The sequence below is a fragment of the Heptranchias perlo genome, chromosome 28 (assembly GCF_035084215.1).
Source record: "Heptranchias perlo isolate sHepPer1 chromosome 28, sHepPer1.hap1, whole genome shotgun sequence".
NCBI classification, from domain to species: domain Eukaryota; kingdom Metazoa; phylum Chordata; class Chondrichthyes; order Hexanchiformes; family Hexanchidae; genus Heptranchias; species Heptranchias perlo.
Genome location: NC_090352.1, coordinates 8,498,740 through 8,738,973, shown reverse-complemented (window position 1 = coordinate 8,738,973; position 240,234 = coordinate 8,498,740). Strand labels below are relative to the sequence as shown.

The 240,234-nt window shown below is 43.4% G+C and overlaps 4 protein-coding genes across 8 annotated transcripts; 2 read left to right on the top strand and 2 right to left on the bottom strand.

Annotated features, from left to right (window-relative positions):
- Window positions 1–30,823: 30,823 nt before the first annotated feature.
- Window positions 30,824–77,371, bottom strand: dtx2 (deltex 2, E3 ubiquitin ligase). Of its 3 annotated transcripts, none has more exons than XM_068008009.1 (9): window positions 76,872–77,309; window positions 68,080–68,662; window positions 47,587–47,645; window positions 41,524–41,679; window positions 38,328–38,395; window positions 34,943–35,101; window positions 34,260–34,421; window positions 32,785–32,874; window positions 30,824–32,014 (listed from the first exon to the last, which is right to left on the bottom strand). In XM_068008009.1, the coding sequence occupies exons 1-9, from the start codon at window positions 77,206–77,208 to the stop codon at window positions 31,790–31,792; spliced, it is 1,839 nt and encodes a 612-aa protein (XP_067864110.1). In that variant the 5' UTR covers window positions 77,209–77,309; the 3' UTR covers window positions 30,824–31,789. The 3 variants fall into 3 exon arrangements, with proteins under 3 accessions (XP_067864110.1, XP_067864112.1, XP_067864111.1); XM_068008011.1 differs by having other exon boundaries at window positions 77,023–77,149; XM_068008010.1 differs by lacking the exon at window positions 41,524–41,679 and having other exon boundaries at window positions 76,872–77,371.
- A 6,880-nt stretch (window positions 77,372–84,251) lies between these two features.
- On the bottom strand, window positions 84,252–90,058 carry alkbh4 (alkB homolog 4, lysine demthylase). Of its 2 annotated transcripts, none has more exons than XM_068008007.1 (3): window positions 89,708–90,058; window positions 87,436–87,633; window positions 84,252–85,828 (listed from the first exon to the last, which is right to left on the bottom strand). In XM_068008007.1, the coding sequence occupies exons 1-3, from the start codon at window positions 89,822–89,824 to the stop codon at window positions 85,154–85,156; spliced, it is 990 nt and encodes a 329-aa protein (XP_067864108.1). In that variant the 5' UTR covers window positions 89,825–90,058; the 3' UTR covers window positions 84,252–85,153. The 2 variants fall into 2 exon arrangements, with proteins under 2 accessions (XP_067864108.1, XP_067864109.1); XM_068008008.1 differs by lacking the exon at window positions 89,708–90,058 and adding an exon at window positions 89,462–89,699.
- On the top strand, window positions 89,962–140,743 carry lrwd1 (leucine-rich repeats and WD repeat domain containing 1). Of its 2 annotated transcripts, none has more exons than XM_068008004.1 (16): window positions 89,962–90,290; window positions 95,285–95,387; window positions 96,025–96,259; window positions 99,557–99,676; window positions 100,234–100,386; window positions 102,029–102,148; window positions 103,021–103,368; window positions 107,034–107,160; window positions 121,704–121,813; window positions 123,281–123,485; window positions 128,174–128,246; window positions 131,599–131,739; window positions 134,195–134,298; window positions 134,848–135,006; window positions 137,420–137,529; window positions 138,939–140,743. In XM_068008004.1, exons 2-16 carry the CDS (start codon window positions 95,299–95,301, stop codon window positions 139,077–139,079), a joined length of 2,235 nt encoding a protein of 744 aa, XP_067864105.1. In that variant the 5' UTR covers window positions 89,962–90,290; window positions 95,285–95,298; the 3' UTR covers window positions 139,080–140,743. The 2 variants fall into 2 exon arrangements, with proteins under 2 accessions (XP_067864105.1, XP_067864106.1); XM_068008005.1 differs by lacking the exon at window positions 89,962–90,290 and adding an exon at window positions 93,502–93,689.
- An 11,878-nt stretch (window positions 140,744–152,621) lies between these two features.
- On the top strand, window positions 152,622–235,764 carry bckdk (branched chain ketoacid dehydrogenase kinase). The gene is made up of 11 exons (XM_068008003.1): window positions 152,622–153,168; window positions 168,172–168,240; window positions 175,498–175,608; window positions 180,958–181,005; window positions 181,146–181,265; window positions 184,536–184,634; window positions 187,477–187,550; window positions 206,282–206,410; window positions 212,901–212,990; window positions 224,690–224,845; window positions 233,172–235,764. Exons 1-11 carry the CDS (start codon window positions 152,893–152,895, stop codon window positions 233,314–233,316), a joined length of 1,317 nt encoding a protein of 438 aa, XP_067864104.1. The 5' UTR covers window positions 152,622–152,892; the 3' UTR covers window positions 233,317–235,764.
- Window positions 235,765–240,234: the final 4,470 nt, after the last annotated feature.

The following is a 240,234-nucleotide window of genomic DNA, read 5'->3' as shown; positions in this document are numbered from 1 at the left end:
ATTTCTTTCCATCCCTCTTTCTCAAACATTCATCTCTCTCCATCTTGATTCATCTCCGTCCCTCCCTACATCTTTTTTTGTCTCAGTGCCATATACATAAGAATGTGAGAAAGTATTGGAGAAGAAAAGGCCTTTCTTAAGCCCACTCCGCTGGTAGGCCTGGTACGAATTGCACTATTGTGGCCTCTACCCAGGCCATTCCATCTCCCTGAGGGAGGTGAGTAATCAAGGTTAATCTATCCGAGAAGTTCTTTGAAACTTCTCCTTGGTACCCCAAGGCAACCCAAACAAACCACCGGACACTGATCTGACATCACAATCTACATCATTCAACCCTGACCAGCTACATTCCATGAATGACGTTTCTGTGTCCCTGCAGAGCAGCACAAAAGGAATGTAAAACAAAATTGTTGACTGAAATATACTTAAAAAGCAAAAACAAAAATTAAACGAAAACCAGAATTAAATTTCTTCTGAAGACTATAAATAAAGTGAGGCTGAAACATGGGGGTGTTCAGAGACGAGTTTAAAACTACAACTGATATTATTTGTCGGTCCAAAATGAAATTATCTGTTGTTAGGAGATTCAGACTGGTGTCTTGTCCCCGAGCTGGGCAGCTTTAAGTGGATAGAAAATCGCACACTGACTAGCGCAGAAGCGGGAAACTCCATTTGTTCCGCAAATCACTTCCAAATTCATTTCCTTTTATCGTTGCTAATGATGGTTGTTTATTGTATACACATTTTGTATTTCCTGTAAATTATCTTGCATTGATCAATATTGAAAGCCAACTGTTAGTCTTAACTTGTCTACTTGTTGTGTCGAGATCCCTTTAAATTCTGTCAGTCCACCTCAGAATAGTAAGTGGCAGTGCGTGTAAGTACCTTGACATACTACACTCACAACGTGATCTGTCGGTGTAGGCAGCATGTGTACAATACTTTCAACACCTACTTCTGGCAACTGAGCTCAGGCAGATTGAAAGCAGTCTGTGTAAACAGCATTACCGTGTTCTCCTGATAGTGAGCACATTCACTCTCCCAATGTGGGTCAGGAAGCTCCCAGGTTCGGTCCATAGCTTGGTCTACATTAGCTAACCTCTGCCTGGGTACAGGGGTACAACAGGTGGCCTTGGTGGGGGGGTGGGGGAAGGAACTGCAGATAAAAAGGGAGTCTCACACTGACATAAGTTTTATTGTACAATAAAGAGTTTTGTGTAAAGGTAAACCTCCTTTCCCTCCTATTTCTGTGTTTTTCCATTTCTTTGCTATTTCTGCGTCAGTTTTTCTCTTTTGTTTATACTTTTTCCTCCTCTCCTACTCTTCTGAAGGTACAAGGCCTACACTGGAATACTGTTCCCGTGGCAATGGGAGCCCTCCGGTAACTTGCTCAAGTCCCCATTCTTTGTGTGTGAATCTAGACATTAAGGGGTATAATTTCCACGGTGGCTCCCTGATCTTCCACTGTAACCGTGGCAGCAGATTGGCAGAAACTCCAGAGAAACGGTTCAAAGGGCCATGAGATCGGAAGCAGCCCCACGGAAACAGAGGTTAAAATAAAACAGAAAAAGAAGGTTTATGACAAATATCAGGTACAGAATACAGAGAGTGTAGGGGGAAATTGAAAAAGGATATAAGAAGGGCAAAGAGAGAGAATATGAGAAAAGAATAGTGGGTAATGTAAAAGGGAACCCACAAATCTTTTATAAACAAATTAAAGGAAAAGGATAGTTAAAGGAATGGTGGGGCCAATTAGGGACAAAGAAGGAAATCTTGTGGAGGCAGAGGGCATGACTGAGGTACTGAATGAGTACTTTATATCTGTCTTCACAAAACAAATGTAAGGAGTCTTACAACACCAGGTTATAGTCTGTTGGACTATAACCTGGTGTTGTAAGACTCCTTACATTTGTCCACCCCAGTCCATCACCGGCATCTCCACATCATGTTCACAAAACAAGAGGATGAAGTTAATGTCACAGGAAACGAGGAGGGAGTAGAGATATTGGATAGGATAAAAATAGGTAGAAAGGAGGTGCTAAATAGGTTGGCATCAGTCAAAGTTAACAAATCACCCGGTCCAGACAGGATGCACCCTAGGTTGCTGAGAGACGCAAGGGTGGAGTTAGCAGAAGCTCTGACCACGACCTTTCAATCCTCCTTGGATATGAAAGTGATGCCAGAGGACTGGAGGATTGCAAATGTTACATCCCTATTCAAAAAAGGGAGAGAGATAAACCTGGTAACTACAGGCCAATCAGTCTAATGTCAGTGGTGAGAAAACTATTAGAGACCATTGACAAGGACAAAATTATTTCTCACTTGGAAAAGCATGCGTTAATAAGGGACAGCCAGCACAGATTTGTTAAAGGCAAATCGTATCTGACTAATCTGATTGAGTCCTTTTTGAAGTATCAGAGAGGGTTGATGAAGGTATTGCACAAACGTTGTATATATAGACTTTCAAAAGGCATTTGATAAATTACCACATGACAGACTTATTCAGAAAATAGAAGCACACGGGGTTAAAGGGACGATGGTAACTTGGGTACGTAATTGGCTAAGGGATAGGAGGCAGAGAGTAGTGTTAAAAGGATATTTTTCTGACTGGAGAGAAGTATGCAGTGGGGTCCCCCAGGGGTCAGTATTAGGACCATTGCTTTTCTTGTTATATATAAATGACCTGAACTGGGTATAGGGAATAGAATTTCAAAGTCTGTGGATGATACAAAACTTGGCAATTTAGTAAATAGTGAGGAGAATAGTAGCAGACCTCAGGAGGATTTAGACAGACTAGTGAAATGGGCAGAAACATGGCAGATGCAATTTAATGTGGATAAGTGTGAAGTGATGGACTTTGGGAGGAACAACATGGAGAGGCACTATAATCTAAATGGTGCTATTTTGAGGGGGGTGCAAGAGCTGAGGGACCTGGGGATGCATATTCACAAACCTTTGAAGGTGGCAGAGCAAGATGATAAAATGGTTAAGAAAACCCATGAGATACTTAGCTTTGTAATTCGGGGCATTGAATACAAAAACAAGGAAATAATGCTAACCCTTTACAAATCTGATTAGGCCTCAGCTGGAGTATTGTGAGTAATTCTGGGCATCACACTTTAGGAAGGACGTCAAGACCTTGGATAGGTTACAGAGGAGATTTACCAGGATGATACCAGGGATGAGGGACTTCAGTTATGTGGAGAGATTGGAGAAGCTGGGATTGTTCTCCTTAGAGCAGAGAAGGTTAAGGGGAGATCTAATAGAGGTATTCAAAATTATGAAGGATTTTGATAGAGCAAATAGAGAGAAACTGTTTTCTCTGGCAAGTGGATCAGTAACCAGAGGTCATAGATTTAAAATAATTGGCAAAAGAACTAGAGGGGAAATGAGGAGAACGTTTTTCACACAGAGGGTTGTTATGATCTGGAACGAACTACCTGAAAGCATGGTGGATGCAGACTCCATAGGAACTTTCAAAAGGCAAATGGACATGTATTTCAAGAGGATTAATTTGCAGAGTTATAGGGAAAGAGCTGGGGTATGGGACTAATTGGACAGCTCTTTCAAAGAGCTGGCACAGGTACGATGGGCCGAATGGCTTCCTTCTGTGCTGTTAGATTCTATGATTCTATAAATTACCGGCTTAAGTCTGGGCAGGCTATTCAACCACACCCCCACCTTCAAAGCAATGTTCAAACAGATCCGCCTCCAGGAGTGGCTGGATCACAGTCAGGAGTGAGAACCCAGGTCAACTTTCATCTCCCCATCCCAAGATGCAGAGGACAATTGTAACATTCCTACTGCTTCCCAGCTGTGATCATCTAACTCAGTAGGGACTGGGGATTAATCTTGGATCTCCCTGATCTGTATAATTCAGCTATTCACTGAATTATCAGCTCAGTAACCAGCGAAGCCCCAATGTACTTCTATATTCCTTTCTTATACTTTTCTCTCTATATGTGCCTTTCTTATGTCTTGTATTTCTATGCTCTTTGTGGTGTCTTTCACTCTGTGTTTCTCTCTTATGTCTGTTTCTATTTCTTTACTGCTTTCTTATGCCATTCTTTCTGCGTGTCTTTCTTAGTCTGTACTCCTTTGTTACACCTTTCTATCTGTGTGTCTCTCTCATGTCTGTCTCTATTTCTCTCTTTCTTTGTTAAACCTGGCTCTCCTCGGGCTGCCATTTTGCCAAATTCAAAAGTGAACAAAGAGGGATTGTTGAGCTGGTGTTCTTTTGCTGATGAAAAACTTCTTTTTCTACCTGTCTCTGTCTCTACCTGTGTCTGTCTCTACCTGTGTCTGTCTCTACCTGTGTCTGTCTCTACCTGTCTCTGTCTCTACCTATGTCTGTCTCGACCTGTGTCTGTGTACCTCTACCTGTGTCTGTCTCTACCTGTGTCTGTCTCTACCTGTGCCTGTTCACCTCTACCTTTGTCTGTCTCTACCTGTCTCAGTCTCTACCTGTGTGTCTCTACCTGTGATTGTGTACCTCCACCTGTGTCTGTCTCTACCTGTGTCTGTCCACCTCTAACTATGTTTGTCTCTACCTGTCTCTGTTTCTACCTGTGCCTGTCTCTACCTGTGTCTGTCCACCTCTAACTATATGTCTCTACCCGTCTCTGTCTCTACCTGTGACTGTCTGTCTCTTCCTGATTCTGTCTGCCTCAACCATTTCTCTGCCAATATACCTGTTTTTAATCTGCTGAGATTTTTCAAGGCTTGCAGGGTTTTACAATGCAACATTGTTTGCCCTCACAGCCAACCAGATTAGTGTGTTACAGCAATTGGTCGCTGCTACGGTATGTAAAGTATGTAAAGCTTGGGGCTTTCCTACATGTTTGTCATAGGATCATTCACATAAGTTGTAGTATATTCGGATTTTCAAAAGGCATTAGATAAGGAGCCACATAAAAGGTTATTACAAAAGATAAGGGTTCATGGGGTAAGGGGTAATATATTAGCATAGATAGAGGATTGGTTAACAGACAGCAAACAGAGAATAAGGATAAACGGATCATTTTCAGGTTGGCAGGCTGTAACTAGTGGGATGCCGCAAGGATTAGTGCTTGGGCCTCAGCTATTTACAATCTATATTGATGACTTAGATGAAGGGACCGAGTGTAATATATCTAAGTTTGCTGACGATACAAAGCTAGGTGGGAGAGTAAGCTATGAGGAGGACATAGAGGGCGCTAAATTGGGCTGTGTAGTGCCCATTGTTTCTGCACGACATGGCCTCTTCGACATCCAAGATGGTATCTTGGACGCGCACACGTGTTGCCAGCGTGACGTGTGCCAGACGCCATTTTGGTATAGGAGTTAGCGCAGGCGCAGATAACGAACACTGGAATCATGTAAAGTAGGGAGAAAATCCTCTTTGAAAGAACTGTCCAATTAGTCCGATACCCCAGCTCTTTCCCCATAACTCTGCTTTACATGATTCCAGTGTACAACACTGATTTAAAGTGATAGACACCATTTTGGGACTTAACGCTCAACTCAACGCACAGTCTTAACCCCGACCATCTGAATGTGTCTTAGAGTGCCTGGAGTTCCCCCCACTGGCACTATTTAAAGGGACCATGCAGGATTTACAGGTTAGTGGCTGAATTATTACTTCTGGCTGCCCAGACATTTGTAACTGTTTTTGGAGGTCTCCTATACTTGAATACTAGGACGCGGGGACATAGCCAGGACGTGCAGGAGTGAAGTTAGGAAATGCTTCTACGCGCAAAGGGTAGGAGAAGTTTGGAACGCTCTTCTGCAAACGGCAGTTAATGCTAGCTCAATTGAGAATTCTAAATCTGAGATTGATATATTTCTGTGAACCAAGGGCATTAAGGGATATGGGGTTAAGGCGGGTATAAGGAGTTAGGTCACAGGTCCACCCTGATCTGATCGAATGGTGGAACAGGCTCGAGGGGCAAAATGCCACCGCCGCTTGCTGCCTCCTGATATATGCCAGCTTCTCCTGCAAGAAAGTGCGACGATGTGTCTGGGTGATGTGCCTATCATGGTTGAATAGCTGCCAATGTGTGTGGCCTGTGAATTGGGGTGGGCGGCTTGCAACGGTGGTAATGTGTAAGGGTGAGAGGGTTGACTACTGATGGAAAGAGTTTGTTGGTATGTGGGTGATGGGGGGTGTAGTGCATGAAGCAATGGACGCGGCTAGTGGTGTAGTTGGTAGGAAACGCCACTTGACAGTTGACCTCACTCACCTTGACCACTCATGTCAAAGCATTGTACTTCTTCCTGTACTGCATCCACGTTCATGATGCTGTGCGCCTGGCATTGACTTCATCCCCCGCTGCCTCTTGCTCCCCGCCCCCCCGTAGATATAGGATGTCCCTCTTTCTGTCCACCTCTTGCACCAAGGCCTCTGGTGCATCAGCAGAGAACCTTGGTGCACAGACTCTCAGATCGGCAGATTGGTGAGGTCTGGCATGCAGATTGGAGGATGTAGGATTTAGTAGTGTGCAACCTTTATTCAATGTTTTACGATAACTCATCAGTATGTAAAAATAGGGATGGAACCTGCATCTATGCCTTACATGTGCGATGTCTAATCTCTGTTCAGACTCCGTGCAGACAGCAGGCTGTTATATTCAGCAAATAACAGGTACCAACTACCTTTAAGAGATTTCTAACAGACAGCCTGCCTTTAAGAGATTGGAGCTTCCCCCTGCTGGTAGAAAGTGCGAATTGCATGGAATCCTTGTTCAACCCTGATTTCCAACGCAGATTGCAGGTAAGTCCTCAGGCCTGACAAAAATCTTGTCCTGCCTGCGAAGGGACCACTGGGTGCAGGGTAATAGTGGATCATGCTACTCCCGCCCAAAAACAGGCCCTGTCCAATTGTTCCCCCCATGTCTGCAAAGGGATATAGATGGGATAAGTGAGTGGGCAAGAAGGTGGTCGATGGAGTATAATGTGGGGAAATGTGAGATTATTCACTTTGATAGGAAGAATAGAAAAACAGAATATTTTTTAAATGGAGAAAAACTATTAAATGTTGGTGTTCAGAGAAATTTGGGTTTCTTCGTACATGAAACACAGAAAGTTAACATGCAGGTACAACAAGCAATTAGGAAAGCAAATGGTATGTTGGCCTTTATTGGAAGGGGGTTGGAGTACAAGAGTAGGAAAGTCTTGCTACAATTGTATAGGGCCTTAGTGAGACCTCACCTGGAGTACTGTGTACAGTTTTGGTCTCCTTATCTAAGGAAGGATATACTTGCCTTAGAGGCGGTGCAACGAAGGTTTACTAGATTAATTCCTGGGATGAGAGGGTCGTCCTATGAGGAGAGATTGAGTAGAATGGATCTATACTCACTGAAGTTTAGAAGAATGAGAGGTGATCTCATTGAAACATATAAGATTCTGAGAGGGCTTGACAGGGTAGATGCTGAGAGATTGTTTCCCCTGGCTGGAGGGTCTAGAACTAGGGGGCATACTCCCAGGACAAGGGGTTGGCCATTTAAGACTGAGATGAGGTGTAATTTCTTCACTTAGAGGATTGTGAATCTTTGGCATTCTCTACCCCAGACTCAAGACTGAGATCGATAGATTTTTGGAATCTTGAAATCTAGGGATATGGAGATCTGGCAGGAAAGTTGAGGTTGAAGATCAGCCGTGATCTTATCGAATGGCGGAGCAGGCTCGAGGGGCCGTATGCCTATTCCTGCTCCTATTTCTTATGTTCTCATGTTCTTAAGACACCGCTAGACATTCCTTCCTCTATATATTCAGGAATGGACAAGGAGTAAAATATAGACCAATGACATAAAGTAGGCGAAAATATACATTTTATAAAAGGTCTCATTGTGAGGTAGACTAGCCAATCTGTCAATCAAACACTGGATTCCCAAACAGAGATAAACTTGCAATTTGCTGACAGAAACTAACCTGCCAGACTAGTTTGTTGCATTTGGGATAGGAGTAGATATTATGCTAAAAGTTTCCATTCACTAGTGTAGTCATAGTTATAATATTAAAGCAATTTGCGCACAGAAAATGGCATCAATCATGACCACGCCTCAGAATGTGATGACACGTTCGTAGGAAGGGAAAATGCCAAATGCCTGAGGCACCTTCAGAATCTTGACTTCATTACTCCCTGCTTAAAGGGTGTTGCCATCCTGGTACAATGATTGTGCCAGTGTGATAAGTGCGAGGCATGGCATGGCACAATGATGCCATTACATCACCAGCTGTATCCCTGGTACGTCAGCTGCTGACTGCATTGCCCACTGTGGTGCTGAGGCACACACACCAGCAAGGCGCCAGCATAGATCATGTTCAGTTAGCCTTTCTCAGTTTGGTGGTGGGGCTACAATTGGCCTCAGTGCCCTTGGGTTAGGGAGTGGAAGAGATTCCGATTGACTCCTGCTGTAAAGTGCACACGTGGGCACATTGGAGTGAAGTCAAAATGAGGTTCAGCAATGATGCTTTCAGGAAAGCGAGTGATAAAATAGAAGAAAGTTGGAAAAGGAAATCACATTCTGTCTCTTTTAATCACAACCATTAGCATTCCACAAAAGGCTCAATCAGAACTGACAATTCTGTGAATACATGAATATATGGCCTGTGCATCAAACTATCGTGAAATCAGGTGCTGTGGAGCCTCTGTGTATGAGCCCAGCTCACAAGAGGCATTAGCAAAGGTGAATTCCCTTAGGAGATCTGTGAAACTGGTGGGAACATCAAGGGGTGCACAGCAAAAGGTCTATTGTGTGATCCCGGCAGTGTGTATTCTCCCAGCCTTACCGAACCCAGCTAACTTTGGAGTTGCCAACAACTGCGTGACCTGTCCATCAGGAGTCGGCAGCGCTAACATGGCACAAATCCAATATAAGATCACTTTATTCTGTTCCTGTTGTGTTCGTAGATGTGGCCCTGCTTCATGCCACACCTCAGACCTCTGCCGGTGTTGCTCCTCAGCCAGTGAATTAGAGCCTGAGGTTGGGTGTGACTTAACAACAACAGCAACTTGTATTTATATAGCACCTTTAACAAGGTGCTTCACAGGACCGTTATCAGACAGAAATTGACACTGATTCAAAGGAGACATTAGGATAGGTGACCAAAAGCTTGGTTCAAGAGATAGGTTTTAAGCAGCATCTTAAAGGAGAAGAGAGAGGTAGAGAGGCAGAGAGGTTTAGGGAGGGAATTCCAGAGCATACAGTCTAGACGGCTGAAGGCTTGGCCGCCAATGTGCAGCATAGAAAATCGCAGATGCGCAAGAGGCCAGAATTAGAGGAGCGCAGAGATCTCGGAGGGCTGTAGGGCTGGAGGAGGTTACAGAGATAGGGAGGGGTGAGGCCTTGGAGGGATTTGAAAACAAGGATAAAAATTTTAAAATGTAGGTCAGTGAGCACAGGGGTGATGGGTGAATGGGATTTGGTGTAAGTTAGGATACGGGCAGCAGATTTTTAGATGAGCTCAAGTTTACGGAGGATGGAAGGTGGGAGGCCGGCTGGGAGAGCATTGGAATAGTCGAGGCTAGGAGTAACAAAGGCATGGATGAGGGTTTCAGCAGCAGATGAGCTGAGGCAGGGGCGGAGACGGGTGATGTTACACAGGTGGAAGAAGGCAGTCTTGGTGATGGAGAGGATATGGGGTCGGAAGCTCAGCTCAGGTTTAAATATGACGCCATGGTTGCAAATAGTTTGGTTCAACGTCAGTGGCCAGGGAGAGGGGTAGAGTTGGTGGCTAAGGAACAGAGTTTGTGGCACGGACCAAAGACAACGGCTTTGGTCTTCCCAATATTGCAATCACTGCGTCTGTGTATCCAGTACTAGCAAACACAACAGCAGATGAGTTCACTGTGACATTAAACCCAATGTGATGTAATAGCAGGAGCTTCATTGCAACACAGAAAGATGAAGTTTCCATTACTAAGTCCTTTCAAAGTTTTAATGTGATTGACCCACCCATCCTTTGATATGAAGCATGTTGCTATGACAACAGCCAGGTCCTAATGCATTGCAGAGATGACTGCAACTAGACACGTTGTCAAGATATAACATCGTAGCAACACCTGACAGCTTCAATGGAATGGGAGGAATTCACATCCAGCGTGAGGGACACGCCCGGGGAGAGGATGGGCAATGTTACGGACTCATCCTGATTCCATAGCACCAGCCCTCCCTGCTGGTTTCAGCTGTAAAATAGAACAAGCAGGTGGGAGGGAGACTGTTAGTGATCTTTTTCATTACTATCTCAGGGCCTCATCATATCAAAACTGGTACCTGCTTAGAGCAATACAAGGGCAGCAGATAGGGTTGCCAACTCTGGTTGCAGGCATTCCTGGAGGTTTGATCATGTGATGCTCTGACCACATAGCATCTGTAAGTGTTCTTGCATGTACCTTGTAACGGTCGGGTCCCCTGTAGTCGAGTATCTTTTGCTCGTGGTTTCGCGCCAGCAGCTGTCGTGCAAGAAGTTCCGAGAACCAGGAGACCACCTATGGGCAGGTGTAGAGAGGAAACCGAGGGTGGGGAATTAGGGAAACCGAGGGTGGGGAATTGGAGAAACCGAGGGTGGGGAATTGGGGAAACCGAGGGTGGGGAATTAGGGAAACCGAGGGTGGGGAATTGGAGAAACCGAGGGTGTGGAATTGGGGAAACCGAGGGTGGGGAATTAGGGAAACCGAGGGTGGGGAATTGGGGAAACCGAGGGTGGGGAATTAGGGAAACCGAGGGTGAAGAATTGGGAAAACAGAGGGTGGGGAATTGGGGAAACCGAGGGTGGGGAATTAGGGAAACCGAGGGTGGGGAATTGTGGAAGCCGAGGATGGGGAATTGGGGAAACCGAGGGTGGGAAATTGGGGAAACCGAGGGTGGGGAATTGGGGAAACCAAGAGTGGGGAAGAGGGGAAACCAAGAGTGGGGAAGAGGGGAAACCGAGGGTGGGAGGAACTTTGATTCCACCAGTAACTAATAGTAACTCACTGAAATTGCACCAGTAACTAATAGTAATACTGATAACACTCAGAATCCCCACATAATCAACTGTAATGCATTAACTCACTGATAAGTCTATATGTAACCGGTAGTAATGGGTGTACCACCCCAATAACCTACCTGTATCTAGTAGTAATTCTATGACCCGCTGATATTCACCCTGAAGCTACAGCCAGAGTCCCCCTGCACTGTACAAGGTGTCGTCAGGCTCCCCAGTCAATGCCACTTTTAACAGGCCCGATCTCTTTCCCTATCTCCTTGGACTCGGGCTCCATGTGAAGGTGATAACTCTGAACTGGGAGCCTCAGTCAGAGCCAGTCTGTACTTGGACTTCACACGTCAAAACCGGCCAGCACAGACCAACCTGAACCAAACTGAGAGTTCACACAAAGGGCAGTGGGCTCAGTGTTGGGGCACATCGTCCTAAAGTCAGCTCAGCACCAACATTTCTAAACCACTCCGTGGGCTCGGACTCAATAAAGGAGAGCTTTCATAGAATGGTAGAAATTACAGGACAGGAGGAGGCCATTTGGCCCTCGGTGCCTGTGCCTGTTCTGTGCTGGCGCTTTCTCCAGTAACCCCATTGTCCCAGCAGTTTAAGCAGTGCTATTGATGCTGGTACCTATCAGCGATGGAGCTTGTTTTGTTGGTTGTCAGCTCCTTTGTTATTGTGAGCGCACGTCTTACCGAGGCTATGGAGCATGTGCGGAAGCAGGAAGTGAGACAGCCACAAGCCATGCAGCATATCATCGAACTGCCAACCTTTAACCATACTGTACTTGTTAGAGCTAATGCCCATGACTGAACTGTCGGTTTGTTCCTTGTGTGTAATGGACATATATGGGAGCTTGCACTAAGCTGAAGGAGAGTGCAGATTGTAATTAGTGCTACAACACTGTAACCCCGATCTTCTGCTCCATACTCCCTTCAGACATGGGTCCCACAGGGAGCCTGGGATCACTGAATTTACCCTTAAATTGTTAGCCACTGTGAAATGAAGGCCATTTTTAGCACTCTGATTCCGTGTCGGGAAGGTGGGGTGGGAGAGGATTCTGAGTGCGGTATAGAGTTACAAAGCACCCAAACACATCAGATTAACAGCAATAGTTGTGGGAGGGGAGTGGAAAATGGGAGGAGGGAATCCATGATAGAACGGAGTCTGAATGGAGAGGCTTGGTGGGCCGAGTGGCCTTTTCTCACTTCAGACTTCTGTTGAGTAGTGGCAGCCCTGCTCTCTCACCATGTATCTGAGGGATATACTCAATACCCTTTGTGGCATGACTCGTTAAAGAGAATCATTCAATAAAAGGAATATCTAAATACACACAAGGTAAGAATTCCATGAGGGACCAAGGCAGATAGTATCACATTTTAAAGATGATTGGGTCTCTGTGTTCTCGAATTCGAAAGAACTTGTCACTGCTCTTTCCATATGACAACATTGCTTTGATCTGTTCTGGCTTTATCGGGGTTTTTCTGTATTTTTGCCTCTCCCAGGAGAGTACATACCTGCGGGGAGTTAGGACAGGTCTAGTCATGATGCTCTAGGCATCATGTGTGTGGAGCAGGCTTGATGAACCAGCTGGTCTTTTCTTGCCCGTCATTTTCATACGTTCATACTGAACCTGGTCTGCGCAAAACTCAGAAATATCCAGCCCTGCCCTACTGAGTCAAACTCACCAAACAGGTATGGTTACATGCCCCGAGCCATTCCTCATAGTTCTACAAAATTGCACGGTTATTTGGACACAGGGTTCATTTTAGCCTCCTGTTCTTGGCCTGGCATTGAAACTGGTGCTGTGTCAGTAGGAGAATTGACAGAGGTCGGATGGTCCAGTGAACTAATCTCAGAAAACAAACAGTAAGCGCAAGAAACATAACGGGATGACTTACAAACCTGCTGCCTAGAGAACTCCCTCTTAACCCTTAAGAGTGCTAGCAGGTCCATCTGAGGCTACCAAATCCAACTCCTAAAGAAAGCTGCTATTTGAGTATTGGAACATTGGGTCCACTATCCCATTGCCACCATCCCCATTCCATCACCCAATCCCACCGTTCCCGACTCACCATCCCAGTTCCACTATCCCCCTCTCACAGTTTTGTGCTTCCAATGCCTTGGCCATGTGTCCATTTGTTATGCACGAGCATTTAGTGAATGACAGCAAGTTATTCAACCGTGGATGGAATCATAGCCAGCACAAGCCTATCAGTATATGAATATCACCTAGTTTACAGACACTTCCAGAGGGTGGGGGAGGGGGAGGAAAAGGTCAATGAGTAGTAATCAGGAGTGGGAGCTCTGGCAACATTTTTTCATCCCAACCCAGCGACTGATTGCAAACCCCAAACTGGTGCTCCAGGTAATTGAGCACAAACTGCGTTCTGACCTTGGACCACCTTCCAGGTTTTTTTTCTGTTTCCGTCTCCTGCTTTCGCAGTTTGTTTGAGCAGCGTTCAGGGCACTGAGTGACTGTACGACAGGACACAGGCTCATCATCCCCACCTGGTAAGCGTCAACCCCACACAGGGGATAGGAACAGCAGCCAATCCTGGACAGCTCCACACGCCCGATCTCAGTGACATTTTAGAGGCCTGGGCACAGGAGGGAGTATGCTGACCTTTCATCCACAGGGAGGTGACAGAGCTCATTTTCCAATCATTTACATAATAGTTGGGTGAATTTAAATAATAATTGGCATGGGAATCTGAACTGCTGCACAGCTACATCTATGGGAGTTGTAAGCTGTAATGGTGGGTGCTTATTGTGTAAACAGTTGATTTCTGGTGTGACTGAGTTCGCTGGTGTTTAACCACTTGCTGTCTTTATAATCTGCAAAGCTGCTTAAAGCCCAGGGTGTGACAATTCGACTCATAATTACCATTATGCCACCATCGTTTTGTATGAATCAATTCTGTTGAATGCTTTTCTTCTGCTGAATTAGTCACTTGGTTTGAGGAGGGTTGGACAGTTGGGCCCTCAATATCCACACAAACCCCAGTGCTGCTGAAGAGAGTTCCTCCTTTTTCTCACCAATTCTGTCCCCTTCCTTTCCCCATTGGGACTCTTTCCTGGGGGGTAGTTATATGGGCGTTTTCTGCACTCTGGTATCTTACCCGAATGAGGCCTTCCCTCATTTGTGAACCCTGACAGGGAGTTTCACAGGCTATTTGATCGTGAGGGACATTGCAGCTGAGCCCAGTCCTGTCATCCCCTGACGTTCGCTTACTTTTCCTAGCAGGGGTCACTAGACGGTGATCAGTAGGCCCTTCATTGTCTGTGTGGCTCAGCTATCCATTTGATAACATTGTTTGATCCATTTGATCTATTGTTCAACTATCAAGAGATGGGCAATAAATGCCGGCCTTGCCAACGATGCCCACATCCCAAGAATGAATAAACAAAAAATATTTATCCAGTGAGTCACTGAGCCACACAGACCTGGTAGGTTCCATGCTCATCCTTTTATCTTACACATAAGTAACACATAGAAGAGGTACTGAAGAATGACTGAGACCAATGAAACTTTACCCAGCAATGAGTCATCATTTTCAGAAACAGATAAAAAATAAGACTAGGAGGGGAAAGTACTGAGAAATTAGGGAGTCAGTTGGGAGGGATGAAATTAACTTCTTTTTGGCTCTCCTTATTTTTAAAGATATTTTTCTCTTCTTTTTCAATACTGCTGTCTGAATGAGCATCACACCCGTCTGAAGATGGCTGACTGACTATAATTTTCTTTTCTTTCCTGAGGAGAAGCACCTCGCTTTTGTGAGGCACCTCACCATATATGTCGCTGAGATAGGCAACTCAGTACTTGGGAGAATGGCAGACATGCTGAGATAGGGAACTCAATGTTGGAGAGAATGGCAGACATGCTGAGATAGGGAACTCAATGTTGGAGAGAATGGCAGAAATGCTGAGATAGGGAACTCAATGTTGGGGGGAAATGGCAGACATGCTGAGATAGGGAACACAGTACTGGCGAGGATAGCAGATATGCTGAGATGGGGAACTCACTACTGGGGAGGATGGCAGACATGCTGAGATAGGGAACACAGTACTGGCGAGGATAGCAGATATGCTGAGATGGGGAACTCACTACTGGGGAGGATGGCAGACATGCTGAGATAGGGAACTCAGTACTGGGGAGGGTGACAGCCATACTGAGATAGGGAACTCAGTATTGGAGGAGATAGCGGGCATATATTAGTGCTCCAACGTGCTGCGTCAACCCCTTCAGCAAATACTAGTTCATCTTTTAAATATTCCAAATTACACAGCTCCGTGTACATTTTTGACTATCGTCCATTTTAGCTGCTATATTGCACAGCAGATGGACACAAAGGGCATCCTCTTGGAGCAAGGCCAAGTCTTATCAGTAAGCAGTCAGTGTGATCAATCATGGCCGGTCCATCTTTTTCTTTGTCCTGTCCAAATTGAGTATTTGTGTCACCCCCCCCCCCCCCCCCAGCCATGGAAAGGAATTGGGTATTTAAATGCTAAACAAACTGAACTAAATTGTTATGGAATGAGCTATCATGGGACTCGAAACTAGAGAATCAAAATGCCAAAGCTAACTCCACCTCCATTAACCCCCAAAGATCTTCAGGGCTTCTCATTCCAACAAAGCTCAGACACTAGTTCTTCTGTAGAAGGACCCGTCCTATTGAATACACATGTACCTTGGCAACGGTTCTTCTCTTTCTCATCACCTGCAGGTCATCTGGGAAAATGAATATTTTTTCATGGCAGTAAACCAGAAATGACAGGGAAGTGGAAGTGAGGCAGTAGAGTATTGGGGATACACAGCTGTTTATGTTTTAAGATTGTGGGCCTAGCATTTTTCTCTTTCACTCTTTTCGATAAGCTTTGTAATGAGTTCAATGCCAAGAAATCCAATTCAAAAGCTTTCTTAAGGTAAAGGACTTGGAATGTTTACTTGTTGAAATTTATAAACTTTTTTTTCAGCAACTCTATAAATCATGTCCTTTTATTGAAAGCGAATGGATCTCCTGTAGATTTGCTCAAAGTTGTAGGGTTCGCTGTTAATGGTGCATTATACCATCTAACGCACAATGTATTATTCTGCTGTTAAGGCAGAACTGTGTCCCTTTAAGACAATGGGGTCTAATTGCTATAAATAATCACATCCTGAGGTTAATTAGAGGCTGATTAGCTCTTGGCCATGGTCAAAAAACCCAGCAGGAAATGGCTTCCGTTTTTCAGATTTTTTGCATCTTGAGGAAAGTAAGGCATGTGGAGTGTGATGGACTCAAAATGTAGTCATATCCTGATGCACCAGCCAAACTGTGGGAGCATAGAATCATGGGTCCCAGGGTGCAGCTGATTTATGCAGATTATCTATTGTGGGAGAGGGTCGCAGTTTGATCGCTCTCCCAAGACCTGGGCCTGCAACATAAACCAGGTTAGGTTGACTTGGGTCTTGTTCTCTAGACCTTAACCCATAAGGAACTGGACCAAGACAGGCCAAAGTCATTTCACAGTGAGGGGACCAGACATGGGCACTGAATTTAGGCCACAAGGAATTAAATGCCCCTCATTGTTTTCAAATGAAGCCAAGGTCAAAAATAAACTTTGCTGTGGTAAAAATTCTGATATATGTCCATCATTCAGATGAGACATGAAACCAGACGTCTGCCCTCTCAGGTGGACATAAAACATCCCATGCCACTATTTTTGAAGAAGAGCAGGGGAGTTCTCCCCAGTGTTCTGGCCAATATATTGCAGCAGTGACTACACTTCAAAAGTACTTAATTGGCTGTAAAGTGCTTTGGGACGATTAGGAGAGCATTCTTTTACAATCAAAATCTAGTAATATATTCTCATATATCAAAAAAATGCAGCAAATTTTCTTTCAGTATCTCACAAACTATACATGTCGGCTGCTAGTGAATATTAATAAATCTGTAATTATTTATGCATTCAGGCAGAAGTACACAAAATCCTGCTTATTACTGCTGCAGCTCTCTGATGGGCAGGAGCCAGGAGGTGGATACACCACCGGAGGGTGTATGGTCCCATGGTCGATCTCTGGCCTGGGCTGACTGTAATGTCTCAGTGTGCATGACCTTACATGTTGATAAAGAAAAGAGACAACAACTGCAAGTTCTGGAGAGTTGGATTTTGCCAACTCTCTGCTTTCTTGTACTCCCTCTAAAACCAGTCTGATCCTGTTCTCAATGTTTTATCTATTAAGGCAAAAGCATACCAATTGCTAACTGGACCAGGTGTAACGCTCCCATAAAATTCTAAATACACTGCAGCCAAGTGCAGACACTCCTTCCATCAGCTGCATTCCATATTATGAGTAGGAATAAATGGTATCAGTCATGCACCAAAAGGTGGGCCTTACAATCCTCTGTTGTGATAAAGGAGCCAGTTTAAGTAATGTAAACATGGGCTGCTGATCCCATGTGTTTGTTCTTTGTGAGTCTCTGTATAAAAGCAGAGCCCCATCCAGCTACTGTGAGCAGGTTCCCCAGTCTGAATTGCTCTCTTGAAACAACAACTTGCTTTATAAGAGTGTAGTATAACACAAGTATAAAAGCACCTTCAAAGCAACATTACCCACGTGTTGGATATTGCACTAATGAGCTGATCTCAGCTCAGTTGGGGCAAGGGCTACATTTGGCCTAAATAATTTGAGGTTAGGGATGGAAAAAATCAGCCATGGTTCCCACTCCTGATTAGCAGTGACTGATGCTGACAGATCAGACTCAATTGTGTTTCTTCAAACAGGATTGGGCTCCCCATTGTTGACACCCACCATCTAGGTTGGTATGTGAAATGTCCACCTGGGCATCCGTGGATCTGCACTCTGGCAGGTGTCACTACCTTCAGGGATAGAGGACAGAAAATTGAGTGGAAAAAACTGTTGCAGTGTTAATTATATAAAAGTGTGTGACATGAGCAATGGAATGGTAGAGATTAATTTAGAAAACTTCCTGTGCCAATGACCTTGGAGAGCAGCCTGCTGCGTGGTACAGGAAGAAATGCCAAATTTGCCTTCTGAATATTTTTCTGCATATTTTTCAGCTTCCTGTTATTTAATCTTATTAAATGGCACATGAAACTTGGAATCAAAATCTCTCCCTGTGGTGTAGGTGCTATTAACAATTGGTTGTGCTTCATTCTTAAATAACACAATTAGTTTCCTCATACTTTCATTTATTTGTTCTGGGCGTGAGTGGCCTTTCGCTTTTTCCTCCATGTGGAGAACCACCTGGCCTTGGCTCAGTGATTCCCCATGTTGGCATGGCCAAGATTAGAAATAGACTGTGTCGAGACTCACAGGCACAAACTAGTGTCACACCACTCCGAGCCACACAAACCTGCATCCTATCACTCTGTTACATTCAAAGGCATGAACCAGTGTCTTAACACTCCATGTCACAGATGTGAACCAGTATCCTATCTTCTGAGTCACACACAGGCATTAACCAGGCTCGTGTAATTCCTTGGCAAAGTCACAGGCATGAATCAGCATCCTATCACTATCTCAGATATCTCTATCTGAGATAGTGCTGGCCTTTTCGTTCCTATTTCTACATGTAGAGATCTCAGAATCAGGAGAGGGAGATGGATGGGGTTCAGGGATGGAATTCCGGAGCGTGGAGCCTAGACCCCTGAAGGCACTGCCGCCAATGGTGGGGCAAAGGAAGTGGAGGATGCACAAGAAGCCAGAGTCAGAGCAGTGGAAAGTTCTGGGGGTTGGTGGGGTGTTGTAGGGATGGAGAAGGTTACAGAGATAGGGAGGGGCGAGGCCATAATAGGATTTAAACAGATGGATGAGAATTTTAAGTTGGCGATGTTGGGGGACTGGGAGCCGACGTAGAGCAGCAAGGACAAGAGTGATGGGTGAGTGGGATTTGATATGGGCAGCAAAGTTTTGGATGAGCTGAAGTTTACGGAGAGAAGTTGTCATCAGGAAATAATGAGCAGAAGCCAAGCCTATTCCCACAGCGAGAGAAGCAAGACAAGGCGATAGAGTCACCCTTGCTCACACTCATAAGTGTGATGAGCCCCATGCTAGACCCATTAAGAGTGTAGTAGAGATGATCAACTAATGTTCAACCCAGACAACAATACCTTATTGAGGTTATACTAGAATACAGGCAGCAGTCTTAATCCTACCAAACTAAAGATATGAAAATATAATCATTCATCCCTGGGCTCCATATTCTTTTTACTTGCCTAGTGAAAATACCACAAAATACCACAAAAGTAAAACTGAGATAGTGCTGGCCTTTTCGTTCCTATTTCTACATGTAGAGATCTCAGAATCTGCAGTGTGCCATGTATTATGTACATTGTGTCAACCACACTAGATATCACATGGTAAGTGGTAGGCAAACCTGGCTGCGTCTTTGTGAATGTAGTGGAAAGAGTTTATAATGGCTGGACCTGACCCAAAGAAACTGGCATTAGTTTGAGCTCCTATCCCTTATTCATCTTTGGATTCAAAATTGGCTCAGTGGCAGGAAGCAAAGGGTAATGGTCGACGGGTGTTTTTGTGACTGGAAGGCTGTTTCCAGTGGGGTTCTGCAGGGCTCAGTACTAGGTCCCTTGCTTTTTGTGGTATATATTAATGATTTGGACTGAAATGTAGAGGGCATGATTAAGAAGTTTGCAGATGATATTCTACCCTATCAAACCCTTTTATAAGAACATAAGAATTAGAAGCAGGAGTAGGCCATACGGCCCGTCGAGCCTGCTCCGCCATTCAATAAGATCATGGCTGATCTTCAACCTCAACTCCACTTTCCTGCCCAATCCCCATAATCTTACAGTCCTCTATCAGGTCACCCTCAGTCTTCTCTTTTCTGGAGAAAAGAGCCCCAGCCTGTTCAATCTTTCCTGATAGGTATAACCTCTCAGTTCTGGTATTATCCCAGTAAATCTTTTTTGCACCTTCTCCAGTGCCTCTTTATCCTTTCATTAAGTGGAAACCAGAACTGTTCACAGTAGTCCAAGTCTGGTCTAACCGAGGTTCTATACAAGTTTAACATTGCTTCTCTGCTTTTAAATTCTGTTCCCCTAGAAATGAACCCCAGTGCTTTGTTTGCTTTTTATTTTATTTGTTCCTGGGATGTGGGTGTCGCTGGCAAGGCCAGCATTTATTGCCCATCCCTAATTGCCTTTGAGAAGGTGGTGGAGAGCCGCCTTCTTGAACCGTTGCAGTCTGTGTGGTGAAGGTTCTCCCACAGTGCTATTAGGTAGGGAGTTCCAGGATTTTGACCCAGCGATGATGAAGGAACGGCGATATATTTCCAAGTCAGGATGGTGTGTGACTTGGAGGGGAACGTGCAGGTGATGTTGTTCCCATGTGCCTGCTGCCCTTGTCCTTCGAGGTGGTAGAGGTTGCGGGTTTGGGAGGTGCTGTCGAAGAAGTCTTGGCGAGTTGCTGCAGTGCATCCTGTGGATGATACACACTGCAGCCACAGTGCGCCGGTGGTGAAGGGAGTGAATGTTTAAGGTGGTGGATGGGGTGCCAATCAAGCGGGCTGCTTTGTCCTGGATGGCGTCGAGCTTCTTCAGAATTGTTGGAGCTGCACTCATCCAGGCAAGTGGAGAGTATTCCATCACACTCCTGACTTGTGTCTTGTAGATGGTGGAAAGACTTTGGGGAGTCAGGAGGTGAGTCACTCGTCACAGAATACCCAGCCTCTGACCTGCTCTTGTAGCCACAGTATTTATGTGGCTGGTCCAGTTAAGTTTCTGGTCAATGGTGACCCCCAGGATGTTGATGGTGGGGGATTCAGCGATGGTAATGCCATTGAATGTCAAGGGGAGGTGGTTAGACTCTCTCTTGTTGGAGATGGTCATTGCCTGGCACTTGTCTGGCGCGAATGTTACTTGCCACTTATCAGCTCAAGCCTAGATGTTGTCCAGGTCTTGCTGCATGCGGGCACGGACTGCTTCATTATCTGAGGGGTTGCGAATGGAACTGAACACTGTGCAATCACCAGAGAACATCCCCATTTCTGACCTTATGATGGAGGGAAGGTCATTAATGAAGCAGCTGAAGATGTTTGGGCCTAGGACACTGCCCTAAGGAACTCCTGCAGCAATGTCCTGGGGCTGAGATGATTGGCCTCCAACAACCACTATCATCTTCCCTTGTGCTAGGTATGACTCAAGCCATTGGAAAGTTTTCCCCTGATTCACATTGACTTCAATTTTACTAGGGCTCCTTGGTGCCACACTCAGTCAAATGCTGCCTTGCTGTCAAGGGCAGTCACTCTCACCTCACCTCTGAAATTGAACTCTTTTGTCCATGTTTGGATCAAAGCTGTACTAAGGTCTGGAGCCGAGTTGCCCTGGTGGAACCCAAACTGAGCATCGGTGAGCAGGTTATTGGTGAGTAAGTGCCGCTTGATAGCACTGTCGACAACACCTTCCATCACTTTGCTGCTGATTGAGAGTAGACTGATAGGGCAGTAATTGACCGGATTGGATTTGTCCTGATTTTTGTGGACAGGACATACCTGGGCAATTTTCCACATTGTCGGGTAGATGCCAGTGTTGTAGCTGTACTGGAACAGCTTTGCTAGAGGCACGGCTAGTTCTGGAGCACAAGTCTTCAGCACTACAGCTGGGATGTTGATGGGCCCCATAGCCTTTCCTGTATCCAGTGCACTCAGCTGTTTCTTGATATCACATGGAGTGAATTGAATTGGCTGAAGACTGGCTTCTGTGATGTGGGGATCTCGGGAGGAGGCCGAGATGGATCATCCACTCGGCACTTCTGGCTGGACTCTGCCATCATTGAGGATGGGGATGTTCACAGAGCTTCCTCCTCCCGTTAGTTGTTTAATTGTCCATCACCATTCATGACTGGATGTGGCAGGACTGCAGAGCTTTGATCTGATCTGTTGGTTGTGGAATTGCTTTGCGCTATCTATAGCATGTTGCTTCCGCTGTTTAGCATGCATATAGTCCTGTGTTGTGGCTTCACCAGGTTGGCACCTCATTTTTAGGTTCGCCCGGTGCTGCTGCTGGCATGCTCTTCTACATTCCTCATTGAACCAGGGTTGATCCCTTGGCTTGTTGGTTTTTATATGGCCTTATTAACCTGCGTTGCTACTTTTAGTGTTTTCTGTATCTGCACCCCCAGATCCCTCTGCTCCTCTACCCCATTTAGACTTTTATTATCCGAGCAGTATGTGGCCTCCTTATTCTTCCTACCAAAATGTACTACCTCACACTCATTTATATTGAAATTCATTTGCCAATTACACGCCCATTCTGCAAGTTTATTAATGTCTTCCTGTATCTTGTCGCAGTCCTCCTCAGTATTAACTATACCTCCCAATTTGGTGTCGTCTGCAAATTTTGAAATTGTGCTTCCAATTCTAGAGTTCAAATCGTTAATGTAAATTGTGAACAACAGTGGTCCCAGCACCGATCCTTGTAGAACTCCACTCCCCAACTTCTGCCAGTCTGAGTAACTACCTTTAACCACTACTCTGTTTTCTGTTTTGTAGCCAGCTTGCTATCCATTCTGCTACTCTTTCTGTTACTTCTTCAAAGAATTCAATAAGGTTGGTCAGCATGACCTTCCCTTTTGAAATCAGTGGTGAACACAACAATTTCAGCTCTGGGTCTCGCTTCATACAACAACAGTGACTTGCATTTATGTAGCGCCTATAACATGGTAAAATGTCCCAAGCCACTTCACAGGAGTGTAATCAGACGCAATCAGTTTAATGACTGAGGCTGGGCACCACAGTGTGATGATAGAGCTGGCATTTTCACCTGTAACTGGCTTGAATCCAGCTGGCAGAGAGATCTTTTGGCTTTTCCAAAATGAAATTCAGCAGCACAACACACAGACATGAGCCAAAAGCTTGGGCCAGTGCTGCCAGTATATGCAAAAAAGAAGCACTAAAATGAAAACTATTAAAAGGCATTTTGGGAAATCTATGCTTTATGGTAATACAATAATTGCAACGATTGTTTATTCATCTCGTAGGGACAGTTTGATTGGCTTACATTTTGGATAAACACATTAATGCAAACAGCAAGATTGTACACACCCTTGTATAAAGACTGTGGCTCATTCTCTGCATTAAGTGTGCCATCTAGGGGCCATTTCAGCATACGTTTATTAATCTTGCCAGGCAGAGTAATTAGAGTTGATTCAGTGAATTGCCTTGTTTATTCCCTCCAATTTTTCCCCTTCCCTTCTGAATCATCTGCGGGTGTGTGCTGATGCTGGGTGAAGCCAGGATGGGACCAGCTACCACGCCCAGAGTGTCAAACAGCTCAACGACAAGGGCTGTCTAAACTCACACATAAAGTGCGGCTCAGCTGGCAGAGTATCAGAGGGCTGTTGGTATTTTAACAAGGGAGAGAGAGATTCGCTAAGATCAAAATAAATCTTTTCTATCATTGTTTACATACAGGCGGAGTTCTCATAGGGTAAAACGTTAAGAAAAACAAACCACGCTAAGATGTGAAAAGGAAAAGTAAAGACTTGAGTGTCTATAACTAAGTTCTTTTAAAAAGAAAAGGGCACATTTTATTGCTGACAGTTTTTTATTTCTCCAGCAAATGTATCTTAAAAAAGCCTGCGGATTTGAATCTGTCCAATTGCCTATTCCACATGCATGAGTATGGATAGTGAGTGCTGTTATGCTATTCAAATTAGGATGGGGAGGGCACATCCAGTCCTGACCTGACATCCCCATACATGCACTTTCCAGCAGGGATCACTGGGTGGATAGCCCTGAATGATATGTCCCTGGGCTAAGGCAGGGAACAGAGTGCAACTTTAGAACCCCTTCAGATGCCCCCTGGCTGCGATCAGTCAAACCAGCAGAGCCGGTGAATTGAACTAGGACCTTCTGGCCTCGATAGTTCTTTGTGTGTTGGCTGAAGAGAAAAGTTAAAATTTTAAATGAATAGTTTACCAAAGGGGAATACACTAACTTGTTAACCAATTTTTGTAGTAGTGTTCTGAAGATCAAAGTAGAACTCGGCAGGGGCACTGGCTGTTGCAGTGAAGGAATCTTTAGGAATGTGAAGCGGTGCTGGACTATAGGTAAACATATCACCTATATGTGAAAAAGGTGACGAGCCTGACCCAGGCAACCCTGCAGCCCAATTAACCGTACATCAATAAAAGGCAATACAATGGAAGCTAAATGAAGGGGCAGGCCACAGGAGTAGCTGCACAGTAATAATTTAACAAGAAACAACCAGTATTAATTTAGAAGGGGGGAGACTCTGCGCAGCTAACTTCATTAACTGGAGGACATTACAGATAGACAGTGGAGCTCCCTAGGATATGGTTAATTTGGACTTTCAGAAAGCTTGATGAAGTTCCACATGAAAGACTTCTAAAAAAAAACTAAAATCCAGGGTAGAGCATCAGAGTGGATAAGAAACTAGTTACAGAAAAAGGAAACAATCTTCATGGGAAGTATAATGTCAGAATGGGGGTAGTTGAGGGAAGTGTTGAGTGTAGTCACACAGGGTTCAGTGCTTGGACATCAATGACCTGGATGTTGAAATCAAAGGGGTCATTTTCCAACTTTCTGCTGCCGATGAGATGCCCCACCTGCCGGAGGTGCGTATCAGAAATTTGGGCACATGACGGTCAGAAAATACAGCATCCACAGCCGAGTTTGTGATAGGGAGTCTCAACTGCTGGCAAGACATTAGGAGCTCAAAATCAGAAAACTACCCATGAAATATAAGCCTTTCAAATTCACCCATACTAAAATAGGGAATAAACTGAAGGCGGAAGATATAGCAAAAAACTGAAAAAAGAAAAAGTTGCATTTATATAGCACACTTCAGGTTCTTGGGACATCCCAAAGATTGGCTTCACAGCCAATTAATTAATTTTGACGTGTAGTCAGTGTTGTAATGTAGGAAACGCAACTGCCAATTTGCGCACAGCAAAGTCCCACAAACAGCAATGAGATAATGAGCAGATAATCTGTTTTAGTAATGTTGGTTGAGGGATAAATGTTGGCCAGGACCAGGAGGACTCTCCTGCTGTTTTTCGGATAGTGCTATGGGATCTTTTACATCCACCTGAGGGGGCAGATGGGGCCTTGGTTTAACGTTTCAACTGAAAGACGGCACCTCCAACAGTGCAGCACTCCATCAGTATGGCACTGAAGTATGGCCTGGGATTTTGTGCTCAAATTTCTGGTGTGGGGCTTGAACTCACAACCTTCTGACTCGGAGGTGCTACCACTGAGCCAAGGCCGGCACCATGGAAGGATTTTAGATTGGTTATACAAGTAGCACATGAAGTTTAACATTCAGAAATGTAAAGTTTTGCACATTGGTTGAAAAATGTGCACCAGAAGTATGAAATGAATGGGATTAAATTTAAATCAGATATTAGGAAGAACTTCACTCAAAGTGTGTTGAACATTTGGAATAATCTGCTGGTCATGGTAGTAGAGGCAAGAGCATTATTGACACTCAAAATGTAGCTTGATATTACAATGGGAGAGTTAGAGTACCAGATAGATGAGCTACGAAGAGCCAGGTGGCCTTTTCTCACCTGCCTTTTCTTACACTCTTTGCCAACTATGCATTAGTGGAGTCCCATCGCCAGAGTTTTAATATGGACAGTTTGAATACTCTCTTTCCTCATTAAGTACACAGCCACAAACAAAACGCTTGCAGAACAAATATAACTGAAACCTCATTGTTAATTAAAAAATGTAATGTGGATATTGGATATATACTTAAAAAAGAAAAATTTGCAGGACTATGGGGAAAAAGCAGGGGAGTGGGACTAATTGGTAGCTCTTTCAGAGAGCCAGCACAGGCAAGCTGATCCGAATGGCCTCCTTCTGTGCTGTATGATTCTATGGTATTTTTCTGCTTCCCTCTTATTTGGTCTCCCTGGACAATGGATCGTTTCTGAGTAAGATGGAGAACAGGTGAGCTGCTCCTAGGCCTCAGCCTAGCTCTGTACTTACTACATATTTGGCAAGGGTGATTTTCCTTCTGATTTTAATACCAGATGTGTGATTCAGTAAGTGAGCAAGAGTTCAAGGCAATAACACTGTCTCCAATAAGGGTCCCAGGCTGGTGAAGCACCTCTGCTGGCATTCTGTACAGACTTTTCAGATCGTTGAGGTGCAAAGAATTTAACATAACCTTGATAAACTTGCTAACCAACATTCATCAACAGCTACACAGTTTGCGATTAGCATAGCAGTACTGTGTGCTGCCTAATGGCTACGTTGGTAATGGCTCTGTGAATGATCAACAAGATCCCAGATTCCATTCTGTCTGTACTGAGTTAGTTGATCTCACAGCCAGGGTCCTGATAGAGGTGCTACAATTGGCCTCTACTCCTAGTTGGGGGGGGAGTGAGGGGAATCAGCCAGTGTTCCCACACTTTATCACTGTTAGCTGACCCCTGCTGGAAAGTATCATATATATGGACATTAGGTGCAGACAGGATCAGGCTTGGCTGCGATGCTTCCTGGCGTTGAATGACTTGCTTGGACATGGTATCAGGCAGCACCGTGGAACTACACTTTAACGTGGGTCAGAACCTTGAAGGGAGGAAGGTGGAAAATTGGAGGCAAAAAAACCCTCAAAAATGATAGCAGCGCCATTAATGGTCACCCACCCTGTTTCACATACTTGGCAGAATACAGTACATCATGGTATGGAAACACGGCTAATAGAGAAGAAAATTGACCATACCATGTAGTAGGTTTCCATTATCATATACTTCTTTTCCATTTGCTCTCCTCTTTATCCCTTACATCAGTCTCTAAATTATACAGCAGAGCCAAAACCAATCAGCCGTATGGACAGTCTTTGATTTCCAATTTAAAAGAAAGACTTGCATTTATATATCACCTTTCACGACCTCAGGACGTCCAAAAGCACTTTACAGCCAATGAAGTACTTTTTAAAAAAAAGTGTGGTCAGTGTTGTAATGTAGGATAAGATCGGGGTGGACAAAGAAATTTTATGGCTTACACAATCATGCACACACAGATCAGCAGGCCCTCTGAATTTCTATTCTGGCTGGATGTGGACAAGAAAATATATTTCTGGATAACTGGATTGTTGGTTCCTATATTTTTTTCCTCTATTCCAAAGAGATAGGTTTGTATTAATATGGTACATTGTATCAGGGAGATCATGTGTACTTTGTTAGTAAATCTGACTGTAAATTCAGTAAATGCAACTGTAGGGAAGAACTGCATTTAATAAAATCCTTGAGAAAAGATTTTCCAGCATGAAGAAATTCTACAGCACAATATAATTGAAAGAGCAAAATACAGAGACACCGGGTCACAAACTTTGCCAGGAATTTGAAAGCCGATTATGCATAATTTAAAATGTTATTAACATTTCACCAATAAACCAGCACAAAAATCCAAACTCACCGCTGCTGACTCGAGTCTGCATGGACCTAAAATGCCAATGGCACGGTTCCCAAGTCTTAGGGTTTACATCATTTCCCAACATTTTGTCACCTACTTAATTTGGAAAGGTTGTTTCAGAGGTCAGACACTAAGCAAAGAATAAGTGAAGAGGAAAAGAATGGGCAGATGGATTCATGGTGAAGGTAGATGATCTTAAAACTGTATGAAGCAATTTTGATTTCAGGAACACTTGGTAAAGGAGAATGCAACTCTACAGAGCAGTAACATTAACCAGGGGTATACACCTGATTGCCTCTGTCGCTTAAAGGGGATGGAAAGTGTAGAACAACTGCTATTCAAAATAAATATCCTATTATTAGCCTTAGTGCCCCAAAAATTCATGAATATTTATCTTATAAAATAGGTTTGTGTCAGGAGCAGGGTCCTGCTATTTAATGACATCATGGTGATGTTTAGGACAGGGAGAGGAGTGTGAATTTATTTTGCAACATCTTTTTAAAAAAAGTAGAAAAATCTAGATCTATTTTAATAAATCACTATAGCTTGTCACATGATACTTAAAAGGTATACACTGGTGCACTAGGGTACATTGTGCATACCTTGGAAATGGCACAGTGTTAGGGTGATTTGATGCTGGTCCTTGGGCATTTGGTTAGGTTAGGGAGAGGGTGTCAAAGCCGTTCAAATATAATGGTGGGTCATGTAGCGTTCGGGCATATTCCTTTGTGGAGCATTGGGAGGGGAGTTTGCTGATCTGTGGTCGAGAGGTGGAAACTGTGTATGGATTTAGTAACTAGTTGTTCTGCTTGCAAAGTTCTTTCCATTCTTCCTGTAAGGTAACCAAGGTCTCATCCCAAGCTTTTTTTTTTAAAACAGCTTTTTATGTTGTCCTTTGATCTGGAAGTAAGTATGGTACAAAGGGTGGAGGGAGGTTTATGGTGGTTTTTCACAGAATGTAGTTAAGGTCTTGGTGGGGGGGGGGGGGGGTCACTCGTGGAGATTTGAGCGCATGGATAGGGCCTAGATGAAATGTTTAATTTGGTTTTGACAGAATTGGTTATACTGGGTCAGCTGGAATTGTCCGTCAGTTGAAGAGCTGACCTACTCTGGTGATGCCTTTGTCAAGCTAGGTTCAGAACCCATCCAAGGCAAATTCCTGAGAGTTCCCCACTGTACCAAACTGGGGAAAGGGCCAGATAGCCTCAAGGGATTTTCGATTTTCAGGGAGATGCAGACCTCTGTCCAGGCATATAAGCTCCCAGTGTTTCTGGGCCCCTCTCACCTTTTCCTTGGGGTTCTATGAAGGTAAGATTGTGTACAGGAGTTGCTTCCAAGCCCCTGGTCTCTATGCCAGACAAGGATTGTGAAGATTTGCAGTATGTTGAGTAACACAGACATTCAGCTGTTGCTGCTGCTTTTCTTAGTGCTTCAAGATCTGATTGTCAGTATGATTTTAACACATTGCAAGAAAACTTCAAACTCACTAATTGGTAATATCATCATATTAAATTAATTACTGGCACCAAGAACCCCCTTAAAAAAAGTTGGGGGAGTTAGATGACATTTCTGTGAGTCGTATCCTTTTTCTATACTTTTCTTCCCCTTCAATTTATCCTTTTCCTTATAAAAAATTACTTTACAAAGTAATCATCTTTATTCATCCATTTTCTACGAACAGTGGGACACACAGACTGGGGTGATACTAGTTTTATGGAATCTTTACTATACCCCATGATACCCCTGCACCTGTTCTATTTACATTACAATTGTACCCCAACTTAATGGACTTCTATCAGTATCCCAGAGCTGCAGCAGGAGGAAAATACTCTGTATAAATGCTGCAGCTATTTCATCTTAGTACTTCAATAAAAAGATCTGTAGAGATTTCTCTTCCTGCCTACCGCATGGTAGGTTGTTATATAAGGTTAAATCTCACGGGATCCAAGGTGAAGTAGCCAATTGGATACAAAATTGGATTGACGACAGAAGACAGAGGGTGGTTGTAGAGGGTTGTTTTTCAAACTGGAGGCCTGTGACCAGCGGTGTGCCTCAGGGATCGGTGTTGGGTCCGCTGTTAATTAATGATTTGGATGAGAATTTAGGAGGCATGGTTAGTAAGTTTGCAGATGACACCAAGATTGGTGGCATTGTGGACAGTGAAGAAGGTTATCTAGGATTGCAACGGGATCTTGATAAATTGGGCCAGTGGGCCGATGAAGTTTAATTTAGATAAATGTGAGGTGATGCATTTTGGTAGATCGAATCGGGCCAGGACCTACTCCGTTAATGGTAGGGCGTTGGGGAGAGTTATAGAACAAAGAGATCTAGGAGTACAGGTTCATAGCTCCTTGAAAGTGGAGTCACAGGTGGATAGGGTGGTGAAGAAGGCATTCGGCATGCTTGGTTTCATTGGTCAGAACATTGAATACAGGAGTTGGGATGTCTTGTTGAAGTTGTACAAGACATTAGTAAGGCCAGTTCTGGTCACCCTATTATAGAAAGGATATTATTAAACTAGAAAGAGTGCAGAAAAGATTTACTAGGATGCTACCGGGACTTGATGGTTTGACTTATAGGGAGAGGTTGGATAGACTGAGACTTTCTTCCCTGGAGAGTAGGAGGTTAAAGGGTGATCTTATAGAAGTCTATAAAATAATGAGGGGCATAGATAAGGTCGATAGTCAAAATCTTTTCCCAAAGGTAGGGGAGTCTATAACGAGGGGGCATAGATTTAAGGTGAGAGGGGAGAGATACAAAAGGGTCCAGAGGGGCAATTTTTTCACTCAAAGGGTGGTGAGTGTCTGGAACGAGCTGCCAGAGGCAGTAGTAGAGGCGGGTACAATTTTGTCTTTTAAAGAGCATTTGGACAGTTACATGGGTAAGATGGGTATAGAGGGATATGGGCCAAGTGCAGGCAATTGGGACTAGCTTAGTGGTATAAACTGGGCGACATGGACATGTTGGGCCGAAGGGCCTGTTTCCATGTTGTAAACTTCTATGATTCTATACTAATTTCCTGTACTCTTCTCCTGCAGACCGTGACACAGATACTTGGTCTAAGGGCATCAACAGACCACTGGTACCGTATTCTAGTGATCTTTCTTCAATTAGGAGTCTAGCAGACTATGTGGCTATTTTGAGGGTGGTGGTTAAGGGTGCAGTTCAGTGCCAATATTGTGGCTAACTGCTCTTAAGATAAATAATATGGAACCATTGAAAATAACCCCCCCTTCTCCCAATATGTGGTTCCCCAACTCATCAGTTATAGAGATTTGCGAAATACACAAGTGAGGAGTGATGTATTGTGCACGAACAGCAGTGTCACCTTTACCACAAAGAGAATTCCTCCTCCGTCAGGTATCATTGGAGATATGAGACAAAAAGTGGGGAGGTGGATCTAAAATAATTTGTACCACAGTAACTTAATAGAATATAATTCTGTCCAATCATTTTGCTGTTCAAAGACTTTATTACATTGAAATAATCATTCATTAATCATTCATTAGTAAGCCTCCCTGAGCACAATAGAAACTAGTAGAAAAGAGATAGATTTATTGATTTCAGATGATGCCGCTTTGTGACAGGAACAAAACAGGCTACAAAGCTGGACACAAAACTCTACACAATTTGTGAACAAAGGTGAATAGTGGTGCACGTAAGGTTCCACTGCCTCAACCTCCTAGGATCAGATAGTAGTGCATATGCTATGAAGTTCCACTGCTTCACCCTGCTAGGATCAGATGGTAGTGCACATTTATAAGGTTCTACCGCCTGCCCCCATGTGGATCAGATACTAGTGCACCTTTTTAAGGTTCTACCACCTGCCCTCATGTGGATCAGATACTAGTGCACATCTATAAGGTTCTACTGCCTGCCTCCACGTGGATCAGAGATTCTATTCTATTTTTAATGCTTACGGCTGAAAGACGATAAAACAAGGAGATGGATACACACAAGAATCACAGGTACTACAGTTTCCAGCATCGCTGCAGTGGTAAAATGCAACATGACAGAGAATGCATAAGAAACTGTGTAACCAAACTGGATTCAATTTGTTGAAGTCCTTGCTGGATAATGCTGCGTTTGTGTAAATAGGGTACTGGAATTGTTCTAATGTGCCAGGAAGGGGAGGGGGAATGGACAAGAGGGGAAACATGCGAGTCCAGCTCAGCTAGATCTGGCTTTGAATGGAACATCACCTCCAACTGCATCTACCTGTGCAGCGATTACAGACATCTGGGTTCTGGAGGATGCAGCCCGTGCATCCTCACTTCACCATTCACAGACTGATACTGCATTAAAAAGCAGGAGGAGGGAAATAAAAACACAACAAGCACCCACAAAAAGAGTGCAAAAAGACGGGATGCTCTCGAGAGGCAGCACTGGAGTGAAAGGCCTTTCCAAAACATGTTTAGTTATTGTCGAAGACAGTCATCTGTGACGCCCTGAGCAGCCAGCTCTCCGATGACATTGTCCAGGTAGTTGGGGTCAGGGAATCCGTGCCCCGAGACGTTGGACCCCATCTCTGTTTTATGGTGAATTTCATTCCAAACGACTGTGTCCGTTTCTCCGGTTGTGTTTGACGTTCCCACAGTAAAAATCAGCCGTCTATTCCATGCTACTTTCAGAAGCTCCAGAACCTGAAATACATGATTCAATTTGGTTTGTATTCATTCCTTGGGGTCTGTACCTGAATGGCTTTATAGTGAACGCAAAATGGAAGTCAAATAGTGTCCCAGAATTGATCCCCTTTCTGTGCTGTTAACTGATCTCAGCAGTACGGGCCCTACAATTGGCCTCAGTACCCCTGAATTAAGGAAGAGAAAAATCAGCTTGGGCATATAATGCAGATTGTTATCTTGTGACCACTGCTGGAAGTGCGTATTTGAATATTAGCTGGAGATCTGATTGAGCCTGGCTGTGCTGCCCCTCAACCCCCCTCACCAACACACAGTGACGGGCTCACTGTTGTGACTCACACGTAAATAATGACCATTTGGGATGGGGCACTAGAGGGCGCCTAGTGCCCTTGAAATGATACTCCAGCAAAGAGTCAGCACGATCAGGAGAGACGGGATGAGTGGAGGAGGCAAATTGTCGAGAAAAAAAGATACATTAAATGATGCACCTCTAACACAGGGTTACCCAAACCTAGCAATGATGCCCAGCAACGCAGTGCATCGGACTGCGGCACCCAGCACAACCACTGCACCTTCACTGAGTGAATGATTTTTTAAACAGTGCGTCCATGGTCCCTTAATAAGATGACATTCTTGTAATCACTTTAATTCACACGTTGTGGAAAAAGTCTACAACAACAAAATGAGAGCAAGTGGCAATGACAACTATAATTTATGAGTTCTTTAATTGCTAAAGCAGTTTAATCTGCAATGTCACACTCTTATATTACCTGTTTTCCCTTTTCGTTAAAAGGTAGGTAGCAGTTCCTGGGGAACCCACGAGCGTTGTATGGTTTGCCTGGGTTTGGGTGCTCTGGACCCTATGAGACATCAGAGGGAAATTTGTTAATTTCAGTAAATAAAAACAGGAATAAATAGAATCATTCATTTGCACAGTTCCCTACTGGGATATTCACAGCTATTCAGGCCTTGACTACATTTCCAGAAGTGTTTATTTTTAATATAGGAATTTTTACAATGAGATAAACAGAAGGTGAGTTCTCCAAATGTTCTTAGGGGACCACCTGGAGTGGGACTGATCCATACAGATCCAAAGTACAATCATCAATCTGTGCTGTGTTAGCTGATCTCAGCTGGAGCGACCTGTTGTGGTGTTAAAATTGGCCTCAGTGCCGTTGGGTTAAGCGGGGGAGGGGTGTGGAAGCCAGGGTTTCAGCTCCTGTTATTATCCAGTGACCTGACTGGAAAGGGAGACTGTGATTTCCAGGTGCAGACTGGACTGGACTGGGCTCACTTGGGATGCCCTCCATAGTTGGATAGTCTGCAGTGCTCACTGCCGAAACTCACATAGGGCCATTTTGGAGGTTTGAATTTTTTTTTAACGTTTGAGACAATTTTAATGTTAGTGATTAAAACATACACGTCCTGCATCTCACCCTCCACTGTCCCCCATGGGGCAGCACCTAATGTCAACACTGAGAGCGGCATCCTAATATAATGGGAGTCCAAGGGGCTGGTGTTAAACCACAGGGGCTGAAAACACCAAACACTAATCTAGATGTTCTTACTCAAAACTTCACCGCGTCAAAGCTTCTATTAAAATCTCAACAAATTAGGAGTGGAAGCAATTTCTAACAGTTGGTACCTGCCATTGGGTCAGTCTTCACCACTCCCTTCACAGCATGCTACGCAACAGATGTGTGTGGAAATGGAAGCAACAGGAAGTGTAGAACTATTTTCATTGCAATAAAATGCAACAAAGGTATTTTTTGTTGTAAAGCAAATCTTGTTAAATATGCCCAAGATACACCATAAATAACGAAATAATGAACCAGCATTCTAATTTAGACTTTGGGTTTGAAACTTGGCTACAGTGAATTTCAGGTGATCAATGAACTCAGACTGAGCCTCAATCTTCCTTTACTGGACGCTCTAATTGTTGTAAACTGCAGACCCAATTTTCCATCTCTACAAACCTAGCCAACTGATTGGGACAATGCAACTATGGATGAACAAGAAACATTAATTGTCCATTGAAGAGCAATGAGGGAACTATTTAAATAGTAAACAGATTATATCTATCTACAACTTGCAAATTACATGACCAGATCCAGCCACCTACACAGAATGTAGATCATTGCAAGAATACATTGGTTTCTCCAACAAACTGCTAGTTAACCTTAATCTAAATCTTTTTTCAAGCAAGTCTAATTTCTACTGTCACAAGTGATTCGGAAGTGTTTACCTGAATACCTGGAGGAATACTATACACAATTTGTATAGTTCCAGAGTCTGGATATCCTGGCAGTGATTGTGGTAATAAATAAATGTCCATCTTTCCTTTTGGCTGGGTTCCAGTTTTTTCACCATAGATTGTCTTACATGAAGGACACTGTAAACTGCCATCCTGGAAAATAAATTAATTCAATTGCTCAGCACAGATCTCTAATACAGTTACTATATATTGGAATAACACCATTTTCCCTGCCTCAAATGGATCAGCCCATAATTTCCCATTATTATACTGTATTTGTATCACACAATGTTCATATGGTACAGTGAGTGAGTGCGGCAGACCAGGAGGCCCCAGGTTGTATCTGTCTGTACTGAGTTAACAGCTCTTAGTTGAGGCAGTGGTAGAAGAACTACATTTGACCTTAGGGTAGTTCCTTTAGAGACCGATCATAGTCACTAATGAGTGTTCACTAAAAATAGTGAACATAGAGGGGCAAGAATATAAATGACAGTTACACTTTGGAAAGCAACAGTCTAAAAATGTCCCATAGAACTGATTTAGAACAAATGTTTACAATTCACAGTATCCCCCCGTCCAAAGAACCCTTTAGGGAAGGCTGCAATATCACTTTGAAAACCACTGCTGCACTATTACTGGTTACATTAGATATGAAGTGGTCCATGTTTCTGTACCTTGTTCCCATTTTCATACATGGCCATCATGCACAGCAAGTGGAAGACATGGCCACACCTTGTGAACTTCCCCACTGCATCTGGCTGAATGGTTCTAGCCCTGGACATTCCATCATATCCAGACAAGGCACTCAGCTTCTCCATGCAAATTATGCAGTCCTAAAACACACAACAGGAGCAATATTTAGCTTTAAAAGCTTAACATTCAGTGATTTGGAGTAGAATACGCACTAAACAAATTGAAAAGACTTCCTGCAGATATCCAGTTCAGGGTCTGCACTGTAGGGTGTAGTGGGAGAATGAGGAGCACCGCACCACTCTCCTGAAACGCACTACTTTGGAAGTTATACATTACTGCTCAGGAATGTGCAGTTTCTGCAATTAAACAGCATCAACGGATTCCATCTGTGCTAGTAAATTGAGGACAGCAAGTTAACTGAAGCATTCAACCTGTGGTCTCTTTATTCAGATTGATCCACAGATCCTCAGTTTCTCCGTAAAGAGCAGACTATCTGTACTGTGCCAGCTTGGCTCAGTTGGTAGCACTCTCACTTCTCAGTAAGAAGGTGTGTGTTCAAATCCCACACAGATTTAAGCACATAATCTACTGAGGGAGTGCTGCATTGGTGTTCTCCTGGTGTCTTGGCCAACATTCCTTCTAGCCACATCACCAAAAAGATTATCCATTCATTAATTTGCTGTTGTGGGATCTTGCTGTGGTAAACTGGCTGCCATATTTACCTACACAACAAGTGACTGCACTTCAAAAGTAATTCCCTAATTGTAAAGTGCTTTGGGTACTCCTTAGGATGTGATAACATATTATATTAATTACAGAACATAAAGTGAATCGAACTCAGTTTATTTGTTCTATCCCCAACATAACATAGAATGGGCCTGGAGTGTCAAACATAATGGGAAGACCATTAAAAGATTCAGTGAATAAAGTGGCACACCCAATCTATCCACAACACCATTAACATTCATTCCTTTTTTAACCCCATTCCAACTTGTTGCTGTATCACAAAAAGGCCTATAGAGAATTCAGTTCATTTTAACCAATGGAAAATGTTAACATGTCAAACCAATGCTCTAACAGGTTAAAACTTTAACAGATTAATAGGCAGAATTATTGCCAGGCTATGTTGAGTAAATGCCTTTTAAGTTCACATTTTTTTTAGGTTTCTTGTCTAGTCATTAGAGTTTTCAAAGACACAAGCGTTAATCCAGTAGATATTACTATAGATGCCTCAGGGCTGGCTGTAGCAGCCCACCGTTCCCTCAACTCCTGCAAGCACCTTGCTTTGCCACAGTCCAGGACCTGCTCCTGTCTCCCAAGCCCCTGACTAGATATGGCCCCATGTAGCCAGGTAGAGCTGTAAAACTGCAAGACCCTCAAGGCACGTATTTGCAAGTATCATGTAATCTGTATTCCATATGATACCATGACCTGTGCAAATATTTTGTACAACACAGTAATAAAATAAATTTATTAGAATAAATGAGCTAGCCAGTGGAGGACAACAGCACAATCTGTGATTTAGAAGCGCTCTGAGACACTCCTTCTGTGTGATCACAACAGTTGCTTTCAGAATTAAAACAATAAATCCACAATTTGTTGTTGGTCATGGACAATTGCAGATCACATTCTGTATTTTGCTTTGGTCCCATTTTGTGAAAATTATTTTTTTTTTGATGTTCTCATCAGATCTTCCTAGGCCACCTAATAAAGAGGGTGAGTAGGTGACTTGTTCCCAGAACTTTGCCAACTGTTTCCCTCTAATAATAATCCCCCCCACCATAATCCTGGCAGAACTGAAAGGAGTGCAGGGAATTAAAAGAACCCCACAGTGCTTTAGAAAAATAAAACAACAAAAGTAGACCATTTTCAAAAACAATGACACTCGCTATTCATTGGGGGGAGCGGGGGGTTTAAAAATAAAGAATGATTTTAGCCCTTTTAAAAGAGCCATGTTGCGCAAGTGCAGCAGGCCAGGCTAATAAACCGGATAAAGGAAATCTCTGCCTTGGAACTACTTCCTGCTTAAATATTTTATAGTTTTATGAAAGGGAAATTGTGTTTGACAAATTTATTAGAGTTTTTTTAAGGATGTAACTAGCAGGGTAGATAAAGGGGAACCAGCGGATGTGTATATTTGGATTTTCAAAAGGCGTTCGATAAGGTGCCACATAAAAGGTTGCTACGCAAGATAAGGGCTCATGGGGTTGGAGGTAATACATTAGCACGGACAGAGGATTGGTTAAAGGACAGACAACAGAGAGAAGGGATAAACGGGTCATTCTCAGGTTGGCAGGCTGTAACTAGTGGGGTGCCGCAAAGATCGGTGCTTGGGCCTCAGCTAGTTACAATTGATACTAATGACTTAGATGAAGGGACCAAGTGTGATGTATCCAAGTTTGCTGATGACACAAAAGCTAGGTGGAATGTAAGCTGTGAGGAGTACACAAAAAGTCTACACAGGGATATAGATTGATTAACTGAGTGGGCAAGGTAGCAAATGGAGTATAATGTGGGGAAATGTGAGATTATTCACTTTGGTAGGAAGAATAGAAAAACAGAATATTTTTTAAATGGTGAGAAACTATTAAATGTTGGTGTTCAGTGAGACTTGGGTGTCCTCGTACAAGAAACACAAAAAGTTAGTGTGCAGGTAAAGCAGGCAATTGGCATGTTGCCCTTTATTGCAAGGGGGTTGGAGTACAAGAATAAGGAAGTCTTACTACAGTTGTACAGGGCTTCAGTGAGACCTCACCTGGAGTACTGTGTACAGTTTTGGTCTCCTTATCTAAGGAAGGATATAGTTACCTTGGAGATGGTGCATCGAAGGTTCACTAGATTAATTCCTGGGATGAGAGGGTTGTCCTATGAAGAGAGGTTGAGTAGAATGGGCCTATACTCTCTGGAGTTTAGAAGAATGAGAGGTGATCGCATTGAAACATAAGATTATGAGGGGGCTTTACAGGGTAGATGCTGAGAGATTGTTTCCCCTGGCTAGACAGTCTAGAACTAGGGGACATAGTCACAGGATAAGGGGACGGCCATTCAAGACTGAGATGAGGAGGAATTTCTTCAGGCAGAGGGTTATGAATCTTTGGAATTCTCTACCCCAGAGGTCTGTGGGTGCTGAGTCATTGAGTATATTCAAGGCTGAGATGATGGATTTTTGGACTCTAGGGGAATCAAAGGATATGGGGATCGGGCAGGAAAGTGCAGTTGAGGTTGAAGATCAACCATGCTCTGATTGAATGGCGGAGTAGGCTCAAGTGGCCATATGGCCTACTCCTGCTCCTATTTCTTGTGTTCTATGTTCTTATATCCTAGTGTTTAATCACAAAATTCCAACCACTCATCGACAAAATTTACCTCATCTGGATGTTCCTCCGTTCTCACCAGGTACTTCTTTACCACCTCCTCTGGGTCTTTTACCATTTCTGTAATGGAAGAAGAAATGGAAAGACGACAACAGTCATACATTGATCTGACTGACAAATACCCTCCACCGCCACATCCACTTCAGACAAACTACTTCAATTGTAACAGATCTGTACATTTAATCAGAATCTGTGGGTATCTAAACTAAATCCGAAACAGAAATGTTGGTAAATATTTTACAAGCAGTAAGATCTGAAAAAAACATTAAAATAAAAAAGTGCTAAGTGGCAGAAAAGACAATTCCGAACAGATTCTAGAAAGGTGAACAGTTAAATAGAGAGTCTCACCATTGATACTCATTTTACAAAATCGGATGATTGTGATTTTTTCCTGTGTCTCTTTTTCTAGGTTAAAAAATATTTGTATAAAAACTGGAGACTAATAATGTCAAGAGATACTAGCTTGAAAAATTTCAGAGGGTAACTGTGCAATCAAGTGATATCAATATTCACAACTGAAATGAGGGTGGGTTTCTAAAACAGTTTGAATTTGTGATCCTCTTTGCTTATACTAATTCGGCCTCTAGTAGTCAGGCTCAAGAATTTCTCACGTCAAATCCTCCCATTATTGTACATGTAATGGTTTGATTAGATTACAAGACAGCAATCACTCTCAGGTATCAATTATTCTTCATATGGTCTCATTCCCACTCTGACTTCTCCCCTTGGGTTCTCTTTCCTTACTTCCAAACACTTACCTTCGGTTGAGGGGATCAAATGGTCTGTGCTGTGGTTGGGGCAGTATCATTCTATAGTTAACAGGCGGTGGGCAGTTACAGGGCAGCACTGATCCTGACACAGTTATACCTCCTCAGATAGAGAGCTCTATTGCTGAGTTATGTATAGTCTACTCCTCTTAGTTTGAAGTTGCTTAATTTGAATTATCTGTTAATTCAATTTGCACAGAATATTGAAAAAACCTATAGTCGGTTGTTGCTTTTATCATGTTTATGTTACGTGTCAGATGGAAACAGAGAAAAAGAGAAGGCACACAGTTTTTGGAGAAAGTCCTGAAGCTCTGGAGCAAAATTATATTTTCACATCTGTGTGTCTCTGTAAGCAGCACCTTTTTTTCTGAACTTTCCATCGACTCACTGGCTGACCGATTAGGTCCAGTACAACAAAAGTTAATTTTGTGTGATTAAACAAACCTAACAGCACTCCTCCAAAAACAAAGTGTCAGCTTTCTCACTTCATACTGTTGTCACCCCGGTTATGGGGTTAAGTGTGAAAGGTCCATAAAGTACTTGTGAGCAAGGGTAGTTTCTTTCATTTCCCACCCAACTTTATTCTTCCTTCTTTGCCTGCAGGTGCTAACTGCTGCTAGGAGCTGGCACCCCTCTAATATCTTGCCCACTCTTCATGTGTGAGCCTAGACAGGTGTTGGCAGGCTACTTTACCAATGAATCATCACAGCACAGCCTGCTCCTGTTCGCACTACACATCCGCGCACATGCACTTTCCAGCAAGAGCCTCCGGTCAGGGATCATAAGGGGCTGATTTTCCCCTCCATGGCACAGAGGAATTGAGGTTAATTGTAGAACTCCCACTACTGTCTGTACCAATTTACCTAATCATAGCCAGACTGTGGCTTGATTTGGAACTTTCCTGGTGATAGGAAACATGGGATGGTGTATTTATACCTAAGCCAGTGGGGAGCATTTTTCACACTAATATTCAGTAACGTAACCATCAATACCATGAAAGTTTATAAACAAGGGTAATCATTTATTTTTTTAATATAAAAAGTACCTAGTTCAGGCATCCTCCTGACATGCACTATAACCCAGCCCAGTCAGCTCTCAGGGTGATGCCAATAAAACTAACCATTAGGAGGAATCTGTGAAGAACCTGGTGCAAATCTCTGTGGATTTACTCTCCCTCCCTATGGGGGAAAAGACTTACCCCCTGGTTTTCTCCACCATTACTGCATCTCTAATGCACCAGCCAAGGACAACTATTCATGATTCTGTCAGATTAGGCCATTAAACAACCGTTTACCGCAGTGAGCAATTGCGCTGCCACACCCCACTCAAAGAATAAATATCACACTTTTCATCCCGTACATGTCTGAAGGCTAGTGCATCAAAATCAAAATGTAATTTTTATAATGGATTACTGTGCTACCTGTGTGCTGCCTGGTATATCAATGAATTAACTGTGTAATGAGCAAATCTGCTAAATGTAAACATTTAAGGCCACATATGGAACCTGCAGGATAAACAGTACTAGAAATATAATATCCTGAGAGAAATTGGCACGACACACATGGAAAAAAAAACTATCAAATACAACATTGCACAACTCAATTGCATGCATTATGATACACTTACTACAATGTTGAAAAATCTCAATAATTACACAATTGTAAAAAAAAGTCAAATGGCTATTCCCTAGAAGGATGGGAAAATGCATCTTGCTGTCAACAATATAACATTTGCATGTACGGCTGTACTCTGATTTCAGTGTCAGAATAGGGTCTTTTCATGTCACCTTGTATGATAAAATCTGGTACATTGTGATTAATATAGAACGCGTGCGTGGCAAACATTGAAACGTACAGAAGTAAGAGTTTCGATCTCTAAACCTAAAATTAAGTCAACATGCAAAAACTCACAGATCACTTACTGTACAAAAGTACGTATTGACCAAGAGACCAACATGAAGTTTTGGTACCTTAGCTGGAACACAGAAGACTCAGGAAATAGAAAATGCCAGAAATGCATTTGAAAGGGGGACAGGCTAACATTTCAGGCACAACCCTTCAGCAGCGTCATACCCGAAGCATCGAACCTTTCTTTCACTTTCAGATCCTCATCAATCTGCTTTGCGTTTCCAGCTTTTGTGGTTTTACTTTTTAAATCGCACAAAAGTTAGTGCACCACCACACATAGCCTGATACCGGCAATCCATCCTCGGTCCCAAAACTGCATCGGTCGATAAAGTTATTAAAATTCAGAATCATTTCAAGGATTGGTTTGGAGCGTAATATAGGAAAAGCAAAATAAGAAAAACATGCCAAGTCCAGTCGCTCACACCATAGTAACCAAACCTGAAACTTTTCCCCACTGGGCAACAGAAAACAGATCAATACTGGAAGTAAATAGGAAATGTCTTTTATTAACTACCTTTTCTGGACACTTTCTTCGATCTCCTAAATGATTTATCTCGGGCACTGCTGAGTTTTTTATCGCTTTTTCTTGAGTCGGGATTGTGTACGGGTTTAGTTGCGTGGGTGAAGCACACAGGCAGTCCAGCAGCACACATCAGAATTGCAGTCATGCCTGCAGGTTCAGTGGTCATCAGCATGCACCGGGGAAATGGTAAAAAAAACAAAAAAAAAATAAAGCACACAAAAGTAAATTAAATAAAGGAACTAGAGAAAATAAAGGAAGGAAGTCACAGAACTAAATAAAATCCAAATCACCAAGTGATATAATTAATTCATTAGACAAAAAAAGTAGAAATAGTTTCAGACACTGTAGGCCCCTTCACCTCTCCAGTGATTTGAAAGAGACTGAGTGAACAGAACCCCACAGAATAAGCAATAAGGGCAGCAGGCCTGTGTAAATACCATGGCAACAGCAGCATTTTCTGAAACAGTGGGATACTGTTTATCAGGGAACACCCCAGTTCAGATAAATGTTTGACTGCAGCACAGAAACCATTCTAAAATTAAATAACCACACAGAATTTGCAATAAAGAGTATGAAAGAGCCAATGCCTCGCAGTTCCGAAACTGGTGTTCAGATTATCGACATCCCCCTGTGGTTTGCACTCTCTTTAAATAAGTAAGAGTAAACAGCATTCACTTTTTGAAAAATAAATTCTCTTTTATATTCTGTGTGGAAGCTCTCCGTAGAACTATTCCACTCCCTTCCCCACTCCGACACACAATTGGAAATTAGATTACTGGTCACAATTGGGGGCGTTATGTACAATTTCCTCTCCCAAAATTCATGAAGATTTTTCTCAATTTGATACAAATTTCTTCATGGAGAGGGTTGAGATTTCCATGAATGCTAATCTGTGCCACTGTCCCACTCTTCTACGGCCTTGGCTTGTAACCTTCTCCACAGAAAGGAACCAGAGATGGGCAACCAGGATAAGGGTTGTCAGAGGAATCAACCTGGTGTTGTGTCTCCTGCTGCTGTGATGCCATGCATAGGTGACCCAAAATGTCATCTAGTGAGCTCAGGATAGTAATGAAGTCAGTGTTCAGAAGTGCAGATGGGCTGACAGAATTTATACACAGTCTCAAAAGTAATCCTAGATCTAAGGGCAGGAAGTTAGTTGTGAAGTTTGAGAAGTGATATTTAGTATCAACAGACACCCTATGTTCAACATGAATGTAAGCATTTAATCTTTGAAAGTCACTTGTCAAAATTTGAAAGGGTACCACGGGTGTTTAAGGGACGACCCAAGTACATTAGACCCATTTGAAAGAACCAAACAACAAAAAATACAAATCTGAATTTGATCAAATGCTGTTTAAGGTGAAAAATGATTGGTTAGTAGAAGAATCTATAGAGATGCACCAATGAATCACAACGTGTCTAAACTCATCACTTTCAATGTTAAGACAGTGTGGAGAAGCTATTAAAAAAGCAAATAAGAATGTTGGGGTACATACCCAGACAGTATAAATCTGCTGAGATTATGCAGGGGCTTTATAGTGCATTGGTCAGATCAGACCACACAGTGTTCTGTGTATAGTTCTGGCCACCACACTTCAAAAGGGATATCCATGCATGGGAGAAGGTGCAATGAAGAGAAACAAGACTGATTCCAAATGTAAAAAGAATGAGGTATAAGAAAAGATTAGAGAAGCTTGGAACTGGGCACAGTGACTAGGTAATTCTCTGCCAGGTTAATTTAATGCTCCACTGGCTCCTCGAATTAAACTAATGATGCTTCCCAACTGTGGTAGCCAGCCCTGGGACTGGAGCTCAGAACCATCTGGATCGCTTTTCGGTGTCACTGTCAGTGTTACCAGGCTGCCCTGACACTGTAGATAAGCTAATCAAACATTCAGTTTACCTTCAGTTGTCATTCCCCTCGACTACAGGCAACTTATTAACAGTCAAACTTAACAATTTCCCCCAGATCATTGTCCACATAGGACTGGTCGTTCCTGTTCATGATTTTTACAGTTCATTTTACAATTTCATACTTTTACAAAAGTTGTACATATTTGAAGAACAAAATTGTAATCTTATGGCTAAATGTTTATGAACAATATAAAAACAAATTTGTTTCTCCAATCCCCCAATATTTAACAGTGTTTTATACAATGGGACCAGCACATCAGTGAAACAATCCAAAACACAATGATGCTTACAGAACCCTAGGTGTCGCTGCAGAAAACGCTGCAGATTTTAAACTGTGCCCAATCCCTTCTGTGCTGAAGTGGGACTTCTCTGCAATTTGTGGAACAATTAAATGAAATGAATTTGTGCTGAATTTCCAGTGTTTTTCAGCAGATACCTTCTTCACAGCCATTTATGAGGATGGTATTGACCACTGCCTTTTTATTTACCCATGTCATCAGGCTACTATGCCAGTTAACAATAAAGGAACATAGGCCCTGAAATTACACCTCATGACACCAACACACGAACACGAAGCACATTTGTCGACTATTCTGACAGAAGCATTGACCCATTTAAAATAAGTGGGTTACTGCCTCTGCCAATAGAGGAGAGTGGAATTACAGTCGGACACGTTAAGCCTTCATGCGGTAGCATCCCATAGCGTAATTTTAGGGTACGGCTTCTTAAATGGGTGAGCAGATTTCCAGCTTTCTAAAAGTAAACAATACAGGATAACTGACAAACGGGGCACATGCTCCAGTCATGAAGAACAGCTAACGGAAATTATCAGACTTGCTCAATTTCAGGAAAATTCAGTGGAGATAAAGTCTATGAATGCCCAACTTCATGGAAGGATGTATAGAGATTGTAGAGCAAGCATCATTGTGGAAAGCAGAACTCTTACCTCCTTAGTAGTCAGTGATATTTATTTTTATTATTCATTCATGGGATGTGGGCGTTGCTGGCGAGGTCGGCATTTATTGCCCATCCCTAATTGCCCTTGAGAAGGTGGTGGTGAGCCGCCTTCTTGAACCGCTGCAGTCCGTGTGGTGAAGGTTCTCCCACAGTGCTGTTAGGAAGGGAGTTCCAGGATTTTGACTCAGCGACGATGAAGGAACGGCGATATATTTCCAAGTCGGGATGGTGTGTGACTTGGAGGGGAACGTGCAGGTGGTGTTGTTCCCATATACCTGCTGCTCTTGTCCTTCTAGGTGGTAGAGGTCGCGGGTTTGGGAGGTGCTGTCGAAGAAGCCTTGGCGAGTTGCTGCAGTGCATCCTGTGGATGGTACACACTGCAGCCACTGTGCGCCGGTGGTGAAGGGACTGAATGTTTCGAGTGGCAGATGGGGTGCCAATCAAGCGGGCTGCTTTGTCCTGGATGGTGTCGAGCTTCTTGAGTGTTATTGGAGCTGCACTCATCCAGGCAAGTGGAGAGTATTCCATCACACTCCTGACTTGTGCCTCGTAGATGGTGGAAAGGCTTTGGGGAGTCAGGAGGTGAGTCACTCGCCACAGAATACCCAGCCTCTGACCTGCTGTTGTAACCACAGTATTTATATGGCTGGCCCAGTTAAGTTTCTGATCAATGGTGACCCCCAGGATGTTGATGGTGGGGGATTCGGCGATGGTAATGCCGTTGAATGTCAAGGGGAGGTGGTTAGACTCTCTCTTGTTGGAGATGGCGCGAATGTTACTTGTCACTTATCAGCCCAAGCCTGGACGTTGTCCAGGTCGTGCTGCATGCAGGCTCGGACTGCTTCATTATCTGAGGGGTTGCGAATGGAACTGAACACTGTGCAATCATCAGCGAACATCCCCATTTCTGACCTTATGATGGAGGGAAGGTCATTGATGAAGCAGCTGAAGATGGTTGGGCCTAGGACACTGCCTTGAGGAACTCCTGCAGCAATGTCCTGGGGCTGAGATGATTGGCCTCCAACAACCAGTACTATCTTCCTTTGTGCTAGGTATGATTCTAGCCACTGGAGAGATTTCCCCCTGATTCCCATTGATTTCAATTTTACTAGGGCTCCTTGGTGCCACACTCGGTCAAATGCTGCCTTGATGTCAAGGGCAGTCACTCTCACCTCACCTCTGGAATTCAGCTCTTTTGTCCATGTTTGGACCAAGGCTGTAAAGAGGTCTGGAGCCGAGCGGTCCTGGCGTAACCCAAACTGAGCATCAGTGAGCAGGTTATTGGTGAGCAAGTGGCGCTTGATAGCACTGTCGATGACACCTTTCATCACTTTGCTGATGATTGAGAGTAGACTGATAGGGCGGTAATTGGCCGGATTGGATTTGTCCTGCTTTTTGTGGACAGGACATACCTGGACAATTTTCCACATTGTCGGGTAGATGCCAGTGTTGTAGCTGTACTGGAACAGCTTGGCTGGAGGCGCAGCTAGTTCTGGAGCACAAGTTTTCAGCACTACAGCCGGGATGTTGTCGGGGCCCATAGCCTTTGCTGTATCCAGTGCACTCAGCCGTTTCTTGATATCATGTGGAGTGAATCGAATTGGCTGAAGACTGGCTTCTGTGATGGTGGGGATATCGGGAGGAGGCCGAGATGGATCATCCACTCGGCACTTCTGGCTGAAGATGGTTGCAAACGCTTCAGCCTTGTCTTTTGCACTCAAGTGCTGGACTCCGCCATCATTGAGGATGGGGATATTTACAGAGCCTTCTTCTACCGTTAGTTGTTTAACTGTCCACCACCATTCACAACTGGATGTGGCAGGACTGCAGAGCTTTGATCTGATCCGTTGGTTGTGAAATCGCTTAGCTCTGTCTACAGCATGTTGCTTCCGCTGTTTAGCATGCATGTAGTCCTGAGTTGTAGCTTCACCAGGTTGGCACCTCATTTTTAGGTACGCCTGGTGCTGCTCCTGGCATGCTCTTCTACACTCCTCATTGAACCAGGGTTGATCTCCTGGCTTGTTGGTAATGGTAGAGTGAGGAATATGCTGGGCCATGAGGTTACAGATTGTGCTGGAATACAATTCTGCTGCTGCTGATGGCCCACAGCGCCTCATGGATGCCCAGTTTTGAGCATTCTGATGATAAGGTATAACAAGAGACCAAATGCAGTGCAGGGCACCCTCAATAGTGCTTTAACAATGTGCCTCCACTCCCACCTTCTGAACAGCAGACTCAACTGCCCTATTGTTCTTTATTTCCCACACACTTTAATCTTTACTGTCTTCTCTGAGCAGGGTGATGCGCAGCGTTGTTTTTTGGCCTCATCGCCACTGGAAATTAGACTGAGATCACCTTGAATCTTACCTTTGGGATACCTGGCTATGACAGGTAATGCTCTTTTTCCCTCTCTCTCTTGTATTTTCTTCTCAGACAGTGCAGATTCATACTAGGTATAACTCTATGGTATTGGAGAATGAAGGTTCACTGAGAGAGGGGACACTGCACTTTCATTTCTTGAAACCCATATTTAGCACATAGCCCAGACATATGAGACAAAGTGTTACCTTTCAATGGCTCACTGAGCCAATGAAAATGTGATACTGTGCCATATAGGTCAGGACGGTATCTCACCCAAGTGAGCATTCATCACATGAATGTTGACAGGCTCCTTGATTATATAATTGAGCTTGATGGGTCCTTGCTCGACATCTTCCTTGATCCTTTCAAGTAAGTACAAAAGGAATCCTGGTTTATATTTCCATTCCCTAATCCCAATTTTCTGGAGCCAACTGCAGCAGCCCTTCCACAGGCCTGGCTGAGATTAGCTAACTCAGCACTGACTGGGCATCAATGTGGGACTGTCCTGGTGAATGTGATACCAAGCCATTCAAACATGTACTCAGTCAGCTACTAGGGCAGATCGAGAGGCAATACTTTGTCTCGTGTCTAGGCTACATACTAGATATGGGAATTCAAGGACTGAAAGAATAGTGCCCTCTAACTCAACGGACCTTCCAATTCCCAGTACTGAGAAGACTTTTAAACTTCTGCTTCAGAAGTCACGTCAAAAGTTAAACATAGAATCACTTTGTCTTTTAACAGGAGACTTCTAATTTGGACCTTTAGGTATCATTGTACTGAACATCTATATATTATTAATAATATAGGTCATATGATTACCTGCAAATGCTGGGAATACATTGTTTGGACCATTCAGCTGTATCGGCAATGTTGGAACACTGGTAAAGAAAACAAATTCAGTGCAAGTTACTGAGATTGAACAAGATAAACAATAATTCCTCTCAACAGCCACTTATTATACCTCTCAAGAGTCCCAGACAGCCTGGGGCATCCCCAATTTTAATGGTGAAAGAGATGTTTGCTGCAGTTGCATTAGGAAAGAAAGGAGGAAAGAAAGAAACTTGCATTTTTACAGTGCCTTTCACATCCTCAAAGGGCTTGAATTACTTTTAAGTGCAGTGACTGTTGTAATGTAGGCAAATGCTGCAGACAATATGCGCACAGCAAGATCCCACAAACAGCAATGAGATGAATGACCAGTTAATCTCTTTTGGTGGTTTAGTTTGAAGGATAACTGTTGGCCAGGATAGCTGGAAAACTTCCCTGCTCTTATTTGAATAGTGCTATGTGATCTTTTACATCCATCTGAACAGGCAGATGGGCCTTAGTTTAATGTCTCATCTAAAAGACAGCACTCTGTCAGGGCAGTACTGCAAGTGTCAGCCCACTCTTTGGGTCAAGTCTTGACCCAGGACTTGAACCCATCACCTTCTGAGAAAGTGAGAGCTGCCACTGATCTAAGCTGACATTTGTTTCAATCTGACACTAGTTTCCTTTCTTTCTCCAAAAATCTGGCTAAAAATTCCAGCATTTGTTAGCCATGATAGCTCTGTCTATTAATAATAATTCCCTGCCCTTTCTCCCAATCTCTTAACACTGCCAATTCTTAAATAAGTCCCTATCACACTTTTAAATACCTCAACTGATTCATCTATTGCCTTTAAGACGGCGCATTCCACATTCTCACTTTTTGTGTGAAGAGATTTTTCTGGATTGCTTTTTAGTTCAAACTTTAAGATTCCCCTACTGTGTGCAGTTTGAATCCACATTATAGGAAGAAAGTTGAGGCAAATTAATTAGGATGCTGCCTGGTATGAGGAAATACAAATATGAAGAAAAATTGGGGCTGTTTTTGTTACGAGAGATTAAAGGGCGATTTAATAGAGGTGTTTAAGATTATGACGCAATTAAGAGATCTAGAACAAGGGGGCAAAGATATAATAATAATTGTAAGAGATTTAGGACAGAGAGCAGGAGACACTTTTTTTTAAAAACACAAGATGGTTGTGAAGCTGTGGAATGCACTAATGGAACTAGTGATTGAAACAGAGACCATATCAACAGTTAAGAATAGGTAGGAAGTTGAAGAAAAAGGGGATAAAGGGATATGGGTACAGAGTGGGCACATGGGATTAGGACTACTGCTCGTGTGGAGGATAAACACTAGCACGGATTGGTAGGGCTTAATGGCCTGCTGTAATTTCTGTGTAATTCTATGTGAGAGGGAAGAGTCTACCCTGAGCTAGTGCTGGGAACTCATTTTGTTTCCAGAGATAAGGAAACACTAGCATTAGCACTGATGCATAAAACTGGCATAAAAATCCTAGCCATTGCGAAGTGCAAGAGTTAAAACACGCAAAGGGGCAAAAACAAATGTCACTACTGAAAACCCCAACTGACATTAATTCTACTCCAGACATAAAGCAACTGATCCTTAAACATTGACATGGGCTGTGCTTCAATCAACAATTCTGTGCATTCCACATCTTCACAACCCTCTGTGTAAAAAAGTTCTCCTGCTCTCTGTCCTAAATCTCATACAATTAAAAAATGACAAAATGTGAAGGAGCTTTGAACAGACAGGAAGAAAATTACAACATGAAAATGTATTATAAAATGTAATTTATTTAATATGATTAACTGAGGTTTAATGGAAGTTTTAAAAAATCTTCAAAGCCTAAGTCTCAATTCCAGACCAGTGTCGAATCATTCTCACTTGTGAGGTCCAGTGATGTGCTGGGTTATCTGGGCAAGAAGAAATAGCCCAGAATGCAATTCATCAGGATTATTGTTTCACAGTGACAAGGCCAGAAGGAAGTGCTCTGTCCAGGACAGTTTTTTCCAATGCCTCCAAACAGGAAGCACTAATAGCACAGAGTTGTTAGACAAAAGGTCACATCCCAAAGTAGTGGTTCAAAAGTCTCGAGAAGACAATCCAGAGGAAGAGATGACTTTAGCAGCTATTTATTCACCATCAGCTTTCATAAAAATAGATCCTAAATGGGAAATATGCGAATCATTTGGCTCCAAAAGCTGTTTTGAGGTTTGGAAGCATTGTGCTATGGTAAGTGTGTATTTGCAAAATGGATGTCCTTTACAGCATTTGTATTTATAACCAGTTAGTGGTGGAATGAATGATACAACGGAAGGGAGAATATTGTTGTACTTGTATATTACACTTCGGGTGAGAACGGGATTGGGTGTAATGCCCGTGAAGAGCATGACAGCTGATTATCTTCATACAAACTTACAACAGGAGACAATGGACAACAATCAAGAATGGGAACCCTGGCTGATTTTGATTATCCCTAGCTCAGAGGCAGCAACCCTAACTCCAGATGAGACCAGCAAAAATTGTGGACCTTCCTGGTTTAGTGCTATGCCCATAAAGGGAGCTCAATATTCTCTAAGTAAGGGCTTCAACTAAATAAATGATTACACATGGCTCTGAGACACAAAGAGCCCATGGTCACTGATGACCATACATTATACTGGGCACCACAGCAACTACAATTTGTTGTTAGTGTTGTCCTATCACTCCACACTTTCAGCAGACTTGGATCAATGAAGCCTAAACCCTGCTCATTTTTAATCACATTTATATACCTTTTATTTGGTCTAGCTGCGACCCACGCCTACAATAGGACAGAGACCAAGCGTTTCAATAATAAATTCCAAGACATACATGACCAAGTACTTTACCTCCATTTACTTTCTAAAATCCGGTCCCTGGAAACGTCATACCTGTACATCAGAACTTATTTGGTCACATTTACATATCCAATGCCCATGGTTCTCTGGTGTTCGTGATATGAAACCCTTTATTCTTTACTGCTAAAACCAACATTTGCTATCTGCTCACTCAGCTAAAATACTGGGTATTTTTCATGACAGACATTGGGGAACGAGTAGGTGAAAAGAGAAGAGGAAAGTACAGTACTATGCAAGGCCACAGGTTGCATGGTGCAAAATATTGAGAAACATGAACATTTTTCAGGCCTGTATGTACATGGAGGCTAAACTTGGCAGGGAATGCATTTGTTTTACCAGTTAACGCAGATGGGTATTTAGTAGAATATGAACAGAGTACATTTATGCAAGGTTATCCATTCAGCTATAAATTACCTTACCAAATAGACGCTGTGGCAGCCTAACAAAAATAAAGAACCCTGATCAGCCAGAGTCATACAGTTGGGCTCAGCATCCTGTTCGTTATTGGGTTGAATTAGGTTGGCTAGGGAGAAAACAGACCAGGGCTACAATTCTTGATCATTATCCAGCGATTTGTGTTGTAAAACGTGCAGGCATGGATGTTGGATGAGGACAGAATTGGGCCCTCCCATGACTCACTGTCCGGGCACAGCATAAAGACCGGCCACTTGGTCAAGGTGCCGGAGATCAGCCTGTGGTCTTGTACACCCAACCAGGAGTCCGCAACTTCAAGAGAGCAGGAAATTGGGGGAGGGGAAGATATAAAAGTACACACTGCAGTATCAACTTAAAATACTGCGTTGTACTTAATGGCACTTATGCTTCTGCCAAGTGATAAAAACCTAAATTTCTCTTCCGTTTGCACTTTTGCGGGAATGGAACTTGATGACAGGGATTGTGACACAATGGAACAGCACAATAGGGAAGGAAGGCTCACTACGATTGGTTTTAATAGCAAGATGTTTGCCATTCATGTTAGTAGGTGACCTTGTAGTACAAGGCGATAGAGACAATAACTAAAATTGTCTCGTGAACAAGGCAATGTGTCATTAAAAAAGACCTATGTACAAGTGTACCAAGCTGAAATGCAAGCAACTACTAGAGCACCCCTCCCCTCCCGCTCCTCTAAAAAATTGGTGCAATTATTTCAAAATAGATTGAACAGGGTTTTGCCCATTCCTTCCCACATTCCTCTTTTCCGATTCCCAAAGCACTCACTGATGCTGGGACATAGTTCCACAGGTGCAGGCAGTTAAAGCTAGCAGGCTGGTGCAGCATTATAGCCGAGCCCAACCAGTCCACAAATGTGAACTTTCCAGCAGGTTCACAGGAATGGCAGCTTTGACTGATTCTTCACTCCCTTAGCCCAGGAGCTGTGACAGAGAGCTCAGAAATTGTTTTATTTTAAAAGATACTCACATTTAAAAAAGCTCTGATTGCATTGGTACTGCCTTTCTGAAGTACGATTCCTTCCCACCCCTCCCACCACCCCCGTCCATCAGTCACACATTCTGGTACTGTTTGAGAATAGTTTTGAAAGTACCTGACACACTTCAGACATCATATGTAAAAGTGTCAAAATACATGCACAAATGATGAAAGAAAAAAGGTGCTTATTGCATGTTATTTGTTGCTGACATGGAGCCAAAAATTTACAAGCCCCTGGCAAACCTCCCTCACCAAACAGCTGTAAAACTCTGGCTGACCCCAGGTCCCATTTAGACCACTTCCCCAGAGAGAGAGTCTGAGCAGTGGCCTGAAAAGGGCAGGAGCTAAATATAACTGTACTCCAGACAAACCATGATCAATGCCACAGAGATCAGCTGGTTTCAATAAACGAATGAATTGGCTCTACATGCGATTTGTGTCTTCTTAAGAATTAACTGAAAATAGCTTGCAAAAACAAGTGGTGAGTTGTAATCAGAGTGTTATGGAAGGCAGGTTCACTCTGCACCATAGACTATGGAAGCTGGTCATTTTGATCCTCTCGCCTCTCCCACCCAAAATAAAACTATTTTAAATAAAACACGGGATAAAAATAAACTTGAAAACTTTAGATATATTTTATTTAAAAGCTTTTTTTTGGTATTATAGATCTGTATAGAGCAGATGCAAACATACATGGTCTGAACAACAATACACTTTGTGGAACCCAAAGTTACACAGCTATCTCGACTTCATGGAAATTCCCCAGAGTGAGGAAACCAAAAGTATAGAAATAGACATTCGTACTGCACACGCACAGCTGACAAACTTGCAAGATGGGTCAAGATGTAAAATGTTTCACTTCGCCAGACTCCTGATTAATGACTATGTTGCTTTTAATATCCATTTCTATACTTTTTGTTTCCTCACACTGGGGAATTTCCATGATGTCACAGACAGCTATGCAACTTCGAGTTCCACAAAGGAAAACTATCACCCACAACTAACTAGTGAACCTTTCTTAGAAAGGTGCAACATAGAACTGAACAGTCAACAAACCACCACCCCACTTCGTGATATGAGTGAGTGATCTTTATTTCCGGTGTAGAAGTCAGCTGTTTATTTTTAAACTGGCTAAACAGAGGATGGGTACAGGAAAGGAAAGGAAGGATTTTCATTTAGATAGCACCTTTCAGATATCAGGACGTCCCAAGACATACGAGATGTATGCAATTACATGGAGAATTACTTCACTGATCTCAGCAGCATAGAGTTAACAGCTGTAATACAACAATCAGCACAAGAGTTCAAAGTAACAGTCTGCTTCTTAGATAGAACCTCGCCTGGTTCCATTCCTATCTATCCAGTCATAGCCAGAGAATCCCCTGCAATGACTTCTCTTTAAGATGCTTCTACTTCTTTGACCAAGCTCTTGGTCACTTGTCCTAATATCTCTATGTGGCTCGGCGTCAAATTAAGTCTGATAACACTCCTCTGAAGTGCCTTGGGATATTTTACAATGTTAAAGGTGCTATATAAATGCAAGTTGTTGTAGATGGCTGAAAGAATTAACAGCAGTGCAACTTCAGGTTCCATCAAGTTTTGTCAGAAAATATACCCTTCATTTTTAATAACAAATTGGGAACATATTCAGGCGCCTTACCATCTGCATTGTGAAAAATAAATAGACTTTCATGAAACAGTTAATTTTATAGTCTGTACAAATGGGAGGTGCAGTGAATGAGGGAGGGTCACAAGCACTTGTATTGAACATTTGGTTGATGAACAATCACCTGCTGGGTTTTAAGTATTCTATTTCATCATCAGACTAGCCTTCTGAAGCTAAACGCTTTCACATCATTCTGCATAGATAAAGGAGCATATTTTGTCAGTTCCAATAGTCTGTTTTTCTCCACATAAAACCAAATTAAAAGGATTCAGAATATTGCTTGTTTGCATGCTCGTGATTCCATTTGATTTTTTGTTAACTCTGATTCATAAGGTGTCATGTCTGTAAGGTTACAGGGATGCTTGGTGGTGATAGCGGGGTGGAGGTGAAACAGATCAGCTGGTGTGCGTATAAACATCAAATTGCCAGCTATATCCCCGAGATGGAGACTTGCTTCTAGGTCTCTGTCAATGTTGCAATGATGTTGGGCTAAGTGGTAGTAACATGCTCTCCAGTTCTTCTCACTCCTAACGATGAAGCATCTTGACTCAAAATAAGTGTGTGGTCTAACCAAGGTTCAATACAGTTTAACATACCTTCTCTGCTTTTCAATTCTATCTATCTAGAAATGAACCCCAGTGCTTGGTTTGCCTTTTTATGGCCTTATTAACCTGTGTGGCTGTATCTGTATCCCGAGATCCCTTTGTTCCTTTACCCCATTTAGACTCTTATTATCCAAGCAGTAAGTGGCCTCCTTATTCTTCCTACCAAAATGCACCACCTTACACTTTAATAACCTTGAGGAATGGGCATTTAATTATGTCTTCTTGCACTTTGAAGCATTCTTCCTTTGTATTAACCACATCCAATTTGGTGTCGTCTGCAAACTTTGAAATTGTACTTCGGATTCCTGAGTCCAAATCGTTAATATAAATTGTGGACAATAGTGGTCCCAGCACCGATTCCAGTGGAATACCGCTTCCCACCTTTTGTCAGTCGGAATAGATACCCTTCACCCCTACTCTCTGTAGCCAGCTTGCTATCCATTCTGCTACCTGTGCCGACTCCACATGCTCTGACCTTAGTCATGAGTCTACAATGCGGTACCATTATCGAAGGTCTTTTGAAAATCCAAATATATTACCTCCACTGCATTACCCTTGTCTACTCTTTCGGTTACTTAGTCAAAGAATTCAATAAGGTTGGTCAAGCAGGACTTTCCCCTTGGAAATCCATGCTGACTATTGTATTTTCATTTTCTAGATGTTTTTCTATTACATCTTTGAGTAAAGATTCCATTATCTTTCCTTCCACCGACATTAAGCTAACTGGTTTATAGTTCCTTGGACTTGTTCGATATCCATTTTTAAATATAGGAATAACATTAGCTGTCCGCCAGTCCTCTGGCACTTTTCCTGTTTCAAATGAATTTTTATATATATGTAATAGCTATCTCTTCCCTAACTTCTTTTGATAGTGCGGTTGCAATCCATCCGGACCAGGGGTTTTATTCTCTCTTAAGTTTGATTAGTTGATCAATTATCTCTCCCCTTTCTATCTTAAATGTCTTCATATCTTTTTTGATTTCTTCTAATGTCATGCCCACCATGTTAGTCTCCCTGGTAAATACTGAGGCAAAGTAACTATTCAATAATTCTGCCATTTTGCTGTCATTACATGTGAGTTTATCTTGTGCATCCCTTAGTGACCCTATCCCGATTTTTCTTTTATGTATCGGTTTACTATTTTTAATATATTCCTTGATAATTTAATTTTGTAGTTCCTCTTTGCTTTCCTAATTGTTTTCTTTAAACTTCTTTCCTAATCTCTCCTTTATGTACTCAGAGGATGCCTTTTTTTTTTAAGTTTCAATTTTACCCATATCTCTTTATTCATCCATGGTGTTTCATTATTGGCTAGTTTGTTCCTGTTTTTTAAAAAAACAATATATTTCCCTTGAACTCTATTGATCTCCGTTTTAAATATGTTAAGAAATAGGAGCAGGAGCAGGCCATACGGCCCCTCGAGCCCACTCCACCATTCAATCAGATCATGGCTGATTGTCGACCTCAACTCCACTTTCCTGCTCGATCCCCATATCCCTTGATTCCCCTAGAGTCTAAAAATCTATATCTCAGCCTTGAATATATAACACTGCTGTTCTATCTCTTTGCCTGTCAATTTTTTTTGGCGTTTACCTTCCCTAGTTCTATTCTCATCCCCTCAAAATTAGCTTTTTTCCAATCTATTATTTTGGTCTTTGTCTTACTTATGTCTTTCACAATCATTATTTTAAACATTATTACGTCATGATCACTATTGCCTAGATGTTCCCCTATGTTTACTTCTCTTATCTGCTCTGATTCATTTCCCATTACTAGAGCCAGCAGTGATTCCTCTCTTGTTGGGCTTCTCACATACTGGGTAAGAAAGGAGTCCTGTACAGACTGTAAAAATTCCAATCCCCTTTTCCCAACTCTTCTTGCCAGTTTATTTAAGGGTAGTTGAAATCTCATGATTATTATTTGATGTTTTTTACTCATTTCATAAATTTGCCTTCATACTTCATCCTTCACTTCCCTTTCACTATTAGGTGGACTGTAGAATAAACCTATTAATGTGATCAATCCTTTCTTATCCTTTAGTCTCACTCCATATGGATTCAATGATTTGGATGAGGGAACCAAATGTAATATTTCCAAGTTTGCTGACAACACAAAACTAGGTGGGACTGTGAGGAGGATGCAAAGACGCTTCAAGGTGATTTAGACAAGTTGAGTGGGCAAATACATGGCAGATGCAGTATAACATGGATAAATGTGAAGTTATCTACTTCAGAAGGAAAAAACAGAAAGGCAGAGCATTATTTAAATGGTGATAGATTGGGGAATGTTGATGTACAAAGGGACGTGGGTGTCCTTGTACACCAGTCATCGAAAGCAAACATGCAGGTGCAGCAAGCAGTTAGGAAGGCAAATTGTATGTTGGCCTTCATTGCAAGAGGATTTGAGTACACGAGCAAGGATATCTTACTGCAGTTATACAGGGCCTTGGTGAGACCACACCTGGAGTATTGTGTGCAGTTTTGGTCTCCTTACCTAAGAAAGGATATACTTGCCATACAGGGAGTGCAGCAAGGGTTCACCAGACATTCCTGGGATGGCAGGACTGTCGTATGAGGAGAGATTGCGTCAACTAGGCCTGTATTCACTAGAGTTTAGAAGAATGAGAGGGGATCTCATTGAAACATATGAAATTCTGACAGGGCTAGACAGACTGGATGCAGGGAGGATGTTTCCCTTGGCTGGGGGGTCTAGAACGAGGTGTCACGGTCTCAGGATATGGGATAGGACATTAAGGACTGAGATGAGGAGAAATTTCTTCACTCAAAGGGTGGCGAACCTGTGGAATTCTCTACCACAGAAGGCCGTGGAGGCCAAGTCACTGAATATATTTAAGAAGGAGCTAGATAGATTTCTATTCACAAAAGGCATCAAGGGGTATGGGGAGAGAGCAGGCATATGGTATTGAGATAGAAGATCAGCCATGATCATATCGAATGGCGGAGCAGGCTCGAAGGGCCGAACGGCCTACACCTGCTCCTATTTTCTATATATGTTTCTATCTTATTACTTATGTCCCTTTTTTCTATTGCCATTATGTTGTCTCTAATTAGTACAGCAACAGCCCCACCTTCTTCCTTCGCTACCCATCACTATAGAAGTTGGAGTTAGAAGCTGCTGTATACTCATACTTTTAAAGTTAGCCTTTTTTTTCCTTCCAGTTTTCTCCCCCGCCCCTACCCTCTCCTGCTGGAGTGCAGTTGCACAGGCACCTGCAGCCCTCTGATACCCCTCCCAAATTGCCCTTCATGTGTGGGCCCAGGCAGCGAGTATTGGCAGGATATTTGACTCTGGAGGGCATCACAACTGGGCCCAATCCCGTCCTCACCTGAAGTGCACCCACACAGGGATCACTCAATATAGACCAAGTGCAAACACCCTGGTGGATATGTTTCTTCCCTATGGCCCTCTGCCACATTAGCTGATCTGAGTCAGGACAGCAGTTGGGGAAATACAATTGGCCTCAGCACCATTGGGCTGGGGAAGAACAATATTAACCAGTTTCCGAACTAGCTTTATATTTAGCAATGCCTGCTGGAAGAGTGCGCATGAGTGGCAATGGGCGAGGATAGGAGTCGGACCTGGCTGTGTTGCCCTCCAAGATCAAATATCCTGCCCACACTCATTGTCTAGGCTCACAAATGAAGAATGGTGATTTGGGAGGTGTACCAGAGGGCTGCAGATACCCGTAAAACTGAACTCCAGCAGAAGAGGGGTGGAGAAAACTGGAAGGAAAAAAAGGTAACTTTAAAAGTATGAGTACACAGCAGCTTCTAACTTCAACCTCTAGTGATGGGACATGGTAAATCTCCATTGCATTAAAGCCTTTTTTTTCCCCTTTCCAAGCTGTCAGAGGGTTAAAAAAATTGATGGTATTATTGTGTAGATGGCCTGACTAGGCCTGCCAAGCACGTTATCTGTACACAGAGAGATTACAGAGCTGCTGCAGGGATTTATCTTGGTTCTTTAGTGATTGACATGTTATTAAGGTCAGGAACTTCATGTTGTAATAGAGATCTTATTTATTCACACTTATTATACATCTGAAATCCTCCGCCCTCGCCAATTTTCTTCCTTTCTCTCCCCTCTCCTGAAGTAATCTGTGGTACAGTTCTACAAGCATTGGTAGACCGGCTGTAGCTTGTCCAGGTGGCCACAAGCAAGACTTCACAAGCAGGTGCTGGCAGGCTGTTCAGATTGCTATCCCGGCAACTCCCTGCTGAACGTATGCACGAGGGATTCTCTCCTTGGTCAATGTTCAGCAGGGAGTTCCCGGGAGAACAATCAGAAGCAGGAACCCTGGCTGAATTTTTAAAAATTCCTCTCTAACCCCTACTGCTATTCTGGCAGAGATCAGTTAACTCAGCAGAGACTGGAGACCGAAGCTGGGATCTTATGGGCTGTATGGCTTATTATTACACCTGGTGATACTTTCACCCACATCAGGGGAGCTGAACTTATTGCTCCCACCCTTTTGAAAAATTACAAACTGTTGCTGGCATGCAGGTTTACTTTTTCTTCCCCCCCCCCCCCACCCCCAACTTAACTGATTTTCTTCCCTCTGTCCCGAAGGCCTAGCTAAGACACAGACCATCGCTTCTAGTCACTCTCCAGTCCCTCCCCAAGCGGCCATTCTCGAGAGCAAGTATCACCAGACTATTTGAGTGAGGGGGTATCACAGCTGAGCTAATACTATTCAGATCCAAAGTCTACACTTGCACCAAAGTGGCCTATCCCTTACGAACAAGACTTCACAGTGAATATTGGCAAGCTCTTTGACCAAGGAGAGCATCTCAGTAGAACTTCTACCCGCGTACTTTCGGCAGTCATTCCAGATTGGGATCAGTACACGAACTTTGGTCATTTTCTCAATCCTAGCCTGAGGTTAACTGTAGCATTCCCATTGGCACCTGGCTGAGGTTAGCTAATTCACCAGACTGTGAATGAATGAACTCGAGACCTTCCTGGTACATATGGCTCAGCTACTCATTGTATAAATTCACGGAGGACGCCTACAAGTTAACTTTTTTACATAATGAAGATGGTAATTTTTGTTTTAGCCACGACTAGGTAAGCGTTCCCTCCTCCTCTGTGGGTAAACGCTTGGTCTCTGATCGGCACATCTCCTCGATGGACCTGCTATGATTGGGAACTCGCTGTGTGGGCAAACATTACTAAAATCTAGCATCATTCCACAATACAACGTGCCATTTTGAACAAGACACTTTCTGAACCGATACTGCTCCAGTACAGGATAACTTTGTCTCAACAAAATGGCTCAGTGGGTATATTTAGAACATGGTGTAATTCCAAGTCACAGATCAGAGGTCTTGAGTTCAATCTCTGATCCGTAATCAGTTAGCTGGTCTCAGCAAAGACCACAGAGTCTTTGGGCTACATATTGGTTGGGGGGAGGTGGGGGAGGAGGCAGAAATATCAGAGTTTCACTCCTGATCACTATCTGCCAGGATGTGTATGTATCGTTATCTGGTGAGGACAGAATTATACTCAGATGTGATGTCCTAATATTCAAGTTGGGATGACACATGAAGAACAGCCACTTGGCTAGATAGTGGAGGGCTGCTGGTGCCTATAGAACTGTACACAGCATGAGGCATAACAGCGTCCTCGAGAGATAGAGAAAGCAGAATGAGAATCTCTCAGTCCTATTCCATAACACAAAAAGTGAAGGTTAGTACTTTTAGGGAACTATGAGGGCCACAGCTAATAACAAAGCTAGGTGAAGTACTATACAATGGAAAAAAAGTGGGCAGGCCACTTGTAGATTTATTGAATGATAAAACATGAAGTGTTAAGTGACGCATGTGCTAAGAGAGCAATAGGAAATGTGTGGGGCAGTTGCAATTCTCATCTCTGCTTTTACTAGGCCTGCAGATAATGTGAAAAACCATTAACTTGATCCCTTGTAACAGTGATTCATTCCAAATCTTTCCCCTTCGGAGCAGTTGCTTAGATTGTCTGCGCTTTCTTGCCTATTTAACAGATTCCAAAAATCAGTTGATGCAACACTGTCTTGTAATTCAGCTAGGAATCTGTGTGTGGGAGGACTCAACCTACTGCTGCAATAAAAACAACCAACCTTTCCTCTCTGTACCTCAAGAAATACATGCTGACTGCAGGACCTGTATGAATGGGATCTTCTCGCCCACTGTGCTGGTAACCACAGGAGGATCGGTTATCCAGTTGATCAGATCTTGAGTGCTGGTGTCTGCTGCAGGCCAATCAAGTAAGATAAGGGTAGGGTGGAAATAGAGCTGAAGCCTGAATATATATGCACTGAAGTGAGAATAAAAGTGAAGGGCAGACAACAGAGACAGGACGTTTTCCTCAGCAGGTCAGGCAGCATCTTTAGAGAACAGAAGTCAGTCAACGTTTCAGGTCTGAGGAAGGGTCTCAGACCTGAAACTTCAATTGACTGACTTCTGCTTCTCCACAGATGTTGCCTGACCTGCGGAGTATTTCCAGCTTTTTCTGTTTTGTTTCCAGATTTCCAGCATCTGCAGTATTTTGCTTTTAGGTAGTTTTCCTGTTTTATTCTTAACTCGATTGCATTTGAGTGGTGGAACACATGGGCAAGTCTGAGAGGGATACAGAGCAGCAAAAACTTAGGGGATAAGGACAGACAGTCAGACAGACAGTGACTAACCACAGAAGATCACAGGGACGAGAGAACAGATAAAGCAGAGAAAGAAAGAAAATTTTACTGAAAATATAGGAGGGAAGGGGAGAAAGAGCTCAGAAATCATGTGCTGTTATTTGATTAGAATAGTATTAGAGAAAGTTGGGTTGCAAAAAATATCTACGTGTGTCACTTTGAATAATAAAATGAATATTTAGTCCAATAGTCATTAAAACCAGCCAAGAAACTGTCCAATACAGACCACCTGAAAATGTAATAATATAATGCAAAAGTTAAAAAGGGGGGTGGGGGAGCACCCTAACCCACAATATAAAAATACATTTAAAACTGAAAGGTGGAAAAGTAAATTTACACTCAGGAGGTTTAAGCTGTGACTGTATCGTCCGCAGTGTTTACAGCCATTGCTGTGCAGGCAGTGACCCCCCCCCCCCACCCCGCAGCCATTGCCGCGCAGGCAGTGACACCACCCCCCCCACCCCACCCCGCAGCCATTGCCGCGCAGGCAGTGACCCCCCCCCCCCCAACCCCGCAGCCATTGCCGCGCAGGCAGTGACCCCCCCCCCAACCCCGCAGCCATTGCCGCGCAGGCAGTGACCCCCCCCCCCCCAACCCCGCAGCCATTGCCGCGCAGGCAGTGACCCCCCCCCACCCCCAAGCCATTGCCGCGCAGGCAGTGACCCACCCCACAGCCATTGCCGCGCAGGCAGTGACCCACCCCGCAGCCATTGCCGCGCAGGCAGTGACCCCCCCCCCACCCCCACCCCGCAGCCATTGCCGCGCAGGCAGTGACCCACCCCACAGCCATTGCCACGCAGGCAGTGACCCCCCCCCGACCCCGCAGCCATTGCCACGCAGGCAGTGACCCCCCCACCCCACAGCCATTGCCGCGCAGGCAGTGACCCCCCCAGCCATTATGGGGATGATGCCGGAGGACTGGAGGATTGCAAATGTTATACTCCTGTTCAAAAAAGGAGAATATTACAGGCCAGTCAGTCTAACGTCGGTGGCGGTGAAACTTTGAGACAATAATCCAGGACAAAATTAATCGGCACTTGGAAAAGTATGAGCTAATAAATGAAAGTCAGCACGGATTTGTTAAAGGAAAATTGTGTTTGACTAACTTGATTGAGTTCTTTAATGAAGTAACGGAGTGGGTTGATGAGTTTAGTGTGGTTGATGTTGTGTATACGGACTTTTAAAAGGTATTTGATAAAGTACCAGATAATAGACTTGTTAGAAAATTAAAGCCCATGAGATTAAAGGGACAATGGCAGCGTGGATACAAAATTGGCTAGGGGACAGAAAGCAGAGAGCAGTGGTGAACGGTTGTTTTTCAGGCTTGTACAGAACCTTGGTTAGACCACACGGAGTACTGCTGGTCTCCGCACTATAAAAAGGATATAGAGGCACAGGAGAAGGAAAAAGAGATTTACTAGAATGATACCAGAAATGAGAGGTTATACCTATCAGAAAAGATTGAATAGGCTATGGCTCTTTTCTTTGGAAAAGAAGACTGAGGGGTAACCTGATAGAGGTCTTTAAGATTATGAAAGGGTTTGATAGGGTAGACATAGAGAAGATGTTTCCACTTATGGGGGAGACCAAAACTAGGGGACATAAATATAAGATAGTCACTGACAAATCCAACAGGGAATTCAGGAGAAACTTCTTTACCCAGAGAAAGGTAAGACTGTGGAACTTGCTACCACAAGGAGTAGTTGAGGCGACTAGCATAGATGCATTTAAGGGAAAGCTAGATAAACACATGAGGCAGAAGAGAATAGAAGGATATGTTGATAAGGTTAGATGAAGAAGGGTGGGAGGAGGCTCACGTGGAGCATAAACACCGGCATGGACCCGTTGGGCCGAATGGCCTGTTTCTGTGCTGTACATTCTTTGTAAGACCGGAGGGAACAGTGGTGTCCCCAGGGGTCAGTATTAGGACCACTGCTCTTTTTTGATATATATTAATGACCTGGACTTGGGTGTAATTTCAAAGTTTGCAGATGACATGAAATGTAGTAAACAACATGGAGGATAGTAACAGACTTCAGGAGGACATAGACAGATTGGTGAAATGGGCAGACACATGGCAGATGAAATTTAATGCAGAGAAATATGACGTGATGCACTTTGGTAGGAAGAATGGAGAGAGGCAATATAAACTCAACGGTACAATTTAAAGGGGGTGCAGGAACAGACAGACCTGGGGGTGCACATACACAAATCTTTGAAGGTGGCAGGACAAGTTGAGAAGGCTGTTAAAAAAGCATATGGGATCCTTTATTAATAGAGACAAAAGCAAGGAAGTTATGCTAAACCTTTATAAATGTAAAGAATCTTACAACACCAGGTTATAGTCCAACAATTTTATTTGAAAATCACAAGCTTTCGGAGATTATCTCCTTCGTCAGGTGAGTGTGGGAATCCTTGAACGTTTCGCATTTATAGTCAGAGAACAATACCTGGTGATTACAGATAATGTTTCCAACTGCCCGTTGTCAAGGCAATCAAAGTGTTCAGACAGAGAGGTGTTACCTACAGGACCACCGAATATACAAACGGCCAGAACACAAGACAGAGAGAGAGAGGGAGAAACATCCGAAAGGAAGAGAAAGACAGAGAATGACCCGTTGTATTAAAAACAGATAACTTTTATTCGCTGGTGGGGTTACGTGTAGCGTTACAAGTCACGCTACACGTAACCCCACCAGCGAATAAAAGTTAGCTATTTTTAATACAACGGGTCATTCTCTGTCTTTCTCTTCCTTTCGGATGTTTCTCCCTCTCTCTCTCTCTCTCTCTGTCTGTCTGTCTTGTGTTCTGGCCGTTTGTATATTCGGTGGTCCTGTAGGTAACACCTCTCTGTCTGAACACTTTGATTGCCTTGACAACGGGCAGTTGGAAAGATTATCTGTAATCACCAGGTATTGTTCTCTGACTATAAATGCGAAACGTTCAAGGATTCCCACACTCACCTGACGAAGGAGATAATCTCCGAAAGCTTATGATTTTCAAATAAAATTGTTGGACTATAACCTGGTGTTATAAGATTCTTTACATTTGTCAACCCCAGTCCATCACTGGCATCTCCACATCAAACCTTTATAAAACACTGGTTAGGCCTCAGCTGGAGTACTCTGTTCAATTCTGGGCACCACACTTTAGGAAGGATATCAAGGCCTTAGGGTGCAGAAGAAATGTACTAGAAAGGTGCCAAGGATGTGGGACTTCAGTTATATGGCGACTGGAGAAGCTGGGGCTGTTCTCCTTAGAACAGAGAAGGTTAAGGGGAGATTTGATAGAGGTGTTCAAGATCATGAATGGTTTTAATAGAGTAAATAAGGAGAACTGTTTCCAGTGGCAGAAGGGTCAGTTAGCAAAGGACACAGATTTAAGGTGAACGGCAAAAGAGTCAGAGGTGACATGAGAAAACATTTTTTTATGCAGCGAGTTGTTATGATCTGGAATGCACAGCCTGAAAGGGTGGTGGAAGCAGATTCAATAGTAACTTTCAAAAGGGAATTAGACAATACTTGAAGGGAAAAAATTTACAGGGCTTATGGGGAAAGAGGAGGGGAATGGGACTAATTGGATAGCTGTTTCAAAGAGCTGGCACAGGCATGATGGGCCGCACCGGCAGAGATCCCCAGCCATTGCCGCACCGGCAGAGATCGTTCACAAATACGAGGAACAGTCTGATGAATCACACCAAGGTCATTGTTGGGGTCGAAACTTTCAATGTAAATTAGTCATCTCATCTGTTCCACAGTGTTTTCCTTCTTGCTAATAGCACTTAGTTATGGGCTGCTTGGCAGAGCTGAGCAGAGCAGATAAATATAATCAGGCAGGAAGAATAAGTCTTGGCCATCATCAGGTGGAGGATCCAGTATGGATTTAAAGGAAGCTGAAATTTTTTTTTCCTAAAGAATAAGTCACTTGAAAGTTTTCTATTTTTCAAACACTATTCCTACCTCGTTGTTCAAGCTAAGGGGAGAAAAGGGGGAGAAAATAACGCTCTTCATTTCCAGTGATTTCGTCACCTTAGCTCACAGAGGGTGCGGAAGCTTAGATAAAAATAAAGAAACCACAAAAAAAATGGCAGTGGGACTGATCTTGTATCCCTCAGAGTAAGTGATTAAAATGCCACTGGCAGAACTTACCATCTAAACTGTGTGATGTAGGGAGAATTTATTGCAATATGAAAATGGCTGGGACGATATTAACTGTTTCTGCCCCACAGCACTGAAAACTACCAATTAGAGCAAAGACCAAATCCCTTGTTTAGAGCAACTTTTTTTTCTTCTCAGCTTATGGCCACAATTTTTGCCAACAATGTTCACCTTTGGTCAACTGATATGCAGACTGGAGGCTAGAGGACCTCCTGGTGGGTCGGTTCTCAAGTCTGGCAAAAATCTGCTGCGCGCAGGTCCGAGGGATACAAGATCGACAAGGGATCGACTGCTTACCCATGTTCACCATGAACTACACAGTGTCCAGAAGCTTTCTGCGGCCAGTGAGCACCTCAAGACAGCGAATGTTTCATCAATTCCCACTTCACAATCCTGCAACAAGTTACTAATTGATAAGTTACTTTTAGTTTGGGTAAGTCTCCAGTATTTATTAGTGGTGCTCCTGTCAACCAGGGGGAGGGGTAAATTTGTTTTGGTGGCATTTGCTCAGTGCCATCCTAAGACAACCTGTACAAAATAGCCCAGGAGCAGGGTCTCCCACTCATTGCAGAATCCCTCCACGTCTCCCCAGTTGTAACACTTTAGGCATAACTCTTGCCAAGAACCGAATCAAACGCAAACTCTCATTTGGAAAACAATAGTCCTGATTTCCCCTAATGCACAGCAGCACAGAACTACTTCACTTGTAGTACATGCTGCTCTGCCCTGCTACAAGAATACTAAGTTCTCTCACACAGGCTCTGCATGTCCCAGCATTAAGAGGACCAGCACCAACATTTTGTTTTGTTTTAAGCTGAAGTCAGAGATGAATGCACAGAACGTTTGAGTGATTTAACTCAGTCATCATTTTATTTTAAGAAAAACCCTCTCGGTGACCTCTGCCTCTGGCAGCAAATAGGGTTCCACTTGCCTCTTCACCCTACCTCCCAGAAGGACATGATTAATTTAAAACCATTTAACAGCCAAACAGAAGATCACAAACTAGTCTCCAGCTGTGAACAACTGCAGAAGATGATCGAAAGATGAAATAGATCCAACAGTGCCAAGCAGAGAGCAAGTAACTCTCCAGTACTGTACTCGAATACTTTAGAAATAAAAAAAATCCAAACACAATTCTGTGGCCGTACTTTCACCAGTTTGTTCTGCGCCTCTACAGATGGTGCAATCTCAGATATATAATGACACAATACAATTGATGTGGTCCTTTTATTTGCAAACTCACCTATGTGTCAATAAAATCATCTTGTTACATTCTACCTGATCATGCTCGTCATTGCCCCCCAAACAAAATATCATACATTTATATAGCGCCTTTCACGATTTCGGAGCATCCCAAACACTTCACAGCCAATGAATTACTTTTGAAGTGTAGTCACTGTCGCGATGTAGGGAAATTCAGCAGCCACTTTGCGCATAGCAAGGTCCCACAAACAGCAATGATACAAATGACCAGATGATTTGTTATTTAGTGATGCTAACTGAGGGATAAATATTGGACAGACACCAGAAGAACTTTCTTGCTCTTCTTTGAATAGTGCCCTGGGATCTTTTGCATCCAAGTGAGGGGCAGACAGAGCCTCAGCTTGATATCTCATCTGAAAGATGGCACCTCCAACAGTGCACTGAAGTGTCAGCTGTGATTACGTGCTGAAGTCTCAAGTGGGTCTTGAACCCATGATCTTCAATGTGTTACAGCATGTTATTGTAAGCCCAAAGCACAAGATTTTAAGTTCAGATCCACAAAGATCCTAATTGGCCACAAAGTCATATGATCCTTCTCCATCAGGGATTGGGCAACAGCGCATCAGAATTCTGTTTTTCTGTATTTGTTGACTTAATAACAAACTTTTTTTGTTGTATTCTAATAAGTGTTTTCTGCAACGATAGCATTGAACTGGTTTGGTTATGGGGGCCCCTGGGAGTCTCTCGATACTCGCAGGGGGCGCCCGGGAGTCTCTTGACACTTCAATCAATCCCGAGGTGGGAATAGGCCACGGTGGTTTTTAAAAATAATTCTTAAAGTGAGTTAATAATATGGTTCAAACAAACACTCTGAAAATGGCTTCAACTGAATCACCAGGGTATAACATGATCAATGTCATCTGTTGCTGAAACCCTCATCCATGCTTTTGATACCTCTAGACTTGACTATTCCAATGCTCTCCAGGCCGGCCTCCCATCTTCCATCCTCCATAAACTTGAGCTCATTCAAAATTCTGCTGCCCATATCCTAACTCACACCAAATCCCGTTCACCCATCACCCCTGTGCTCACTGACCTACATTGGCTCCCGGTCCAGGACGCCTCGATTTTAAAATTCTCATCTTTGTTTTCAAATCCTCCATGGCCTCACCCCTCCCTATCTCTAACATCCTCCAGCCCCAAAACTGTCCGAGATCTCTGCGCTCCTCTAATTCTGGCCTCATGCGCATCCCCGATTTTCATCACTCCACCATTGAGTTGCCAAGGCCCTGAGCTCTGGAATTCCCTCCCTAAACCTTTCCGCCTCTTTACCTCCTTTAAGACGCTCCTTAAAACCTACCTTTTTGACCAATCTGTCCTAATATCTCCTTATGTAGCTCGGTGTCAAATTCTGTCTGATATTGCTCCTGTGAAGCACCTTGGGATGTTTTACTACGTTAAAGGTGCTAGATAAAAGCAGTTGAAGTTGTTGTTAAATGCATGTTGGTTTAAACCTGATCTAGCTCAGAGATCGGGTTTTATGCCATTTGGACACATGACAGTATAACTTTCCAGGGCACACTGAGGCTGTCACAGTGCACTGCCATATGCTACCAAAGTTATAAAAAAGGAACATTTATTTTTGCCTGGGCAGACATATACATGGGGAAAAGAAAGCACTAATAGTTATGTCACTGCTCCACTGAGTGCATCCAATATAACTGGAGCAGCTCCACTATATATTTCCACATACTGAGCCTAGATTAAGCCAACAGGTTCCATATAATTGAGGAATTAATCTCAGTTAGATTGCAAGTGAACGTACTACATCGAGGTTTAATACTATACCTTGAACCATTGATGAAGTGTGATCCAGAAGCTGCCGGTAGACCTGCAGCAGTTGCTGCAGCGCCAGACCAATTAGGACTTGCGATGGGCATTGGACCCATAGATGCTGGCCTCTTGCTGTAAGGGGAGTATCCATGGTTAGGAGACATCATTAGAGATGACCTGTTAGGAGTTTGCTGAGTAGAAGGGCCCGCTAAGTTGTAGACAGTGTGTCGACTACGATTTAAAATGGGCCCAGAGCCAGCATAAGCTAAACACTGCTGGCAAGAGCAGGCTTGACCTGTGTGCATCAGTCCAGAATCAGCTGATGGATAGGGTGCATCAGAATATCTTTGAACTCGTCTCCTGAATCCAGTGATTCTATTTATCTGACATGAGCTGACCAAATCCACTATGTAGTTGTAACCATAGTGTCCTAAATCGGCTACCTGCTGCCTCCCAGTGTAGCAATCCTCTATGAAAATGGAGATGCTCATTTCATAGGCTGTCCAGCCACCTTCATCGTTTTCCCATTGCCATGACAATCCTTTTCCTGGTGCAGATGACTGAGAATATAGCTGCCTCCTAACTCTACGCATTCTTCCTGTAAAAGAAGATTGTGAAGTTGGAAAATAAATTAGAATTGAGAGAGAACACAGGAAACACAGATTCATGACCACAGCAAGAAATATGAATGATACACAACCACTGGCAACTTTCATTAGAATACTCTGCCAAGTAACTCAGGGGTGTTGCATTTTTTGAAGTTCACCTTCTTTTTCCCCGTTTTGCAAGTGGTGAGGATAATTACTAAAAAAGGGCTCCAAACATTACTGTTCACACTGCTCATCTCTTCTCCCTCCCCTCGCCTATTTAGGTTTCACCCTGAAATACTTTTCTTCACAAGTCTCTGCTTTTAACTGAGATTCCAGGCAGAGAATGGTTTTGTAGTAAAAATAAAGCAAGGTTCGTTCCTCACTTTCATGTCTAATGAAAGATGCCCTATTTTCCTTAAAGAATGGAGGCGCGAGAGTTACCCTGACCCAAACGGTTCCGCACCTTTGAGTCAGTTCCTGGAACAGCATGATCTGGGGACAACTCACTTGACTATACTCTTGGCTGGGGAGCGATAGTGCTGGCACAGGGAGTCCGAAATGAAGGAGGATTTTCTTTTTAAATTAAAAAATTGAAAAGGCAGCAGAATGTGTGACATGACTTGTCCATCACATAAGCTAATGAACCAGTTTGGAAACACTTACGGCACAGTAACAAGTGACATGTTTTGGGAGAAAGTTCAGTTAACCTGCATCATTTCTTTGGTCAACCCAACACATACCCAAATGCAAGCAATGCACACATCCATTTCCTAATGTAAAAAGCTGTGAAACACAGATGCTGCCCCTGAAAACATACACAAATAGCTTGTTTTGTCAGTAAGTTTAAGAGTCCATTTTTCTTTTCTTGATACATGCTGCAGGATGGTCCCATAGGCAGCCCTCCTGTACCTCCCCAAGAACCCTACGCTCGGAGAAGGGATGGCGAAATGGGAATTGGGGAGGGGGGGGGGGTGAAACGGAAGAAAATTAAACAGTGTCCTCTCCACTCTGTAGCACTGGCCGTCAGTGTTCCAACGGTCCGTGCCATCGTGCCAACTGATTTTAAACTCTGCATGAACAGCAGGGATGGTGCTTGCCTGTGCCACAGTGATGTGTGGTGAGCAGACCAACTACAGACCCACTACCGGCAGTGTGCAGCCAGGCTCCACACCATCCTCCTGCATCTTGGGCAGCAGAGTGGCAGAGACATTTTCATTCGTTCAGAGAGTAGCATAGGAAATAAAAGAAAGTGCCTTTAACAACCTCAGGGTTAGGGTTAGGTTATCCCTAACCCTGACCCCAAAGCACTTTACAGCCAATGAAGTACTTTTGAAGTATAGTCATTGTGGTAATGTAGGAAACGCAGCAATCAATTTATGCACAGCAAGCTCCCATAAACAGCAATTAAATAAATGGCCAGATCATCCATTTTTTTTTTAGGTGTTGGTTGAGGAATAAATAATGGCCAGGACACCAAGAAGAACTCCCCTTCTCTTCAAATAATGCCTTGGGATCTTTTACGTCCAGCTGAGAGGGCAGGTGGGGCCTCAGTTTAACATCTCATCTGAAAGATGGCACCTCCGACAGTGCAGCCAGCACTCCCTCAGCACTGCACTGGAGTCTCAGCAGCGTAGCTCTGGCCATGTAGTGAGTGTGTGGAATGTCCATTGTTATATCACCTCTGTCCCCTGATCTTCATTGAGACACCCATAGGCTTGTATAGTGTAATCCAAAGATTACCCTGTGGAACTAATCCACTTAAAAGGAAGCATTTTAATAGATATTCTGCTACAGCTGTAACAGAGGCTCAGTGTACAAATGTTATCTGACATGGATTAGAGTTTTGAGGTTAGAGGTTTCACCACCATCTTCAATTTCCTGTTTCTTCCCTCGATTAGATTTTTTCCCCCCCTCACCCAATTAAGCAATTCCATTTGATTCTAAAACTTTTTCCAAATATTCGAACCTACCCAACGGGCTTGTTACTACATTATATCTACAAAACAGTGACAACACTTCAAAAGTGATCCGCTGGCTGAGAACATTTTGGGATGTCCCAACGACGTGCAAGTTCTATCCTTCACCTATGAAGCAATTTAGAAATCAATTTTAGCCAATAAGGACCACTGTAAAATGCTATAATCCAAACTAGACCAACTCAGAACTTGCTGGCCTTTCCAGTCCTGTTCCAATAGCACAGTCAAATTGACACCCTTCATTTCAGTTGCACTGAACCTCAAATATCACGAACTCCACTAACCAACTCACGAGAAACATGCAAATCATTTCCAAATTGTCTAACTTACAAAACAACTATGAAATGTAGCTGGACCATTCTGTGGCTGCAACAATTGCCTCTGCATACTCAGGTTTCCTGTTATTCTTTGACATCCTGTGAAGGCCACTGTGTCAGTGTGCAGACAGCTATTAAACCAGTCTGTACAATCCAGCCCGCGTGTCTGTCAAAGAGTATTTTATCTATACTTCCGAACAGCCCCATCCTGTTAATACCCCAACAGTTTAAACTCCTTCTCCCACTTCCAACAGATTGCCTGTGAAATAAGACTATAGATGAACATTTTTCATAGCATTTGGAAAATAAATCAGGATTAAATTGGGAGATCCACCATGTACTGGGTGCCACTGTAGATTAGCATACTGTCCTTTCACCTCTAGGACTTGGAATCAAACTGAAAGCAAGTCTCCTCTCTGACAGCTGTAAGTCTGTACTACGTGAAAGCCTCTCAAACCAGTCCTTCAGAGAACCCAAAGGGCAAAATGGCCTATAATTCAGTACAAGTTGGTGTCAAATTAGTTCTCACTCAAAGAGGTTGTGAGGATGGCTGGTACTGGAGATGTTACATGTGTAATGGGCTGCTCTCAAAGTTCTGGTTGTCCTAAACCCAACAGGACGCCCTGATCCTGACATTGGATGCATCGGCATACAATGCCATGAAATTCACCCAAAACCCATTCTGATTTTGTTTGGAACCTATCCTTCCATCTATCAGTGAAGCACTGTGGGACATTCTTTGCCTAAAGGCACTACATAAATCCGCAATAAGTACAAGTTATTGTTGCAGCTCCCAAAGTAGTATAAGCTGACCTCAGGCTTACTAAAATAGGAAGAAATGGAGCAGAGGACAGGTGCTTTCCCAGAATGTAAGTTGGGGAAAGAGGGAGGAAAGAGAGTGAGAAACTGTGCTTGGCCACTCTCATTCTTCTCCTTGGCTTCAGCTATGGACAGCGGCAATGGTCTGGGAGCTAGTCTCTCCCAGGCTGCTTAGGGAGACGCCGCCAGAATTTCTGATGTCAGGAAGCACTTCTTCACTCAAAAGGTAGTGGAAATCTGGAACTCTCTTCCCTCAAAAAGCTGTTGAGGCTAGGTCAAATGAAAACTTCAAAATGGAGATTGCTAGATTTTTGTTAGGCAAGGGTATTAAGGGTTATAGAACCAAGGACAGTAGATGGAGTTAAGATACAGATCAGCCATGATCTAACTGAATGGAGGAACGGATTAGAGGGGCTGAATGGCCTACTTATGCTCCTATGTCCCTGTGTAAATAGGGACCAAAGTCAAATACATAGCCAAAAACAAAATTAAAAACTTGCAGACTATTCCAACACTTCTTACAAATAGTGGACTTTAAAGGAATCTTAATTTTACATGACTCAGAAAAGAACTGTAAAGGATCTTCAGGGCTCGATACTAAAGTTGCGATTACACCACCACTTTCATGCTCACAGCTCTGGCGGCCCATTTTTATAAAAGTGGCTGTATAACTCAGGTGTCAGATCTCACCTGACACCTGAGTGCACCAAAGCCAATCAGTGAGAGACCTCCTAATGCCACGTGGTCCGAGGCCCGTGAGAAGATGCCATCCTATATTAGTTGAGTTGAGTTCACAACCTTCTGACTTCTACCAACTTACATTATTAAATCCTTTAGGAATAAAACAAAATTGTTTTGTTGTACAGAAAACAGGATCACAAGACACATTCCAATCTTGTGTCCAAAGTGTACGAGTGTAGTGCCATGTGGAATTTAATTTATTTCAGCTGTGCTAAATTATTAGCACATTCCTGTGCTGACAGTTTATACCATTGCATATAAATCATTTTGGTACAGAAACAATGCTACCTATTATTTTCTCAATACTGTGTTTAGCCAAGCACAGGTGGACATGCACTGCAGGCAATAATGATGCCTTAGTTACCTTACAGCACTGCTGCTGTAAGGCAAATATATCAAACAAACTGCAAGTGTCCTGAAGAAGGGTATACACTTGAAACATTGGGTTTCTTTTCTCTTTGTTGACTTTCCTGTGCATTTCCAGCATTTTCTGTTTTTATTTCAAATTTCCAGCATGCTGGGTGAAATTTAATAAGGAGAAATGTGAGGCGATACATATTGAAAAGAATGTAAGGAAATGTACACTTAAATGGCAAAACCTTAAATGGAGTTGAAATTTAGAGGTTCAGATACACAAAGTTGATAAAAAAAAATACAAATCCTAGGTTTGGTAAATAGGGGCATAGAGAGCAACATGAATTTGTATAGTTCCTTTAACATAAGGGAACATCCTAAGGCACTTTACATCTGGGCACAAGAAATGGAAGCTAAGCCAGGAAGAGATTAGAAGAGGTGACGGACTTGGTTGAAGAGATGGATTTTGAGAAGGTATTTAAAAAGGGGGAGAAGCAGAAAGGTCTCGGAAGGGAACTCCAGAGAGTAGAACCAAGGTTGCTGAAGGCTCTCACACTAATGAAGAAATGAAAGGAGGGGGGAGGGTATAAATAGAAGCTCGGAATCAGAGGAAAGGCGTGTTCAACAGGGTTTAAAGGGCTGGTGAAACCTGCAGAGGTAGGGTGGAGAAGACCATGGAATGATTTTTTTTTTATTCGTTCACGGGATGTGGGCGTCGCTGGCAAGGCCGGCATTTATTGTCCATCCCTAATTGCCCTCGAGAAGACCAAGATTGAGGATTTTAAACAACACAAAGAATGAAAGCAAAGAGATAATGTTCACCCAAACAAATCATTAGTTAGATCGCAGTTGGAACGTTGCTTCCCGTTTTGGCCGCCTACTTTAGGAAAGGACATCAAGGCCACAGCGGGAAATACAGAAGAGACTTTTTGAGATGATATCAGGGATGAGAAGTTTTGGTTATCAGAGACTAGAAAAAATGGGGTCAAAAGGAAATTTGATAAGAATCAAAATTATGAAAGGTTTTGATATGGTAAATCGGAAGCTATTATCATTGGTCAGTAATGAGAGGGCATAAAATTTACGATAATCGCCAAAATAAAAAGGGAGAAGTTAGGAAAGTTTTGTTTTTTTAAAAATGAGGGCAGTTAGGACAGGAAGTGCCCTACCAGGAACAGTTTGGTGCTGGAGGCTGGAATACAACCAATTTCTGGTTCTGAAATTGCACCATTAACCACTATGACTCACCTTGCTTACAAATGCACAATTGAGAGTCACGGTAGCTTGTGAGACAATTCCAGGGAACCTAAAAGCAGCTGTGTTCCAGCCTCCTGCATGAACAGGGACTGAAAGAGCTGATGCCCATGCAAAGAATGGTAATTATGCATGTTACCAATGTCTAGACTGTGTTGGGAATATAAATAACTCCATTGGTTTCAGGAGAAATAGATCACCAGAAAAAGTGTTGGGACCAACCTTGCTACAGTTTCCTCAACAGATCAAAAACTACACAGTGCTTAATTTTTTTTTAATAAACATCGATAACAAGACAAGTGATTTGTGAATTTATTTTTTGGTGTATTGGATGGTATAACCGCGTGAAATTACAGGCGTGAGAGATAAGGTTTGACCCTAGCGATCATTGGGACCAAAGAATGAGAAATTGCATGCTGGAAGCAACAGACAAGCCACAGCTCCTATAATCCACAATATATGCTCCAGCAATTGATGGTTAAGCATACAATGAACTCTTGCATACAAGCCGTGGAGTTCCAGAGGCTGAATAAGTTCTGTGTGAAGTTCTAGTCGTGATGCTGAGAGAGTTTATTGGGTTGATGGCTAATCAGCTCCAGTAACTCCTATATTCTTATCAAAAATATGAAGATCGGAATTAAATTTCAGCACTCTTTATAGAGCCGGCAGCCCAGTCATAGCGTCAACTTGGTTTAGTGGTAGCACTTTTGCTTCTCAAGTCAGAAAGTTGGGGGTTCAAGCCCCACCACAGGACTTGAGCACATAATCTAGGTTGACAATTTGATGTGGTACTGAGGGAGTACTGCATTGGCAGAGGTGTTGTATTTTGATTAAGACTTTAAACTGAGGCTTTGTCTTCCCTCTTGAAGAAGTGCAGGGAAGTTCTCCCAGTGTCCTAGCCAATATTTATCCCTCAGACACCACCAAAACTAATTAACTGGTCACGCACCTCATTGCTGTTTGTGGGACTATGCTAGGTGCAAATTTCCTGCCGTATTTGCCAACAAAATGACTACCTATCAAATGAAAAATTTTCATTTCCACACCGTTCACCTGAGGGAGGAGGAAGCCTCCGAAAGCTTGTGGAATTTAAAATAAATTTGTTGGACTATAACTTGGTGTTGTGAAATTGTTTACAATTGTCAACCCCAGTCCATCACCGGCATCTCCACATCATATCAAAAGTAATTCATTGGCTGCAAAGCACTTTGAGATGTTCTGAGGACATAAAAGGCGCTATAAAAATGCAAGTTCTTTCTTTTGATCAAACACCTCAGTAAAGCAGACCTAACCTATTAACATGATCTGTTAATAACTATTTTACACCTGATAAGAATATTGTTCCTGTCAACCTCGCTGATCTCGTCAATTAAACAAGAAGTGAAAAGAAAGCTCAATCATTACTAGAAGTAATAAAAACATAACAGTATAGGTAAAAAAATAAAACTGAAATTTTAAACTACAAAATTTGTTTCAATATAACATGGAGGAAAATGAAAACTGTATTTGGTTTATCTCAACCCCCCCCCAGAAACAATCTGCTCGCATAAAGCTCTGTAATTCTGAGGTTGTCTTTTGCTTCCTGATTTAATGGGCAAGCCAAATGATTTCTTCCCTGCCTGATTCCAATATTGAGACAGCGCTATAGGAAATAACACCAAAACCTGAACATTGACACATTGCAGTTCCGGTGCGACACACGCAACTACTGTGCCTGTTTGCTGCAGGAAGCAGTCAACTTTCTCAACAGCCAGCATTAAAGTGGAACACACCTTCATAGTTGCCTGAGTCACGTACAGACAACTGAACAAAGTTCCACTGGGGAGAAGGTAGACAGTACACCTCGACTCCATTTAGCCTTATATTTGGTGAAGATAGCTTTGTGGAAGCACATCTTTACTTTAAGTGTTGGATTCATTCCTTCTCATAGTTTTGCTGATTATAAATCTAAAGTTTTCCAGTTACCATTGGGTATTATTTTTGACCCAAGAAAGCATGTATTTGTTCTCAGCTGATTTCACCTGCATTTTTTCTGACCTGATAAACCCCTGAAAATCAGAATCATCCTTGCATTTTATCAGGTTAAAAGATTTCCACAGCACCATGATATCTCATAATCTCAAAACCCTAGACCACAGAGCAGTGAGGGTCTGATTTCCTGATCTCAGTTGCACTTCTATAGTGAAGCACAGAAAACAGTGTTCTTAACAGGGAGAGAGGGATCAAAGCGTAATCACCATCACTCACAAATATGCGCTCTGCTTAGAATGGCAACTATTACCAAGGCAGATACCAGGAGAAATGATTAGTCTTTTACGCCTATTAAATATCCATTTAAAATAAAATCCATAAGTACATTGGTCTTGATACTCCAATGGATTGTGCTGCTGTGAAGACTTTTAACCTCAAAAAGTAGTAACATTAATGTTTATTTTATTTTTGGATAGTCAGGTGAAATCAGCTGCGAACAAATACATACTCTTGAGTTGAAAATAGAACACTTTGTAATGCAAAAACCTCAGCTTTAAATCAGCAAAGCAATTTTGGAAAGTAGGAAATCAAACATTTTAAGCAAACAAATAGATTTGCATCTGAAGTAAATATTTAGTTACAGAGAATGAACCACTGATGGATAATAGCAAAAAATTAGTTAATTATAATTAAGACTGTTAATGATAAGTATTGTATGGATGTAATGAATGTTGTGCCCATGATTAATCCTGGCGATGCTAGTGATTGGTGAGTAATGGCCCTACCTGTGTCCTGGCGGAACTGGGTGAGTGTGGGGATATCGATGATGTACGGTGCCAGCCAAGGGTCGGCCTGGCCCAGCGAGATGCTGTTAGTTCCTTTGGCCGCCGCCGCTCCGGGCAGCTGCTGCAGGCTGCGCTCGACGTGCTCGCTCACCCGGCTGCTGTAGGGCCTCCAGCGGCCCGTCTCGTCTTCCCATTCCCACACGGCGACCAGCGGCCCGAGGCCGCCGTGAGCGACAGCAACCGCGCTGGGCAAAGCGAAAGGACCTATGGGGAAACTTGAGCCACCGCCTCCGCCTCCTGCCGCTGCCCCTCCGCTTCCATAAGCCGAGGCTGCCATGTCCTCCTCTCCGCCCGGGTTAATGGTGAAAAAAACAAACGCCAATAACTTTCGGATTGAAGCTCCTCCTTCACAGTGTTTTCCCCGTCTCCAGGGTGGCGCCGGGCGCACTGCATTTTGGGAAACGTAGTTCCTTCCGGCCAGCGTCACCGGAGGTTTGATATCCGGCTTGCCGGCTCACGAACTACAAATCCCATGAGGCATGGTTCCGGCCAGCACCCTCGGCTGATGGTCTGTGTTAGGTGCGAGGGCAATAGCCGAGCCAAGAAACCAAACTTGGTGACGAACTTTTTTCGTTTTCTTGTAACAGTGCAAACGCGGCGGACGAGATTTAACTGCGCAGATCGGCTTGTACTATAACAAAGATTAGGGGGAAAACGAGCAATGAAAATCTGAAATCAGAAAATGGATAGCAGGTTTTGAATGAAGAAGCGACCTGCTGGGTGTTGTTATCTGTTTTAATTCATATTCTTGTCAACTTTGTTTCGGAGTAATCTAGGGTCATTTTGATTCACAGTCTAATAATTGTAACAAGTAGTTGACTGGAAACATGTGCTCCAAAGGCAACACTTATGGAATTGGGTGCTGTGTTCACTAAGAATGTACAGTCTAGTGTTCTGGCCGTTTGTATATTCGGTGGTCCTGTAGGTAACACCTCTCTGTCTGAACACTTTGATTGCCTTGACAACGGGCAGTTGGAAAGATTATCTGTAATCACCAGGTATTGTTCTCTGAATATAAATGCGAAACGTTCAAGGATTTCCACATTCACCTGTCTAAGGAGAAAGCCTCCGAAAGCTTGTGATTTTCAAATAAAATTGTTGGACTATAACCTGGTGTTGTAAGATTCTTTACATTTGCCAACCCCAGTCCATCACCGGCATCTCCACATCAAGTCTAGTATAGGGGAAAGCAGAAGGATCCTAACAAACTAAGTCGATGGATGTGGATTCACACACTTGCAGGAAATGTGGAATGGTGAAGGGAGCAGCAAGGGACAGGGTTAGGGTTACTGTTAAATTTGGGGGAAAATCACTGCAGCCTTATGGTAATGCAAACAGGCCACTGAGATTTTTAAAAAGAGAAGGGAAGTTTCTCTTTGGGCAATGGGTTCATGTTTTATCTAGGTGTATTCTGGTGCCTCCACCTCCATTCTAAAATGGTACACTGTTCATCCAAACAGCTTGATTTTACACCATTATTCAATAATTACTAGAGCCATATAAATTTCAGACATTACATACAAGTTGCTATTATAAATTTATTTTTAATCACATTTGTCCCTGCTTTTATTTATAAATTTGGGGAAGTACTGGGGAAGTTACTGAATTATCAGAGGTACTGTCCTTTGGTTGAGAGGTTACGCCAAAGGTGGATGTAAAAGATCCCATGGCACTATTTGAAAAGCAGGAACGCTCTCCTGCTGTCCTGCCCAACATTACCCCTCAATCCACAGCATCAAAAACAGATTGACTGGTGATTCACCTCATTGCTGTTTGTGGTCTGTGTGCAAATTGGCTGCCACATTTAACTACATATATGACCACACTTCAAAAAATATTTAATTTGATGTAAAGTGCTTTGGGATGTCTTGCAGATGTAAATAGCTCTATACAAATGCAAGTTCTTTTATGTATCAAAGTATATTGCAGATGCCCTAACACTGATCTTTCAAAGTTCTCTCGATTCAGGAACCGTCCCTCCAGATTGGAAAATTGCACGTCACTCCGCTTTTTAAGAAAGCAGAGAGAGGGAAACCAGGGAATTATAGACCAGTTAGCCTAACATCTGTTGTGGGGAAAATGTTGGAATCTATAATTAAGGATAGGGTGACTGAACACCTTGAGAATTTTCAGTTAATCAGAGAGAGCCAGCATGGATTTGTGAAAGGTAGGTCGTGCCTGACAAACCTGATTGAATTTTTTGAAGAGGTGACTAAAGTAGGACAGGGGAATGTCAATGGATGTTATTTATATGGACTTCCAGAAGGCATTTGATAAAGTCCCACATAAGAGACTGTTAGCTAAGATAGAAGCCCATGGAATCGAGGGAAAAGTATGGACTTGGTTAGGAAGTTTGCCAAGTGAAAGGCGACAGAGTGTAGGGATAATGGGTAGGTACTCACATTGGCAGGATGTGACTAGTGGAGTCTGCAGGGATCTGTCTTGGGGCCTCAATTATTCACAATATTTATTAACAACTTAGATGAAAGCATGCAAAGTCTCATATCTAAGTTTGCCGATAACACAAAGATTGGTGGCATTATACGCAGTGTAGATGAAAACATAAAATTACAAAGGGATATTGATAGATTAGGTGAATGGGCAAAACTGTGGCAAATGGAATTCAATGTAGGCAAATATGAGGTCATCCACTTTGGATCAAAAAAAGGATAGAACAGGGTACTTTCTAAATGGTAAAAAGTTAAAAACTGTGGATGTCCAAAGGGATTTAGGAATTCAGGGACATAGATCATTGAAGTGTTATGAACAGGTGCAGAAAATAATCAATAAGGCTAATGGAATGCTGGCCTTTATATCTATAGGACTAGAGTACAAGGGGGCAGAGGTTATGCTGCAGCTATACAAAACACTGGTTAGACCGCACCTGGAGTACTGTGAGCAGTTCTGGGCACCACACTTTCGGAAGGACATATTGGCCTTGGAGGGAGTGCAGCGTAGGTTTACTAGAATGATACCCGGACTTCAAGGGTTAAATTACGAGGAGAGATTACACAAATTGGGGTAGTATTCTCTAGAGTTTAGAAGGTTAAGGGGTGATCTGATCAAAGTTTATAAGATATTAAGGGGAACAGATAGGGTGGATAGAGAGAAACTATTTCCGCTGGTTGGGGATTCTAGGAGTAGGGGGCACAGTCTAAAAATTAGAGCCAGACCTTTCAAGAGTGAGATCAGAAAACATTTCTACACACAAAGGGTGGTAGAAGTTTGGAACTCTCTTCCACAAACGGCAATTCATGCTAGCTTAATTGCTAAATTTAAATGTGAGATAGATAGCTTTTCGGCAACCAAAGGTATTAAGGGATATGGGCCAAAGGCAGGTATATGGAGTTAGATCACAGATCATCCATGATCTTATCAAATGGCGGAGCAGGTTCGAGGGGCCGAATGGCCTTCTCCTGTTCCTATATTCCCATATAAAAATTTCAGGGGAAAAAAATCTGTTATACTTGAGGAGTATACTACAATATGCTAATGATCTTTACTATGCTTCTTCCCTTCCCTCCAGAAAAAAGTTGACTTTTTTGTTGAGAAAAAAAATGTAGAATTGCTTGATAGTTTAAAAAAAATCTTAAAAATAGAAAGCAAATCAAAGTTTCTACTTTTCACACCTCAGTGCATATTTTAATGAGTCTTGGGTGAAAATCCACCAATGGTGTTGTCCAGAAAGATGCTGCAGAGTTGCTCAAATAGAAGGGTTGGCACAGATGAGCAATCAAGGAAAGAAATTAATTTGGCTCAGACGGTGGCTCGAGGAGCTCAAAGAAATTTACATTGGGCTAGACAGTGGATGGAGAATGGGCTGAGGGGTTCAAAAAATTCAATTGGGGGGAGGGAGGTAGAGAGCGGCCCAAGAATGGGGAAATAATACTTGGAGGGGGGAGGGAATAAATGTGTCAACATTTAACAAATAAAATAAACTGAAAACTTATCTAAACCTTTCCGACTCTCTCCTCCTTTAAGACGCTCCTTAAAAACCTCTTTGACCAAGCTTTTGGTTACCTGTCCTAATATCTCCTTATGTGGTTCAGTGTCAAATTGTGTTTGATAATTGCTCCTGTGAAGCACCTTGGGATGTTTTACTATGTTAAAGGCACTATATAAATGCAAGTTGTTGTTAATCTTGCACAAAGGAAAACTAATATGACCATGAGTGGAGCTTCAAGAAATAAAGCTCCGCAGAGGCACCTGGTAGCCAGAGCCACAACTACACGCAGACGCAGCAGGTTTTTTTTGTACTCGCTATAAAAGAGTTGGCGTTAATGTGACATGTTATAGAATCATAGAATGATACAGCACAAAAGGAGGCCATTTGGCCCATCTTGGCTGTGCTGGCTCTTTGGTAGAGCTATCCAATTAGTCCCACTCCCCTGCTCTTTCCCCATTGCCCTGCAAATGTCTTCCGCTCATGTATTTATCCAATTCCCTTTTGACAGTTACTATTGAATCTGCTTCCACCACCCTTTCAGACAGTGCATTCCAGATCACAACAATCTGCTGTGTAAATTTTTTCCCCCTTATGTCACCTCTGGTTCTTTTGCCAATCACCTTAAATCTGTGTCCTCTGGTTACCACCCTTCTGCCACTGGAAACAGTTTCTCCTTATTTACTCTATCAAAACCGTTCATTTGACAGAAGATGCAGCAGCTCTAATATTTAAAGTCCTATCACAGTGCCACCTACAGGCTGCTCATTTCTCAAAATTCCCCCACAATTGAGATGTACCATGTTTCCTATGTTCTTGGGTAGGACACAAGCTGATGGGAGTGCAGTGCTGAATCTCATTGGAGAGGAATCAATAATATCAATGTACATGTGGGAGTTGGGGTTGATATCAAGAAGGAGGGTGAAGTTTAAAGATTTTTGAACCAAAAATGTCAGTTCCATTTTTAATTAAAAGCCTAATATTCATTTAATTGCATAAAAACAGAAAATGCTGGGGACACTCAACAGGTCTGGCAGCATTTGTGGAGAGAGAAACATAGAGTTAACCTTTCAGGTCAATGACCTTTCGTCAGCACTGGAAGATGTTACAGATAAATATCTTTTAAGCAGGTACAGAACCTGGGAAAAGGAGGCAGGAAGAGAAAAAAGAGGTCCATGATTGGGTGGAGGACAGGAGATGATTAAATGACAGAAGTGATGAGGGTGCAAGGAAAATGGAGGTAATAATGAGAGAAATTAAACAAATCCTCAGGACCCATCTTGTGTGTGTGAATGGTCATAGCATATAGGGAGGGAAAATCTGGGAAAGCGGGGGGAAGACTCCCACTGCCGAGGAATGTGACAGGAGGCAGGGAGGCAGACACCAGGGGTGTGGACCACCCCACCGGTCTTGTACATCCCAAGCATCAGCCCACACCTTCCCCATTCCCAATTGCTCTAGTGCACCCATTTGACTTTACCAACAACTGAAGTTGTTAAAGTCAATGCTAAGACCAGAAGGCTGTAAAGTGCCTAGTGGAAAGATGAAGTGTTGTTCCTCAAGCTTGCATTGAACTTCATTGGAACAGTGTAGGAGGCCAAGGACAGAGAGGTTAGAGTGGGAGTGGGATAGAGAATCAAAGTTGCAAGTGACCAGAAGCTCAGGGTCACACTTGCGGACAGAATGGAGGTGTTCAGCAAAGCGATCACCCAATCTGCATGTGGTCTGCCCAATGTAAGAGGAGACCACATTGTGAGTATACAAAGTTGGAAGAAGTAGAAGTAAATCACTCTCATCTAGGAGGAGTGTTTGGGGCACTGGACAATGGCAAGGGAGGTGGTGAAAGGGCAGGTGTTGCTCCTCCTTCGTTTGCATGGGAAAGTGTCGCGGGAAGGAGAACAGATAGGTGATGGAGGAGTGGACTGGGATGTCGCAGAGGGAATAGTCCCTTTGGAAAGCTGAACGGGGAAGAGAGGGGAGTGGAAAGATGTGTTTGGTGGTGAGACTGTGCAGGAGGTGACGGAAAATGATCCATCGAATGCTGAGGCTGACGGGTTGGAAGGCGAGGACAAGGGGGACCCTATTATATGGGAAGGAGAAGGGCAAGGGCAGAAATGTGGGAAGAGGATTGGACACGGTCGAGGGCCCTCTCTAGCAGTGGAGGGAGGAATCCAGGATGAGGGAAAAAAAAGTTTGGAAACTCTACTTGTAGGGGGCATCGTCCAAGCAGATACAATGGAGACAGAGAAATTTCCTTCATTTAATCATCTCCTGTCCTCCACCAAATCATAGACCTCCTTTTTTCTTTCCCCACTCCCCTTCCCTGGCTCTGTAGCTGCTTAAAAGCTGTTCATTTGTAACATATTCCAGTTCTGATGATAGGTTCTCAACCTGAAACATTAATCCTATGCTTCTCGCTCAACAGATGCTGCCTGACCTGCTGAGTGTTCCCAGCATTTTCTGTTTTTATTTCAGATTGCCAGCATCTGCGGTATTTTACTTTTTTCATTTAAATGCTTCCTTAATTATATTAGCTATAAGGAATTTATGAGCTTTAGTTTGCAGAAATTAATATATGCTGAGAAATTGAACTTTCTTACACCAAGCACCAATAGGTCATGTACAGCACATGTTTGAAAAAAAACAGTGGAGCTCCCCAAATGGTATGGAGAGGCAATCCCCATCCCATCAACCTGGGCTGGACCCAAACCCAAGTATCTTTGGTATAGTTTCTACCAGAAGAATATTGAGAAATTATTGAAGCTAACACATGAATGGTTATAACAATGAGAATTTCAAGTTGGCCATGGTGTATGGAGTACCAATATCACTTTGTACAGATCACAGGACAATATAATCTCTAGACAGTGGAGCTCATATTTCTGTTTCTTCTGCTAGGACAGATCCTGTTTGATCATGTTCCAATCAGCAACTTTCCCACATGTAAACTATAGAATCTTCCAATCTAATTACAAAGAGGTGGGATTGGGAATACAGACAGGAACATTTGAAATAAATAGATTAAATGGGGAAGAATGTTGAATTTTAAAATATTGACTCTGCCCATGAGACTGTATGAACCAGTACTCACTTCGCATCTCCCTCATTTATTCGACCACTCTGTTCTAAATGGCATTGGGTTTGCAGATTGTCAATCTTAGCTGAATCCATTTCTATAGTTATTTATTTTTAAGTAATTTTAGTCACATACCTATCCTGTAATACTGAAAAAGAAAACAGATGCAAAATATCTATTTAGCCCATTAATTTCCTTATCTTCATAAATAACCTGTCCTGACATTTTATTTATAAAAATTGCTGATTATTCCGACACAGAAATCAGTCTTTCAAAGAATGGAGACAAAAATACCAACACATTATAAAAAAAGATGTAATTTCACAGAGTTCCAATATTAAAACTAGATATATACTCCATAAAATGTCACTTTCATTGTCCCATTCCAAATTGGCTGAATACTAGCTGATTTTACAAAATTAAAGTAGGTTTGTAGCAATCTAGTTTAAAATTCAAAATTACTTTAAACTTAAGCTCATTCGGTAACAGAATTTCCAAAACACTAACTTTAATTCTAACATACGATCCAAAAGTCACATTTGAGTAGTTAATTTCCAATATATTAAAATTTATTTAAATCAGAATCTAAATATTTGAAAGTAAAATAGATAAACCATCACTACCTTGTTTGGAGAAAACCAGAACCAGTGGTGTCTGAGGGAGGAATTTGACAATTGGAATATTTTAATTGTGTGCTAAGTTCACTAATTAAAAACAGGCCTAGTCTTCTCACAGCAGGTCAATACTCATACTCAAAACATCACCTATTTGCAGTAAATTTGGATAGAGTTGATCCTAGATTCTGATTGAGCATACTTAATTTATCACTTCCCTCACTAATAAGAGCCATGTCATTGTTCATGTGCACAGTGCATTGGTGGACAGCTGTGCCAATCCATCATTTTGATCCTTTGATTTCCCCCAAAGGAGAATTCCTGATTTTGGTGTGATTATGGGGCAAGGTCTGGAGTGGAGAGGAGTTGTTTCCCTATGAGGCAGCAGGAAAATTCAGAAGACGACTACTTATATATCTCCCATCAGATACTTGTAAAGCTGTAAAGGCCTAGAGGCAGCTGGCATACCCATGACACCTTTTTTTTAAACCAGACCACAGCATAGGGACATGGGGTAAAATAATTTAAATACCATGTTTTTTGTAGCTATCCCAAGGCAAGGTTCAGATGATGCTTTAGAGCAGTAATTTTACACAGGAACACCCTGAAAGCTCAGTGCTATATCCAAGAGCTCTTTCCCCAGTTCCTCTTGTTTCCCTCCGTGGCTGAACTCTGCTGATAGCTCCCTAAAGGTACTGCATATCCGCCTTGACTTGATGTCTTGCCTGTAAATGCCATGTTTCCATTTATATCGTGCATCCCCATACAAAGCAATTAAAGATCTCCTTGGCATATGGATGGCCACCTCTACATCATTATAAGAGACTGGCCCTTGACCTGTATCACTAGTCCTTTTCACACTGCAGCTGCCTGTGCAATGAGTTGGAGTATTATTTCCATAGAAATGAAAAAGGCTCTCTGAATTACCAGTTACCAGAACACATGACTGTGCATTACACACCATTTCAGTATGATGCAGCTGGATGAAATCCTCTGAGTCACAAGACATTGATAATATGGTTTCTGACAGCAGATTCACGCTGACCAGACGCTCGCCCCACAGCCACCAGTCATCAAAGTGTGGGTCAATGGCAGAGCCTTGTTCTGGTCTGTACTCCAGGTTACACTGCTCCACAGGAAGAAAGTCTTTCAGCACAGGGTGTTGCATCATTCGGTCCATGAGCAGCTGGCTGAAGCATGGCAGGCCACTGAAACATCCCACTTTCAACTTGTGTTTTTTAAAATTCACCTTTGGGCCATAGTCCTGTATGTTGACAAAGAAACAGATGGCTAATATTGGAATAAAAAAGATAATTAACTACAGTAGTGATAGCATTGACAACATAATTATTTTTAATTTAAAACTTTTCATAACACCATTGTGGATGAATTAGCCATGAAAATAAAAAGCCAATTTCCACAGGTATAACATCATAAGGACAAAACTACAATATAAAACAGCTTTAATTGATAGTCTTGAGATAAAAATGCTATTTTTTCCAAACAAAATGCACTAAGTATTGTAAATCAAATAATTTATATGGAGGTAGTGCTGCAGTGCCAGAGGTGTTGTTTTTTTGGATGAGACATTAAATCGAGATCCACATCCATCTTTTCCGGTGGATGTAAAAGATCCGATGGCACTATTCAAAGAAGAGCTGGAGAGTTTTCCCAGTGTCCTGGCCAACATTTAGCCCTCAACTAAATCACTAAAAATTAGGTTATCTAGTCTTTAGCTACTGTTTGATGGATCTTGCTGTGCCTCGTTTCCCTATATTACAATAATGACTACACTTCAAAAAGTATTTCATTGATTGTGAAGGGCTTTGGGATGGCCTGAGGCTGTGAAAGGTGCTTTATAAATGCAAGTTCTTACTTTCAGATTACAGAAAGCATCATGATATGACAAACACTTCCACTTGCAAAACTGACCACACATCCCTTCACTTCCCTCATTATCTGGTCACCCTCAGTCACTGATATTTATTGGACCACAATGCCAACCATGGCCCACTCATCAACTCCTGTTAAAAATTCAATTTCCCATCAAAGTTTACTTAGAATTTGTTCTGATCAGAAATTCAAATATTCTTTTCTACAAACTGATCCCAGAATGGAAATGTACAGACCCCAATGTGGTATCAGGTAATAGCACTGAGGGATTTCAATGATATCCAAAATAAATGGAATGTCAAAACACCTTTGGTTAATGATTGTGCATCACTGTTGTGTTTGCTTGCAGTTGCCTACCTTAGTAACTCCTTCAACTCAATTAATTGTTTTTCCAAAAATATTCAGCAGAAAGAAAAATGAAAACTCAATGGGGTGTTTCTCATTGGCTGGCGTGGTGTTCATCGTTATGTCTCATGAGATTCTGAGGATTTCACAGAATACAGGAAAGTGAACTTCCCAACCAGGAAACTTGGAATGATCAATGCAAGTATGAGTCTGTGTTTTAAATTCCCATTTTTTTTTTAATAGTGGAAGGTTACTTTAGAATCTCAAATCTAATTTGTATTAGAGAACCATTTCTAAGGCAACAGCACATAGCTTATCATGTATTTGGTACTGCCACCTATTAGTTCTTGCAATGTAATGGGGGAGGTGCAATGCACTAGCATCCCAATGCATTGTGCCTCAAAGTGATAGAAAATGGGTTTGTGACATGCATGAGACCAGGCCAAACTTTGCTAAACAGCAAGGAGATAAAATAATATTAAGGGTTACTACCTCTAGTCACTCATAAAATAACAAAAAAAAATATCCTGTCATTCCCATGAAAAAAACAGGTGCTGTAAAGCTAGAATTGTAAATAATGTTCCAACAGTGACCCACATATAGCATTTTCTTCTCTGCAACAGGAAACCTAACCTGTTTGTTTCGTCCGGATTGTGAAGGTTTCCACTCATCTCTATCCATCAGTTTCACCAGCTCTGTTTCCTCCTCTTCATTCACAAAATTGTCTGATAAAAATACACCAGGAAAAGGAAAAGCCCAGCCGCTCAGACTAGAGGAGTCATCCCCCACTGCCAAGCCCAACTTGGGATGGTAAGTAAAGTAGTACTTTCTCTGTGGGAAAAGCATTTGACAACAATGTGTTTCAATTCTTAATGTAACCTTCAGGAGCATTTTGATAAAATTATTTAGTACACTACTGAAGCAGGTAAGGGGGTTCATTCACATGCATGCAATCAAATATCACAGAGATAAGATTTTGCTTTGTTGATACAAAAGGAAAGGGAAAAAATGAGTCTAAAATCCAAAAAGTTGAGACACTGTGGGACTGGTGTATAGCCACATTGCTCTACATGCTGTGCCTCTGTGCCAGCTGTTTTTTGTATAGGGGTGCTGAGCAGAGGCCAAATGCCTGGGATGGTGTGTTGTGTTGGGAGAATACTAAGACAGGAGGGGAATATCTCAATGCTCATAATAGAATTGATAACATTACCATTTCACCACCAACAATCTGCATGTTTTAAAGCAGTTACTACTTCATCAGAAGAGAGTTTGAATTTAGGTGGTTTGAGGGCACTTTTGCCTTTTGTTCCAGATGAACTAGAACTTTCTTCGGTTCAACATCTGAAGTTGTTCTAGTTGGCTCCCATCAGAATCTCGCACCTCAGGCACCAATTCCACTCCCTCCCCAACTGCTTACCCACGATCAACCTTGGTGACCTGAGCTATGCTTCAGACAAATCTAATGCATTGCCAAGACCACCCATTTCCACTTCTGGAATAACTCCCACCACCTCATCCTCAAAATTGCTGAAACAATTGTCCTTGCAATTGTTACGTCAAGGTTTGATTTCTCACTTCCCTCCCCAGCTCCAATGTACACAAACACCAACCCGTCCTGTAGTCTTCAGCCCATACCACACATCCATCCTCACCAACCTCCATTAGGTCTCTGTTCCTCAGTGTGTCAAATTCAAGATCCTCATCTTCAATTCCACCCCCCCCACCCCCATGGCCTCATTCCAATCTTGTCCAGGTCCTATGTCCCAGCTCCTCCACCTTTACTCTTTCCCTTCCATCAAAAGCTTCCTCAAAACTTACCTCAACTGTGCTTTCATACTCCTTAACTTCTCTCCTACTTGATACCCACCACTCCTTAGAACATTTTGTTGTATGGAAGGTCTTATATAAATGCAGGTTGGTCCCATAACTTTCCAAGTAGCATTTGGTACAGTGCCAGAGACATGAGGTTAAAACTCTGTGAAACTGGCTTCAAAATGGTTAGAGCCAAATATGATGATTTATGTACTAGAAGCAGCAGGAGGAAACATTTTTCTTTTACACAGCGAGTTGTTATGATCTGGAATGCACTAAAAGGATGGCGGAAGCAGATTCAATAATAACTTTCAAAAGGGAATTGGATAAATACTTGAAGGGAAAAAATTTACAGGGCTATGGGGAAAGAGCAGGGGAGTGGGACTAATTGGATAGCTTGTTCGAAGAGCCAGCATAGGCATGATAGGCCGAATGCTGTAACATACTATGATACTATGTACATGACCTCACCTCAAACATTTGTTTTTTACTTCTTTACTTAAGCATACATGAATCCTGATCCTGCCTGGATTGTTATATGCATGTATAAAATGCAGCAAGTCTGATGAAGGGTACACACCCTAAACATCATAACCTGTCTTTTTGCAGATGCTGACTGATCTGTGTATCTCCAGAATGTTTTAATTGTTTTTTTCTTTTTGCTTGAAGCCCCAATGTTGATAACATTTCCCTTACAATGAGGAACAGGTTGCAGGATGCATCCATTATAAATCCTGGGACTGGAAGCAATCACTGTAAATGTATTTTGGCTGTTGTTGGAATGCTATCTCTGCGAATGGTTTACTGGGTTAAAGACCCTATTCGAGTGTAAGTAAAGGGTACATACCCTCTCCTCTTTTCAGCTGCTGACTGACCGGCTGTGTATTTCCAACATTTTCTGATCTCATTTCAGGTATCAGGTTTAAATTAATATTGCTGCTGTTCAGCCTGCTTTGAGGGACCCACTGCAGCTCCAGCCTTTAACTCTGAGTTTACGCACTCATCTATTTGTATGTGATTTGTACAGCATGACCAGAGGCCGGTGATATTGGGATCATCCTTTTCAATCATACAGCACAGGTTCGCCTCTTACCCGCTGGATCGTGGCTGATGGTTTGACTGGGCGCTCAGCCCTCTCACAGATCAGACACGAACGGATCCCTTTACAACCACAGCTTGGCTGCGCAGTACTCTCTGCGGCCATGGCCATGGCCACTCCTCCCCGATGTATACACCGACCAGCCTGTACCTAGGAGGCCGCCATGACACTACCCGCTTCACTTCCGGAAAGTCCGCGAAAATCTCCCGACCGGCGGAGAGACCCGAGAGCGAGGCGCGCGCACGCTCGGGTACCAACCGCCGGCGCTCGAGCGACCGACTGAGAGCGAGGCGCGCGCACGCTCGAGTACCAACCGCCGGCGCTCGAGCGACTGACTGAGAGCGAGGCGCGCGCACGTGCGGCCACCTAGCCGAAGGAGGAACGGAGCGTAAGGCGCGAGCGCGCTTGTTCTGAATTCCGCGGGAAACTTCATACGGAACCGGCGCAACTCAGCAAAATAGCAGCAGCAACAACAACGGTAACCGGTAAACCGCAGTGAAAAGGGGCTGGAAACTATACAGGCGGACAGGAAAGAACGGCCAAACAAAGTTGGCGCTGTGAAAGATGTCTTCTGTCTGTAAGTTACCAGATGCTGTTGATAATGTTTCGATAAGCTCGGTTTTTATGGCAGTTTTTTCGGCTACACGGCTGTTTTTGTGGTGCACAGCACACGTGGCTCATTTCGCCTAGTGTTGGGGGTAATATAGACCAGGGACGGTTCGATACCAGGACACAAGTTTCAGCCAGTTGCCGTTGTGCTGGTATTTGCTCCGTTAAACAACGCGGGCGGACTCATTCAACAGAGCAAGATCTAAGAACATAAGAAATCGGGGCAGGAGTAAGCCGTACGGCCCTTCGATCCTGCTCCGCAATTCAATAAGAGCACGGCTGATCATCTACCTGAACTCCACTTTCTTGCCCGATGCAGGGAAAGCTGTGCACTCTGGTGCATCTTTTAAGGCTCATCCTGCCTTTGGCCGCAAAAAGGCTGCAGCAGCGAGTCATGCTTGTGGCAGCCATTTAAAGAAAGGACTTGCATTTATATAGTGCCTTTCACACAGTACACCCCAAAGCGCTTTACATCCAGTGAAGTACTTTTAAAGTGTAGTTACTGTTGTAATGTAGGAAACACTGCAGCACAGCAAGATCCCACACGCAATAGAGATAATCTGTGATAATCTGTTTTAATCTGTTGGTTGAGGGATAATTATTGGCCAGGTCCAGGGAAAACTACCCTGCTCTTCTTCGAAATAGTGCCATGGGATCTTTTACATCCCAAAGACGGCATCTCCGACAGTGCAGCACCCCCTCAGTGTCAGCTTAGAATTTGTGCACAAGTCTCTAGAGCGGGACTCGAACCTTCTGACGCAGAGGCAAGAGTGCTGCCATGGCTGACACCATTTACCTTAACTACTGGTGTTATGTTGTCTCTCTGTAGCGGAAACACAATCACCCAGTATCGTATTAACATTTAGCAAAATAAAAATGTTTTTATCTGATAATTGAATTGAACCTGTTCTCAGATGCTTACAGTTACATAGTCACATTTTGTTCATGTATAAAGTCACATAATAATCAAGTTGTTTTAGCTCCCAAAAATGTAAATTATCAATAATTTGAATTAAGCAATGTAAATAACACGAGTGATTAGTGCCAAAAATTCAAGCAGTCCAAATGAAACAGCCTCTGATTAGGAGGAGTTGACTGTATCAGGGTGGCAGACATGCAAGCAGTCAGGCAGTTCTATTACATATAAAAGACTAGCTTTTCGGAGGCACCTATAACTTGAAAAGATGACTTGCTAATTTGACCTCATTGATTTTTGAGAGCAAAAGACTTGAATAAATTGAGCTGACATACCATTGGACAAATCAGATTTTTCACAACCTTCGGTATGTTGAGAACTGGAACTTATTTACAGCTCCCACCCACTGTGTCTCCTTTCAATTGGAAGGTGAGAAATATCATGTGTTGGACTAATTTTGTATAGGATTTATTTACAACTGGTTGATTTATAGAACAAAGATATAGACAGATACAGCACAAATAGTAATTTACAGTACATACAAAGTAGAATGACTGCTTAAGAATCTAGGCCTCGAGTTTACGCTTTGGGCGTAATTGGCATTTGGGCACAAATTGCGCCCAAAAATTGCGCTGGTGCATTTTATGCCAAGTTTCCACTAAAATGTATTAACGTAATCACAGACGTAAAATCGGCTATGAATCAGCGCAATTCAGCAACATAACGTAGCGTAATTGTTATTTTTTGCAATGAAAAATAATCATTGTTGTATTTAAGAAATGTATTTAAGAGTGGTAACAACAACAACTTACATTTATATAGCGCCTTTAACATGGTAAAACGTCTCAAGGCACTTCATAGGAGCGATTTTCAAACAAAATTTGACTCCATGCCACATCATGAGATATTAGGACAGGTGACAAAAGGTAGGTTTTAAGGAGCATCGTAAAGGAGGAGAGAGAGGTAGAAAAGCAGAGAGGTTTAGGGGGGGAATTCCAGAGCTTAGGGCCTATGCAGCTGAAGGGATGGCTGCCAATGGTGGAGCGATTAAAATCAGGCAAGAGGCCAGAATTGGAGGAGCGGAGAGATCTCGGAGGGCTGGAGGAGATTACAGAGATAGGGAGGGGCGAGGCTACGGATGGATTTGAAAACAAGGATGAAAATTTTAAAATCAAGGCGTTGCCGGATCCGAAGCCAATGTAGGTCAGCGAGCACAAGGGTGATAGGTGAATGGGTCTTGGCGCGAGTTAGTATAAGGGCAGCAGAGTTTTGGATGAGCTCAAGTTTACAAGGGTGGAAGGTGAGAGGCTGGTCAGGAGAGCATTGGAATAGTCGAGTCTAGAGGTAACAAAGGCATGGATGAGGGTTTCAGCATCAGATGAGCTGAGACGGGTGGAGACAGGTGATGTTGCAGAGGTGGAAGAAGGTGGTCTTGGTGATGGAGTGGATAAGTGGTCGGAAGCTCATCTCAGGATCAAATAGGATTGCGAATGGTCTGATTGGACCATATGAAGCACTGTCAGATCTGGCAATGAATAGCTAAAACAGTTGTCCGCCATAAACGTTCAATCTGCGTCCTTCAGACTTAAGGGAGCAGAAACGAGGGCCTTATCAGGGGTTGCGACCAAGGTGAGAGAGAGTAATGGTTTTAATGGGGACAAGGGCAACAAAGGTGTTGCAATTTTATTAATACAGCTGAAAATGGGTTTATCACTAAAAATAAGCATTTTTAATAAAGTTGTCCTGTCCCCCACCTATGAGAAACCTGATGTAAAATCACTGAAAATGACTCAAAAAAAGACTATACTGAAGCATTTACTATTTTCAATGGTATACACTAGTCGGTTACTTAGTAAATTAATATTTTTTAATATTTAAAAATGTTTAAACTGTGCCTACTAGTGCCTGTGCACCTAAGAAAACTAGCTTAATTTTAAAACCCTCCTGAAATGGCTGCTGGCTGGCGCAATCGGAAGAAACTTAACATCCTTGTTGTTTCGAGCCAAGGAAGGGGGACGGGATTTTTGTTTTAGCTAGTGTAAAATATCGCGGAAACTCGAATTACGCTGGGCGCCAATTACGCCCAGCGTAAATTGAAATTCTGCTATGCTTTGAACTGATTCAGCTGGATTACGCTGAAAAAGCCATCGCAATCCAGCGGAAACTCTGGGCTGCAGTGTTTTACATACCCTTGACATGACACAGTATCTCATTGTAATATGTAGGCCATTTGCTTGAATTCAGTGGATCGGAACATCTCGGTGTCAGAACACTGAAGAATTCTTGTGTTATATGTCTCATGATCAACATCTGATGCCTTAAGTGACGGTCCTCCCTCCCAGAATGTAATGCATCAGCGAGTGGAGAATGGAAGTGGTTTGAGAACGTGGCTAGCCAGAAACGCAAGACCCATACCACTGAGGGGAAAAAATACAAGGGCCGGATTCAGCTGTGAGTGGTGAACGAGCGGTGCCCATAGACTTTCTATGAGCTTCTGCCTGACAAGTTCCTCTAAATTAGAGAGACAAAAAGCGTGGTGCCCTCTACAGGGCTGGCAGCTGTGTATATCCTTAAACAATCAGATTGAAGCATCATTAATAACAGCGCAGAGTTAGAAACAGAAAGTGTAAGTTAGAATAATGAATTCAATGTCAAATCAGGTACAGAAAGCGAAATATAAAGATAGGGTAAGAAAGAAAAAGTTTTAAAAAAAAGTATATTTATTTAAATGACCAACAACAATTAAGATCTGACGGCATAAGACTCCACCAATTTTCAGTGCCAGAGAGGTTGTTTGGCAGTAAAAAGATTTACCACATTATTGAAAGGGTACTTGGACTTGAAATGACATGACTTAACTTTTATTGGCGAGATTAGTCTGTATCTATCAGGTAAGTACAGGAACTTCATGCTGTTCAATACATTTGAACGGGGAGCCAGCCGGCGAGATGCTGTATTCTCGCAGCTTATAGAGGGGCAGTGCATCTCGTTCAGCAACTTCCGGATTTCTGCATTTAACTGCACGTGTACGGTCACTGGAAGTTGCTGTCCAATTTGCACATGAATAACGGTGACTGCTATTAGCCTCACTGTTATCTTTACAACAAAATCCAGCCCAATAAGTGAAGGAACACCTTAGAAAATGAAGAAAGTTGTGGCACTGAAATTTGATGTTCCTCTAATCACCCTCTCCACTTACCCAAAAAGCAAGGAATCATTGGTGATAGGAATATATAGGATTAGATTATAGATTGGATTCTGTTTTTTTTTAAGCTAGTGACTTGGGGATTACATTCTGTGATTTCATCTGTATTAATGTGAAAAATGACCATCAGTTGTTGAACCAAGTTTGATGGCTTTTGAAATTCTGAATTACGATAGTATTCCAGCATAATTTCTTCATTTTTGTGTTCCAAGCAAGCACCAAGGTGAAATTCTTGAGGCATCTGTTCTTGCTAGTCACCTGCAGCTGCAACATGTTATGCCAGCCAATACAAAGACAAATATGTGTCTCGAGAGTCAATGAAATAGGATGCCATTATCAAGTTCAAGAAAAAGACACATGATTTTTCAAGAAACACTTAAAATTCTAATTTTTGATGTTACTTATTGGTATTTTGTGCCTCTAAATGATTAATATTCATTGGTATGCTTTAAATCATATTCCATGCAAATTTTGAGTGCTGCAGTGAATTAGGTGAATCTTTCTATTAAATACACTTTGAAGCTCAATCCTATTATCCCTATCTATATGGGTGCTATGAAAACATTAGACCGGATGGACTACAGTGAGCTCAGTACCACCATTTACTACAAAATTATCTGGAAATAGTAGGAATTTCAGTTCTTTAAAAATTCATAATTTAGTGATTTAGTTGAAGTGTATTGATTTTCAGATTGGGGGCTGATTTGATAGTCAAACTTTTTGGCTCGGCATTGCTTTACAAACCTGTCACTTGCACTATGGTATATTTGCATTCTGTTGCAAAAACTTCAGTGAGTGAAGGAATAGAATCTGATTTGTGCCTGTATTGATTTCCCCAAAGGATCGAAAACAAAAATGTCAAGAATGACCAAGATCACAAAAGAACTGTTGCTTGAAAAAGGGATCCCAAAATACTCAAAATTAGGAGAAGTCAAGAAAATCAAGTAAGAACAATTGATACAATATTACAATTTTCTTGTGTAACGCCTAGAATGCAGTACTCACAAGATCTGCTATCAATTCTGAAAGTAATTTGTATTTTGTATATGCACCTGTCAATAAAGACCACCTGAACATTGTCTTAAAGATGATTGTTCTGGATATGTTTCACTGTGTTAAAATAGTCAGGGTGAATTATAGAGATATGTGTGATTCTGAGTTTACTTTCTGTCTTGTACTAAATTACCAGTGGCTTTATAAATCATTTATGACTGGTCCCAGCATTTTTTTTTAGTCTATATATAGTGTGAACAAGACTTATTTTGTTAAATGACTGCCAGTAGGAGGGTGATGTTAAAGGAGCACTAACCTGATACTGGAGGTACAAAACTCTGGAACATTGTAGAGGAGTAAATTGCTTCTGTTGATCTATTTAATATAACAGTGAATGGTAAAATGTGCAACTATGATGTACTGGATTAAATTATATTATCTATTTAAGCAAAGCAGTATTCAAAATTGGAACTGCTTGTGTACAACCCAGGCAAATTACAGTGATATTAATACTGCAGTTGGTGTTCAGTCATAATACTTGTTTCAGATCTAATCCAGTCTAATTTTGCTTTTCCCATTTCTATTCAGTCTTTCCAACTTGAATTTGAAAACGAACGATTTGGATCCAAAATTATTTTCCCAGCTACGGAATCTGGAAGAACTGGATGTATCTGGAAATCTGCTGACAGAAATCCCAAACAATCTGGGACTTGTTAACCTGACGCTTCTCAACTGTGCCAATAATGATATGGAGCAGGTTACATCACTGAGCCAGTTTGAGAATCTCAAAGATCTCAATTGTGAAGATAACTTATACTTGACAGTAAGTGATTGAAACCATATTATTGAGTAGAAAAGACAATAGTGGTGAGATCAAGCTGTAGCAAGCATCTTTGGCATGATTAAAGTTGTCTAGATTTGATTAGTGGAACATTCTGTTTTCAGATCTATGTAACACAGTACTGAAAAAATATAAAGTTTTCTACTGTTCTGTATAAATTTACTGGTCTTCCTCCCTCCCTCCCAACACCTGGCTATCTCTTGGGCTTGTGGAATAAAGGAGAATAATCCCAGGGTAGTTCTCTGTGGACAAGTGATCGCTGAATGCACGGCCAAGATTAGGCGATTGCTGTTACATTTTTGTGCTTTATCAACATTTCTATCTTGTGTTCTTGACAAAAGGGGAGCATCTGAAGACAGAGTATCCTGTGAACTGAAGCTTGTGCCCAGAATTAACAATTGGCTTCTAATTGCAGTATTTGGTAGTACACCTGAGATCTACTGGGATGCTCACCATGTTCTCCTGTTGCTTACAAAAGGTGAAAAGTACCACACTTTTAGAGCAGAATCGGTAGGCTAAAGTTAATATTTATTTACAGGTTGAATAAAAATAAAAGCAGTGAGGCCCAGCAAAATACAGTACAGCTACAACACTGGCATCTACCCGACAATGTGGAAAATTGCCAGGTATGTCCTGTCCACAAAAAGCAGGACAAATCCAATCCGGCCAATTATCGCCCCATTAGTCTACTCTCAATCATCAGCAAAGTGATGGAAGGTGTTGTCGACAGTGCTATCAAGCGGCACTTACTCACCAATAACCTGCTCACCGATGCTCAGTTTGGGTTCCACCAGGGCAACTCGGTTTCAGATCTCATTACAGCCTTGGTCCAAACATGGACAAAAGAGCTGAATTCCAGAGGTGAGGTGAGAGTGACTGCCCTTGACATCGAGGCAGCATTTGACCAAGTGTGGCACCAAGGAGCCCTAGTAAAATTGAAGTCAATGGGAATCAGGGGGAAAACTCTCCAGTGGCTTGAGTCATACCTAGCACAAGGGAAGATGGTAGTGGTTGTTGGAGGCCAATCATCTCAGCCCCAGGACATTGCTGCAGGAGTTCCTCAAGGCAGTGTCCAAGGCCCAACCATCTTCAGCTGCTTCATCAATGACCTTCCCTCCATCATAAGGTCAGAAATGGGGATGTTCGCTGATGATTGCACAGTGTTCAGTTCCATTCGCAACCCCTCAGATAATGAAGCAGTCTGAGCCCGCATGCAGCAAGACCTGGACAACATCCAAGCTTGGGCTGATAAGTGGCAAGTAACATTCGCGCCGGACAAGTGCCAGGCAATGACCATCTCCAACAAGAAAGAGTCTAACCATCTCCCCATGACATTCAACGGTATTACCGTCGCCGAATCCCCCACCATCAACATCCTGGGGGTCACCATTGACCAGAAACTTAACTGGACCAGCCATATAAATACAGTGGCTACGAGAGCAGGTCAGAGGCTGGGTATTCTGCGGCGAGTGACTCACCTCCTGACTCCCCAAAGCCTTTCCACCATCTACGAGGCACAAGTCAGGAGTGTGATGGAATACTCTCCACTTGCCTGGAGCAGCTCCAACAACACTCCAGAAGCTCGACACCATCCAGGACAAAGCAGCCCGCTTGATTAGCACCCCATCCACCACCCTAAACATTCACTCCCTTCACCACCGGTGCACAGTGGCTGCAGTGTGTGTACCATCCATAGGATGCACTGCAGCAACTCGCCAAGGCTTCTTCGACAGCACCTCCCAAACCCACGACCTCTACTACCTAGAAGGACAAGAGCAGCAGGTACATGGGAACAACACCACCTGCACGTTCCCCTCCAAGTCACACACTATCCCGACTTGGAAATGTATCGCCGTTCCTTCATCGTCGCTGGGTCAAAATCCTGGAACTCCCTTCCTAACAGTACTGTGGGAGAACCGTCACCACACGGACTGCAGCGGTTCAAGAAGGCGGCTCACCACCACCTTCTCGAGGGCAATTAGGGATGGGCAAAAAATGCCTGCCTCGCCAGAGACGCCCATATCCCATGAACGAATTAAAAAAAATACTAGCATAGAATTTGTCCACAAGGGGTTAAAATACCCATTTTAGAACTTAATTGTTGCATTAAAAAAAGAAAATTATGGAAGTGCTTAGCAGTTTAGTCAGCATCCGTGAAGCATTGATTCTTACTTGTTAGAACTTTTTTTAAAAAAAAGTTTTTTTCTGCACTCACGCCTCCAAGCCTGCAACAATGCTGCTCTAAGTCACTGCAGTGAGACATCTCAGTAAGTCTGAGCCAACTTTATTTCCAATATTTTCCTCCCATCTTTCTGGTAAGGTGTCTAGAATCTATTTAGTGACTCACCATAGCAACTCAGCTGAGACTGGGAACTTGGGCTGTGGGATTGAACCTGTGTCTATTACTATAGTATCACCAATCGGTAATACACTGTGCTGGATCACTGCACTGCCATCTGCTTTTTTAAAAAAAAAAGTATATATCTTTTGACCTGCATTGTGTTGAAAGGGTGAAATTTGGCTTGGTTTTTTTGGATGGATTTTATGCAGAACCAGCAAATCATCTAATTTTACCATTTGGGTGTCTTATGTATTGCTGCCACTTTCTCGTTGTACCGTTAATGTTGTGATACCCTAATTAAAATGGAATGATTAAGAGATATGTTTTATTTGCCCTCCCCCCACCACCCCCCCCCCTTTCATTTGGGTCCTCTGTAGTATTCTATGAGGGAGAAAGGAAGGGCATTGAAAGCTAGAGGTTCATGGATGACTAAAGAAATTGAGATTAAAATGAAACAAAAAAGGTTTATGGTAAATATCAGGTTCATAATACAGTAGAGAATCAAGCAGAATACAGAAAGTGCAGAGGAGAACTGAAACAGAATGGGTGGTGGGTAGATCCAAGGTTATATGGTGACTGGATAAATCAGATTCTGTTTTTAATTATGTGAGATTCCAGGACTTTCGCTGGGGGATCACATTCCACGAATTATAAATGTAAAGCCACTTAATAAATGTTAATTTTTGTTTTTATTACATGACATTTTACAGCATTTTTACTGGTGTTTTGAGGACCCATTAATATTGTGATTCCATCCATTTTTCCATTTAAAAACTGAAAATCATGGTCTTGGTGATGGGGAATCCTAAAACAGTCCAGCAAAAAGGAAAAAAAACCACATAAAAGTAATCAAATTCTGCTGATCTACTATTATGTCTAAAATATATTTGGACTATTATTGCCTGGATAATATGTAAATCTTGATTATTTCTTTCTAGATCTGTGACACCTACAAGGTGATGTATCTGTTGCCTAACCTCCGACGACTCAATGGCAAGGATATAACATCCAGTGCAAATCATCTGAGGTTTGTCAACAGCCGGCAGCTAATGTCTCAAGTGAGTGCATGGTAATAGAGCAGCAAATACTTTGCTTGATGAAATTTGGGATTGATTTAAATTTGTTTTACAGGGCAGCTTCATCTGACTTTAATGAGCTAGTTTACAATAAAGGTCCTCACAATAAAGTACATCAGAAAGAAGGAACTAATGTGATGCTGTTAAGCATAAGTTGGACTTTTCATGATTTGACAAATAGTTTTTCGATGCACACGCTTAAATGGAGTCTATATAAAGCTTAATCAGAGCTCTGCATTGTCTATTTTGTAACTGATTTTCAATGAAAAAAAATCCAATTTTTCTTTCCTCCTACTTTTCATTTTTATTTGGCATTTCATATTTTTTTTCTTTTATTTTCCCTGCATTCTAAGTGCAAATAATGTTTCTGGCTTCCCAAAAACCCACATTCCTCACTTCCCTAAATTCCAAGAGTCACTTCTGCTTAGAGTATCACAGGAAGAAGGTGGAGGAGGATTTTTGAACCAAGCTTTGAAAAAAAGAATGTGCCAGTATACATTTTATCAAAGCATTGTTTTTTTTGTTTTGATTTTCTCTAGGTAACTGCTTTTTGGGAGAAGAATTACAAGGCCCAGCTCTCAGAATCCTCTACAGCTGCTGAGATAAGAGCAGTTGGAAAAACCTTTGTGAAATCTGCAGTTGCTAAAATTAAATATGGTCCAAACTCTCTGAGTGAATTTACAAAATGGAGGGTAAGTAGTTTTTTGATCATTTCCATGCCTGTTCGCTCTGATTCTGGCACTTTGTTTGCATTAAGCAGGTGAAGGAGTTGATTTGATTGTTATGACTTTAAAGCCAGAGTGCCCCACAGGGACCATAATCCATTTTAGATTATTCATTGTAAACATCCTGCTAACATTTAATATAGAAAATCATCTATTTTTGTAAGAACAATCTCTTTATTCTACTCCAGCCTGTGCTCAGTGCTTCCCACAGTGACCTGGATGAGCATTCAAAGGAACAGCCAAACAAATCAACATCCCATCACTCCATGGGTCCATGTGTTGGTGTGGCTATGTGCTGTACTTCTATTCTGACCAATTGCTTACTCATTTCCTTTACTCATTGCCTGAGAACAAATATCCTTGTGTGATACTCTCTCTGCTCCAAAAGTAGCAATTTTCATTTCATTTCCCAACATCCTAAATTTGTATTGTTGGTATTAGAATTAATAACTGAAATTTTACTACCAATAATTTGCCAATTTATAACAAGTGTTTTTAATATTGTTTTAGAGATATCTTTTAAGCAGAACGATACTCTTGTTGATATGTTATGGCTGACATTTTCCAGAATAAAAGCTTCTTTTGAATCTCTGGAAGGTCTTTCATTTGGAACTTTAGTAATTGTGACCATTGTAGCTGTGCATTCCTGACTACCTTCAGTCTGAAGCTCATTTTCCAGCCAGTGCATCCCTTAGGATCAAATGTAGATCTGGAGATCACTTGGAGGCAAGTGGGATTTGTTAGGTTGATAAAGCATTATCTTGATCATTTACAAATGAATTTTAACATAAGCTTTAATGTGCACACAATTCTCCGGGATCTGGCTAAGAAAGGTCGAAGGGTGCATTGGTCTTGCTTATCTTTCTTCAACGAAAGGCCCAATGCAGGTTAAGCTTGAGGCAAAAAAGACATATTCAAACAGTTTTCCTTCATGGTTCATAACTCCTATCATGGAACAGAAGGGCTTGCTTTGTCCCATTTGCGCGGTCCAAGACCAGTGGAAAACTGGAAAAAATAGCTGCGGGGAGGGAGTGCTGCAACCTACACTAACCAGTTGCTCAGCACCCTGGGAGAGCGGGGCAGCCTCAAGATGACATGAGGACCAAGATTAAACAGTTGGAGATGAGTATGCCTGGTATCCAGCATTAAATTTGGAGGTCCAGAACATAAAGGTGGCTGGCACATCATAAATGCACACTTGCCAGTTACCTGAAGACCAATTTATGACTCTTCTCCTTGGGGAAAGGTAAGCAGGGTGAGTTGGATCCAAGTGAACAGTGATATTGGAACCGAATGAACCCTCTGTGGCAGACTTGGTAACCTGACACCACAGTGTCTGCTGGCTCATTGCTAGGACCTGGACAGAGGTTACAATGTAGGGTTATCTGAAAGTTTGGAATGCCAAATCATTTAATTCATGTTCTTTTGAATTAACCAAATATTTATAATCTTTTTAAAAATCTATTGTGACTGTAGTCTTCAAAGAGTTAAAAGGAATATACTAAACATCTTTCTGATAACCTGCATCTTTAATAGGTCATAGAAACAGCTTTGTGGAGAGAGTCTCGATCCTTTTTACCTGCTTACACTTCTGTGACTTGCTTCCTAGGTAGAAATGATAGCTGCAGAATTTGTGGCCTCTCTACTGCAGCATGAGCAGCAGGTATCCTCTGACTCAGAAGGAAGTGAAAATGAAGATGAGGATGAAAACGGAGCAAATCAAACTGATGTAAAAACTTTAAATGTTTTCATGTGTAATTTTAGAAAAGTCTTCCTCATTCTCCGCATACCTTGGGATAATCTCGAACTGGAGGAAAGTCATTGGTACAATGTAATGTCCAGAAATTATGTATTCTGTCAAGTTGTGATGTTCTCCATCCCATGCTGCATAAAAGCTCAGTTTGCAGACCAATCCTTGGTTCTTTTTCTCCCTTCATTGACAGCATTGTCTTGAGATGTTGTGCTTTCAGTAACAATGTTCTTGGAAGCCTTCCCCTCCCTCTCACCCTTCAGAATTGATGGATCACTACCGCTGATATTATCTTCATATTGACTCAGCCACAAATATTTTGGCGTTGATGCATATAGATAATTAACACTTCCAATGTGAAGAAAATAGGTTATAATCTTGAAAAAATGAATACATTTTGGTTTAAAAATTAAAAGCAATAGCCTGTCAGGAGGGCTTTCCCAGAAACCAGTGTTCATCCATTTTTGTGTTTGTTGCTTTCCACTGTGAAGATTGCCTCCATCTCTCCAAAAGGGCTCCTCAAAAAAAATACTGGTGACCCTTGTAGACTGAATGGCTTCACTTAATCACCTGCACCCACCATGAGTCAGTCTTAGGAAATGGGTCTACAGATTACATCTGAAAAGTGCAGTTGCTGATAGAGTTTATCATCCTATTTCACTAAGTTCCCTCGCATAGATGTGTTGAGCCCAGTCACTCACCACACAAGAGGAGGCAAAATCGGAGTGAGAATGCAACTTCTTGATGTACATGATAGTGACAATATTACATTGCAGGGATTGTTCATCCTTTAAATGCTGTAAGGATGTAGAATTTATCTAGCTGTCTTACATGCTCCTGTTTGTATGCAGGTTCTTAAAAGCTCTAGTAGAAGAAATGTGGTGAGCTCTGGATCCTCCATTGTAGTGACTTCAAATAGAAACACCAGACTTCAGGCTGCTCAGGATATTGCCAAGAGTGCAAAACAAGTCATTTCTGGAAGAGCTGAGATGTCACAGAATGGCACTGAAGACATTTCCAGGAAGATTATGAGAATTCAGCCTGAGAAAGAAAGACAAACTGTTCTGATGGCTAAACACCTCAAGAAGGACAATAGAGTTGCAGTGAAAAAGGAAGCCAGGACTTCAAAGAGAGATTGTTCCGCAACTCCAGTTGCAGTTAGTAAAGAAAGTATTCCAAGGAAGAAATCAAAGTACAAGGTAATTGGCGTGGAATTACAGCAGCTTCTTTTTCTTCCTAATATTTTAAGATGCATGCATCTTTATATAGACCTTGACGTTTAACCATACAAATAGAGAAGTAAATTTGGGGACTATGTCTCTTAAATATTCAGGTACCTTTTTGGGTTCAGTGGCTCCTGATGTGTAATGTGTAACTGAAATAAAAGGTTTCAGATTTTACTTGTTGAACAGAGGAGTGCAGAGAATAAGAGCTTGTATAATAAATAAATACTACTTGTAAAATGAAATGGCCTAGAAATTGGATCACGCTGTGCCTGTTTTACAGGCGTAAAGGGGCACCTCGGAGTCCAATATGGCACAATCATTCCACATAGTTTGTGCGCTGCCCGCCATATTGGTTTCATTAACAACAAGCTACAATATCAAAACTGGAAAATGAATTTCTGGATAAAGAGTTTGCTTAAAGAATTATCTCCATTTCATTTTACAAGTAGTATTTATTTATTATACAAGCTCTTATTCTCTGCACTCCTCTGTTCAACAAGTAAAATCTGAAACCTTTTATTTTGACATTTTTTATTGCTCTATTCCGCTCCCCTATGACCCATGATTTCTCCCTCCACGAGCTCCCCCCAGACCCTGATCACTTCTGCCTTCCGTCAACAATCTCCCGCCCCGCGAATTCACCCCGCCGACCCGCGATCTCCCCCTTCCTCCACAATCTCTCCCATCCCCTCCCCCGACCCACAGTCTCCTGCCGAACGTGTATCCCCCCCACCCTCCGCGTTCTCTGCCCCCACCGTCCTGACCCATGATCTCTCCCTCCCTCCACGATTTCCCCACGATCTCTCCATCTACGATGTCCCGCCCTCCACGATCTTCCCACTGCGTTCATCCGCCCCCAACCGGAGATCTCTACCATTCCTTCCCTCCACGATCTTCCCGCGATCTCTCCCTCCCTCCGCGATCTCTCCACAATCCCTCTCTCCCTCCCTCCACTGGGCGATATCTCTCTCTCTCTCTCTCTCTCTCTCTCTCCCTGCCCTCCCCTGGGCGATCCCTCCCTCTCCTCCACAATCTTCTGCCCGACCCACATCAGTTTCCTCCCCTCCCCACCCTGTTTTCCCCCAGACCCATGATCGCTCCTCCCCACCCCCGGGCTGTGGCCTACCATTGCAGGCCTTCCCACCCGACAACCAGCCAGCCTCTCAATCTGAGGTTGAGGTCCTGCTGTTAAATCCGTGTTACCCGCATTTCTGCTACAACAACACTCCACCCCCCGCTTTCTCCACGCCTCCCCGTTTCCCCATAAATATCGGGACCAATGAGGTATGGCTAGCTATTAAACAGTGATGGGCATCAACGAATACTGTCCTCAGCTGATACATTTGCTAACAGGTGCCCCGGGGTAATTGGGAGCAGGATCTCTGGTTGTTTTTTCTGCCCTTCATACTTAAGGAGTGCTGAGAACAATTTTGGGCTGCAGCTGCTACTACCCCTCTGAAACCAGGAATTAAAACCTGGTCTATATAGCTGAGAGAGAGCTGTAACTGGAAGAAGTCCTAGAATCAGACAGGAAAACGACAGAAAAAAACAAAAGACGTCCTTACGTCAAAATCATAAGGACATCAGGGAAACCCGTACTTCTGGGTTTCCCGTCCGCGATTCGACCCTCCCCTTCCCGGCTCCGGGCTAAAGTTATGCCCAAAGTGTCCAGCAAAGCTTTTACAGTTGTTTACAGATGCAGTGACATTAATCATACTGAACGGCACCGCCATCACATCATTTCCACATGATGATGTTCTTGTGAACGTGATACATACTTCCTTTGGCTCTTCACCCTCTCCACACATAAAAGTTTGCCAGAAACATTCATGTGGATGGTGTGCCTTTGTTATTTAAAAAAAAAATGTTTTTGATGGTTTTTCCATGTATATTAGGACTCAATATCGTTGGCTGCTCTAGCATATCTCCTAGTACCCAGCTGAAGAGCCACACTTGGGAGCAGATCCCCTCAGTGAAGAGAACGTGATTATTGGTAGTGGCAAAAGGCTGCTCTCAGTAAGTGGAAAATAAGGCCTTATTTTTCACTTAATTTTTCCATTGTAGCACGTGACAGGAGTTAGATTTTTTCAAAGAGTTTTCTGTACTAAATATAATTTGGAGTTCTTTTAATTAAAAATGTGATCAAAACGGGGGTATGGTAGCCTAGTGGTTATGGTACTGGACTAGCAAACCAAAAGTCAGCAATTCAAACCATAGCATAACAAGTTGTGAAATTGAATTCAATAAGTATGTTAATTTGTGGGCTGGCACTTGTAAAATAATTGTGAAAGCTGCTGGATTGTTGTGAACCAGTTGGGCTTTTACTAAAGTTTTTCAATTAAGGGAGCCTGCCACCCCTACCTGGTCTGGGCTACTACACATAACTCCAGTCCCAAACTACATGGGTGACTATTAATACCTTCAGGATTGGGCAATAAATACTGCATTACCAGTGTTACCCACACCCAAAGAACAAATGAAAAAAATCCAGACAGTTATGCGCACGTGGCATACACTCATGTTCCACAACTATTCACATTGACTATAAGAGGTTTGATAGAAAAATTTTGGCGTATGATCTAAGAGAAAATGTAACAGCATGGATAGAAAGTTGGTGGACAGGAAACAGATGGAGTAAATGGGTGTTGCTTGAAGATGGATTGGAAGTGATGTACTGGAAGGGGGTGGGGGTTGGTGCTGGGTCCACTTTTGTTCTCTGTGTATATATAGATGATTTGGACTTGAGCAAAGGGAGCACAATTTCAAAATCTGCTGACGACGCAAAGGTAGGAGGCTTGGCAAATAGTGAGGCTTCAGGAAAACGTAAACAGGTTAGTGGACTGGGTAGATGAGTGGCAGGTGCAATTTAATATAGATAAGTGTGAGATAAAAACAAGGAATCAAGAGTATACACCTCCTGGGAAGACACTTAACAGTGTGAAGGAACAGAGACAAGGGATTCAAATATAATCCCCAGCAAAAGCAAGGTGGAAAAACTCATTAAAAAAGGTCAAAGAATTTTAGGTTTTATAAATAGGGGCAAATAAAAGAGTAAAGAAGTTAATAATGAATTTATAGAAAATTGTGATTGGTTAGGTCACAGTTAGAGTACTATGTGCAGTTTTGGATTCCGTTTACAGAAAGGGCATTAAAGCTATAGGGATTGAACAGTATATTTTCAGCAGGATGATGCCAGAGATGGGAAACTGTCGTTATGAGGAGAGATTTGAGATACTGGGACTATTTCCATTGGAACAGAGAAGGCTAAGAGAAAATTTAATGGAGGTTTTTAAAATTTTTCAGAGCTTTGATAGAGTAAATAAGACTATTGCCTCTGGTTGGGAAGTCGGTGATGTGGGGTCATCATTTTAAAATTGTCACTAAGAGAGCGCAGAAAGAGGCTTGAAGAAATTTTCTTATGGAGAAGGTTGTTATACAGGGCGTTGTTGAGGCAGAGACCGTTACAAGGCTACGGGAAGAGAGCAGGGCTGTGGGATTGTATTGTATTGTATTGCATTGCTCTAGCAAAGAGCCGGCACAAGCATGATGGACCAAGTGACTTCCTTTTGTGCTGTAAACTTTTGTATGTATCTATGTCCTACCAGCAGTCATGATTTATTTTTTTAAATCCTCACCAGAACTCTGTTGTCCTAGAACCGTTACATTTTCTACAGAGCCACAGCAAGGATAACAACCCTGAGGATTTCCGCACTCAGCTCTGGGCCTGTGCTTTTGAACCGGAAATCAAGAACTTCCAGATTCCAGGTGAAATAATACAGGGTTTAAAACAAAATAGCACATAGAATGTAGAGAGTACGACTGGAGTAGTTTTTAAAATACTAATTGTCTGAAAGTGCACAAAATTTCGTTATTTACACACTTTAAAGTGAAACAGTACGGAGTAGCTGAGGTCACTGTGAGAGTTAACTTTAAATAAGTAAATATTCAGAATAATTAATTAATTTAAAATCAAGCTAAAATCCATCTACTGAACATAATCTAGACCGCAAGTGTTTCTACTAGTTCTAGAATTAAATTAATATTATCAAATAAATAAATAACCGTGTAGGCTGTGTGTCTGGTCGATGGTATGTGCAAGTCATTGGACAGCGAGACTGTCCCGGATTGCCATGTCTGCAGGAAATGTCTCTGCCTTGAGCTGGAGTGTGAGTTAGAGACACTAGAAACATTAGTCAGCAAGGTAAGGGGAACCAAGGAGAGGTACAGAGGAAAGCCCTGCGGACACTGGTCCTACCCAACAGGTACAATGTACTTGATATCTGTAAGGATAAGGATGTAGGCTGCAGGGTAGGCAGTCAGAATGCTAACCATGGCACCATAGAGCAGGAGGCAGTCCGGGGGTGGGGGGGAGCAGAATAGAAAGGTTGTAGTCGTACGGGATTCGATAATTAGGGGGATGGATAGCACCCTCTGCAGTTACGACCGAGTGTCCAGGAGGGTGTGTTTGCCTTCCTGGTGCAAGGCTAAAGGATATCTCTGAGCAACCAATGAGGAACTCGGAAAGGGAGGGGGACGATCCAGTTGTCATGCTCCATGTTGGGACCAATGATATAGGGAAGAAAAGGAAGGAGATCCTGCTAAGAGAATATCAGGAGTTAAGAACTGAATTAAAAAAACAGGACCTCACAGGTGATAATCTTGGGATTACTTCCCGAGCCGTGTGCTAATTGGAATAGGGATAGACAGATCAGGAAGGTGAATGCATGGCTGAAAGACTGGTGTGGGAAGGAAGGGTTCCATTTCATGGGACACTGGTACCAGTACTGGGACAGGAAGGAACTGTACCATCGGGACAGGCTCCACCTGAAATGGAATGGGACCAGTATGCTAGCGGAAAGGATAAACAGCACTGTCGATAGGACTTTAAACTAGTAAGACGGGGGAGGGATCTGGTGAGGATAACGTAAGTCTGAAGATAAAAGAAATAGGAAATGAGAGCAAAGGTCAGACCAAAGTAAAGAATAACGGTAATATAAATGGCCAGGCAACAAATACAGTTATAGAACATAAGTACAAAATGACTGTTAAAAATAAAGTATGGGGAACAATAATTAAAAACAAATTAAATTGCCAGTACAGCAATGTGCACAGCACTCGAAACAAAGCGGGGGAACCAGAGGCAATAACTCGTCGTGAGGAGCCAGATGTAGTAGGGATAACTGAAACATGGTTACACAAGGAACATGACTGGCAGTTAAATATTGCAGGATATAACGTATTTGGAAAGGATAGGGAAGGAAGAAAGGGGTTGGGATGGCTGTACTAATTGGGGACAACATAATGGCAATAGAGAAAAGGGACAAAAGTAACATTAAGATAGAAGCAGAATCCATTTGGATTGAGACAAAGGATTAGTTAATAGGTATATTCTACAGACTACCTAATAGTAGAAGGGAGGTGGAGGATGAAATATGTAGACAAATCTATGAAATGAGTAAAAAACATCAAATAAAAATCATGGGAGCTTTCAACTACCCCCAAATAAACTGGCAAGAAGAGATAGGGAAAGGGGAAAAGGGAATAGAGTTTTTACAGTGTGTACAGGACTCCTTTCTTACCCAATATGTGAGAAATCAACAAGAGGGGAATCACTGCTAGATCTAGTAATGGGAAATGTCCCAGAGCAGATAAGAGAAGTAAGCGTAGGAGAACATCTAGGAAATAGCAATCATAACATAATAAGGTTTAAAATAATAATTGAGAAAGACATAAGTAAGACAAAGACCAAAGTAATAGATTGGAAAAAAGCTAATTTTGAGAGGATGAGAATAGAACTAGGGAAGGTGAACTGGAAAAAAATGTTAACAGACAGAGATAGAACAGAGTGGGAAATATTTAAAACGGTGATCAATAGAGTTCAGGAGAAATATATTCCTCTTAAAAAGCAAGAACAAACTAGCAAATAATGAAACACTGGATGAATAAAGAGATACGGGTAAAATTGAAACTAAAGAAAAAAGCATACTCTAAGTACATAGACAATAAACGAGAGGATGACAGAAGGGAATACAAAGAGGTTAGGAAAGAAGTAAAAAAAAAATTAGGAAAGCAAAGAGGAATTATGAAATTAAATTATCAAGGAATATAAAAAGAAATAATAAAGTATTCTACAGACACATAAATAACAAAGGAAAAATCAAGAGAGTGATAGGGCCACTAAGGGATGCACAGGATAAACTCACATGTAATGACAGTGAAATGGCAGAAATATTGAATTGCTACTTTGCCTCAGTATTTAAAAGGGAGACTAACAAGGTGGGCATGACATTAGAAGAAGAGATGAAATACGATATAAAAACATTTAAGATAGAAAGGGGGGAGATAATTGATAAACTTATGAAACTTAGAGAGGATAAAACCCCTGGTTTGGATTGATTGCATCCGCAAATATTAAAAGTTAGGGAGGAGTTAGCAGAGTATGTATGTGTATATCAAGGCATGTAATTGATAAATTAAGTTCAATATGGACAAGTGTGAGATGGTGCATTTTGGTAGGAAGAATAAAGAGGCCACATACTGCTTGAATAATAAGAGTCCAAATCCGATAGAGGAGCTAAGGGATCCAAGAGTACAGTTACACAAATCACTAAAAGTAGCGACGCAGGTTAATAAGGCGAATCAAGCACTGGGGTTCATTTCTAGAGGGATAGAATTAAAAAGCAGAGAAGTTATGCTAAGCTTGTATAGAAACTTGGTTAGACCGCATTTGGAGTACTGTGCACAGTTCTGGTCTCCATACTATAGGAACAGGAGTAGGCCATTCAGCCCCTCGTGCCTGCTCCGCCATTTGATAAAATCATGGCTGATCTGTGATCTAGCTCCATATACCTGCATTTGGCCCATATCCCTTAATACCTTTGGTTGCCGAAAAGCTATCTATCTCACATTTAAATTTAGCAATTGAGTTAGTATCAATTGCCGTTTGCAGAAGAGAGTTCCAAACTTCTACCACCCTTTGTGTGTAGAAATGTTTTCTAATCTCACTCCTGAAAGGTCTGGCTCTAATTTTTAGACGGTGCCCCCTAGTCCTAGAATCCCCAACCAGCGGAAATAGTTTCTCTATCCACCCTATCCGTTCCCCTTAATATCTTATAAACTTCGATCAGATCACCCCTTAACCTTCGAAACTCCAGAGAATACAACCCCAATTTGTGTAATCTCTCCTCGTAACTTAATCCTTGAAGTCCGGGTATCATTCTAGTAAACCTACGCTGCACTCCCTCCAAGGCCAATATGTCCTTCCGAAGGTGCAGTGCCTAGAACTGTTCATAGTACTCCAGGTGTGGTCTAACCAGTGTATTGTATAGCTGCAGCATAACTTCTGCCCCCTTGTACTCCAGTCCTCTAGATATAAAGGCCAGCGTTCCATTAGCCTTATTGATTATTTTCTGCACCTGTTCATGACACTTCAATGGTCTATGTACTTGAACCCCTAAGTCCCTTTGGACATCCACTGTTTTTAACTTTTTACCATTTAGAAAGTACCCTGTTCTATCCTTTTTTGATCCAAAGTGGATGACCTCACATTTGTCCACATTGAATTCCATTTGCCACAGTTTTGCCCATTCACCTAATCTATCAATATCCCTTTGTAATTTTATGTTTCCATCCACACTGCTTACAATGCCGCCAATCTTTGTGTCGTCAGCAAACTTAAATATGAGACTTTCTATGCCTTCATCTAAGTCGTTAATAAATATTGTGAATAATTGAGGCCCCAAGACAGATCCCTGCGGGATTCCACTAGTCACAACCTGCCAATGTGAATACTTACCCATTATCCCTACTCTCTGTCGCCTTTCGCTCAGCCAATTTCCTAACCAAGTCCGTACTTTTCCCTCGATTCCATGGGCTTCTAACTTAGCTAACAGTCTCTTATGTGGGACCTTATCAAATGCCTTCTGGAAGTCCATATAAATAACATCCATTGACATTCCCCTGTCCACTACTTTAGTCACCTCTTCAAAAAATTCAATCAGGTTTGGCAGGCACGACCTACCTTTCACAAATCCATGCTGGCTCTCCCTGATTAACTGAAAATTCTCGAGGTGTTCAATCACCCTATCCTTAATTATAGACTCCAGCAATTTCCCCACAACAGATGTTAGGCTAACTGGTCTATAATTCCCCAGTTTCCCTCTTTCTCCTTTCTTAAAAAGCGGAGTGACATGTGCAATTTTCCAGTCTAGAGGGACAGTTCCTGAATCTAGAGAACTTTGAAAGATTAAGTTAGGATATAGAGGCAGTAGAGAGGGTGCAAAAAAGATTCACAAGGATGATACCAGAACTGAGAGGATATACTTATCAGGAAAGGCTGAACAGGCTGGGGCTCTTTTCTCTAGAAAAGAGAATTGTAAACAATTTTACAACACCAAGTTATAGTCCAGCAATTTTATTTTAAATTCACAAGCTTTCGGAGGCTTCCTCCTTCGTCAGGTGAACGATGTGAAAATGAAATCCTCGAAATGAAATCGCATTTATAATTCACAGAACAATGCTTGTTGATTACAGACAGTTTTTTCAACTGCCCGTTGCCAAGGCAATCAGTGTGTAGACAGACAGGTGTTACCTGCCAGGTCTCAGAATATACAAATCACCAAAAAAAACAACAAACAAAAAAAACAGAGATAGAGAGGTAGAAACATAGAAAAGACAGCAACTGACCCGTTATATTAAAAACAGATAACATTTGTTCGCTGGTGGGGTAACATGTAGCGTGACATGAACCCAAGATCCCGGTTGAGGCCGTCGTCATGGGTGCGGAACTTGGCTATCAATTTCTGCTCGACGATTTTGCGTTGTCGTGTGTCTCGAAGGCCGCCTTGGAGTACGCTTACCCGAAAGTCGGTGGATGAATGTCCATGACTGCTGAAGTGTTCCCCGACTGGGAGGGAACCCTCCTGTTTGGCGATTGTTGCGCGGTGTCCGTTCATCCGTTGTCGCAGTGTCTGCATGGTCTCGCCAATGTACCATGCTCTGGGGCATCCTTTCCTGCAACGTATGAGGTAGACAACGTTGGCCGAGTCACAGGAGTATGAACCATGCACCTGGTGGGTGGTGTCCTCTCGTGTGATGGTGGTATCTGTGTCGATGATCTGGCATGTCTTGCAGAGGTTACCGTGGCAGGGTTGTGTGGTGTCGTGGACGCTGTTCTCTTGAAAGCTAGGTAATTTGCTGCGAACGATAGTCTGTTTGAGGTTGGGTGGCTGTTTAAAGGCGAGTAGTGGAGGTGTGGGGATGGCCATAGCGAGGTGTTTGTCCTCATTGATGACATGTTGAAGGCTGCGGAGAACATGGCGTAGTTTCTCCGCTCCGGGGAAGTACTGGACGACAAAGGGTACTCTGTTGGTTGCGTCCCGTGTTAGTCTCCTGAGGAGGTCTATGCGATTTTTTGCTGTGGCCCGTCGGAACTGTCGATCGATGAGTCGAGCGTCATATCCCGTTCTTACGAGGGCGTCTTTCAGCGTCTGTAGGTGTCCATCGCGTTCCTCCTCGTCTGAGCAGACCCTGTGTATTCGCAGGGCCTGTCCATAGGGGATGGCCTCTTTGACGTGGTTAGGGTGGAAGCTGGAAAAGTGGAGCATCGTGAGGTTGTCCGTGGGCTTGCGGTAGAGTGAGGTGCTGAGGTGCCCGTCTTTGATGGAGATTCGTGTGTCCAAGAAAGAAACTGATTCTGAGGAGTAGTCCATGGTGAGCTTGATGGTGGGATGGAACTTGTTGATGTTATCGTGTAGTCTCTTTAGTGATTCCTTGCCGTGGGTCCATAGAAAGAAAATGTCGTCGATGTATCTGGTGTATAGTGTTGGTTGGAGGTCTTGTGCAGTGAAGAAGTCCTGCTCGAACTTGTGCATGAAAATGTTGGCGTATTGGGGTGCGAATTTGGTCCCCATGGCTGTTCCGTGTGTTAGAAAAGAGAAGGTTGAGGGGTGACCTGATAGATTCCTTTAAGATAATGAAAGGGTTTGAAGTCGAAAACTTGAGGTCATAAATATAAAATAGTCGCTAATTAATCCAATAGGGAATTCAGGAGAAACCAAAGAGTGGTTAGATTGTGGAACACGCTACCACAAGGCGTAGTTAAGGCAAATAGCATAGGTACATTTGAGGGGAAACTAGATAAGCACATGAGGGAGAAAGGAATAGAAGGGTATGCTCATAGGGTTAGTTGAGGGAGGGATGGAGGGAGGAGGCTCGTGTGGAGCATAAACATCAGTTGGGCTGAATGGCCTGTTTCTGTGCTATAGCTTTGATATAACTCAATGTATTTTATTTGGCTGGACCTTATTGACAATGGAAATTCTATGTATCTGATGTATTTAGATTTTGACGAGGTTTTTGGTAATGTGCCACATCAATGATTAGTCTACAAGGTAAGAAGCCATGGAATAGAAGTCAAGCTTCTATGATGGATTGAAAATTGGCTGAACCAAATAAGCAAAGGATGCTTGTGAATGAAATTGCATTAATGTGGCAAGGGGGTCACTGGGACAATCAGTGCGGGGCTACTGATATTTCTAGTGTATGCAAGTAATTTGGAGCTAGGGACAGAAACAAAGCTAAGTTTGCAAATTACACCAAGTTGGTAGGGATCTCAACGAATAGAGAGGAGGCAATCCAAACGCAAACTGATGTGGATAGGTTGGAAAGTTGGACTGGTGAATGGCAAATGGTAGTTGAACAAATACACGCTAATGAGACTAGGAATGGGAACTAAACAGTGGGAATGTAAACTAAATGGCTCTAGACTGCAGGACACATTGTAGGAGGGGGATATTGGGGTATTGATGGATAGCTTACTGAAACGAGCAGTATGGATAATGGGCCTGCATATGGTACTGTTTTGGCCACACCTGGATTATCTTGTAGAATTCTGCATGCTGCACTCCAACAGGAAATCCAGACATTAGAGGCAGTGCAACCAAACTGTGATTGTTTATTCTGGAGAAGACTCAAGGGAGTTATTATTCAAATATTGGAGATGCTTCAGGGAATAACTACATTGGGAGTAATTTTTAACCCCCAAGAACGAGTGGGCAATAAAAATAGTGCATTTTTGGAGCGGGACCGCGTCCCTGCTCCAACGTGCCCACTTCCGGGTTTTGGATGTGTGCGCCCCAGACACCCAGAAGTCCCGCCCCCTCTTAAAGCTGGCTGGCCGATACTTAAAGGGACAATATACCTCACTGAAATTGTTGAGTTACTTTTTTCTGTATTACAAAAGTAGAACAACTTTATTCTTACCTGTTTCTCATCACTTCCGATTGAGGTCAGGCAGGAAGAGCTGGATCTATGAGGTGAATGCCTTTATTGCACTGCATGTGGGCCAAGAGGAGCAGGAGTACTTCTTCCAGGCCCAACAAGCACACCTGGTGCGACAAGACCCCGTGATTGGCTTGGCCCACCACCCCGGCCGATGACAGGCTCAGATTGATCAGAGTCCAGCAATCAGGCTGCCTGGCATAGAGTCATAGAGTTATACAGCACAGATAGAGGCCCTTCGGCCCATCGTGTCCGCGCCGGCCATCAAGCCCTGTCTAATCTAATCCCATATTCCAGCATTTGGTCCGTAGCCTTGTATGCTATGGCATTTCAAGTGCTCATCCAAATGCTTCTTGAATGTTGTGAGGGTTCCTGCCTCCACAACCCTTTCAGGCAGTGAGTTCCAGACTCCAACCACCCTCTGGGTGAAAAAGTTCTTTCTCAAATCCCCTCTAAACCTCCCGCCTTTTACCTTGAATCTATGCCCCCTTGTTATAGAACCCTCAACGAAGGGAAAAAGCTCCTTAGTATCCATCCTATCTGTGCCCCTCATAATTTTGTATACCTCAATCATGTCCCCCCTCAGCCTCCTCTGCTCCAAGGAAAACAAACCCAATCTTCCCAGTCTCTCTTCATAGCTGAAGCGCTCCAGCCCTGGTAACATCCTGGTGAATCTCCTCTGCACCCTCTCCAAAGCGATCACATCCTTCCTGTAGTGTGGCGACCAGAACTGCACACAGTACTCCAGCTGTGGCCTAACCAGTGTTTTATACAGCTCCATCATAACCTCCTTGCTCTTATATTCTATGCCTCGGCTAATAAAGGCAAGTATCCCATATGCCTTCTTTACCACCTTATCTACCTGTTCCGCCGCCTTCAGGGATCTGTGAACTTGCACACCAAGATCCCTCTGACCCTCTGTCTTGCCTTGGGTCCTCCCATTCATTGTGTATTCCCTTGCCTTGTTAGTCCCTCCAAAGTGCATCACCTTGCACTTTTCCGGGTTAAATTCCATTTGCCACTGTTCCGCCCATCTGACCAACCCATCTATATCGTCCTGCAGACTGAGGCTATCCTCCTCGCTATTTACCACCCTACCAATTTTTGTATCATCAGCGAACTTACTGATCATACCTTTTACATTCATATCCAAGTCATTAATGTAGACCACAAACAGCAAGGGACCCAGCACCGATCCCTGTGGTACCCCACTGGCCACAGGCTTCCAGTCACAAAAACAACCTTCGACCATCACCCTCTGCCTTCTGCCACTAAGCCAGTTTTGTGAGAAATCCAGAAGCAGAAGTACTTACTTTCAATTGAGTTGCGATCGCAGATTGTGATGTACTTGTTTGGGTTCCGGGTTCCCCCCATGAGTATCTAAAGATACCGGGTTCCCGGCTCTCAGCTAAAATTATGCCCATTAAACCTGACAGTGTGCTCTATACTGCCACAAACTCTAGAACGAGGGGACATTGGCTCGAGCTTAGAAAAGAGAAGATGTACAGAGACAGGTTGGATTTAACTATCCTCCGCAGAGGATAGTGAACGTGCTGAACAGGAAGGCAGATTGTGTGAAAAAATTCAAAGTAGAATTGGACAGATATTAGAGACTGGCCAGATGGGTTGTACTTTCCAATGCTCTATCTACTAGGTTGAAAGGATCCTCTTCTCCAAATGCAACTTTTGAGGGTTAATATTTCTCATTGCAGTGCCTGGTGACCAGCCAAGAGGAAAAAGGGACAGAGGCCTACTACGTCAGGTCTCTGCCCCCATTGCACTATGTTGGGTGTTCCCATAAAGTCCAGTTAATCATTCAAATGAGGCAAAGGGGGCATTCCTCGCCTCCCACCCCACTTTTGTCATCGTCGTTGACAGTTGGGTGCCCAAGTGGAGCAGAGTGAAAAGAAATTAGCTGTTGAGCGTCCGCAGGGCTTCTCAGTGGACAGTCTGAAGATGAGTCGAGAAAAAAAGATTGATGCAATTTGTTAAGTATTTCCCCCTTTCCTGATGACCTCGGGGCTTTTAGCTGCAGTTGCGCTCCTATTATGTGACAGAGCAGCCTCACAAAATTTAAACTGATAGATTTTTGGAAGGGGATGTCCCTCTCTTTCATCTTCCCTCACCCCCCAAACAGCAACTGTTTTGAGCATCCCTGATGTTTAAAGTTTGTTCCTGTGGGATGTGATCAGATTTGAATCCTTTTTTGACAAAGCACCATATTGAAGTATGATGGAGATTTACATCCACAATGCCTTAATTCTGGCCACGTCACATTTCTGTGAGGAAGCACTGAACAGAGCTCAGTGACCTACAAGAGACAAAGAAAATCAGAGCCATCACCATGCCACCCTCATGTTGCTGGGTGTAAGTTGCCACTTTCTCATGAAATGTATGTTGGGATTCCTGACCTGTCCCCCGCAAAGCCCCAGTTCCTCTGTTCTAATATTTTGGCCATTACATCTCTGGGTTTTTAAATACAGGATTGTTGAATAGAAAAACACCGTCCTCTTGTTGGTGGACCACCAATCAGAATGCAACATTTTACAATCCATAGTCCTATATTTAAAAATCCAAAGCTATTAAATAAAAGAAAATCCCAATCACTGGAAAGTTCTGAGGTAGAGAGACAGACATTCATGAGCTTGGTGGAGCGTTTGCACGAGGAGACATGGGGGTAAAATTTTAATCTAGCAGGGGAAGGGGGTCAATAAGCATGTGGGAAAATGGGGAAAAAAATTTGTGCGTTTTCTCGAGCGATTGTGACTAAATTGAAGGCCCTAAATGTCTCCAAGCTGCGCAGCAGGCGTACTGAGAAGTGGAGTATTTAAAGGGCCATTGCAAGTATGGATTTTGAGAAAGGAGGAATGTGCAGAAATGCAGCATCTCAGGTGAAAGGCTGCACCCTGGCTTAGTGACTCAACTCTGGAGCTGTTACTGGCTGGTGTCAGGAGCAGGAGGGAAGATACTATACCTGGCTAACTCCGGAGGAAGCGCCCTGCTTCTGCCACCAAGAAGGCATGGCTGGAGGTAGCAGAGGAACTGAGCAGCAGGAGCGCGGTGGCAAGGTCGTGAATACAATACAGGAAGTGCTTTAATAACCTAACCAGGTCAGGAAAAGTGAGTACAGTTGCTGATTCGTCTACATCCTGTGGTGTACATTACCCCCCCTCTCATTCTGTCATGTCAAGCCTACTCCATCACATCACTCCTCACACCCACTTCAGTCTCATTATCAACTTACCTACAATTTCTGTGCACTTCCTCACCTCTCCATTTGTGAACCCACCATTCCCAATCACCCCAATCCTGATGCAATGTGATGAATCTGTCTGATAGTCACCCCTTGATGCATCTGCTTCATTGTCAGCCTCACCCAAAGCAATGCATCCATTGGGTGAACACGTCACTTTCACTCACTCACGCATTTGTTCTTTCTCCCCTTGTAGGAGAAGAGAGCGTGAAATGCAGGCGGGAGGAGTAGGACTGGAAGGGGCCCACCACAAATAGTGGCCTTGAGAGAGGCGGAGGAGGAGGCGTTAGATCTCAGCCACACAGTTGAATGCCTGGCTGTTGGAGATGCCGAGACTGGCAATCCGCAAATGGCTGGTGACAGAACTTTAACATCCTTCACACACATCGTGAATTGATGTTATCAATGATTGACCTGTTGCACGCATCAGGGTGCTCGTCGCAACATCACTTCTGCGACGATTCTTAATATTGCTGTATGTTCTCTTCCAAGGCTTCCAAGGAATGCTGAAGATTCACGCGTCGTGGGCGAGGGCAATTCCTCAGAGGAGTTCCATGCCTCTGCGCGCACCGTCACATCATAGTATCTGTGCTGGTGCATGGCTCCTAACACCTCATTGGGTCCTATTAGAAAGTTTGTTGGGTTGTCACCTGTTGATTCACCACACACAAGTGAGCACGAGCAGACACTGGTGGCAGGGGCAACTGTGGAGAGTCCACGTCGGTGGTCGCACCCCCCACCAAGTTCAGCTCAGCTGGACACAGAATCTGAACCCTGGGGGCCATCCTTGAAAAGGAGAACGATCGAGGTACAGATGCACCTTTGCGACGTACTGGAAGACGTGCCACGCTCACTCTTCTCAATAGCGGAGAGGATGGAGGAGTCCACCTCCAGTATTGGTGGACTGGTGGTGCAGATAAGTGCGGGAATGTTTGCGAAGGAGAGAATGGCAGCCTCCAATGAACTTCGAGCACGGCTCACAAATGAGTCCATTCAGGCCTTGACAACGGTTGTGTGGACTCAGGGTAACCAACATTCTGCCGCCTTAAACCGGCTGACAGATATGTTAGCAATGGTCTTACAAGGCATCACACAGATGTCCTCCAAGCTGTTGTCCAGCAGAATGGTAGGAGTGATGTGGCCCTGGCCCAGGAGAGGGATGATGACGAAAGGGGACATGGAAGTGGGGTCTCCACTCAAAGCGCTCCCACATCTCACCTGTTGACCTCCCCGCCCCCGTCAACCAGTACCTGCAACGCTGCCTCCTCTCCAGATAGCCGAGTCTGCCCCTGCACAGGTACAGGTGGAGCAGTCTTTGGCTGGACCCTCACAGGCTCCAAAACCCAGATGCCCAGAGCATCTCTGCAGTCAGGGCAGGGACGTGAGCAACCTGCCACTACCTCTGCTGAAGCCACAAGGGATGCACCCCTAGAAGTAGTAGGAAGAGAAATGCAAAGGTTTTGTGATCACCAAGGGTATGCACAAGGGTATCTGACTAAATGTCATGTTTTTCATTTCTCGGTTTTTTTATATTCACAATAAATGTCATACTTGTCACCGCCACTGCCACATCTTGTCCATTCTTGAATCCCTTTCATGAAAGTGCCCTTGCATGTCCCACATCTTGAACGGCAAGACTTGATGCCACCCATTGGGCTTGTTTACAGTGGGTGTATGTGTGGTTGTTTTGTGCAAACGGAGGGAGGGGTGTTGGTGGTGGTCATTCCAGGTGGCCTGAGTACTTCACTATCTTATGAGAATCTATCAAAAATGAGTGACTCCCTGGATCGTGAGCAGCCAGGTGTGCCGCTGCTCTGCCGATGGGTTGCCCATCATTGTCCTCATCCTCCTCCTCCTCTTCTTGAATGTTGATGGCAGGTGCAGACCTTATCCACCTGTAACCCTCTCTGTTGAGCGATGTTGTGCAGACGCAACACACGATTATTATTCTACACACCCTCGCCGGTGAGTACTGAAGGGCTCCCCCTGATCGATCTAGGCACCTGAAGCACATCTCTACCATTCCAATGGCTTGTTCAATGACCGACCTGGTAGTGATGAGACTGTCGTTGTACTGCTGCTGTGCCTCGCTGATGGGGTTTCTCAGAGGTGTCATTAGTCACGTCTGCAGGGGGTATCCCTTGTCTCCAAGGAGCCAGCCCTTAAGTCTGTCTTGTGTGTGGAAGAGGGCCGAGATGTTGGATTAGCGCAAAATGAAGGAATCGTGGCAGCTGCCAGGGAATTTAGCACACACCTGCAGAAACCACTTCCGGTGGTCGCAAACCAGCTGCGCATTGATGGAGTGATATCTCTATTGGTTAATGAACAGTCCTGGCTCATGTGCAGGTTCTCGAATTGCTACGCATGTGCAATCAATTGCGCCCTGTACCTGTGGGAAGCTAGCCAGAGAGAATAAACCCACTGCCCTCTCAGTCTGGCTGATGTTGTCTGTGGAAGTTGACATAGTGGGATGCCCTGGCAAACAAACCAGCCGTGACCTGTCGTATACACTTATGTGCAAACGACTGAGAGATCCTGGTGATGTCACTCGTGGCGCCTTGGAGGAATCCGGAGGTGAAGAAATTGAGGGCAGTGGTGACTTTAACTGCGACGGGCAGTGCATGGCCACCAGGCCCAGCCGGGAGCAGCTCTGCATGAAGGAGCCTGTAGATGTCTGCGACCACCTGGCAACTCAATCTGAGGCCTTCGTAGGCACTGCTCAGAGGTGTCCAGGAAGCTCAGCCTCTGTATGTAGACCCTCTCACGTGGGTAGTGCCTCCTGCAACTTCGGCCCCTCCATTGGTCCCCTCTCTGCTCTTCTGCAGGCCCTCGTGGCACACCTCTGTCTTGTGGAGACTCAAGTCCCAGAACTGCATGCTGTGCCTGCCACGGATGCTGATGTGCCTCCTCCTCAGATGTACTGCTGAATAAATCCATTGCCCCCCCCCCCCAACCTCATCCTGATGGTCTCAGTTTAAAGGGGTCCAAAATGTAGGTAAATATGTGTGAGCACAAGAATTCTGATTGTGAACCAAGAAATCCAGACTAAACACAAAGAACTCCCAGCCAGAAGTTTGTTTGAGAGAACTGATTGTCCTACTGCAAAAACTCACCTTTTCTTCACGTGTGTCAATCATTGGTTTAAAGGTCCAAATGGGTGCCGTCTGCAACTTGCCTCCGTTTCCACGGTGTGCTTCAGAGGTCACGGGAGACATGTTCAGAAGCAGTTAAAATGGCTTGTGTAGTTCAAACCACAAAAATTTAACATCTTTTAACTAGTTTAAGTACCTCAGTTGACCTTTTAAATATCGCCCCGCCAGTTGGACTTCCGGGTTTCAGAAGCGTGCACGCACCCAGATGCGTCTGGGTCAAACCCGGAAGTCGGCGGGTTGCAGCTGGGATGTGGTCCTGTTCCCAAAACTGACAATTTTCTCTGCCCGCCCACCCCCAACCCACCCGTTCTTCGGGGTTAAAATTTACCCTATGTAGTTTGTTGGTAATATGAAAATGAGCGTGATAGGCCTACAGGTAATCTCATTTAATCTGCTCTGTGATATGCTTAAGTGAGATTCTCTGCAGGATTAACTATAAAATAACATTTGCAGTTAAATTTAAAATTATTTTTTGACCATGTAATGCCAGTTACTAGGGAATATTTATTAATATGATTTCTGTGAGTAGTCTCGAGTATTTCTAAAAATGAAATTAATCAGAGGTAATAAAAAAAAGTCTTGTTTAACTTTGCATAAACCATGTATTTAAACATTCGTATCAGACGTAGGTCCGCGATCATCTCAGACTGTGGCTACGTGTGGAGGGGATTCAGTTTGCATCATTGACTGTGAAACTGGGATCGTCCATCACAAGTACAAATCAATTGGAGAAGTGAGTGCAGTTATATAGTCTGTAGTAAGTAGCACACCTGGAGGTGTAGGATATTACCTATATCATTTTTGCATACCTTCTTCTCTGTCTCTGTGTGTGTACCTCTTAATTTTTTTCTCTCTTTAATATTTGTAGTAAAAATTTAATCTATCAGGAACTGGAGCAAAACACAAAACTATCTCACAGACACAGCGGTGCAAAAACCCAGGTTATGAAATTAATGATAACACTGACGAAGGTGAACGACTATAAACTGTGCATTCTTTCACCTGCGTAGGCAGTGTGGTGCTGATAATGGAGATTGCATGTCAGATGTCAAAGTTCGGATTGGAAAAGCTAGTGGAGCTTTTCAAACACTTCACTCAATCTGCAAATTAAATATTATTGGAGAAACAAAGTTGAGAATTTTTAAGAGCAATATGCTGACTGTGCTCCTGTATGAATCAGAAACATAGCGGTCCAACAAAGTCATCCAAAAGAAGCTCAACAGCTTCCAGTGTAGATGCCTGCAATGGCTTTTTAACATTATATGGTTTAACAAAGTGATGAATCAAGGTGTACTTCGGAGAGCACAGATGCCACCACTGACTATAACAGTCTGGGAGAGAAGATGGACTTACATTTGTCACATTCTGAGAGTGTTTGACATAAAGGTCCCTAAGCAAACGTGGAATTGGGAGCCATGAGGGAAAAGAGAATATATGAATGGTGTTGCCCAACATATTGCACAACTTATTGAGGTGCACAGCCTGTTTCAGACTTTTGAAGAAGGCACTGGAAGAAACACGGCAAGAAATACTGAAGAGTCTTCATGGAAGAAAGGATTATGCTATTCAAATATCTGTCCTACTAGCAAATTACATGCTCTCCAAAGTAATAGATGGATTGAAACCATTTGTTCAATACACTTTCTCAAAATATTGGCTAGGCTGTATATATTCTTGTTGACTTGCAAGGTTTTGGAGGGGGGTGGAGGGGCGCACACATGAGTGCTTTCCGAAATTCTGGTCTGGTACCATAGTGGTCCCCAACTGTGCAAGACAACAGGGAATATGGCTTAAACTGGTGCTTTAAGTGTGTTAAAAGAACTCCCCATATATTTGACACTGGTGTTTCTTGTGCAAACTATGAGATACTCATATTTTACTACAAATATTTGTCAATTAGGATTTTTAAACTATAGAATTATGGTCTGCACAAATTTAATTGTAATTGTTTAGTTTTTAGATAGGTGAGATTTGAAGCGGCACTGTTCATTAGTGAGTAAACTAGTTTCAGTGCCAGAAAGTCTTCCCTTTCTTTAGAATTGTCTTCAGGAGCTGTATATAAAGTGTGAGCTAGCAATGGCCATACTGTACAAATAATTTGTTATCCTTTTAAGTGATCCATATTCCATCTAAGGTATTGGTATATTAAGAATACAGTTTCCATGATAAGATCCTGATTGTTTTATATGATTTTCCTCAGGAATTCTTCTCCCTGGCCTGGACTACCTTAACTGTGATTGATAAGGACCAGAAAAGAAAACTCAACGTGTTAGCAGTAGGTGGCCGAATGGGTGTGGTTAAACTGATTCACGCAAAGGTGAATTACTGCTATGGGAAGATAAAGGCTCACAAGAAACCAATCTCTACTCTTTGCTTTTGTCCAAAACGGGAGACGTTCCTTTTCAGTAAGCATTGAATTTTTTATGTCTAGTTTTTTGCAGAGAGACTTTGAGATGATTTTGTTGGGGCGTGGAAGGAGGAGAGCACGTCCAAAGTTTAATATTGATTGAGGGAGAGGAAAACACTGCCATTGGCATTATTATAACCTTGAGCTAAAGAAAAGAACAAGAGCTGTTAAAATAAATGACAAGACTTGAAATCGTTGATGTATTTTGAACCATAGAAGTTTACAGTACAGAAGGAGGCCATTCAAACCCAGCATTTCTGTACTAGCTCTTAGCTAGAGGAATCCAAAACTAATCCCACTGTTCTGTTTTCTCCCCTTATCCCTGTACCTTTATGTTTCAAATATTTACCCAATTTTCCCTTAAAAGTTGTAATGGTCTCTGCCTCAACCTCTCCTTGTGGGAAATACTCCAGTAACCCTCTGCGTAAAGAATTTTCTTCTAACTCCCCTTAATAATAATTATAAATATTGTCACTGACGCCCTAACCAGAGGTAATAATCTTTCCCCATTCAAACTATTAAAACCCATCATAATTTTTAAAACCTCTTAAATCTCTTCTGAGCTTTTCTATTCCAGTGGAAATGGTCCTAGGATCTCAAGTTTCTCCTCAGAACTCTACTTTTCCATGTCAGGCATCATCCTGGTGAATCTATGCTGTACTATCCTCTATGGCTTTTAAGTGTCCTTTCTGTTATGGGGCTCCCAAAACTGCACACAGTATTCTAACTATGCCTAACTATAGTTTTGTACAAATTCATCATTACTTCTTTACTCTTGTATTCTAAGCCCAGCGTAATTCTACTTATAAAATGGAAAATACTGTTGGACTTTTTTATGGCTCTATTTACCTGCACTGCACTTTCAGGGAATTAGGCATTTGAACCCCTAGGTGCCCTTCCGCATCCTTCCATTGAGTGTTTCCTCTCATTCCTTGTTTTTCTTTCCAGATGTTATTACCTCACACTTATTCACATTGAATGGTATTTGCTCATCCTGCCAACCTATATCTTCCTGAAGTCTTTCACAGTCCTCCTTGCCATTTGACAAACTTATTTTTGTGACATTAGTAATTTTTGAGATTGTGCTCTTTTTATGCCCATCCAAATCATCTGAATATACTGAGAACAAAAATCAATCCGGCACTGACCCCTGCAGCACACCACATTTAACTCATCCGAACACAATCATTTGCCCTACCTTTTGTTTCCTTCAGTCAACCAACTTTTTATCCATGCTGTTACTCTTCATGCCTAAATTGTTCTAGCAAGCCTTGTTGGACACCGTATCAAACACCTTCTGAAAATCTATATACAGTACATTTAGTGCATTCCCTCCTTATCTATTTAATCAGTCACTTCTTCAAAAAAAACTATTACTTTTGTCTTACAGGACTTTAACAAATCTGTGATGGCTGCCTTTGATTGACTTATGCATTTCTAAATGCTAACTAATTTTCTCTTGAATTATGATTTCTAAAAGTTTGTACACAGCTGATGTTAAACTAACTGGTCTACAGTTATCCAATTTAGCTTCCTCTCCGTTCTTGAACAAAGATATTACCTCGGCTTTTGTTGAGTCCCACAAATTTGTATATTTAGAGAGGATTGAAAAATTGTGGCAGTCTCTGCTATCTCCTGTCTGACTTCTTTCGACAAGCAAGGGTACATGCTATCAGGGCCTGCTGACATACCTACCTTACTTTCTGCTATTTTTTTTCAGAACCAATTCCTTTTCTATAATTGTCTCCAGCAGATGTTCCATACTGTCCTCTAGTACACCTACATTCTCACTTCCACCATCATTTGTAAAAAAAAAAGTGCAAAATATTTATTTAATATTTCCACAATACCTTCATCCTCCACAATTATAGATCCCCTCTTCAATCCCCGAGTAATCCTACTCTCTAATGATTCTTTTTACTTTTTATGTGCTTGTAAAAGCCCTTATTATTCCCTTTTATATTATTTGCTAGTCTTTTTTCATATTCCTTTTTAGCCCTTCTAATCTTCCTTTTCACCTCCCCACTGCATTTTCTGTAGTATTGTTATTCATAATTTTATCATATGCCTCTCTTTTACAGTTTCAGTTTAGGTTTAATCTCTATTTATCTATAAATGTAAGGAATCTTACAACACCAAGTTATAGTCCAACCGGGATCTTGGGTTCATGTCACACTACACGTAACCCCACCAGCAAAAAGGGGAAAAAAAAGTTATGTTTTTAATATTCTCTCTCTCTCTCTCTGCCATTTGGGTTTCTTTCTGTCTGTCTGTGTAATTGACACAATGTATATCCAGTGTACTGGGATGTGCTGTTCTCCGTGACTGGCCTGTTTGAATAACAACGACACCTTTTGATTGGTGTGATGCTGTCCCAGCCTAGTATAAGATATGCGATTTGAGAACCTTTTCACTCATTCACCTGACGAAGGGGATAATCTCCGAAAGCTTGTGATTTTAAAATAAATTTGTTGGACTATAACCTGGTGTTGTAAGATTCCTTACATTTGTCCACCCCAGTCCATCACCGGCATCTCCACATCATATTTATCTATAGAACTCTCTTCTTCAATGCACCCCCTATTTGCCTTCTGGGAATATATTTATTTTGTACTCTTCTCTCATATTTGAAAATTTCCCACTGCCGATTGCTCAACCTGTTAACTTTTCTGTACATTTAATTTGTGCCAAATTCCTCCTCATCTCCCTGAATTTTGCCTTTTTCCAGACCAGGATCCTTATCTTTGACTCTTGAACCTAACTATATTATGGTTACTATTTCCTAATTGTTCTCCTGCGCTTACATCAGTTAATTGCTCCACTTCATTTCCCAGAACTAAATCAAGTAATGCTGCTTTCCTTGTTAGACCCAAACCTACGGATTTAGGGAGCAATCCTGGATGCATTCTTAAAAGCATTCCGCACTTTTTCCATGTGCATTACCTTTATTGCTGTCTATCTACGAAAAGTTAAAATCATCTAATATTATTGCCCCGTTGTTCTTGCATATCTCTATGAACTATCTGCAGATTTCTCCCTCCACCTTATCTCTTTTTGGTGGTCTGTAATATAAATTTTGCCATTTCCCTTCCTGTTTCTTAATTCTATCCATATGGATTCTGTCTTAACACATCCTTACATTTCAGCATTGGCATAGAATTCTTCATTATTTACTGCAACTCCACTCCCTTTTCCCCTCCATATTGTTCCTAAAAATGTTGTAACCATGACTATTAACTTCCCAATCCTGTGAATAACTAATCCATGTTGGTTATAGCTACTATATTGTACTCCTCCATAGCTACTGATGCATTTAATGCTTCAATTTGATTTTGTATGCTTTGTGCATTCACATGCATACTGCTCAATCCCAACTCCAATTTTTAAATTTTGATCCTTATTCTCTCTACTAGTTTTGAGTTTTTTTTATATCCATTGTCCCTTCTACAACTGCTTTTATCTCTCACTACCTCAAAGTCCTTACCTTCCCTTTCTCCTCTTATATTTTCTTACTATTTCAGCTATGCTTTATACTTCTATTTCAACAACTTTATTCATTCTAGCCTCTCCAATTTTGTGAGTAACTTGCAAGATTTACTGGTACAAAGAAATGGCAACCAAAAAAAGTCCAGTTAGAAGTGCAGGTACATGTACTGAATTGACACTGATTCTTTCAGCCTCAGATGCCTCCATATGGTCTCCTTTCTATGTCTGTGTTAGGCCTAAATGGATATCAGCATATTTGGAGGTATGAAATGTTGAGTCTCTATGGAGCTTGGGCAACTGCATTCAATTTTATGTAAACTAGGAGACCAGTATTCATTTTCTAAACTGAAACCTTAAAAAATACAGAAGAAAGACAGAAAGCTCATGTGTTGATACATCCATTATCAAGTGAGGAGACTTTCTAAATTTAAAACAAAACCAGGTGTCGGGCATACCTTACATTGAAAGCACTATCTCCATCATGATTGTGGCTTTTAACATTTTCTTTTTAACTGAATTTTCCAAATTGAGTTTCACTCCCACAGTAGCCTGTTGTATATATCCTTCTACTGTGGCAAATCTCTCTTCCTTGGAATGTCATTAGAGATATGTAGGAACCCTTGGAATGTAATAACTACAATTAAATTGATTTATTTGATGTATTCCTTGTAACTGTAATTGCTAAAAAGAACTATATCAATCTTGCTATATTTTGAAATTGGACCTGACACACACACACAACTTTCTAAAATGGGCATGATGAGAAGTGAAAATGAATTAATATTAACGTATGCTTCTAGAACAATACCTGTTGAACAGTAGGTGTGAGGAAAGACCTAGATGACTGTCATGGCTCCTGTTTGGCATCAGGGACTAGAGTTTCCATGCATTGACTGAGTGGTACTCTAGTCTCTCCTTGAAGGGCCATTGCCTCTGTGAGTTTCTTCCATTTACTGATTTTTTTTGTGTGGAGTTGAACTACGTAAAAAAATTATAAAGATCCTACTGAAGCTACTTACTTTAATATTAGAATCATAACAGAACGGATCAGTCAGCAATACAATGTGGTATAGCTGCTCACAAAATAACAGTAACAGAGGGGCCATAAATCAACCGTTGAACTAGATATGACTTGGGATTGCCTCATTCTCACTTGCAACATTTCAGATTGTAATGTTTTCATTCACTTTCTTTAACCAGCTGGATCCTATGATGAAAGCATCATCTTATGGGATATTGGTGTTCCAGATTGTGATTATAACTTCAGAGTGAGGTAAATGTTGTGCATACTTACTAAGTGAATAGAAACAGTGTTTTTAAACCTAACTCAATGTATTCATCAATTGCCATTTGAAAGGGGCACCGTCTGCACACAAAATACCTTTTGCAAACTTTTTAGGTTTAAGGATGGAACAGGATCCTGTTTAGATGCTTTGTTTATCAACTAGCAGTAAAATTAAACTTAGATGACCTTTCTAAGGATAATTTGTTTTTAGTATTTTGACGATCATTTTGCAATCGTAGGGATTGCAACAGTTGTGGTGCCAGAAGGGAGAGGAAGTGTTCTCTGCATTATTAGGCTGTGCCCCCCAAGCCTGGCACAACAGTGGGGCGGGCTATCAGCCAAGGCAGGCGAGCCAGGAAACAGCCAGCAGGGTTTTTTTTTATTTGTTCATGGGATGTGGACGTCGCTGGTGAGGCCGGCATTTATTGCCCATCCCTAATTGCCCTTGAGAAGGTGTTGGTGAGCTGCCGCCTTGAACCGTTGCAGTCCATGTGGTGAAGGTTCTCCCACAGTGCTGTTAGGAAGGGAGTTCCAGGATTTTGACCTAGCGACGATGAAGGCACGGCGATATATTTCCAAGTCGGGATGGCGTGTGACTTGGAGGGGAACATGCAGGTGGTGTTGTTCCCATGTACCTGCTGCTCTTGTCCTAGGTGGTAGAGGTCGCGGGTTTGGAAGGTGCTGTCGAAGAAACGTTAGCGAGTTGCTGCAGTGCATCCTGTGGATGGTACACACTGCAGCCACTGCGTTGGTGGTGAAGGGAGTGAATGTTTAGGGTGGTGGACGGGGTGCCAATCAAGCGGGCTGCTTTGTCCTGGATGGTGTCGAGCTTCTGGAGTGTTGTTGGAGCTGCACTCATCCAGGCAAGTGGAGAGTATTCCATCACACTCCTGACTTGTGCCTTCTAGATGGTAGAAAGGCTTTGGGGAGTCAGGAGGTGAGTCACTCGCCGCAGAATACCCAGCCTCTGACCTGCTGTTGTAGCCACAGTATTTATATGGCTGGTCCAGTTAAGTTTCTGGTCAATGGTGACCCCCAGGATGTTGATGGTGGGGGATTCGGCAATGGTAATGCCGTTGAATGTCAAGGGGAGATGGTTAGACTATCTCTTGTTGGAGATGGTCATTGCCTGGCACTTGTCTGGCGCGAATGTTACTTGCCACTTACGAGCCCAAGCCAGGTCTTGCTGCATGCGGGCTCGGACTGCTTCTTATCTGAGGGGTTGCGAATGGAACTGAACACTGTGCAACCATCAGTGAACATCCCCATTTCTGACCTTATGGCGGGAAGGTCATTGATGAAGCAGCTGAAGATGGTTGGGCCTAGGACACTGCCTTGAGGAACTCCTGCCGCAACGTCCTGAGGCTGAGATGATTGGCCTCCAACAACCACTACCATCTTCCTTTATGCTAGGTATGACTCCAGCCATTGGAGAGTTTTCCCCCTGATTCCCGGGTGGCCGCTGTGTGCCGCTTGTGGGTGCGGCTGTCAGAGTTTCGAGCAGGCTCACTCCCATCTTTCTCAAAGGAGTCCCTCCACAGCCAGCAACAGATTAGGGGAGAATTTGGAGGAAGCTGTGCTCCAGTGATGGCCCGAGACCAGCCGTGGAGCATCCGACCGGCAAGGACGGGGAGTAGCAGCGAGGGAGGGAATAACAACAAGTATCAATATATATTGTATAAAAATTTAAATACAAAGTAAATATTTTGGGCCAGAAATCGTGCAAAGCGGCGAGGCAACGCTCACCGTAGCTCCTGCAAATTAAATTAACGAAAATACTTACTGCGGGCTCTGTGGTGTTGAATTGCATGATTTTGAACTTTAAAAAAAAAATTGAGTGCTATCAACCCAGCCTCTAAGCAGCATGAATTGACGCGCATGGAACGGTCTGTGAGAATAGAAGATATGCCCACAAAATCTGTCAGGAAGAGAAGTCCCGCCCACAGATTCAGGCTGCATTGCTTAAGCAGGCAAGCAGACTTCATTCATTTAAAGTTAGTATTCTAGATTTCATTGTAAATTTTTTAAAATAAAAAGCAAAAGAAATAATTAATTAAATTAAAGAGACAGAAGGGGAAAAAAAATTAAAATTAATTTTAAAATTTTATTTTGTAACCAAAAACTATTAAAACAAGGAGTGATATGAGACTTCATATTCTTAAAATTTAATTTTTAGTTGTTTAGCAGTCATTAAGATTAACCACACTTTTAAAACTTAGTTTTGACCTGGTATTTGGTGACGTAATTAAGTACTTTCCAGCTGGGCAGATTAGCAATTTTGCGGTTTTTCAATGATTTCTCTTATTGCAGCATGTGGTGGCCCTTTAATTCGAAGCTGTCAAATTGCCGGTGAACCAAATTCAAGATTTCTGCGTTTTAGTGTACATGTGCAATTGTGGGAACTTGCTCCTTCGATTCACCATTAAAAACGGAGAGCACTGTTGAGCTCCTCCGTTATTTCGGGAGCAATTTCTGGCCCAATCTGTTTATATAAAATACCAGAACTGGCAACAGTGTTTTAAGGGCTCTGGCAGACATGGGATGCCAGGCCAAAGATAAATTTGTGAAAATTATTACCGGGAAGAGGGAAATAAAAAAACTGTTAACAGCTAAATACATTTAAAATTTTTAAAATACATAAATAAAAGAAATTAAAACTTGGCTACTCAACTGGCACGGTAGAAACTAACATGGCTCACCTTTGGAGCCGAGGGAGATATGGTGCCACTCAGTGGCCACAGCTTGCAACTTCATGCACTCTTTTGCCACATTTATTCTCATTGTAAAACACCAGCTATTGTGTCATACAGACATTACATGACAGGCAGAGCCTTGATAGCTTTAACATTCAAAATACCTCTCCCGGTGCCATCTACATGTCAAAGGTAAATATGGACACTTTTGTAATGAGATTTACCATAGAAAGAGGTTGAGATGGGACTTTTCAATGCATTATAAAATGGAATGCCATACCCCGTGTATCAAATATAATAGATTTGAAGCACTTTGGGACGTCCTGACAGACGCTATATAAATCCGTTCTTTCATTATGAAAGTATTTGGATTTCTTGCATGTATGTCATCAATCTGATTATATATCCTTGTATGTTGAACAGAATTTTTAATACACAGGTGACATAATTATAGAAGGAATGAACTGTATATATTACACGACATTGATATTGAATAGAGAAGCATTCCGAAATATTAATGGATGGGCTACCGAGCCAAGCTCTAGAAGAGAGATTATCTTTTAAGGATATTTTTTCTTGGGGAGGATAGGGGCTTGTAACTACTCCTGACTAACTCAAACATTCTTTGTGTTCTCTCATTGACATAGTCAGTTGCTGGTTTTGAAAGTTTGTTCAACCCCTTTGAAGATGAGTCTTGTCCCAACCTGCCCCGAGCAATACCTTGTGGCTGCCTGTGAAGGAGGCTGCTTTGCCTGGGACATTACCCTAACAAAACATGAGGGCAAAAGGTGAGCAGTTTACTTTAAGTGTATGAACATTTAATTACATTTTTGGCCAGTTTGTACCCACCCCCCCATCCCTCCTGAAAATTCTCACCTTTGCTGGGGTGCAGTTCCATGGGAGCCAGCCCCCCTCCCTGCAGCCCATTCAAATTCCTCCATGAATTCTAGTCGTCTCCCGCTAATGTTCCAGCAAGCACCATTTGCTTTTCTGACAGTCTATTTTCTCCCGCTTTCCTATCCTGCTCCACTGCCAGTGACAGATTATTCAGCCACCATCCCCTTGCACCCTGGAAATCTCTTCTGAAACCCCTCTGCCTTGCCACTTTTTTCCCACCTTCAAAGGCCTCCTCAGAAGTTACCTGTTTATTTGTGCAATTGGCCACCTCCTGTAACTACTCTCCCATTTCCTGCTTCTTCTGATTTCCAATAAAGCACATTGAGACTTTTGTTGTGTGATGGGCCAAATATAAGTTTAAATCCTTGATTTATCATACAATGTGCATTCCTTCAAACATAGCATTGTGATAATTTGGGAATTCTCGTTGCTATTAAAGGAAATTTCATGCTCTTGACTACTTCTGTTCAATATAAAGAGAACACCGTTAATACTGAATTCCCACCACCAATTCAATTATATTTCAACTGTCCAGTAAAAGTGAGTTTTAAAGGAAATGTTTTTGCTTGAAATATCATTAGCTGCTTTATGACATTATCATATATTAACAGAATGCTCCAGATAATCTTTGCTCAATAGTAAAAGGCAGCTTGTCAATAAGGGGGGAAACATTTTTACTCCGAGCTGAAGCTTTCAGAGTAAGAGAAGCTCCAGAGGGAGGTCAGGCTGATGGGGAAGTGCTCTGTGCCCGCCCGCTTGCTGGCGCTGGCACCCGCTACCCCTGTTCTGCAGACGTTATGTTGGTGGAAGCTTCTCTCGCCAAAGGAAGCTATACCAGCATACCCCTGGTGGCATCACTGAAATGTGAATGCTTGACTACCATCTCTGCAAGTCCTGACAAACCTGTCTGGGAATGACAATGGGGACCTCCCTTTTCACTCGTCTAGGTCAGCAGAGAGGAAGATGCCAAACTCTGCCACCTGTAGTAAAGACAACTGTGGCATGCAAAGGACCTGCACATGTGCAGAGACAGTAATGGCCAGTTGTGGTCTGAAACTTCACTGCACCTTCTTGCAGTGCTGACCTGTGGAATGGTGCTGTGGAGTAGCACAGAAGGCAGCCCTCCTCCCAAGCAGCTCATGCAACTCCATCTCAACTTCAGTAGCCATGAAACAGGATCCAGGTTCTGGGCTGCGGCATTATTTGGCTGCAGACTTGAGCCTGCACCTGGGGCATTCTTTCCCTTCATCTTGGCCTGCCACTTCTGAATCCACTAACCTTCAGCCTTGGTAAAGGCTGTTGATAGGTTTTTTTTTATAGCTATCCAGAAGCTTCCTGCCCTCTTCTCTCCCCCCACCACACCTTGCCCAATGACATTCTCCTTTAATTGTCCCCATCACTTTAAGCTTTAACCGAAACATATTTTTCTTCTCCTACCAGTGATTTCAACCCTCAACTCATCTGAGTTTACACCTCGAGTTGTGAATAGTTATGCAAATGAATAAAAAGGAAATAAAGGGATGTGGGTACAGTGGGATTAGGACTATTGCTCATATGAAGCACAAACATCATGGACTGGTTGGGGCGAATGTTCTGCTTCCTTCTTGCAATTTCTATGTAACTTAAACCAGAGAATTGAATGCTATTTCTACCTGACATTCAGGCAGGACTCAAAACATTGCTAACCAAGTTAGAGCTGACTTACACCCAAAGATGAAAATTGGCTTCCACTTTAAATTTTACAATTTTCTACCGTAAAATTTAAGCATTTGACATAAATTTGTGGTGGTAATGATGTGCTGGTTATGAACAGGATAGCATCAAGTTGCAGTATTTAGTGTGACTGTTATTTTTAAGTACTCTGACGCCCTTAGTCAGAGTGGTCCATGTTAGACATTTGTTAATTGATCAAAGTCTAGTAACTTTGTCGACAACTACAATTTATCTAAAGGCTTAACGTTTCTTTGTTTTATTTGACCACATCAACTCTGAGAGGATGAGAGCCAGCCACTGGAAGACATGCACAAGAGCATCCCAAGGCCAATTTTCTCATCTTATGAGCAAGTGCTTGGTTTTTACTCAATGCTAATATTGAGTGGCTGAGTTTGGGATTCAGCAGTGAAGGGGTAAAATCTGCATAAGTATTGCTGAGGCATCAAGACTGTGGTGCACTGTGCCACTTATTTTTTATTTTATTAATTTGTAGTTAGATTTCCTCACAAGTAGATAGGAATGTTACAGTTGGTACCAGAAATGGTAAATTACTCATCTGATGTGGAAATGAAGTGCATCCTGAGTGCAACGCTTCATTGTGAAAATAACATGGTTTTCCTCCTGTACTGTTAGAAACATTGAGATGGAATTTCTTTTCCCAATTTACAATAAAGAAGATGATGAAACTGATTACCATATTGTTGATTCGTTGGCCTTCTGCAACGATGATCTTGTAGGTAAGTACTAGGATTTGATGAAAATTATAGGAGCATTCCACTCGCTTCCCATTTAGATTTGTGACTACTTTACCAAGTTGGACTGGATATCATAAGGATTAGAATGCCATTGTATCTCTTCTGTAACCTGAGTTCATAACTGGTCCATCCTGATGGAATTAAAATTTATTTCCTAAATAAAATGAATTTGGGCAGTGTCAGTTTATTGTCCAGTTTCTTATTTATGCACCCAGTCATTTTAAAATCATACATCTTGAAAATAAAAGGCACTGGTTAAAGAAATGGGCATTTTTATAACTTCAAATGCCAAATTGAAGTTGCTGTGTAACCAGTCATTGAATAGAGATCACTAATATTTCTCAGTTTGGAACATTCCTGCACTTTTTAATGGCAAGAAGACTTATCGCAGTATAAGTGATTCCAAAATATCAGTTAAAAAATATTTATGTTCTACTTAACTTTAACTAGTGTTTGTGCACAGCAGCAACTAAACTGTTCAGATTTCTGAAACTGTTAGGCTTCAAGTGTTTTTTTTTTGTTTTTACACAGCTTCCAAAAGTTCCATGCAAGGCTCAATATACCTGTGGAGCTGGAGTCAAACTTTAAAAAGACGAAAGAAACAGAGTAAGAAGGTGCATGCAGAGATTCTGAGCGAGATGGAGTGGTCCAATACAGATCAAGCTTACATAGCACTTGCTGTTTGTCCAGGTTGGTGCACAAGATCTCTGGAGTCACAAGGGGCCGGATTTTGCTGCAAAATTAACAGTGAGGCTAACAGCGCTCACCGTTATTTATGTGCAAATCGGAAAGCAACTTCCAGCGACCGCAAATAATCAGATAAACGTGGAAATCAGGAAGTTGCTGTCCGAGATGTGATGCTCCACCAAAACCTGTGTGAAAGCGGCATCTCGCCGACTGACTCACCATTCAAATGTATTGACGTTCCTGTCCTGACATCACAGATACTGACTAAACTTGCCAAAAAAGGTTTTGTCACATCATTTCAAGTCTAAGTAGCATTTTAACATCGTGTTAAGTCTTAATTACTGCCAAACAACCTCTCTGGCACTGAAAATTAACTTTTACAAGTGTGGAGTCTCATTCCTTCAGATTTTAATTATTGTTGGACATTTAAAAAACATTAAATTCATTTTTTTCTTTCTTAATTCAATTTTTCTTTTCCTCTCTTTATTTCACTTTCTATACCTGATTTGACATTGAATTTACTATTCTAACTTACACTTCCTGCTTCTGACTGCGCTGTGATTAAGGATTCTTCAATCTGATTGGTCAAGGGGATACACAGCTGCTTGCCCTGTTCACACAGGTCCCAGATGCCCTCTGGAGGGCACCGCAATGAATGTCTATCCTGTTGACAGTAACTTGCCGTGCAAAAAGCTCATAGAAAGTCTATGGGCAAGTGCAACTCTCACGAGCGGCTAGTGCCGTTCGTTCGCTGCTCTCGGCAAAATCCGGCCCAAGGGATTTAAGAGATCCAGCAAATCCCACCCCCGCCCCTGCGATCTCCGCGCCACACCCCCCCCCCCTCCCGCGGTCTCCGTCCCGTCCTGCAGTCTCCGACCCCCCGCGATCTCCGATTTCTCCCCTCATCCACCACCGCTATCTCCGATTTCCACCCACCCCATGAACTCTGACCGAATGAGCCCTTCCCCCCCCCCCCCCCCCCACCACCCCCCCAATCTAGCACTTACCTGTTCACATCCTCCTCCTTCCTCTTATCCCGTCCGCCTGTCAATCAGACCAGCCTGTGGGGTGGTAATCCATCAAAAAGAAAATAAAAGACTTCCTTACATCAAAATTATGAGGACATCCGGGAAACCCATACTCCGCCCCCTCGATAAAAATCATGCCCTTTGTGTCTACACACACATTCTGTCTCGAAGTCTTACTTCCTTTTCACTGTTTCGGCATACTTTTGTGTCAACTTTCTCGCATTATAAATTCCTGCGTTCACATTTATAATGGAAATCACCTATGTAAATTTGTCATCCGGTAAATGCACAATCTGTTGCCACAAATCAGGGATTCTAATTGCCAACACTTATGAGACAGAGAGAGACACAGATAGAAACAGTGTCTTCCCTCATTCTAATCTTATTTTTTTGAAAAAAAAACAAGTTGTATTTTGAAAGCAAAGAAGGCTTTTAGGGAAACAGATACAAAGAGAATGTGGGGCAGAAAAGGAGGAGGTAATAAGGTTAAGGATGAGGGGGTCCCAGAGCTCTGCCCTTTGTGGGGGAGTAAGTGGAGGGTTAAGGGTGAAGTGAGTGACTATAGAGAAAAGGGAGTGAAGGAGGCTTGAGCTGTAGTTCAAAGGGAAAGAGGAGTAATGATGAGAGTGAGGAGTGGTAGGAAGGGGAGGGGAGTGGGAAGATGAAGGGCCAGGGGTACGATGGGAGCAAAGTGGCAGGGGAAGCATGAGTGATTCAGGGAGGGGATGGTGAGGGAGCTGCCGAGGGCCACATTTTTCCTACAGCTCCCAACCCAAATTCAGCCTGCAGCTATTGGTGGCTCCTTTTCCTGACACACTATGCCATCTCACTCACCACCTCCCACCTGAAAAGAATGAAAAGCAGAAGAGTTAAGGAGAAAGAAGCAGAAGAGGAGAGACCGAGAAACAGCAAGAGGAAGACAGGTGGGAGAGACCATATTCTCCATCCTGTGATGTGTATTGCCACAGGAGGACTATTTATAATAAAAATGATTTTTGATTCTTCTGATACTGGGACTTGGCATAATAGAATGTGTATATAAAGTTTTGTACTTTTTGTTGTATAACAGTGTCTATTTCATGGTGGTGACATCATCAGAGTAATGATAGATAGCCTGTTAATATATGACCGTACTTTGTCATTGCAATCATATGATCTGTGTAGGAGCATTTATCTTTTCTTTGGCTTTCACTGTCTTCCTTTACCTGAAATTGATTGTATTTCAAACAACAAAGCCACACTACAAATAAGAAAGTGGATGAACTTTTAGATATGAAAGGTTAAAGACTAAATGTGTAGTGTAATGCAGGTGAGCGGTTGGAAAGGTCATGCAGGAGAGTCTACCTGACAGTATTGCAGTAATTAAACAGAGTGGATTCTTTACGCAGATGAAAACTATCTCCTGTGTGGAGATGAGAAGGGAGACATTTGGATGTATGAGCTGGATGAGTTTAACAGTGACGACGTGACTTCTGGCAATACGACCTCACCAACACAGGTACCCCATACTGCTGCAAAATTAATTACAAAATAATCCTCTTTATGATGAGCTGAACAATTAAGTGATTCTAGTTTCTGTTTTTTAATAGTTTCTTCATTCATCTATATCTGCATGAGTTATGGTAGGGCAAGGATATTGTCCATAGGAGGAATCTTAAGATAGTAAAACTTTCTGTGAACTTAAAATGAAATGTTATTTCATCCTCTTGTTCTCCATATAGCCATAAGGATCTGAAGCCAGAATGTCATTACAGATATTTTCAAGATCAGTGCCCCATCAAAATCAAATTACATCATTCTGTCAGATGACTGTGTCCCTTTTCCCATGGCCTACAAAATGTCCGCATGTCTTTGCTCTATTCTCTTTCTACAATAGTTGCCAACGGTTACTTGCGCACTGTTCTCGGTGGTGTGGGAAAGACTTTGTGCAGCACCACATCCGACTTCAGCCTGTGGATATGATAATTAGTTCTTCTGTTCTGCTTATTTCTAGCAAGAATATAAACATACTGAGTATGATTTAATGTTCTCCAGTGATTCAAGGAATATATTGAAGTGTAAAATTCTAACCAAGGATTTTCACTTTAAGTTACTATTTTTGTTGTTTTATAATCTCCGATATAGATATTTTTTTTCCCCAGCCAGGAGAGTAAGGAAGTAATCTGTTGCCAAGCCACTCACAAGCACATAAGAGAGGCTTAAGACTGACTCAGCATCTGTTCAGTGCCCCCTCTGATGATATAGCTGAGATTGCAAAACTCCACATGGAGAAATGCAGAAGTGCACTGTGTGCTTACCATTCTGTGATGCAGTGCATTGATTCACTGAACTCATTTGGCTCTCCCTAATTAAAATGTGGCTTCAACTTTTTTTTAAATTGCTGAAACATGTAGGTTTTACCCTTGTGGAGAACCTACTGATGGGGAACAATTTGCATTCCTAGTGTAATGCATTTTAAAGATACTTGATATTTAATAGCAGAGCTCAAGAGGCAGTATCGCAAGTTTTATATACTTCCACCACTGTTCATCCTGGTCTTCAGCTGATTGACAAGGGTGAAGGGGAAGGAAAAGAAATGCTGAGTTCACAAAAACTATATTTCTTTTTGATTATCTTCACTGTGTGAATGTTTTAAGACAAATCACATAAGGAACTTGATTTTCCAACACCTTGCAGGTCAACCACTTTGCCGTTGCCCTATTTAAGGGTAGGGTGGGAAGAGCGTGACAGCCTTTATGAGGCACTTCAGCTTCACTGTGAGGCATTGAATGATTATATACCTGCATTGGAATGTGCAGCAATCATTGTATCTGAGAACACGGCAGCTGTGCTTTTAAAATACTAGGTGGTGGAGGGTTGATTGGCTTCATTTGCTTACCTGGCTATCCATTCTTGTGCATTTTGCAGATTCTCAAGTGGCCAGCTATAAAAGCACAAGGGGAAATAATTGAAGGAACTTTGATAAATAATGTAACAACAGACCCAGAATTTAAATATCTTGTAGCAGTAACAGACAAAAACATCACTGTTATTTGGAAAAGAACATAAAGTTATCGGCAAAGGAGCAGAACAACAGGATATCCAGAATTCAAACACAGCCGCCTTGACATCAAGTACAACTGAATGATGCTATATAGCATTCTAATATTGGATTTCAAATAGTCTTGCATTTTATCTCCGAATCCAGAACCCCTTCTGCATAAGAAATGTGACTTTTGAAGGTGTGGCACAAAGTAAGAGAGTCATTGAGTCAATGTAATAAATAATAGCAGATCACTCATGGTAAGTCGGAGGATATGTTGTGTATTCAATACTGGAGAGTTTATAGCATATAACGCACAATGTATTATTGTACTGCTGAAGTGTAACTGTGTGTGATTTGGCATGTTTCTTTAAGGCTGCAAGATGTAATTGCTGTCCCTTCCTGCGGTTATTTATAGGCTAATTGCTTTTAAGGAGATCCTCAGATCAATTAGGAATCTGATTTTTTTTTATATGCTCCTCCACGCCCCCCCCCTCCCCTCCCCCCACCGTGTAAATTTTAAAATCAATTAGAAGCTACTTTCTGTTGCTGGAAAGTTTATCTGTACATTAGAAGTTATAGGCTTTCTTTGTCTCTTTTTAATGTACTCTTTTTTTTAAAAAATGATGCACAAATTTGCATGCATGCATAACGTGAAATGTGATGGATTGATGAATGCATCTCACAATTTCTATCAAAGTAAATATTGTCATGTTGAGAAATGTTAAAATTGCAATATAATGTCTAGCACACATTTTGTGTCCATCACACTTCTAGTTTCGTGTCTGTCACCTTCAATTTCTGTACCACACTTCAAGAAAAGTATTAACAATGGCAGCCATTTGACACATGAGCCAGAATGCATCTATCCTCAGAGTGACTTTACCAAACAATTTTAAAAGAAAGGGAAAGCCATGGTTATGACCTGCAGCTTGAAGAGCAATGAAACTTTGACTTCATCTTAACAGCAATTAAACTTTGTGTTTAATAAAAAGGGACACAGCTTCACCTTAACAGCAGACTAATGCATGGTTTAATATGATCATTATATATATTTCTAAAAGTCTGTGTATAGGGCAGATCTATCATACACCCACCATATGTTGCACTTTGCTACAGATGAAAAAGTTTCTTTTTTTTAAAGAAGAGAAAACCAGTCATTGACCTGGAACTTAAAATTACAAGCACTTTCACATTGTAAATTTCCTTCACCAAACAACAGATTGATCTGAGGCCATTTATTTAACAGCAATTAGATGTAGTGGTCTTAAAGAGACAAAGCCCCAGCTTAGCAGCAGAATAGTACTATCTACATTACATGGTATAATATTCCTGACATTCTAAAATAGTATAACAGCTGACTTCTGTGAGCAATGTCATGGAAGATTTTCTAGTAAATTACAAAAAAGTTGCATGTGAAAGAATATAATATTGTACCTTTGGTATTGATTTTAATTGTGTAACTTGGTGTTAATGGTTTTACTCACTGGAAACAAAGCAATCATTATTAGAATGATCATGATCTGTTATCTTCTATCTAATAATTGAATGTTAATCATGAGTATGTGCCAATGACTTTCTTTATTTTACAATGGTGACTAAAATATTTTTCTTTTGTTGCAAATTATGCCATGTGTAGTCTGGATCTTTTATGGACTGAAAAATAATAGGTGTAAAATTAAACCATCTACTGCCTATTCTGTTGGCTTTAATGTTTGTCTTTTTTTTATTTTTATTTCTTTTGGACATTTTTACCTAAAGCAAAATAGATTGGAACAGCTGGTCTACCTCAAGTATTAATTTATTAGAGTCAACTGTATTGTTTGATCACAGAAACAAAGAAAAGGTCTTGAGGAGATGGAAGCAATTATTAACAGCAATAGAACCAGAACTATATGGTCCACTGTTGGTTTTCACTGTTTTATTTCATGCCTGGTTATTGGACAGCACATGAAAACTATTCATTTGGAAATAAATCCTGGTTTATTGGCTTCACTGCTGTCAGCTGGTCATAAACGACTGAATCCTCATAAATGCATACAAAATTTGCCACTTATGCTTTAGTCAAGATTTTGATGATTTTGTCATTAATTCAATAATTTAGTTTGAACCAAAACAGAAACTACAGTGGGAAATCTAGCAAATGTATCAAATTATCTTAAAATATCTCATCTGATCACTTGGTGACCAAAGTTATATCTTTCTTCCTTTCCACTAATCCCCCCTACATATTATGCTGGAATTTGGTACTGTACCCACAGACCAATATTGCATCTTCTATTACTTTTGTTTGTGAAGTCAAAATTAATCCAAAAGAGTATAGTTTCTTTCCTTGTCTATTTAGTAAGTTGATTTGAACGAGCTACTGTTTGTAGTGTATTTAAAAGGGGGAAGTGGGAAGAAAAAGTTGTTTTTGTTTGATCAAAGTCAGAAATTATGTTGAGTGTGTTGGGTTGGGCGAGCTGGTGTCAGGTTTCCATCAACAGTTAATACAATGTTAATGTTTGGTGCATTTAACTTTGCATGTATTATCTGGAATTGTGTTTTTCCTTCTGCATTTTGCACAACATTAGGATAAAATGATCTTATAAGGGGAAGAATCAGATGACTGAGGCCCCTTTAAAATGTTTTGGGCATTGGCTTAATGCCTCTCTTCCATTAGATGGAAAGTTCATATTGTTTAGATTTATCATTTTTGATCAAAAGTTCATATGGTAATTTCTGATAGCATAAAAGATGTTGTATAAGAAGTTCAAAGTGGGTCATTTCCATGAGCACTTTGAAAAAGTACTGGGGAGCTTCTGAAGGATTGTTCTGTGTCTCTTTCACCACATCTTCCAAACTGATTCTCTCTGCACATCTTGTGTTCCTTTGTCTTGTTCCCTAACTGGACAGGCCATAGCACAGTCCTAATCAACCGGTGGGAGTCAGAGAACTTTCTGATCAGATCTGGAGTCAGGCAGGGCTGGCCTCTGTGTTCTCGCTCGTATGTTGTATCAAGCTGTTTGCCACGTCCATCAGGAAGGACGCAGGTATCGGGGGTGAGGTGGGGGTGACGATCCCAGGCAGCGGAGGCTCTCAGGTTAGATACATGAAGGATGTCGCCGTCTTCTGCTTCGATCAGCAGTCGGTCCACGCGCTGATGGGCATCTGCGATCGTTTCAAGCTGGCCTCAGGGCCAGAGTGAACCAAAATAAAAGCGAGGCCATGTTCTTTGGCAGGTGGGAGGCCCGGTCCCTTGTCCCCTTTGCCGTTAGGTCCGACTACCTGAAGGTGCTGGGAATCTGGTTCGGGGGGCCCCTGGCCTGCACAAAGAACTGGAAGGAGCAGATCACTAAGGCCAAACAAAAATTTGGTCTGTGGGTGGGGCGATCCCTCTCCATAACCGGCAGCAACCTGGTGATAAGGTATGAGGCATTTGTGGTATTGCACTACATGGCCAGGGTCTGGCCCATTCCCCAAAACTCCGCCGTCACAATTACCCAAGCTATCTTCCACTTTGGAGGTCCAAGATAGAACGCATCCGCAGGGCCATCATGTACAAGCCCCCAGACAAAGAGGGGAAGAGAGTCCCCAACGGCGCTCTGATCTTGATGGCTACCTTTGTGTGTGACTGCCTCAGGAAATGTGTAGTGCCCCAGTACGCAAACACCTAGTGTAATTACGTGCTGGGTTTCTACCTGTCCAACACACTGAGTAGGCTGGGCCTGGCCACGTTTGCCAAGCAGGCACAGGACGTCCCGTCCAGCTGGACCATCCCCCCCCCCCCGTCCCAGGTGAAGAAGTTCCTGAGGAGGAACCCTTTCAACAACAAGGCTGTTACACAGTGTTCGATACAAAATGTTCTAAGAGTCCTGCAAGGAACGGAGAGGGTGGACTCAATCGGTTTCTTCCGACCAGACGATCGATGCCATTTGGCAGAATGTCTCATCACTGGAACTGAACAGGCACCAGGATGTAGCCTGGATGATATTGAGAAAGACGCTTCCAGAGCGATCCTTCCAACATGCACGGAATCTCAGCGCCACTGCGAGCTGCCCTCGAGGCTGTGGTGGGGACCGTCTTCCATCTCCTGATGCGCTGCCCCTTTGCGCAAAGGGTGTGGAGAGAGATGCGTTGGTATCTGTTCCTGTTCATCCAAACAGTTCGGTAACACAGGATGCTGTGCTCTACAGGCTGTTCCCCGGGACGCACACCGAGACAGATATCACCTGCGGCTGGAAGACCGTCAACTCGATGAAGGAGGTCCTTTGGTCCGCCCGAAACCTGCTGGTCTTCCAGCTGAAGGAGCTGTCCACGACCAAGTGTTGCCGACTGGAACATTCCAAGGTTCAGGAGTACATGCTGCGGGACACACTGAGACGAGGTGCGACCTACGCAAAGGCTCTATGGGGAAAACCCACCTTGTAAGGCCACCCCACCTTGTATTGTACACCATGAGTCAAAAGAAATACAGTGTTTGAATTGTAATAATGAGATCGCGTTGTGTACGATCTGTAGTGTTTTGGTTTGAATTGTACTGGTTTTGAATTGTGATATTTACATTGAACCGTGTATATCCTTAAATTCTATGAAATAATTTCAAAATATACTTTAAAGTTCCTCAACTGGACAGGAAGCCATGAGCTTGACCTCTGACCCTCTCCCAGCTATCAAGGGAGGAGGTAATTTAAACTTGACAATGGTGTAAAACGGGTGATAGCGGATCAGCCACCCATTATACACCCCACCTGATTTTCGTGGTAAGATTGATGCTATCGCTGAAAGTTAAAGTTATACTCCCTCTGTGTTGAGTTTGGCCAGCTGAGCTGGTAATTAAATTAGCTTATGCCCTCTAATGTGAGGACTCCTAGAACCTAATTTTTGCTGAGCTCAAATGGATGGGGTTGTTGCAAACATGTCTGCCAGATTTAGTGGCATCATTTACTCTTGTAGGTAGATCCCACGTTCCAGAGTTGATTTGCACTTCCCAATATCTACTTATAGTGTAACCCATGAAATGTAACAATGCATGTGTCTTCACATATGAATTGAGTAACTTTCACATGTACTTGTGTACTTCTCCAATCTTTCAGTAGGTGGATTGTTTATACTTTAGTGAGGCGAGGCCGGAACAAATTATTAAGATGTTTTATTTCTCGCATACAGGGCAACAGTTGTGATCGGACTCACTTAGTTCAATCAATCCAACTTGTTTTTGTGTAATAATCCAAAATAATGAGCATGCAAGTTTCCCAAATCAGTGGGCTGTCTGCTTTACTTAATCAAAATAAATTCTAAGCAGTCTCCTGCATCCTTAGCTTTGGAGTCTGGGCGAAAACCTACTGTAACAGCTTTCTGTTTAAAAATCTGACTGTGTCTGTTCTTGCCCATTTTATCTCTGTTCATAATGGGGGGGTCGGGGGGGTCTATGCCAGATAATGCCTGTCGAGCACGTGGGACCAGGGACTTCCCGACACAATGGGTGTGAGGTACTTATTAATTACTGAGACAGGCTAACAAATTGCTTATTGATTTTGGCCTTTGGGGAAACAATTTCAGTGCCTAGCTCATGAACATTTTAACCACACTTTGTTTTGGTGCTTTTTAAAAAACTTGTGTGAATATACTTTTGCTTTAAAATCCGACCTTTAAATGTGATGTCTATTCAAAATCCTTTCTCTGGAAAAATGGTCCGAAGTCCTGAAATGCGACTGCGGTACCCACATCCAACATCTGATGGATGTGGATGTTTCTGGAGATGTCTAAATGATTATCTCAAGTTAAAGTGGGATGTGGGAGGTACTACCTTACAAACTTTTGTCCAGATCTAATCCACATCCCCAGCACATGGTAGCTATAGAGATTTTAATCCCTTCTGATCTTAACATAATTTAATATCATTATTTTACATAAATTACACCAAAATTGGGAAATAGTCAAAAATCCCGAAACGTAACTGCTCCATTGTGGTTGAAGTACCAATCTACATCTAAATGGTACTATTTGAAGGGGGGGTGCAAGAGCAGAGGGACCTTGGGGTGCATATTCAAAAATCTTTGAAGGTGACAGGGCAAGTTGATGAGGCAGTTCAGAAAGCATATGGGATACTTGACTTTGTAAATAAGTGCATTGAATACAAAAACAAGGAAGTCATGCTAAACCAGTTACAAACCACTGATTCGGCCTCAGCTGGAATATTGTGTACAGTTCTGGGCACCACACTTAAGGAAGGCTGTCAAGGCCTTGGAGATGGTACAGAGGAGGTTTAGCAGGATGACACCAGGGATGAGGGACTTCAGTTATGTGGAGAGATTGGAGAAGCTGGGATTGTTCTCCTTAGAGCAGAGAAGGTTACGAGGAGACCTAATAGAGGTATTCAAAATTATGAGGGGCTTTGAGAGAGTAAGTAGGGAGAAACTGTTTCCTCTGGCAAGTAGGTCAGTAACCAGACATCATAGATTTAAAATATTGGCAAAAGAACTAGATTGGAAGTGAGGAGAAATGGTTTCACACAGAGAGTTGTTAAGATATGGAATGCACTACCTGAAAGGGTGGTGGAAGCAGATTCCATATGAACTTTCAAAAGGTAACTGGACATGTACTTGAAGAGGACAAATTTGGAGGGTTATGGGGAAAAAGCTGGGATTGGGACTAAATTGGACAGCTCTTTCAAAGCTGCCACAGGCACAAGGGGCCGAATGGCCTCCTTCTGTGCTGCATGATTCTATGCCCAGAGCCATTTATGTTTCACTGTAGCTATTTCTACACCATCTGCTGTATAACATTTTTTGTAATACCGTGCACTTACTGAATTTTATCTGCCACTGATTTGCCAATTGCAGATTTTTATCAAACATCTTTTGCAGGTCTCTGGCTGATTTGTCCCTCTGAACTGAAAACTTCCCCCTGCCCTGCAAGTTTAATACCAGTTTGCTTTGGTGTCTGTATCTAAGCCGTTAATGCAGATTAAGAACACTTGAGGCCCCAGCACTGAGCCGCTCGGCACTCTACTCCTGCTGTATTCTTTCCTTAAACTAATTCTATATCGATTCCCAGATTTTGCCTAAAATTCCCAGTTTTTACCTTCAGCAACAACCTTTCAAGAGGAAATCTATCAAAGGCTTTTTTGGAGATCCAAGCTACCACATCATATGGTTTTCCCCTATCCAGTTGGAATGCCACTTCTTCCAGAAAGGCAAGGAGATTTGTCAGGCAAGATCTTCCCTTTCTAAAGCCATGTTGCCAGGTAGTTATTAGATTATTCCATATACTTAAAGTTTTCTTCTAACGATTGATTCCATTATTTTAACAGTTATCGATGTTAGACCAATGGGTCTGTAGTTGCTTGGATTAGATTTGTCCCTTAAATATGGGTACTATGTTAGCTTGTTTTCAATCCAGGTGTACCTCCCCAACATTCATTGATTCCCTTATAATGATTGTGAGCACTTAATAAATTTCATAGTCGCTTAAAAGCCTGGGACAGAGACCCACTACAATTGAGCTCTTACCTCTTAGCGGAAGCCCAAAAGCAGCAGTGTAGAGGAGTGGAAACAGGTTTTTTAACTGAATTCACCGGCTGAATGTTATGGCACTGAGAAGACTATTTTGACTGACAGAAACTTTAACAGGAATTAACATCTCTGAAGTCAGAAAAAAGTATAGAATTCTGCTAACAGCCAATAATTGTTGAAAGGCAACTTTAAAGCAGTTTGAAAAGTAACAGGTGAAGGGTTTTGACAGAGTGAATAGGGAAAGACTATAAAGACACATAAGGTGTTAGCTGTGGCTCAGTTGGTACCCCTGTCGCACATAATCCAAGCTGACACTTCAGTGCAGTACTGAGAGTGCTGCATAGTCGGAGGTGCCGTCTTTCAGATGAGACATTAAACTGAGGCCACGTCTGTCCCCTCAGGTGGATGTAAAAGATCCCAAGCCACTATTCAAAGAAGAGCAGGGGAGTTCTCCTGGCCAGTATTTATCCCTTAACCATCATTTAAAAAAAAAATTATCTGGTCAAAAAAAAGGGCAGGATTGGGCACTAAATATTCCTGGATACAAGGTGTTAAGGAAAGAAAGGGGTGGGGGTGGGGGGGTGGTAGTATTGATTAAGGAAAATATTGCAGTACTGGAGAGAGATGATGTCCTGGAGGGGGTCATGGACAGAATTTATTTGGTTAGAGTTTAAAAAAAGGTGCCATTACACTACTGGGTGTATTCTGTAGGCCACCAACTAGTGGGAAGGATATAGAGGAGCAAATTTGCAGGGAAATTACAGATAAGTGCAAAAGCTATAGAGTAGTGAAAACTGGGGACTTCAACTATCCTAATATAGACTGGGATAACAATAATAATATAAGGGGCAAAGAGGAGGAGGAATTTTTGAAATGTGCTCAGGATAACTTTCTTAACCCAACGAGGAAGGAGGCACTGTTGGACTTGGTTCTCAGGAATGAGGCGGGCCAAGTGGAGGAAATGGCAGTGGGGGAGCATTTAGGGAGCAGTGATCATAGTATCATAAGGTTTAGAATAGCTATGGAAAAGGACATGGACCACTCTAAAGTAAAAATACTCAATTGGAGGAGGGCCAATTTCAATGGGATGAGACCAGATCTGGCCCGAGTAAATTGGAATCAAAGATTGGCAGGCAAAATTGTAATTGAACAGTGGGCGGCCTTTAAAGAGGAGATAGTTCGGGTACAGCCTAGGCACATTCCCGCGAGGCAGAAAGGTAGGGCAACTAAAGCCAGAGCTCCCTGGATGACAAAAGAGATAGTGAGTAAGATGAAATGGAAAAAAGGGGCATATGACAGATGTCAGGTTGATAACACAAGTAAGAACCAGTTAGAATATAGAAAGTTCAGAGGGGAAGTGAAAAAGGAAATAAGAGGGGTAAAGAGAGTATGAGAACAAACTGGCGGCCAACATAAAAGGGAATCCAAAAGACTTCTGCAGGCATGTAAACAGTAAACGGTAGTAAGAGGAGGGGTGGGGCCGATTAGGGACCAAAAAGGAGATCTACTCATGGAGGGAGAGGGCATAGCCGAGGTTCTAAATGAGTACTTTGCATCTGTCTTTACCAAGGAAGAAGATGCTGCCAGAGTATCAGTAAAGGAAGGTATAGTTGAGATACTGGATGGGCTAAAAATTGATAAAGAAGAGGTACTTGAAAGGCTAGCTGTACTTAAAGTAGATAAGTCACCCAGTCCGGATGGGATGCATCTTAGGTTGCTGAGGGAAGTAAGGGTGGAAATTGCGGAGATACTGGCCATAATCTTCCAAAAATCCTTCGATACAGAGGTGGTAAAAACATAGAAAATAGGAGCAGGAGTCGGCCCTTCAAGCCTGCTCTGCCATTCAATATGATCATGGGTGGTGCCAGAGGACTGGAGAATTACAAATGTTACACCCTTGTTTAAAAAAGGGTGTAAGGATAAACCCAGCAACTATAGGCCTGTCAGTTTAACTCAGTGGTGGGGCAATTGTTAGAAATGATAATCCTGGACAGAATTAACAATCACTTGGACGAGGGTGGATTGATTAGGGAAAGCCAGCATGGATTTGTTAAAGGCAAATCATATTTAACTAACCTGATAGAGTTTTTTGATGAGGTAACAGAGAAGGTAGATGAGGACAATGCAGTTGATGTGGTGTATATGGACTTTCAAAAGGTATTTGATAAAGTGCTGCAAGATAGGCTTATCATCAGGATTGCGGCCCATGGAATAGAGGGGGCAGTAGCAACATGGATACAGAATTAGCTAAGTGACGGGAAACAGATAGTAGTGGTGAACGGTTGTTTTTCGGACTGGAGGGAGGTGTACAGTGGTGTTCCCCAGGCGTCAGTGCTGGTACCACTGCTTTTCTTGATATATATTAATAACTTAGACTTGGGTGTACAGGGCACAATTTCAAAATTTGAAGATGACACAAAACTTGGAAGGGTAGTAAACAGTGAGGAGGAAAGTAATAGACTACAAGAGGATATAGAAAGGCTGGTGGAATGGGCGGACACGTGGCAGATGAAATTTAATGCAGAAAAATGTGAAGTGATACATTTTGGTAGGAAGAACGAGGAGAGGCAATATAAACTAGAGGGCACAGCTCTAAAAAGGGTACAGGAACAGGGAGATCTGGGGGTATGAGTGCACAAATCGTTGAAAGTGGTTAAAAAAGCATACGGGATCCTGGGGTTTATAAATAGAGGCATAGAGTACGTAAGTATGGAAGTCATGATGATCCTTTATAAAACACTGGTTCGGCCACAACTGGAGTATTATGATCAGTTCTGGGCACCGCACGTTAGGAAAGATGCGAAAGCCTTAGAGAGGGTTCAGAAGAGATTTACTAGAATGATTCCAGGGATGAGGGACTTTAGTTACGTGGATAGACTGGAGAAGCTGGGGTTGGTCTCCTTGGAACAGAGACGGCTGCGAGGAGATTTGATATATAGAGGTATTCAAAATCATGAAGGGTCTAGACAGAGTAGATAGAGAGAAAATGTTCCCATTGGCAGAAAGGTCAAGAACCAGAGGACACAGATTTAAGGTGATTGGCAAAAGAACCAAAGGTGACATGAGGAAAAGCTTTTTTGCACAGCGAGTGGTTAGGATCTGGAATGCACTGCCCGAGGGGGTGGTGGAGGCAGATTCAATCATTGCCTTCAAAAGGGAACTAGATAAGTACTTGAAAGGAAAAAATTTATAGGGCGGGGGAGTGGGACTGGCTGGATTGCTCTTGCATAGAGCCGGCATGGACTCGATGGGCTGAATGGCCTCCTTCCATGGTTCTATGGTCATTATCACATTGCTTTTTTTGAGATTTTGATATGTGCAAATTGGCTGCATTACAACAGTGACTATGCTTAATGTACTTCATTGGCTGAAAAGTGTTTTGGAATATCCTGGGGTCGTGAAAGGCCTGATATAAATGCAAGTCTTCTTTCTCTTGCTCATTCATATTTTGTCTCTTTTTTTCTCTCTCCTTCCCCTTCACTTACTTTTGTTCTTCTTTCTCTCTTGTCTGGCTGCTCAGATCCTACGCTGCTGCCTATGGTTCTAAATCAGATGTAACATTTTCATTATTATAAATGAATTTCCTATACCATTGCTCATGATGTTAGATGATGTGCTGTTTATAAAATAAACTATAAATATTATTCTGCTGCTAAGGTGGAGCTCTTTTTAAGTGTTCTGTCCCTTTAAGACCACAAAGTCTAACTGCTGTAAATCCTGAAGTGAGTTAAAGGCTAATTGCTGTTAATGAGAGAAAATTGCAGATTGACAGGTACATGTAAATTTCCAAAGAGTGATTGATTTGAAAGATTACTATTTTCTGACTTCAATAGCATCAGTGAAAACTCAGAATTATGGGAATTTCTGTGCTTCTAGATTTCCATATTGCCAAATAATGAGTTTGAAGACTAATTTTCATTGAATACCTAAGATTGGAGAAGCTGGGGTTGTTCTTCTTAGAACAGAGAAGGTTAAGGGGAGATTTAATAGAAGTGTTCAAAATCATGAATGGTTTTGACAGAGTAAATAAGGAGAAACTGTTTCTGGTGGCAGAAGGGTCGGTAACCAGAGGACACAGATTTAAGGTGATTGGCAAAAGAGCCAGAGGTGACACGAGGAAACGTTTTTACGCAGCGAGTTGTTATGATCTGGAATGCACTGCCTGAAAGGGCGGTGGAAGCAGATTCAATAGTAACTGTCAAAAAGGAATTAGATAAATACTTGAAGGGAAAAACATTTACAGGGCTATGGGGAAAGAGCAGGGCAATGGGACTAATTGGTTAGCTCTTTTGAAGAGCTGGCACGGGCATGATGGGCTGAATGGCCTCCTCCTATGCTGTACCTATTATGATACTATGATGACAGAACAATCTAGTAAGATGAATAGGTGGATGTACATTCCTTTTCTACTTCTGAGACAAGTTAACTTTTGGAATGGAACCCTTCTGCAGAACAATGAATCTTTCTTTTCTCTCCACAGATGCTGACTGACCTGTGAATTTGCAGCATTTTGTGATTTTTGTTTCTGATTTCCAGGATTTGTGGTTTATCCTTTCTATTTGCAATGCTAAAGTGACTACGTTTACTGAGCTGGACTTTGCAACGCTGGCTGTTTGATTGTCAAGGTAAAGTTCTCTGCTGTGCCTAGCAACGTTCTTTAACCCTAACCTTCGAAGAACAGCATTTCATAGAATCATAGAATGGTTACAGAACAGAAGGAGGCTATTCGGCCCATCGAGCCCGTGCTGGCTCTTTGTAAGAGCAATCCAGTTGGTCCCATTCCCCTGCTCTTTCCCCGTAGCCCTGCAAATTTTTTCCCTTCAAGTATTTATCCAATTCCTTTTTGAAAGCCACGATTGAATCTGCTTCCACCACCCTTTCAGGCAGCGCGTTCCAGATCATAACTACTCGCTGCGTAAAAGTTTTTTTCCTCATTACTTTTGATTCTTTTGCCAATCATCTTAAATCTGTTTCCTCTGGTTCTTGACACTTCCACCAGTGGGAACAGTTTCTCTTTATTTACTTTATCTGAACCCTTCATGATTTTGAACACTACTATCAAATCGCCTCTTAACCTTCTCTGCTCTAAGGAGAACAACCCCAGCTTCTCCAGTCTATCCACGTAACTGATGTTCCTCATCCCTGGAACCATTCTAGTAAATCTTTTCTGCACCCTCTCTAAGCGCTTACATCCTTCCTAAAGTGCAGTGCCCAGAATTGGACAGTTGTAGCCAAACCAGTGTTTTATAAAGGTTCAACATAACTTCCTTGCTTTTGAACACTATGCCTCTATTTATAAAGCCCAGGATCCCATATGCTTTTTAAACCGCTTTCTCAACTTTTCCTGCCACCTTTGAAGATTTGTGCACATGCACCCCCAGATCTCTCTGTTCCTGCACCCCCTTTAACATTGTACCATTTAGTTTATATTGCCTCTCCTCATTCTTCCTGCCAAAATGTAACACTTCGCACTCCTCTACGTTAAATTTCATCTGCCATGTCAATAGCTTGAACAAATATAGAAACATATTGGTTTCAGGATGAAGTAGAACGGCATCGTTAGTTGGAACAGTTAATAACCCAATTAACAGTGTGAGCTGCTGGGAGGGCGCCATTTTTAACTAATATTGTTGCTTTCGTGCAGAATTTTACGATACATTTTTCGTTTTTATAAAGTTCAAATTTGTGGCAGTGGCGATGCGATTATGTCATTACACATGCCTCTGTTTACACACCTGGTGCAAGGTCGGGTCAGTGAAGCGGATGACAATGGCCCATTAGTTTACAGCGTTTATTAAATCAGGGGGAAAAAAATCTCGTTAAAAGTTTTACGTTCGAAAGTGCAGAACATCCAGCCACTGGATGGAAAAGGTGAATTGGTGCGTTTTACCCTGTTCTTTTAAATTTAATCTCAGTGAAACACGAAATTGCTTTATCGTGACGTCTGTAGTATCCAACGGCTGGAGGATAGATTCTTTCTTACGATTGGTGCTGAGGTTATTAATATTTAAATGACAGGCTGGAGCAGGCCAATGAGTGAGGTTGGGCAGTTATTGTTTGTCCTTAAGGGACAGCGGTCCCAGTGAGCTTGTTGCACGAGTGAAAGACACAAGCAGTGAGTTTTAAGCTGGCGTCCGGGTCTCAAGCTGCAAGATGGATGTGGATCGTGAGGGCTGTTGGGCTTCCCCAAGTAGCCAAAATTTCACGGAAAGCAAAGATCTAATGCGTTTGTCAATGGACTAAAAAAAAAACAGTCATAGGAAGGGGGTAAAACGACATCGGAAGGGTGAAAAGGCTGCGTGCAGCCAGCAGGCTAAAAAAAAAACAAACCCCCAAGGTGGAAATGATGGCCAACATATCAGGAGGTCGAGCAGTCGTGCTGACCGTGTTGTGTGCCAAGGGTGGAGGATCCAGACTGTATCCACTCAGATTGTATCCATGCCCTGTTTCTCCCGTTCTCGGCGCCGCTGCAACCCCGTTGAGTCCTGCAGGCGGGTTCACCTTGAAGAGGCGGAGGTCCACCTCCTCCATGACAGGCTATTCTGAACTAGCCAGGGAAAGATCTAAAACTGTCACCACTTTCTACAATCAATCTGCGATAGATGCAGCAGCTGAAAAGGTCAAGATAATATATCTTTTGTCTTTTCCAAGCTTGTGTTTTTACAGAGGAGGACGGGGGCGCACTTTCAAAATGACTACGGCGATAAATACTAAATAACACTTTACATCCAGCGAATAATTAAACCCAAATATCTGGGTTAGTAAATACTACACGGATTTCAAGCCCTGTTTAAATTTGAATAGGGGTGCAATTATTTAGGTTAACGTTAAGTATTAGTGTTTATATATATATATATATATATAGATCCTACCATATCTATCTATCTATCTATATGTTTTAGGAAGCTGCAGATATCTTATTTGTTACAGTTGAGTTCTAAGTTGTGCATGGCCTTCCGACAGAACACAGTTGTGACTGAAAGATGATCTCCCCATCCCCCAGCCTGTTTACTACAGAATGCCTTTATACTTGCTCAGAATTTTTTCAGTCGCTACTATCGAGAAGCGAAGAACTAACTAATCGGTATTTCCTGCCTGTGCGATTGAGTATTATCAATCCTATTTTAAAAAGTGGTATAATTTATTTTTAACTAACAGCTTAAAATAGCATTGTGCTCTTCTGTTCGAGGATCTGCCGGTGAATGCTGTTTACTTCAAAATCCACCCCTATGATCCCTGCTTTTGAGCGTCGCCTTGTACAGCACGTGTAAAATCCGACTTGAGAGAAAAAAAATCCTCCACCAAGCCTGTATGTGCAGAATAATAAAAGGCATCTAATGTTTTCCGAAGAAATGCATGAGCTGCCGGAACCAATCCTTGAGAGCTGTTGGAGGTGTTAATTTATTCTCTTACGCCTCCTCTTCCCCCATTTATACTGGGCAGGGATCATGGACGCTGGTCACTTCCCCAATTTTTAAAAAAATGATCATTTCTCCCTATGGGGCTCTCCTCTGCACTATACACTAACCTCTGGTCAAGAGCCTCAGCCAGTGTGCCCCCCTGTATCTGACCACTAGGTGTCGATGAGGGGGGCAGCTAGAGATAACTTGCATGTTATCGTCCCCCTTCCTGGAACTGAAAATAACATTTTTCTGGAAACAGGAAAAGTCCATTGGCTTCACTAATTTTATAAATCTGCTGATTCTAATTTAGAACCATGGGCAGGTAGTGCTGAAAATTGATTGACTGTCGTTTTAATTTCATGTGTGTCTTAGACAAAACCCCTCTACAAACACAAAAGTGTTGTTGTGCATCGTTGTGCAAAGTCTCATTTCCCAGAAGAGTTTTGATATTTTCTATCGGAGTGCTGTCCAATAGGAATCGGACTAAGGTCACATCAGGGGGGGGGGGGGGGAGAGTTAGAAGTTAAAATTAAAGTCGCTGTATCTGAATGCGTGAAGCATTTGTAACAAGATAGATGAAATAATGGTACAAATAGAGATAAATAGGTTTGATCTAGTAGTCATTACTGAGACATGGTAGCAGGGTGACCAAGCTTGGGAACCAATATTCCAGGGTACTTGACTTTTAGAAAAGATAGGCACAGTGGAAAGGGAGGGTGGGGGTAGCCCTGATAATAAAGGATGAGATAAAGGCAGTAGTGAGAAAGGCTCTTAGCTCAGAAAATCGGGACGTAGAATCCGTATGGGTGGAGCGAAGAAATAACAAGGGACAGAAAACACTGGTGGGAGTAGTTTATAGGCCCCCTAACAGTAGTTATAGTGTTGGACAGAGTATAAATCAGGCAATTAGAGGAGCATGTAACAAGGGTAATGCAATAATCATGGGGAACTTTAATCTTCACATGGAGTGGGCAAACCAAATTGGCAAAAGTAGTTTGGAGGATGAGTTCATGGAATGCTTCTGAGACAATTTCCTGAACAATATGTCGAGGAACCAACTAGGGAACAGGCTATTTTAAATCTAGTATTGTGTAATGAGACAGGATTATTTAGTAATCTTATAATAACGGATCCTCTGTGGAAGAGTGATCATAATATGATATCGTTTTACATTGAGTTTGAGAGTGATGTAGTTAAGTCCAAAACTAGGGTCTTAAATTTAAACAAGGCCAATTGTGTAGGTATGATGGGCGAGTTGGCTAAGGTAGATTGGGAAATCAGATTAAAAGATATGACAGTAGATAAGCAATGGCGAACATTTAAAGAAATAATTCATAATTCCCAGCGAATATACATACCTCTGAGAAATAAAAACTCCACAGGAAAAGTGATCCCACCGTGGCTAATTAGAGAAGTTAAGAATAGCATTGAATTAAAAGAGGCTTACAATGTTGCCAAAAAGAGTGTTAAGCCTGACTAGTAGGAGGGTTTTAGAAATCTACAAAGGATGACCAAGAAATTGATAGAGGGAGAAAATTAAATACGAGAGTAAACGAGCAAGAAATATAAAAACAGATTGTAAGAGCTTCTACAAGTATGTTAAAAAGGAAGAGAGTAGCCAAAGTAAACGTGGGTCCCTTAGAGGCTGAGACAGGAGAAATTATAATGGGGAATAAGGAAATGGCACAGATGTTAAACAAATATTTTGTATCTGTCTTCACTGTAGAAGACACAAAAAACATACTGGAAATAGTGGGGAACCAAGGGTCTAATGAGAGGGAGGAACTTAAAGTAATTAAGATTAGTAAAGAAAAAGTTTTAGAAAAATTAATGGGACTAAAAGTTGACAAATCCCCTGGACCTGATGGCCTACATCCTAGGGATTTAAGAGGTGTGTGCAAAGATAGTGGATGCATTGGTTTTGATCTTCCAAAATTCCCTAGATTCTAGACCGGTCCATGTGGATTGGAAGGTAGCAAATGCAACACTGCTGTTCAAGAAGGGAGGGAGAGAGAAAACAGGCTACTAAAGGCCAGTTAGCCTGACATCAGTAGTAGGGAAAATGCTAGAATTTATTATTAAGGATTGGTAACAGGGCACTTAGAAAATCATAATATGATTAGGCAGAGTCAACACTGTTTTATGAAAGGGAAATAGTGTTTGACAAATCTATTAGAATTTTTTTAGGGTGTAACTAGCAGGGTAGATAAGGAGGGAACCAGTGGATGTAGTATATTTGGATTCTCAAAGGGCATTCGATAAAGTGTCACATAAGTTGTTACACAAGATTAGGGCTCATGGGATTGGGGGTAATATATTAGCATGGGTTGAGGATTGGTTAACGGACAGAGAACAGAGAGTAGGAATAAACGGGTCATTTTCTTGTTGGTAGGTTGTAACTTATGGGATGCCGCAGGGATCGGTGCTTGGGCCTCAGCTATTTACAATCTATATTAATGACTTAGATTGAAGGGACCAAGTGTAATGTGTCCAAGTTTTCTGACTATACAAAGCTAGGTGGGAAAGTAAGCTGTTAGGAGGACACAGAGTCTACAAAGGGATATCGACAGGTTAAGTGAGTGGCAGGAAGGTGGCAGATGGAGTATAATATGAGGAAATGTGAGGTTATTCACTTTGGTAGGAAGAATAAAAAAAACAAAATAATTTTTTAAATGGTGAGAAACTATTAAATGTTGGTTTTCAGAGGAATTTGGGTGTCCTTGTACACGAAACACAGAAAGTTAACATGCAGGTACAGCAAGCAATCAGTAAGACAAATGGTATGTTGGCCTTTATTGCAAGGGGGTTGGAGTACAAGAGTAAGGAAGTCTTGCTGCAATTGTACAGGGCTTTGGTGAGACCACACCTGGAGCACAGTGTGCAGTTTTGGTCTCCTTATCTAAGGAAGGATATAATTGCCCTAGAGGCAGTGCAACGAAAGTTCACTAGATTAATTCCTGGGATGAGAGCATTGAGTAGAATGGGCCCAAACTCTCTGGCGTTTAGAAGAATGAGAGGTGATCTCATTGAAACATATAACATTTTAAGAGGGCTTTACCGGGTAGATGCTGAGAGGAGTTTCCCCTGGCTGGAGAGTCTAGAACTAGGGGTCATACTCTCAAGATAAGGGGTCGAACATTTAGGACTGAGATAAGGAGGAATTTCTTCACTCAGGGTCATGAATATTTGGAATTCTGTACCCCAGAGGGCGGTGGATGCTCAGTTGTTGAGTATATTGAAGACTGAGAGCAATAGATTTTTGGACTCTAAGGGAATCAAGGGATATGGAGATCGGGCAGGAGAGTGGAAGTTTGAGGTTGAAGATCAGCCATGATCTTATTGAATGGCGGAACAGGCTCGAGGGGCCTTATGGCCTACTCCTGCTCCTATTTCTTATGTTCTTATGGAGACACCATTTTAGCTACAGGCACTAATTTAATAAAAAAGCATCTTTCACACACAGTACCGGTAAATGTACTTCACGAGTACATTTACTTAACAAACATCTATCACCATTCAGTAACTAAGGAACTAAAGCACTCATAACAATCAAAAACACTCACACTCTTTGCTTTTAGTCTTACCATTTTACTAACAAAGGCAAAAAAAAATTAAAGTACATGTGCATATGCTGTGCAAATATGATTATTGATCATATGCCCAATGATGGTGTCTATTACTCATTTTTTATTTGCTAATCAGAAATGCAATTAGCTACATCTGGATTCCCAATTTGGTCAATGCTGCTCCGTCACAGAAACCTTCATTGCCATGGTCCAGTGTAATACCAGATTGATTGCTTTGTGCTAACACTGAGGCTGGAATTAAAGAGCTGAGGAATTAAGTACTTGGGGTAGTTGTGTGAGATGCCAGTATATTCTGCCTAACCGCATCTGCCACTGATCTCTTACCTGTAGCTGCGTTCTCATGTGAGCCAGCAGTTCAGAACAAACCTGTCCGTCCCAAAAAATGTACTGATAATGTAGATACTTGACATTAAATGGAATTTTTAATAAATGGAATTTTTATATATAAGATATGGTTTTCAAACAGTTGTATCTTAGTTTCAGTGTGGGTGATTCAGGCTGCAAGAGCATGTTCATTAAATTAAGAATTCAGTTACTGCACATTTAGCATACCACTCAAAAGTGAACAGTGTGTAGTTCTCACAATGCAAATACTCCACAATAATATTCTCCTGTAAAGCACAATGACACTGTACAGAGTCAGCCACCAATATAGCTACAAACATATTGCTTCCTCTCCAGAAGACAACCAATGACTCTTGCTAGGGTGCAGTCCCATGGGGATTGGCAGCCTTGCAGTACTTTTCTCTCAAGTCTTTGTGTGTGTGAGCATGTCAGTGACTGTCAGCAGGCTCTTCAATTAACCAGTCCTGTCTTCACCCAACATTCACATGCTTGTACTTTTGATCAGGGCTCATTGAATAGCAGTCAGGAGTGGGAATTCTAGATATTCTTTTTTCCCTTCCTAGCCTAGGGACACAAAAGTGCAAACCCCATTTGTGTTTACAGAACTTCTGATGCATAAATAGCAAGCTCCCCGCAATGGCTCAGAAACTTTATTCATTGAACTCCCAGGTCTAATCCCCAATCCCTGTTGAGTTATCCACGGCAGTGATAGATACTTTCAATGCCCTGGGTTAGGGAAGGGCAAATCGGTCGGCGTTCCTTCCCTCCTGATCTCTGTCTAACAACCCCTACTGGAAGTGTGCACTTGTGGATATTATATGAGGACAGAATTGGAGTCTGCTATGATGCCTTTGTGGATGTATAGCTTGCCATTGTGCATTGTCAAGGCTCATGCATGAGTAATGCCATTCGATTGACGTACGGAATGATGCTTAGAAAGATATCTCAGCAAAAAAAACAATGCAGCATTGATGAGAATCAAGTTGTTCTTAAACTTGAGTCAGGAATTCTCTTGTGATAAATGATTAGGGCTGATCAGTCAAGCAATAGAAAGTATGTTATCTACAGCAGGTGTCTGGGATGTTGCTGTACATATTCCTGTTAAAATTTATTTTGCATCTAGAGAAATGAAAGCTCACAGGTTAATTGAAGTCGGCCCTTACACAATCCCATTTGGAAAATTACAATGCTGTTCCTGTTTTATTAAAATTACTGTAATTAAAGGGGTGATTCCGTGATCCAGCATGTTCAGGGAACACACCATTGGGAAATCACTGGCGCACAGCCTGTGTCTCCATGCATTCCTGAGATGCGCTTTCTGTGCACTGCATCCTGTTTTTTTTTATTCGTTCATGGGATGTGGGCGTCGCTGGCGAGGCCGGCACTTATTGTCCAACCCTAATTGCCCTTGAGAAGGTGGTGGTGAGCTGCCTTCTTGAACCGTTGCAGTCCGTGTGGTGAAGGTTCTCCCACAGTGCTGTTAGGAAGGGAGTTCCAGGATTTTGATCCAGCGACGATGAAGGTACGGCGATATATTTCCAAGTCGGGATGGTGTGTGACTTGGAGGGGAACGTGCAGGTGGTGTTGTTCCCATGTACCTGCTGCTCTTGTCCTTCTAGGTGGTAGAGGTTGCGGGTTTGGAAGGTGCTGTCGAAGAAGCCTTGGCGAGTTGCTGCAGTGCATCCTGTGGATGGTACACACTGCAGCCACTGTACGCCGGTGGTGAAGGGAGTGAATGTTTAGGGTAGTGGATGGGGTGCCAATCAAGCGGGCTACTTTGTCCTGGATGGTGTCGATCTTCTTGAGTGTTGTTGGAGCTGCACTCATCCAGGCAAGTGGAGAGTATTCCATCACACTCCTGACTTGTGCCTTGTAGATGGTGGAAAGGCTTTGGGGAGTCAGGAGGTGAGTCACTTGCCGCAGAATACCCAGCCTCTGACCTGCTGTTGTAGCCGCAGTATTTATATGGCTGGTCCAGTTATGTTTCTGATCAATGGTGACCCCCAGGATGTTGATGGGGGATTCGGCGATGGTAATGCCGTTGAATGTCAAGGGGAGGTGGTTAGACTCTCTCTTGTTGGAGATGGTCATTGCCTGGCACTTGTCTGGCGCGAATGTTACTTGCCACTTATGAGCCCAAGTCTGGATGTTGTCCAGGTCTTGCTGCATGCGGGCTGGGACTGCTTCATTATTCGTGGGGTTGCGAATGGAACTGAACACTGTGCAATCATCAGCGAACATCCCCATTTCTGACCTTATGATGGAGGGAAGATCACTGATGAAGCAGCTGAAGATGGTTGGGCCTAGGACACTGCCTGAGGAACTCATGTAGCAATGCCCTGGGGCTGTGATGATTGGCCTCCAACAACCACTACCATCTTCCTTTGTGCTAGGTATGACTCCAGCCACTGGAGAGTTTTTCCTCCTGATTCCCATTGACTTCAATTTTACTAGGGCTCCTTGGTGCCACACTCGGTCAAGGGCAGTCACTCTCCCCTCACCTTTGGAATTCAGCTCTTTTGTCCATGTTTGGACCAAGGCTGTAATGAGGTCTGGAGCCGAGTGGTCCTGGTGGAACCCAAACTGAGCATTGGTGAGCAGGTTATTGGTGAGTAAGTGCCGCTTGATAGCACTGTCGACGACACCTTCCATCACTTTGCTGATGATTGAGAATAGACTGATGAGGGGTAATTGGCCGGATTGGATTTGTCCTGCTTTTTGTGGACAGGACATACCTGGGCAATTTTCCACATTGTCGGGTAGATGCCAGTGTTGTAGCTGTACTGGAACAGCTTGGCTAGAGGCGCAGCTAGTTCTGGAGCACAAGTCTTCAGCACTACAGCCGGGATGTTGTCGGGGCTCATGGCCTTTGCTGTATCCAGTGCACTCAGCCGTTTTTTGATATCACGTGGAGTGAATTGAATTGGCTGAAGACTGGCTTCTGTGATGGTGGAGATATCGGGAGGAGGCCGAGATGGATCATCCACCCGGCACTTCTGGCTGAAGGTGGTTGCAAACGCTTCAGCCTTGTCTTTTGCATTCACGTGCTGGACTCCGCCATCATTGAGGATGGGGATGTTTGCAGAGCCTCCTCCTCCCGTTAGTTGTTTAATTGTCCACCACCATTAACGACTGGATGTGGCAGGACTGCAGAGCTTTGATCTGATCCATTGGTTGTGCAATCGCTTAGCTCTGTCTATACCATGTTGCTTCCGCTGTTTAGCATGCATGTAGTCCTGATTTGTAGCTTCACCAGGTTGGCACCTCATTTTTAGGTACGCCTGATGCTGCTCCTGGCATGCTCTTCCACACTCCTCACTGAACCAGGGTTGATCCCCTGGCTTGTTAGTAATGGTAGAGTGAGGAATATGCCGGGCCATGAGGTTACAGATTGTGCTGGAATACAACCCTGCTGCTGCTGATGGCCCACAGGAAGTAGTACAGCACACTCGGGATTCGTATAATACATTTAGCACGGCGGTAGTGCCGAACAACATATTGGATGGTGTCCTCAGTGCGAAGACGGGACTTCGTCTCCATGAGGACTGTGCGGTGGTCACTCCTAGCAATACTGTCATGGACAGATGCATTTGCGACAGGTAGATTGGTGAGGACGAGGTCAAGTAAGTTTTTCCCTCGTGTTGGTTCGTTCACCACCTGCCACAGACCCAGGCTGGCAGCTATGTCCTTCAGGACTCGGCCAGCGGGAATATGGAATCCCCTGTAATCTTTGTAGGAGCAGTGCAGCACACTTGGGGATTCGTTTAACACATTCAGCGAGTGTACAACACACTCGTAATTAGTATAACACATTCAGGAAGTAGTACAACACACTCGGGATTAGTAGAACACATTCAAGAAGTAGTACAACACACTCGGGATTAGTATAACACATTCAGGAAGTAGTACAACACACTCGGGATTAGTATAACACATTCAAGAAGTAGTACAACACACTCGGGATTAGTATAACACATTCAGGAAGTAGTACAACACACTCGGGATTAGTATAATACACTCGGGATTAGTATAATACATTCAAGAAGTAGTACAACACACTCGGGATTAGTATAACACATTCAGGAAGTAGTACAACACACTCGGGATTGGTATAACACATTCAGGAAGTAGTACAACACACTCGGAATTAGTATAACACATTCAAGAAGTAGTACAACACACTCGGGATTAGTGTAACACATTCAGGAAGTAGGACAACACACTCGGGATTAGTATAACACATTCAGGAAGTAGTACAACACACTCGAGATTAGTGTAATACATTCAGGAAGTAGTACAACACACTCGGGATTAGTATAACACATTCAGGAAGTAGTACAACACACTCGGAATTAGTATAACACATTCAAGAAGTAGTACAACACACTCGGGATTAGTATAACACATTCAGGAAGTAGGACAACACACTCGGGATTAGTATAACACATTCAGGAAGTAGTGTAATACACTCGGGATTAGTATAATACATTCAAGAAGTAGTACAACACACTCGGGATTAGTATAACACATTCAGGAAGTAGTACAACACACTCGGAATTAGTATAACACATTCAGGAAGTAGGACAACACACTCGGGATTAGTATAACACATTCAGGAAGTAGTACAACACACTCGGGATTAGTATAACACATTCAGGAAGTAGTACAACACACTCGGAATTAGTATAACACATTCAGGAAGTAGGACAACACACTCGGGATTAGTATAATACATTCAAGAAGTAGTACAACACACTAAGGATTAGTATAACACATTCAGGAAGTAGTACAACACACTCGGGATTAGTATAATACATTCAGGAAGTAGTACAACACACTCGGGATTAGTATAATACATTCAGCGAGTAGTGCAGCACTTGGAATAGTATAATACGTTCAGGGAACAGTGCAGTAGATTCAGGGTTTAATATAACATACGCAAGGAGTACTGCAGCACACCCAGGATTAGTATAAGACTCAAGAAGTGTGTAGCACACTCACTAATTAGTGTAACATATTCAGAATGTGTAGCACACTCACTAATCAGTATAACACACCCACGGAGTGTGTAGCCACTCACTAATTAGTATAACGTCCCAGGAGTGTGTAGCACACTCACCAATTAGTATAACACATCCCAGGAGTATATAGCACACTCACTAATTAGTATAACACATCCACGGAGTGTGTAGCACACTCTGGGATTAGTATTGTAAACAATTTTACAACACCAAGTTATAGTCCAGCAATTTTATTTTAAATTCACAAGCTTTCGGAGATTTTCTCCTTCCTCAGGCAAATGTTTCAAGATCTCCTTGAAGCCTACGCATTTATACATATTGAACAATACATGGTGTTTACAGACTGCCCCTGCAACTGCCCGTTGCCAAGGCAATCACCGTGTTCAGACAGAGAGGTGTTACCTGCAGAACCCCCGAATACACATTCAACAAAAAAACAAACAGGGAAAAAAAACAGAGAAAAAAAAACACAGAGAGAGGCAGAAACATCCGGAAGGCAGAGAGAGCCAGCAAATGACCCATTATATTAAAAACAGATAACATTTGTTCGCTGGTGGGGTAACGTGTAGCGTGACATGAACCCAAGATCCCGGTTGAGGCCGTCCTCATGGGTGCGGAACTTGGCTATCAATTTCTGCTCGACGATTTTGCGTTGTCGTGTGTCTCGAAGGCCGCCTTGGAGTACGCTTACCCGAAGGTCGGTGGATGAATGTCCATGACTGCTGAAGTGTTCCCCGACTGGGAGGGAACCCTCCTGTTTGGCGATTGTTGCGCGGTGTCCGTTCATCCGTTGTCGCAGCGTCTGCATGGTCTCGCCAATGTACCATGCTCTGGGGCATCCTTTCCTGCAACGTATGAGGTAGACAACGTTGGCTGAGTCACAGGAGTATGAACCATGCACCTGGTGGGTGGTGTCATCTCGTGTGATGGTGGTATCTGTGTCGATGATCTGGCATGTCTTGCAGAGGTTACCGTGGCAGGGTTGTGTGGCGTCGTGGACGCTGTTCTCTTGAAAGCTAGGTAGTTTGCTGCGAACGATGGTCTGTTTGAGGTTGGGTGGCTGTTTAAAGGCGAGTAGTGGAGGTGTGGGGATGGCCATAGCGAGGTGTTTGTCCTCATTGATGACATGTTGAAGGCTGCGGAGAACATGGCGTAGTTTCTCCGCTCCGGGGAAGTACTGGACGACAAAGGGTACTCTGTTGGTTGCGTCCCGTGTTAGTCTCCTGAGGAGGTCTATGCGATTTTTTGCTGTGGCCCGTCGGAACTGTCGATCGATGAGTCGAGCGTCATATCCCGTTCTTACTAGGGCGTCTTTCAGCGTCTGTAGGTGTCCATCGCGTTCCTCCTCGTCTGAGCAGACCCTGTGTATTCGCAGGGCCTGTCCATAGGGGATGGCCTCTTTGACGTGGTTAGGGTGGAAGCTGGAAAAGTGGAGCATCGTGAGGTTGTCCGTGGGCTTGCGGTAGAGTGAGGTGCTGAGGTGCCCGTCTTTGATGGAGATTCGTGTGTCCAAGAAAGAAACTGATTCTGAGGAGTAGTCCATGGTGAGCTTGATGGTGGGATGGAACTTGTTGATGTTATCGTGTAGTCTCTTTAGTGATTCCTTGCCGTGGGTCCATAGAAAGAAAATGTCGTCGATGTATCTGGTGTATAGTGTTGGTTGGAGGTCTTGTGCAGTGAAGAAGTCCTGCTCGAACTTGTGCATGAAAATGTTGGCGTATTGGGGTGCGAATTTGGTCCCCATGGCTGTTCCGTGTGTTTGGGTAAAGAACTGGTTATCGAAGGTGAAGACATTGTGATCCAGGATGAAGCGGATGAGTTGTAGGATGGCTTCCGGAGATTGGCTGTTGTTGGTGTTGAGTATTGATGCTGTCGCAGCGATGCCGTCATCGTGGGGGATACTGGTGTATAGTGCCGAGACGTCCATCGTGGTGAGAAGTGTTCCTGGTTCAACTGGTCCGTGGGTACTGAGTTTTTGTAGGAAGTCTGTAGTGTCACGACAGAAGCTGGGGGTTCCCTGTTCGATGGGTTTCAGGATGCCCTCGATGTATCCAGAGAGGTTCTTTCTCTGGTGGCACAACTGCAAACAGGAACTCTAAACCAAAAGCAAAATACTGCGGATGCTGGAAATCTGAAATAAAAACAGAAAATGCTGGAGAAGCTCAGCAAGTCAGGCAGCATCTGTGGAGGAAGAAACAGAGTTAACGTTTCAGGTCGATGACCCATCACCGGCATCTCCACATTGGGATTAGTATAGCACTTTTACGGACTGTAACACATTTGGGATTAGTATAACACGTTCAGGGCGTAGTGCAGCACACTTAAGGATTAGTATAACACATCTAGTGTGCAGTTGACTCAGGCAAATAGGGCAGGACCGCACTAAAATTGAAAAGAGTAGGAGAGAAAATCAGGTAAATCAAATAGTGATTGGATGACAAGCGTGAGCCTCAAAGACTTGTAGACTGTAGGGGAAAGGGAAGACTGAGAGAAGAGAATGTTGCCACCAGGTAATTCTTAACACAACGAGTTCCCATTTGCAATAAAAACAAAATGCTGGAGAAGCTCAGCAAGTCAGGCAACATCTGTGGAGAAAGAAACAGTGTTAACGTTTCAGGTCGAAGACCTTTCGTCAGAACTGGAAAATGTTAAGAGTTAAAGTTTTTGAGCAAGTACAGAGCCGGGGAAAGGAGGGAGGGAGGGGAGGAAAGAACAAAAGGGAAGGTCTGAGATAGGGTAGAGTGATTACATGACAAAAGGGACGGCGGTGCAAGGCAAGGAAGGTGGTAATGGGACAGGTTAAGAAACAAAAAGGTTGATCAGGAGTCCCTTTTGTCATTTAATCACTCTTGCCCTCTACCCTTCCCTTTCGTTCTTTCTTCCCCTCCCCTCCCTCCCCCACTTTCCCTGGCTCTGTACTTGCTCAAAAACTTTAACTCTTTTAACATCTTCCAGTTCTGATGAAGGGTCATCGACCTGAAACGTTAACTCTGTTTCTTCCTCCACAGATGCTGCCTGACTTGCTGAGCTTCTCCAGCATTTTCTGTTTTTATTTCAGATTTCCAGCATCCGCAGTATTTTGCTTTTGGTTTAGAGTTCCTGTTTGCAGTTGTGCCACCAGAGAAAGTTGGTAAACAAAGGCTGTGTGCTTTTCCAGAGTAACTTGTGCCACTTGTGTGCCCTGCTCAAACCAGAATCGCCTAATGCTGGTACTCCTATAGTCTGATCACAATGTCACCTCAGTAGGACTTTGAAAAATGCATTAAGATTACAACGGGCAGTACTGTAAGGTAAATGAGGTGGTGCTGTTGCTTCCAGAGGTGGAAAGAGCCACAATGGGGAAGTGTTCCCACGTGTTGCTAGATGCAGCAGAGCCGTGTCCGAACGCAAATGCCTGCCACTGGCAACCTCGCTTACTGTTTTTTTTTCTGACCACAGTCAGGTGACCGTTCAGCCCACCTGTACAGGCCAACAGTTTGGTTTCCGTTGGTCGGGCTCTGCAGATCTCCCCAAGCTCTTGCAACTGGAATTGAAAGTGGCAATTTGCACAGTTTTGTGCTGCAACTGGTGCTGTTGAATATGCCCCACAATATAAACAGGGAATCACCACTTGCTTCAGGTGGAACTGTCTCTGTAATTCCGGCTGCTTTAATGCTGCTGTATGGCTGTGTTAGAAAATGGGTTTAAACAACATGAATCCCCTGCCGCCAACCTTCGCGAATCTGGACGTTTACTTTGGGGTTGCCAACTCTGGACGTATTCCTGGAGGTTTCATCACATGACCTCCAACCGCTCCACCCCACGCTCCCACCATTGGTCATCCAACATGTCCATCCTCACGGCTCACTGGCTTCCACACCAATCGGAAAGCGAACAGACTCTTCATTATCCGATTGGATGATTCTCGACTGTCAGTCAAACAGACTTTTTTTTTCTTCAGCTCCAATATTTTTATACCTAATAATCGAAAGTGTTCAAAGAAAATGAAAAAATATATACTTTTTTTATGCCCCTATGACTTTTCTCCCAGGCTGCTTGCAGCAGTGTCCTGGAGATTAATCTTCAATTCCTGGAGACTCCAGGACAATCCTGGAGGGTTGGCAACCCTACATCAGCTACGCGAGCTATGCGATAGCAGCAGTACAGGAATATAAAAGCAACTATAAACTCAATAAAAATGGGATTAGGGAATCTTCCCTGGAACAGTTACTGTGACTAATGATGTGAAAAAGCTGGATTAATTGGTGTGATTGCTGAAACACCCTTGTGTTAATAATTATATTTTCACTGGTGCATTTCAGTTATCTCATGGTGCCAGACTCAGTAACTAACAAGTTTAGACTCCTAAAGATAAGATTTACTGGTGGAATAAACAAGACCTGTATAAATAATATTTCTTCTCTTGTGTTTAAATATGTCGCTTTTACAGTCAATTTAGAATGTTTAAAGTTTGAACTTTTCCTGTGTACCTCAATGCTGGACTGAAACAGGACTGTAAAACTCAGTATTGGTGAGAGCATCATTTGTATGTTATTTGCAAACAGCATGTATCTCCAGAAAATTAATACCAGCATTTAACAGTGACATACCCAAACCCCAAGAAATGGTAGGTGTTAATATAAACATTTAAGCAAAGAAAAAGGCAATTTTGGATATTCACCTAGGGATTTCTGATGAGATCATTCCCATTTTAATTTCTGAAAGTGTTTCTTTACTCCGTTCTCTCTCCGTAGCATTATGCCCCGAGGTGACTTGTCTGTCTGCCAGTGCCGCTTGGTAACTTGTGAGGAGTGCACCTATGAGAATGAATCGGCCCTTTTGGTCCCCCCAACCTCCCCTCCTCCTGGTGGCCCCATCTAGGTTGGGATTGATAATTGGAGAAACTGTAGGATTCTGCTACAATTCAAGTTGATTTCTTTTTAAACTTCCATAAGGAGGGAAGGGATATCCAGGAGGAGAGCAACTTTAAGCTGTAGTTAATATAGTGTCCATTACAGCACAAGCTAGCTACAACAACCCACAGGGCTGTTCTGCCAGCAGAGTTTTTGGAGCAGGTTGCTTCTGGCTTTCAAAAGAGCTGAAAAGTACTTAAACCCATGGACTTCTGACCCTGAGCTAAGAGTGCTACCACTCAGTCATGACTGACACTTTTTTGGCTGGGGAAATTTACCAGACTTGGAACCTAAAAGAAGGGGAAATAAGAATCTTATTTGCATGTTTCCTGAAACAGGAATGGATGATTTCATTTTCCTGTTGTGTTTTCCAGGTATCTGTACGTCTGACTCCCACTACCATGTTGTATTCAGGGAAAACTCCAGATGGGAGTCATGTCCTGGTAAGTTGCTTTGAATTTAAAGTCCAGTGCCTGGGTAGGGAAGGACCAAGGGAAAACAAGAAATAAAAACCGTTGATCTTTGGCCCAACGACATCATCAACAACTACAACATGCATTAATGTAGCACCTTTAATGTAGAGAAATGACCCAAAGCACTTCACAGATGCATAATGAAAAATAAATGTTAATTATGATACAGTATCAGCAGAGAGGAGCATAAAGTGGTCCCTTAACCAACTATGAGGCTGTATTGGAATTCATTCCGGAGAAATGTGAGGTAATGTCGGCAAACAAGGCAAGGGAATACACAATAAATGGGAGGATACTGAGCAGTGTAGAGGAACAGAGGGATCTTGGAGTGCATGGCTACAGATCCCTGAAGGTAGCAGGACAGGTGGATAAGGTGGTTAAGAAGGTATACAGGATACTTTCCTTTATTAGCCAAGGCATAGAATATAAGAGCAGGGAGGTTTTGCTCGAACTGTACAAAACACTAGTCAGGCCACAGCTAGAGTACTGCATGCAGTTCTGGTCTCCACTTTACAGAAAAAATGTGATTGCACTAGAGAGGGTACAGAGGAGCTTTACGAGGATGAGGCCAGGACTGGAGAATTTTAGCTATGAGGAAAGATTGGATAGGCTGAGGTTGTTTTCTTTGGAACAAAGGAGGCTGAGGGGAGAATTCATTGAGGTGTATAAAATTATGAGGGGCCTAGGTAGAGTAGATAGAAAGGACCTAGTTCCCTTAGCGGAGAGGTCAATAACCAGGAGGCATAGATTTAAAGTAATTGGTAGAAGGATTAGAGGGGAATTGAGGAGAATATTTTTCACCCAGAGGGTGGTGAGGGCCTGAAACTCAGTGCCTGAAAGGGTGGTAGAGGCAGAAACCCTCACCGCATTTAAAAAGTACTTGGATGAGCAATTGAAGTGCTGTAACCTACAAGTCTACGGACCAGGAGCTGGAAAGCTGGATAGCTCTTTTTCGGCCGGCACAGACTCGATTCTATGATTTTCATATCAATTTACAAGATAATCTGCCCACTGTGACCATCTTGATAGAAAACAAATAGCAAAGTTTAAGTATTTAATAATTAATTTTAAAACTTTGCTGTGTTCTTCTCCACAAATGAAGGTGCAGTGCACCTCCCATGGGGGTCACAGCAATCAGCGTTTGTGATCTCCATATATTGCTGTAATATGGCACCTACTGTTTGGGTTAATGCATTATCAGCAAAGAACACTCCAAAAACGGCCTAGTGAGAAAATAAATTACCAGTGTGGTACTGAGCCATACAAATCACAAAAGCCCCTACTCTGTGTTAAGTTACCTGATTTCAGCTAGAGTTATGGTTGCAGTGTTACAATTGGGTTTAGTGCCCCTAGACTTGTGGTAGGGATGGAAGGAACCAGCCGGGGTTTCTGCTCTTGATTGCTGTGACCCCTGCAGGAGTGTGCGTATGTACAGCATTGGGCTGGATTGCGATGCTCCCCATGACTAAATAGTCTGTCCACACTCACTGTCCACACTCGCACATGTAGAATATCCAGTCTGATTCCTGGCACCTATGCAGTTGTACACCAGAAACGGTCAGTTCCTTCTAGAGAAGAGGTAGAAAACTTGGTAATGGGAGGAAGGAGAAAATTATTTAAAATTTAACAAAAACGTAACCAGGCTAGTTTTTAAAAAAATTATTTTTTTATCAAGAGCAACACAAAGCAGTTTCTATCAGTAATCCATCAGCTCCCTTCACTAATCCATCAGCTCCCTTCACAAGCTAATTATAAATTAGGAAGGTCAATTAAAGCTTCTTAGTTCATCTATCCAGAATGATCCCATCGCAGCATCCAATTGCTTTTTAAATGATTCCAGAGTTTTGCCTCGGCTACTCTATCTGGGAGTCCATTCCACGTATTGACCAATCTTTGTGTGAAGAACTTCCTTATATCAGTGCTAAAATTGTTCTTTTGTCCTACAATTTGGTTTGAAGTAATTTTCCAGATCCGCATTTTCCATGGCATTTACTATTTTGTAAAGCTCAATAAGATCACCTCTCAAACGCCTCCTTTCCAGGTTGAAAAGCCCAATTTCCCCAATGTTTCCTCACAACTCAGACCTTTGACACTAGGGATGAGCCACTACTTGCAGTGCTAGAATGTGTCTTGCTGGCCAGAACAGAACACAGTACTCAAGGCACTCTGCCCAGACAGCTGTGATTTGATTACGACTTTGTTTGACTTGTATTCTACTCTGTTGGTTTTATAGGTCAGTATTTTGTTGGCTTCAGCAACTGCTGCTCTGCATTTGTTGGACATGTTGAGTGTTGAATCTACTAAGTCTCCCAGATCCTTTTCAACTTTATGCTTAGCTGTTTCAGCATCATTCATCGAGTACATTGTGCCTCCTACTTTTTCTTGCTATGCGCAGTGCTTCACGCTCGTCAGTATTAAATTTCATCTGCCATTTTTCTGCCAATTACATAATTTGTCCGACTCATTCTGTAATTTCTGAGCTGCTTCCTTCAATTCCACTGCCCCTCCTAGTTTGGTATCATCTGAAAATCTGACCAGTTTGCATTGAGTTTCTGAATCCATGTCATTGATGTAAATTGCAAATGCTAGTGGTTCCAACACCAATTCCCTGGGGCGCCTCACCCAGTACTTTCCTCTACTCCGTAATTAGCCCTCTAACTAGTTCCCATTGTTTTCCACCTTTCAGCCAGTTTCTTATCCAATCCCAAGATTTAACTTTAATCCCCACAGCTTTAAGCTTAAATAATAACCTTTCATATGGAATTTGGCCAAATGCCTTTTGGAAGTCGAGGTACATCACATTGTCGGGCTTTCCATGGTCTGCTTGGGTTGTCACTTTCTCAAAGAAGTCGAGAAGATTGGTCAGGCAAGATCTTCCCCTTCTGAATCCATGTTGACTGCTGTTTACTAGGTTATAATTGTAAAGGTCATCCTCAAGATTACTCCTGCCATTTGATTCCATTATTTTACTTGGAATTGAAGTACGACTAATGGGCCTTTAGTTGTCTGTGTCTGCTTTATTGCCCTTTTTGACTAGGGGCACCATGTTGGTCTGTTTCCATTCTACCGGTACCTCCGCAGCGTCTAATGGCTCATAATGATTTTCAATGCCTCACAGATCTCCTCCCTCGTTTTTCTTAGTGCTCTGACATAAGTACCATGTGTCCCTGAAGATTTGTTTGTTGTGAGCCCTTTCAGCCTGTTTAGGATTTCCATCTTAATTAGATTATCTCTGTTTGGCAAAGGCATGTTGTTCGTGTATTCCCTTGTGAATACTCGAAGGAAGTAATCCTTCATGATATTTACTATCTTGTGCTTGTCCTTTGTTTCAAGTCCATTTGTATCTTTTATGGCTGACACCACTTCTCTTACTGCCCTCTTACTATTGATGTACCGAAGAAACTTGTTGCGTTGTTTTGCCTCTGCAGCTATTCTTCTTTCCTATGGGTCTCTTTGCCCTTTTTTACAACAACAACTTGCATTAAATAATGCCTTTAACGTAGTAAAACATCCCAAGGCGCTTCGCAGCATCATTATCAAACAAAATTGGACACCGCGCCACATAGGGAGATATTAAAAGAGGTATCCAAAACAAGGTAGGTTTTAAGGAACGTCTTAAAGGAAGAGAGAGAGGTATAGAAGTTCATGGAGGGAAATCCGGAGCTTAGGGCCTAGGCAGCTGAAGGCGCAGCCGCTAATGGTGGAGCGGTTAAAATTGGGGATGTGCAAGAGGCCAGAATTGGAGGAGTGCAGAGATCTCGGAGGGTTGTAGGGCTGGAGGAGGTTACAGAGAGAAGGAGGGGCGAGATGATGGAAGGATTTGAAAACAATGATGAGAATTTTAAAATCGAGGTATTGCTGGACCAGGAGCCAGTGTAGGTCAGCGAGCACAGGGGTGAACAGGACGTGGTCTGAGGTAGGATACGGGCAGCAGAGTTTATGGAGGGTGGAAGGTGGGAAGTGGGCCAGGAGAGCATTGGAATAGCCGAGTCTGAAGGTAACAAAGGCATGGATGTGGGTTTCAGCAGTAGATGAGCAGAGGCAGTGACGGTGATGGGCGATGTTACGGAGGTGGAAGTAGACGGTCTTGATGATGGAGCGGATATGGGGTCGGAAGCTCATCTCACGGTCAAATAGGACGCCAAGGTTGCGAACGGTCTGGTTCAGCCTCAGCCAGGGAGAGGAATGGAATTGGTGGCTAGGGAACCGAGTTTTTGGCGGGGACCAAAGACAATGGCTTTGGTCATCCCATTATTTAATTGGAGGAAATTTCTGCTCATCCATTACTGGATATCGGACAAGCAGCATGACAAATCAGAGGCAGTGGAGGGGTCGAAAGAGGTGGTGGTGATGAGCTAGAGCTGGGTGTCGTCAGCGTATATGTGGAACCTGACGTGTTTTCAGATGATGTCACTGAGGGCAGCATGTAGATGAGGAATAGGAGGGGGCTAAGGATAGATCCTTGGGTAACGATGCAGGAGCAGGAAGAGAAGCCATTGCAGGTGATACTCTGGCTACGACTGGATAGATAGGAATGGGACCTGGCGATGGCAGGCCCACCCAGCTTAATGACAGAGGAGAGGCATTGGTGTGTTCCTGCATGATTCTCTATTTATCCCTGTGAACTCCTTTCCCTTTCTCCCTGTTTCCCTTTTTCCTCTTTATTTCACTTTGGATTTGTTTTTTAATGAAGGAAACCCTCAGAAGGATCCAATTTACAGATTTCACCTTCCAACACTCCCCCTTCCTCCCCCCCGATGTTTCAGTGTTCAATAAAATATAATCCAAGATATTTTTACCAGCGCTGTATCCTATATTCCGCTTTTAAACCAACATTTACAGCAACCCAATGCTCACTGCAGTTTGTTCCACTGTGTTCATGACAAGCCATCCTTCCAAAAATAATACCTGTGTTTGACCCAATTGAAATAGTTCGAGATAACACCTGGTATAGAAAACTTTGCATGTGAAACTCTCAGACACTGTATCCAAGGTGCGTTCCTCTGTTAGACTAGGACAGCTCACATTTTTTCAAACATTTTTACTGTCGAACCTGATACAAGCTGTGTAAGAGAAAGGTGCACCAATAATTAAGTTATGAAACGTGATTTTGGGGATGATTCTTTGCAAAGAAGGTATGGTGGAGAGTGATCCCTTTGTTGTCTTAAGTTTTACTTTAAGATGCGTTGTTTGGACCATTAGTTGGATTAAACACAGATTTTTTTTGGAAGGTTGATTGTCATGAACACAGTGGAACAAAAAATTATGCTTTAGAATAAAATGAGGTATCATCTTGTAATAGAAAATGCAGTCTCCATGTGTAAGTGATTTCATCGTCTCTCCATATTAACCCCAAATATTGTGACATCTTCCCAAGCCAAATTGGAGCAAAGAAAGAACCCTTAGAGGTTTTACTCTGATATTGCTCTAAAATTAAACATATATACTAGGAAGTAAAAGAACCAAACAATATCTAAAGCACTCTACCCTCCTTTCTCTACATAGGAACATGGGCAAATAAAGGATCGGAAAAGACCCTGCAGTCCATCTGGCCAGTCCCAAAAGTTGATCTCTCTCAAACGCTACCCCGTCTTTGTTGTCTCTAGACTTCACTATTGCAGTGCTTTCCTGGCCGGCCTCCCATCTTCCACCCTCCATAAAGCTCATCCAAAATTCTGCTGCCCGTATCCTAACTCACACCAAGTCCCGTTCTCCCATCACCCCTGTGCTCGCTGACCTACACTGGCTTCCGGTCCGGCAACGCCTTGATTTTAAAATTCTCATCCTTGTTTTCATACCCCTCCATGGTCTCGTCCCGCCCAATCTCTGTAACCTCCTTCAGCCCTACAATCCTCCAAGATCTCTCCATTCCTCCATGCCTCTTGTGCATCCCTGATTTTAATCCGCCATTGGCGGCCGTGCCTTCAACTGCTAGGCCCTAAGCTCTGGAATTCCCTCCCTAAACCTCTCCGCCTCTCTAGCCCTCTCTCCTCCTTTAAGATGCTCCTTAAAACCAACCTCTTTGATCAAGCTTTTGGTTACCTGTCCTAATATCTCCTTATGAGGTTCGGTGTCAAATTTTGTTTGATAACATTCCTGTGAAGCACCTTTGGACGTTTTACTGCGTTATAGGCGCTATTTAAATGCAAGTTGATGTTGTTGTTAAATGTTTCCCCACTATCTGCTTCCATGGACATTCCACATCTTCACCACCTTCTGCATCTGTGTCCCTTTCCTCTTCTAAGCTTGTGGCTGTGTCCATGGTTCTAGAGATTGTCGCATACTCAAACATATTGAGTTCCTTTGATTGATTCCCTTTTATTGATGCCCTTAAGGACCATATCTCCTCTCAGAGTAAGTAATATATAATCTCCCTCTTCACTCTCTACATCTTATTGGCTCGTAAAAAAACTAGAATGCTGATTTACTTATGGCGCTCGTTGTAAAATGATCAGGTGGGAATCTCGTGCAAAACACAGAGAAGCGGGGATCGTCAGTGCTTGGATAATTGACAACTTTCCAGCCATGGAGACCTATCTCCCCTTCCCTTCACTCACCTTTTCTCTCTGGACGGATAGTGGCTCTAACCAATTTTTTTCAGCACTAGAAGCATCTCCAAGCCTCAGGCATGAATTTCGACATCTTGTGACTTAATCCAAAAAAAAACCTGACAAACATTGGACTTTTCTGCCCATTCCCCTAAAGCCAACACATCAGCCTTTATAACGTTCTAGATCCTGGCACCATCCTAATGGTTGGCAAACAGGATGAGAGTAAACAAACACTTTGAATAAAGAGAGAACCCCTTTAAATGTTGAGGTATTAGTTGTGGGACTGCTAGTCACATGAGTTATGTTGCAAAATCACCGAATGTTGTTATACAATTTATTTGGAACTTTTAATTTTCTTTACCAAGTCACGTCAAAGGTGTTTAACGAAAGGACAGAAATAATACGTTATGTATGTTTAAAAATAAATGTTGAGAAGATTTTGGATATTTTTAGCAAGACGGTGAAAGTGGCTGAAAACAGTCTTGGCAGCAATCTGTGAGATTTGTTGAACTTTCCCTCAGGAATCTTATAACATAGTTAATGGCGCACCTCAAGCACGCCGCCCCACAGTGCTGTATTTACTGTGTGTGTGTGAATGCATGTGTGTGTAATATGTAGTCGTGAGTGGTTAGAGTCAGTGATGGTTTAAGTTTGGTATTTCTTCTTGATTGTACAGAGGAGTGCCAAGTACCTGTACAACGAATTGCCTGTGCGCATCGCGCACCGTATTAAGGGATTTCGGAGCCTTCCCTTCATCATCGGTTGCAATCCCACAATTCTGCAGGTGGTAAGTACAACCAATTAATGAGTGAATCCATTTTAGTGCCGTTGCTAAATTGAGAAATCAATGTTAGTAGTACAGTAAGGGAATTTATGAAAACTGATTTCCTGATCATTTATGTGCTGTTGTGGTTTTCACCGTAAGGGAAATCTAGGTCTGGGTTCGAAATGTATGCAGCTTGAACTCTGGGCTTTGTAGCAGTTCATTTATATTTAAATGAATAGTTTATGCGTGGATTGTGCTAAAAATAAGCATTGTATATAAATATTAAATGTAGTTTGTACAGGAGAAATGTTAAATAATATCAAAAATATAAATATAGAAGGGAGAGGAAACGGGAAAGGAAAGGAGAGACTGCCAGAAAAGGAGATGGGACGACTCCGAGACAATCCGAGAGATACAGAGACAGCACTGAGAAAGTGTGTCCGAGCCATACAAAGAGAGACGACACTGAGAGAAAAAGTGTGTCAGAGCCATACGGAGGCGACACTGAGAGAAAGTGTGTCAGAGCCATACAGAGAGAGACGACACTGAGAGAAAGTGAGTCAGAGCCATATGGAAGCAACACTGAGAGAAAGTGTGTCAGAGCCATACAAAGAGAGACGACACTGAGAGAAAGTGTGTCAGAGCCTTACAAAGGAAGACGACACTGAGAAAGTGTGTCCGAGCCATACAAAGGGAGACGACACTGAGAAAGTGTGTCAGAACCATAGAGACGACACTGGGAGAAAGTGTGTCAGAGCCATACAGAGACGACACTGGGAGAAAGTGTGTCAGAGCCATACAAAGGGAGACGACACTGAGAAAGTGTGTCAGAGCCATACAAAGGGAGACGACACTGAGAAAGTGTGTCAGAGCCATACAAAGGGAGATGACACTGAGAAAGTGTGTCAGAACCATACAGAGAGATGACAGTGAGAAAGTGTGTCAGAGCCATACAAAGGGAGACGACACTGAGAAAGTGTGTCCGAGCCATACAAAGGGAGACGACACTGAGAAAGTGTGTCAGAACCATAGAGACGACACTGGGAGAAAGTGTGTCAGAGCCATACAGAGACGACACTGGGAGAAAGTGTGTCAGAGCCATACAAAGGGAGACGACACTGAGAAAGTGTGTCAGAGCCATACAAAGGGAGATGACACTGAGAAAGTGTGTCAGAACCATACAGAGAGATGACAGTGAGAAAGTGTGTCAGAGCCATACAAAGAGAGATGACACTGAGAAAGTGTGTCAGAACCATACAGAGACGACACTGGGAGAAAGTGTGTCAGAGCCATATAAAGAGAGACGACACTGAGAAAGTGTGTCAGAACCATACAGAGAGATGACAGTGAGAAAGTATGTCAGAGCCATACAGAGAGACAACTCTGAGAAAGTGCGTCAGAGCCAAACAAGGATAGACAAACCGAAAGACAGAGAAAGGGAGATGGAAAGAAAAAGAGTTGGGCAACAGGTCCAGGAAGAGAGTCACAGATTTTTTTTTGTTGCATTTTAGTCTGTGAGCAATGCATGGAGCTTCTCCATTGTACAGAAATAGCTTTGATCGTTTTAAAAGCTGCAAAGGCCATTTGATACTTGGAGGCGTTGATGAATTAATCATTCAAGCAAAAAGAAAAATTGGCTTTGCTAAGGTCGAGTCATTGTGTGTTTATAGAAAGCCAGTTTAACTGCATTACTTGATGTGAAGATCAAACTGCAGTGATCTATCAGCTAAATTCAGTTAAACTTCCTCTGAAGGAAACCACAAAGCTACACAAGCAACAGAGAGGAGTATAAGCATGCAAAGTAGAGAGAGGACCACTGAGCTTCAAAAACAATAAACCTTTTATATAATGTCATGGGGCAATATTATGATTATATTGTATGACACTGAAAGAGGGATTGATGAGTTTAAGAACTGAACTGTAGTTTTATTTTGGTGGATCTACTATAGCATTGCTCATGATAGCTGGATGATGGGCTGCTTTGTAATGACTGGAGCAGCGTACTATGTAATGTACAATATATAATTCTGCTGCTAAGGTGAAGCTGAATTTTATCTGACCTGTTCAGATTTAGTTCCCTGAAGGACATCAGTGAACCAGTTGGGTTTGTGCGACAATCAGACAGCTTCATGGTCACTTTTACTGATGCTTTTTGTTTCCCCATTTGTTTTTAAACTGAATTCAAGTTCTCAAGACAGCCTTTGAACATATTCTCTGGATTATTAGTGCAGGCCTCTGGATTACTAGCCCAGTAACAACCACTACAGTACCGTACCCATGTGGCATCTAAAGTGTGAGAGACTATACACAATATACTAGCGGGTCTTCCATGGGGAGTTGGAGGTTATGCTGTTGCAAGGAAGGGATGCTGGAGGGGACGAGGGATGCACATTTCCACTGAAAGGATTTGGAAAGAAGTTTGTGAGCAATGTGCTCAGAAAAAGTGAAGTAAGTGTTTTTTGATTGATGCCTGGAAAATAAGTCGTGTTTTCCTTATCTATTGCAGGTGGATAAATAAAGAAATAAATCTTTTCCCCTTACATACCATAGTTATATAAATAAATTAATCAATTTGCACCTGTAACACTGGGGAGAAAGAGGGCTGAGGAGTATGTTATTGCATAATTGTTTTTTTACAGTAGGTTGGTGTTGTGCCAATCCTCCTGATTGCTGACCAGGTTTAGAAAGAATACAGAGAGGCACAGGTCTGCCAGACACCTAAACCCTGACCTGTACATTGGGAGAAACCAAACTAGAGCAGTATCCTTGAGAGGGGGTGAGGAGAGTAACTGGTTCAGTGGGAGGAGTCTGTCTCTATAACAGTAAACACAAGACTGCTATAATAGACGTAAAGGGCATTAAAACTGGAATTAACCATCACTATTTATGTAATTGTTCTTGTCAAAGTACCTCTGATAAAGTTAAGAAGTTCATGCTTTACATTGTTTTGATACAGAAAAACAAATTCATGATTTAATTCACAGCCATAATAGTGGCTTCCTGGTTTTGTGTTGTCAGGACTTTTCCATCGCTGGATGGGGGAGGGAAGGAATGGGACCGTCTACCACTATCTGTGAATGGCCGCTCTTGCTATCATTCATGAAAAAATACCACAGTGTTGGGTACTCCCTTCCCTATCTCCAATCTGCAATGCTGTTCATTAAACTTAGAGGGGAAGGAGCTTTAATCTGCTTTCTGAAGTCGAAATGAGAGATGATGGGCTTACTGTGATTGACATGGACTGCAGACAATCGGGATGAACCAAGGCATTGACAAGAAAAAAACAGCCAACAAAGCTAACTAAATCATTGGAGCTCCAATCAAATGCTCCAAATTGAGTCCCAGGCTCCCAATGCAGAAGTAGGCATCTGCAAGAAAATGTTTTCCAGGGATTTATAATATTGTACAAGCAACTCTATGATGCTGATAATATGATGGCAGATTGCTAAGAGCCCAGTGTGCCCCCAAATGGACGACTATCGCATAGGGTGCTGGGGGCCTGTATACAAAGTTTGTGCAAGGTTTATTAGGCCTCAGAATATATTTAAATTATCCCCATAATGTGACTGGAGCATCTGAGCGGAGACCAGTCACCCAGTGCTTGTTTGGATGGGCACTGAGGAGGATGCCCTAATTTAAAAAAAAACTATTTTTCCTTCCACTGAGCCCCCCATAATAATAAAAATTTTATTCCGAGTTGTTTACTTGTTTTTATGGGGTTTTACGTCATAAGTACATAAAAACATAAGGAATAGGAGCAGGAGAAGGCCCTCGAGCCTGCTCCGCCATTCAATCAGATCATGGCTGATATTTGATCTCAACTCTACTTTCCTGCCAATCCCCATATCCCTTGATCCCCCTAGAGTCCAAAAATCTATCTCAGCCTTGAATATATTCAACGACTCAGCATTCACAGCCTTCTGGGGTAGAGAATTCCAAAGATTCACATCCCTCTGAGTGAAGAAATTCCTCCTCATCTCAGTCTTAAATGGCCGATCCCTTATGCTGCGATCAAGCCCCCTAGTTCTAGACTCTCCAGCCAGAGGAAACAACCTCTCAGCATCTACCCTGTCAAGCCCCCTCAGAATCTTATCTGTTTCAATGAGTTTACCTCTCATTCTTCTAAACTCCAGTGAGTATAGGCCCATTCTACTCAATCTCTCCTCATATGACAACCCTCTCATCCCAGGAATTAATCTGGTGATCCTTTTTTGCACTGCCTCCAAGGCAAGTGTATCCTTCCTTAGATAAGGAGACCAAAACAGTAAGTAGTACTCCAGGTGAGGTCTCACCAAAGCCCTGTATAATTGTAGTAAAACATCCTCTTATATTCCAACCCCCTTGCAATAAAGGCCAACATGCCATTTGTCTTCCTAATTGCTTGCTGTACCTGCATGTTAACTTTTTGTGTTTCTTGTATGAGGACACCCAAATCCCTCTGAACATCAACATTCAATAGTTTCTCACCATTCAAAAAATATTCTGTTTTTCTATTCTTCCTACCAAAGTGAATAACCTCACATTTCCCTACATTATACTCCATTTGCCACCTTCTTGCCCACTCACTTAATCTGTCTGTCTCCCTTTGCAGACTCTTTGGGTCCTCCTCACAGCTTACAATCCCACCTAGCTTTGTATTGTCAGCAAACTTGGATAAATTACACTTGGTCCCTTCGTCTAAGTCATTAATGTAGATTGTAAATAGCTGAGGCCCCAGCACCGATCCTTGCGACACCCCACTATTTACAACTTGCCAACCTGAAAATGACTTGTTTATCCCTACTCTCTGTTTTCTGTCCGTTGACCAACCCTCTATCCGTGCTAATATATTACCCCCAACCCCATGAGCCGTTATCTTGCGTAACAACCTTTTATGTGGCACCTTATCAAATGGCTTTTGAAAATCCAAATATACTACATCCACTGGTGTTACTTACATGGTTATATTTTCAGATAGCTGAAAAATCAGTTGAAACCAAGTTCACATAATTAGTTGTCTAATTTGATATGTCCCTTTCCGCTACTTGCCAGTTTGGGATTGTTAGCTTTGACAAAATAAAATTGATTGATTTGATTGCTCACTTTTCTGCTGCTGACTCGTTCCTCATTGGTACTTACTGACTGAATTAAATTGTGTTTAGTTGATCGACAGTTTAACAAATAAGTCTTCATTTCTGCCAAACATCCATTTTTTTTTTGTGTCACCGAGCTGTGATGGCGTGAAATGTGACACTTTTGAGGTGTAACCCTACTGCGACCACACTTTCAGGCGTGACGCCTTTGAAAGACGGGATACGATGGATGGGAGCTAGACCCAAGACTTTTAATTGTGTAGATAGATTTGTTAATTTGGTTCCTTTCTTTTTTCAGCATGAGCTGTACATCAGAGCATTTCAGATGCTGTCAGATTTCCCTCCAGTGAGTATAGCTGCAGCTACTTTTCCCCCCTTTTTACTGTGGAGATAATGCTTCCTTTTGTTTTCAGAAAGTAAGATTTTATAAGCGTTGCACAAGTCCAGCAGGAAAATGGCAATTCCCTCTTACCATTGTTCCCTTAGATCACCGACGGGAAGACAGAGACTCAGTACTGCAAGATGATTCGCCAGCTTCTAGACGACCACAAAGATGTTGTCACGATGCTGGCTGAAGGTTTCAGAGAATGTCGTAAGCATATCCAGGTAGATAAACTCTATTGTGTTTATGTATTTTTTAATAAAGTGTTTCATTCATGGCTAAATGATCTCTCCCTCGTTGGACAGACCCTTGTATACAATTCCCTGCCAATCTGAGTTCTTGAGTTGTTGGAATTGCATAAAGCAGACATTTTGAGCAAGATAATTTTTGTGGTGTAGGCTCAGTTGGCAGTACATGATACAGGCCCTGTTTTTCACACATGTGATATCAATGTTGCTCTGGGTGTCATTTTTGACTGAGTCAGTTGCTCAGTGTGAAGAATATGGTGTTGTCTGTCACATGGTTAGCGTGGACCAATAAGATGGCAGAACCACAACAAGGCAGAAAAGAAAGCAGCTATGTTTGTGCCCAGTCCTGGGATTACTCTGCTGGCAGTCTCTCCTATTCTGGGCTGATCTGAACCCAGCCCCTCTGCTTCTAGACAAGCCTCTCCACTTCCAGGTTGACTCTGGACCCAGCCTCACAACTCCTGGGGTGCTAACCTCACTCTCCCCAGTATCTTGCAGCCTTCCTGCCCTCTCCAAATGCCTTCCTGCTGTTAGATCCTGGCCTCCACATTCTCTAGGTCTCAGTGCCATATGTCCCGACTGGCTCAGCCTCAGCACCATTGCTCTGCTCCCGCCAGTGCTCCAGTCCTTGAGCCCAGCCTCACCTCTGTTCTGGGTCCAGGCCTGGAACTGCTTCTAACTATGCAAAATTTAGAATAAAATGAAGACACCTCTCTGTTTCTGAGCTTTTAATAAAACCGACAACAGAAACTTTGTATTTTGTTTTTGTATTCTGGGGCTTTCTGCTGGGTCAGAATGTAATCTTCATACCTGCCATTTCCCACCTGGACACAGCCACCATTAGACCTTTCACTAAGACATTTTCTTTTCTACTTCAACGCAAGTTTTATTTTGACGATGGGCATAGGGAGCAGAGCCGAGAACAGGCAGCATGGAATTCTGATAATTAGTGGGATCCAGGTGGTCATTCTACGCTGTGTCCGCTAATGTTCATCGCCCTCTGTTATACTGTTGTAAATTTTTTTTAAACTTCTGCCCACGAGCAACTCCATGAAAGATCAATTAGCATACCATGCAAAGTTTTTGCTTTTTGCACTAAATCCAGACAAGCGAATCTGGGCCAGCTCCTTTGTGATACTCAGACATCCTGTAGAAATGCTGTGGAATTCCCTCCACCTTTCCAACTTTCTCTCCTCCTTTAAGACCCTCCTTAAAACCCACCTCTGACCAAGCTTTTGGTCACCCCATCTAATATCTGCTTCTTTGGCTCGGCATCCATTTTTTGTCTGATTACATCTCTGCGACGCACCTTGGACCGACTTTCTGTGTTAAAGGCTCTAGGCAAATGCAAGTTTTTTTTTATTCGTTCACTGGATGTGGGCGTCGCTGGCAAGGCCGGCATTTATTGCCCATCCCTAGCGAGATTTTTTACAACTGAGTGGCTTGCTAGGCCATTTCAGAGGGCAATTAAGAATCAACCACATTGCTGTGGGTCTGGAGTCACATATAGGCCAGACCGGGTAAGGACGGCAGGTTTCCTTCCCTAAAGGACATTAGTGAACCAGATGGGTTTTTACGACAATCCGGTAGTTTCATGGCTATCATTACTGATACTAGTATTTTAATTCCAGATTTTTATTTAATTAATTGAATTTAAATTCGCCAGCCGCCGTGGCGGGATTTGAACTCGTGACTCTGGATTTTAGTCCAGGCCTCTGGATGACTAGCCCAGTAACATAACCACTACGCTACCGTACCCTTAAGTTGTTGTTGAATGTGAAAATGCAGCCTGGGGCATCCTGTTATGGAAGGATTTAAACTGCCATACGCTAAAGTGGTAGAAAATAACAGGGCCCATAAATAAGCTGTCCACCCAGACGAAAAATCTGAATACACCTTACACCTCGCCCCGTGGAAACTTGCCTTGATACAGTTAACGTGTGGAGCAGCATTGATATCACGAGCCTCGGGTGGTGCATGGCTTGTGTGCATAACAACTGGCTGAAAGAAGATGGGATGAAATAAGAACAAAAAGTCCATCCAGTTCACCTTCTACCATCCTGGTAGTCGCATGATACAATGATAATGGAGTTGTTGACTAATCACAGCAATCAATCTCTATCAATTAGTCTACAACAGACCCGAACATAGAGGAAAACCCCAGTGGTGGAGAGCTTTGGGAGCTATAGGTCCAAAGTCATCTGTTCCTCCCAAGCATATTACACTTGCCACATCATGTCTCATATGATGTAGCCTAAAATTCTTAACTTAATCTGTCTAATTTGCAATCTTCCTTTATTTATTATTTTTTGCCTTTTTCTCCCTGAAGTCCCTCGGTCTGAACCTTTCCCAGCTAAAGACCAGTCTAGAGCCTTAATCCCAGGCCTCTGGCAATGCTGCTATAAAGCTGGGCCTGTATTAGAGTGACCAAGTGTAACTTCTTGTTCAGTTTCCTTTCAAAGGACCCTTTACTCTGTCTGCTGCTACAAGTGGTACAGCTGATTGGGAGGTGCCCACGCATCGACCTGTATCCCGATACTCTGCGTCTGATTTACCATCACCATGTGGCTCTTTCTACTCTGTAATTTGCACAACAACAGCTTGTATTTATATAGCACCTTTAACATAGTAAAATGTCCCAAGGCACTTCACAGGAGCGTAATCAGATAAAATTTGACACCGAGCCATGTAAGGAGATATTAGGACAGGTGACCAAAAGCTTGGACAAACAGGTAGTTTTTAAGGAGCGTCTAAAAGGAGGAGAGAGAGGTAGAGAGGTGGAGAGGTTTAGGGAGGGAATTCCAGAGCTTAGGGCCCAGGCAACTGAAGGCACGGCCGCCAATGGTGGAGCGATTAAAATCAGGCAAGAGGCCAGAATTAGAGGAGTGCAGAGATCTCGGAGGGTTGTAGGATTGGAGGAAATTACAGAGATCGGGAGGGCACGGGGGGATTTGAAAACAAGGATGAGAATTTTAAAATCGAGGCGTTGCCAGACTGGGAGCCATTGTAGTTCAGCGAGCATGGGGAGGATGGGTGAACGGGACTTGGTGTGAGTTAGGATACAGGCAGCAGAGTTTTGGATGAGCTCAAGTTTATGAGGGTGGAAGGAGAGAGGCCGGTCAGGAGAGCATTGGAATAGTCGAGTCTGGAGGTGACAAAGGCATGGATGAAAGCCTCGGAGTAGGGCACTCACTAACGGTGTGTTTTCCGTCACACTTCATTGTAAGGAACTTCTCCATTTTTCAGGATGAATCATTGATCCGTTCTTTCCTGGACAACACACTGACCTCCCGGCTGGGAATCCGTATGCTGGCGACGCATCACCTGACCCTGCACGAGGATAATGTAAGTACACAACGGGACAATAAAGAACTTCAATAGCCTGTTCAGGAAAGCAGTGAAATGTATGATGGTCTTTATTTTTTTTTAAATGAAGAATTCATCACCCACCTTAACACTGAGCCAGGCTTGGTGCCTCCCTGAGAGAGGGAACGGAAATCTACAGACAACTCACCTGTGAACAAGTGCCAGGCAATGACCATCTCCAGCAAGAGAGAGTCCAACCACCTCCCCTTGACATTCAACGGCATTATCATCGCCGAATCCCCCACCATCAACATCCTGGGGGTCACCATTGACCAGAAACTTAACTGGACCAGCCACATAAATACTGTGGTTGCAAGAGCAGGGCAGAGGCTGGGTATTCTGCAGCGAGTGACTCACCTCCTGACTCCCCAAAGCCTTTCCACCATCTACATGGCACAAGTCAGGAGTGTGATGGAATACTCTCCACTTGCCTGGATGAGTGCAGCTCCAACAACACTCCAGAAGCTCGACACCATCCAGGACAAAGCAGCCCGCTTGATTGGCACCCCATCCACCACCCTAAACATTCACTCCCTCCACCACCGGCGCACAGTGGCTGCAGTGTGTACCATCCACGGGATGCATTGCAGCAACTCGCCAAGGCACCTCGCAAACCCACGACCTCTACCACCTAGAAGGACAAGGGCTGCAGGCACATGGGAACAACACCACCTGCACGTTCCCCTCCAAGTCACAAACCATCCCGACTTGGAAATATATCGCCGTTCCTTCATCGTCGCTGGGTAAAAATCCTGGAACTCCCTAGCTAACAGCACTGTGGGAGAACCGTCACCACACGGACTGCAGCGGTTCAAGAAGGCGGCTCACCACCCCCTTCTCAAGGGCATTTAGGGATGGGCAATAAATGCTGGCCTTGCCAGCAACGCCCACATCCCATGAACGAATAAAAAAAACTTCAATGCTTCTTTTGTACTGGTTTAGTTCAGTTCAGTTTCTGGGAGACTGGTGTTGGTGAGTCAGCTCACAGTGTTTATGCAGATAAATCTGGCTCCCTTGCTACAGTGGTAGATTTGTCAATCCAGCTTTTCAGGGAAGCTTAGTTTAAATGCCAGGTGCTGATTCATGCACCGACCCGTCTAGAGCAGCTTCTGACTGGTTCTTGGAAGCGAGATGCTTGAATACTGGGAAAATGTGCAGAAGCTGGGTGGGGAAGGGGACAGAGAATTACTTAAAAGGAAGCACAGAAAATGAGTGTGAGGAAAATAGCCTTTGGAGAGAAGCCTGCTGACTGCTGCTAGGCTCTAAGCAAATAGCCTTTGGAGAGAAGCCTGCTGACTGCTGCTAGGCTCTAAGCAAACAACACGCTGGTGTTCTCACTGACTCCATCTGGATAAAGTGCTGATAACGTTTGTGATTAAATTGCTACTCGCAGCAATCAGAGTGTAGCAACAAATACTGAGAGTGCCCAAGAGCTACTGAGTGACTGCTGGGAAGAGGGAGGCAAGTTGTTAATGAGTGCAGAGTTCAGAGATGGTGCAAGACGCTATTTCAGGTTGAGTGATGAGAATGGTTTGGACATTCCAAAATCCCCCTTCAGCTGCGTGCTGCTTTCAAGCAACTAATGGCCGATGAACTGTTCACAGGGGGTAAATTTTAATCCCCAAGAATGGGTGGATTGGGGGCGGATGGGGAGTAAAAATATTCTGTTTTCAGTGCGGGACCGGCTCCAACACGCCTACTTCTGTGTTTGACCCAGGTCGGTTTGTCTGCGTGTGGTGAGCAGACACCAGGAAACCTTACCTGTTCAGATTTCCCATCGCTTCCCATTCACATTCACATCAGGTGAAAGCAGGCGGGAAGGGCTGGATCCATGAGGTGAGTGCCTTTATTACATTGCTTGTGGGCCCGGAGGAGTAGGAGTGCTTCATCCAGGCCCAACAAGCTCACCTGGTCGACAGGACCCCCGCGATAGGCTGACCCTTCCACCATGGTGGACCCCACCTACCTCTGACCCTTCACCCGACCTCCAGCAACTTTCGATCTTCTTCTCAGCCCCCCGATCTTCTCCCCGGCCTATGACCCCTCCCTCCCTCCCTCCGATCCTCGGCTGCGGCTTGCTACAGCAGGCCATCCTGGCCGACAGACAGCCAGCCTGTCAATCAGCCTGGCTGCCGGGCCCGAAACCCGGAAATGCAACTGATGGGCCTCAAACGCGATCCGCCCACTTACCTTCTGGGTTTCGCAACCGGAAATCTTCCCTCCCACTCACCATGGGATCAGCCTCTTAAAAGGGACAGCAGAGCACCCAAGGGTGACTCGGTCCATGGTTTTTCTTTGTTGAGGGGAGGAGGCTACACTCCGCTCATCGCGGTCTTTGACAGACAGGTTGAGATTGGCCAGGACACCGGGGAGAACACCCCTGCTCTTCTTCAAAATAGTGCCAGGGGATCTTTTACATCCACCTGAGAGATTTAACATCTTATCCGAAAGACGGCACCTCCAACAGTGCAGCACACCCTCAGTACTGCACTGGAGTGTCAGCCTGGATTATGTGCTCAAGTCTCTGGAGTGGGACTTGAATCCATGACCTTTTAACTCAGAGGCGAGGGTCCTACCTCTGAGCCACGGCTGACACTCTGGATCCTGAGGGTGTGTTCGTTCCACATTAGTGCCTGCAATGATTAATCCTGTTCCCTATTCCACCATCGATCTCACCCATAGATTACTCATGATAGCCTGAATCAATGGCATACACATAACTGAACTAGGAAATGCCATTGGTCTCCTGATCCAGAACATGTTCTGCATCTTGTTTGTAAATTACTTTCCTGAAGTCTGTTCATCTATTTTCTTTCCACAGCCTGACTTTGTGGGAATTATCTGCACACGACTGTCTCCAAAGAAGATCATTGAGAAATGGGTAGATTTTGCTCGGTGAGTCCCCCAGTGTTTTAATGGAAGGCAAAGTTGGAAGAAGAGGAGAAGACATTGGGGCCGATTTTCTGAGGCTGGTAGTGGGACGCCTTGCCTGTTGGTGGATTGCCAGCACTGCTGCCTGTGGATTTTTTGGTCCGTTGAAATCGGCGGATAGAAAATTGTGGGCAGTGCACCAGTGATTCCCAATATTCATGGCTGGCGGACGAGGGCCCTCACCCCCAGCACACACTCGGAATATCGGCCCTGATCTCTCAAACTCTGTTGCAATTAGCCTTTTCCAACTGGTCACACGTTCTAGAGTTGTGTTCATCAGCCTTTACCTTCACTGCTTGTTTCCCATTGGAAGGGGCAAAAAGAAGTGATCCTTTCCATCCTTCCATCCCTCTGTCCCTCCAAACCTACCCCTCCAACTCTCTCCCTCCAACTCTCTCCCTCCAACTCTCTCTCCCTGCAACTCTCTCTCCCTCCATCTCTCTCTCCCTCCATCTCTCTCTCCCTCCATCTCTCTCTCCCTCCATCTCTCTCTCCCTCCATCTCTCTCTCCCTCCATCTCTCTCTCCCTCCATCTCTCTCTCCCTCCATCTCTCTCTCCCTCCATCTCTCTCTCCCTCCACCTCTCTCTCCCTCCACCTCTCTCTCCCTCCACCTCTCCCTCCCTCCCACCTCTCCGTCCCTCCCACCTCTCCGTCCCTCCCACCTCTCCGTCCCTCCCACCTCTCCGTCCCTCCCACCTCTCCGTCCCTCCCACCTCTCCGTCCCTCCCACCTCTCCGTCCCTCCCACCTCTCCGTCCCTCCCACCTCTCCGTCCCTCCCACCTCTCCGTCCCTCCCACCTCTCCGTCCCTCCCACCTCTCCGTCCCTCCCACCTCTCCGTCCCTCCCACCTCTCCGTCCCTCCCACCTCTCCGTCCCTCCCACCTCTCCGTCCCTCCCACCTCTCCGTCCCTCCCACCTCTCCGTCCCTCCCACCTCTCCGTCCCTCCATTCCTCTATCCTTCCATCTCCAACCTTCCATCTCTGTATGTCCATAGTAAAATGGTATCTGTGCTTAATATAATTGCTGGGGCTTCAATGACTCTCCCTGAATTTTGCCTTCATTGAAGTTAGGTTTTATTTTAATTATGTATGAAATTCGGTCTTGATTTAGTCGATTTAAACATTAACACAGTACATTTGGATACTAACGTGCTGTGGAAAAGGTAGCATGTGGATTATCTGAAGCAAAAACGAAAATGCTGGAAACACAGCAAGTCTATCAGCACCTGTGGGGAGAACAGATCAGTTAAACATTTTACACTCTCAAAATTAGCTTGTCTACGCTCACCACAGATGCTGCTGAACCTGCTGAGCATTTCCAGCATCTGCACTTTGTTGCTTTTTAATAGGAACTGGACTATGCTTGGTGTTGTCTTACACTAATTGCTAATTTGCACCATATTATCAGTGAGAGTTATCCTATGGACTGTACAGATTGTACAGCACCTAGAAGAAAAAGAAAAAAGAAGTCTTGCATGTCTGTAGCGCCTCTCACAATCTCAGGATGTCTCCAAGTGCTTTACAGCCAGTGAAGTATTGTTGAAGTGTAGTCACTGTTATAATATAGTAAACACGGCAGCCAATTTGCGCACAGCGAAGTCCCACAAACAGAAATGAAATAAATGACCAGATAATCTGTTTTAGTGATGTTGGTTGAGGGATAAATATTGGCCTGGACACCAGGAAGAACTCTCCAGCTCTTCTTCAAAATAGTGCCATGGGATCTTTTACGTCCACCTGAGAGGGAGGACGGAGCCTTGGTTTAACATCTCATCCGAAAGACAGCACCTCAGACAATGCGGCACTCCCTCAGTACTGCACTGGAGTGTCAGTCTAAATTTTGTGCTCATGTCTCTGGAGTGGGACTTGAACCCACAACCTTCCGACTCAGAGGTGAGAGTGATACCACTGAACCATATGGAGCAGGAAATTAGAACAGGCAAGTCACCCAATTGTTCCAGCACACTTTTAGCAGGGGGTTCAAGAGGAGCTTGGCCAAGCCCTGGGAGTAGATTATCTAACTGTCTGTGCCATTTTATTTTGGGTGGTCTCTGTATGAGGAATTGTATGTAAACCCCAGATTGTAAATTTACTTCTTTGTTAAATGTATCCCTTTCCTTCTTTAAGATATCCTGTGGACAACCATATCGTACCTCCCTGTATGAGTAGGCAGGCAGGCAGCCTAGTCTAATGCCACTTTCTAAGCGCAGTCGCTAGGAACTGCAGAAAAGCATACAGTGCTCCCGTGGGAATTGCTTAAATCCAGATTACATTGTGGGACGGCTTAGAGCGGAAGTGCGTTTGCAATATGAGCAGTTTGCCTGCAATCACTTGGTAACGCTAGAACAACACATGCAAATCCACTTGGTAACGCTAGAACAACACGTGCAAATCCACTTGGTAACATTAGAACAACAAGTGCAAATCCACTTGGTAACGTTAGAACAACACAAGTGCAAATCCACTTGGTAACGTTAGAACAACACGTGCAAATCCACTTGGTAACGTTAGAACAACATGTGCAAATCCACTTGGTAACATTAGAACAACACAAGTGCAAATCCACTTGGTAACGTTAGAACAACTACACAGGTGTAAACCCAGTGTCCAATGAAAATGATTCCATAATACAAAGTAACCTACTGACAGATTGGGTCTGTAACTGATTATTAGATTTGGAAATCTTGTCCCCTGTACTTCAGTCAACAGGATAGTTGGGAACTCTAAGCAGGAAACCATGCGTGCAGCCTATGCTTTACCACTACCTGGTGTCTTGTTTGGACTGAATTTTTTTTGCAAAGATATAGTGTTTAATCAGTTGCTGGGGTTGTAGAAGCCCTGGCTGTGAGATATTTTAGTAGTTGAACCATTAGAATTATCTGGAGGTGGATGGGTCACGATAATCAGCCGAAGAGGGAAAGGTATGCTGGTTGCTCTGTGTTTTGGCAATGAGCTGGCAGTTTCTGACGTGTCAAGGGCTGACATTCCTGTCATTACTCTTTGTATGATGCCAAGCTTGTTAAAAATAAACACACAGCATAGTCCTTCCAGCTCCAGACACCACTACAAACACTTAATCGCACTAGAATCATAGAATCATAGAAGTTACAACATGGAAACAGGCCCTTCGGCCCAACATGTCCATGTCGCCCAGTTTATACCACTAAGCTAGTCCCAATTGCCTGCACTTGGCCCATATCCCTCGATACCCATCTTCCCCATGTAACTGTCCAAATGCTTTTTAAAAGACAAAATTGTACCCGCCTCTACTACTGCCTCTGGCAGCTCGTTCCAGACACTCACCACCCTTTGAGTGAAAAAATTGCCCCTCTGGATCCTTTTGTATCTCTCCCCTCTCACCTTAAATCTGTGCCCCCTCGTTATAGACTCCCCTACCTTTGGGAAAAGATTTTGACTATCGACCTTATCTATGCCCCTCATTATTTTATAGACTTCTATAAGATCACCCCTTAACCTCCTACTCTCCAGGGAATAAAGTCCCAGTCTGTCTAACCTCTCCCTGTAAGTCAAACCATCAAGTCCCGGTAGCATCCTAGTAAATCTTTTCTGCACTCTTTCTAGTTTAATAATATCCTTTCTATAATAGGGTGACCAGAACTGTACACAGTACTCCAAGTGTGGCCTCACCAATGCCCTGTACAACTTCAACAAGACATCCCAACTCCTGCATTCAATGTTCTGACCAATGAAACCAAGCATGCTGAATGCCTTCTTCACCACCCTATCCACCTGTGACTCCACTTTCAAGGAGCTATGAATCTGTACTCCTAGATCTCTTTGTTCTATAACTCTCCCCAACGCCCTACCATTAACGGAGTAGGTCCTGGCCCGATTCGATCTACCAAAATGCATCACCTCACATTTATCTAAATTAAACTCCATCTGCCATTCATCGGCCCACTGGCCCAATTTATCAAGATCCCGTTGCAATCCTAGATAACCTTCTTCACTGTCCACAATGCCACCAATCTTGGTGTCATCTGCAAACTTACTAACCATGCCTCCTAAATTCTCATCCAAATCATTAATATAAATAACAAATAACAGCGGACCCAGCACCGATCCCTGAGGCACACCGCTGGACACAGGCATCCAGTTTGAAAAACAACCCTCGACAACCACCCTCTGTCTTCTGTCGTCAAGCCAATTTTGTATCCAATTGGCTACCTCACCTTGGATCTATTCTTTTTTTCTTCTTTGTCTCATTCTCGTTATCTTTTCTGTATCTCTGTCCATTAACTTTGTAAATACTGAGTGCTGGAATACAGGGAACACACCTGCAACTGCATGTGTGTCTAGTTCCTGACCTTGCCAATGCTGGAAGGCACAGAACAGAGGCAGGGCACTTCCCTACAAGGGCAGAGGGAAAATTGGACTTTAAATTGCTGTCTGCTAAACTGTAGAGGCCTGGGAACAGGCCCATCTTCTGGGTCAAGAAAAGGCGAGTAGCAGTCCGGGGATGGTGTTGGGGGAAATAAAGAAGGATGCGACAAATAACTTCAAACAAAGCAAACAAAATGCACATACTTTGAATATTACATAAGAAATAAGTGGCAGGAATAGGCCGCATGGCCCCTCAAGCCTGCTCCACCATTCAATCAGATCATGGCTGATCTTCGACCTCAACTCCACTTTCCTGCCCAATCCCCATATCCCTTGATTCCCCTAGAAATCTATCTATCTCAGCCTTGAATATAATCAACGGCTCAGCATCCACAGCCCTCTGGGGTAGAGAATTCCAAAATTCACAACCCTCTGAGTGAAGAAATTCCTCCTCATCTCAGCCTTAAATGGCCGACCCCTTATCCTGCGACCATGTTCTAGACTCTCCAGCCATGGGAAATAACCTCTCAGCATCTACCCTCTCAAGCCCCCTCATAATCTTATATGTTTCAATGAGATCACCTCTCATTCTTCTAAACTCCAGAGAGTATAGGCCCATTCTACTCAACCTCACTTCATAGGGCAACCCTCTCATCCCAGGAATTAATCTAATGAACATTCGCTGCACCGCCTCTAAGGCAAGTATATCCTTCCTTAGATAAGGAAACCAAAACTGTACACTGTACTCCAGGTGAGGTCTCATCAAAGCCCTCTGCAATTGTAGTAAGACTTCCTTACTCTTGTACTCCAACCCCCTTGCATTAAAGGCCAACATTCCATTTACTTTCCTAATTACTTGCTGTACCTACAAGCTGTTTGTGTTTCTTGTTCGAGGACACACAAGTCTCTATGAACGCTAACATTTAATAGTTTCTCACCATTTAAAAAATATTCTGTTTTTCTATTCTTCCTCCCAAAGTGAATAACCTCACATTTCCCCACATTATACTCCATCTGCCACCTTCTTGCCCACAATATTGAATGTCTCTTGTGGCTCTTGCCTCCCCAGTTTTCTCCCTTCCTCTCCTGAAGGCATTAATTCACCCTGGTGTAGGTTCCATGGGCGCCAACCATACACTAACTTTGCTCAAGTTTGTATGGGAGCCCATTTGGTGAGTATCGATCTGCGGGCTGTCCGCTGGTGGTAATACTGCAGCCAATCCGATTCTCATCTAACGTTCCCTCACGTGCACTTTCTGGCAGTCACTGGATAGCAATAAGAAGAGGCAATCCTGGCTGATTTTCCCCCTCACTATTCAGGAACACTGAAGCCACTAACTACCCTTGCTGAGATCTATTAACTCAGCGTGGACCAGAAATCGAGTCTGGGGCTTTCCTGGCCTTTATTGCTTAATACTAGAAAGAAAAAAGAACTCACATTTATACAGCTCGTTCCACGTCTCAAACTGCTTCACAGCCAATGAAGTACTTTTGAAATGAAGTCACTGTTGTTCTGTGGGCAAACGCAGCAGCCAATTTGCACACAACATGATCCCACAAACAGCACTGAGGCGAATGATCAGTTAATGTGTTTTGGTTGAGGGATGAATCGGACAAGACATCAGCAGAACTCCCCGCTCTTCTTCTTCAAAAAACAGAAATGCTGTGGGACCTTTTCTGTCCACCTGATCAGGTAGACTACACTGGGAAATGCAATTATCACCTGAGCCATCCTGTGAGCTCCCTCTGCAGCTGTCAAGACACGTCGAGGGCACCCCATGGTAGCCAGTGTGATACAATAATTACGCGTCCATGAGTCACATAATATCCTGCCATAGCTGGGAGCCCCAGAGCGTTCAATTTACACAATGAACACGCTGAGAATTCTCACCTTCCTATTGTATGAGATGTGTTTTTATTTTAGAAGTAGGTTTTTAGAATCAGGTTTCTGTGTGGGCACTGTGTGTAAGTAGAGTGGTAGCTGGCTGTACCTATTTAATGCCAGGTGCCTGAAATTGCTGCAACATATTACATGGAGTGGCCCTAACAAGATACGATGTTACACGACTGGGTTCACGTCGCGGTGAGACGGCTTTCAGTATATAAATAGAACAGTTTGAAACCTGTTGTACTTGAGTATAAAAATACAGATCATCAGTAGCAATCCCCAGACAGTGTGCAACAAATCACAATTGTGCCAAAGTTGATGAGAGGAGGTCAGGTACTGATAGTGGGGGAGGGTGTATGGGGAAAGAAATCAGATGGTCAGTCACCGTAACCACTCACATGCACATCCACCGGTGGGTGGTAATAGAATTGCACTGGTGGAGACAGCAAAGGTCTCTGTGTGTCTCATCAGGTGCAGGAGATGCACTGCAGTGGGAAAGAAATTTGAGGAGAAAAATTAATTACAGTACGGGAGAAACTCTGCCTATCTGTCTTTGGGTGCTTGCTGTGGGTCAGTGGATAGCACGCTGTCCTCTGAATCAGAAGGTTATGGGTTCAAGTCCCACTCCAGAGACTTGAGCACAAAATCTAGGCTCACACTCCCAGTGCAGCACTGAGGGAGTGCAGCACTGTCTGAAGTGCTGTCTTTTAGATGAGATGTTAAACCGAGGCTCTGCCTGCCCTCTCAGCTGGACGTAAAAGATTCCATAGCATTATTTCAAAGAAGAGCAGGGGAGTTCTCCTCGGTGTCCTCATAGAATCTTACAGCAAGAAGGAGGCCATTCGGCCCATCGTGCCTGTGCCGACTCTTTGAAAGAGCTAATCAATTAGTCCCATTCCCCTGCTCTTTCGTCGTGGCCCTGCAGATTTTTCCTTTTCAAGTATTTAACCAATTCCCTTTTGAAAGTTACTATTGAATCTGCTTCCACCGCTCTTTCAGGCAGTGCATTCCAGGTCATTACAACTCGCTGCCTTAAATAAAAATTCTCCTCATCTCCCCCATGGTACTTTTGCTAATTATCTTAAATCTGTGTCCTCTGGTTATTGACCCTCCTGCCAGTGGAAACACTTTCTTCTTATTTACTCTATCAAAACCCTTCATAAGCCTTGCCAATATTTATCCCTCAACCAACATCACTAAAACAGATGATCTGGTCATTATCACATTGCTGTTTGTGGGATCTTGCTATGCACAAATTGGCTGCTGCGTTTCCTACATCATAACAGTGACTACAGTTCAGAAATATTTCACTGGCTTTGAACATAAGAACATAAGAAATAGGAGCAGGAGTAGGCCATCCGACCCCTCGAGCCTGCTCCGCCATTCAACAAGATCATGGCTGATCTTCTACCTCAACACCATTTTCCTGCACCATCCCCATATAGAATCATAGAAGTTTACAACATGGAAACAGGCCCTTCGGCCCAACATGTCCATGTCGCCCAGTTTATACCACTAAGCTAGTCCCAATTGCCTGCACTTGGCCCATATCCCTCTATACCCATCTTACCCATGTAACTGTCCAAATGCTTTTTAAAAGACAAAATTGTACCTGCCTCTACTACTGCCTCTGGCAGCTCGTTCCAGACACTCACCACCCTTTGAGTGAAAAAATTGCCCCTCTGGACCCTTTTGTATCTCTCCCCTCTCACCTTAAATCTATGCCCCCTCGTTATAGACTCCCCTACCTTTGGGAAAAGATTTTGACTATCTACCTTATCTATGCCCCTCATTATTTTATAGACTTCTATAAGATCACCCCTAAACCTCCTACTCTCCAGGGAAAAAAGTCTCAGTCTATCCAACCTCTCCCTATAAGTCAAACCATCAAGTCCCGGTAGCATCCTAGTAAATCTTTTCTGCATTCTTTCTAGTTTTATAATATCCTTTCTATAATAGGGTGACCAGAACTGTACACAGTATTCCAAGTGTGGCCTAACTAATGTCTTGTACAACTTCAACAAGACATCCCAACTCCTGTATTCAATGTTCTGACCAATGAAACCAAGCATGCTGAATGCCTTCTTCACCACCCTATCCACCTGTGACTCCACTTTCAAGGAGCTATGAACCTGTACTCCTAGATCTCTTTGTTCTATAACTCTCCCCAACGCCCTACCATTAACGGAGTAGGTCCTGGCCCGATTCGATCTACCAAAATGCATCACCTCACATTTATCTAAATTAAACTCCATCTGCCAATTTATCAAGATCCTGTTGCAATCCTAGATAACCTTCTTCACTGTCCACAATGCCACCAATCTTGGTGTCATCTGCAAACTTACTAACCATGCCTCCTAAATTCTCATCCAAATCATTAATATAAATAACAAATAACAGCGGACCCAGCACCGATCCCTGAGGCACACCGCTGGTCACAGGCCTCCAGTTTGAAAAACAGCCCTCTACAACCACCCTCTGTCTTCTGCCGTCAATCCAATTTTGTATCCAATTGGCTACCTCACCTTGGATCCCGTGAGATCTAACCTTATGTACAACCTACCATGCGGTACCTTGTCACAGGCTTTGCTAAAGTCCATGTAGACCATGTCTACTGCACAGCCTTCATCTATCTTCTTGGTTACCCCTTCAAAAAACTCAATCAAATTTGTGAGACATGATTTTCCTCTCACAAAACCATGCTGACTGTTCCTAATCAGTCCCTGCCTCTCCAAATGCCCGTAGATCCTGTCTCTCAGAATACCCTCTAACAACTTACCCACTACAGATGTCAGGCTCACCGGTCTGTAGTTCCCAGGCTTTTCCCTGCCGCCCTTCTTAAACAAAGGCACAACATTTGCTACCCTCCAATCTTCAGGTACCTCACCTGTAGCTGTCGATGATTCAAATATCTCTGCTAGGGGACCCGCAATTTCCTCCCTAACCTCCCATAACGTCCTGGAATACATTTCATCAGGTTCCGGAGATTTATCTACCTTGATGCGCATTAAGACTTCCAGCACCTCCCTCTCTGTAATATGTACACTCCTCAAGACATCACTATTTATTTCCCCAAGTTCCCTAACATCCATGCCTTTCTCAACCGTAAATACCGATGCGAAATATTCATTTAGGATCTCACCCATCTCTTGTGGTTCCACACATAGATGACCTTGTTGCCTTTAATATTTGGAAATCTATCGATCTCTGTTTTGAATGTACTCAATGACTGAGCCTCCACAGCCCTCTGGGGTAGAGAATTCCAAAGATTCACCACCCTCTAAGTGAAGAAATTTCTCCTCTTCTCAGTCCTAAATGGCCAACCCCTTATTCTGAGACTGTGATCCCTGGTTCTAGACTCTCCAGCCAGGGGAATCATCCGCCCTGCATTTACCCTGTCGAGCCCTGTAAGAATTTTGTATGCTTCAATGAGATCACCCCTCATTCTTCTAAACTCTAGAGAATATAGGCCTGGTCTCCTCAATCTCTCCTCATATGACAATCCCGCCATCCCAGGCATCAGTCTGGTGAACCTTCGTTGCACTCCCTCCATGGCAAGTATATCCTTTCTTAGGTAAGGAGACCAAAACTGTACACAATATTCCAGTTGCGGTCTCACCAAGGCCCTATAAAATTGCAGTAAGACATCATTACTCCAGTAGTCAAATCCTCTTGTAATAAAGGTCAACAAAGCATTTGCCTTCCTAATTACTTGCTGCACCTGCATGTTAGCTTTCAGTGACTCATGTACAAGGGCACCCAGGTCCCTTTGTACATCAACATTTCCCAATCTCTCACCATTTAAAAAATACTTTGCATTTCTGTTTTTCCTACCAAAGTGGATAACTTCACATTTTTCCACATTATATTCCATCTGCCATGTTCTTGCCCATTCACTTAGCCTGTCTATATCCCCTTGAAGCCTCTTTGCATCCTCCTTACAACTCACATTCCCACCTAGTTTTCCCTTTCATAAATCCATGTTGACTCTGCCAAATCCTATTATTATTTTCTAAGTGTCCTGTTATCACATCCCTTATAATAGATTCTAGCATTTTCCCTACTACTGATGTCAGACTAATAGGCCTGTAGTTCCCTGTTTTCTCTCTCCCTCCTTTCTTAAATAGTGGGGTTACATTTGCCACCCTCCAATCTTCGGGAACTGTTCCAGAATCTATAGAATTTTGGAAGATGACAACCAATGCATCCGCTATCTCTATAGCCACCTCTTTCAAAACCCTGGGATGTAGATCATCAGGTCCTTGGGATTTATCAACTTTCAGTCCCATTAATTTCTCTAGTACCATTTTTTTTACTAATACTAATTTCTTTCAGTTCCTCATTCTCGCCAGACCCTTGGTCCTCTAGTATTTCTGGGAGTCTTTTTGTGACTTCTTCAGTGAAGGGCTTTGGGACCTCCCGAGGTAATGAAAGGCACGATATAAATGCAAGTCTTTCTTCTCAGACAGACCACAAGCTGGTGGAGTGCAGTGCTGAATCTCATTGGAGAGAGGGGAATCAATATCGCTGACGTAAACTAATAGCTTCTTGGTCACTTTTACTGGTACCACCTTTTTATTTTAAAACTGAATTCAAATTGCTATGGTGAGATTTGCATTCACATTCTCTGGGTTATTAGTCCAATGGGTTATCAGGCCTCTGGATTACTAGTCCAATGACATAACCACTACACCACCACGTCCTCTCACTGTAAAGTGAGAAAAACAAGGGAAAAGTGCTGGATGCTGACACTAGTCGGTTCTGGCAGTTACCCAGTGGGGCACAATGGCTGTGTGCAGTGGTTAGAGCGATTAAAGTGAGCCAGCATGTGTTTTGGAATTGTTTTTTTGTCAGCCTCTTCAGAGAAAATTGCTTCATTTTGGCTGCCTTATGTTCCAAAACAAAGACTTGCTGCCAGGAAATATTTAAAACATGTGCTCTTGCGCAAACAGTCAACTTGTTTATCAAAATCAAGTTTGATGTTTTGAATGAGAATTGCATCTTTAAGAATTTATTGTTTGTGCTGGCTATATTTGGTGAATACTTGGACCTAAAGTTAGAATTACCATGAGAAGCGTAATGGGGCAGGTTAGAAGAAGCATTTTTATGCAAAGGGTTATTTGAATATGGATTGCATTACTGTAAGTAGGTAACGTTAATCACAACATTTAAGATAATGGGAAAAGAAAGAACTTGTATTTATATAGTGCGTTATTACGTCTCTCAAACATCCTCACGTGCTTCACGTACAGTGAGTTTTCTTTGAACTGCTGTTGCTGTTCTTAGGTAGGTAGCAAAACATGGCAGCCATTTTGCTCACAGCAATGACCCACAAACAGCAAATCAGTTGAATGACCCGTTGGTGCTTTTTTGGTGGTGTTGGTTGAGGGAGAAATATTGGTCAGGACACCAGCAGAACTTCCTGTTCCTCTTTGGATAGTGCCATGGGCTCTTTAACGTTTAACATCTCAACCAAACAGTGGATTATTGTTAGCTGAAGAAGAATTAGATAAATACGTGAAAAGTAACAATATTAAAGGGCAGAGAGAGAGAGCAGGAATTGGATTGGAGCGGATCGCTTCGATGTACAGGCACAGTGGGCCAAATGACCTCTTCTCATGTGACTACGTGTCTATGATTCTATGAATATTGAGCCACTTTACAATGAATTAGATTTTGGAAAGTGTTCAAACAATATTTTTTAGAACAATTTTGATCAGAGCCTAAATATTAAACTGGTCGTGTGACATTAACTTGATGTGATGAACTGATGCAGAATAATATCTTCATTTTGATAACTTTAAATTCTCATGTGTCCTGGCTGCTCTTTTATGTACCATTGTGTCCTGCTGGGGAGTGGGAGGAACCAGGTTTGTACCTTGTAGTGAGTCATTGCTTGTAGTGAGTCATGTGGCAGAATACAATAGTGTACTTGTTTTTTTTCATTTGTTCATGGGATGTGGGCGTCACTGGCAAGGCCAGCATTTCTTGCCCATCCCTAATTTCCCTTGAGAAGGTGGTGGTGAGCCGCCTTCTTGAACCGCTGCCGACTGCGTGGTGAAGGTTCTCCCACAGTACTGTTAGGAAGGGAGTTCCAGGATTTTGACCCAGCGACGATTAAGGAACGGCGATATATTTCCAAGTCAGGATGGTGTGTGACTTGGAGGGGAATGTGCAGGTGGTGTTGTTCCCATGTGCCTGCTGCCCTTGTCCTTCTAGGTGATAGAGGTCGTGGGTTTGCGAGGTGCCTTGGCGAGTTGCTGCAGTGCATCCTGTGGATGGTACACACTGTAGCCACTGTGCGCTGGTGGTGAAGGGAGTGAATGTTTAGGGTGGTGGATGGGGTACCAATCAAGCAGGCTGCTTTGTCATGGATGGCATCGAGCTTCTTCAGTGTAGTTGGAACTGCACTCATCCAGGCAAGCGGAGAGTATTCCATCACACTCGTGACTTGTGCCTTGTAGATGGTGGAAAGGCTTTGGGGAGTCAGGAGGTGAGTCACTCGCCACAGAATACCCAGCCTCTGACCTGCTCTTGTAACCACAGTATTTATGTGGTTGGTCTAGTTAAGTTTCTGGTTAATGGTGACCCCCAGGATGTTGATGGTAAGGGATTTGGCGTTGGTAATGCCTTTGAATGTCAAGGGGAGGTGGTTAGTCTCTCTCTTGTTGGAGATGGTCATTGCCTGGCACTTGTCTGGCGCAAATGTTACTTGCCACTTATGAGCCCAAGCCTGGATGTTGTCCAGGTCTTTCTGCATGCGGGCACGGACTGCTTCATTATCTGAGGGGTTGCGAATGGAACTGAACACCGTGCAATCATCAGCGAACATCCCCACTTCTGACCTTATGATGGTGGGAAGGTCATTGATGAAGCAGCTGAAGGTGGTTTGGCCTAGGACACTGTCCTGAGGAACTCCTGCAGCAATGTCCTGGGACTGAAATGATTGGCCTCCAACAACCACTACCATTTCCTTTGTGCTCGGTATGACTCAAGCCACTGGAGAGTTTTCCCCCTGATTCCCATTGACTTCAATTTTACTGGGGCTCCTTGATGCCACACTTGGTCAAATGCTGCCTTGATGTCAAGGGCAGTCACTCTCACCTCACCTCTGGAATTCAGCTCTTTTGTCCATGCTTGGACCAAGGCTGTAATGAGGTCTGGAGCCGAGTGGTCCTGGCAGAACCCAGACTGAGCATCGGTGAGTAAGTTATTGGTGAGTAAGTGCCGCTTGATAGCACTGTCGACGACACCTTCCATCACTTTGCTGATGATTGAGAGTAGACTGATGGTGTGGTAATTGGCCAGATTGGATTTGTCCTGCTTTTTGTGGACAGGACATACCTGAGCAATTTTCCACATTGTTGGGTAGATGCTAGTGTTGTAGCTGTACTGGAACAGTTTGGCTAGAGGCATGGCTAGTTCTGGAGCACAAGTCTTCAGCACTACAGCCGGGATGTTGTCAGGGCCCATAGCCTTTGCTGTATCCAGTGCACTCAGCATTTTCTTGATATCATGTAGAATGAATCGAATTGGCTGAAGACTGGCTTCTGTGATGGTGGGGATATCGGGAGGAGGCCGAGATGGATCATCCACTCGGCACTTCTGGCTGAAGATGGTTGCAAACGCTTCAGCCTTGTCTTTTGTACTCACGTGCTGGACTCCGTCATCATTGAGCCTTCTCCTCCCGTTAGTTGTTTAATTGTCCACTACCATTCACGACTGGATGTGGCAGGACTGCAGAGCTTTGATCTGATCCGTTGGTTGTGCAATCGCTTAGCTCTGTCTATAGCATATTGCTTCTGCTGTTTAGCATGCATGTAGTCCTGTGTTGTAGCTTCACCAGGTTTGCACCTCATTTTTAGGTATGACGATCTGGATTCTTTCCCCTCAGTCTGGTTCAGTAAAAACTGAAGTCGAATACATCTTAAAGTTCATCACAACTTTAATAGCAGGTCTTAGTCTGTAGCTTCAATTCAGATTCCTGAGAGAATCCGAACGATTCTAACAGAATAAGGAGACAAAGACAAAGACAAAAACTCATACCTTTATATAGATCGATAGGGGTTGGAACATCATTAACACAAGAGTCAACACCAATCATAAGCCGGGCACAGGTTGCCATGCGAGGTTACATTATTGCCGGCCAATCATAGATCGTCCATGTGCTGACCATGTTGCTGTTAGACATCAAAGGGGATACTTCCTCACCTTCCAACTTGGAATGTTCTTCCCTGTTCCTTATCTCCCAACCTGGAATGTCTTTCAACTTTGGCTAAGCTCGTTACCTATATTGATCTGCCATAAACATGGAGACATTCAGACCAGTCCTTGAATCACATCAAAGACTCTACATTGATGAGACAATGCAAACCTGCTGACTACGCAAACATATGGCCCAGCAGGAGGCCAGGCCACCTGTACCAGTCTCAGTTACTAACTAATTAACCCTTTCTAACCATTTTGCATTCTGCTTCTTTGCCATGTAGGCATCTTAATATTTTACCAAAAACTGACCACGTATGGATTCTCAGGTACACCTGGTGCTGCTCCTGGCATGCTCTTCTATACTCCTCATTGAACCAGGGTTGATCCCCTGGCTTATTGGTAACGGTAGAGTGAGGAATATGCTGGGACATGAGGTTACAGATTGTGCTGGAATACAATTCTGGTGCTGCTGATGGCCCACAGCGCCTCATGGATTGTGAACAGGGTTTACTTATACATGAGGCTTAAAAGATTTAGTTTTTTCTTCACGGAGACTATGGAGGGAGATAAGTCGGTCACTTAGCTGGTTAGGCAGTGAATAGCTGAACCAGACAGACCAGCAAGATTTCATCGCCACTGTCTGATGAGTTGATCTCAACTTGGGGCAACAGCACTACACAGAAATTACAGAGACAGGCCATTCAGCCCAATCAGTCTGCTGATGTTTATCTTCCACACAAGCATTAGTCCTAATCCCATGTGCCCACTCTGTTCCCTTTATCCCCCTTTCCTTCAACCACCTATCTAACCTATTCTTAAATGTTGACATGGTCCCTGCTTCAGTCACTAACTCCAGAAGTGTAATCCACAGCCTCATAACTCTCTGTGTGTGAAAAAAAGGTTTCTCCTGCTCGCCGTAATAAATATCTTGCATTTAATCTTATAATCTACGTTGGTGTTAGCTGTGGCTCAATGGTAGCATTCTCGCCTCTGAGTCAGAAGGTTGTGGGTTCAAGTCCCACTCCAGATACTTGAGCAACAATCTATGCTGACACTGCAGTACTGAGAGCACTACGATGTCGGAAGTGCCGCCTTTCGAATGAGACATTAAACCGAGGCCCTGTCTTCCCTCTCAGGTGCACACAAAAGATCCCATTGTGCTATTTCAAAAAAGAGCAGGGAGTTCTTCCTGGTGTCCTGGCCAATATTTATCCCTCAACCAAAATCACTGAAACAGATTATCACATTGCTGTTTGTGGGACCTTGCTGTGTGCAAAATTGGCTGCCGCATTGCCTAAAAGTATTTTGTTGGCTGTAAAGTGCTTTGGGATGTCCTGCGGTTGTGAAAGGCACTTTATCAATGCAAGTCCTTCTTTCTTTATGTCCCCTTGTTCTAGATCTCTCTGTCACTGGAAACAGCCTATTTCTATCCACTCTGTCACATCCTTTCATAATTTTAAACACCTCTGTCAAATGACCCCATAATGAAAATGGCCCCTATTTTTCAAGGACCGTATCCCTGGGCTAGGGAGGGGCGTTAGATTTGGCCTCAGTGCTCCTTGGCTAGTGTCCCCACTGCTGATTGCTATTCAGTGACCTCTGCTGGGAGTACATATGTGTGGATATTGGGTAAATACCAATAAGGACAGGTTAAACTGGGATGCCTATTTACGGTCAAATAGCCTGCTGACACCCGGTGTCAAGGCCCGTTGGACAAGCTATTAGAGGGGTTAGCGGCCATAGAACTATTCCCCAGAAAAGTGTCAGTGCCCTCTGTTGGGAGCATGATGACTGATGGAAGTATCCCTGGAGCCCAGCTGATTTCAATGCACCCGCTCTACGCTTCTACGTAGAAATACGTAGATGGCACAACATGGAAACAGGCCATGTCCGTGTTTACCCCTCCAAGCGAGTAAACAGTTCTAATCACATTTACCTGCCCCTGTCCTTTGACCCCTTGCCTTTCGTCCACCTATCCAATCTAATCTTGAATGTTGACATAATTTCTGCCTCAACCACAACCCTGGAAGTGAATTCCACAGTCTCATAACTCGCTGTGTAAAGAAGTTCCTTCTGCCCTCTGTTCTAAATCTCTTCGATTTAACCTTGTGTCTATGGCCCCTCATTCTTGGCCCCAGAACTACTGGAAACTGTCTGCTTTGATCTACTCTCCCATCCTTTCATCATTCTAAACACTTCTGTTGCCCCGTAATCTGCCTTATCCTAATGAAAAAGACCCAACTTTTCATGTCTTTCTTCGTATTTGTATTCCCTCATACCAGGCAGCCTCCTAGTGAACCTGCATTGTACCCTCTATAAAGCCTCAATATCCATCCTATAGTGTAGAGCCCAATACTGCCGACAGTGCTCTGACTGAAGTCTCACTAAGGTTGATAATTCAAGACTCCTGAGCCCAGATTTGGTCCAGGGGTGGGGTTTGGTGCCAGCAGAGGTCAGGGTGAGATGTCCGCTCGCCTGCCCTGACCTTGGCTCAGTGTCCACCATTGGGCCTAACCAAAAATGGAGTGTGGTATCCTGGAAGGATCAAGAGGGAACGTGCCGCTCCGAAGGAGGAAAAAGTTGATGCCACACAAAAAGGAGGAGGAGGCACCGTTAAAGGGGCACAGGAGCCCAAAGAGGCATTTTGCAAAGATTTACAAGGCTTTCCAAGAGCCATAGGACCCCTGAAAAGCAGCAAAGGGGATTGAGAGGGGAGGAGCCCAGTACTCGGCCAGCTCCCTCCAACCTTCTGTTGAATGGGATTACTGCCGCTGTCCCACAGCCTACTGCCACCCTCCAGTCTCCAGGCTCAGGTTCAACGGTGACAGCCGGGCAATTGGTTTGGTTGCCAAGCCCTGCCTCCCCGCCGTCATTTACATGCGGTGCGGTGATGAAGGAGCAACTTGGTGGCCTTCCCTTCTGGGATGGGGGGGGGGGGTGTGGGGAAGAAAAATTTAAGACAAAGCAGGAATGCAGCACGACCCTTCTCTGCCTGAGTTTACAGCATTTTCCACCACCACATTGCCCAATTTGGGGCAGTATAGCTGAGGAAATTCAAGGCCCTGTTCTTCTCTAAGCTGCCCCTGGCCACAGAAGGTAACTGTACAATGGCAAATAGCCCTTCAAAATATTGAGTTTGATATTGAGATGGTTCATAAATCAAAGTTCAACGTATGAAGACTTCACTATATTCTGGGTGTACCCTTTCAATGTGTACCATTGAATATTTTGTATACCTCAGTCCCCTTTCTAGATTATACGGCTTAAGCTTCTCTATTCTGTCATCATATCCTCTGTACACTTAAGATTGGATTTGCTGCTCTTCTTTGCATTCTCTCTAATGCATCCCATGTCCATCCTAGTAAATCTGCCCTTTGATCAGTTGTTTGCTGCATCTTCTGTCTGTATTGCTCCTCCTACCTTAGTGCCATCTGCAACTTTTAAAAGCTTACATTTAATTGTGAGAGACATTGTCCCTGACATGGATCCTCACCTGATGGGAGTGCCAATTGGTTAATTGGACTTGGGAGTCAAAGGCGCCTAATTTGTTGCACTCCTAATTTTCCAGTGATTCTCCGACCTGCACTCTCCTCAGGTGAAGGCTCGCACTGGGAGTGGAGCCTCACAAAAGTTACTCTTTGGTCTACATACCCAGGTCGTTAATGTGTCTCGGAAACAACAAGGGTCCAAATACTGACCCCTGCTGAACCTTATCTCCAAGACATTGCAGTGGTTTCCTATGATTAAGGACCACTAAAGTCTGTTTTTTATTGCCGATTTAAAAACCTGGGTGTTTTGGGTCTTTTCCATGTTTTATGTTTAGTGTAAAAAAAGGAGAGAAAATCAGAGAAAATCGGACCCCAGAAAACCCAGGCAAATTCGGAGAAAATTAGCGAAAAATCGGTTTTTATTTTGAACATCACGAAAACTCAAAGTCTATAGTCAAGTTAAATGACAAACAATAATTATTTACACCATTCACAGATAGGGCTCACCATCAGATTCTCACTGAACCCCTCGAAAATTGTTTTAAAACAAAAATTAAAAGTAAAATTGACGAACTTGTGTTGATTGTTGTGGCTCCGGCCACTGACCTGCCACTATGATGGAGAGATATTAAAAATTGATTTTTAACAGCGTGACAAATTTAGTGAAAATTAAATTGAGCTCCACCTACCTCTCCCAATAAACAGAGCATTAGCAGGTCAGAGTTCACTTTAAAAATTGGTTTCTTGGTTTGTTCCTTTTCCAGGCGACTGTGTGAGCATCAGTACGGAAACTCCCCTCGGGTACGGATAAATGGTCACGTGGCAGCAAGGTACCCTTTCATCCCCATGCCTCTGGACTACATCTTGCCTGAACTGCTGAAGAATGCGATGAGGTGAGTTCTGTCTCCCCACAAGGTAGAAGTGCTGATGGCGTTAACCTCGGCAACCCCACCCAATAGATGTTGAGGATGGTGAAAGCTCCTTATGATGAACTCACAAGGCATGGAGAGCCTTATTCAGTCATGGTGCGGTGATCCAATAGGCCCAGATGTAACAAACAGGGAAATCTGCAGCTTCCTTTTTTGCCCTGGCCTCGCATCGTGTTGATAATCGGCACCTTGGCTGAGATCATGAACTCACCGTGGTGAGAGTTATGGGTGGGGAATGTAGATCCTGTCACATGGTGTTGTTTTTATTTAAAGAAACATCAAAAAAAGGTGCACAATATCAGCAGATGACTAATCAATTGATGGCATGAATTTTAATCAATTGGGTTTTAAGCTTCCTGAAGCACACCAAGACGCTTAGCCTTTGATGATGCAACATTTAGAGCTGAACACGAAGTAAGAGGCAACAGAAGGTGCCGATGGCTGAGGTGGACTTTATGGAGAAAAGGCCTGTGAAAACCATTGGAAGGACAGGGGCCTGGGGTCAGTTTTTGGTATTTATTTATAAACTTTCTGGTGGCCTCTTTACACAGGAGGCAGACCACAAAAGGCCTGCAATCTGATTGAATTTAGCAGCTCAGGGGAGGAGATATTTAGAGCCAAGGGTAGCCTGTCAAATTGCTTAGCCTTTTGCCCAGAAGAGCCGGTTTCTCTGCTGATTGGCATAAGTTCCCTGTTTCCTAGTTGTTATTACCTCCTAGTACCAGCAGGTCTGGGGAAACTCCTGGCTCCCTGGGCTGGCTGTTTTTTATTAAGATTTTATGTCATGCCATTGGAACATAGGTTAACTTTACAGTGGTAAAGCCACTCAAGTGTTAGTAGCTACACAAATATCCAAAATTAAAACAATAACATTTTAAACACTTTTCCTTCTACCCTTCCTTCTCGCTTCTGTTCCATCCCTTTGTGTTTACTTTATATCTGTCTCTTCTAATCCAATCCTCCTTTCTTGACATGTCTTCTTCTTGCTCCTTGAAGAAATGGTCCCCGAATTTCCCCGATGGCCTGCCAGTCTCCTGCCAAAACTCCAGAGGGAGTCTGGCAGAATCCATCAGAAAAAGGCAGGGACCCGGTTACTCCGAGCCGCCACCAGTTCCGGGATGTCCCATTCGGCCTGGCGTGGGGAGGACGCTCTGTCACCCCACACCCAAGGCCTATGATGCCAAAGGGGCAGAGACACCCTATGCTGGGAGGTCCTGCTTTCCTGGCTGATTAGAGAACCAGCATGTTACTGGAGGCTGATCTACCAAGAGAGATGAGGCCTGTCAGCTTTGATACGGATTCAAGTGGGCCCCACTGAGGAGAGTCCAGGCGAGGGAAGTGGCCTGGAATGCCGCCTCTGAAATAAAAGTTTATAAAAATAAACGGACAAGGGCCACGAGGGAGCACAGTGGGGCTTGGGGGAAGGGTTGCCCAGGGAACCATCTCAATCTGAGGAGAAGTGGGATTTTCCATCTGAATGGAGCAGGCAGATACCGGAGATATGCCCATAGTGGCAGGGAGGTATAAACATAAGTTAAATCAGGAAAGGCTGCTGCTGGACGCAGTGTCTTGACAATAGCCCATGGAACATAATAGCACCCAGGTCGTTGTTTTTATATCTTCGCACTTTTCCCTTGGAGAAAAGCGTGAAGTAGCGAAAGGATGTGCAGGTTAATTAACAGTCTGACAGGACGCAACATTAATGCTTCTTCCATGGCTGTAACCATCTTTATCAGCCGATAGGGTGGTTAGTCCTATAGGACGGGAGGGTTTCATGGGCTCCCACAACCCATGAGATGGGTTGTCAACCCAAAATTCAGAGCCAAGCTCCGGTCTCCACTTGCTGGGATTGTCTGGAGTGGGGTTCGAACCCTGCACCTTCTAACTCAGAAAAGGGAATGCTACCACTAATCCAAAGGCTCGCTCCTGCACCCAGGTGAGATGTCTCTGCTCCGGATCAATATGGTAAAATAAAAAATGCAAAAACTGGAAATGCTTTAAATCTGAAGTGAAAACTGAGAATGCTGTAACTATCACAACAATGCTGATACCATCTAAGAACAGGAAAGATAGTTCAACATTTTGAGTGGAGCCCTTTGTTAGAACAGGCAACGCTGACTCAAAGCTGAGCCAGCCATGTTCTGTCTTGCACTAAGTCCTGCTTGCTCTTCATTCCCCATTGGCTGTCTGGCTCTCTGCCTGGTGAAATGCCCTCGGACAAGGCGTTAGTGAGCCACACTGTCCTGGGCAGTTCCCTCGAGGACAAGAATTGTTAAAACTCTTGAGGTTGACCTTTCAGTTGACAGTGCAGTTTTAACTTTTCCTTGTACAAAATTGTTTTGAAACAATGTTTTGAGGCAGAGTGTAAGCTAAACTCAGTGTTTATCAGACAGGAAACAGCTGGTTGCCAGTTACAGCTCTGACCCCTCCTAGTTCTGCACTGAATGTACTTGGCACCATTCTCTGGCTCACAGACACAAACTGTTTTTAAAACATAAAAGAGAGGTCATGTCAGGAGATAGGTTTTTTTTTGTTAAAATTTCTTCTATTATCACAGCAGTTCGGTCGAAATGGGAGCTGTGCGGGATCCTTCTTTGTACAGTGTGACAGATTATTGGTTTGAAATAGTCTATTTCAGTTTATTTACAGCTGATTAATTCTTTGCTGTGATAAATCTGTAAATTTACCAGCAGACCGATACAGAATGACAGATATGTAGGATTAGTTGAGAGGGCCTTTAGCTATCCAGTTTATATGTCTCTCACACCACCAACTTTAAATATCAGAATGTTTATGAATAGCTAAAGATCATTAGCTCCACCAGTTCCGTTCCTTCCTGCTGCATCGACCCCACTTTCCTCCTGCGCTCACCATTTCCCCCAGCCCATCTCTCAGAAAGGTACGGACTTGCCCCTTGAGCCCTGTTGTAGGGTTCTCTTCAATGGCCAATTCCCAATAACTTACTCCACAAATCTGTAACACATTTCCACCTGACTTCACTTACTGCTTCCTAATTTTTAACATTTGTCCATTAACTAACTTGATTGAATTTTTCGAGGCGGATCGATGAGGGTAGTGCAATTGATGTAGTCTACGTGGATTTTAGCAAGGCTTTTGACAAGGTCCCACATGGCAGATTGGTCAAAAAAGTAAAGGCCCATAGGATCCAAGAGACTGTGGCAAATTGGATCCAAAATTGGCTCAGTGGCAGGAAGCAAAGGGTAATGGTTGACCGGTGTTTTTGCGACTGGAAGGCTGTTTCCAGTGGGGTACCACAGTACTCAGTACTAGGTCCTTTGCTTTTTGTGGTATACATTAACGATTTGGACTTAAAATTAGGGGGTATGATTAAGAAATTTGCGGATGACACAAAGATAGGCCGTGTGGTAGATGGTGAGGAGGAAAGCTGTAGACTGCAGGAAGATATCAATGGACTGGTCAGATGGGCAGAAAAGTGGCAAATGGAGTTCAATCCGGAGAAGTGTGAGGTAATGCATTTGGGGAGAGCAAACAAGGCAAGGGAATACACAATAAATGGGAGGATACTGAGAGGTGTAGAGGAAGTGAGGGACCTTGGAGTGCGTGTCCACAGATCCCTGAAGATAGCAGGACAGGTAGGTAAGGTGGTTAAGAAGGCATATGGAATGCTTTCCTTTATTAGCCAAGGTATAGAATATAAAAGCAGGGATGTTATGCTGGAACTGTATAAAACACTAGTTAGGCCACAGCTTGAGTACTGAGTAAAGTTCTGGTCACCACATTACAGGAAGTATGTAATTGCAGTAGAGAGGGTGCAGAGGAGATTTACGAGGATGTTGCCATGACTGGAGAATTTTAGCCATGATGACAGATTGGATAGGCTGGGGTTGTTTTCCTTGGAACAGAGGAGGCTGAGGGGTGATTTGATTGAGGTGTACAAAATTATGAGGGGCCTAGATAGAGTGGATAGGAAGGACCTATTTCCCTTAGCAGAGGGGTCAATAACCAGGAGGCATAGATTTAAAGTGATTGGTAGAAGGATTAGAGCAGAAATGAGGACATTTCTTTTCACCCAGAGGGTGGTGGGGGTCTGGAACTCACTGCCTGAGAGGGTGGTAGAGGCAGAAACCCTCAACTCATTTTAAAAATACCTGGATGTACACCTGAAGAGCCATGACCTGCAGGGCTACGGACCAAATGTGGGAAAGTGGGATTAGGCTGGGTGGCTCGTTTCTCAGCCGGCATGGACACGATGGGCCGAATGGCCTCCTTCTGTGCCGTAAATTTTCCAAGATTCATTGGATTGGATCAATTTTGTCAATCCCGGTCATAATCTTCAAAACTTCAGTTAGGTCACCTCAAACCTTCCTCTTTTCCATGGAGGGAAGCTCAACTTCCCTTCCCTAGCCGTTCCTCATAACTTCAATTCCTGATCCCTCTCTCGTCCATCACCTTCACATGTTTACAGTACCAGCTTGATCCTAACTATCATTGTTCCTCTTCCTTCTGTTCACTAGCTTTTCCCTATTCTGTTTGCTCTTGCTTGATCTGCTTGAGTCTGATAAGACTCCCTCTCCCAAGACACAGTCTATTCTCTCTCTCAGCTTGTATATCTGCGGGCTAAATGTTTTGCCTACTGACCATGAATTGGGTGCAAACAGCCTGTCCAGATCAGTATCTCTATCAGTTTGTTTCTCTCTCACTGGGCACTTGCCCACTGTCTCGATCTTTGACTCCATGGCAGAAGCTCCCTGCCTTGCGACCTTTCTCTACCATTAGAGCTTTCCAGCTTTCTCCTGGTCTCATGGCTTGTCTGTCTATAGAGCTTCTTGTTGTGAACACTGTCACGAAGAAACAGACCAAAAGCCTTAATAGGAACACGTCATATTAAACCACAAACTCAGTTTAAAAAAAGTCACTTTGATTTACCGTGTGTGTGTGCCGCATAAACAGAAAGTGCGGTGGTATATAAACCATTCGTCATGTTGCAAACTTAACTCCGTCACGTCTGCATGGCTCAGCAGAAGTGCTTGAGCCGTTTCTGGGATAGTTTTTTTTTCAACACTGCCTGTGGTAACTGGCGGCTGGTACCACTGCCTCTGCAGCCACTGTCAGCTCCCATTAACTCTGTAACTGCTGCAGAGATTATTCCAGAGAACTGGGAAGAACAGACCCTCCTATTGAATCAGTGATACGATTTTACAGGACTCGAACTTCCTCTGCTTTCGGGGGTTTTACATAAGTTGTTACAATTGTTCAGTGTCAGTGATGACCTACTTTAAAGTTGATCCCCGTCCAGCATTCAGACTGCACAGGCACCATTGCCAAGCCTTTGGAGGCTGCAGATTGCAAACATTAACTTCTGAGGTTTTCTGTTTCTATTTGTTTATATTCAGTTTATTTTTCCCTGGAGCTTTGGACGTTGCTTTTCTCCTGTTATCCTCAAGTTCCCACTGGCAGAACACACTGTCCTGTAGCGAGAGGACAGCAGTCTGTCCTGCCCTTAACCATTCAGTTGGATATGTGAGAGTCATTTGTCCCCTGATATTTCTATCCCTCGACCCAACCCCCTTAGGGGAAGCAGCTCCATTGGTCACCTATCTGATGTCAAGACCCTCATCTTGTGGGAGAGCACGTGAGGGAAACTTAACAGACTGGCACGACGTAACAGTGCTGCAGTGCACTGGGCCATCACACTGATGGATGTGGACTGACTTCCCCCCGTTTGTTACTGACATCTCTGAAATATACACCTAAAGGGGCAGCCACATTGCCCCAGTGAGTTTTCAGGTGAAGGTCGTTCTTGAGGTAACCAGAAACTGCCTGCTGAACGGTACTGATGAATCGTGGGAAATTAGGTACACTGCACACGTTCAAACCACTCAATCCAAATTCAGTCCACAGAGACACAGCTTCTAGGCAAAAATATCAACTTCAAGGCAAGACATTTGGTGGAGGCTGCGGCCTGCAGGTAAAAACGTCAATAAAAAACCCAAGAGACAATTAAAGACACATTTCAGTCTTTTTTCTAGAGAAAAGAGCCCCAGCCTGTTCAGTCTATCCTGAGAGTTGTACCCTCTCGGTTCTGGTCAATCATTTTTGCATTTTCTCCAGTGCTTCTATATCCTTTTTTGTCCTATGGAGACCAGAATGGTGCACAGTACTCCAAGTGTGGTGTAACCAAGGTTCTAGTTTAATCTCGGAAAACTGTTGATTTTCCTAAATAACTCGTGCGTCAGTTCTGTGGTTTATGATTTGAGAACTGCTGCCTGTAACTCCTTGACAGCCATCAGTTATCCTGCAGACACCTCTCAGCAATACAGTGAATTATAATCTTTGCCATTCTCATGAGGCCGATTTTTAGAATTAAAATGGCTCACACAAGAAAGGACTGTAGGTGAGTGCGTAAATGCCAGATGGGGACATTGCACACTCCATATGTCTCACGCGCTTTATTGTCTCTCTCCTTTTGCAGGGCCTCGATGGAGAGCCACCTGGACACGCCATACAATGTCCCTGACATCGTGGTCACCATTGCCAACAATGATATTGATTTTGTTATCAGGTAATTCATTTCAAATCACGTTAACACTGTTTAACGGGGATTTCAAGTTGTGCTGACAGCCTCCCCCTCATGTGGATTTCTCCTGTTAGATTATTACTTCGTGTCAACTATGCAGTTTGCCCAATATTCTTATTTACCTACAGGATCTGGGACTGTCTAGAAAACAGCAGGGAAACGCTGAGTGGCAGGACTGTCTGTCAGCGTTTCACTCTGCCCTGTATGTGACAGTTCACCCAACGGCCCCTTTTCAGCTGCCTGTTTCTAAAGCAGCCTGTTGATGCTACGCCTTTGACCTCCATGAAAATAGGCACTCGAATGACGCATGAAAAGGCAGCCCCCTGCACCACTCATAGACCCCAACAGAACAAAACTCAACCACTTGGACAAACCTGAACAGGAATGCCAGTTAAGGCTGGGATTCAAGCATGGGACTTCAGCCTGAGAATCAGCTGCTTCAGTTCTGAGGCTACTGTATAACCTGTGGGATGATTAAGAATCACACAAACAAGTGCTGAGGATTAGAATGTACTGTTCAGCACCCGACAATGGCAGAGCATGGCTTTCTGTCCTGAGGAAAGATCTTAGACCTGAAACCATTGACTGGCCGACTGACTTCTGTTTCTCCACAGATGCTGCCTGACCTCCAGCTTTTTGTTTTCAGATTTCCAGCATCTGCAGTATTTTGCTTTTTTTTAAATATGGTTTAGCACATCTCCTAGAAAATGGCTGGAGAACAATTCTGGCTCAGGCCTAGGCCTGGGAGCAGACCTGCACCCCCCCCCCGCTGTTCTCCCAGCTTAGAAAAACAGGGCAAAGGTAAAAAGACACTTACTTTCTGTAACAATGTTCAATGAACCACATTGACAGTCTCTAATATATAACACTTGCCTTAGGCGCTGCCAATAATAGGGAATCAACAATAACAACTTGCATTTATATAGCGCCTTTCATGTAATAAAACATCCCAAAGATAAAGATATAGAGAGAGAGGCGGAGAGGTTTAGGGAGGGAATTCCAGAGCTTGGGCCTAGGCAGCTGAAGGCACGGCCACCAATGGTGGGGCGAAGGAAACAATATAAAACCAGTCTAAAACATGCTCCTCACAGATCGCTGCTTTTTTTTTTGTATGGAACTCTCGAGAAATACCTGACTCTGTCACTAAGTTTTGTATGAAAAAGATGCATGTGGTGACTAAAGGGTCTGTCTACAGGGTAAATTAAGCGAAGCTGTGCATCTTTAGTGGACTCTTGCTCAACTGTAAGCCCAGCTCACAGAATCGGCCTTCTGTGCTGAAGGGCCTAACTGTGACGCACTCTCCCGTGAGGCGATGCTCTGTGCTGGGAGTGCTGCATCACCAAATGTGTGACCATTCCACGCACCGTAATGTAATGGCACTATTTGAAGAAGAGATGGGGAATTCTCCCCGGTGTCCTGGCCAACATTTATTCCTCAACGAACGTCACTTTTAAAAATAAAATCATGTGTCTCCTTGCTGTTTCTGGGACCTTGCTGTTTCTGGGACCTTGCCGTGTGCAGTTTGGCTGCTGCGTTTCCCTCCATTACAACAGTGACCACACTTAAAAGGAATTTCATTGGCTGTGAAGTGTTTTGGGATGTCCTGAGATGATGAAAGACATTATATAAAAGCAAGATCTTTTTCTTCTCAATGTTTCTTCAGCAGCCTGTTTATTTGTGGCCTGCTGTCTTCATTTCTCAGAAAACCTTGAGTCAGTGGAGATCACTTTCATGCTCGTTACAGTGCTTCTGAAACCCAATGCATGAGTAAGCGAAATTCAGATCACAGATGCTCAGGGAGTAAGTTTCAATTTCATTTTGCCAAAATAATCCAAACCTTTGCTGTCAGAATACAGCCAGAATGGGATACCACTTGCAGTGTGCCATCTGATCTCATTCTTAGTGAAGTGTGAGGTGGTTCATTTCGATAGGAAGGATAAGGAGGCCACTTATTCCTTGGAAGGTAAGAAACTAAATGGTATAGAGCATCAAAGAGATCTGGGAAAGTAGCAGCACTAGTTGATAAGGCCTTAAAGAGTGCAAACAAAGCACTGAGATTAACTTCTAGAGGAATAGAACACTAAAGCAGGGAGGTAATGTTAAATTTATATAGAACCTTGTGTGCAGTTCTGGTCTCCATACTGCAAAAAGCATATTGAAGCACTGGACAAAGTGCAGAAAAGATTTGGAAGATTATTAACAGAATTGAGAGGATGCAGCTATCAGAAAGATTGAGCAGGCTGGGGCTCTTCTCCGGAAAAGAGACGACTAAAAGGAAACCTGATCGAGGTTGTTAAAGTTATGAAGGGGTTCGATAGGGTGGATGTGGAGAAACTGTTTCCACTTTTGGGTCAGTCCGGAACAAGGGGGAGTAAATATGAGATAGGCACGAACAGATTAAATAAAGAATTTAGGAGGAATTTCTTTACACAGTTTTACAACAGTCCAGCAGCTTTCATGGTGACTTATTTCTGGTAATGGCCTACGAATTATCAGATTTATTGCATTTATTTGTGAGAATATGGAACTCGCTGCCACGGAGTGGTTGAATCAGGTGGCATTGATGCATTTAAGGGGAATAGAGAGATACAGGGGCAGGGTGGGAAGAGGTAATTAGAAGGGGAAGGAGGCTCATGTGGAGTATAAACACCAGTTGGGCTGAATGGCCTGTTTCTGTGCTGCAGATTCTATGTAACAGCTTTGTATTTACAAATCTGCTTTCACATTTTTTCTGTTTGTTCTCGGGACGTGGATGGTGTTGGCCTCAGGTGCCCTGGTGAGATAGCAATTGTTTTTGCAACTGGATGGCTTGCTAGGCCACTTCAGAAGGCCTGAAGAGATAGTGTGGGAGTGGAGTCATGTTATAGAATTGGAAGAACATTAGTGAACCGTGTGGAGTTTTACAACAGTCCAGCAGCTTTCACGGTGATTTATTTCTGGTAATGGCCTACGAATTACCAGATTTATTGCATTTATTTTCACAACTTGTCATGGTCAGATTTGAACTCATGATCTGTGTGTAGCTAGACCAGTACCTTAACCACTACACCACTGCATATCAAGCAGTAACTATCTCCCTTTTGTCTTTAGCCAGAAAACATACAGAATACCAGACAAAAGTGAACCTTCCTGCTCATGCATTTGAACAGACTTGATATCATATCTGGTGTCTTACCCATTGGAAAGTGTGTAGACTGTGTAGCTATGGTAGCCTTTCAGAATTAAACTTGGCAGTAGAAAAGTGCCGTCTCGGTGTTTATAACAATCTTGTTTGACAGTTTTCAGAGTTTTGCCTTTAATTGGAGCTTTTTCACACAGTTATTAAATCATGGAATGCTTTACCACAAGGATTGTCAAGACAGATACTATAACGTCTTTTACAAGGGAATGGCACAAGTATTTGATGAGGAGACAGGGAAAAGGCAGGTGAAGTAGGATTAGAGTGGAGAGCTGCAGTTGAAGAGCTGGTACAGGCTCAGTGTGCTGAATGGCCTGCTTTAATGTAAATGCTGTAAATACCAGGCAGGCTTTTATGTGAAGGTTGTATTTTTTTTAAATGTGCAAAGATTACAGTAGACTTCCACCCTCGTGTTCAACATCCCTGAGCAGCAATTTTATTACTACTTGGAGGTAGTGGCATATCACAAAGTATTATAGTGAGGGGCATAACATAAGGGTGCTCGGTTCTTTTACTAGCGAGTGTCTTAAAGGAGTGTGTATTATATCGGAGGCAGTGGTTTATCAGAAAATATTAAACGAGCAACATTTTATACATAGAAGTTTATTTAGTTTGTGAGGGAACAATAAACATTGAATGTCATATTGAAGGTCTCAATGTTATTGGCTGTGACATGCTGTCGACTGTGCCATATTGTGGTTTACGATATAAGTGGATAAATTCCTGTGCATGAGCCAGCCTTAGCTAGGCTGACACTTCAGTGCAGTACTAAGGGAGTGCAGCACTGTCGGAGGTGCCGTCTTTCGGATGAGACATTAAACCAAGGCCCCTTCCGCCCCCTCGGGTGGACGTAAAAGATCCCACGGCACTATTTCGAAGAAGAGCAGGGGAGTTCTCCCCGATGTCCTGGCCAATATTTATCCCTCAACTAACTTCATTAAAACAGATTATCTGGTCATTATCACATTGCTGTTTGTGGGACTTTGCTGAATGTAAATTGGCTGCTGCGTTTCCTAAGTACAACAGTGACTACACTTCAAAAGTACTTCATTGGCTGTAAAACACTTTGGGACATCCTGAGGTCATGAAAGGCACTATAAAAATGCAGGTCCTTTCTTTCTTGTATAGTGAGATGCTAATGTGATATGCAATAGCAGAAATTGTACTGCTCCTGTTTGAAGGTGTGTCACGATGGTAGGTATTCCGAAGCACTGTGTCGTTATTCACCCTTTAACTCAGTGATGGAGGAGCGGGTGTTTGGCTGAACGTAAAGATTTGAGAATAATAAGTTAAACTAGCGGATAGTCAGCTGACAGGTTAATGTATAGACCGGGCATTGGTCAGAAGGAAACTCCAGATTAGCTTCCACGATTCCTCACATAACTGGCTTTGGATGGGGATTCTCGCAGAGAGGATGGAGGGGGCCAGGCGAGAACCACATCCGTTGTTACTGCGACGTCGTCAAGAATTTTTCATAGAACCTCCTCTGCTGCCTAATAATAGAGGAGAGAGAGAGATTGAAACGGGAGAAAGTAACAATTTGACAGAGATATTTTAAAAGCAGGAGAAAGGTCACGCTATTTTCTGCTGCTTTTCCCCTCATCCATTATGTTCATTCCTGTTGATTGGATACTTTCTGCTGTAATTTGCTATTAAGCCAGTAAATTTTGCCAAAATTCTACACTCCACTACTGAACTAAATTAATGTCATATGGGCTTCATGGCTGTATGCCATGAATCAAAATAAAATGTCAGAATACTTACAAATGAAAACAGTTAACCATCTATGGAACAACTTGCTTAACACAGGAATAAGGAAAGGACATTGGGGAGCAATTTTAACCCTATGCGCCTGGCAGAAGCCGGGCAGGAGAGGGGTAGTTAAAAACAAGTCAGTCACTTACCCACTTGAAACAAAACCCTTTCGCCCCGTTTCCCATTTTAACCTACAGGGCCCTGCAGGCAGATGAGGTGTCCACCTAAAGCAGGCAGGGTCCTCATGAATTTATGCCAATCGGGATCCAATCACGTCAGTGGGATTCAGATTGCACTGGGGGAGCTGCTGCAGATTTCCTGTCAGGCAGAAGTGGGTCTGCAGATAGAAGAGGCCCCTCCGAGGTAAGTGTGAAACTTTCCTATGTGAGGCCAGAAGGAGCAGGCAGGCCCCACAACAAATGTCGCAGCCTCCCCCCATATCCCTCCCACGAGACCCTCGCGTAATCCCCACCCTGTGTGCTGGTGATCCTCCCCATAGTGCCGGCCAGTGACTTCTGGCTGCCGAAACTTCCTCTCCTGCCCACCTACCAGCTGCCCTTTGTGGCCCACTTTGGGCGGGCAGCTGACCAGTGACATGTAGATGAGGCCCAGTATTTCAAAAAAAAACCCCAGGCCTCAAACTTAGGCCAGCACTCGCCCCACTCCCCTGCCTGCCCCAAACCTCTCGGGGTTAAAATCGTCCCCATTCTGTCTGCCTGCCCTCCAGCTCACCCTATAATATGGGACCACCTCAGACCATTCTCATTTCTTCCTTTGGTGCTAAATCGTTGAATCAGGAATCAGTCCAATTGCTTCACAGCCTTGCCCTTATTCAGAGCAGTCACTTCCAGGCAGGTCCAAGCCCATTGCAACAGGCGGCACTTTATTTAGATTTAAGGGAGCTCGTAGAAGAAGGAAAGAACTTGCATTTATATAGCGCCTTTCACGGCCTCAGGACGTCCCAAAACACTTCACAGCCAATGAAGTACTTTTGAGGTGTAGTCGCTGTTGTAATGTAGGAAATGCTGCAGCCAATTTGCGCACAGCAAGGTCCCACAAACAGCAATGTTATAATGACCAGATCATCTGTTTTAGTGATGTTGGTTGAGGGATAAATATTGTGGAGCCAGAGGACTCGAAGCAGATTCCTGAAAAACCAACCAAACAATTTTAATAAGCTGACTGGAACAGCCAGCTGCGGCTAGCACTTTGCTGGGCCGAGCACCAGCCTGAAGGCTCACACGTAGCACTGGAGGAAAAGGCACTTCTGTTTTCCTACTGTAATCCAAAATAAAATGTGACTCATCTGTAGTCAGTTCCCAAACAGAACAGCGCACAAGGGGCAAGTGCGTTAGTTATGGTGAAATCGTCATTTGTAAGTAACCCATCCTGTGCTGTTTACTGCTTACTGCAGGAAACTCCAAAGAAGTAAAGTGTAGCACAGTTTTGGAACATGTGGCATTACAGTGACAGGCTGCAAAGATAGGCTGGCTCTGATAAAAAGCTGGCAAACTGTTACTCAGAGAGAAACCTATTGGGTTTTATATCACTGAAGTGTGATGGCACATCCCAGTGTGAAACATCCCCCTGCTTGAATAAAGAAAGGGCGAACTTGCATTTATATAGCGCCTTTCATGACCTCAGGACAATCAATGAAGTACTTTTGAAGTGTAGTCACTGTTGTAATGTAGGAAATGCGGCAGCCAATTTGCGCACAGCAAGGTCCCACAAACGGCAATGTGATAATGACCAGATAATAAGTTTTCGTGATGTTGGTTGAAGGATAAATATTGGCCGGGATACCAGGAAGAACTCCCCTGCTCTCCTTCGAATAGTGCCGTGGGATCTTTTACATCCACTTGAGAAGGGCCTCGTCTCATCCAAAAGACGGCACCTCCGACAGTGCGGCACTCCCTCAGTACCACACTGGAATGTCAAACTGGATTATGTGCTCGATTTATGGATATGCAAATATGTAATAATAAAAAGTTATAAATAGCTTTATATAAACATAAATGAGACAATTGAGGGAACCGGGATTTCAGAGCTCTTGAGCTCACTGCAACTGAAACCCCTCAAGGCAGCAGTCCATCTCCGCCAGGGGTCCAGTCACAGCCCCGCATGGAACTGAGCCGTAGAAATCAGGAAGTTCCCCAGATTGTGCTGAATTAACTGATCTCAGAAAGCTGCTACGATGCGCATGAGTGCTCCTGGACTGGGGAGAGGAAAAATCAGCCAAGGTTCCTATTCCTGATTGTTATCCTGCGATCCATGCAGGAATGTTACTTGTGTGGATGTCAGGTGAGGATAGGATTGGGCTCTGCTTTGATGTTTCCCCACAGACAAACAGACTATTGACACCCACTGACTAGGCCACACGTGAAGGGTGGGTAGTCGAGCGAGGGGGTCTGGGTGACCGCTCCCCAGAATAACTGCTCCCCGGAATAACCCGACCCCGGAATAACCCGACCCCGGGTTAACCCAACCCCTTCAGAAGAAGATTAGGGGGAGAAAATTTATTTTAAATCAACCCAGTTTGTCTTCGTGCACGACCTATTAACTCACATAAATAGATTTTCTTTTCTTGAGAGTTTCTTCTATCTGTGGGACGGTGAGGAGAACACGTTTGCTTTGATTTGGAAAGCTGGGACTTTGACTAATGAGAATAAATTGAAGTTGAAAATTGCTTCGATAACATACCTCCCCTAAATGAGCTTTCACTATGAAGACGTGTCCCCCTCACTAAATACAGTGACAGGTGTGAACACAGTCACTGCAGGTGGATCGCCATGGTAACCACTGAGCCAGCTTGACAGAGGTAATCAAATGGGTCCACACAGTGCTCTCTCCTGGCCGGAGTGCTGTCTCAGCAGGTCTGCATCTTGCATTCAGGCAACAATAAGGCAGTGAGATGCAGTAAGTGGTAAAGTTTGCAATTAATGATGTGTTCAGCCACAGCTCTCTAACTGATCTGTCAGAACATAGAGACATAACATTACCTCTACTGATAGAAGGTAAACATTGAAAGTGGGATTGGTGCATGCACAGATAGCTACAAGGTCACAGCTCTTGAGTAAAACAAGCAGCACAAAGTGCAGTTAGAGAGTTGAAAAGCATACATTGATTTCTACTCAGACCCTGCTCATCAGTAAGACTTTAGCAGATTGTGTTTGTAATTTATAATGTAATGTTCAGTGTCAGAAATGTACAGAGAATTTCTGCAGCTGCTACAGGTCACAATATTAGTATTCCATTGCACAACACAATACGTGTGCTATACTGCATGACAAGATACGTGTACTACACTGCATTACACAATATGTATACTACATGACATTACACAATACATGTACTACACTGCATTACACAACACGTATACTACATGACATTACACAATACATGTACTACACTGCATTACACAACACGTATACTACATTGTATTACACAATACGTATACTACACTGCACGACACAATACGTGTTCTACACTGCATCACACAATACACTACACTAGGTCACAACATATGTACTGTATTTTACGACGTGTACTACACTGCACGACACGATGAGTGTACTACACTGCACAACATGATACGTGTACTACACTGGGACACAGCATATGTACTACATTTTATGACGTGTACTACATTTCACATGAGACAACATGTGCGTGTATATTACATTGCATGACAATGTTTACTACACTCAATGATGTTTACTGCACTGCAGTGAAGTGGCTGGGGTGGGGTGGGAAAATACCTGGATGAGATGGAGAGACTTAGTGCAGCAGCAGGTCATAAAATCTAACAGCTATCAGGTCTGCTTTCCTGCTGAACCCAGGCCCCACCGCTGTGTGGTAAGGGTATGCCTCCTTGGTGCCATCCTCTTGATACCCACCTGCGCAGATGCCTGCTCATGGAGTTGTCAGGTTGCAGGGCTGGGCAGTGACGCAGCCTCTCATGGCTCGGAAACGTGAACAAGGGCCACCTTGGGCCCAAGAAGCTTGTCCTACCACAGCACAGCTAAACATGACTGGAGTCCCCGGCCCTCAGGTATCAGCTTAGTGCAGATTCAGGATAGATTTAAACAGTGAAGCAAGGCACCAGAGGGTGGGGCATAGTGTTAATTGCTGTAAATATATACGTGCACAGTAAAACCACATTGTTTTGTGAAGTCCAGTGTCCTGAAGCAAATCTGTTCTCTGTCCTTTATGTGTGAGAGGATGTTTGGAGGTCAGTTTGTAATGGGTGACAGTGCTTCTTCTTTGCCTCCTACTGAACCATTAACTCCTTAAGCAAACCTCTTCTGAGACAAAATGGCAGAGGAGTGACATGGTCTGCAGACTCTGGTAGAAGGGTATCTCCAAGTTGCAGACCTACACTGGCTCCCGGTCCGCCGCGACTTTGGTTTTAAAATTTTTGTTCTCTTGTTCAAATCCCTCCGTGGGCTCCCCCTCCCAATCTCTGAAAAACCATCAGTCCTACAAATCTCCGAGAACTCTGCGTTCCTCCTACTCTTGACTCTTATTTATCCCCCACTCCCGTCGCCACCGTTGGCGGCCGTGCCTTCAGCCATCTGGACCCTAAGCTGTGGAATTCCCTCCCTAAAACTCTCTGCCTCTCCACTTCTGCTTTAAGATGCTCCTTAAAACCTACCTCTTTGACCAAGCTTTTCGTCACATGTCCTAATATCGGTGTCTTTGGCTCGGTGTCAATTTTTATCTGATTATGTTCCTGTGAAGCGCTAGGATGTTTTACTATATTAAAGGCATTATGTAAATGCAAGTTGTTGTTGTTGTCGTCGTAAGGAGCTATATGGGAATGTCCATAGTGAACCGGTGATGGCGCCATGACAGAAGTGTGGGAAGCAAAATTATTTTTTGGTTTATTTGTTCTTGGGATACCAACAAGGCAGCTTTTATTGCCCATCCCTGGTTGCCCTTAGAAGGTGGTGGTCGGTCGACTTGAAGTGATGTAGTCCTTGCAATGATGGTGTTAGGTAGGGGATTCCAGGATATTGACCCAACAATGATGAAGGAACGGAGCAATATGTCCTCGATAGGATGGTGGATGACTTGGAGCTGATGATGTTCCCACAACATTGCTGCTCTTGTCCTTCTTGGTGACAGAGGTTGCAAAAAAGAGAGATGCTGTTGAAATAACCTTGGTAAAACGCTGTAGATCATGCATTCTGCAGCCTCAGTGCACTGGTAGTGGAGGGGGTGAATCTTAAGGCCAGCGGCAGGAACACAGATCAAGCAAATTGCTCTGTCCTAGATAGTGTTGAGCTTCTTCAGTGTTCCTGTGGCTGCACCCATCCAGACAAGTGGCAATGTTCCATCACACTCCTGACTTGAGCCTTGCAGACAGTGGGTAGGCTTTGAAGGGTCAGGAGGTGAGCTACTCATTGAAGAGCATTTAACCTCTTCCCTGCTCTTGTAGCCAAGATGTTGATATGGCTGGTTCAGTTAGACTTCTGGTCAGTGATGATCCCCTCAAGATATTGATGGTAGGGGACTTGGCAATGGTGGTACTGTTGAAAGTCAAGGGTAGATGACTGGGCTTTCTCTTGTTCGAGATGATCATTACCTGACACTTATGTGGCGAGAATGTTACCTGGCACCTGTTGGCCCAAGCCTGCATGTTGCCCAAGTCTTGCTGTAGACTGGCATGGGCTCTTTCATTATCGGAGCTGTGGGTGGAGCTGAACACTGCGGAACTATCAGTGAGCAGCCCCACTACTGACCTTATGAAGGAGGGAAGGTCATTGATGAAGCAGCTGATGATGGTTGGGCCAAGGACGCTTTCCCATTGATATGCTGAGGGTGTGACGGACGAGTGGCCTCCAACAACCACAACCATCTTCCTATGTGTCAGATATATCTCCAGCCACTGGAGGGCTTTCCCTTTGACCCCCATTGACCTCAGTTGTGCTAGGGCTTCTTACTGCCATACTAAGTTAAATGTTGCCTTGATGTTGAGAGAGGATACTCTCATCTCTTCTATAACATCAGCTCTTGTGTCCAAGGCTGTGATGAAGTTTGTAGCTGAGTGACTCTGGTAGAACCCGAATTGAGCATCAGTAAGCAGGTTATCAGTGAATAGATGTCACTTGATGGCACTATTGACGACCCCTTCCTTCACCTTACTGATAGTGGGGATGAGGCTGATTAGGGTGTTAATTGATTGGGTTCGATGTATCCTGTTTTTTGTGGATAGAACATAACTATCCTACATGCACCACTTTGGAAGCCTGCTCTTGTATTCTCTATATACTCTATCGGAATGTAGTGTGTATTTTAGAATGGGTATAACTCTAGATTATCTGATTTATGCCTCCAATTCCCTTTGCCAGAATACATCACTTTCACACCAAAAATGATTGGAATATCGGGCCCTTAGCTTTTATCCTTAACTTACATAATCACTTAGGGCTGAACTACCGAAACCAGAGATACAAGTGATCGATAACCAAGCTGAACTTTTAATCAGACTCATGCCTGAATTTATTGACCAAACAATCTGACTTTTTGCAAGGATGTTAGTGCTTAAAAGCCATTCACAGCTCTGCCTGAACCTTCCGCTCATAGATGGCCCTCATTGCTGGGACATGCTTCAAGATAGAGTGTGAAATATTCACAGAATTGATGTCTCCTCAGATAAGGTTTGCAGAGCACTGATGGGGAGAGAGGTCAGAGGCTGGTGAGACGGTAGTTTGTGACGCTCGTCGTGTTCTGTAATTTTTTGCTGCAGGATCTCGGACCGCGGAGGCGGGATTCCTCACAATATCGTCGACAAAGTGATGGACTATCACTTCACCACGGCCGAGGAGAGCACCCAGGATCCCAGGATGAACACTTTTTTTGGCAACATGGTCAACAGCGGCCCACAGTCAGGACCGATGCACGGGTAAGGAAAGAGTGGGATAATAAAAGGATCCTAGGTAAGGAGTGGGACAATAATGGGATCCTGGGTCAGGAGTGGGACAATAATGGGATCCTGGGTCAGGAGTGGGACAATAATGGGATCCTGGGTCAGGAGTGGGACAATAATGGGATCTTGGGTCAGGAGTGGGACAATAATGGGATCTTGGGTCAGGAGTGGGACAATAATGGGATCCTGGGTAAGGAGTGGGACAATAATGGGATCCTGGGTAAGGAGTGGGACAATAATGCGATCCTGGGTAAGGAGCGAGTGGGACAATAATGGGATCCAGGGTAAGGAAAACCATCCAACAATGAGGCATGGGAAATCACAGATGGGTTAGGGAGGCCCTATTTGTGATTTAATGTGTAAATAAAGATATCCAGGTTAAACTGCATCCTGGCACGGAGTTTAGACTGTACAGAAGTGGCTTATAGTAAGTACAAGGCGTACTCGCTACTAGACTCTAAAGTTAAACTTCACAGCACTTTTGTTTCAGCCAGATGCTAAATAAAGGTATCAATCAACCATAGGCTCCTCACATCAATTCCTGTTCCCTCTTGGCTCTAATTTCAATGATCTTGGTAAAACAACCCTCCCTCCATTGCTGCATTCTGTTTAACCATTAAGCTCAGATTTCCCTGGTGCTTCTCACAATCGCCCCCCATTTCTCTGGGGTTTCCGTGGATCGTCCACCAAAGAGACAGTGGACGATTGGGAGAATCCCCACAGTATCAAGTCTATTGGTCCTCAACTGTCTGTACTCCAATAAAGATTACCGATCCTGATTGTATCTCTCCCATTGCCCTAATGATGTGTGCCTCAAGCTTACCACTATCTTCTACCATCTCTTTAATCTCTCTCACTCCCACTCTCCCACTCCACTTTTGACTTTTCCTTAGAAGTTTGCTCACATTCATCCTATCCCCAGTGGACTTTGGCCATTCACTTTGATTTAGGGTTGCCAACTCTGGCTGGATGTATTCCTGGAGGTTTCATTGCATGACCTCTCCTCCAACTGCCCCACCCCCACACTCCCCCCATTGGTCGCCCAACACGCCCATCCTCGCAGCGCACGGCCTTCCCCCACCAATTGGAAAGCGAACAGACTCTTCATTACCCGATTGGATGATTCTTGACTGTAAGTCAAACAGTACTTTTTTTTCCCATCGCCAACATCTTTATAACTAATAAACAAAAGTTGAAAGATTTTGTTTTAATGGCCCTATGATTTTTTTCTCCTGGGTTTCTCCCAGCAGTGTCCCCTTTAAATCAACAGTGAGACAAAACTCCATGGGACTTATGTTCAAATCATGTGATTCGCTTGTGGGCGACTGCCATAGATAGTGCCTGTCATCACATCCAGTGCTGAAAACAGGACAAAGTCAATCTCCATGAGCTCTAAATGTATGTACCACATAGAACATGGGGTTGGAGTGTGTTTCAAAGGTACAGCACATCTCAGGATTCATTCTTATGATCTCAATGGATCCCAAAATGTGATGCTGCTTTGTAACATTCTGCACGTAATTTTGCTGTGTCCCTCTAACAGGCAATGAAATAATAAAAAAAGAGATCAGGTCACATGGTCCAGCAGCACTGGAGTTCAGTCATGTGATTCAATTGAAAAAACTATCTGCTCGCCACTGTGACATTTGACATCAGCCTCAAACTGGAATAAATCTGTCTCTCCCAACTCGAGCTGTACACACCTGCCTAAAGACTAACACAAGGTGGTCACATCACAGGGTGATCTTGGTAAATCATTTGCGTGTCATTTGCACTGTTTAGAATCTCACCTGACCCCTGTAACCTGTTACTACCTTGTGATATACTGTGCAGCATTTATATTCTGTGTGTCTCACGTCCCTAAGTATCTGACATCTATTAATATATTGAAACTGTGACATGTGTCTGGAGTAGTTGTGTCAACTTTTTCTATTATAACTCCCTGTGTCCACGTTTATATTGGAATCTGCCTGTGTAAACTTGTCACACTGTAATCACACCCTCCCACCAGGGGAGACAATTTTGCAGCTCCTCCGCACGTACTGCAGAGAAACCCCTACCCCCTCAACCAACTCTACTTCTCGGCTTCACAAATAAGCATAAGTTATGTCAAAGTATTATATAAAAATAAGGACAGTATGTGCAACTTTTAAAATAGGGACTGGACTATAACTGCACACCCTGGTCCAATGCCCCCCCGGCCAGTCTCTAACCTTCTTTCACTTTGATGACTGCGTTACCATCACTCTCCGTGCAGCAACACCATGGGCGATATTCCCTATAAAGTATTTAATGGGAAATCCCTTTTTAATACCCAGTGCCCTTGATACCTTAGAGGGAGGACTGTGATCAGACGCGATTATCAGTTTCTTCAATGTGACCATGTCTGATTTCAGTGTAGAGACCACTCGTTACCTGGGACACCATCCCACACACGGTGGTCCTGCTGGGCAGCCTGGGCTCCTGCCGGTGTTTTGGCACAGTCTGAATAAGAACAATAACCTAAGCATTTTTTTAATTAATGACGGAGGGTGCACAGGGCTGTAATAGCAGGTTTTGGATGGAAGACTGTAATGAGAACTGATTTTGGTTGCTATGAGGCTTGGATGAATGTAAATCAAAAAAACAAAGCAGACCATTAACCCCTCAAGGACTGAAAGATTATACAGTGCTGTGAAACAAGCCTGTTTTCTATCACACCCTTGAAAATTAAAGGCTGCTAGTTAAAGTGATTTCTTTGCTAATAACCTTTAGGAAATTATGAACCAGCAGTTGGCCAACTGGATGATGTCCATTTTTGTTCTGCCGCAACAGTGGATCATGGTCCTGTTTTCAGAGACCATGTTTAGTTACTTAATCAAATCTGTAGCAAGAAAATTGTCACTTTCTCCTCTCGCTTCACTTCAGTTAATGAAGTTTAATTTGTGCCTGTAGAATTATTACAGTACAAAAGGAGGCCATTCGGCCCATCGAGCCTGTGCCGGCTCTTTGTAAGAGCAACCCAGTTAGTCCCATTCCCCTGCTCTTTCCCCGTAGCCCTGCAAATTTTTTCCCTTCAAATATTTATCTAATTCCTTTTTGAAAGCCACGATTGAATCTGCTTCGACCGCCCTTTCAGGCAGCGCATTCCAGATTGTAACCACTTGCTGCGTAGAAAAGTTTTTTTTTCTTTATTCGTTCATGGGATGTGGGCGTCGCTGGCGAGGCCAGCATTTATTGCCCATCCCTAATTGCCCTTGAGAAGGTGGTGGTGAGCCGCCTTCTTGAACTGCTGCAGTCCATGTGGTGAAGGTTCTCCCACAGTGCTGTTAGGAAGGGAGTTCCAGGATTTTGACCCAGTGACGATGAAGGAACGGCGATATATTTCCAAGTCGGGATGGTGTGTGACTTGGAGGGGAACGTGCAGGTGGTGGTGTTCCCATGTGCCTGCTGCCCTTGTCCTTCTCGGTAGAGGTCGCGGGTTTGGGAGGTGCTGTCGAAGAAACCTTGGCGAGTTGCTGCAGTGCATGTCGCCTTTGGTTCTTTTGCCAATCACCTTAAATCTGCGTCCTCTGGTTCTCGACCCTTCCGCCAATGGGAACAGCTTCTCTTTATTTACTTTATCTAAACCCTTTGGAGCCTCTTGACCAATGCTTCCTGGACTTTGGTGGGGCAGGAGACCATGGGTGTCCCTCTGGTTCCTGTGAGCCTAACTCCATCACCAGGAAAGAAGGTCAATGGAATCAATTCTCTCCAGTAAACTAGGCACCCTGTCTTGCTGCACAGCATCACTGCATCACCCTGCCCCTCCTACCCACTGGATCCCAGTGACTGCATCACCCTGCCCCTCCTACCCACTGGATCCCAGTGGACGACATCATCACCGCATCACCCTGCCCCTCCTACCCACTGGATCCCCGTGGACGACATCATCACCGCATCACCCTGCCCCTCCTACCCACTGGATCCCCGTGGACGACATCATCACCGCATCACCCTGCCCCTCCTACCCACTGGATCCCCGTGGACGACATCATCACCGCATCACCCTGCCCCTCCTACCCACTGGATCCCCGTGGACGACATCATCACCATCATCATCATCATCATCACCGCATCACCCTGCAAGGTGCTTTTACTTTTACTAATTCAGCCTGGTCGTTCAGTGGGTAATTACATTATATGAAGTGGCATCGAGCCAAATGAACTCAAGCTGCTAAGTTTGATTCCTTGTTTTTTGTTGATTTAACTGACCTCTGACCGCAGCTGGGGAAAGTGGCGAAATCGGCCTGAGTTGCTGCTCCTGATTGTGATCTCGTGACCTCTACTTGTTGGGGTCGACCAAGGACAGGGATGTGCTCAGTTGCAGTGACCCAACAGCTGACTGTCGAGCCCCCCACTTGTGTAGAGGGTGGGGCCCGGTCCCACTCCCAACCCCGGAGCCGTGTCCCAGTATCAGCCGCTGCCATCCCGAGAGGAAGGGGAGAGGGAGGAAACTGGAGAATTTATTTTAAGATCCAGTGTCTGTGCAAAAGGTCACGTCGTTCTGTCAGAGTGATGGGAAATGCTGACCCAGACTCGATTCTCCCTTACTCATGACCAAAATCATATTTTTAAAAATGAATTTCTGTTTCAGAAGGAAGTTGAGGGAACAGTGCTGCACAACAGGTTGTCCTCAGGGAATCTTCTTAATTCCTTCACTTTAAATTTTCACAAGCAATGCTCGAACTAATCTACCCCTGACAATTCAAAAATATTTTTTGTCCTAAGAAAAAATTGAATTATCCAATAATTTGAATTAATTCATTTTAATAGTAGCGTGGGAATTTGGACAATTTGAATGAAGCAACAGAATTAATAGTAAATGATACAGTGTACAATGAGGTGAATGCAGTGGGGTCGAAGTTCCTGGGGGTGGGATGCTCGACTGAGTCTTAGGAAGGTCCCAACTAAAGCTGATCAACCTAAGAGGGGAGCGGTACCGTTCTCCATGAGGAGCATTGGAGACCACTCTTTTATCCTGAGCCCTTCCTAGACCTCAGCCCCCCCACCCCGTGTCGAAGCTGCAGGGTGCCACGCCAACTACTGCTGGCACAGCAAAGTGGGCAGTTCTGTTGTCCCTCTACAGGCCAAGCCCGCCCGCCCCGACTGTGGAAATAACCCCATCGCTGTGATTTGGATAAAATCAAATTCCTCTCGAGCAGGGGCGTGGGAATCCTGCTCTGCCATACTTCCACCAACTGAGCAGGAACGCCAGCATTTCAAGCCCAGTGTGTAGCGTGTAGAACAGTAAAGAGAGTCTAGGTAGCATGCGGTACAGTGATGCCAGTGAGTACAGTGCGTGCAGTGTACTATGTGGTGACAGTACATGCAGTGTACGGTGTGATACTGACAGTACATGCAGTGTACGGTGTGATACTGACAGTACATGCAGTGTACGGTGTGATACTGACAGTACATGCAGTGTACGGTGTGACACTGACAGTATATGCAGTGTACGGTGTGATACTGACAGTACATGCAGTGTACGGTGTGATACTGACAGTACATGCAGTGTACGGTGTGACACTGACAGTGCATGCAGTGTACTGTGTGACACTGACAGTACATGCAGTGTACGGTGTGACACTGACAGTACATGCAGTGTACGGTGTGATACTGACAGTACATGCAGTGTACGGTGTGACACTGACAGTACATGCAGTGTACGGTGTGACACTGACAGTACATGCAGTGTACGGTGTGGTACTGACAGTGCATGCAGTGTACTGTGTGACACTGACAGTACATGCAGTGTACGGTGTGATACTGACAGTACATGCAGTGTACGGTGTGACACTGACAGTACATGCAGTGTACGGTGTGACACTGACAGTACATGCAGTGTACGGTGTGATACTGACAGTACATGCAGTGTACGGTGTGGTACTGACAGTGCATGCAGTGTACTGTGTGACACTGACAGTACATGCAGTGTACGGTGTGACACTGACAGTACATTCAGTGTACGGTGTGACACTGACAGTACATGCAGTGTACGGTGTGATACTGACAGTACATGCAGTGTACGGTGTGATACTGACAGTACATGCAGTGTACGGTGTGATACTGACAGTACATGCAGTGTACGGTGTGATACTGACAGTACATGCAGTGTACGGTGTGATACTGACAGTACATGCAGTGTACGGTGTGATACTGACAGTACATGCAGTGTACGGTGTGATACTGACAGTACATGCAGTGTACGGTGTGGTACTGACAGTACATGCAGTGTACGGTGTGGTACTGACAGTACATGCAGTGTACGGTGTGGTACTGACAGTGCATGCAGTGTACTGTGTGACACTGACAGTACATGCAGTGTACGGTGTGATACTGACAGTACATGCAGTGTACGGTGTGGTACTGACAGTACATGCAGTGTACGGTGTGGTACTGACAGTGCATGCAGTGTACTGTGTGACACTGACAGTGCATGCAGTGTACTGTGTGACACTGACAGTGCATGCAGTGTACTGTGTGACACTGACAGTACATGCAGTGTACGGTGTGGTACTGACAGTACATGCAGTGTACTGTGTGACACTGACAGTACATGCAGTGTACGGTGTGGTACTGACAGTGCGTGCAGTGTACTGTGCAGTACTGACAGTGCATACAATGGACTGTGTGGTGACAGTATGTGCAGTGTACTGTGTGATACTGTCTGTACGTGCAGTGTACAGTGCAGTAGTGACAGTGTGATGACGGTACGTGCAGTGTACAGTGCGGCGATGACAGTACGTGCAATTTGCAGTGCGGCGATGACGGTGCGTGCAGGGCGCGGTGCGGCGATGACGGAGCGTGCAGGGCGCGGTGCGGCGATGACGGAGCGTGCAGGGCGCGGTGCGTGCAGGGCGCGGTGCGGCGATGACGGTGCGTGCAGGGCGCGGTGCGGCAATGACGGTGCGTGCCGTGTGCGGTGCGGCAATGACGGTACGTGCAGGGTGCGGCGATGACGGTGCGTGCAGGGCGCGGTGCGGTGATGACGGTGCGTGCAGTGTGCGGTGCGGTGATGACGGTACGTGCAGTGTGCGGTGCGGCGATGACGGTGCGTGCAGGGCACGGTGCGGCGATGACGGTGCGTGCAGTGTGCGGTGCGGCGATGACGGTACGTGCAGTGTGCGGTGCGGCGATGACGGTGCGTGCAGTGCGCGGTGCGGCGATGACGGTGCGTGCAGGGCGCGGTGCGGCGATGACGGTGCGTGCAGTGTGCGGTGCGGTGATGACGGTACGTGCAGTGTGCGGTGCGGCGATGACGGTGCGTGCAGGGCGCGGTGCGGCGATGACGTGCGTGCAGGGCGCGGTGCGGCGATGACGTGCGTGCAGGGCGCGGTGCGGCGATGACGGTACGTGCAGGGCGCGGTGCGGCGATGACGGTGCGCGCAGTGTGCGGTGCGGCGATGACGGTGAGTGCAGGGCGCGGTGCGGCGATGACGGTGCGTGCAGGGCGCGGTGCGGCGATGACAGTGCATGAATCGTGTTAGTGAACATACTTCTACATGTTGATAAATGTATTCAGCTGTGTTTTTACTCTCTCTGTGCACTACTGAGGGAGTGCTGCACTGATGGAAGTGCCGTCTTTCAGATGAGACATGAAACTGAGGCTCTGTCTGCCCTCTCAGGTGAACGTAAATATCCCATAATACTATTTAAAGACGAGCAGGAGCGTTTTCCCTGGTGTTCTGGGCCAACATTTAGCTCTCAACCAACATCACAAAAAATAGATTATCTGGTCCTTGGTGTTTGTGGGACCTTTGTGTGCGCAATTTGGCTACATCACAAGTGTGACTGCACTTCAAAAGTAATTCATTGGCTTTGAATGTCTTGAGGTTGTGAAATGCACTAAACAAATACAGGTTAGTTTGTGCATGTTGGCGGGTCGACTGGCAGACTATCAAATGCTGAGAGAATATCAAAAGTCCATGTCTTTTCCACCAATTCAGTTTCAAGCTGTTATTAGTTGACAGATTTATTATTGATTAAAATGTTGATCAGTGAATGAGTCAATGTATGTCCATGGACAGGGTGAGTAGAATCCACTTCTGTTGACTGTGCCTGACGAAGTATGACTCTTGAAATGTACTTAGCCCGAGCTTGTATTCTGATGTATTTAGAATGCACAATGGAGTAACATTGTAAAGTGATAGAGAGGGCACTTCAGGCAGTTAGTGGAATCATTCACTTGGTCCTCGACTGTTGTATTTTCCCCTCTAGTGAGTCTGATTGATTCTGTGAATAGGCTGCAGTGATAAAGCTGTCCTTTCTGTTGCTTGTCCAGGTTTGGCTTTGGCCTGCCCACCTCCCGTGCCTACGCCGAATATCTGGGGGGATCGCTCTCCATACAGTCCATGCAGGGCATCGGAACGGACGTGTATCTGCGACTCAAGCACATTGATGGGAAGGAAGAAAGTTTCCGCGTCTGAACTGGGAGCCGGTTCAGTCTACTCTTCTGATGCAGAGATTATTAATGAGTGGTTATATAGCACTAACCCTAGGCTCCAAACAAATTAAGTGTCCACTGCACCTCGACATAAATGCCATTAATTCAGAAGAACTGTTTTTGGATAACAAGTAGAAAACAAATAGAACTTTTACCCAGCTGGAAGAAAGTGCCTCTTAGTTTGCATCGCTTGAACACTCGAGAGTGAAGTGAAGTAGCTCTGATTGACGGTGAAAGGAGGGACTGCTGGAAAATATTTACAGGGACTATCAAGTTATTCAGCTTGAGTGGATTTTGAGTAAGAAGAGTGAACTCTCGGTGACCGAACTGATGCTAAGGATGGTGGCTGCCAGCTCCATATTCAGTGATCAGTCCTGTGGGCAGCATCGCCCTCTGCTGATTCCTGCCTTGAAACTTCCTTCCAGCGAGTGACAGAATGGTTGGTTGATTGTTGGAGATTATTTCGTGAAGCTGGAGAAAGCAAAAAAAAATCCTACCCCCCCACACACACAAAACATAACACTTTTTAACTCTTATAGATGTAGAAAAACATTTTGTTACCACAGTTTAATATATAGTACAATAATTTCTGAATTTTAATCTTTTATAAGGTAAGAGTTGATGTTTGGTAACCATTTCTGTGTCTGACAATCAGAGGCTACCCATTTTCCTACTGAAACTGCAGTTCGTGCTGAATTTCAGAGATTTAAATATTAATACTCATCCAGTGTGTAGAACGAGAGGAAATATGGTTTTCATTCCGGATAATACCAAAAAAAACCCACAAATTAAACAGCGTTCATTTTTGTTTTAAGTTGAAATTGCAGTATTTTTCAATGCCGTTGCTACCTATTTAAACTGTCATCCGAATCACTGGCTCGTCAGTTATCTGATGTGTCGGCCCTGCAAGAATAATCTGCTGGAAGGAAATAACTAAATGGAATCAGGAGTCTAAAAACCCCTGTTTATTCATTTATTATAGCACTACAACAGTGACCTGGGTGTAATTACAGATTCATGATATATAGATTGGCTTTTTCAAACAATAGAAGTTGCTGCTACAGGCAAGCCTTACAGGGTTCGTTCAGTTAAAGCTGCCTTCCTTCGACCATTTACTGCACAGACCCCGTGACACTTTGCCTTTGATGTGGCTTCTTCGCAGTGTTTTATGTCAAGGTTGGGTCCAGTGCCTCACATTAAAGCCACACACAGGACGGTGCAATTTCACCAGCTCCCGAGCTTTCGTTGTTAATCCTCCAGAAAGCGCCCTGTCCCCCGTGACACTGTACAACAACGAACATCCCATTATAGGACAGGCCTTTAGCTGAAGGATCGGGAGCTGTGGAACCGCAAGATCAGTGTCACCTTGTGGAATTCCCATTCGTTACTCCTTAGTGTAGTAGGCAAGGTACTACAGTAAGGTTCACAGATCAGTTTTATCTTTGCTAAGGAGAATCAGGAAGAATGACACTTAACACAAAGAACGCAGACTGTTTAAAGAGTTCATTTCTCCTTCCCAGAACAATGGTAATTTGATCAGAATTGATGTGTTTTGTGAGTAACCCCCTTCCTTTCCATAACTAAACAAAACCCATGTAATCTGTAAGGATGGTTATTTTTACTCTGTGGGTTAAAACGTAGCCTATTCTTGATGTGACTCCAGTTAATTTAAATCGCATTTAATGTTCAAAAGTAGTAGAAAACTTGGGACATTAACCATATTTACATTAAGTAATGTTTTAAATAACGTGCTCGCTTTCAAAATGAGTTTTAATACTTCTCAGTATAGTTCCAGAATCTTCTAGTGTGATGAGAGAGGAGGGTTTCTGCTGAAGGCTACTGGTTATGCAGAGTTAGCGATGTACAGCGACTGCCTGTGTATTTATGGTATTGAATATAGGGAATAAGTATCAATAAATTGTCACAAAAAATGGAAAATTTAAATTTATGGTGCTATAAAAATATCAAATTGTGACCTTGATAATTGTACTTTTACCCAGACTCTGGGTATAATTATGTCAGGAAAAGTCATTAAAAAAATGTAATTGATAAACCTTACTGAGAAAAATCCTTTCAAGCAATAAATGTCTACAGATAATGGATGAAAGACTCTCAGAACACTCAAACTTGTAAATAGTGCCAATAAAACCTGGGGCAGAAGTTTAAACCAACATTTGCTTCAGTCCCTTGCTCAGTCTGGTTTTGTTCGTTATACATTCATAAGCTATATCCCTTCCCATAAAGGCCTTCCTCGTTTATAAAAGTGATGATTCTATTGCCTGATTTGCACACGTTTCCTAAATCTTGCCTCTTGCCGCCCATTCCAGACAGTCGTCGTGTTGTATCTGTAGGAAGTAAATCTGTGCTCTGATCAGGGGAAGTACATGTGATTGTGGATGAAATGTTGGTTTTAATAAAATTTAGTTTTTAATCTTGTTTGTGTTCTTTTGTAGCGACATCCTATTAGACACTGTGACCTTTTCTGGATTTGGTTAGTGCTGAAAAGCTTAAGCAAGTTCCTATACAGATTGTTTAACCGTTCTATCTATTTAGTATGTATTTAAGTATTAGGAGTAAAAGCAATAATATTTTTATCTAAAATATATAATAGAATGTATGTGGCATGTATTTCGAGTAAGGCCCTGAATTTCCTCGATGTCAGTTACGTCGTAGTTGAGCTGGAAAGTTACGCCATTCACCAGCAGAGGAAGTTAATTTGCATATGAACAGGTGTAAATTGGGTGTCCTCGTACAAGAAACACAAAAAGTTAGCATGTAGGTACAGCAAGCAATTAGGAAAGCAAATGGCATGTTAGACTTTATTGTAAGGGGGTTGGAAGACAAGAGTAAGGAAGTCTTGCTACAGGTGAACGGTATGGAATTCACCTGAGGAAGGAGGAAGCCTCGGAAAGCTTGTGGAATTTAAAATAAATTTGTTGGACTATAACTTGGTGTTGTAAAATTGTTTACAATTGTCAACCCCAATCCATCACCGGCATCTCCACATCATATCTGAGGAAGGATATACTTGCCTTGGAGGCAGTGCAACAAAGGTTCACTGGATTGATTCCTGGGATGAGAGCGATGTCCAATGAGGAGAGGTTGAGCAGAATGAGCCTATACTCTCTGGAGATTAGAAGAATGAGAGATAATCATATTGAAACATAAAAGATTTTGAGGGGGCTTGACAGGGTAGATGCTGAGAGGTTATTTCCTATGGCTGGAGGGTCTAGAACTAGGGGGCATAGTCGCAGGATAAGGGGTCGGCCATTTAAGACTGATGAGGAGGAATTCTCTAGCACAGAGGGCTGTGGATGCAGAGTTGTTCAGTATATTCAAGGCTGAGATGATGGATTTTTGGACTCTAAGGGAATCAGGGGAAAGTGTAGTTGTGGTCTAGGGTGTCATGATCTTATTGAATGGCGGAGCAGGCTCGAGGGGCCGTATTGCCTACTCCTGCTCCTATTTCTTATGTTCTCCCGGTTCTGAAGTTCTGACATAATTCACATGTAAAACAAGTGTAAGCAGCTGAACCCCCAGGAAATTTGAGTGCAATAATGGTGTAATTGTTTAAAAGCACTCTGCAGACTCCGGTCTTCAGCAGAACCCTAGGAGACTGGCAGCTAAGGTTACAGCAAGTATTTTCTCTCTCAGTGCTACTCAAATTTCTCCCCAGCATCTCTAACCCACATCTTTACTCTATCATGACAGCAGCTCAGCAATGCAGGCAGCATCTGTGTGCTCATCGGGCAACAACACAGAAGAGGTGGGAGAGTAGCAATGAACTTCACCGAGGACCACGCGGATGGGCTCTCGCAAGAGATGAAAGAGAGGAGACACCTTATCTTTGGACTACACTCCTCCAGGCCTGGCAGAGCAGCAAGCTGTGCTGCCTGGTGTGAGGTGGCACTGGCATTGACTGCCAACTCCCTTACCCATAGGACTGCACAGCAGTGCCACAAGACATTCACAAACTTGACCCTTTCTTCCTCGTCCACCCTAAGCACCACAATACTTTTCACCCTCTTAAATCAACACCCACACTGTCGCACTGGTTTTAAAGACCTGCATTTCTATTGCACCTTTCACAACCTTAGGATGTCCCAAAGTGCTTTACAACCAATGAAGTACTTTTGAAGTATAGTCACTGTTTAAAGTAGGAAATGCAGCTGCCAATTTGCATACAGCAAGGTCCCACAAATAGCAATGGGTAAATGACCAGATAATCTGTTTTAGTGATGTTGGTTGAGGGATAAATATTGGACAGGACACCGGGAGAACTCCCCTATTCCTCTTCAAAATAGTGCTATGGGATCTTTAATGTCCACCTGAGAAGGGAGATGGGGCCTCAGTCTAACATCTCATCTGATAGACAGTACCTCCAACAGTGCAGCACTCCCTCAGTATTGCAGTGGGAGTGTCAGCCTGGATTATGTGCTCAAGTCTCTGGAGTGGGGTTGGAACCCACAACCTTCTGATTCAGGGGTGAAAGTGCTACCACTGAGCCATGGCTGAACCTAAGGGCACTTACTAACTCCCTAATCTGCACTATGTCTACACACCTCCCCTAACTCACATAAAATACCTTGGAAAACCCTCAAAATACCTTCCTCCACTCTAACATCTTCACACTGCAACATCTCTCTCCCATCACACTCCTCCACGGGCAGCATTACCCTGATCTACTTATGTCGTGCAGGTTAAACTCAAGACAGATGCAGGCCACTGGAGGGAGTCACCCCAATACTGCGCACCTTCACCCCTCCTAGCCTGAATGGGACGCACTCTGCCATAGCTGTGCTGGAAGTGGAGGTCAGCATCACGTTGCCGGGGCTAGGTAACGCTGGATGCCTGTAATGTCCTACCAGCCCGAGACACACACACACACACCACACACACACAAAAAAACGAGCTGGGAACAGAACCCCTTCCTATTCACGTCAGCGGTTGCTTGGATGGCGCTTTCAGTGCTACGTGAGCCATCGCGGCACCCTGGGGAATCCAGCTATCCTGTAGAGGTCCCTGGCTTCAGGGTGATGTCCAAGGGTTACTCGATGAAAGAGGGTGTTTTGTCACCTGCATGATGCATGCGCTGACAGCTCCCTGGAAAACGTTGCACAGATGCCCCTGTGGCAGCCTGGAAGGATGTGGAGCTGTAAAAGTTGATGGCTGCTGTCACTATAGACTCCTTGGGCAGAGCAGTTGTGGCAATGAGGTGAATTTGCAAATCTTCGTGGTGACGTTAAGAGATGCCCAATGACATTCTGCTCATCCGATGGAGGCCTTCGTAGGACTGGTGTGTCCTGTGCACATGTTGGGGAGGGTAATGTCTGCTGTCCTCAGCTATGCTGCCTGACCCTCCTGGGCTGGACATGTCGCTGCTGTCACTCCTCCATTGTGATAGCAGGAAGTGGTGAACCCATGAGGAAAGTCAATCCTTGTCTGAAGTTGACCTGAGTGGGGGTTGGGGGAAATCGGGGGTCAAAAAAAAACATTTCTGAGGAGAGGAAAGCACTGTGGTAAAATGAAGTCCAGGTGTCAGTGAATTAAAACATGTGAAGGAAGGGGTTACACAAAAAACAGTTCCTTGGAAACCTGTAATTGGTCAGTGAAGTTCAGCTCACTTACACTTGGCTAAGGGAGCTGTTTGGTTATAAAAGTTAGACAGGACAGGAAACTTCTATGTACTTGAATAGTACAGCTATGTAAATAAGCCCTGAGGGGCACAAGATTTGCACTCATAAAAGGATCGAAGAAATTTGCGTTTAGTGCAATAACAGCATGTACGTACCCAAATGTGCTAAAATGCAAATTTCCTCAATCTTTTCAGCCCAATAATGGCATAAATAAGTGCTGAAAACAATGAGGAAATTCAGAGCCTAAATGTTTAATCATACCCTGAGCTGTGTTTCAAAAGTTTGATGTTTATAAAGTTTCTCATGCTTTTATTAAAAGCAGGGATTGTATGTATCTTCAAACTTTTGTTTTAATTTTTAAGTTTGGACAGTTTTTTTGCATTTTCTTGGCTCTATTGTCCCATTCAAGCTGAGGAGGATGTGAGTGTTTTTACTGCAAACTTCTCTACGGCCATTTGCATCACTGCTCCACGTTGTCCAACAGGAAGTGAGCTTCCTGGGGGAGGAATAGGTCTCTAATTCAAGGTCGAGTGTTCAGCCACAGTGATTAATCTGATTAACAGTTGAGCCTGAGGTTCAGCTGGTATTTTGACACTGAATTCAGCAATGGCAAGGCTCCTATAATTCTCTCAGTTGATATTTCACAGTATCCTTAAATATTTGACCATTTTAAATCAGCCCTCTTGTCCATGGGTTTGTGGCCTTTACATTCCAGAATCTCACTGTTCTGGTGCTGCGGCAGTATTTGGAGTTAAAGGCACTGGGCAGCTGGAGCCAAGTTCAGTTGACGCATTTCTTTTTTTTTCTTAGAAGTTTCAACTTCAGTTGTGTTTTGGGATTTCTACCTTTGGATGTGATGAGGCACCGAGTTTCCTGCAAGTGGAATACCTAAAGGTTAAGATTCTGATTGGTGAGCTATTTAACTGATGTAGCTCACCTCCATTTTCATTCATTTCTCATCAACAGTAGTGATGCGCAGACATTATAATTATGGGATGGTGCATTGCTACACCAGCAATGATGAAATAGTGATTGATGGCCATAGTTCTCAGTGCAACAATCTTGTCGGAACTTGCAGCAGACTTAGCTCTCTCCTAAATGTAAGCAAAAAAAAAACCCGCAAAAGGGCATCTGCTCAGCCGTACTCACGAACAATACACTAGTGAAAGGCAGAGAGACAGACCCTGAACAATGGGAGAGTAAAATAACTTACAAAAGGGAAATAATTGGTTTATTCAAAAAAGGTTAAGATCTTTCCCTCCCGT

Bases quoted from the DNA above. Each gene is read 5' to 3' on its own strand.
- dtx2 (XM_068008009.1), bottom strand. From the start codon at position 77,208: ATGGCAGCCTCGGCTTATGGAAGCGGAGGGGCAGCGGCAGGAGGCGGA. The intron at 34,422-34,942 runs GTACAGAAACAT...TTTATTTTCCAG, and splicing joins TGTATGAAAATGGGAACAAG to GATGGCAGTTTACAGTGTCC. The intron at 32,875-34,259 runs GTAAACACTTCC...GATGTCTCATAG, and splicing joins GTATTCCTCCAGGTATTCAG to GGTCCAGAGCACCCAAACCC.
- alkbh4 (XM_068008007.1), bottom strand. From the start codon at position 89,824: ATGGCCATGGCCGCAGAGAGTACTGCGCAGCCAAGCTGTGGTTGTAAA. The intron at 87,634-89,707 runs GTAAGAGGCGAA...CTTTTCCCACAG, and splicing joins CATCAGCCACGATCCAGCGG to AGAAAGTACTACTTTACTTA. The intron at 85,829-87,435 runs GTTAGGTTTCCT...GTCAACATACAG, and splicing joins AATCCGGACGAAACAAACAG to GACTATGGCCCAAAGGTGAA.
- lrwd1 (XM_068008004.1), top strand. From the start codon at position 95,299: ATGTCAAGAATGACCAAGATCACAAAAGAACTGTTGCTTGAAAAAGGG. The intron at 95,388-96,024 runs GTAAGAACAATT...ATTTCTATTCAG, and splicing joins GGAGAAGTCAAGAAAATCAA to TCTTTCCAACTTGAATTTGA. The intron at 96,260-99,556 runs GTAAGTGATTGA...ATTTCTTTCTAG, and splicing joins AAGATAACTTATACTTGACA to ATCTGTGACACCTACAAGGT.
- bckdk (XM_068008003.1), top strand. From the start codon at position 152,893: ATGATGGCCAACATATCAGGAGGTCGAGCAGTCGTGCTGACCGTGTTG. The intron at 175,609-180,957 runs GTAAGTACAACC...TTCTTTTTTCAG, and splicing joins ATCCCACAATTCTGCAGGTG to CATGAGCTGTACATCAGAGC. The intron at 187,551-206,281 runs GTGAGTCCCCCA...TTCCTTTTCCAG, and splicing joins AAATGGGTAGATTTTGCTCG to GCGACTGTGTGAGCATCAGT.